Below are 288,358 nucleotides of genomic sequence, written 5' to 3'. Positions count from 1 at the left end.
AATTTAGCCTTAAACTCAATAGCCAATCGATTACGGCAATAGGATAGACGTTTAAAACGCTCCATCTATATCCAGAAACACGCAGTCCATTTTTCTATCTATATGTCGATAGCGTGGACTATGCGTGTGTACTTAGAATTTGACAAGGAAGTCATATTCCATATGAAGCTCTGCGGGAATATTGTTATCGTATACCTAAAATTAAAATTGGGCAAATTAGAAGCCACATTTATCCATTTAATGAATAATTAAAGGTTCCATGCACTTGCGGTCAACCAGGAGATTTGGCAGCTGTTAATGGTTCTGTGGCGCTGCGCAGAAAGTGTGTTATCTTATATTTGCCGCTAGATTAGGCCTTACAATCACCGAGCTTCTCGAAAAAGCACGATGCTCTTAATCTTCTTGAGAGAGCCGCAGATATAATAATGGCCACCGAGCTTTCATATATAATGTCAACACATTTTTCCAAGAGTATTTTTCTTGGTTGTCATCGAGAAGATTTTTACGGCATCTTTGTAGGCACTGTTAAAATCTAGCCAGTTTAGCTTAACTTAAAAGACTCATGACACTTGAGCGGGGATATCACAGAGCTCCAATTTTTCCATTGATGGTGAAACAGGGCATTAAGCTTTAAAAGCTCTTTTCGACTACCTTTATATACTGATGTGCCTACACAATTTTTGCACACTGTAAAGTTCAAGCAGTTACCAGACATTAAATCCGTCTAAAAACAGATATTTATTTCAGATGGCAAAAAAACACAAAAATCAACGCTGCACTTGCCGCATTCCAATAAAAGTACAAGTATTACATGAGCACTTATTCATTTTTAAAGCGATGCCGCCACCTCAGCAACCACCGACGCAATTGCTCAACAGCAAACTATGGCAAAACGTCCAAACAGCATGCGACCAATATTTAACTCAAACGATTAACAACAACACCAGTAAAAAACAAAGCACTTGCACATACATACAAACTCTTACACTAAAAAGCAGTTACTTTGCCACCAGCTGAACCACCTGAGCTGTTGGAAATTGTATGACAGCAACAATGACGATGACATGGAAACGCTTGACTCCCTAGCAGGCGCGGACTATGAGAGGTAAGGAAGCAGCCAAGTGCACTTGTAGCCCATACAAGTGCCACCATAACAACAACAACAACAATAAGTGTAACCACAATAAATACTTGGTGTGGTACCAGAGGCACTAAGTGTCGTTGCAAAGAGTATCCAACACACAAACACGCACACAAACTTGCGTATTTACACGTACATGTGATGGTCTGATCTTCTGGTATATTGGCTGATTCATTGCTATTATTCGTACTCGTACTCATACATCTGCTGTTCGTTTCATTCACTCAAACATTGGTGGATGAGCTGTTGGAGCAAATGTCTATGGTAACGTTCATTGCATCGATTGCAGTTAATAACAATAATTTTGATATTGAAAATACGTTTTCGTACTTAACTTCGACACTAAACGTTTCGCATTACAAGCAGCCTAGGCGTCTGGTAGTAGGAGTTCAACTGTCGATGAGAAGTATACCGATTGCCAAACGCAGACATTGAACAAACCTTCGGCAAGAGAGAGGTTGAAGCGGTAAACTATATTTTTTTTTACTATATTAAATTTTTGTGTTTCTTTTCGGTGGGGGCGTTAGCTGCAACCTGCCAATAAACAAAAAACAGATTATGAAAAAATATAAATAAAAAAACTAACTAAAATCCCTTTACTTAAGTTTATGCCGTTTTATACCCAATGACCAGAATTATAAATATTTGCTTATGTTCGAAACACACGTAAGATGAATACCATCCACAGTTTTTCCCGGGCTTCTGAAACATACCCACATGAGTCATTACTTGGAGCAAAGCTAAAATCTGATAGTATTTTGGTTACCGTTGTTTTCTCACTTGTGGTCTATGCTTTTGTCAACGCTCTCCAAAGATTACTTTTGCCTGTTTTCTTACTGCCTATATATTTGCTAAGGCTGCATCTACAGGCATCTGAATCCTCCACAAGTCGGCTGTGCTTGGGTTTCTTGAGATATCACTTCAGAAAATTAATTTGATTTTTTTTTTTTTTTTGATTAAAAATCCGTTGGATTTACATATCATAATAAATGGTGAAAAATGATCATGTGCTTGATGCTCCCCAATTGAAGAGGGAGTGAGAATGGAAATGAGCGTGAGAGTGGGTTTGGAGGTGGGAATGAGAGTTTGAGTGGGAATGGGAGTGGGATTTGGAGTCATACCTTTCATGAATGGAGCTGAGTAATAATCTTATCTCATTCGTAATATCAGAATAATCGGCTGCATAAGATATATAAAGTATGGAGAGCAGATGTACATACTCTTGTGATATTTTCGATAAATAAAAAATAGATCCGTATATTGTGTGAGGATACAAGGTTTCACATTCCTTGTGATTCGCATCAGAATTACTTATCTCAACAACGTCATATACGTATACGTAAGTATTTGATAAATTTTCATGCTTTTAGCTGTTTAATGGGGCAGAAATTACGAAATACTCCTTATATGTGCAATCGGTTGTATGGGATCTATGCTATATATACCACCGACCTATACAATTTTTTGAGACTACAATTTACGTCCTATACATAAACGTTTGGTAAAATTTTAAGCTGTTAAAATAGGGCAGAAATTACGAAAAGCTTCTTTTCTGAAAAATCGGTTGTATGGGGGATAAATGCTATTAATGATTCCGATAAATGTCTAATCCGACACCAAAATATACCCGCTGACAAAATTTCATCAAGCTATCTGAAAAACTGGAGGGACTAGTTTGCGTTCAAACAGACAGAGGAACATACGGACAGAAGAACATGGCTAAATCAAACCAGATTGTCAGCCTAATAAATTCGGTATTCTTAGTGGTGATAACCCCACTTTTAATGACTTATAATTTTGAGATTCGTGACAAACTTAATATACCATTTCATTTTCATGAAAGGTATAAAAATGTATCTATAATATCATAAAATTTGCAGCAACACGCTTCTGACGCTCTTATGGTGCCAATTTTATAATATTATGCTTGTATGATGATTTACTCACATTTATAGGCACTAATACGCTTGTATGCTTATGCTAAGGTATATCTGTAGTCTTTTATAAATTTGCGCTTACTACTACGACTAGCTCACAACGTAATCTTATTTAAACTTTTACGACTAGGGACAGAGTTAAATCGCTCAAGGAAACCATATTGATGTGATGTAAAAGGACGACCTGGTAGCACTGTACAGGGACAAGATATAGCCTTGATTACATCGACGTCTGAAGCCATCGCTAATTGACTTTGGTCATAAGCGATCTACCTAGTCGTGAGGGCCTTAGGGGAATTTATTAACTACTGTTTCTAGTCCATCAGCCTGTGATTTCAGCCACTAGCATCTCCTCTAAAGTGACAAATGACTTACACATTTTTAAACTCTTTAGTTTTCAAGATATGTATTTAGCTTATTTCGAAGACAGCTCTCCACGCTATCATCACAAATATATAGAAAGGGATTCCCATCAAGGACTTCACTCTACCCACATTCCTCTATATAGAAGGAGCGTTGCATTGACCACATTTGGAATTCGTGTAGCGACTTCTGACAAGACCAACTATCATGTCTGGCTCAGTTCCAGGTAAATTCCCTTAGCTGTAAGATAGACGAAATCGGTTTCCAAGTCAACATCTGTAAACTCCATGTCAGAAGGCTGCATTACTTCTCGTGGAGGACGGGTGCCGTGACATATGCTTAAAAGTGCGATGGATGAAATTATTTTTTTGTTTCGTCGTTGATAATGTCCGCTTAGTAGGTTTCGAACCGTGGAACTTTGACAGGTAGGACAAACAGCTACACCACGATGCCAAATAGGTCACTTTCTAGCATTTAAATATAAACCTTGTTTTAATTTGCTTCGCTTTATTCAATAGAGGCTTTGGTAGAAAGGCACATAACAGCGGAGAGTAGCCGAGTGGTATATGCAACATAAATACTTACATTAATAACAATATTCTTCACAATTGTGGCATTTAATCGAGGCATCTTTTAACACGCCTTGGAATGTTGACTTATTATTTGATATTCGCGCCCCAACTTTGCGCGCTGTCCGCGTTGTCGAACTCAATACCAAAGTGTTGTTGATGTTGATGCTTATGTTGTAGTTGTTTTTGTTGGTTTTTTACATAAACTTAGTTCGATGATTATTGTTATTTTGAAACGATGCAGTATTCTTATGCTAGCGAAGGAGTTGTGCGGGTTGGTGCGGTTCCGCGCAGCTGCCACAATCAACAACAAGAAAATCTCCCAAAACCAACAACAAAAGCTGACGATATTTAGATATTCTCGCGTACTTGAGAGCACCTTGCTGCTGCGGCTGCTGCTCACACCAGCGGGTCTACCACAAATTGCAACAACAGTAACAACAATAAAATATTACAATAACAACATAAGACTGCACACCTTAACGCACACTTCGACGCTTAGCGGCACTATTGGCATCGACACTTTAGCACTTTGGCACTGGGCCAACCAACACCACATCGTCATCGGCAACTCTAGCTAACACCTTTGGCAAAAGTAACAACAACAGCAACACTACCAGCACCAGCATAACCTTCGCTTTAGCCTCAGCTTTAGATACGACTACAGCAACAACAGCAACAACATTGGTACTAACCAATTGCAACTTTTAACTCCCAATGGCTATTGAGCCGCGAACGAAAAGCGTTTATCATCATTAGACTCAATTTAAAGACTTTTTGGTTTAGCTTATCATGTTGATTATGTTGTGTGAAAACAAATTACATTACGGCCTTTTGGTGCTAACCTCAATCCAACTCGAATGCACCACAAACTTCATCTCTGTTTGGGAGAAGACAATAAAACCAACAAAATTAAAATACAAAAAAAGTTACAACTACAACATTGAAGTCATAGATTAGGCCGTTTTAAAAAATCAACACAAAAAGCGGCTGAAAAAATAGATAATTTTTAGTCATATTACCTCTAAGTAGCTGGTAATTAGCTGTACAAGAATATTTCTTTTAATGTTATAATTAAAAAAATTGGATATTTGATTGTTTGTGTTTTTAGCTCAATCATTTCAGAATGGGAGTGTAGATTTGAATAAAATATTACCCACAGACAAATAAGTCTGGAGGAATGATCTAATGGCTATATATTTTGCAAAAACGAAAGAGGGTTCTACGCTCTTTAATTTTTTTTGATAAATTACCTGATTTCTTTAAATGTATTGACCTTGAGCAATAAATATGTGGCTATATAAATCGAGGTCTGACAGTTTCAACAAAAGTTGGCAGTCTGAATTCTTTTTCGGAGAATTTTGGGGATTGGGAATTTCGGAATCACTTCGGGACCACTTGTTCAAATTATTTCTGAATTGTTTTTTCGGATTGTTTGTGCTCATTTAAGGAAAATCAGGAGCCGTTTTGGAATAACTTGCGAACTCTTAACGGAAAATTTTGGTATTGTTTGTGGGATCATATTTGGTATATTCTTAATGATGATTTTAGGTTAATTTTAGAAGTATGACGTGATTCTTCTAGGACTATTTCTTAAATTATTCAAAAACACTACATATATATCTCCAAATTATTTCGGGATAGCTTTTAGGCTGCTTTGGAATCATTTCGGGACCTTTTCTATATTGTTTCGGTATTATCTTCGGACCGAAGCGGAATAATAGCGGAGTTTTTTTCGAAACTATGAAAGATAATTTTGAAAGGATTTTCGGACTATTGCGGTATTATCTTAGAGATCAATTAGAAGTATTTTCATAATATTTCAGGATAATTTCAAAATTTTTTGCGACCGGAAATTTTTTGAAAGGTACTCCGTAAACATTTCTACACCATTTTGAGGCTATCGTTACAAGATTGTTTACGAATTCTTTTCAAATGATTTTCGTATTGCTTCGGGACCATTTCGGTAATATTTTTGAAATATTTTAGCAATGTTCTAAAGATAACTTTGCGGTTATTTCGGGATTATTTTAAGGTTATTAAGGAACTATTTTCAGATGATTCCAACACTATATCGATTGAAAGATGATTTACAGTCATTTCTTGTTGCATTTGGAAATATTTTAGAACTATCTCAGGACAGTTATGGGATGGTTTGAAACTATTTCGGGATACTTTCAAAATTGTTTAAGAGATGGTTTCGAGAATATTCGAAGTTATTTGGAGAACTCTCCCAAAAGCTTTGGGATGGCTTTTAAGATAACTTAAATATAATAAGGCGGGTTTTAAGGTCGTAACGAAGCTATTTTTGAAATTGTTATGAAAACTAAATCAGGTTTATTTAAGGGATCTTTCTGGAAGGACTACTTTGAGATGGTTTTGACACCATATCGGAGTCGAATTAATGATGATTGATACTATATCGAGGTATTTGGGATCATTTTGGAACTACATACTTCGAGACAATTTTGGGATAATAAAGACTACTACCGAATAGTTTCGAATTGTTTAAGGGATATTTTCCTAACAAGTCGGAACTATTTTGAGAATCTTTTCATGATAACTTTGGGATGGCTTTCTGAATAATTTCTGAACTATACTAGATCATGACAAAAATTTCAGGAGTGATTTTGTTATCGTTTTTCGATTCCCTTTGAGATTGTTTATATTTGATTGTTTATTATGATATTTCTGGATGCGAGATAAAATCCATCTATTCAGCCTGTGCCAATAATATTTTGTGAAGGGTTATATATGTAGATAGATCTCGTACAAGCTATTTTATTCAGTTCAACGAAATTTAAATTTTAGTTGCTTTTGTAAGGAATACATTTTTTCTCAAAATGTGAAGCTTTCCGAAAATTTGGTTTGCCTTTCGAAATATGTAGCTTTACAGTAGTGCACATGCGAGAGTATCGAGAATTGATAACTCGAAAAGTTGGCTTCTCGCGAGATGTCCGAATCTGGAAATGCTTGTAAGGCTCGCTAGCTTCTCGTCATTCCATTTAGTCGCTGCATTGCCGGTATTTAATGTAGAGCTTGGAATTTCTTCTCGAAGTTTCCACGTGTGTTCGAGAAGAAATCCTAAGCTCTCCATTAAATACTGCCCAGCTGTTTGAGGGCAGCCATGTGAAGAATATCGATGGAAGCAGATACTTGGGAAAAACCACTTGTCGAAAAAATTCGAGAAATCGTATGTTCTGCTTCATGTTGGAGAAAGTACTGAGAACTCTTTATTTGATACGATCTAATGTATAAATATTTCTACATACATAACCCTCCTCTTCACTGCTAGCTTGGGAGTATAGGTTTGTATATTAGTGTTTTTAAGTTTTTCCTACTCCAATAATTTTGATCTTATCTTTTCTTTTTTTGCCAATCATTGTCTTATTCCATTTTCATTAATATGGCATTATTTTGTCTGTTAAATGTGCTCGAATATGGCACGGTTTAGAGTTGAATTTATGAGTTGAAAGGTTTCAATGATTTTATGTTTCAATAAAACTTAAAACAATTAGGCGTATATGTGGCATTAGCAGAATATAAAAAACCAGTTCCTAGTAAAGTAAAAGCCTCATATTGGAAGGAACTTTCCGAAAATAGATAGCTACATATTACCGTTTTGTGATAAAAAAAAAAACTATTGTTAGATTTGTGTTAATTCATTTTTTGAGTACCCGGCGTTACGAAGACTTTTAAATTTTTGCACTGTAAATAATCAGAGGAGCTAAATCTGGAGTAGCTTCGAGTTGAAGTAGTAGCTTGTTACCCAATTTATAAATATATGTGATCGTTTCGGCTTCAAATCAATATTAAATGCATCTAAAAGCTTTGCCCAAACTATAGAATATTCAATAACCGGTTCAAAACAAGTTGAAATTTTAAATACGCCCATTGTTCCACATTTTATGTAGAGTAGTAGAGACAGTAACAGCAGTAACTATCGGCATCGCAGCGTATTGTAAGTCATGCCAAAGAGAGGTCTCTAGAGCACAAAAAATTAATTCATACATGTCTGAACACCCTGTGCAATGCTCTGCATTTCTATCGTGATACGGTGAATGGGTAAAGAAGGTTCTTTAGAGTGGCTGTCAATACAGCTAAACTTCACTAGTGCATTTTACGAGAAGATGCGAGATACCTCGTGGTGGTGCCACAGTTACTTTCAAATTGGCTCAAATATATAGACGGTAAATAATTTAAAAATTCCAATAAAGAGGAAATGGTTAGGAAGGCCACGATTGCCTTTTACTCGCAGGGGCCAACCATTGGTACTTTCAGATCGGGTTAAACAAACACACAAGCCGATTCCAATGATTTCCTTGAAACAACGCCCACCCTCACCCTGAATGTGATGCTGAACACACATCCAAGGAATATGGCAGGTAGGGCGGTTGATGTCCGAGTATGGATCAGGCTTCTTGGCATGGAATGTGTGCTCTCAGACTTTCGACATTCCAGCATTCTTACCACCTATCCTATGTGCACTACAACACCTTCATTCCCTGGAGGGAGGAATAGTGTGTGTGGTCTAACTAGTACACTGAACCAGTTTACATGTTCAAGCATAAGGCGACATAGTTAAGGATACTTTTTAGTGATACTGCAGTTAGAAAATTTAACATCTACATGGACATTGAAGCAATAAGCAAGTCTCGGAGGTGGCGAGCGGATATTACAAAAATGGGAATCGAGTTAGCTAAAACAACGCTGGCAAGGCACCTTCTATTCTAAGGTGGCCAGAACCATTGGTTTAGCCAAGGCGTATCTTTATTTAGAGGCGTTCTCAAAGGTCACTTTGAAATGAAGCTATATACGGCATGCTGGAAAACTCCTTCTACTGCAGTTTCATGGAGGCTGGTGAGTTGAAGTCATCGAGCCACCTCATTCTTGACGACTTTTTCCAGCACTGCACGAAAGTATTTCGGTCTCGGTCGAATAGGGTTTTCAGAGGATATATACAAGTTCACGATCAGTCATATTCAAAAATTCATCATCACTATGCAGAGATTTCACCACGGTGGAGGAGGAGTGACATACGGTCAACGGCTATAGCATCAACTGACCTTTTGACCACTTCAAGTTTCCACAAAATTAATTATAGTTATGACCATAAAAATGGTCAAATTTCAAATCGTTACAATGTCAAGGATATTAACATTTCGACCGTCCAGCTTTTCTCATATGGTCATAAAGCCAGCTCTTCTAATCTCAAGTGGCCACAAGGTCCATTCTTTTGTTTCGTACTAATACATATTTAAATATAAACAACTGTTGAATTTCTTTTATATTTTATTGCTTTCGTTATACTTTGTTCCTTCGAATGAAAAGAGAAATTTTGTACTATATAAAATTTTCGGACACGACGTCCCCTTTTCGACATTTTGGTCTCATTCGAGTGAAAATTCGTAAAATACCTGGCCCAATGAGGTCCTTCTGAGATAAGAACTTATTCAACTAAAGTTTCAAAGAAAATTTTACAAAACAAAGCCGCCGGAAAGGTCAAAAATCAAACATCTTATAACCATTTGAAGTGGTTATAACGTCAATTAAACTTTTGGCCATTGACCTCATGTCACTCCATCCTAATTGCACGGCTTTTAGTTTAGAATAGTAACAAAATGCAATCCAACAAGTGGCAGACATTTGCTAGACTTGAAAATTGTCACTTTCGATCCCTGATTTTAAATTCACCACAGCTGACGTAGAGTATACTTGTATATATGTATGTATCTTTTTAAGATTTTATTCTTTTTACTAGCTTTACCCGGCGTACGTTCCAACGCCCGAGATCGAATGAATGTTATTTTTTCTGCTTTGTTCGTTGATAATTTAGTTTATTGTTCTGTAAATTGAATTGAATTATGTACGTGTATTTGGTGAAATTTTCGTTTAAAATATTTTATTATTATATCTTATTGTAATGCAAGTGGATACACAATATTTTTGTTTTTTTCGTTCGGTGCAAAGATAAACAAATTTTTTGGCGTTCTAACTCAAGAGCAAGCAATATATAGCTGGCCGGGGGAAAAGCATAGACTCTCTAAATTTAATCCTGCAACAGTAAGCTATTGTCCTTCTGCTTTGTTGATTGTAATCGTAAAAGCAATGCGTACAGGAAACTGTAAGAGCTTAAAATTGAATGGCAAATCTGTAGGAATTATTGGGATACGTGGTATGAGCACATCTTTACATTTGCTTTTACCGCTGATGATTGTTGCTTCGATTACATTCAGCATTAATTTCTTAACGCAAAGTCTAGATCCATGGCACAATTTTGGTGGGTCGTAATTCCGAAGAAGCATGATTGGTGAGCCAATTTTCAAAGTTGATATATGCGCAGGCATTCTAGGTGGTTCTAAAGAGTTTAGAAATTCAATTGGATAATTCACAATTTGATCTTCATTTGTAACTGTGTCGATCGATTTATATTAAGTCACTTCACGAGGCAATTAAAAGAAAAATTTAAAGTTAAAATTCTTAATTCTGAAATATGAAAAACCTTCGTCTTGATCGAAGGAACCTATAGCTAAAATTTTGTGATGATTGAAGTGTGGGAAATACGTTTCCATAGGGAACACACACACATAGAATTTAATTTTTATATATATAGATAGATGTAGATAGACTGAAGCTAACAAATTTTTTTAACGGCGGCAGATTACTAGACATCCAAAAGGAATAACAGCAAAACTCAACAATGCAGTCAAACTTTAGGTGCTAAAATAAACTAAGTCTGTACGGCAGCCATAGTTCTGAAAAATCCCATTTGCAGGGAAGGTGTCACGCCCCTTTTTTCCAAATTCCACATTTTACTGGAGGTGTTAGGACTTAACGTCATATAGCTCCTTACTAATTTTCATTATCCCACCATTACTAGATCCAGTATAATATATTCCATTTGTATGGGAGGTGCCGCGCCCCCTTTTTCCTAATTCCACAATTTCTTGGTGGTGTTAGGGATTGACTTCATATAACTCCTTATTGAATTTCAATGTTCTGGAATGTATACCATCAGAGTTATGCCGTACCAAAGATTGCATTTGTATGGGAGGTGCCACGCCCCTTTTATATATCGAAATTATTTTTAGCCTAAAACCACACACACATAGAATTTGATTTATATATATTTAGATTTGTTCACTCATTTTAACATTTAATTTCTTGCGACTTTGTTGCTGCTGTAATACATACTAGTATCGCCTGTGGTCGAAATTCGACCAACTCTTATTTTTTTCAACTCCGTCTATGCATCCAGTGTTGGGGGTATTGAAATAACGCGTTAATAGTTAAGCAGTGAGCGGAAATATAGCAAACTGGTCTAACTTACTTAAATTTTTCATTAAGACATTGTAATTTTTATTGTATTTTCTTAAATTTTCTACAAAATTTTCAAATGTAATTATAACCTTTTGCTATGGAGCTCCTTAAACAAAAATATAAAAAATATGTAAAATCAAAAGAAATTGACATAGAATTAAGGTGAAATTACTTGACATTAAATTGAAAAATAGGTTTTTCACCACCACCCGGGAGGTCCCCGTTGGGGCGCTACCGAAGTTAGTTTTGTGTGCTCGGTTCCCCAGTAGGCCTATATCTCCCATATACATATAAAGCCCATTTACTTCAATAGTGTCATAATTCAAAAACAGGAACTTTTAGTTAAAAACGAAAAAATGTGCTTAAGGAATTTAGCCTATTTCACGCCACCCGTTAGGTATGCAATTGGCGCTTTACCGAGTATAATTTTGTATAAATACATATGTAGTATGTACATAAGTGTGACACAAAACGAAAATTTCGAATAGAATAGAGGATACCTTCATAAAAAATAAAAATATAAAAAAATTATGTAATGAGAAAGAAGGCAGATTTTACTAAAAAAATTTAAATGAAGGACAAAAAATTAAGTACTTAAAGTGCGAAAAAATTAAGTGATGTGAATAAACAGTTCCATATAAAAACGCAATAAGTGCACTTGGAACTTTTTCCGGGTTTTAATGTTATCATTGTGGAAATATGAAGATTCTAATATTCGGATATTTAATGTTGGAATTCCCATTGAGATCTATGTACGTAATTAATATGTATTAAATTTGTAAACATTCATATTCATGAAATGGAGATGAATATGTATGACCATATCTACCATAAAATATCGTCTGTGAACGATATAATACTAAGATATAGCAAAGCAGAATAAATTAGAAAAAAAAAAGAAAAAGAAACAAAAACATTGAAATTTTTCACGCAAACATATTTACTAAAATAAAATTGATTTCATAATTTTAAGCGACATAAACAAATTAGGATTATGGGATCTTAGCATCCGACTAATGGGCATATAATCAAACAAAGTTAGCCTAATAATAAATATAGTGGGTAATATACTGCCTATGCAATATTTCGACCTAAAATCGAAAATTTTTTTGGGTCGTTTTTTTTGTTTAATATACAACGTGAAATTTTCCGATTCAATCAAGTTGCTTTTAAATAATAATAAACTAAGTTGAAATAAAAGATAATATAATAAAATAAAATAAGAAATATCAAAATAAATTAGCATAAAAGACAATATACAAATTTTAATGTAATATCTTTGTAGCAAATTTATTTATTTTTTGTTCACTATAAGACGTGCTATATCTAAAATGAGCATAAAATCTGGAAATGCAAAAAACATTTGGGTCAAATTTGCAATTAGTTGTTATAAATAAATAAATTTAGTGAGTTTGAACAAAAGTTGACTCATTATTTCTGATTTAATTTTTTTTAAAGGACCTAAAATGAAAAACAAAGAATCTGTTAAATAAAGACCTATGCTTTTACGTGTAAGTAAAATTTGGTCAAAAAAATAGGCCGGTTAAGTTATTACTTCTCTTTAAAGTTTTTTTGTGCGCTAACAATTATTTTAGAACAATTTTTTAAGGATTTTGGTACAAACCAATATAGGTAATTGGAAACAATGGGAAACAATATTTTATTTCAACAGAAAATGAGCGAAGCAGTAGTTCTCTCACCGTTTGGCGTGTACAAATATATACATATGTAGAGATGAAACATTTGAGCCACGCAACAATTGAGAATTTGGAGCTATTTACTCAGTGGGGTTTGTGAACATAATGCGTCCTACAGATGGCAATTTCGATAGTTGAACAGATTTTCGAATTTACAAAAAACTTTTTCTATTAATTATAAACAAAGAGTAATATTTGTTAACAAAAATAGGCCTATGCACTGCGGCTGATCAATACGAATCGATTCATATAACTTTTATATGATTTTACGTATGCTAAGTATGCGAAACAGCCTGTCAATTGATTGTATGGAAATTTTGTTAGCGTATTAATATATAGATATACAATTTTTGTTGCAATTATTGAATGTTATAGTTTTATATGCTTAATCCAACATTTTTTCAATGTTATTTATTTATTTATTTATTTTGTGTTTATGCTTTTTTGTTGTCTCTTTGGAGTGTTATTGGTTGTGCTGCTTTTGCTTATTTTGCTCTTAGTTTTATTGTTGTTGCACGCACGCCTGACAATGAATTATCTGCACTAACGCCAACCAGGGTCAATTTTTCCATCATTGCCGCCAAATTGCGGCAAGTTTTAGTTTGCCTGCTATACTCCAAAGAAACAAAAACAAAATCCACTTAAAGCAGAAACAACTGTGCTACATTCATACAAAACATATTTACATTACACCAAAAACAATTCTTATTGTTTAGTTTTTTACTTCGCGTTTTATTACCAATATTTACTCCATTAACTTTGTAGTGGGAAAATTAGCTTTAAAAGGTCGAACAATGTTTATCTAAAACTTTGAATGCTCTGCAGCAGGTGTGTGCTCAGTCGTGTGTGTGGTGCGAACTTATGCGTGCTTAGCACATTTTTTAAATAGCTTGACAGCCGCTTGGATAAGATTAGCTGACATTCACTGTAAGAACACCACAGCATAACTAAATAAATAAAACAAAAATCTAAAAATGTTGTAAATAAAAAATGGAATAAAATAAAAATGCATGCTGCTACCTTACCTTAGAAGTTTATGTATGAGCAAGTTTGCTCTTTAAGTATTTTATTTTACTATTTCCCTAAGCATGTATCCACTAGTTCAGGAAAAAATTTACGTAAATTGGCAACGTTCGCCGAGATCTATACTCATTTAAATACGAACTACCCGCGAGTAAACATCAAAATAGAAAAAAACAAAATCAAAGCCGTCTTCAAATACTTCTGCTTTAAATTTGGAGTTTTTTGACTTTTTTGTACAGCATACTTAACGGTATCTCCACTCTTACAGTCAGCCTTAATCGCAATAGCCAAAACAACGTTGCGCTGCTTACAACTGTCTTATTATGCGCTTTATCCAGCTGATAAGGATTGGGTCCTTATTCCTTATTTGTACTAAACTTCCGATGTTATCTTATATCTTTATCTTCTCTGAGGGCATTCGAGTTCGTGCAGAAGGGTGTTTGTATTAGTATGTAATCCGATTTGGTTTCCGTGCTGATTGTATTAGCCTATTTGTGTCATCAAGCTATAACTGGCCTCGAATCCCTTCTAGGTCCTAGGCGTACCCTTTGCCTTGCGACGGTTTTAGTTTCCAGCTTGACTCTGCTTTTGGTTTTTTTCCCCCTAATGCTTTGGTAAATGGCCAGTACATGAACAATGCTTCCTAAAAGCCAAGACCTATGTATTATAATATTTTAACAAAACTTTTGTAAGGCTTACCTTTTTACGTACTTAATTCGTATTTTTTATATATTTTCAAGGGCCGTTTAGTCTCTTTTTCGGTCTTCTGCGTAGTGTTGTTTTATTTGGTGGGTCCCAATGGCAGCGCGCAACCCGCTTCGCGGAAGAAGAAGCTAATACGACACAAGTTTGTAGCTAGGCGTTTGATTCAATACTGATGCCCACTACCAGTCATTCCTTATAGTGTCAAGATACTGCTAATGCAATCCTGCGTCTTCTACCTAAACCGATTATGTCTACGTGGCCTTGCAAGTTTGTCGCCTTTTCACATTATGTTATGATAATGTATGCTCAGTGGCTACCCAGAGCCGCAAATCGTCTATTGTATTGAGCTGCTTTTGCCGCTTACAATGATGAATAACAATCAACGCTTTCCCTGCTTGCATAGACTTTTGCACAGCTCTAATCTATTTGGTCTACTAATTTATAAATTCAAGAGAGGTTATTGGGTGCTGTTAGCTGTTGGACATGCTTTCAATTATTTTTAAATTAATCTCAATGGAGCTGTTCAGAGCGATATTTAACATGGACCAATTTTTTTTTACGACATTCGAATTTACCTTTCCACGTCCTTTTTACATCTTCAACTACGATTTTTGCCTAAAATCCCACACGAGCTGACTGCCAATTCAATCTATATACCAAACTCCTGATGGATTAATGGGTGGGGGCGGTATGGCCTAGAAGGTTGCATGTTGTCATACCAAATCGTTCCCGAGATGGTCGGTAGTACCTTTATGGTGCTTGTTACCGAAATGTACCAGATCTGCATCCGGCATAACTCTCGCCAAGGCCTTCGGGGAGTGTCCTTATCGCTACAACAACAACATCCCCAATAATCCAGCAAAAATACTTAACAGTCAGTGACGGCTTCATTGATGCCGCTGTGTTGAATTTTGTTTTTGTTGTGATGCAAGTGATAATCTAATTGGAGGAGATGTTATAGTGCTGAACAAAAATAAAATAAAATTAAATCAGCTTGATACAAAAATTTTTTTTATTTAAAGAAATAATAATAAAACAATTTTGCAGCGTTTCCATAGAATTAAGTGCAAGTGTGCTTGAACGCAAATATTTTTTTTCCAAAAAAGTGCAACGAAAATGCAGCCATACAACGAACAAGTAAAAATGATTACCGAAATGACAGCAATAAAGATAGCCAAAAAAGGCTTGAAAATAAAATCGAAATTGTCAACAAATATCTCCAGTGCATCAGGCTTGTCCTCAGTAAAAATCTGCAAAAACAAGTACAAAATTGAGCTGAGACAATTTAACAAAGCAAAATACAATACAGATGAATGCTTACAAACTCACATACCCATATTGATGTTGAGACGCCCAGAGCCTTGGTGGTCCGCCAATGAACCAACGAGTTACTTCAAACTATGGCAAATCAAAAATTTGAGCGTTTAACATTAAAATCTACTTGTTTTGGTGTTGTTTTTGTTGTTGCAAATGTCATTGGTTTACAACGGTCAGATCACTTGCTTGGCTTACTTTTTTTGCAGGCACCAGCGTGCACTCATTTCAATCAGATATGAAAAGCGCGTTCACCTTGTCATCAAGAAAATCTCACAATGAGAAAATTCAGTAACAAAAATGACCAACAACAGGCCAACTAAGCCAAAACTATGCTACAAACACACTTTGGGATTAAGAAAACACAAAATTTACAACCAAAAAACAAAGCAAAACTCATATCAGTGCGAAAGCTAAACTTGCAGCTTCACCGATTAATAGCCACAATAGCTGCTATGAGTATATCACTGCAACTGCTGCTGCACAATGCACAGCTCACAGCGCACCTCGTTTCATCATACAACGTCACATCTTTTGCGATACGAAATGTTCTGCTTAATTAAATTTTGCGTTACGTTGTTGATTCAGAGTGTTGATGCGACCGCACTGATACGCCGTTAAGTCTAAGACTGCTGCTGTTGTTGTTGTTGTTGTTGTTGTTGCACACAGACACACACTCATGTTTGGCCACTGTGTGCCAAAACTCAAAAAAAAAGGCTGACAACAGTCGCGCCAAATAATCTCAAAAACTGGAGCAAAGCCGTCACTCGTTTGGGAGTTACTTCGGCGACCGTCGCGCTGTATGTTATTGGTGTTGCCAATAGCTGTAGAATTTCTCATAGAGTCTCACACAGCGTGTGTGCGAACGATGTTACAGTGGCAGGCGATAATAAGACGAGCAGCACAAAACTTACAATAAACGCTAACTGCGACAGTAAAAGGAGACGAAAATAAAAAAAGTAAAAAGTTATTTTAGTTAAACTAAAATGTTGACAGCAACATTGTTAAGCAACTAAAAAAATCTGGTTGCTGTTTTTGTTGGTTATTTTTGTTATTTTTTTTTTTTGTATTTTTTTTTTTGTTATTTGCCGTTGTTGCGAACTTGTCGTCGATGTGTTGATTAAAATCGCCTTGTTTGCTATTGCGGCTTGCTCGTTGGTTGGGCTGCGTTGGTGGTGCATATTCGTCGTAACAAAAGACTTAAGAAACGAAGAAATGAAGTGAAACCAACTAGTTTTCGAAATGTTGAGCAGTAAAAGTTTTTTAGCTGGCTTATTGTGCTTTATAAGCTTTAAGTTAGCTTTTGAAATATTTATTTGATCTTGTTTTGATCGAAGAGGCACCACCCGTGGATGGTTAGTCCTTGAGATGGCAGCCAGGCTCTGTTTGAACGTGCTCAACACTGGCACGACCCCAACATTCTGACGGCCGATATAACACTAGTCTCAGAAAGCTTTCTGCCGACCGCTGCTGGACCGTCGTAGAGGACCTGACTGGCAGCAATTACAACTACATCACTTTCCACGAAAATGATCCTGGTCGGAGGCAGATTCCAAAGGTGCTACGCAAAACAATAGCATGAGAGGCATCCATGGTCGACTCTGCTATGTTCTTCGCATCAGTACTGGCGGATGCCCGACGGATAATCAACAACTCCAGTGCGACGGAAGAGACGGTTGAAAATAGAACGCGCTGTGCTCATCACGCTTGCAATCCCTTTATGCCAGGAATGTGGAGGACTAAAAAGCAAGTATACTGGTAGAACAACGAAATCGCGGAGCTCCGGAAAATATGCTACAGGATGCGAAGACTAGCAATCTGCACGCGCGGTAGGCCCGAAGCTCTAAAGAAAAGCTCTCAGTGCTACCATTAAGCAAAGAAAGCTCACGTGCTGGAAAGCGCTTTTCAAGGAAGTGGATCAAGCCCCTGGATGCAAAGATATAAAATAGCAATGAAGAAGTTCCGTCCGCGAAACCAGCTGATGAACGAGAACAACATAAGAAACATTGTGGATGTCTCTTTCCCCACCCAACCACCAAGTGAGGATATGCAGGTTACCCATGAATACCGTGAATACCGCAAGGTGGACTAATTTCCAGAGGAAGCGCACTTTGAAGCCTAGAAAAGCCTCTGGGCCCGACGGAATACCCGTAGAGGCAATTAGGCTAGCTGCAAATAACTGCCGAGTTTCACATGTACAACAAATGTCTCAAAGAAAGAACTTTCGCCGTCATATGGAAGACAACACGACTGGTCATTCCAAAAGGAAAAAGAGATCCCAATCCTCTCGGTCCTACCGTTCACTGTGCATGTTGGATAAAGCAGGAAAACTTATGGAGAGCCTCCTTAAGCAACGCCTCACGAGAGCATTAGAGGACGGCGGAGGACTGTCTCCCAAACATAATGGTTTCCGAAAAGGGCACTCGACAGTCGATGCCATAGAGAAAGACCTATAATATTGTTGGTCACGTTGAACGTAAAAAACGTTTTAAACTATAAAGCGCTTTCAAGGTATCGCTATATTTGTTAAAAATTTTAAGGGGCTCGGTACAGGTCCCGATCTCTGGAATATTATTTACAACAGTCTTCTTTAACTGGGTATGCCAGAAATCACCTTCCAGGTCGCTTTTGCAGACGACATGGCTGTGATAAGTTGCGAGCTGGCACAGCTAAAATTAAACCAGGTCAAGCGTAATGTAAATAGGAGGATGGCTGATCACGGCCTCCACTCAGCAACAGCAAAAACGGAGATCGCCATCCTCACAAAGGAGCGGATTCCCACTACAAGGAATATGACGGTTGAGGACCAGCCAATAGAAACACTCACAAAGAAATATCTGGGAGTGAGATTAGACTGTAATCTCAACTTCTTGGATCACATACAAGAAACCTGCGAAAGATCAGCGTGGGCGCAAATTTGAGTAGATTAATGGCAAACACAGGCGCTCCAAAGGCATGTACAAGGAAGCTGTTTTACATCTGCCTCGGATTCTATACTCTCACTCGCCCTCACCTCGATCCAACGCACGGTCTCGGCTGAAACTGTCCTGGTCATTGCGGGAACCATACCGATATATCTTCTCCCTGAGGAAAGAAAAGCAAAATACGACATTGGATCAGAAGCGAGTAGGGTTGTGGTTGCCATGCAGGTGCGATAAGAATCGATTTGAAGCTGGCAAGAACTGTGGAGCAATAGCACCATACTAAAGTGGACTAGGGAACTAATCCCTGAACTGAATCCATGGTTGAAGCAACCACACGGAGAGGTAAACTTTTACCTGCTCAATATCTAGCCGGACACACTTACTTACGAAAATATCTGCACAGAATAGGCAAGGTTGATAACCCGAACTCCCTGTACTGTGGGAAAATGAGCGAGGTACGCCACACTTTCTTCGAATGTGGGAATTTCTCCGATCAGTGAAGGAGGACAGAGGAGATATTTAGCAACCTCTCCCCGGGCACTGTCATCAATAACATCACCTACCGAAACGACAGATGGGATACGGTAAGCACACATGTCAGACATATACTTATCTATAAACGAGAAGACGGATGCCTAGCCCATTCGCGTGAGAGTAGCCATGGAGCACACGTAGCGCGCACCGGTACAAGAAGTAATGCTAAACGCGGTTCCAAGTCCTACACTCGGAGAGTCTCGCAGTGAGGCTTACAAAAACTTTAACTTTCGATTTGCTTCCAAAACTATCTACTACCTTTGGGGTGATATCATTAGAAGTTTCTATGCAAAATTTTCTTTCTTTTCGCGATCGTTTCTTGTCTTTAATTCTTATTAGTTCTTTATTATTATTATCTCACAGTATCAATTTCAAAATGATGTTTAAGAAAAATTTAAATTTAAATATCCATCCCAAACATTCCACTCATCCATTGCTAAAGCAATCGACATGTTCACACCCATTCCAACATAAAAATGCCTCTTAGCCAAGACAAAAGTTTACTTGCCACAAATCAAGCAGGGACCAGGCGCAAAGTGCCAGTGTGTGAATATAATATAACTTTAACTAGATCTTTACAAATATTCACTATGTTGACGCGCATACAATTTACCAGGAAGAAACGCCTGCACCTTGCGCATGCGCATAGACTTAATTTCATTTAAATTACATGCGAATAGTTGGCAATGAAAATAAATACAGCAACAACTACGACACTGCATAGGTTTGAACAATCAGCGCAAAGTGCAAAGAACGCATTATCATTACACGTTTACCACACACACACAACCTGCACATATACATGCATACAAACAAACATTCAAAGGCCTAGGCGCATATATGCTTCCTGCTATTTCGTTGGATGCAAAGCATAACTGCGGCGTAAAATGAGCTTCATAAACGAAGTGGGTGATCCTGGTGTTATGAAGCTGCTTCAAAAGCACATATACATACATCAACGTAGTACAAATAGATTAAGTGAATTGCGATTACCACAATGAAGTCTGGTAGTTTTAATCTTTATATTATTTTGTAAATAATCAAGGGGGATTATTTTATATTATTATTATTTTGAATTTCTTAATTTTTAAGTAAAACAATGAAAAATAATTCAAGATTTATAAGCACATAATTTTATCCCTCAGTAATAAAAATGTATATTTATCGTAAGTAAGAAAATAGAGAAATTGTGTGATTAATAAATAAATCGAATATGCTAAATAATTAGTACTTGATTACTAAATTATTCATAAATCAGTTAGTTTCAATTATTCAAATTAAAAAACTTCCTTGTTGATCAAGTTTTGTTTAATCGAAAAATAATTGCTCTAGTTAATCAGACAATTTTATGATTATTGTTATACGTTAAGACTATGGAAATGATTAATCGAAATATGATTTATCAATCTGTTTAATTAATCAGCAAAATGAGTATTTAATTAAGCTTATTAATCGTATGTCAAAAGGTCATGTCATAAATAAAATACTTAAATATGAAACGTCACTAAGCCCTTACTGGTTCTCGACTGTGTGGTATATCAATGCAGCTGCCTGGGCTCGAGGCCATACAGCATTGGAACAGAGCTATCCAGTAAGGCAAGTACTGCAAGAGCAATGTTACATGAACCGTTTACAGTAATAGGCAGGGCAAAATAAGGAATCTGCTCAGAAATGAAAAGGCATATCCGAAGAACCAGTACTGGTTTGAATCCAAGGGTTTGAGACAAGCAAAGGCATTTCTTGGGGATACAACTCAATGCGATATAATTCTGTGACTTGAAAATGTTACAAGAATACTTAAGCTCACTTCATAATTTTTTTTGCTCAGATTTCATTTAAAAAAATGGCTAAAATTATATGAGTATAACTCCCGTCATATCAGGTTAACTCTGAGTTCAAAATTCAACTTGCCGCTCTGCAGGAAGGCCTTAGAGATCATAGTGAGCTGAAATAACATATTCACAAAGTCCAGTATAGGCTGACGCTTCTGCGAGCATGCGACTGAGACTGAATCACTGACAGGCTTGAGGTTTCTGACTCATCTAATTTTAGGGTAGGCATATACACTTTCTTAAGCCGACTTCTATACTCGATTTTTTAGAGAGCTTGGCTTAGACAATGTACAATTATTGTATCAAAATTCATATAGTCTAAGCATTACTCCATTCCATCCAAATTGGTTCAATGGTTTTGAAGGTTGTGGTTTGCAAAATTTACCCAGTGATTCGGGCCTTTGTCTTGTCGACATGATTATGCAGATTTAGTCGCCGAGATTGGACAAATACTTAATCACTGACCATAACTTTCTCAGACCAAGCACAAGAGTTTTGGGTCCACATGTACCCCTTCATTTTGGTTCGCTCCTGTTGATCCGCACGTCTCTTTATTGCCACATAAAGTTCGCTTATTCGGCGGTCGATCACATCATTATAGAACACTAAATCACGTTACCTCGCTAATAAGATAACCCGACCTGTGGCAGAGGTAGTCTGTGTGTAGAAGTGGTAGTGAGGAAAATTTTCGTGAGTTCTAGAAGACAATGGTTCTCCGATCTATGATAGCAAAATCAGCTGTCGGTTCAATTAAGACTACTTTTGAGGATGATCCAACCTAAGCGCTAGTGTGACAAACTTCAGCGGCTATCCGTAATCTTGGTGAGAGGCTACCCCTCTCAAATATGACTAAATAGAACGTGGATGCACCAAACCCTCTTTATTTTCCTCCACAAACGTTTTGACATTACTCCAATGCTTACGGACCAGTACTTGAGCTCGTATGAGCCAAAGGAAATAAATAATGTCTTTGCTGTTGAACGCACCAACCCGTCAGCCAGTTTGCTTTTTGTTGGCATAAAGATCATTTTGTTGGCTATTACTAGTTCCATCATTACACTTAAGCGTATGCGTTTGTGTGGTCCTCTGCTACTAGAACATAGTTCGCTATACAACGCAACGCTTCCATGGCTGCTTTCCATAACTCAAACGGACGCATAATTGCAATAAATTACTCATTTTGTGTGGCGAATACGAAACTCATTTTTATGGCACTCAAACTTAATGCTCACAACTTAAGTAATTATTTAACGAGCTTAATCTGAGTACAAGATTAAGTATTGTGTATCCTAGAGGAGCAAATAATCTTCAGTAAAGATATACTCAAGTTGGTAAACAACTAAAACAAGTATCAGTTAAATAATTAGATATCATTTTTTTTAATTACATATTAATTGGTTGCACTTAAAAGGATCTTTCAAATATTGTGTACATCTTTGTGCTTCCATATTTTTTTTTTTTATATTAATGTCTCTACTCTGAGTATATCTCAAGCTGTATTGGTCATCCATCTTATATGCATACACACATTCATACAAACATAAATACACATGTTTTTAAGAACTTAAAACGTATTGCGTGCGAAAATCGATTTGGTTGTAATGATCGTGGAAATCTCCATGCAAACAAAGGGTAATAATTATACAAATTACAATTATTTTTTTTCAATTAAAATCGCCTGCCGCCAGTTATAACCACTTGACACTACTACTGCTAGGTAAGATCGAAAACTGGCCGTTTTTTAGAATTATTTGTTAATCAACACAATAAAAGTTGGCTAAGTTTTGGCAGTCGGTTAATGAAGATCTCATACAAGTCGTATAGAATATGTTTGCTTGCTTAAGGGTAAACCTCAATTGAGTTCCAGAGCTTGCTTTGTCCCACTCATAAGCACTTTAGGTTTTCTAGAACCGAGTTTGATTTGCAGAGAACAGAGGGAGACAACTCTGATCTGACGCCTCTGCTGCACGAACTTACGCTAAAAAGTACCCAGTTAAAAAAAAACTAACTGGTTCCAAAAATGTAACCGGATCCTGAAAAGTAACTGATTCCAAAAAAGTCAGTGGCTCATTGACCGATTCGCTCAAAACAGAGGAAAATCAATTTGCAATTCTGCCTTTTACTATTAATTATTACAACAACATTTTCAATAAATTGATCACTGAATAAATACAATACTATTTCCTACCAATAATATTATTCCGTACAATAAGTACTTATCATCGCTTAACAAAATTTGAACTTTAAATTTTTTGACCACCCGCCCCCCCCCCCCCGAATAACTATTTTACTACGTCACTGCCGGTTCCAAAATAGTAACTGATTCTTAAAAGTAACTGGTTAAAAAAGAAGTAAAGGGTTACAAGAAAGGATGGGTTACAAAAAAAGTAGGGGCCACAAAACATATGGGACTACAAAAAAATAACGGTTTACAATAAGTAAAATGCAACTGGTTCCAAAAAATATAAAGGGTTCCAAAAAAAAGAACCTATTCTAAAGAAATTACTGGTTATATTATATTAACAAGTTCTAAAAAAAATACGGTTCTAAAGTATGTATCGGTTCATAAAAGTAACCAGTTACGAAGAAGGAACTGGTTACAAAAAAGTAACTGATTTTTCAAAACAAAGTAACAGCTTGCAAAGAATTAACTCGTTACAAAAAACTTACCGGTTACGGATTCCAAAAAATTTACTTGTTCTAAAAATATTACTAGTTCCAAAATAGTTAACCGTTTTTAAAAGTAACTGGTTAAAAAAAGATTAACCGGTTACAAATGAGTAAAAAAGTAAACATGTAACCAAATCCTCCAAAAGAATCAATTTCAAAAACTAACCGATTCCCAACCAAGTAACCGTTTCCGTAGAATAACGGGTTTCATAAAATTACAGGATCCAATTGGTACCAAATTTCAACTTGAAAAACAAAGTTTTATTAAAACTGTTTGAAATTGTTTCAAGTCAGAACAAAACTAATTAGATCTTAACTCTGCAACAACAACTGCAACAAACTAGCGCGCTGTGTATTGAAACGCAATAATTCCATTCCTACAATTTTTAACAAACCGATTTGTTCGCCAAATTTATTTGGTCGCTGAAAAGTTGTAGTAATTTTCATCTTGTTCTACAAATTGAAATTGCAATCGTTTGTTGTTGCCGCCATCCAACGGCTTTCAATGGGAACAAATTAAAGAGGTGGCCCATGAAAAAAGAATATTATTGTAACAACATAAAATAAATAACAACAAAATAAGCAATAGCAATCGCATAAGGTGAGCAGAGCAACACTCCCAAGCAAGTACTTACTGACATATTTACATTTGCTTATATTAGATGAGGTGAAGTTGACTTAAAAGGAACTCAAACGCAAAAAGTTAAAGGGAATTCCCGCTGTTGAAACGACTTAAGGCGTAAAGCGCAACAAAAAACCTACACAATTAGTTTTCGCTATAAATTCGTAGTTTTGTAACATATTGTTGTTGTTATTTTAACTTTCATAGACATTTATATTTTTTGCTTTTGTTGTTGTTATGTGGTATTTTTATGTGAGCGCGGTATAGACAACGACGCCGATCGCTTAATCGTCTCATTTAATTTACTTAAATTACTTTAATGATATAAAGCGTTTTAAAATTGGCACGGTGCGGTGATAGCGGACAAAACAACACCAACAGAAACTTTAACAAAACCAGATACAGCAATATTTTATATTGGCACAAGAAGCTTGAAGGCTGAAGACAGCGAGGAGACAGCGAGAAGCTATGAAAACTATTTGTAACGGAAAATTGTAAAAGTAGACAAAAAGCTAGAAACTTTTCAAGCTTGTAAAATATATGAAAATATCAACTGCTTCTCGCCCACGATTCATTTACTAGAGGTTTGTTCTCTTCTCATAGCGGAGTTCTGAAACAGCCGAATTAAAAAAAATCAGGACTGGTTGCTCTGCGAAGCAAGGTGAAAGGAAGTTTATTCAGACCTCTTCAACTGACGATATATAAGCTGCAGACCTTAAAATGAACTGACCGCTCGATAGAAGTACTCCAACAAACTTTGCGGAGGCCAATAAGGTCTTCCATGTCAACGACAGAGAGAAAGTCTCCTGTCACATTTCGTAAAGTTGTGAGTTATACGCAATTCTTTCATATTTTGATAAGACAAAATTTAAACATACAGCCGTAAGCAAACTCTCAAAATATCTTGGAATGGAGAGCATCAACAACGAAAATAATGTCAGCTTTGAAGCGAACAGAGACTTACCCTTACCTGCAACTGATACTTTAGACTGAGTAGACAATTGAAAAGTAAAGCCCTCTCTTGGCGTACAAACATAATTCTAGTCTTTCATCATATCTGTCCTGACTTATACCTTTGAAATCATGGACGGTGCCAAGAAAAGATGAGATGGCACTTGGAGTGGGCGAGATAAAAGTTCTCTGAAAGATGTATTGTCTTGCCCTTTTGATATCGGCGTGTATCGATGGAGCTTAATGCAGATATAAATATAGTTTAGCGAAAAAAAAACCAAAACATATGCTAGCTAGTTTATGTTAAGAGAATGGACGAAGATGATTTTGCCCAGAATACAATCAGGGCACTGTCTTTGGAAGCATCCGAAAGGGTAGACTTACACTTTTTTCGGAGCGACATGCGAACGAAAAAATATTTTTTTTTTTTTTTGGAAACCATCCTTGAGCCATTAAGAATGAAATAAAAAAAAGTTATCAAAATCGTTCCGTTTTTCAGTTTCAGCGAGACTAACGCACGTTGTGCCATTTGTATGAGCGCCACCTTTTGTGTATATGCAATGCGGCATCCCAAAATAAATTTGCATTGTAAGTGCGTTTAAACTCGTTCTTGTTAAAAGGATAACTGCCGAGTTGTTGTTGCTATTATTACAACGAAATACGACTTGACATTTAGAAGAAGTGCCTGTGATGGCATTTGCACCTTTACGTCGCAAATATTTCAGCGCTGACAAACCAAGAAAATACCGAGTCTTTGTTTTTGATGTTGTTGTTATAGCATTGTCATCAAATGATGAAAGTAACAACCATTTCTTTAATTCCATTCATAAACAAAATTTCAATTTCGCATAAAAAAAAATTTACCGTAGTCAACTCATTATTATACGCGTGGTAGTTGTTGTTCTCCTTTCCTCTTCTTACCACTAACTAAATTGTGTGTGAAGTTGTTTTTATTATTACTATAGTTTTTTTCATCTATCTGGTCATTGCGCTTAATATCGATGTACTAGTAGTAGTAGACAAAGTTTTAGTTGTTGTTATTCACATCCGCGTTCAGTGGTGTCGTCTCTTCATTGCTTTGACAGTCCACCGCTTTGGCTGTGGTCAAATGATGCTGCGAAATTGCCACGAAAATTGGTTGGATGCTGCGCCTTTTGTGCTTAAGCGGCACAATTTGTTGACTATTTAACCACCTTTTGCATTACATTTATAAGATATTGCGCTATTAACTGTCTGTTCGCTCATTAAGTTGGGCAACGCGACAACCCCAAATGGCTCAATTAGTTCTCACGCTGTTTGCTCTTTTTTTTCTCTCATTTAAGTTTCGTGTTTGTATTGAATTTTGTTTTAAGCTGGCGCTACAGTCGTTTCGGTCGCTTTGACGTTAGCCAACAATTTGGTTTGGTAATTTGCTAATAAAACAACAGTGGCTATCAAATCTGAGTTAATGCTTGCATACCTACATTCATAAAGTTTAATTGAAAAGGAAAACCGCGAGAAATGAGAATTGATGTGCAATGCTTTGGTGTCTGTTGTCTGATGTTGTTGTTAATGATGAACATAGAGCGAAAGTTTGTGTCTTAAGTCTTTAATTTTTTAAGTTTTTCAAGTTAAATACTAGACCAAAGTAGGACAGTAATGTCATTGCTTTAGCGGGTAATATGTTAATTGAAAGCCGCATAGAAAAACGTAAATATGTATGTGAATATATTTTGAAGTGAATAAGTATAGGCGCCCCTAAAATCCATTTATGGCGTGGGGCGCGTCGCCACGTATGATGATACATATGTTTCAATAGTCTATATTTGTGTACGGTGTAGCGACGGATCGCCATACGCAAACAATTGGGCCATTCTTTTCCTACTCGATCCTACGTTAAGCCAAGATTCTTTCGGGGTCATTTGGGGGTCATTTGATAGGATTTTGGGGACTGTCCATTTGCAGTATTCAGTAAGTATGCGTTTTGAAATGTACATTTTTCTATCATACAAATTATATGAAGAAAAGGGGTACATTTTTAAACTCACACTTACTGAATATACGGCAAGGGATCCTGCCAGGGTCATTTGGGTATAATTTCGGAATGATTGTTGCGACTTCCTCGGGTTCCTCCCGGGGTCTTTTAAGGAACCTTTCGGGAGGAGTTAGGGCACTCTTTCGGGGTCCTCCAGAAGTCACTCTCTCTTGGGGTCTTCCTTGGGTCATTTGAGCGTAAATTAGGGCTGATTTTGGGCACTCTCCCAGGAAGCATCCGTGGTCACTAAAGGGCATTACGGGATGATTTTGAGACTCCTCGAAATCCTCCAGATTAATTTTTGGGTTAATTTCGGGATGACTTCTGGGACACCATGGCGGTCCTCCCGGGTTCGTTTGGGGTCATTCCGGAATGATTGTGCGGACTCTTCAGGATCCTCCCGGGGTCATTTGGGGATCGGAAACGTAATATCTTATTATGCCATATTTAGTCCCTATCGCAAGCTGTTCTTTTCTGCGGATTATTTTAGAGAATAACGTCGACGTTTCTCATCTTCCAGGCGTTCTGTAATAGCTGCCATTTTTGTTTCTGCTAATCATTTTGATTTTTTCCAGTAGTTAAAGAAACTAGGATAGGGTAGGTTGAACTAGCTGGTTTGCGAGGACCTCACAGAAACTGAATGAATTCATAGTATTACCGGAAGTTCGATAAACAACCCTATCAAAATTAAGGACCTATGTTATAAAATAACTTCGTTCTTTTAGTAAATACTAAAAGCTTCCTAGGATCTATGCTAGTTGCTGCTCCTACATCTGATAGCTTTACCACTCCTAATAGCTGCAGCCTTAGCCTTGCGATCGTAGAGTTCGAGCACAAAACCTGTGTGATCCTTTTCACTTATAACACGCGCTTCCTACACCCGCTGTCATTGGCAAGGTCTTGTTTAAAAGCATGTGACGCCATAAGCGGTATCCAGTCAGAACTACCATCGTGAGTCCGCAGTCCCTTCTTTTCAATGATAAATGTAGCTTTGTTAAACTTGGGTTGTTATAATTGCACTCGATCTTCGACACTTTGTAACCCAGCGCTTGGTTCCACGCCTTTCCTGCTTGGTCGTTGATGTGCAGCTCTCGCCATTTTTTAATCTCGCTCATTCTGCTTGAAAAGTCTACGGTACAAGCTTCGAGCGATGCGCCCTGTTTGGCTGGCGCATCCGCATTTTCACTTACATTTAATGCTATAGACCCAGGAGCCCACTACAGGTATTGTGCTATAAAAGATTATAGCCTTAGTTTCTGCTAAACTGTCGCCGCTACAGGTTAAGCTATTTTCCTCCAGTATTTCTACTGCTTTTTTATGGGTACTGCTTCCTCTTGAAAAACACTACAGTGATCTAACAGCATTCATCTACCTTGAAGATGCCGTTCGGAGTCGGCTTAAATGACGAAGGTCCCGTCCGACCAATTTGTATGAAAATTTCAAGAAGTAGGACACAAATTGGAAAATAAACGCGAAGAAAATGAGGAGACCAAGGCTCTGAGGTAAAACGCTTTGAGTACTTTTTTCGAGTTTCGGTTTTGAGATATATTTTATTTGGTTTCATTTTATATTATTTACACTGTGGTTTACCTTTTCTTAAATATTTCTTTTTCGATTTACTTCCTAAAAAATAGTTCGGTGTCGTTCCGTGTGAGGCTTCGCTTCTTAAAATGAAAATTCTCATCTAAAATGGGCCTAGACAAGAAGTACTTGAGGAACAAATTGAGGTTCTTTATAGGTCACTGATATTATGAAAATATTGGCTTTTTCTTATTGGCAGTTTAAGATAAATCCAGGTTTTTAAGACCCACTTGCACATGATGACTGATTTTGAATTGTATGCTACTGCTTACTAGCATTTTCACTTTGAAGAGGGTGTGGGATGGACTTTGATCCAACCAACCAGGTCATAGTCTTCGGTGCCGGAATCTGGTCACTTTAAAAAAAAAATTTAATAACAAAAAAATAGAAGGTCACTAATTCAGCAGTTAACTTCAAAAGTGAACCAAGGAACTAATTCCTGAACTGAGCGCATGGTTGAACCGACCACACGAAGTGGGTAAAATTGAAAACGCCTGCCTGTACTGCGGAAACTTGAACGATTTACGTTAAAACTTCTTCGAGTGCGAGCATTTCGCCCAACAGCGTAGGAGGGTTGAGGATGTACTCGGCTTTGACGACCTTTCCACAGGCAGTGGCATATACTTGTCAACATACGAAAAGATGGATACGAAACCCATTTACGTGAGAGTTGCCATGGAGCTGAAGTAGCGCGCACCCTTACCTGAAGTAATGCTAAATGCGGTCCCGGTTACGGGGAATCGCGCAGCCCGTGTGAGATTAAAATTTAATGGGTAGCCCTTCAAAGAAGAAGGAATCCTACACTCGGAGAGTCTCGCAATGAGGCTTAAATATGGAAAGTGAAAAATCTGCTCCCATAAAGCAAGTTTCCAGTTTAGAAATAGGAGTTGTGCAGGGAATTTCAACCATTTTACGACTAAAAAATTTGCCTTTTTATTAGTTTTAAATTTCTTACCGCATCAAAACTACAACTTCCATATTCATAATTCAAAAACAGAACCACCAAAAACAAAATAGGTAAAACTTTATTTATCCATTATTCAGCCTTATTAGCCTACATTTGGTGGCCCCACCAACACAAAAAAATTGCCTTTTCCAGCCAATTCAGATGCCAAATGCTTGTTGAAGCACATTTTCCCAGGCACTTAAAGGCGCTCAAGCTGCCAAAATATGGTAACAAAATTTACAAAAAATATGTACGAATGTATGTATGTATGAATATATTGTCTGCAGAACAAAAAACTACTTAAAGCTATTGAAATCAATATGATTTCGAAAAGACACAATTGAACGGGACGACAAAAACCAGGGCAACCGAAATGAGTTAAAGTAAGACGAAACGAGTAAGGAAGGCTCAGTTCGGGTGTAACCGAACCTTACATACTCAGCTGAGAGCTTTGGAGACAAAATAAGGGAAAATCACCATGTAGAAAAATGAACCTAGGGTAACCCCGGAATGTGTTTGTATGACATAGGTATCAAAAGAAAGGTATTAAAGAGTATTTTAAAAGGGAGTGGGCCATAGTTCTATAGGTGGACGCCATTTCGGGATATTGAAATAAAGGTGGACCAGGGGTGACTCTAGAATGTGTTTGTACGATATGGGTATGAAATTAAAGGTATTAATGAGGGTTTTAAAAGGGAGTGGCCCTTAGTTGTATATGTGAAGGCGTTTTCGAGATATCGACCAAAATGTGGACCAGGGTGACCCAGAACATCATCTGTCGGATACCGCTAATTTATTTATACATGTAGTACAACGAAAAGTATTCTTGCCAAGTTAAAAGGGCTTTTGATTTCGCCCTTCAGAACTCTTTCATTTCATTCTACTTAATATGGAAGGTGTCACACCCATTTTAAAAAGTTTTTTCTAAAGTTATGTTTACTTTGCGTCAAAAAACTAATCCCATTACAATGGTTCATCGCTTTTTTGTATTTGGTACAGAATTATAGCATTTTTTTTTTTTTCATTTTTCGTAATTTTCGATATCGAAAAAGTGGGCGTGGTTATAGTCGGACTTCGGTCATTTTTTATACCAAGATAAAGTGAGTTCAGATAAGTACGTGAACTGAGTTTAGTAAAGATATATCGATTTTTGCTCAAGTTATCGTGTTAAGGGCCGAGCGGAAGGACGGCCGACTGTGTACAAAAACTGGGCGTAGCTTCAACCGATTTCGCCCATTTTCACAGAAAACCGTTATCGTCATAGAATCTGTGCCCCTACCAAATTTCACAAGGATTGGTTAATTTTTTTCGACTTATGGCATTAAAAGTATTCTAGACAAATTAAATGAAAAAGGGCGGCGCCACGCCCATTTTGAAATTTTCTTTTATTTTTGTATTTTGTTAATTTATATTTATTAAATTTATATTAATTTATACTGCAAAAATATTCAATTTTTTGTTATAATTTCACTTAAAAAAATTTTTTTTAAAGTGGGCATGTTCGTAATCAGATTTTGCTAATCTTTACTTAGCACACATATAGGAATAGGAGTAACGCTCTTGCCAAATTTCATCATGATATCTTCAACGACTGCCAAATTACGGCTTGCAAAACTTTCAAATTACCTTCTTTCAAAAGTGGGCGGTACCACGCCCATTGTCCAAAATTTTACTAGTTTTCTATTCTACATCATAAGGTCAGCCCATCTACCAAGTTTCCTCGCTTTATCCGTCTTTGGTAATGAATTATCGCACTTTTTGGGTTTTTCGAAATTTTCGATATCGAAAAAGGGGGCGTGGTTATAGTCCGATTTCGTTCATTTGAAATAGCGATCTGAGATGAGTGCCCAAGAACCTACATACCAAATTTCATCAAGATACCTCAAAATTTACTCAAGTTATGGTGTTTACGGACGGACGGACGGACGTACACGGCCAAATAAATTTCTTTTTTCGCCCAGATCATTTTTATATATAGAAGTATATATCTATCTCGATTAACTTATGCCATTAGGGATTACCGTTATGCGAACAAAGTTAATATACTTTGTGAGCTCTGCTCAGCTGAGTATAAAAAAGGCAAAAGAAATGCTGATGTTGCGCGACAGAATGGTAAACAATAGACGCCAAATAAATCAGAGCAAATATGAGTACGTTTACATTGATGTTCAATGCATGTAAAAAAAATGTAAAAAAAATACTGTTGAGTTATAAAATTCAGAAGTAACGAAAACTACATAATAGAAGAAAAAATCTAAAAAGTGGCTAAGAAAGGCATAAAAGCCCCGTCACATAAGCAGTTTTTCATACACATAGATGCGTTTAACTCAATCTTAAGCATTCTGAGTTGAATGCACGTATTTTTATGCAGAACAGCAGATTGAGCGACACTGGCGCCATCTGACATGGAAAAGTAGCCTACTCCCAACTTTTGTTGCAAGCAAAGCATAAGTAGACGAATTTGACATTTGCTTTTGCTAAGGGTGCTTTCACACTTTGCAAGTGAAACTATTTTTCCCACTCGTTGGTACTTTTATAACATTTTTCACAGTTAAAAACTGCAACTTATCAAATGAATGCGACACAAAATATGTAAGCAAATATTTTTTTTTGTATAGTGAGAATGTTTATAACAGTGCTTCGCGAAATTTTGTATGGAAATGGGCAAGGTGAAATAAACTTCAATTACCAAATGTAAAGTTCCTTTATTATCTTGGTTTATTGTGGCGTTGTTATTGACATGCATAAGATTGCATTGAACGCATCTACATATATGAAATATTTCATTGTGTTTCGGCCATAAAAGCGCTGCTTCATGGCGCTAGACGAAGGTTGCCGGCTGGTTGCCTCTTGAGAAAGAGGAATATGGAATATTTGTTGTTATTGAATTTTATAGATGGGCACAATGCAATAAAACGTTGTAGTTTTAGAAGAGCAAATTTCAATAAACTTTTTCCTGTTAACGTAATCGCCAGGCAAATGTATCAGGAAAGTTTTGATAGAAATATGAGAAAATGTGATGCAAAAAAAAATTGCATTAACATTGGAAATGTGCTGGTAATTGAAATTTTGTTACGTTGGGTTAGGTTGAACTGGCCGGTCGATAAAGACTTTACATAGACTGAATGTGTCCATAGTGTTAGCAAAATTTTTTTGGCGACTCAACATTAAAAACTTCAACTAGATAACAAGACTTATATTATATTCAAATCATGTCTCCTTTTGATTCCTCCTTTTCCAACTTATTGGCTCTTTTCGTTACCTTCCGTCCCTTGCAATCCGTACATACCTTCTGGCTCTATTGTTATCCCAAGGTGTCCTTCGAAGGTCAGGCACGAGACCATATATTCCGTTTACTCGATATTAGATGGCGCTATACTGCCTGCACTCAAGTTGCCCCTAGACCTTAAGCCTAGTTGCTGTTGCTAATACTTTATTTTTGGTCATTAGGTCTGCAGGCGGAATGTGTAGAATGGCATACAATGCTGCTGTCGGTGTAGTTTTGGATTGCTCAAGTCTTCCTGCTACATGTTTCTGGAATTTGTACCAGTCTGAAATTGTTTTGTGACCAGAAGTTTTAATTTGGTAATGCAATTTCGTTTGCATTATTTTTTCTAGTTTTTTCAATACAGCCATGCTGTTGAACTTAAAGCTTTTTGGTTACTGATATTGCGTAATTAACAGTGATTTTTTAATGGTAATGCAATATTATTTACATTAGCACCCTGATGTCTAGAACCGCTCTCAACCCCACTCACCTTACCCTTTACTGAGCTAAATTTACTGGTGGTGCTAAGTGCTCATCTGTGATGCATTTTTCAACTTCCTCCGGTGACATTGTCGCCAAGTCAGTGACGCCAGCCATGGATGGTTATTCGCGCCAATCCCAACCACAGTCTTGGCTATCATCGAAGGATTTCGAGTACGTTATGAGAAGCTTTTCAAAAGCATGTAGAAATTTATTTTTTTACATATGTCACATGTATGGGTGGGTGTATGTTTGTGATATCAACAATATATTTGCGTATATTTACAAAATCATAAGCATATTTTTTTATTACTCACCAACCACCGAAAAATATTCACTATATATAAGGCTTATTTTATTTGAGTAAAATGCTTTTAAGATGAAAACTAAAATTTGATAGAAGAGGTTTGTTTGCCCGAACGAGCGGCATTCATTTGATGCAAGTAATACATATACACAGAATGAACGTCAATTTATCAGAGAACTTCGATTCTTACGGCCTCGCTTGTTTAGCCTTAAGCAAAGACCTGAGATTATTTTCACTGAACAAGGAAGTACTACATGAGGACAGAAAACATTAGCAAACGGTATTGGCTGATCTGGCTGATCATCAATGAGGGCACAAGCAGTTCCCACAACATGTTCACCATTTTATCATCGCTTAACCGCCTAAGCTATTTTGGCCGTTTCGTAACATGTTTCGCGATAACTGACTCCGATTTGGAACAAGTCTTCATCCACCTGCATTTTACAACTCAGTGGATGTTTCCTCCTACCTCTGCTTCCAAACTTTGGTGAAATACTTTCTTGGGTGGAGCGTCCTCGTTCATTCGCATAAAGTAACCTAGCCAGCTAAGATCTTAAATTTTTATTCGCTGCACTATCGTCATATCGGCGTAAATCTTGTACGGCTCATCATTTTACCTCCTTCGATATTCGCCATCGGCATCGCGGATCGGACCTTAAAGCTTCGTGAGAACTTTTCTCTCGAACAATCCAACACTCCTTTCATAATTTTTGTAAATAGAGTGAGGACTTAATCTTCCAGTTGTCTACTCAGTCCAAAGTAGCACATCTTGGCAAGAGTTATTATCCTGTGATTTCTTAGCTGACATTGTTTTTGCTGTGAATTCTGGTTCCCAAATAGACGAAAACCTTCTTAGTCTCGAATTTATATACGTCAACAGTGACGTGGCTGCCAAGTTGCGAATGCGCCAATTCTTTCTTGGATGACAGCAAGTTATTCGCCTTTTCCTCATTTACCGCAATACCCACTCTTTGTATAGCCACCTAAGTATAAGCTTATGGTGACATCTAGCAATGAAACGCAGCACAAATCACAAGCTCTATAAAGAACGAGGCTTCAGACAAGGCGATTTCCTATCGTGGGCTCTGATCTTTGTTTTACAAACGTTTTGTTTTACACTTAAGCTCTGAGCTTTGTATAACAAGTTTTTGGCTTTGAGTGTCTTTATCGCTATAACAACAAAAGCCTTTCATCCTGCCCTTTGTCGGTTGAATTTTAGCATTTTTTTTTCTGAGCTTTGTGCTTTGATCTTTGACCCCAATCTTTAAGCTTTGTCCACTTAGCTATTTGCTTTGACGTCTTAAGACAACAATGCCCTATTACGTGGATATTTTAAGCTCTTTAACCTGCTGCTAACTGGATAATTGGTACCATCTTATATGATGAAGAGGTTACCGGGTCAAGCAACATTGCAGCGGTATTGCCTATTTCACAAAATCTCTTACACCAATTTTTGCTGAACATATATGTATTATACAAAACTACTCACCTACCATTGTATTTTGGTTATGTTTCTTGTTTGTTATTACACTGTTGTTGTTTTTTGTACTTGGTAATGTCACCAATATGTTTTTGTTGCATAAATGCATCCGATTTCAATCTGGCGTACAATATGAGTTTATATCGATCGATATTAGCTACAATGCCTACACAATTCTTGCAACAACAATAACAACAGAACAATTGTAATATTAAAAAACCTCAAAAAATACAAAAGAAAAGCAATGCAAAGTTTCGTTTAAACCAACAACAATTTCAATCGTAACAATGCCCAAAAAACTTCCCAAGACAATCGCTTGTAAGCATCCTTTTGTTTATATGGCTGCCAACTGTGTATATGTATGTATATGGGAGTATACATATTGCACATATTTATTTATGATAACGAAGAAAAAGTTTAGTGTTGAAGTTAGTTAGGGCCGGTCAATGAAGATCTCACATAGACTGAATGAGTCCATAGTGTTACCAGAACTTGTTTGACGATAAAACGGAAGCAATTTTCTAGGACCCAGCTTAATTTCTGCCTCGATATCTGGCAACTCTGCCGCCTCTAATAGGTGTAGCCTTGACCTGGCGAGCGCAATACACGAACACAGAACTTGCTCAGCCTGTTACTGACGAGGCCTAAACTATAAGCATGTGACGCCAGTAGGCAGTGTCCAGAAATTTCATCATGATATCTTCAACGACTGCCAAATCACAGCTTGCAAAACTTTTAAATTACCTTCTTTTAAAAGTGGGCCGTGCCACGCCCATTGTCCAAAATTTTACTAATTTTCTATTCTGCGTGATAAGTTCAACCCACCTACCATGTTTCATAGCTTTAGCCATATTTGGTGATGTATTATCGCACTTTTTCTGTTTTTCGAAATTTTCGATATCGAAAAAGGGGGCGTGGTTATGGTCCGATTTCGTTCATTTTAAATATCAGTCTGAGATGAGTGCCCAGAAACCTACATAGCAAATTTCATCAAGATAGCTCAAAATTTACTCAAGTAATCGTGTTTAAGGACGGACGGACGGACATGGCTAAATGAATTTCTTTTTTCGCCCAGATCATTTTGATATATAGAAGCCTATATCTATATCGATTACTTTATGCCGTTGCGGATTACCATTATGCGAACAAAATTAATAAAACCTGTGAGCTCTGCTCAGCTGAGTATAAAAATGGAATTTTTGTTTTAATTGAACGCTTGGTTTGATATTCATCGTCCTTAAATTTTGGTGCTTATTTTGTCAATTTTTCTTTTTTTCAGATATTTTTGCAGTCAGACGAAAGCTTTTTCTCACAGCCACACAGTCACACCTGCATTGATTCATATTTACATATCCGCATATAAGTATGGATGTCTATTCACTGCATCATGGAGACTTTGATTACCCATACGAGTACTCCATCGTAGCTAACTTTGCCATATGTAAGTAGACTTGCACATAGAACAACAACAAATGAAAATAAATATAAATCGTAGGTTAGGTATCATATTGTTGTACAACAGACAGTTTAACCTAGAAAATGAAATAAATTTAGCGGCCGCTGCCCTTTCTTTTTAATTTTTTTTTTTTTATTTTTTTCCTTTTTATGTAGTTTGTGGTTTTCATTTCTTTGTTCTTCTTGCTAAATATAAATAATATAATAACAATGAAAGTGTAATACTGGTTATAAGTTATTTTATTTCATTTAGCAACAATAGCGAAAGGGTTTTCGAGACAATAATAATGCAAAATATATATTTTTGGAGACAAATGGGTACAATTATGTGAGGAGGTAGAAGTGGAGGTGGAAGTAAAGGTAAAGGTAAAGGTAGAAATAGTGGTAGAGGTAAATGTAGAGGTCCCTAAGGGATCTGTTCTAGGGCCAACGCTTTGGAATGCGATGTATGACGGTGTGCTACAAATTGACCCTCCCTGAGGCAAGCAAATTGTCGGCTATGCAGATGATGTTATAGTAGTATCAGTGGCCATGAAACTTTATCTGCTCCAAGCAGAAGAACAAAGGAATGGCTAACGAATATAGGGCTAGAGATCACTGGCAATAAGACAGAAGTGGTTTTGATGAGCTCAAAGCAGACTGTGAATGGCCAAGTCGTAACCATAGGAGATTATCAAATAAATTCAAAGCCTTCCTCGAAATATTTAGGAGTAAACATTGACTCAAAAGAACTTTTAAGGAGCCTTTCAGGGCGGGGGCAGAGATAGCTTACAGAATTAGTGGAGCTCTAACGGGAATAATACCCAACATCGGCGGCCCAGGTGAAGCTACCCATTAGCTCTTTTCTAACGTGACCCGCTCGATATTATTATAGAAGCGTCAGTATGGCACGGATCTAAAATGACCCACCAGATAAATATACTAGCACCCTACCTACCTATTGCTATACGAATAGAATGTGCTTATTGGACGATGTCCGACGACGTGATACTTGTTTTAGTTCGGAAAATTTCAGTAGATCTAGTCAAGTGAAATGGCTGATCTGTATGGCATTGGACAATGTGAGGATGACGGGAAAAGCTCAAGGTCACGACAATAGTTAGGTGCCAAGAATGGTGGAAAGAACAGAGCATTGGGCGTTGGATCTTCATGTAAATTTTGAATATAGCAAAATGGTACGACCGAAACCACGGCGAACTAAATTACCACCTCATACAAATATTGAGTGGGGACGGCGGTTTTAATGAGTACCTACATATGGATAGAGGAGGATTCTTTCTGTCCACACTGTCCACCCCCTGTGGGTTAGGGGTAGTAGAATATGCCCATGGCATGAGTACCTGTCGTAGAAGGCGACTATAATCCACAAAAAGGTTGTATTGTTGGTTTTCTAATTAAATTGGTTTATGTTGATTTTCGGATTTTCATACTCATCCCCTATGGGTTGGGGATTAGAATATATCCAGGGTAGGTAAACCGGTCGGAAGAGGCGACCATAATACCATGGCTAACCAATCCATGAGTGGCTTTACTCGAAAGGGACCAGTTATGGACGCTGTGCACCATCTGCGGGACCCTAGACAAGGTCCTTATAAAAAAGGTTACCGCGGGAGCAGGAAAAGCCAGTTGTAATCTGAATATATTGCATTATATTCAGGTCTCACCTTCCTGTCTTGGGATGGCCCCCTTGTGGGAGCATCGCGGTGGCTGTGGTTTTATGTCGTATATTGGGGATAGGGACCCTAAATGCGATGGATTGCCTCTGTGGAACTTGATAATAAAGCATGCTTAATAAAGTTATGCAGTCGCTTTTTCGTTGGAGTTGACAATAAAGTATTCTCTTTGGAGTAATGCGGTCGTTCCAGTCACTGAATCAGACAATAAAGTATTCTCTTCGGAGTAATACGGTCTTCTTCGGTGGGAGGTGGAGAAAAAGTTTACTCATGGCATTCTTCCTATTTGGAGTAAACTGCCCGAATACGTACAGGTCTGTGTACAAGTGATTCAAAGGCACTTCTGCGCAAGGACAACGTTATGGTTGATTACATCCCAGAATTGTAAAAAGTCGATTAAAAAGGAAGTATATAAAAGGAAGCATAAAAGGAAGAGAAATATCTGATATTCTGATGAATAAAGAGGAGAATTAGATACAATTCGAGTTTATTGGAGTTGTATAAATGTAGCAAATAATGATGAAAATACAGGTCGAATGTTACAGAAAATTGAACTTGGTAACTATGGCTGTAAGTTCGGTTGCAACATGGTCCCTCGTTGTGGAAAATTATGGATAATTGCAAGGGTGGGTCAGTGCCCACGCTTCATTTTGAAATTTTTGGAAACTTCTTTGGACCAAGCATATATCAGGTTTGCGCTCTAGTACCTGTGAATGATGAGATGTATAATGAGTGCATTTGGACTTATAGATTACATTGCTAGTCATTCGCGGCGAACGGGCGTATAACTGAGTGAACGTAGTGCCTGTGACTAATAAGATGTATCTTCTTGTACAAGTGGTTTAGTAACATGATTAATGAAGATGTATCTTTTGAGTGTTTGTATCGTATGTACTTGTGAGCATCACTGCCTGTTTTTGCCACCAGATAGTTTTATTCACAAGGAATTATATGACGCTCTCACTTTAAGGAACATATAAGTAGTTATTCATGAAGAAAGACATTTGCATTGATAGATTACATCGATATTTAGTTTGCAGCATAAGTGCGTTTTGGATTATAAGGCCTTACATAGGTTGTATCACATCCCCAAATTGTGTTCCAGATTCCTGGTGCTCAGGATGGGTTGCTCACATGCCCCTAATACTTGTATTAAAATTGTGGGTTTTTATCATGTATCTGATTCTTTTGCGACAGTAAGAACATATTACAGCGAATTACTTTTATACAAAGAAAGACGTACAAAGAAAACGACGGGGTGGAATTATCCAACAACCGGATGCCATTAACCATGAAATGGTTGGAGCTTGATGGAACTCCTACCTTACCAAGGTAAGAACTGGTAATTGAATCGCCCCAAATCGATTCGTGCACTGAAGTGTTGAGGAGACGCAACATGAAGCCGATAGTTGGGCCATTGATCATGCAGTTAGATCCGTGTTTGACAACGTGGAATTTTATTAACAGGTATCCACGTTAAAGCACTTATCGACTGTCCACACTGTTCCACCAAATTGGAAAATGCAGAACATGCAATGTTTCGTTGCCCTCTTATTCACGGCGAAAGACACTCTGTACACAGAGTTTGTGGAGAGGAGCCTTACATTAGGAATATAGTTCCCCAAATGTGCAGATACATACATTGTTGGACTGCTGTAAGTAAAAATTGTTGCAACAAAAAATTTATGCATGTCGGAAGGGAGCGCAGAGAAATGCGCATGCGAAGCAGTGGCCATTAAATCGCCTCCCCGCCCCCCTGACGTTATGCTTAACAGCGACACCGCGGGGTATGCGTACATGAAGAATATTCGCATAGTTTCATTGGGCTACTTGAGGCAGTGCACTGCCCCAACGTCCTAAAAAAACAAGGTAGGGGTAGAGGCAGTGGTAGGTAGGACCGAGAGCGACCAAGAAACTCACAATTTTTCGGTTTTGCATAAAACATAACAGTTTCAATAGCAATGTATATTAGGCTAGATATAGGTAGCCATAATAGAGAAGTGGTTTAAGTAAGCTACAGTCCGGCTTTGAATGACTTATTCCTACTCATATTGTATTCAGTTTCTACTGAGAACTACCACTTTTTCTTGTTTGGCTTTCTATAATTTCAGGAACTCTTGGTTAGTTCCAGTCACACACATGGTCGGGTTTTAACGGATCGGTTTTTTTTTTTTTGGCGAGGATATATTCATTGACATTTTCTTGGTTTTGTGGTTTACATTTTTTGATGACATTCTATACACTGCCTAAATTGTCGTTTTCGGGTGTGGGTGTTAGAGTGCTTTACCACGTAGCAGTAACAGCAGTGTTGGGAGGAATCTGTGTCCCTTGTCCACAGTTTATAAGCAAACACGTAAAGCCGAATCAAGGAAAGGGCACTGGACTTGCGGAAATTTGACCTGATGTTGAATCCTTAAATATAAGTGTTTACCTTAACCAAAAAAAAACTACTCCAAGCAAGGGTATCGGATACTTTAAGCAAAGGGAAAAAAGTTGATTTGACATCATGAATATTAATAACAGCCCGATAGGAGGCGAAATGGTCAATGAAGCAATGCCTCTTTAAAATCAAGTCAATACGCCCACAAAACCATAAATTGAACTGTTAATCAGTTCAAACATAATTTAATGCAATTTATGTGGCAGCAAGGAAACAACAACAAATTCAACATTAAAAATACGGAAAGCAGGCGAGTGCGAATATCACAAGAGGTAAAGTGGAAAGCATAGCCACATCAACAGCCATATTCACAGAAGTGCAACCACAACTTATCGCCAAAAATTATAAGTAAAAGAAACGAATACAATTGTAAAGCCAAGTGATATAACTAAGGCAGGCCGGACTCTTAGAACTGAAACACTGCACTAAAAATCCACGAATTTCGCCAAGAGAAGCTATCCGGAAGTTAGCGCGAACCAATATGCATTCCTTTTTAAGTTCTTGATGGGCAGTCGGGATCTAAAACTGCTCAGCTTCTGAATCAGTTGGGCCAAGCTCAAAATTTTTGTAAAGCCAGCTCATGACCAAGTCGCTTTCGTCGTTCGGTAAAAAATCTGTTTTAATTTCTGAGTCAGATCATATTATTTAAATCTGATCACGTTGAACTTTCTAGGCCTTCCCTCCTCCACCCCCTAGTATCATAAGGAACTTGAGGATGAAAGAGCCCCGGCTGTTTAAGAAATAGGACTCGGCACGAGAAGGCGAGGTTGACGATTGGGAGGGAGAAGCTGTAAATTGCGTTGGCATATACAACCCCTTAAATTGATTGGGTATTTTAGTCACCGCTTACGACAGGCATACCTGGCGCGGGTACATTTTAAGCCCCCTAGCCGCTGAGGCCACAGCGATCATTATCGAAACTGTATTCGAGTTCAAATCCAAATTCAAAGCACCGAATTCCAATGCTGGAGCAAATTCAAGTAAAAGTTCAAAGCCAAAATCGAGCACTATAACAAAACTGGAAATGAATCTGAATTCAAGACTATAATCGGAATTTTGTTGTAATTCAAGGCTTGAACTGTTTTTGTATCCAAGTACAAAACTAGAATCGATAAGGATGCCTAACCAGAACAGCATTCGATTAGGGGTCCAAAACCATAATGTGATCCGGATTCACAACCAAGTCCGAGATTGTATTGGTTCGGGCCTCTTGTTGAACTTTTATCGACATCATAATGAATACACGAACGGAACTTATACCCAATTCATCCTATTCAAGATCGTAAATTGATACGAATTGAAACCCGTAAGCGAATTCGAATCCAGGACTGTAATCAAAGCCGTAGGCAACCCGAATGCCAAAGTTGAAGCAAACACAATTCTATTCTCAAATCCAAAACCGAGACCTAACACAAAACTAGAAGCGCATCAAGTCCATAATCCAAATGGTCCCCACAATCAAGGTCAGAAGTGAGTTTGTGTTCAAGTATAAAAACGGAATCGATTTCGGTTCCTAACTAAAAGAGCATCACCTAATCAGAGTCGACTCCAAAACCAACCAACCAAGAGGTTGTATCATTTCGGGACTATTTTCGAACTTTTTTCGGTATCATATTGAGAACCTAACCAGAAATGCGACGGAAAACAAAACTGAAAGCGAAACAGAACTGAAGATCAAGCTTAAGTCTGATCTATACCGATACGGCATCCTTAAACGCATCCTAGTTTGGGTCCAATACTGGAATCTTCCCTGTTCCAAAAGATTTCCTCAAAGTGCGTGTTTGCTGGCAGAATGCAGTGCTGACCCTCTTTTGAAGACCGAGAAGCGATATTTTTTGCATTTTAGTATACAGGTTATTCAAAGGTTACCAGCTCCAATTCTGTGGACGCTGACTATCAAGCAAATGTTTATTCAGTTCGACACAGTTCTACATTTCAGTCATCATGAGCAGCAAATGCCCTCCAACGATAAGCTCTCTTCGGTAAGTACATGCATTTCGGGAAGTCTGTGATGTTAATCGCCAAGGCAGAAAATACGCATCTCAACTCTTTCAAAATTTGCAGGCAAATCATTGTTCTGGAAGGACAACGTCAGCCCGATGGTTGCTAGTACAAAAAATACCAGTTGTATACTGAGGAATTCGCCGCTCATTTGCACTGTGTTTCGGCCATTATTAAAGTAACCGTGTGCACTAAAAAAAGCTGTATAACAAACATAACAAGACGGCTTATACAAATACATTTTTGTACTTTTATATGAGAAAAACAGGCATAAAAATTAAAACTAAATGATGAGCTAATGATAAGCGTCGTAAAAAAAGCTGCGAAAAACGAAAAAAAAGATAATTTTCAGCAAAAAATAAGCCAACTTTTGTAGGAGAATATTTGAGTAGAATGAGTTTAATGGCGTTTGAACAATATTGAGAGGTAGAGTGCGTGGTTTAAGAAGCTGAGCTGAGTTCAGCCGCACTTAATATATCTTTCATTGTGTTTGGGATGAGGTAAAGCAAGTGGCGTGCGAATTGGCGGTTTTCTGTTTTAATACTGCTGTCTGCTGATGCTGCTGCTGCTGCTACTGCCAACGTTCACATTATGTGTTATGCCTCTTTAAAGCCTACTTACTTTGCCAATGCTTGAGCCAATAAGATTAAGCGGGTTGCTAGTGAGCCCAACAACTTACCAGCCAAACAGGCAGCATGCAAGAAGTGTATCAATCTCTTAATCAGATTGCGTGTCCACTAATTCGTTCGCGAGCCGCAACTTACCAAAGTTTTTTAGATTCTTTTAGTTTCTGAATTGTTGGTATATTTTTGTTTCTATTTGTGTTATTGTTGTAGTGCTGAATAGCTGCAGTTGCTTGTGAAGGTATTTCTTAACAATTCTTTGCTATTTTTGGTGACGTTCAGTTTTCAAGCACAGCTATCCAATGTCAGTTATTATTGCCATAAAATTTTTCCTTTTTCTTATCCATCTACATTTTGTTGTCCTTGTTGTTTTTGTTTCTTTTGTTAATTTCTTGCAAAATTAATGTGTCTTCAGATTAGTTGTGACCAATTTGTGTGTGCGCGCAATTATACTTAGTTAAAATTGTTGCATTTTTAGACATGAATGGCATGTAGATAGTGATGAAGCAAGTTCGTTGCTTAAGTCTTTTGAATAAGTGCATTGCCATAAAAAAATATCTATTTTGTGGTATAACAAAGTGAAAAAGTGTTACTTATAAGTGACATTTTTTGTATTTATAACGTTTTCTGAATGTAAGATCATCCTACGTTTTTGTAAAAAAAATCTGTAGTAGTTCTTTCTTCAAAGAGTTTTTGGAATCGGACTTTTTTCAATCAATTATTAGAACAGAGCGTAAACAAACTGACAGCTAACATAAAATGTTCTTTCACTTATCCGACTATGTTGTAATCCCTTTACGCTCATGTATTTGCTGCTACCGAGACGTCTATCGAGAGTTATAAGCTGGGCTACGTAGCAAAATCTTGCAACATGGTCATAAAGACTTTTTTGCCTAAGGACTTCAGACAAATCAATTTGTGGTCGTTTCTTCAAAAACTTTAGATTACCTGACAAAATTGTTCATACGATGCAGGATTTCTTGGCGTTACTACCGGCATCGAAGTATGGATATTATAAGAGCACGTCGACCTTAATGGCTCTACATTCGATTATAAGGCAAATATAGGGGTCCCTAGAGCACAAAATATTTGCTATGAGCGCTTTGTATACCACGAACGGGCGTTTAGCGATGTACCCTGTTTTTCCTTTCTTTTTTCTCGCCTCTTTCTTCTTTACCAACCCCCCCCCTCCTTGCTTTACCTTCTCTTCCACTACCACTCCTCCATCTGTCTTATTCATAGGATTGGATATCCAAATATTGGATATCTACGTGAACTAGATTGAAGGATACATAATATATAATGAATTTAATTTTTCCCCAAAACTTTCACTGCACCGCCCACTTAACGAATATCGTTTTCTATGTGATACATCTTTACTCTAGATGCTGTAGAAATACTGGCTGCTAATATTGCATTACAATAATACGATCCACTTTTATTGATATATACAAGTACGGTCCTGATTTCATTCCCACTTGTTTTCTTAAAAAATGTGCTGAACACATTTATCAGCCTCTAACTGATATTCAATCTGTCCCTAAAACGTGGACTCTTTCCTTCTGATTGGAAGGAATCTTTTCTTATACCCCTTCACAAAAGTGGTAGTAGGTCATGTGTAGAAAACTATCGAGGAAAAGCAAAATTTTCGGCCATTCCGAAGTTGTTTGAAGCTATCGTTACCAATCAGCTAACATTTTCCATTTCTACTTTGATTGCAGAACCGCAACACGGATTCTGTAAAAGCAAATCTACCATTACTAATCTACTTGAATTCACAACTCGTGTTTTTAATGGATTTAGAGAAAATCTTAACACAGATGTTATTTATACTGATTTCAGTAAAGCATTTGACAAAGTATCCGACTCCTTACTTATCTACAGGCTGAATCAGCTTGTCTTCCAACCTGGTCTCACCCAATAAATCTCGTCGAATCTCTGCGGTCGAACGCAAAAAGTTATTTTTAAAATACTTTTTCAAGTGTCATCGATGTTCCCTCTGACGTTCCACAAGGCAGTTACCTTGGTCCAATTCTGTTCTTCCTATTTATTAATGATATATGTACCACTATAAAATATTCCAAAATCTTAATGTATGCTGATGATGTAAAACTTTTTAGATCTTATGCGTCTATCGAAGAACGTCCCTTGCTTCAAGCGGATTTAAACTGCCTAGTTACTTGGTGCAACGTAAATTCAATGCCGCTGGACCTCAATAAATGCAAATTCATATGCCTCTCTCGAAGATCTTTTCCAGCAGCCTCTTACCTAATTAATGATTTTTGTCTTCTCTCTGTAAACTGTTTTGTGGACTTGGGAGTCACGAGAGATGCTAAACTTAGTTTCAGCCTTCATATTGTGACGAATATTAGCATCACTAAGTTGATACTAAATAAATAATCACGCGACAATAAAAAAAACATGAAGCAGCCACTCGTATATACATGAACATGTCAATCATGATTTACACACATATATAAAAGGCAACGAGGAGATAACTCACACACTGATGTAATCATCAGCCGAAGTTGTTACTCACACATACACACGCATATATGTAGCTCAATTATCAAGCAGGAGATACAGCAGTTCAAGAATGCGAAACGTCTAGACTTTAGTAGAAATATGCGAATGAAGCAATGGAGAGTATAAAAGCAGCGCAAGCTGAGTAGTCAGTAATCAATTTGATTTAAACACGCAATTAGTTGTGAAGTATAAGTGCTATTGTGAAGTACTCTCAAAGTAGTCTAATAAAGACCATTTTGCAAGACAGAATATTGGAGTGATTTATTCAACAGTTTAGCGATTCAAACGTTAGCAGAAGGGTTCAAATAAGCGGAATTTCCCTAAATTTGTTACAATATTAATGCTACTGTCAATAAGGCTAGAGGTGTTCTTTCATTCGTGAAACGGTGGTCCAAAGAATTTAGGGACCCTTATGTAACTAAAGCTCTCTTCATCACTTTAGTTAGACCGATACTAGAATACGGATCAATAGTCTCGAATCCACAATATCAAGTTCATGCAGATTGACTTGAATCAATACAAAAGCAATTTCGACTTTTCTCTGTTAAGAATTTTCAGTGGGACTCTGCGTATAATCTTCCACCTTATACTAGTCGGTTGGAGCTTATTAATCTTGCAACTCTTGCAAGTCGTAGAGAAATGCTAGGCATTATATTTACGGCTAAACTCCTGAATGGATTGATTTCTTTTGAACGAAGTAAACTTTAACGTCCCATCACGAGTGTCAGGACATCACAAACCTCTTCTTTTGACGCAGTGTAGAACTAATTTCGAATTGAGTGAACCTTTTCGGTGTTTGTGTCATGATTTTGACACTCATTCTAATTCATTTGATATAACGGATTCACTTTTTACCATAAAGAAAATTGTCTTATCCAAAAAAAATATAATAAACTAAAAATTTTCACTTATTTAACAATTTAGTATTTATATGTATAATTTCTAACTGTTCTGTATAGTACTCAGCTGATGATTTTTATCCTACAGCTGAGCAGTTTTAAATCTCGACGCTTAACAAACCTCCGCCTATCAACAACTCGGCAAAAAGAAACAAATCCGTGCGTCATGCGGATGCGCCCCTCTTTAAGCCGATCTACTCTTCCAATTTGGGTCGTGATCCTTTTTCATTTTTTCCTACAAGTTGGTGTACGGCCCTACAGGTTTTATCCCACTTCGAACGGCAACTGCGTGGCAGATGAATTTTCACTGATAAGCTTTTCATGGCTCAAAATACACTCCAGAGCCAACCCACTGCCGTGGCAGACTCTGCTTGGAAAAACTTTTATCTAAATGAAAAAGAGGTTTTTTAAATTTGAATCTTGCTTTTCCCAGGACTGGAACCTTTGGTGTGAGAAGCGGAACATGCTACCAACACACCACGGTGGTCGCCACTTTACAGTCGATGGCGATTCAAGCCTAAAACCATTGTGCTTCGCAGCTACGGTACGATAACTTGGATTGCTCAGGCCCCAGTAGGGGTGTTTGCCCTTTAGCCATACATAATTATTTCTGCTAATCGGATGCCTGATGAGCTAGCTATCCCTCTTTTGCCCGGACAAGTTAGGAAAGGCGGGAGGGTAATTTGGCCAGGTGGCCTCTTCTCCTCAGCTTTGATTTCGACCATACTGCGATGGGATTCAAGGGCTTGACAAGCGCAATACGAAGCCTTATATCTTAACAAATTCCGCAACCCAACTGTCAACCGGGAGGTGAATGCTGTAGCAAATGTGAATGGATCATACACATATTTAGCAGGCGAGGCTTTGACGACCCCAAGTCCCTCATGGAGCAAGGGGTTCGGGGCGGAATCCTAGGAGGTTCAGTTTGATCATATTAAATTGTTTCCGAGTTGGTCGGTTTGTGCTTGGTACCGAAGCATACCATATCTTTATCCTGCAAAAGACCATCAACTTCGATAAAGCTCCCCAAAACCTTCGAAGAGTTGATGTATCTTACAATAACAACCATATTTCGTTCCATATGAGCTGTAGCCCTTAGTAATGCCCAAGCCGAATTCCTTTGGTTCCTTCCATAAAGTATGAAAATGGGGAAACGTGTTGTCCAGCAAGCGAGCCGATAGCAAACTTAGTTCTCGCAGTTCTCTCCCGCCAACGATCATCTGCCGTCAACGAAATCCAAATAATCAGCCACTGCAAAAAGTTAAGTCAGCAACATTCCCATTACTCCGCCCCTGTTACTGGTACGCGCCCTATCGCTTAACTGCTACTTTTAGTTGCCCAGCTACTTAACTGGTGCCAGCTCCGATCATAAATCCGCCCAGCTATTTTTCGACCCCGCAGTGCTCTCTTCTACCACGATACTTAACCGCCCTCTCTCAAACCGCCACGCAGCCGGTATAAGTTCTTGTTCTTCCAATCCTCCTCACTACTTTCTCTGATCCATGTCCGCCTCGGTTGTTTGTAAAAAGGTTTAACTTTATATTCTCCCTCTCTTCCCTCCATTCTCCCCCCACCCACCACCCAACCATTCCTCTCCACGCCCATATGTTACATAACTACTGTATATTGGGAGAAGTAGAGTTAAAGCCATATTTCATCTACGAATAGTTTCAGTTTTGAAAACTTTAACAACATTTTCAATGGGCTACGATTTCGGCACCAACGGACCCTGAGATCAGTGCTCACACCACTTCGGTGGAGTCCCTCACACACTATAAGACTTCCGAAGCTTCCTCCTCGCGGAAAAAACTTTCTTATACACATACACGCACATATGTTGATCTGTTTACATGTGTTAATATTAGGCGAGCTATCAAATGGCCAGTACAAGGGACAAAAACCGACAAAATCGCCTGACAATTAGTATGAAAATTTGCTAACAGACATTTGCCGACAATCAGTGATCAGTCAGCTTAACAACACTGAAAAAGGAAACAACAACAAGCTTTATCAAATGCTGTTTAGTGTAATAATGTGGCGAGGTTGAAATGTTCGCGACGACAGCAACAAATGTGACGGCAGACAATTTAGTGGCATCAATGATGTTACAGCAACAACAAGTAACCAGCATATGAGTAAACCAAGAAAGGTCCGGCAACCATTATGGAAGAAATTAGTACGAAAAAAAAATTTTGCAATTCAACAACACACCAAATAGCACGGTGCAGTTACTTCAGAGCAATAGAAGATTTGAAAGACAACAACAAAGCTAGCTGAAAAGGGAACTTCGTGAAATGTGTAGAAACTTTTACGCAACATATAAATATGTGTGTGTACGTATGTTGCTTTTCAGTGAAGCGCGAATATCTCAGACAGAATATGACCCAAGTGCAACTAGTCTGAAAAAGCGGTTACTTATCGGGCTGGGAGAAGTAAGCGGGCAACTCACAATTTTTAACATTATTAAGCACAGAGAAGGAAATGGCCCAACACAACCGTGTACACCTCACATGAGCCCGAGACACAAAGCACGACAAGGCCGATTCTTCCTACCAAAGAACGCTCAGGTATACCCTTTGACACATGCAAGCTACATCTACCGCTTCAAGCTACATCTATAGCTTATCCAACCCAATTGTAAACCTCACCTATCCGTGGCAAATCTTTTTTTTTAACAGCCGGGGCTCTGGCGACCCCAAACTCCACATGGATCTAGGGGATGGGAGGGCGGGTTGGACTAGAAGGTTTTATGTGGCCATACCAAATCGTTTCCGAGATGGTCGAGCCAGTACCTTTATGGTGCTTGTTACCGGAACGTACCGGACCTGCATTCGGCAAAGGACCATCAACACCCACTGCCAGGCGTTAAGTATTACCAGATACCGCTGCCTGGGACCTACATCCTTGGATAATCTGCACCAGCTCCTGAAGTATGACATTAAAGACTAGATAGCTTTTATCAGGTCCTCGAAATTGTTCGAAGAGAAGAGGTATTGGTATCTTTTTGTGGTATTACAACGAGCCTCCTATCACTCACCTATGTGTGCCTTCGTGGCAGCGGCTTTAGCCCAATCTTAGCGCAGAGAATCGACTGATTAAAGATTTAGAGAATAAAGTTGAAAATTGTGAACAGATTAGCTGCATAAAAAGGAAGAGCTTTGTCCAAATTTGTGTTCACTATTTTTCGTGAATCCAATATCTCCATCTTCTCAGCTTCTCTCACGGAAGTCCAATGAAACATTCAGCTTCAACATGTTTCCTTATGTGTAGTTGTGCTGAGCGATCCTTTATTTGACTGCTGGGTCTGCATGCATATGTGTGTAAATTTGTGTATAAGAAGGTGTTGTTGAGTCAAGCTATCAGCGCATTACTCTAGCGGACGGTACTTAACATCAATCAGCAACAATAAACCGCAACAGAAGTTGACATATTGAGTAAACATGCAATGCGTTAATGGGGAGAAGGAATACATTTTGGTTGTATAAAGAGAAGGTGAAAATGAGATAGCGAATGCAACGAGTGACTCGAGAAGAATTAGATGAACTTTCAAAAGAAAAACACCGCAAATTGTAGAACAAAAATGGGACGTGAAATGAACGGATAGACGAGGAGATGAGGAGATGTACATATGTAAGTGGGCTATGAATGAGCAAGAATAATGTTGTTGTTATTGTTTATTATGCATGTATTTTGCCATTGTTGTAGTTCTCTAAATAATTATCGCACTTTCAGTTATGGTTGAGAGCCAACAGCCCCAACAACAAAACAATGCTCCAAAATAAGGAAGGAGAGACCTTTATTATCAAGATATGAAAATTTCGCACTATGTTTATTTCAAAGGAAATAGAGTTGTTATTAAGATTTATTCTTAACACTCACTTAATTAGTATTATTTAGGGAGAGAAATGCAACATGAGGCAAAAAAATTACGTTCGGGGACGCACAGATCGAGATAACGCACAGATTCTAGCTAACTATCCTGCTAGTTCCCTAAACTTAAAACATAGATTAGCATTCGGTGAAAATGCAGGTTAGGTAAGGTAAGGTAGAACTGGCCGGTCGGTAAAGAATGTGTTCTAGTGTTACTAGAAATTTGCTCGACGTCCAAACTGAAGAACCCGACCAAAAACCAGGGCCAATTTTATAAGATGGCGGCCGCCTTGGTGTAATGGTAGTTAGCTCCGTCTATCCCGGGGAAAGCAATATCAAGGTTAGGTAAGGTGGAACCGGCCTCACATAATGTGAATGTGTCTATAGTATATATTTATAGAACTTGTTTGACGACCAAATGGGAAAACTCTGACTGGTTACCATGATTTATGTTATAGAATAATTTCGTCCTCTTGGCAAATATCAGAGGCTTTGTAGGACCTGGAGATCTAGCAACTCTGCTGCCAAGCTGCTAAGGGGAGACATCAAATTTAGGAACAAGTTCTTCCAAATTAGAAAAACGACGAAATGAAAAAAAAAAATTTTACATTTGAATAAATTTTTTTATTTTTTTCATCTTATCACAGAACGAGAATCCCATTCATGGAGTGTTAATCTGTATTATTATTATCTGAACTATATGATCCGGAACCTAAAATAGGTGTAAGCGCTTTACACTCTAACAGATTTCTGGAATTGGTGCTATGCGAGATTATCGTCTAATATTCGCCCCAAGTATCTCTGCTGTTTTGGTCTCGGTTAAGACGGCCTCCACCTAAAAGGCACTAAATTAACTTACTACCGGATCAGCACTGCATACCGCAAACACCACCTCTGTGTATCTCATCTTCAATCATATTCGCACACTTTTACCGTCCTTCCACATCCACTGCGTATTTAGGGTCTCTATCAAAAGGCAAATACCGGTCAGGGGAGGCAATTCATGTTCTGCGAAACGGTAATATGAAAATAATTTCAAACCAAAATGTATTTTAATGTATCCAAAATTTGTTTCACTTCATCGGTCTTGAACCAGAATTCCCTCCAGGTGTACTGTATTTCTCCTAGTATTACCTCTCCTTTCTTAGATCCATTAGAATCAGGGGCCTTATACCTACTTTTTTTTTTTTTTTTTTTTTTTTTTTTTTTTTTTTTGCGGGGAGGCTGAAAAATGCCTAATGCACCATAATTGCTGCCGTCGCAGCAACCGTGTGTCCGTAGACTAAAAAACAGCCCCGTTCTGGAACCGTCGCCCACCCCGGCACCACTTTCGCATTACTTCAGGGTGGCGTTCCATATTTCTCATTTTTTAAGAGCCTACTGTTGTCCCTGCGTCCAGGTTCCCGGCCTTATACCTACTATTGAACGCGTTGGCGGTCAATCTAACGTAAGTTCCCACAAAGAGCTTGATGCATCGAAGAGCTAGTTATTGGGAGGCATTTGCTATTTATTATTAACCGAAACGGCATTTCATGACTGTCTGGGCAGATGAGTGACTCCCAACATTCATAGCAATAGAGACAGAAAAAACTATCGATAGTCTACTTCGGACCATCTCCCGATGGAAAGTGTTTCTCGAGAAGTACCCTACTCGCTACTGCGTGGCCATCCACACACCGCACCCGTACTTGAAAGCGAAGGCATAAGGTGACTTTCACTAAATCGTGGTGGGCCAGTTTAGGAACACTTGATCGCCCAGCAGTCTATTCACCAACAAATTCCAAATTAATGGAAAATATTCATAAACTAAGGTAAACAAGTTTAAATAAAACAAGTAAGGAAGGTTAAGTTCGGGTGTAACCGAACATTACATACACAGTTGAGAGCTATGGTGACAACATAAGGGAAAATAACCATGTAGGAAAATGAACCGAGGGTAACCCTGGAATGTGTTTGTATGACATGTGTATCAAATGAAAGGTATTGAAGAGTATTTTATGAGGGAGTTCTATAGGGATATCGCCATAAAGGTTGACCAGGGCTGACTCTAGAATTTGTATGTACGAAAGGTGTTAATGAGTATTTTAAAAGGGCGTGGGACTTAGTTCTATAGGTGGACGCCTTTTCGAGATACCGCCATAAAGGTGGACCAGGGGTGACTCTAGAATGTGTTTGTACGATATGGGTATCAAATTAAAGATATTAATGAGGGTTTCAAAAGGGAGTTGTGTTAGTTGTATAGGTGGTCGCCTTTTCGAGATATCGCCATAAAGGTGGACCAGGGGTGACTCTAGACTTTTTTTGTACGATATGGGTATCAAATGAAAGGTGTTAATGAGTATTTTTAAAAGGGAGTGGGCCTTAGTTCCATAGGTGGACGCCTTTTCGAGATATCGCCATAAATATGGACCAGGGGTGACTCTAGAATGTGTTTGTGCGATATGGGTATCAAATTAAAGGTATTAATGAGGGTTTTAATAGGGAGTGCTGGTAATTGTATATGTGAAGGCGTTTTCGAGATATCGACCAAAATGTGGACCAGGGTGACCCAGAACAACATATGTTGGGTACCGCTAATTTATTTATATATGTAATACCCCGAACAGTATTACTGCTAAGATTACAAGGGCTTTTGATTTCGCCCTGCATAACTTTTTCATTATCTTCTACTTAATATGGTAGGTGTCACAACCATTTTACAAAGTTTGTTCTAAAGTTATATTTCGCGTCAATAAACCAATCCAATTACCATGTTTCATCCCTTTTTCGTATTTGGTATAGAATTATGGCATTTTTTTTTCATTTTTCGTAATTTTCGATATCGAAAAATTGGGCGTGGTCATAGGTGAATTTCGGTCATTTTTTATACCAATACAAAGTGAGTTCAGATAAGTACGTGAACTGAGTTTAGTAAAGATATATCGATTTTTGCTCAAGGTATCGTGTTAATGGCCGAGCGGAAGGACAGACGGCCGACTGTGTATAAAAACTGGGCGTGCCTTCAACCGATTTCGCCCTTTTTCACAGAAATAAGTTATCGTCCTAGAATCTAAGTTCTTACCAAATTTCCCAAGGATTGGTAAATTTTTGTTCGACTTATGGCATTAAAAGTATCCTAGACAAATTAAATGAAAAAGGGCGGAGCCAAGCCGATTCTGAAATTTTCTTTTAGTTTTGTATTTTGTTGCACCATATCATTATTGGTTTTGAATGTTGACATAATTTACTTATATACCGTAAAGATATTAAATTTTTTGTTAAAATTTGACTTTAAGAAGAAAAATTTTTTTAAAGTGGGCGTGGTCGTTCTCTGATTTTGCTAATTTTTATTGAGCATACATATAGTAATAGGAGTAACGTTCCTGCCAAATTTCATCATGATATCTCCAACGACTGCGAAATTACAGCTTGCAAAACTTTTAAACTACGTTCTTTTAAAAGTGGGCGGTGCCATGCCCATTGTCCAACGTTTTACTAGTTTTCTATTCTGCGTCATAAGTTCAACTCACCTACCAAGTTTCATCGCTTTATCCATCTTTGGTAATGAATTATCGCACTTTTTCGGTTTTTGGAAATTTTCGATATCGAAAAAGGGGGCGTGGTTATAGTCCGATATCGTTCATTTTAGATGAGTTCATCTGAGATGAGTGCTCAGAAACCTACATACCAAATTTCATCAAGATACCTCAAAATTTACTCAAGTTATCGTGTTAACGGACGACGGACGGACGGACATGGCTCAATCAAATTTTTTTTTCGATCCTGATGATTTTGATATATGGAAGTCTATATCTATCTCGATTCCTTTATACCTGTACAACCAACCGTTATCAAATCAAAGTTAATATACTCTGTGAGCTCTGTTCAACTGAGTATAAAAAATATATTAATAATTATAACAGCAATAACATACAACAACAGCGGCAATATGCAACAGTCAACAGTTAGCAGTAGGTGTGTGAGTCAGTCAGTCAACTCAGCAGCTGCTTTGTCAAACCATTCAACAATCAATTCGGCGAAATGGTACTGCAACTATGTTGTATTCAAACAACAGTCCTTCAACTTGTTTAGAGGTCAGTCAGTTAGTCAGCAGCCAGCATTGTTGCATCAGTGCTGAATATGATAAATCATATCGGGATAAGCGAAAAATACTGTACTTAAAAAATTTGTTTGTATATAGTTGGTGTTAAATATTGGGACGCCACTACACAAATGTTAACCATTTAACTGGTTATTGGATGGGTGGAAGTTGAAAGGGGAAGTCGATGTAAGCAGCCGATGACTATAGTGCCTTCCAAGTTAAGGACGATTTGGGTATGCTACGGTTGGAAAAATTAACATCGACTCGGATATCCAAGCAGGAAACAAGTCTCTGAGCTCGACCGTATGGGTATGCAGGGTTCGAAGTCAAGTAAACTTAGTCTAGCACTGGGCTAGACGGGATTAGTATTGAAAATTTGATATCATCTCAAACCATCGCCACATCGCCGGCATGAGTGCAAATCAGTAGAAATGCAAACGGTCAAGATGCGCAGCACTTCAACACATATCAAGTTGTACGTGATGAGAGATTTTTCTAGTTGCCAGAAGTTGCGACGGCGTCAAGTTGCATAAACACAAACAAAAACAAGTAAGGAAGGTTAATTTCGAGTGTAACCGAACATTACATACTCAGTTGAGGGATATGGTGACAACATAAGGGAAAATAACCATGTAGGAAAATGAACCGAGGGAAACCCTGGAATGTGTTTGTATGATATGTGTATCAAATGAAAGGCATTAAAGAGTATTTTATGAGGGAGTGGGCCATAGTTCTATAGGTGGACGCCGTTTAGGGATATAGCCATAAAGGTGGATCAGGGTTGACTATAGAATGCGTTTGTGCGATATGGGTATCAAATTAAAGGTATTAATGAGAGTTTTAAAAGGGAGTGGTGGTAGTTGTATAGGTGGTCGCCTTTTCGAGATATCGGCATAAAGGTGGACCAGGGGTGACCCTAGAATTTGTTTGTACAATATGGGCATCAAACGAATGGTGTTAATGAGTATTTTAAAAGGGAGTGGGCCTTAGTTCTATAGGTGGACGCCGTTTCGAAATATCGCCATAAAGGTGGACCAGGGGTGACTCTAGAATGTGTTTGTACGATATGGGTATCAAATTAAAGGTATTAATGAGAGTTTTAAAAGGGAGTGGTGGTAGTTGTATATGTGAAGGCGTTTTCCAGATATCGACCAAAATGTGGACCAGGGTGACCCAGAACATCATCTGTTGGATACCGCTAATTTATTTATATATGTAATACCTGCCAATATTTCAAGGGTTTTTTATTTTGCCCTGCAGAACTTTTTCATTTTCTTCTACTTAATATGGTAGGTGTCACAACCATTTTACAAAGTTTTTTCTAAAGTTATATTTCGCGTCAATAAACCAATCCAATTACCATGTTTCATCCCTTTTTTCGTATTTGGTATAGAATTATGGAATTTTTTTCATTTTTCGTAATTTTCGATATCGAAAAAGTGGGCGTGGTCATAGTCGGATTTCGTTCATTTTTTATACCAAGATAAAGTGCGTTCAGATAAGTACGTGAACTAAGTTCAGTAAAGATATGTTGATTTTTGCTCTAGTTATCGTGTTGACGGCCATGCGGAAGGACAGACGGACGACTGTTTATGAAAACTGGGCGTGGCATCAACCGATTTCGCCCATTTTCATAGAAAACAGTTAACGCCATAAAATCTATACCCCTACCAAATTTCAAAAGGATTGGTTAATTTTTGTTCGACTTATGGCGTTAAAAGTATTCTAGATAAATTAAAGGAAAAAGGGCGGAGCCACGCCCATTTTGAAATTTTTTTATTTTTGTATTTTGTTGCACCATATCATTACTGGAGTTGAATGTTGACATAATTTACTTATATACTGTAAAGATATTAAATATTTTGTTAAAATTTTACTTTAAAAAAATTTTTTTTTTAAAGTGGGCGTGGTCCTTCTCCGATTTTGCTAATTTTTATTAAGCATACATATAGTAATAGGAGTAACGTTCCTGCCAAATTTCATCATGATATCTTCAACGACTGCCAAATTACAGCTTGCAAAACTTTTAAATTACCTTCTTTTAAAAGTGGGCGGTGCCACGCCCATTGTCCAAAATTTTACGAATTTTCTATTCTGCGTCATAAGGTCAACTCATCTACCAAGTTTCGTCGCTTTATCCGTCTTTGGTAATGAATTATCGCACTTTTTCGGTTTTTCGAAATTTTCGATATCGAAAAAGTGGGCGTGGTTATAGTCCGATATCGTTCATTTTAAATAGCGATCTGAGATAAGTGCTCAGGAACCTACACACCAAATTTCATCAAGATACCTCAAAATTTACTCAAGTTATCGTGTTAACGGACGGACGGACGGACATGGCTCAATCAAATTTTTTTTCGATCCTGATTATTTTGATATATGGAAGTCTATATCTATCTCGATTCCCTTATATATGTACAACCAACCGTTATCCAATCAAACTTAATATACTCTGTGAGCTCTGCTCAACTGAGTATAAAAAATGCTGTCGCAGCATAGGAACCATAGCGGGACTGCAGTCAGTAGTATATCACAAATCACACACAGAAGATTGTACATTCACGAGTTCAAAATTGCTTCGCTCTGCGCATATATGTCACACTTGATTGCTTCAGAGAATGAAAGAAAGAGAGAAAAAACAAGAGCTGAAGGAATATGACGTACCAATTGCCCATAAAAAACAGCTGGACTAATGTTTACATGCGCAATGCGCCACCTTCTATTATTCCATCATGAGTGATTATTATGAATTTTAACTTTTCATCTCTTGCAATTATTGATTGATATTTTTATACCTTTCATGAAAATGAAATGGTATATTAACTTTGTAAGTCCTTAACGGAAGATATATAGATAGACCCACCAATAAGTATACCGAAATGATGAGATGAAGAGCTGAGTTGATTTAGCCATGTCCTTCTGTCCGTCTCTCTGTTCGTAAAAAAATTTTTGAGATATCTTGATAAAATTTGGTGAACGGGTGCATTTAGGTGTCTGATTAGACATTTGTCGGAACCGGCCGGATCGGACCACTATAGCATATATCCTCCATACAACCGATTTTTCAGAAAAAGAGGGTTTTTGTCATATCTTCCTCAATTTATCAGATTGAAGCTTCAAACTTCACCATATGCTTTCGTATATTGCACATATTGTTGTCTGAAAAATTGGATGAGATCGGTCGTATATATAGTATGGGGATATATACTATATATACGAATATATATACAAACGATTGTTCAGATAAGAAACTTTAACTTAAACTAATTACTGCCCCAAATCATAGAGATCGGTGGTATATGTTGTATATATATGTATATGGTGGTATATATAGTATATATGTATATATATTTTCGCAATTTCAGTCCCATTTTAACAGCTAGAAACTTCAAATTTCACCAAGTGCATACGTATATAGCATATATTGTTGTGTGAAAAAATAAAAAAAATCGGTGGTACATATATTTTATACCTCACATAAACTATAATTGTTGCCCCTTTTTTACGGCTAGAAGCTTCAAATTTCATCAATTTCATCAAATACTTACGTTTACGTCATATATTGTTGAAATACGTGATTCGTAGTCATAGTTTTTACATGCAGACCACAAAAAGCGTGAAACTTTGCACACAGAGTATATTAACTTTGATTGGATAACGGTTGGTTTTACAGGTGTAAAGGAATCGAGATAGATATAGACTTCCATATATCAAAATCATCAGTATCGAAAAAAAATTTGATTGAGCCATGTCCGTCCGTCTGTCCGTTAACACGATAACTTGAGTAAATATTGAGATATCTTCACCAAATTTGATACACGAGCTTATCTGGACCCAGAATAGATTGGTATTGAAAATGAGCGAAATCGGATTATAACCACGCCCACTTTTTATATATATAACATTTTGGAAAACCCAAAAAATCTGATTATTTAGTAAATAATAAACCTAATATGTTGAAATTTGACGTGTGGACTGATATTGAGACTCTTGATGCAAATTTAAAAAAATATTTAAAATGGGCGTGGCACCGCCCACTTGTGATAAAATCAATTTTACAAATATTATTAATCATAAATCAAAAATCGTTAGACCTATCGTAACAAAATTCGGCAGAGAGATTGCCTGTATTATAAGGAATGTTTTGAAGAAAAATTAACGAAATCGGTTAAGGACCACGCCCACTTTTATATAAAAGATTTTTAAAAGGGTCGTGGACGAATAAAATGAGCTATATCAGCTTTATAGACGCGTATTAGGCACAGCATAAGCAACCTTGAGGTGTAGAGAGATCTTAGCTGCATGCCATATCTTGTAGGCGTCTACGAAGCTACGCCTCGTGTGTATCTTGGCTAAGTTCAACTTTTTAGGAGATCCAACATTTTTAATTAATATTCATAAATAACACGTAAAGCAAATACGCTTATGGTGACTTTTGCGTCGTTTTGGCACTTGCGTTGCGTCTACATCTGACTGTGAACACACGCGCTTTAAGCTAAGGCCACACTGAGCTGCACTACACTGAGCTGTAAAATATTCTTCGCATGTATTCTTATGGAACAATTCACACCTAGCGGCAGCAGCACTGCGCGGCGCGGCCATGAGCGGCAATATTGATCAAATAGGCAAAAAAGTGAAACGCCGCTGACGCTACATGTCGCACCGCTTAGTGTGCACGCACTTTTAATTGCTTCAATCCATAAGCAACGCAACGCCAACTTCAAAGCAACACACAAATAACCGATTTTCTGTCGCCGTTCAACTAAATAAAAAACGTTATTTTGTATTCATGTCGATTTCGTGATCGATCAGCGGAGACGGTGAAACATATCCTCCTGGAATGCGACGCAATCTGATGAGGGCACAACAGACCAATGGTGGCAGTGCAATTCTCAATAAATAATTTTCGATTTATCTGTGGCTTTTAACGTGCTTTATTTCAAAGTGACACTTTATTTGACAAATCACTGAACGATTTCTTTCAAATAAATTGCTTGTTAGCGTCATAGTGTACCTATACCAAGTGTGTCAACTAAGCGATAAACGTCAAAACTACAAACAGCCTCGCTCACGTGATGCAAATCTCAGGTCTAGAGTTGCATTTTTGGTACGTAAGAGTACTTCAAGCTGAGTTGCATTTAATAGTTAAATAAAATTTTGTAGTATTTACAGATGTAATAGTTGCATATATTTCCGCGGAAATAAGAATACTAGATTTGTAGCCTGCAACAATGCGGAAACATACGGAAAGCAAAATTTATTTAAATTAGAGCCAAAATATAAAGCGCCACACGTAACATGGAAAAATTTCACTTCTAAGGCTGTTTACACAAATGCATGAGGGCAAAATTATATAAAACGCTTTGGTCACTTCAAAAGCATATATGACACTACTTTATTTTTGCTTGGATTTCAAGCTAAAAAAACTAACGAAACTTTATCGGAACTTCAAAAGACAAAAAAAATTTCTATCATGAAAAAGGCGAGGCCACTATTCCCCCATAATTAGCGAGTTTGTCATGTTTTTGTTTATGTTTTACGTTTTATTTTTATATTAACATTTTTAACAATAAAACAATGCAAATAACACGCGCAAATTATTTCTTTCTCTAATGGTTCACTTTTTTCACAAGAAATTTGATTCTAATTGTGTTTTTATGCACCAAATTTTCAAACTAAAAAAAAAAATTTCGTCTGAAAAAAATAAAGAAAAAACGGCCGAATGTCAAAAAAACCTATCGAAAAACAAACTGGCTCGTTTGTTTTTAATGAAAGGTTGTATTTTTCTTGTATTTCGTTAGTTTTTTGAAATATAGTTTAGCGTAGGCACGCAACCAAAGCATTTATGTAAATTTTTCGATACTTCGCCCGACAGATGAATTAATGAATACAACACAACCAAAGCGTCTGTTTAAATCCGCCTTAATTTTTGTAGCTGTGAAAGCCTCATGCAAATATAATGGTGCTGTAATTGCAAACAAATCAAACTCCTATATGACGCTACTTTATTTTCTATGTGTTTTTCTTGTATTTTCTCTTATATTTTTTGTCGAGGGAGCCAATAAGGTTTCAATACTGGTGAAAGTATGTGAACTATATTTGAAAAAAATAACGAAATACAAGAAAAATTCAACGTAGTTCATTAAAAACAAACAAGCCAGTTTGTATTTCGATAGGGTTTTTTGACATTAGGCAGTTTTTTCTTTATTTTTTCTGACAAATGAAAATTTTGTTTTTAGTTTCAAAATTTTGTGCATAAAAACACAATTAAATTCAAAGTGTAAATTGTGTGTGCAAATGAGTTTTCAATAAGTGTACATTTTTCAGTTTTACATAGTGAACTTGGGTACAGAAATTCAAATTAAAATGTTGTTCACAATAATTTGAAAAACTCTACGTTTTCTCTGCTTTTTACACTTAAAGGAGTAACCCTCAGTAATAAATTAAACTATTAATGAAAATCAATAACTCTGAACTGAACACTTTTCGCCATGATATAAAATTAAAATGCTGTGGGACAGGAGCAACACTTTTGTGACTACATAAACCCTGTTTCAAACTTTTACGTGTCTGCACAGAACTCTTATTGACCGCTTTCAACCGAAACAACAATGGCAACCCAGATTTTCCCGTTATGCTCACTTAAAACATCGAGTAATTTGCTTTGGCAACAACAAAAGTATCGAGTGACGCCTCTTGACAAATATATACTCTTTGCTATGGTTAGCGTTAACAAACGCTATTAGTTTCAGTCATTTGAGTCACCCAGCACCAACAACGTGCCGGTTAAATGTCAACATATTTTGTTTACAAATTACTAAAACCAATTTATAGCATTTTTATTTTTGTTAAATATACCAAAGAAAATGAGTTTTCTTAAGCCAAAAGATATAATTGAGGAAGGTGACACGGTAATACTTTATCTCAGCGTAAATTCAATGCATGCAATCGAAGCCACGCCAACAATTGTCAACAAAAAGGGAGAAACCATTGAATATGTAAATATATTTTAAACATTTTCCAATTTAGCATTAATGAACTGTTGTTTCACCACAGATATTTCAGACATCGTATGGTGCATTGAAAGTACGCAACCTAATAGGAGTGGCTTATGGTAGTCGTGTTGAACTTTCCAAAGGTTGGGCTTACGTGCTGCAACCAAACCCTGAACTATGGACACAAACATTGCCACATCGCACACAAATCATATACACACCCGACATTAGTATGATACTCTTTCAACTCGAGGTTCGCCCCGGCTCGCTGATAGTAGAATCTGGTACCGGTTCAGGATCACTCTCACATTACTTTCTGCGTGCGATTAAACCGAGCGGTCATTTACATACATTTGATTTCCATGAAGCACGTGTACAACAAGCGCGTGATGAGTTTCAGCGGCATGGTTTAGGTACCTGTGTTAGTGTTTATCATCGTGATGTATGTCAATTAGGATTTGGCAATGAGCTAGAAGGCAAAGCAGATGCTGTGTTTTTAGATTTGCCCGCGCCACATTTATGTGTGCCATTTGCTGCCAAAACTCTGAAAGAAAGGGGTAAGGCATAATACACATGATATTCGAATAAAAAAACTACTAAAGTTCTGCCTCTTTAGGTGGACGTTTTTGTTCATTTTCGCCTTGTATTGAGCAGTCACAACGCTGCTGCATTGCCCTACAAGAAAATGGTTTTACTGAGATACGTTCCTTGGAAATATTACAAATGGAGCACATTGTTAAAACTAAAACGATTCCAGTATTAGACTTAGAGTTTCTGAAACACAAGGTAAATTTAAAATTGTAGTTTTGCAGATCTGTAAAAGCAGTATTTTTTTTATAGAAACCCTCTCAGGTTGCAGATGAAAATAATGCCGATACATCTACCGACAAAGCTGGAAATTTAAAAACACCAAAAGAGCTTAAAAAACTCCTCACATCATCTGTACCTCCTACGATACCCGGACATACGGGTTATTTGACTTTTGCCACCCTCCCGCCAGCTTTTGTACGATAGCTAAGGTGAGTGCTTGTTACGCAGTGTGATGTGTTTTATATGCAATTCAAGACACTTTAAACATTAAATAAATCAAAAACAAACCGGTTTCCTTTTTTAGTTTACCAGATTTTGTAGCTTCTAAAACCCAATTGTCAACCTCAGCTACCTACCGTAGCGAATCCCGTTTGTTAAGAAAAGTGAGGCTCTGACAACCCCAGCTCTTCACTGAACTGGGTGTCGGTGACTAGAAGGTTCGGTAATTCTATATGACAGTATGACAATACACGTCCAAAAGTAATTTTTATAAGGCTGAAGTCCGCCAATGCAGTAAAGTATTCTTCGCAAAAATACTATGTATCCCATCCCCGGATTCGGAGCGGTCAGAGGTAACTTTTTTGTTTTCTTTTGATGGACGCAAAATTTTTGATTTCCATTCGCTGTCCTGGATCCATAGCACATCTTGATATTCACATATTTGGACGTGTAATTAGAGTGTTGTGCTTTCGTAGAGAATTACCGAAGGGTCAACGTGGCCATATAAATTCGTTCCCGAGATTGTCGTGCTTGTATCTTACTGTTGCTATTTTATGGAAATTTCCGGATCTGTATCCGGCAAAAGACCATCTACATAGTGAAAACTCCCCAAACCCTTCGTCGAGGATTCTTATCGGTACAAGAATAAGAAGGCGATGGTCTCAAACCCATCACCAAGATAAACACCTTAATGACCCGCGGCAGCACTCCCAAACTTTCGGAAATTTGCAGGGCATAGCCGAAGACATCAAATCATAACCGAGAAAAATAAAATAACTCAGGTGCCACCTGACATGAAGAAGTAGCTAACTTCCAACTTTTGTTGCAAGCAAAGCATAAGCCTTGTCGCATAAGCAGTTTTTCATATGGATGGATTGTACGCACTTTTATGGATAACTATGGATCAATTTGTTGTTGCATTTGCATGTTAAATCTCTATCCGTATCTGGGTCACGTTTACATGTTCTTGCAAGGGGAGCGGTAAAAAGTATATAGTATATACATATATATACATATATGAGTTCTATATATGGCCCAACTATATCCCACAAATCACACACAGAACATAGTGTACCTATACTTGTACACTATGACACAGAAGATTGTGCACATTGTAAATTTTACCAAGTAGCGCAACTAACAGCTGATCGGTGAAAATTCGCACATTCACACGCACAGTTCTCGACTCAGTTTCAAAACAAAACTTTAGATTATTTAATTCAAATTTTAAAGTGAGATAATCCTTACAAATTTATGTATACAAAATATATATGGCGTTTTTGTTGTTATTAAAACAATAGTTTTATTTATATTAAAGCTTTCATCATTTTTTTTTTAACTTTGAAAAATCTCCGAACACCATTCCTTCATTATATGACATTCGACTGCCTAGTCCACTGACTTCCACTCTATTCTCAACATAACCTCTACTTAAGCTGCCAAACTATATAGTAAACAATGATTGTGCATTAACGACCCTACAAGAACACTGACTATCATCTGATTGTCAGCAATGTCAACCTAACGATCAGCGCCTCATACAAACTTTCTATCACAAACTTAAGGGGGCTTGCGCAAATGTGATGTAAACAACTGTGTACGTGTGAGTTTTTGTCTCCTTCTTATACACCAACATGGCCTACTGATTAAGTATATAGCCGTACTGCTCACTCTCATTCCTTTTCCTGGATTAGTGCTGACACTCTAACTATCAAAAAAAGTCATAAATGATAGTTTACTGTAGATATCAGGTTTGACTGTTATACTATCATAAATGACCATTGTTATATTCCGCCAAAAATGAAACAATGCTTTTTGCTTTTTATTTACTTTATTTCATTACGTTTTTAATTTTGTACGTGATAAAAGCATACGTGTTTCTTATTTGTTTAAAATAAATAGTTTTATAAGAATTCGAGTTCAAAATGTTCAATTTAAATTCAGAAAATAACAAAACAACAGAAGAGGGCTTTCCTCATGCGGAAACACATTTAAAAATGAATCACCATTAGCCACTATTATTTTTCGCGTATCAATTTTTTGAGTGCGCCCCATACATTCCGCGAACTTTTGGTATTTTTTAATATTATTTTCGATTTTTTTTCTTTTAGCATGGAGCTTTGAAATGCTCTCTTTTTCATTTTTTAAACTTATTTTTTATATGCTTTTCGTCAGTTGAAAATGGCGGAATTTAAAAAATAAACCAACCGTGATAATCATTTGATTGTCATATGACAGTCAGTAGTGACAACATGATTAAATCGGATAATCTGTTCTCGCATACATAAAATTCCGTTGAGAATTTTGTATCTGTCTCACATGCATTATGGTATCTGCTGTATGTTCTTTTGTTCTGTACCAGGTGTCCGAAGCCTTCCCAGTTTCAGTCCTTTTTCATGATTATAGGCTGTCGTTGGGAACATGCGGACATGCGTGAGCGAACAAAGGAACATACATAAATTTGAGTATCAATGTTTACGTCATTGCAGGATCAGCATTGTCAATTACAAGTGTGAGTGTTTAGTAAAACTATCAGCGTTTCTTGTAGGGGAGTTCAAAATTGCTTCGTTCTGCGCATGGTTCAATTATGTACAGGTTGGCTCATCTCATCAGCTGATTTTATTTATGTCATTGCATGGTCGAAGGGATTGTCAAAAGGAGATGGCAATCTCAAAATGAAACCAACACATTGGCAACATTTTACTTACACATACAAAAACTGCTAAGTTTTATGTTTCCATTCCATACCATTCGCACCAACACCAATACCCAGATTTTAACAATTTGAACAGACATATTTTGTTGCTTTACAGATGAGCCAACCTGTATATAGTTGAACCCATGGTACAATAACCAGGTAAAAGCATCAGAGTTGCATTTTACATGTTTTTTCATTCGAAGTTGGTCATAAAATGTCAAACTTTGTTTATGTTTACATTTTTTGTTTATTTACTTTTGATGTGGAAATTTATTAGGTAATTCTTTACTTTAGCTCACAACTACTAAAACTCGTCCAAAAATATCGGGAAAGGTGTCAAAAGACGCGCTTTGGACCTAGGACCACGAATCCGAAAACGGAAATTGAAAATTTTATTTTTTTCCAGATATATTTACAAAGTTCAAAATTCCATGTGGCTGTTGTAATTTTGATGGGGTTGTGTACCCACAAAAAAAAACTGTGGGTAAAAGTGTTTTGCGTGGATATAGATTTGGTCTCCCATGGTAATTCTTTATAAGCGCGGCCGAAGGTTGCCAACGCAGAAAGGTGTTCTGCGCAAAATTACTATGGATCCCACCCCCGGTTTCGGAGGTACCCGCGGGTCTTTTTTTGGTTTTTCGTTAATATCTTTTGAACGAATTAAAATTTTTATTTTCCGCCTTCGGATTATTAATACTGATGTCAAGACTCGTCGTTTGACACCTCTCTCGATATTTTTGGTAGCGTATTAGCAGTCGACCCCTCAACTAGACTATTACCGGGCAAAAATACTATGGATTCCACCCCCGGTTTCGGAGCGCTTCGGTGCCATTTTTCAGTTTTTAGGGAATATTTTTTGACAGAAATAAAATTTTTAATTTTCGCTTTCGGATTCGTCGTCCTGAGTCCAAAACGCATTTTTTGGACACCTCCCGATATTTTTGCACGAGTTTTTGCAGTTGTGAGCTAAAGTAAAGAATTACCCCGCAAGATCAAGGAAGAGGGAAAATTTGGAAAAAGCTTGTGGCGTTAGCTTCCCTAAAATGGCTTAACTTTTTCGCTCCATTTTCAGGCCTGTGACCTTATTGTGGGAGCTCAGAGAGTAAATTTGATGCCCAACTCCACTCCATCGCTATATGTACCGTCTTTGATGTAAATTATGTTTCCCGAATGTTGTAAGATAAAAAATATAATATAATTTTATGTATGACTTAGCAGTGCTAATCAAGAGTTTGCAAAAAACGGAAGTTGTCTCATCGTCCCCAACGGTCATTTCTACAGTTATCTACCAAAATATCGGACAATCTTTCGCCGCTACAACGTGAAGGAAGGACGAAGGATAAATAATAAAGTCCCTTCTACATGTTCGCTTTTTTTTAAGTGACACCGTTGGAGCGAAAGGCCAATACTTCGCACGGAACAGCTGCAGCATACAAACGGAGATGCATTATGTACCACGAATAAGCCGTGAAACCCAGACGCAGTAACCTCCCCTAGTTTCAGGGCCACCATTAGTTTACAAAGAGCGGAAATATTCTATACAAGTATACGCAAAACGGCCCTTATCAGGGCCACCACTAGTCAACAAAGAGAAAAAAATGCTAAACAATTATACCTACGAAAAGCTGCCCTTATCAGGGCCACAAACAGTTTGCGAAGAGAAAATATTGTTAGACAATTATGTTTTACATGCTATAGATTTACTTTTGGATTATTTATATCATCCATATGATGACAAGAAAAAAACTGGAGTATAACCGACACTGGAGTTGAAAACGGAAATATTCCAAGCCGAACTTTTACCGTAGCAGGTACCGATACCAGATCCAACCTAAAGGCGAAATTGCTACAAAAGCCTCCTGGCTAGAGCCAGAAGGAAAACCCGGAACCGTAATTAAAGTCAGTACTACAACCGAACTAGTATCCAACACAACCATGCTTTTTTTAATTAAAAAAGATTACATCTAAAAACAAGGAGTACATATTCTTCAAAGAAATCTGCACCTCAAATACCGACACGAAGATTTTCCAACGTTAAACGTTATTATGTATATATGTATCTTCGATATTTATTAGGTTACTAAATTACTTAATTTTTACTTTACAAAATACATGAAATTTTAAAATAAATCAGTACTTATTCATGAACATACTATTAACTCAGCATTTTATATACAATCTCATCCCAAATTTTCACCATCTCTTGGAGACAGTAACGTTAGCACTCATACATACATGTATTGAAAATAAGGTCCACTACAAAAAACATTTAGCAATAGCATTTCCCAATATAATTTTAATACTACAAAATAACGACCTTAGGCAGATAAAGTAGGAACAATATAATTCCAAAAAAGTTGTATCTCACTTTACATTAAACTGCTTTGGAATATAAATACATACACTAAAAGATGCATACAATACAAAACGGTCCCTTATTTATATATCATAAACAAAATTAATGTTGCGACCATTGGATATTTTTCAAATCAATTGGTTCTAGCACCATCTCCCATAATGGAGACATTTCACGTAAACGTTCGACATGTTTGATGCAGGTATCGGTAATATAATGAACCTCTTCAATGGTGTTAAAACAACCAATACCAAATCTATAAAAATTTAACAATAAATTACTTTCAAATTAACTAAACAATTCAGTACGGTAAACTCGTATACCTTATTGAACTATGTGCCAGATCCTCATCAGTTCCAATCGCACGTAGGTTCCAGTGATGCAGAAGTACATGCTGAGGCACTAGACAACGCCACATCTTTTAAGGTCATAAGTAATGATAAATTTAATAAACCACTATACCTTTGCTCTGGATCACCATTACATATACCATGTGATAATCTTGAAGTGATGCGATCATATAAACGTTTCGACAGAAAATCTATAAATTTCTTATCATATTCCATTTCTTTGAGTGCAAGATAACATGCAGCACAAAATGCAATAACAATAATCCGAAGGCGGAATAGAAAAATTTTAGCTCGTTCAAAAGATATTCCCAAAAAACCGAAAAATGACCCCGGAGTGCTTCGAGACCGGGGTGGGATCCATAGTATTTTTGCGCTGGCGGCTTTCGACCGCGCTTATAAACAATTAATCTGGGTGGGTTCAACACCGGTTTGGAGACCAAAACTATATCTGCGCAAAACACTTATGTCCACAATTTTTTTTGTGGGCACAAATATCATCAACATTACAACGCGCACATGAAAATTTTCAATTGAAAATTTTCAATTGAAAATTTTCAACTTCTTTTGCAAATATTTCTTTGTCCAATACAATAATTTTACCTCCGCCTCTGATTATTGTTGTCGAGGTTAATGCGCGTCTTTTAACACCTCTCTCGATATTTATGGACGCATATTATCAATGTCATGCTGTCGTATAGAATTACCAAGAGTTGATGCGCTGGAAACGTTGAAGAAGTAATTCAGCTGATATATGTAAATAAATAATAACAATAAATTAAATATATATCATTTAAAAATCAGCTAATTACCTTTATTTTCCATTTAAAATGCCTTTTTCCTCCAGCTTCATCAGCAAACCAACTTTTTTCTTTTTTTGTTTTGGCTTTGTTGACGAAAATTACATTTGACATTTCTTTTCTTCCATCGCTTTTGACAGAAGAAACTGAAAGAACGATTGACAGTTTATGTACAATCGGCAACAACAAAATACACGGGAGGGTTGCATTTTCGCTAATGCTTCTACCTGGTAATTGTACCATGAGTTGAACCATGGTTCTGCGCATCTACGTCACTATAGTAAACAAAGTACGTCACACTTGACAGCTTCAGCGAATGAAAGAAAGAGAGAAAAAAACAAGAGCTAAAGGAAAATGACGTAAAAATTGCTCATAAAAACAGCTGAACTAATAGCTCCGACACATAAGCAGTTTTTCATATAGATGAGTTTAACACATGCCCTTCAAAAAACGAGAGTACTCTATAGATAATGTAAGGAATACTCCTTTGGGAGTATAGGACTGCTCCAAATCTAATCTGTATTCATACAAAAAATGTGTTCCAATTAACATTGGGATGTACTAGGAGAGGAGTAGGTGATCCCACTCTCGCTTTGTTTGTGAGCATTCCATAGAGTACATACGTGAGAGTACTTTCCAAAGTACTTTCACTGTAGTACTCCATGGAGCACCCACAGAATCATATGCCAAAGTACTAAAGAGGAATTGTGTTGTCGGAAAGAATTATGGGAGTGAATTTAATTTAAAATGAAAGTAAATGAAGAGTGGCAATACAACTTTTATATTTTATACTACGAATATTCTTATGTTATTTAGCATTTTCGTGAATAAAGAAACTAATATTTATCTATACTATAGCATGTATACATAAAACCAGTGCGCTGTTGCATTTTATCAGAGTTGCCAAAGTAAAATTTTATTATCAGTTATTTGAATGCAATATTTTACTTTTGGCAACTCTGTTCGATCGTCATCTTGTTGTGATCACGGTCGTTAAAAAACGAGCAATGATCGGCTGATGGTGGCCGCAAACGCATTGCAAAGGAGTATTGTTAGAGTACTCCAACATGAAGAAAATGGAACACGTAATCCAATAATTTTTGCAGGGTGCTTATGCATTAAAGCCAAATTAAACTTCCTTAACCCTAACGCCATAGTCGTAACCATACCCATATCCATAACCATCTCAATGTGATCGATTAATGGTGCCTTAACCTAAAAATCGTGAAAATTTCATAAAAATTATGAAAACGCAAAAAATTACAAACATATTCCACAAAAAATAAGTATCTTAGTCATAACGTATCCAAAACAATGAAGAAAATCTAAAAAAAGTTATTAAATTCACCAACTCAAATATTTTTAGGTTATGGATATGGCGAGAAACCAAAAACCAATTAATTGGCTATGGCGTTAGCGTTATGGTATGGCACCATTAATCGATTACATTGCTTTTCATAAGGTAGGTTCGATCATCTGATTTATCTGGTTATGGCTTTATGGTTATAAGTCACCATTAATTCGCCCTTTATGAGTAGATTGCATGTATTTTTATGGAGAATGGTAGAATGAGCGACTCTGGCGCCATCTGATATTGAAAAGTGCCCAACTCCCCAATATTGTTCCAAGCAAATCATAAGAAGAAGAATTTGCTTTGGCTAAGGGTGTTGGCACGCTTTACAAGTGAAATTATTTTTCCCACTGGTTGGTAAGTTTTCTAACATTTGTCGCACTTAAAAACTGTAATATAACAATCGAATCCGACACAAAATATGTTAGCAAGTATTTTTGTTGCATAGGGAAAATGTTTACAACAGTGCTTCGCAAAATTTTGTATGTGAATGGGCAAGGCGTAATAACCCTGCAAAAAGCGCGAGTACTACATGCAAGCATGTATTGAGTACTCGCTATGGACCAACCGAGTACTCCAAAATTAACCACAATTCATACAAAAGATATGGTCCAATTAACATTGCGATGTCCTAGGACTGGACCATATACTCCACCTCCGCATAACATCAGAGTAATCCATGGAGTACCCACAGCCCAATAAACATCGTGTAGTGATTACAATCGTTAAAAACGAGCAATGATCGGCTTACAATATGTTCTTGTAGAAACATGAGTTGGTCCATTGCTGCATTACAGTGGAGTATAATGGTAAGTACTCCAGTGGACCACATGATCCAACGATTTTTGCAGGAAAACTTCAATTGCCAAGTCTGAAGTTCCTTTATATTCAATATTTACAAACGCAACATCTTGGTTGATTGTGGCGATGTTATTGGAATGCATAAGCTTGTGTTAAACGCATCTATATGAAAAATGTCATTGTGTCACCGCCTTAATGTTTACATGCGCAATGCGCCACCTTCTATAATTCCATCATGACCATATCCATGGTTCAATTATATGGTTGGCTCGTCTCACCATTATTTCATTGCATGGCCGAAGGGATTGTCAAAAGGAGATGGCAAACTCAAAACGAAACAAACACACCCTGCAAAAATCGTGTGACCAAAAACGCACACAGCCACACGAATTTTTGACAGGGGTGACGATTTGGAATGAAAAATTCCCCAAATGAAATAGCATGTTGACAAATTTAGCTTTCCCACAAGGTATCGTGCTCTCTCGCACCTATTATTTTTATAGGGATAGCAAAATACGTCATTTTTGCGTGCAAAAAAATCCGCCATTTCTAATTCAGCAGAGACAGCAAAACATTTCGTGGTGGAAAATTTTTTCAATTTTCAGAGTTTTAAGTGTAATATCTCCGGAAAGATTTAAACTTAAGAGGGAGCTCTCCAGATCACAAATATATATATTTTAAAGTGCGCAAACTTATAACTTAAAAGTTATTTGGTGTTAAAGTTTGCAAATTTCTATACAAATTTTATACATATGTGTATACGTATATATATGTGGCAGAGCACAGCTTTGTAATGTCAATAAAATATATATATATACATATATATATATATATATGTGCATGTTGCTACAAAAGTGCGATTGATTTAATAAAAACATTTATAATAAATAAAAACAATGCAAAAATGAAATGTGAAATATACAAAAATGCAATTTAAGTTTATCGTTGCTAATTTATATAGATATGTATGTGGATTAAGGTTTTGAAAGATGTGTAAATTGTAATTTAAAGTGCTATAGAAATTTGTTAAATTTGCAAACTTTAACAACAAATAACTTTTAAATTATAAGTTTGCGCACTTTAAAATATATATATTTGTGATCGGGAGAACTCCCTCTTTCATTTGATACCAATTTTTACCCCGAACTCGGGGGTGCTATTCTAAAATTTTCCCGAATTCACAATTATATAGCACCATGCCGCGAATTATGATAAAAGGTGGTGTGTGGAGAAACACTGAGGTAAGCATTTGACGCGACTGGTTACTCTTGGCCGTTTATTAACTAAATTGAAAACTTTCAGGATGAAATCCTCAAAGCAGCTGTAATGAAATATGGCAAAAACCAGCGGTCACGTATTGCATCACTGCTGCACCGCAAATCTGCCAAGCAATGTAAGGCACGTTGGTACGAATGGCTTGATCCTAGCATAAAGAAGACAGAATGGTCACGGGAGGAGGATGAAAAGGTTTTTATTTTGCCAAATTAATGCCAACACGATGGCGTACAATTGCGCGGATTATTTCAGAGGGTTAACTGGCACCAATTGTTCACACCAAATTGTTAGGTACAGGATTCGCCACGGGTAGGTGAGGTTGGCAATCACAACCCCTTGAATCATTTTGGTCGGCAGGTATGCCGCGGATATATTCTTGGCACTTGTTATTGATGGCTTTTATAATGCCACCAACACAACCTGGACAGATGCCAATGCTCAGTCAACCACCCAAGCCGGGTCAACCCCCAATACCCGGACACGTCCGGACGCCCTAGTTATAATATATGCGAATACAACTAATTTACAAATTTGCTGATGATTATTTTTGTGTTATTTTCTTTAGCAACCACCTGCACCTGTTACTGGTAAATATCAACAGCCGCAACAGTATGATCAAGCCCAACGCCGTTTAGATCCCGATCAGATACCAAATCCGATGAGCGTTATCATTGAAAATCAAAAAAACCCTGGTGGTGCTTTTATTACTAATGAACAGGGTTTATTACCACCATTGGTGACCACAAAATATGTGGTAGAAGATCAGGGTAACTTCTCGCCACGTTACGTTAGGTATCGATAATCGAAATTAATGTTTTGTTTGGCAATTACATTGATCTTTCTTCTTTGCAGGTCGTCTTTGTATTGCATACCTGCAACAGCTGATTTATTAAAAACAACAGCTTTGTCCAGTACACTTGCCGTCTCACCAATGGCACGCACGGTTGATGGTGAATATGAGCCACCCATTGTAAATTTTGGTGAATTGGGTGCAATTAGATGTAATCGTTGCAAGGCTCATATGCAACTTGTAGATGCTGGTCTTCGTTTCCAATGTCTAATGTGTAAAGTAACAACAGATGGTAAAAAAAAATCTTTCACTTTTACTTGTGTTCATTATCAATATTTTTTCTCAACAGTGCCAACTGCATATTTCCAACATTTGGGCCACACCGGACAGCGTGTCGATAAATATGAACGTCCTGAACTTGTATTGGGTACATGAGTATTTGTGTAAAAAATGTTTGGGTACCGATAGCTCTCAAGGTAAACCTCAAGTCATATCCAACATCAATGCCTCGCATTCAATTGTGGACGCTGTACGCACTACATTGGGTTCACGTAGTATGGACAAGCATATTGTTGATTCCAGTGGTAAGGCCACAATTTCAAATGATGGGGCAACAATTATGAAACTATTGGATATTGTCCATCCAGCCGTAAAAATCTAATCGACATCGCCAAATCTCAAGATGCTGAGGTAAGTTTTTTGTTATATTAGAATGTGTAGAATAAAAATGTTTCTCTTATCAGGTCGGCGATGGCACCACTTCAGTAGTTAAACCATATGTTGAGGAAGGCGTGCATGCACGTATCATCATTAAAGCTATACGTAAATCATTACAATTATGCATGATAAAATATGACATGGCTGTACATGTCGAAGCGCCAATCAAAGGAACAACAAAGTGCTTTATTGGAAAAATGCTCTGCCACAGCAATGTCCAAGAGTATCAGAAAACTGTTGATGCTGAATGGCGTCTCCTGTACAATAAACTAGCTAAGTAAGGCGCCAATGTTGTGTTTTCTAAACTACCAATTGATGTTGCTACACAGTATTTTGCAGATTGTGATATGTTCTGTGCTGTTCATGTACCAGAAGAAGATTGGAAACGAAGAATGAAAGCTTGTGGGGGTGCTGTTATGACTACAGCTAATGATATTATATTAAGTGTTTTGGGTCAATGTGATTACTTTGAAGAACGTCAGGTTGGTGGTGAGCGTTTCAACATTTTCCAAGATTTGATAGTGGGTTTGACATTAATTTCATTTTTATAGTTTATAATTATTTAAAGGTTGCGTTAATGATAGAACATGTACATTGATTTTACGTGGCGGTGCCGAAAATTTTTTGGAAGAAACTGAGGTTCGTTACATGATGCTGTTGTTGCTGGTAAGTCAAAATACAAATTGAAAAAAATGTCTAATCTTAAATTGTTAAGTAATATTATGAAAAGGTTGTGTCCAACTCCGGAAGAAAAAACTATAAAATTTGTGTCAGTGAAATGATAATTATTGCTTTTGGTTGTAGTTTTGAGGCATCGTCTTCGAGTGCCTTCTGGTCGTATATGCCGTTTCTTTTGCCAACTACCTGTAAGGCGTTAAACTGATCAGTAACGTCGCCGTGGCCTCGTTCAGTGTAATGTGTAATGGCGACCCCAAGTTCCTCGTGTAAATAGGGGGTGGGGCGGGATGGCTTAGGAGGTTTAAAGTGATGATATTAATCGTTCCCGAGATAGTTGTTGTTGTAGCAGTGCGTCGCCCCACCTAATAGGTGCGACCGATCACAAATTGTCATCGATATCCTCTAACGGGAGTCCAAACTTGCTGTTTCAACAGGGGTGGACTATAATGAAAGGGGTGTTAGAGGCGTTGGTTCCACATTACAATTAAAGAGATGGTTGCTGTCATGTGGGGACACATTGCAAGCGGGGCATACATTTTGTATGTCGGGGTTGATTCTGGATAGGTAAGAGTTTAACCTGTTACAGTATCCAGAACGAAGTTGAGCTAGAGTGACTCGCTTTTCCCTGGGGAGTATGCGGTCCTCTTCCGCAAGTTTTGGGTACTGTTCTTTGAGTACTTCACCGGGCAATTCCTAGCATAAAGGTACGACGCCTGTTTGTGGAGTTCACTGAGGACCTGCTTGCGTTTTTTTGCTTCATACGGCTGAGTTCTCAGGTGTCGTATTTCCTCATAATGCTTACGGAGATTACTCTTTAACGTCTTAAGTGGTGTTGGATCAACAATCAGATGTCTGTTGGGATGCCCAGGTTTCTGGGTATTCTACAGAAACTGTTTGGCTAGCATTTCATTTCTTTACCTTATTGGGAGTTTTCTCGCTTCATTGTGCAGGTGGTGTTCCGAGGACATAAGAAGGCAGCCCGTAGCGGTTTTGGGGGCAGCATTTTGGCAGGCCTGTATTTTCTTCCAGTGAGTAACCTTTAGGCTTGGCGACCATATCGGAGACGCGTACCATGCAAACGTCTATTTATATTTACCCCAAGTACTGCCGATTTATCGAATTATATTAAATATTTGTTACAGTTCTGGGTAATGTCATATGGTCGACATTTGGCGCGGCCATGTTTTAAATAAGGTCACCAATGATTTGGTTGGTAACCATATCAGGTTTCGCGAGGCGACAAAACTGGAGAGATTGGGGAGATAGCTGTTTTTTTTTTTATTACAAAGCTCATCGATGTAGGAAACAATAGTATAGGCGTAGAAGCAATAGTGACTACTTGTGGTAAAGGTAGCTATTGATATGTGGAAGTTAAGCAGAAGTTTGAATATGAGTTTTTTAAGTTGCAAAAAAAGCGTTGAGGATTTTTATTATCTTACCAGGTACCTTCGTACATGTTTCTAAGAATGAAGAATAAAACCTATTCAAACTCAATTTTGACCAGGACAAAGCCGCTGAGACTTCGCTATACTTTAACATACAATACGTTACCCCATTTTAACACAACTATCATTTTTTGATTTTATTAAATTTTATAAAATGCTTCTTCCTCTACAGCTATGCGCGTAAATCGCAACATATTATCTTGGTGGAGCGTTTCTTCAATAGCTCTATAGTGGTGATAGTGACAGCAGAGAAACCCAACTGTTTACAAATGTTACACTTCAAAAAGAATCAAAATATCTGCCATTGCGTCTACGGCTCAAATACCCACAGTATATGAATGAATCGAACGCACTTAATTGTCTGCCTAACGGATAGTATACATATTCATCAAATCGAAAATATTGCACCAAACGAACTGGGTCTGAATACTGAAACAGTACACATATTCAAAATCGATGAGAAGGATGTGATGATGGTATAGGGTGAGTTGTTGAATAACATACGAAAACCACTTTAACCCATCTATCCATCCATTCTTGATCTGAAAAAAAAGTCAACCTAATCTGAATTTCTACTAAGCTTTAAGTTGTAGATTATTCAAATAGTTGGAGTTTTTTCTAAAGCTTAAAATTATTTTCTGTTCGCTTGGAAAAGATTTCAATTGGAAAACGAAAACCAGTTAAGCGAGTTTATTATTAAAATACTTACTTTTCTTTATATGAACTGTATTAATTTAAGTTACAATTTCATGTACATATATAATAAAGTATGTCGTGGAACGATTGCTGTTGGAATTAGATTTGAAACCAATCAATACTTCTGCTAAGGGTAGCAGATATATTGCTGGAATGATTAGATTTAGAACAATAATAAGTCTGACTCAATTACTAGTCGTACATTTTTAAGTTCGCCAATTACGACAGCAATCTGATTCCACGACACCTTTGAATATTCTTGATCTGAAAAAAAAAAGTTAACCTAATCTGAATTTGTAGATTATTCAAATAATTGTAGTTTTTCTAAAGCTTAAAATTATTTTCTGTTCGCTTGGAAAAGATTTCAATTGGAAAACAAAAACCAATAATGCGAGTTTATTTGTTATTAAAATAATTACTTTTCTTTATATCAACTTATTAATTTAACTTACAATTTCATGTAAATATATAATAAGGTATGTCGTGATCCGATTGCTGTTGGAATTAGACTTAAAACCAATCAATACTCCTGCTAAGGGTTGCAGAATTATTGCTTGAATGATTAGATTTAGAACAATAATAAGTCTGACTCAATCACTAGTCCTACATTTTTAGGTTCATACTATACTTTATTACTTTCAAATTCAATTACGTCAGCAATCGGATTCCACGACACCTTTGAATATTCTTGATCTGAAAAAAGAGTAAACCTAATCTGAATTTCTACTGAGCTTTAAGTTGTAGATTATTGAAATTATTGGACTTTTTTTCTAAAGCTTAAAATTATTTTCTGCTCGCTTAGAAAAGATTTCAATTGGAAAACAAAAACCAATTAAGCGAGTTTATTTATTATTAAAGTACTTACTTCTTTTTTGTATGAACTGTATTAATATAAGTTCCAATTTCATGTAAATATAATAAAAAATAATAAATATTGAAAATTCAATTTTTTTGGTTCATATTCTATTTATATGGCTGCTCCAGGTAAAGTAAATCTGCAGGTAACATTCACGTTATATGGCGGTTATATAAATGGTAAAACCGCAGTAAAATTGATTGTCAAATGGCTCGAAAACGTAGAGTTAATTGACGGAAAAATGACCGCCATTTGACGAGCATTGTGACGTGTGTGAGCAGCACAGTGCTATGCTCACATCCTATAAGTGGGAGCGGAATGCACGATCACATTAATAGGAACGAAACGGAAAATTTGGTCACAAAACCTAATCACGCCATGCAAAAATGACTATGAATATAACCGCTGCAGAAAGTCACAATGACCGTAAAATGACTAGTAAAATGACGTGGAGCGTTTTTGCAGGGCATTGGCAACATTTTCTTTCACATACAAAAACTGCTAAGTTTTATGTTTCCATTCCATACCATTCGCCCCAACACCAATACACAGATTTTGGCAATTTGAACAGACATATTTTGTTGCTTTACAGATGAGCCAACCATATAATTGAACCATGACTATATCCTACTACGCAAAATTTTTTCAATCTTGGGCGAGCCATACAGTTATGATCATTGTAAATTTTACCAAGTAGCGCAACTAACAGCTGATTGGTGAAAATCGCACATTCACACGCACAGTTCTCGACTCAGTTTCAAAAAAAAACTTTAGATTATTTAATTCAAATTTTAAAGTAAGATAATCCTTACAAATTTATGTATACAGAATATATATGGCGTTTTTGTTGTTATTAAAACAATAGTTTTATTTATATTAAAGCTTTTATCTTTTTTTTTTTTTTACTTTGAAAAATCTCCGAACACCATTCCTTCATTATATGACATTCGACTGCCTAGTCCACTGCCTTCCACTCTATTCGCAACATAACCTCTACTTAAGCTGCCAAACTATATAGCAAACAATGGTTATGATATTGCTGATTTCATGTCAACCTAATAAAAACGAGCAACGTATGTTAGCGCACGAAAACCAACGACGTTTTTAGGCAACCAATTGGTTTTTGGTTTACCGTCGTAACGATAAACAGCTGATTACATTAGGGATACGACTACAGCGATATGACAAACGGCACCAATGACTCCCGCTTAAACTTCCTTAAGAACTAATTAATGGTGACTTATAACCATATAACCGTAACCAGATCAAACAGCTGATCGAACCTACCTTATGGAAATCAATGTAATCGATTAATGGTGCCATACCATAACGCTAACGCCATCACCATATCATAGCCAACCAAGTGTTTTGGTTTTTCGCCATATCCATAACCTAAAAATATTTGAGTTGGTGAATTTATTAACTTTTTATATATTTTATTTATTGTTTTGGATACGTTTTGACTAAGAGACTTATTTTTTGTGGAATATATTTGTATCTTTTTGCGTTTTCATTTTTATGAAATTTGACCGATTTTTAGGCTAAGGCACCATTGATCGATCACATTGGAGATGGATATGGATATGGGTATGGTTCCGACTATGGCGATAGGGTTAAGAAAGTTTAATTTGGCCTTTAAAACCATAACCAGATAAAACAGCTGATCGAACCTACCTAATGGAAATCAATGTAATCGATTAATGGTGCCATACCATAACGCTAACGCCATAACCATACCATAGCCAACCAATTGTTTTTTTGTTTTTCGCCATATCCATAACCTTGTAATGCCGTTTTACCTGCATTACAAGTATTTTCTAGATGCACCCCCTGTAACCAACTCACTGTCCCTATTACAAACGCCACCACTGTAACAGCTGGCTGCAAGCGAATGACTGTCACTGACAAATGCAAGTAATAATGGGCAAGCATTTCATTCGCGCACCGATCGTCTAGCTAAGATGGCGTTTAATTCTCAACCTTTTCATATCCACTTCTACTTAAGCACAAATAATCTGCATTTCATGATTATCGAAAGCTTAGCCACCAGAAAGGTAAGATCCACACCCCATGCGTGTGAGCGGATGCCTTTACCTTGTCTGGTATCTTCGATCCTGTTCGAAGTAGGCGACCTTGGTCGCTTCCTTTTTGTGTGTCCATGGAGTAGTGAGTGAGGAGATTTAATTTCCACCTCACAGTTTCCCTCCGACACTGATGAGTCATCTCCCCATCTACGGGAAGATACCACCGAATAAATTGGGCTCAGTAACGAACTCCCGGTTCACCGAAAGTCACCACCTTATTAATTGGTGACGTGTATCGGTTTCACCAACCTTTGGTTGCTCGGAAATCGAAACACCATCCGGCTCACCATAGTCCACCAGTTTGTCAAACAGTGACTTGTATTGATTTCAGCAACCTTAGGTTGCTTGAAAATCAATCCAAAAATTCACCTGCCGTGTCCACCGACTCACCGGAATCCACCGACCCGCCGTAATCCGCCTTGTCAACCAGGGACTTGTATCGGTTTCACCAACCTTCGGTTGCTTGCAGATCGATCCAATAATCCACCGACTCACCGGAATCCACCGGTCGTATTCACTGACCCGCTGTAATCCGCCTTGTCAACCAGTGACTTGTATCGGTTTCACCAATCTTCGGTTGCTTGGAAATCGATCCAATGATCCACATGCCGTGTCCACCGGCCGTATTCGCCGACCCGGCCTAATCCGCCAACTTGTCAACCACGGACTTGTATAGGTTTCACCAACCTTCGGTTGCTTGGAAATCGATCCACCTGCCGTGTCCACCGGCCGTATTCACCGACCCGCCGTTATCCGCCAACTTGTAAACCAGGGACCTGTATCGGTTTCACCAACCTTCGGTTGCTTGGAAATCGATCCAACGAGCCCCCTCCGTATTCACCGGTTCGTCGCAATCCACCAAATTGTCAGCCAACGACATGTATCTGTTTCACCAACCTTCGGTTGCTTGAAAAACTATCCACCAGCCATATTCACCGGCCCGCTGCAATCCTCCAGCTGCCCACTTGTGACGTGCATCGATTCCACCGACCTCCGGTCGTATGGGGAAATCGATACACCGACTCACCAACCTTCGGTTACAGTCCACCTTCCATTCCTCGGCCAGGTCTACCTCTCTGCAACGGTATGTTTTACCAAAATACCAACAACAAATCGACGTGTGTTCATTTTAAAAGGAAATAGGTGTCCTTTTTCGACTCTGGATTGGCTGCGTGCTACCCCAGCCTTCGACGAAACCCACCTTACAACCTAAAAATATTGGAGTTGGTGAATTTATTAACTTTTTGTATATTTTGTTTATTGTTTTATATACGTTTTGACTAAGAGACTTATTTTTTGTGGGATATATTTGTAATTTTTTGCGTTTTCTTCATTTTTATGAAATATGCACGATTTTTAGGTTAAGGCACCATTAATCGATCACATTGGAGATGGATATGGGTATGGTTACGACTATGGCGTTAGGGTTAGGGAAGTTTAATTTGGCCTTTAACCCTAAAGTGTGAATTAAACTTCCTTAACTCTAACGCCATAGTCGTAACCATACCCATGTCCATAACCATCTCCAATGTGATCGATTAATGGTGATTTAACCTAAACATCGCGTTCATAAAAACGAAGAAAACGCAAAAAATTACAAACATATTCCACAAAAAATAAGTCTCTTAGTCATAACGTTTCCAAAACAATAAATAAAATCTACAAAAAGTTATTAAATTCACCAACTCAAGGTTATGGATATGACGAGAAACCAAAAACCAATTGGTTGGCTATGGTATGGTTATGGCGTTAGCGTTATGGTATGGCACCATTAATGGATTACATTCATTTCCCTAAGGTAGGTTCGATCAGCTGTTTTATCTGGTTATGGCTTTATGGTTGTAAGTCACCATTAATTTGCCCTTAACGCCATAGTTGTAACCATGCCCATATCCATAACCATCTCCAATGTGATCGATTAATGGTGCCTTAACCTAAAAATCTTGAAAATTTCATAAAAATGAAGAAAACGCAAAAATTACAAACATATTCCACAAAAAATAAGTCTCTTAGTCATAACGTATCCAAAACAATGAATAAAATCTACAGAAAAGTGGGAAGAATATAAATCTGCAACAGACAGCAGCTTTGCTGCCCTCCCTATCCCGACTGATGTCCGCCAAGGGGAGCGTGCCTTCCGTAAGGTCATTGAATCCGCCTCGGCACATTTCATTCCCGCCGGGAGAATTCCCGAAATCCGGCCCTACTTCCCGGCGGAGGCCGCGAGCTTAGCGAGGGAACGCGACCTTATAAGACAGCATGATCCAGGCGACCCCCAAATAAGGGATATAAACCAACGCATCAGATTGCTTGTGGACGAACACAAGCGGGCGAAATGGGAAGAGCACCTAAGAGGTTGTAACCTCTCTACCGGTGTAGGTAAACTTTGGTCCACCGTAAAGTCCCTATCGAATCCGACAAAGCACAAAGACAAATTTTCCATCGCCTTTGGTGATAAGGTGCTGTCGGATGCGGAAAAATGCGCGAGCGCTTTCTGCCGACAATATATAATGCATCCTACGGTCGACAAAGATAGACGGAGAGCCAATAGACACGCACATAAACACAAATTCAGCGCGTCACCAATCACCATCACCGCTAGAGAGGTTGAGGACGCCATTGGTTGCGCTAAACCATCCAAAGCAGTGGGCCCAGACGGCATAGCCATGCCGATGCTTAAAAACCTAGGGAAAGAGGGTTTCAAATATTTAGCGCATGTCTTCAACCTGTCTCTCTCCACCTTTGCCATACCCGAGAAATGGAAAATGGCCAAGGTGGTCCCGCTACTAAAGCCTGGGAAACCAGATAACGTAGGTGAGTCATATCGTCCGATATCTCTTCTATCGCCAGTGGCAAAGGCGCTTGAAGCCATTTTGCTCCCTTATTTCCAAGCACATTTGCAGCTAGCCCCTCATCAGCATGGCTTCAGAAAACTCTATAGCACTACCTCCGCGCTAAATGTCATTAGCACCCAGATAAATTGCGGTTTGAATCAATACCCCCACCATAGAACAGTACTCGTAGCGCTAGACCTATCAAAAGCCTTTGATACGGTCAACCATGGCTCATTACTGCAAGACCTGGAAGGGTCTACCCTTCCCCCATGTCTTAAAAGGTGGACCGCAAATTATCTGGGTGGTCGGCAGGCATCGGTGCAATTCAGAAACGAAACATCAAAACCAAGGAGAATTAAACAAGGGGTGCCACAAGGTGGTGTCCTATCCCCACTTTTGTTCAATTTCTACATATCTAAGCTACCTTCACCACCGGAAGGAGTCACAATCGTTTCCTACGCCGATGACTACACAATAATGGCCGCAGGCCCATGCCCAGAGATCGATGAGCTATGCAATAAAATAAACGGCTATCTCCCTGATCTCTCCAGTTTTTTCGCCTCGCGAAACCTGGCATTGTCACCGACTAAATCTTCCGCGACCTTATTTACAACATGGACGCCCCAAATGTCGACCATATTGAACATCCACGTCGATGGCACTACGCTACCGACTGTCCTACACCCCAAAATCTTGGGTGTGACGTTTGATCAGGATCTACATTTTGGTGCGCACACAACCGCAATTGTTCCGAGAATTCAGAGCCGTAATAAAATCCTCAAATCCCTTGCTGGCAGTACCTGGGGAAAAGATAAAGAAACGCTCATGACCACATACAAAGCAATTAGCCAGCCGATTACGTGCTACGCGTCACCCATATGGTCGCCAAGCCCAAATACTACCCACTGGAAGAAACTACAGGCCTGCCAAAATACTGCTCTCAGAATCGCCACGGGCTGTCTTCTTATGTCCCCAGAACACCATCTGCATAATGAGGCGAGAATACTCCCCATCAGGGAGAGAAATGAGATGCTGACCAAACAGTTTCTGTTGAATACCCAGAAACCTGGGCATCCCAACAGACATCTGATTGACGAACCAGAACCGCCTAGGGGCCTAAGGAGTCATCTCCGTAAGCATTTTGAGGAAATACGGCACCTGAGAACCCAGCCGTATGAAGCGAAAAAACACAAGCAGGTCCTTGGTGAACTCCATAGACAGGCGTCGGACCTTTATGTCGGGAATTGCCCGGTGAATCCAGTACTTGAAGAAAAATATCCAGAACTCGTGGAAGAGGAACGCATACTTCCCAGGGAAACGCGTGTCACTCTTGCTCAACTTCGTTCTGGATACTGTAACAGGTTAAACTCTTACCTATCCAGAATCAACCCCGACATACAAAATGTATGCCCCGCTTGCAATGTGTCCCCACATGACACCAACCATCTCTTTAATTGTAATGTGGAACCAACGCCTCTAACACCCCTTTCCTTATGGTCCACCCCTGTTGAAACGGCCAGTTTCCTTGGACTCCCGGTAGAGGATATTGATGACAATTTGTGATCGGTCGCGGCTATTAGGTGGGGCGAGCATTGCTACAACAACAACAATAAAATCTACAAAAACAACAATGCGGAAACATACGGTAAAAAAACAATTTCACTTCTAAGGCTGTTTGCACAAATGCATAAGGGCAAAATTATATAAAGGGTTTGGTCGCTTCAAAGCAAAGATAACGTACGGCGTTTCATTGTTTTTCGTATGGCGTTGTCAAAGCGGGGGCACGCAACCAAAGCATTTATGTAAATTTTTCGATACTTCGCCCGATAGATGAATTAATGAATGCAACACAACCAAAGCGACTGTGTAAATCCGCCTTAATTTTTGTAGCTGTGAAAGTCTCCTGCAGGAGTAATACTGTTTTCACACAGAAACTTAATGATCTCATTTCACCTGCTAATGAAATCGCAAATTTTTTGCTTTCACACAGAATTAACTGCTCGATTAGTATGAAGGATGAGACAGACAATCATGGCGGAACGATACAAGGTGGGAGCATGGTGACATACCTACAAACAAAAAAAATTCCACGTACTTGTAAATTCGATGGACAAATGTCAAAATCGTACTGCGCCGGTAGTTGATGTATCAAATCAAATAAAAAAGGTTATAATCAGCTGTTCGATGCGGCCACCTTGTATCGTTCCGCCATGCAGACAATGACATTTGCTTTGAAAACTAAGAAGCGGAAACGGAAGCGGAACGCTGCCAACAGAGTTGCATTGTGCTTTTGACTTCATTAGGCATTCGATTAGCTACTAATGAAATAATAATAGATTCGAATTTTGTGGGGAAGATTGAGCTCAATAAGCGTCTTAATTTAGAAAACTGCCTTTATTATTCAATAAGCCGTCTGTGTGAAAACAGTATAACCCTCCGTAATAAATTAAACTTTTAATGAAAATCAATAACTCTAAACTGAACACTTTTGGCCATGATATAAAATTAAATTGCTGTGGAACAGGAGCAACACTTTTGTGACTACATAAACCCTGTTTCTATCTTTGGCGTCTCTGCACAGAACCCCAATTGGCCGTTTTCAACCGAAACAACAATGGTAACCCAGAGCGTTGACAGATTGACGACGCCGTCGTCATTTTGATGATTTTCAACTAGAATGACGTAGTGGTGGGTAATGACACTATTTTTTGAGTGTTAACCATAGCGGAATGATACAAGGTGGCAGCATGGTGACATACCTACAAACATAAATAAAAATTCCATGTACTTTGTTTTTGTAAATTCGATGGACAAATGTCAAAATCGTACGGCACCGGAAGTTGATGTATCAAATCATATAAAAAAAGTTTATAATCAGCTGTTCCATGCTGCCACCTTGTATCGTTGCGCCATGGTGTTAACACAGTAGCACAGACACACTTTGCAGTGTTAACACATTGTGTTGACACAATTGTGATTATCGAAAGTCGATATGAGTGTTGGCACAATATCAGAGCACAGTGCTGTGTTACTTACCTCTAACGCCACGTTTGACGCCATTTAGAAAAGTAAATCATGGCAACATTTATCTTCTTTTATACTTCAATGTTTAGGGAATCTAAGTTATATAACCACAACTTTTGTTTAAATAGAACATTTTCAACTTAGAGTATACATTTTGTGCCCACATCTTTTAAACCTAATACACAGGCAAGATTATGAGTACCATCAACACAAGCAAAACACAAGCACAATGGACTATGTATGTATGAATGTGCACTTACGATCTGAGTGTCATTCTCTGTGCTATAGAAACAGTCAGCTTTGTGCCGCTGTGTTATAAATTAGTCGATAAGTGTGCGTGTGCGTGCCGCACATTACTGAGTGTTAACACAAAAACACAGCACAGTGCTGTGTTACTCAGCCTTAGAATGACGATTGGACGATTTTGTAATGAAAAATGACGATTTAAGACTGCCTCTAATGTTTCCGAGCAAGAACTCAAATTTAAACAAGATTTTATTATTTTTTATAGTGAACTGTGTGATCAAATTAAAAAGCGTTTTGATTTTAATGTTGTACTACAAAACCTAAGTTTCATGTATCCCAAAGAAGTTGTTCTTTGCATATGGTCTTGCAACATTTTTCACACACAATCGATCAGAAAATTGTGCGGGATATTAGCTGTGTTTTTTTTTTTCACGTCTATATATGTACGTTAACGCTTAAACTTTATATGGACTGCTGAGCGACAAACTTTAAATACACCTCTAAAATTGTTGCGCATAAATTTTTTCCTACTAAATTTCAATACGCATTATACCATAGTAAACAATGCATTATACTCAGATGTAACTGAAATATGTGTCCATGTTTCACCCTCTGCACTAATTCCATGTATTCTATGCGCGTCTACTATCTATCACAACTGATTCAGCTATATGTTATACCAGGCATGCTTAACCAACGAAACGATATCATTTCGTTACGATAATCAACGTTAATAAACGAAACGAAGTCATTTCGTTTCGTTTATTAACGTTAAGATCGTCAAATTAACGAAATGATTTCGTTTCGTTTTCTGCCATATCCAAACGAAATCAAATCGTTTATGTTGATTATTAATTTCAAACTATGCTGGCAAAGCTGATTGATGGCGGAGTCATTAAAGGTGAAAGCATTAGCCAAGCTGATTGCAACTTTTCTCATGAATTTTGACAGTACAAACATTTCTCAGAGTATTTTTGACATTACCACCAACGAATTACACAAACAAATTACATAGAGTTTGTGTGTGTATGTGCGCTCGTTGTTGCCACCTTACGGCTATAGCATTGCCAGCACAATTCAAACATAAAGTATCACGTTTTTGTTAACGTTTTTAACGTTAACGAAAGCTTTTCGTTTCGGTTAAAAACGAGATACAATTTATCTTGATAATTTCTTTATCGATAATATTTCGAAGTGTTTCAACGGAAACGGTGGAAATTTTTTGATAAACGATTAGCTTAACGTTAAGGTGCATCCCTGTGTTATACACAGCTTTTCAGTACACCCTGTAGCTGTAGCTAGTTGCTTAACCCCTGCCGCTAGATGGGTCTCCTAAGCGAGGATAGGCGTTTTTTTTTGACGCGCAAACGAAACGTATACGCGTGTAAAACAAAACACGGCTATTGTTACCGAGTATAGGTAATTGAAGTTTTTAGAATTTAAGACATATTTTGAAGACATTTCTAAGCTTCCTCCAGAAGTTTTTTGGAAAACTATTTCTCCTATCAAAAAAGCTGACTCTACTTTTAAAAGTCATAATATTGAACCGCAAATAAAAATGCTAAAAAAATGAACGCGAAGATGTTAAACTAAGAAATGAAATTGACTGAAAACAAGTACCTTTTATATGTAATACAAAATTTATCTTTTAAGACGTTTTTGTGGTTTACAAAATAAAACGAAATGAATTAAAAAGGTTTTTATATGTTATATGTGGCAACAAGAAATAACAACCAAGGACAATTTTCAGGAAAGAGCTTTTAAAGATAATATAGTTGATGTATATTTATATATATATATTTATCCACCCTGTCGGAAAATCAACCAAACAGGATAAGTCATAATATAGTTGATTATTATACTCAATTGAGCAGAGCTCACAGAGTATATTAACTTTGATTGGATAACTGTTGGTTGTACAGGTATAAAGGAATCGAGATAGATATAGACTTCCATATATCAAAATCATCAGTATTGAAAAAAAATTTGATTGACCCATGTCCGTCCGTCCGTCTGTCCGTTAACACGATAACTAGACTAAATTTTGAGCTATCTTGATGAAATTTGGTATGTAGGTTCCTGGGCACTCATCTCAGATCGCTATTTAAAATGAACTATATCGGACTATAACCACGCCCACTTTTTCGATATCGAAAATTTCGAAAAATCAAAAAAGCGCGATAATTCATTACCAAAGTCGGATAAAGCGATAAAACTTGGCACGCGGGTTGAACTTATGACGCAGAATCGAAACCTAGTAAAATTTTGAACAATGGGCGTCCACTTTTAAAAAAAGGTAATTTCAAAGTTTTGCAAGCTTTAATTTGACAGCCGTTGAAGATATCATGATGAAATTTGGCAAGAACATTACACCTATTACTATATGTGTGCTTAATAAAAATTAGCAGAATCGGATGAAAAAACGCCCACCTTTTAAGAAAAAATTTTAAAAGTCAAATTTTAAGAAAAAATACCTTTACAGTATATAAGTAAATTATGTCAACATTCAACTCCAGTAATGATATGGTGCAACAAAATACAAAAATAAGGAAAATTTCTAAAGAGGCGTGGCTCCGCCCTTTTTCATTTAATTTGTCTAGAATACCTTTAATGCCATAAGTCGAACAAAAATGTATCAATCCTTATGTAATTTGGTAAAGGCAAAGCTTCTATGTTGATAACAGTTTTCTATGAAAATGGGCGAAATCGGTTGAAGCCACGCCCAGTTTTTATACACAGTCGACCGTCTGACCTTCCGCTCGGCCGTTAACACGATAACTTGAGCAGAAACCGATATATCTTTACTTAACTTAGTTCACGTACTTATCTGAACTCACTTTATCTTGGTGTTAAAAATGGGCGAAATCCGAATATGACCACGCCCACTTTTTCGATATCGAAAATTTCGAAAAATTAAAAAATACCATCATTCTATACCAAATACGAAAAAAGGGACGAAACATGGTGATTGGATTGGTTTGTTGACGCAAAACATAACTTTGGAAAAAACTTTGTAAAATGGGTGTCACACCTACCATATTAAGTAGAAGAAAATGAAAAATTTCTGCAGGGCGAAATCAAAAGTCCTTGGAATCTTGGCAGGAACAGTTTCGTGGTATTACATATATAAATAAATTAGCGGTACCCGAAAGATGATGTTCTGGGTCACCCTGGTCCACATTTTGGTCGATATCTCGAAAACGCCTTCACACATACAACTAAGGGCCATTCCCTTTTAAAACCCTCATTAGTACCTTTAATTTGATACCCATATCGTACAAACACGTTATAGAGTTACCCCTGGTCCACCTTTATGGCGATATCTCGAAAAAGCTTCCATCTATAGAACTAAGGCCCACTCCCTTTTAAATAATCATTAGCACTTTTCATTTGGTACCCATATAGTACAAACACATTCTAGAGTCACCCCTGGTCTACTTTTATGTCGATATCTCGAAAAGGCGACCACCTATAGAACTAAGGCCCACTCCCTTTTAAAATGCTCATTAACACCTTTCATTTGATTCCCATAACGTACAAGCACATTCTAGAGTTACCCCTGGTCCACCTTTATGGCGATATCTCGAAAAAAAGTCCACCTATAGAACTAAGGCCCACTCCCTTTTAAAATACTCATTAACACCTTTCATTTGAATCCCATATCGTACAAACACATTCTAGAGTCACCTCTGGTCTACCTTTATGGCGATATCTCGAAAAGGCGTACACCTATAGAACTAAGGCCCACTCCCTTTTAAAATACTCATTAACACCTTTCATTTGATTCCCATATCGTACAAGCACATTCTAGAGTCACCCCTGGTCCACCTTTATGGGGATATCTCGAAAAGGCGTCCACCTATAGAACTAATGCCCACTCGCTTTTAAAATACTTATTAACCCCTTTCATTTGATACCCATATCGTACAAACACATTCTAGAGTCACTCCTGGTCCACCTTTATGGCGATATCTCTAAAAGGCGTCCACTTATAGAACTAAGGTCCACTCCCTTTTAAAATACTCATTAACACCTTTCATTTGATACCCATATCGTACAATCGCATTCTAGAGTCACCCCTGGTCCACCTTTATGGTGATATCTCGAAAAGGCGTCCACCTATAGAACTAAGGCCCACTCCCTTTTCAAATACTCATTAACACCTTTCATTTGATACCCATACCGTACAAAACATTCTAGAGTCACTCCTGGTCCACTTTTATGGCGATATTTCGCAAAGGCGTCCACCTATAGAACTAAGGCCAACTCCCTTTTCAAATACTCATTAACACCTTTCATTTGATACCCATATCGTACAAACGCATTCTAGAGTCACCCCTGGTCCACCTTTATGGCGATATCTCGAAAAGACGTCCACCTATAGAACTAAGGCCCACTCCCTTTTCAAATACTCATTAACACCTTTCATTTGATACCATATCGTACAAACACATTCTAGAGTCACTCCTGGTCCGTCTTTATGGCGATATCTCGCAAAGGCGTCCACCTATAGAACTAAGGCCAACTCCCTTTTCAAATACTCATTAACACCTTTCATTTGATACCCATACCGTACAAACGCATTCTAGAGTCACCCCTGGTCCACGTTTTTGGCGATATCCCGAAAAGGCATCAACCTATAGAACTAAGGATCACTGTCTTTTAAAATACTCATTACCACCTTTCATTTGATACCCATATCGTACAAACACGTTCTGGAGTCACCCCTGGTCCACCTTTATGGCGACATCCCGAAATGGCGCACACCTATAGAACTATGGATCAATCCCTTTTAAAATACTCTTTATTACCTTCCATTTGATACCCATGTCATACAAACACATTCCAGGGTTACCCTAGGTTCATTTTCCTTTATGGTGATTTTCCCATATTTTATCTCCAAAGCTCTCAGTTGAGTATGCAATGTTCGGTTACACCCGAACTTAGCCTTCCTTACTTGTTTTTTCATCATTTTGGTACTCGGCGTATACAATCGTATGGCCTCTGGTAATAACCCAATTTCGTCCTAACTCGACTTTGGTTGTTATTGGTTGTTGCCATATATATGACGATTTTTTTGGCGGCGTTTGAAGACTTGGAAAAAATATATGAAACCATTGTAAATTTTACCAAGTAGCGCAACTAACAGCTGATCGGTGAAAATTCGCACAGTCACACGCACAGTTCTCGACTCAGTTTCAAAACAAAACTTTAGATTATTTAACTCAAATTTTAAAGTGAGATAATCCTTACGATTTTATGTATATAGAATATATAAGACGTTTTTGTTGTTATTAAAACAATAGTTTTATTTATATTAAAGCTTTTATCATTTTTTTTTTAACTTTGAAAAAACTCCGAACACCATTCCTTCATTATATGACATTCGACTGCCTAGTCCACTGCCTTCCACTCTATTCGCAACATGACCTCTATTTAAGCTGCCAAACTATATAGTAAACAATGTATGGAACGCTGCGTGTACACTATGCATCTGGCGCATGGCGCAGTATTATTTTGACGTAAAACCAGAGATTTACAAAAACAAAGTACATGGAATATGTGTGTTTGTTTGTTTGTGTATGACTCCGCTACCACCTTGTGTGGTTCCGCCATGAATTAACGCAAGAAGCCAAAAACAAAAACATCAATTTAAAAAGTCCGCATATCATCTAAGGCAAGAAAAAATGAAATACAAGTAAAAACAATAATAAAATCAAGCACACGTATACAAGTAAGGTTCAGATATTCATGCTCAGCACAGCATTTCGTGTTGGTGGCCTAAGTAAGTTAAATTCTACAAAAGCAGCCCCTGCATACCAACAATTTGCTGCATCATATGCACTATCGAAGCAATTGCAAACGTTCATATATTGCAAAAAATCTATTCTACGCTCTATAAGTAACAAAGAAGTGCAGTCAGTAAAAAATACAAGCGGTGAAAGGTCAAAAGCAGTACAAAAAATGCCAGAAGAACAGAAACCTCAAATTATATTTGTATTGGGTGGCCCTGGTGCTGGGAAAGGTACACAATGCTCCAAAATTGTAGAGCGCTATCAATTTGTACATTTATCTGCGGGTGATTTACTTCGTGAGGAGCGTGTACGCGAAGGATCTGAATATGGTAGTTTAATTGAAGAATATATACGTAATGGTAAAATTGTGCCTGTCGCAGTGACATGCTCACTGCTTGAAAAAGCAATGAAAACTTCAGGCAAGCAACGATTCCTTATCGATGGTTTTCCACGCAATCAAGATAATCTCGATGGTTGGAAGCAACAAATGGGTGACAAAGTGGATTTGAAATTTGTTTTATTTTTTAACTGTAGTGAAGACAAATGTATAGAACGTTGCTTGGCTCGTGGTCAAAGTGGTTCTGGCCGTAGTGATGATAATTTGGAGAGCTTGAAAAAACGTATACAAACATATAATAATGATTCAATGCCAATAATTAAACATTTTGAACAATTAGGACAAGTTAAGCAAATCGATGCAAGTCCGAATGCCGATGAGGTATTCAAAAATGTTGAGCAAGTATTTGCTGCAACTGGTATCCAGTAAAATGTATCGGTTGGAAAATATAAAAAGTACACACAACTTAGCTATTAGATGCATATATGTAGTATATATGAGTACATACATACATCTGTGCATTTTATTTATGGTAATACAAGGAAACAATGGAAAATCGTTACAACTGTTTAATAACAAACAGTTCAAACTTGGATATTAGAAATATACTTAATTATACATTATGTATACATACATACTTGTTTATGTATTACAATTGTTTTTTAATGAGAAATATAGCAAAATATTGAACTGAATTGGAATTATAGTATGTAATGGATATGTGGTCGAGTTACTATTTATGCTCTTAGACCATCTATAAATTTAATTATAAATTATTCAGTTAAATGCTTTTGTGAGTTCACTTGTATGTAAGTTATGAAAATAAATAAATTTAAAAATCTTTAACTAGCGTTTTATATTAAAATTAACGATAAAAAGCTATCTAAACTAAGCTATAGACGCAATGCTGAACACATACTTAAAAACAAACTTCAAGCATTCGATGTACAAATAACTAATTTGATTATAAAAACTCGTCGCTACATACGAGGGAACTAACAAAAGTTCGTTAAATTGATCAGAAAGGAAATAATTCCGTAATACTACACACTTTTTTATCTCAGCTAAGCTAAGTTTATTTAACTAAGATCCTAACATAGTGAGCCAAACGCTTTGGCGATGCAGCGCTTATTCGGGAGCTGTGAAATGTGAGAGCATAAATCAGATAGCTGTAAGAGAACATCAGGGAAATATATAAGGCCTTTAAATATTAAACAATTCGATGCAGCTGGACAAGCTGAAGATGTTAGGTGACTACTACAGGAGAACAAAAGTACCTCTAGTCGTTGGATTCGAAGCAAGTACTTACTGTGAGGAAAGAGGATGCTCGGATACCAATGAAAGATATCAATGCCCTTTTGAATTTATTATGAGTAACAACCTTAGTTTATACATTGCTGGGTGAACAAACTTTCGTCACTGGGGCCAGACAAGAAGTTTATGATAGATCTAAGCAAGAAGAAAAGGTTTACATATATGGAGATGGGAGTTGATGTCGGCAATCAAATAGTGATAGACGTATTTATAGAAAGGTCCACAATATAAATACACACGCTGATCAAAAAGTGTCTTCTGATAGGCAACCAAGCGGACTTAAGTCAGTCGTACTGATTAGTGGGAAAACTATACGCCATATTTGATGGGATATAATAACAAAATCAGAAACCCCGAAGAAAGAGTTTCGACATTCTGCAATAGCAAATCGTCAATCCACTATACAGCAAGACTTACCAAAACCTAGCTAAGGAGCAGGTTGGGTCGAATATGGCATTAAAGCTCCTCTAACGAGGCTTTCTCCAGCACGAAACTGGCAGTAACGACATTCGATTTATTGCGATTAAATGGGGTTACACTAAACAACAGCAATATTTATTCCTAAACAACACATCCAAAGCCACTAGAGCAATAAATTAAGCTACTACGATTTGCTTAGCTCCATTTATTGATACTATTTTTTTTTTTTTCTTTTTTGTAATTGTTGAATAAGCGGCCAATATAATGTAATACTTCCAATGCTTAACGCCGGATTTTATGGTTAAGTGATTGACATGGCCTTGCATAAATTACCAATCCCCAAATCAATTTAACTTTTTATTATAGATAACAACATGTAAAAGTACAAAAATGAAACTTTCTAAAGCTAGGAAAAAATAAGAGGAATATATATATTTCATTAAATGATATTTCGAATGTTGTATTATAATGATTCTGCTTCTTTTCTTTTCAGGCTTACATAAAGTACATACCCGTATATGAATACATTTTAAACACACGCTTTGTGTTGTTTCTTGATTTAGAATAAGATACCTCACAGTTGTGAAGTACAAAAAATATAACTACGAAAGTGAATTAATTCAAAGCCAAATGACACTGATAAATGTTTTACAAAGCCCAAAGTACACTCATACATCTAACAATGTGATGACGAGTATTTTTTAGTCCCGCCTTAATTTATCAAGACGCGCTTGCAGGTCCGCATCAGCATCAGATACTGGCGACGAAGCACCACTACCACCAGCAGCTACTCCACCAGCACCACCATTGCTGCCATTGCCAGAACCACTAGCACCAACACCGCCCCCCACACCGCCAGCGGCTACAGCAGATGGTGTACTTTTTGCGCCACCCGCAATTGATAAAGAACCACTTGCTGTGGGTAAGTCACCCAATTGCTCGCCCACTTGTAAGCCTAGTTCGTCAAATACTTGTGCAACCACTGCATCTGTTTCCTCTTCATCACCCTCATCCTCCATTGCATCGTCTATAGCATCATTTATCATTTCTTCTTTCATATCCATAATTTCTGATTGTTTTTCAAATTCATGTAATATTTTTTGAATTTGTGGTAAATTCAGCTGGCGATTCATATTCTGCATTGCCTTAGTAACGCCTAATGCGACAACAAAACAAAAAATTGAAAAAAGAAAAATTATGTCATCACCAATTGCATTCTCCGTGCAAATATTTACCCCGCATAGCTTGGGCCATGGTATTCTGTGATTTAAGAGTTTGTATTTTTAAGGAAACCGCTTGTATGTTGGCCTTCATCAGCATGAACTTCTTAACATAACGACGTGTGCGTACTAAATCTTTAGCCATGATTTTCACTGCATCCATTTGTCCTTCCTTGGCCATACGTTTGATGTCCGCAATTATTTTTTTCTCCTGCTGCTCCATTTTCATGCGCTCCCTATCCAAATCTCGCATAGCTCGATTCAGCGCTCGTTGGTTCTTGCGCATCATCTCATCCGGAGAGATTTTCTTGCCAAACAACCAATCCATTGTTAATAAATTAAGTTGCTATTAGCTAAATAAAATTTGTTTGCCTTTCTCTGAAATGATGACCAAATCCAAATGAAAGGCACGCAAAAAAAAATATTACTCATTCCCAAATGTCAATAGAAAAGAAGTAAAAAGTGCGACCAAAATTAAAGGATTGATAGTTCCGTTCCAATGAAATCGGATCCAAACATCGATAAACAAATGAAACAACAACGTTGTGATCCTGTGGCACTATTCGCTAACTTTGACTTTTAAAGTGTACACAAGAAATGGTGTAAACTTTGAAATTCTGATTCTGTAAAGCACAATTGTGAACAAGAAAACTCACTGATAAACACTTCGTGCATTTTCTTGACAGTCAGTGTACGCTATTATGACAATTAAAACTCATACGCACTGCTGCAGAATAACTTCTTTGTTACCATGGCGTTTTCCCTCACTAGGGTAGGCACCTTGTCGTTGGTGTGAGGGCTTAGCCGAACTCCATAGCGCCCGACTATGAGGCGGAGCTGTTTAGGACTGACATCTACGCCGTTTCGCCTCATAGGAGGGCGGCGGGATGTCGGTGACCAAGAACTGCCAACCCCCTAATCCAGGGTGTTATGCGGACCGTGCCTATTGGACGATTTGCAGCCAGGGGATAAATTCGGCTGTATTCGAACGGAGCCTTCCCGATACCGGGCCATCTCGGGAAGTATTTATGGCCTTACCGCAGTAAGGGGCGCTGCTGTGGCGGACGGTTCTTTCCCCGTATATAATACTGGACCGCTGAGCCCGCCTTGTCGGGCAGGTGGTCGTACGACCAAGATGAACAACTCATTACCTGAATGTAATAAGGAGGATGTAAAGAGGAGGACTGAGTTGCAATCCAAGGACGACAAATACGAATTAAGCGATGCGTCGGACTCGGGGAGCGAGAGTAGTGCTGATTCAATGAACTCCGTGTTGGAGAAGCACACAAATGAAAACGGAGTAGAAGAGTGGAGAAGGGTACGGAGCAGAGGAAGTAAAAGAGCTCTCTCGCAGTACCGTGCAGCACTAAGAATTGTACAACGCTTGGGAGCAGTGGTCGACCCAACAGAAGTGGAGATCGAGCGCTTGGAATGGGCCCATGAAGCGGTAGAAGTAGGTCGAAGGCAGTTCAAAAGGTTTGCTGCGAGAAACCCTCGGTTCTGCAACCGGTACGAGGAGGAAGAAGCGTCGAATGGCAGAATGAAGAGGCAACGTTCGGCAGAAGGCGACAAGCCTGCTTTCAAGAGGCAGAAAGGACCCAGTCCTAGAGCCGCGAGGCAGGGCAGGCGCATAGACAAGACAAGTAGGCCCAAAGCTGTAAGACAGATGGGTTCCAATAGCGAGGTAGCAACTACCTCGAAAGCTGCCAGTCAGAGGGAAGTTCCAACTACGGAAGTAGGAGATAAGCCAAAGGGAGATAACGCTAAGACTCCGGCTTTCTCGGAGGCGCTAAAGGGAGTTAACGCGAAGACTCCGGTGTTCTCGGAGGTTCCAAAGGGAGATAACACTAACACTCCTGCTTTTCCCGAGAAGATGAGTGATGTGGCAAAGCAGTCACTGACTGTGGCTCTGGTTGATCGTAGCAGTCCGTTCGGACAAATGACTACTGAAAGGTGGAGATCTGTGGAAAGGGAGCTTATTAGCTTAATGCTTAAGATGATGCGGGAACAACCAAGTAAGCCTCTTCCAACCTTTGATTCGGGGGGATGGTATAATGGTGTGAAGATGATAGCGTGCGACAACATCGCGAGCTTGCGGTGGCTGGAGGAAGTCGTTCCAAACCTCCAAAGGCAAGGCACGAACGCGCGGTTTGAGGTGGTGGATAAAGCGCAAATCCCCACGGTACCAAAAGTAAAGGTATGGATACCATGCGTGATGAAGTCGGAGGATACACTGCGACTTCTGCAGAATCAGAATCCGAACATACCGACACAGGATTGGAAGGTACTTACTGTATCTCGGCCTACCGAGGATGGTCAGTTCTACATCTTCCAAATAAACAAGCAGGCGGAGGATATTTTGTACACGCAGCTTGGCAAAATGTCCTTTGGCACTGGCAAAATTTACATGCGAATCAGGAAAAGAAGTCCCGAGGATAAAAATCCTAACACGCTGGAAGTGGGCGAACTCGAAAAGGACCTCAGAAGCCTAAGGAAAAAAAGACAGGTGGAGGTCCCCGACGTCACCACGAACGTGCTAGAAGAGGACCAACCGCTAAATGGTGCTGTGACTCGCACAGAGGAACACACGGCACAACATTCACGAGGGGCTGAAGGGGGCCTCGAATACTCTAAACCAAAAGGGCAAGAGGAGGACGACGACGTCAAGACGAAGGTGCTGGAGGGGGACAAACAGCCCAATGGTGCTGCGAGTCCTACAGATAAACCTCCAACACAGTAAAGTGGCGTCGAGCGAACTCCTCCTAACCCTTGAGGAGGGTTCGTTTGACGTGGCGCTGATCCAGGAGCCGTGGCTCTCATCGGGAGGAAAGGTTTCTGGACTTAGCGCGCGCGGGTTTGGCGTTTACTACGCACAAACGGAAGGACGGGTGCGAGCTGTAGTAATGGTAAGGAAACAGCTGCATTCATATATGCTGCCTAATTACACCACCGAGGATCTCGTAGCGGTGGCCGTTGAGCAAAAGAATAAGCAGGTATTTATCCTGGCGTCCTGCTACATGGCCCATGCTGCGGAGGTTCCACCGATGGAGTGCAAAAGGCTAGTACAGGAGGAAGGGCGCAAAGGGCGGTTGGTCATAGGCGCAGATGCAAATGCGTGGGGAGGAGCAGATACGAACGAGAGAGGCGAATCTCCATTTTGTTACATCCTGCAAACCAATTTGCAGATAGCCAACAGGGGAAATGTTCCTACATACATTGGTCCAACATCCAGCAATGTTCTGGATATTACATTGAGCTCCGAGCGTGATATATCAAGGTATGATTGGATGGTTCTCGATAGACCATCCTTCTCCGACCATGCGTATATAAGCTTCAGCATCCCACTAAAGAGGGTAGAGAAGGGAGGAACCTTTAGAAACCCTAGGGCAACGAATTGGACTAAATTCCAGAAACATGTAGAAACGAAACTGGGACAACCCAAAGAGGTTGCTAATGTAGAGGAACTGGAGGAGTCGAATGAATTCCTAACAAGGACGCTTATGACTGCGTATAACAAAGCTTGCCATCTAAGAAGATTGAGAGGAAAAGCAAAGCCGCCATGGTGGAGCAATGAGCTGAGTCTTCTAAGAAGACAGGTAAAAGAAATGTTTAAACTCGCAAAGACCGCGGAAAGCGAAGCGTGTCGGGACGAGTACAGGGATCTACTGAGGATCTACAAGCGTGAAATTACCAGGGCGAAGAGAAACTCATGGAAAAGTTTCTGTACGGACATAGAGTGCTCCAGTGAAACAGCACGGTTGAAAAAAGTCCTAGCAAAGGGAAGCATAGTCCAGGGATTAATAAAGAAAGAGAACGGGGAATGGTCACGTGATAGTGAGGAATCCCTTGAGGTGCTTCTCGATACACATTTCCCATCGGGAGACGGTTTAGAAGAACCAGCAGACATCACTCACACTTCGATCACGGAGCTAGTGGTGCCGGGCTTGGTGACCGATACCAAGATCGAGTGGGCAGTGAAGACGTTTTCTAAGTTTAAATCGCCGGGCCCAGATGGTATATTCCCGGCCATGCTACAAGTCTCAAGTAGGGCGGTCGTGGAATGGCTTAAAATAATATTCGATGGGTGCATAAGACTGAATCATGTACCGCACTCTTGGAGAACTGCTCGTGTAGCTTTTCTACCAAAGGCGGGGAAGATCGGTCACGTGTATCCCAAAGACTATAGACCCATTAGCTTAACATCATTTCTGCTCAAAACCTTTGAGAGGCTGATAGATGTGTACATAAAGTCCAACGTGGATGAAAAGCTGCTCTCCACAACACAGCATGCGTACACCAAAGACAAGTCGGTAGACACCGCATTGCATAGGGTGGTAATAAGCATAGAGAAATCCCTGGAATATAAGGAGTATGCTCTAGGAGTCTTCTTGGACATTGCCGGGGCTTTCAATAATGTTGCAAAATGGGCGATTTTCGATGGTCTTAATTACATTAAAGTACATCCTGCCTTAATCAGATGGATCGGCTGCATGTTAAATTGCAGAAAGATTACATCACAATGGGGATTGTACGAGGCCACGAAATCAGTGGACAGGGGCACGCCGCAGGGAGGGGTGCTATCACCTCTGCTGTGGACACTGGTCATCAACCAACTGCTCAGGCAATTCGATGAGGGACCCGTAAAACTTACGGCTTACGCAGATGACGTTGCAATTGTCATAAGTGGAAAATGCCTTCCAACGATTAGTTCTTTGATGGATCGGGCGCTTCGGGATATTCATACCTGGGCATCTAATGTCGGGCTGAAAGTCAATGCGGAGAAGACGGATATGGTCTTGTTTACAAAGAGATACAAGGTCCCAAATTGGACCAGGCCTAAGTTAGGAGCGGTGACCTTACAGGAGAAACCTTGCACAAAATATCTAGGAATCATCCTAGACAGTAAGCTGTCATGGAAACTCAACGTGGAGGAGAGGGTCAAGAAGGCCTCAACGGCACTCTATGCATGTAAAATAATGCTGGGGTGTACGTGGGGCCTATCGCCCTCTCTTTCTCATTGGGTTTTTACAGCGATTGTAAGCCCTATTCTATACTATGGAGTTTTTGTTTGGTGGAAAGCCACACAAAAAACAACATACCTCAAAAAATTAGAGGGGGTATGCAGACTATCGATGCTTTGCATTACGGGAGCCCTGAAAACAACCCCGACGGCTGCACTGTATGCCATTCTGCACATTCCACCTGTAGACCTGGTAGCAAAGAACAAAGCGTTAACGACCGCAACCAGGCTCGATGCTTCGGGGCAGCTTGAGCGCCGACCATATGGCCATAGTAGTATAGCGTCCTCAGTCACAAGACGAACAGACTACATGATTCCCTACCTGCACTTTGAGGGAGATCTTAAGGCAACAATAGAGGTGGACGGTTGGCGCAAGGGTGCGCAAATGGCGGACGAGGCGATACATGTGTACACCGATGGTTCAAAAATAGTGGAAGGGTCTGCGGTATACTGCGCTGATCCGGAATTAAGCAGATCCTACAGGCTGCCGGATTACTGTAGCGTTTTCCAAGCGGAAATATTAGCCGTAACCAAAGCAGTAGAAACCCTGGAAGAGAATAGCTTAAGCTGCAACCGTGTTAACTTTTATATTGACAGTCAAGCAGCAATTAAGGCAATAATCTCGCATAGCACAGCATCTAAATGCGTGTTAGAGTGTAAGCAGTCTCTGGAGAGAATCGGGACAGGGAGAAGCATACATCTATATTGGGTCCCAGGGCATATGGGAATAGATGGGAATGAAAAAGCGGACGAATTAGCTAAAAAGGGCGCATCCCTTGAAGCTTGCTCCGTAGACGTCCTAATTAGATTGGGCGAGATTAAGCGAAGGCGAGAGGTGCACATGATCGACCAAGCAGAAAAGGCGTGGGTTCAAGCGCGGGGCTGTAAAGTGTCGAACATTATGTGTAGGTCTTACAACCTTAGACTAACACAGTTGATTCTATCATTAAAAAGAGAGGACTGTAGACTCATGACGGGTATTCTGACTGGACACTGCCTTCTGGCGTCACATGCCTTTAAATTAGGCTTGGTCAATGATAGCAGGTGTAGGAAGTGCGGGTTGGAGGAGGAAACGATCGAGCACGTTCTGTGCTCGTGCCCTGCACTTGCCAGGCTAAGACTCCAGCTATTAGGAGTGATACAGCTGTCAGATCTAGAAGCAGCAAGTGGCTTAAGTCCTAGGAAGCTTCTAGTATTTGCCAAGAGGACGGAGTTATTTTATAACATAGGTCCTGGTTTTTGATAGGGTTTTTCAGTTTGGTCGTTAAAACAAACTTCTGGTAACACTACGGACTCAATCAGTCTATGTGAGGTCCTCATGGACCGGCCAGTTCAACCTACCTACCTACCATGGCGTTTCATAAACATTTTCTCACTGACATATGACTTACATTCGGCGCTCATTCAGCAAAACAATGTGCTCAATACTTTTCAGAATTGCATACAAATTTAAGGTGTAAATTTTGTGTGCAAATGAGGATAATTCTATACGACAGCATTACACTGCTAATACACGTCCAAAAATATCGAGAGGAGTCAAAAGACGCTTATTGACCTCGACAATAATAATAAGTATTCAAAAAATATTAACGAAATACCGAAAAAATACCCCAGAGTGCTCTGAAACAAGGGGTTGGGATCCACGTAGTTTTGGGCAGAAAACCTTTCTACAGTGGCGGCCTTCGGCTGCGCTTATAAAATTACCCTGGGTGGGTCCAAACCCGGTTTGGGACCGACACTATATCCGCGTAAAAGTCTTATGTTCACAATTTTTTTGTGGGTAAAACAAAATCATTAAAATTACAACAACCACATGAAAATTTAAAACTAAGTAAGTAAGTACATGAAAATTTTCAATTTATTTTGTAAATATCTCTTGACAGACCCAAAATGTTTTACCTCCGCTTTTGGATTCGCGTACCTGGATCCAAAACGCGTCTTTTGATACCTCTCTTGATGTTTTTGGACGTGTGTTAAGAGTGTCATGCTGTCGTATAGAATTACCCTTATATTGCAGTTTTTATTTGCTAAAAAGTGTTAGGAAAGTTACCCACGAGTGGGAAAAATAATTTGACTTGCAAAATGTGCCAGCACCCTTAGCCGAAGAAAATGTCAAACTCATCTTATGCTTTGCTTGCAAAAAAATTCTAGATTTGCCTAGTTTTTCATATCAGACGGCGCCAGTGTCGCTCGATCTGTCGTTCTTCATAAAAATACGTGCAAACAACACATCGAGCATAAGCTTGTGTTGAACGCATCTATAAGACAATACTTACGTGACGGAGCTATTAGTTTTTGTAAGTCGAGGGACTAATGTCAAAATTCTTGGCTCAATTATATGGTTGGTTAATCTCATCAGCTAATATAATTTTTTTCATTTCACTGGCATAGGGAATATAATTTTTTTCATTTCACTGGCATAGGGATTGTCAAAAGGAGATAGCAAACGCAAAATGTAACCTAAACATTGACACTTATTCACTGCTGTGGTGGTAAATTTTTATTAAAAATTAGCTTCACATCACTTTAAGCTATTTTTATTAGTAAAGCGGCCGCCGTGGTGTGATGGTAGCGTGCTCCGCCTATCACACCGAAGATCCTGGGTTCACGCCCCGGGCAAAGCAACATCAAAATTTTAGAAACAAGGTTTTTCAATTAGAAGACAATTTTTCTAAGCGGGGTCGCTCCTCGGCAGTGTTTGGCAAACACTCCGAGTGTATTTATGCCATGAAAAGCTCTCAGTGAAAACTTATCTGCCTTGCAGATGCCGTTCGGAGTCGGCATAAAGCAAGTAGGTCCCGTCCCGCCAATTTGTAGTAAAAATTAAAAGGAGCACGACGCAAATTGGGAGAGAAGCTCTGCCTAAGATCTTGTCGGAGGTTATCGAGTCATACATTTATTTTTTATTTAATATTCAAAAAAGTACCAATTGCTGATTTCCGCCAGCCACCTGTTCCTCTCTTCAAATTGACAGCAGAAAATTTTGTAATCAGCTGCCTTTGTTCTTTTGACATTCATTTGGGACAGCGCCTTGAAAGAAAATAATTTTTCTGCTGGGCTGCAATTTTGGGCAAAGATATCTATTTTTCTACCAAAACAACTTAAAAATGGCCGAAGTAATGAAGGACTTCGACAAACCAGATTTTAACGTAGATAAATGTGAGTAGTTTAAATTGCGTACTTTCCAAATCAGTTGTTATTTCTTAAAATTTATTCGTAGACACTAAACAATTGGTAAAGGAATGCGTTGGTGGAGCAGATTTGCAGCAACGCAAAAAGGAAATCCAAATATATACCGAACAAACCTCGGCAACACTTAAAAAGTCTGTTTATGCGAATTATATGCAATTTATTGAAACTGCTAAGGAAATCTCACGTAAATATATTCCTTAGTACAATAGTTATGAATATAGGAGCCTATTAACTAATTTATACCTCTTACATTTTACAGATTTGGAATCTGAAATGTATCAGCTATCTCATATTCTAATTGAGCAGCGTAACATACTTGCCTCACTGGCCGATGAAAAATCGGCAGGCAATACTCAAAAGAACGAGGAAGGTGCTGACCAACCTACACAAGAAGAAGTAGAAAACAGTCATGCTACACGAGCCGTAAAAGAAATGGTGCAAGGATTCAATGGTAATCTCGAAGGAAAAACCTTTCTTAATGAAGGTGCACTTATTGAATTGGACCCCAATGATTATCGACCTATACAGCGTGTATTTTTCTTCTTATTTAATAATGTCTTAATCGTATGTAAAGTTAAACATGATAAGTAAGTTTTATAAAAGTTGTTGCACAAGCTATTGATTTCAATAACATATATTTGTACATATAGACGTTTAGAATTTCTCACAGAATATGATCCCAAGAAAATTGCTGTTATCAATATTAAGGACTTAGATGGTGTAAGAAATGCTATAAATATAATAACACCAGATGGTTCGAAGATCTTCCAAAGTGTTACTGCTGCTGGCAAGGTATATAATTTTTTGATTGATATAGACACATCGCTAGCTCATAAAGGCCCTAACCAACAAATTTGAAATTTTACAGGAAAAGCAAAAAACATTTTATTACATTTACTATATGCAAATATGGCCTTTTAAAAGTCATATCTCCATTGTTATTGGTTATAATAAATAATATCGCTCGCAATCAAACTGGGAAAGACGTCCTACAAAAATAATAAAACAATAATAGCCGTGTTTTTTTTTTACACGTAAACGTCTATACGCTTAAATTTTATATGGACTGCTAAGCGTCAAACTTTAAATACACCTCTGAATTGCTGCGCATAAAATGTGTACTTCTAAAGCCGGAGTCATTGGTGCCGTATGTCGTATTGCTGTATCCGTATCCCTAACGTAATCAGCTGTTTATGGTTACGACGGTAAACCAAAATCCAATTGGTTGGCTACGATACTGCTACGACCTTAGCGGCACCAATAATCGATTGCATTGATTCTCATAAGGTTGGTCGAATCAGCTGTTAAAAGGTTACCGATAAAGCACCAATGTCTCCAGCTTAAAGCTTAAAGCTGGAGACATTGGTGCTTTATCGGTAACCGTATCGGTAACCTTTTAACAGCTGATTCGACCAACCTTATGAGAATCAATGCAATCGATTATTGGTGCCGCCAAGGTCGTAACCGTATCGTAGCCAACCAATTGGGTTTTGGTTTACCGTCGTAACGATAAACAGCTGATTACGTTAGGGATACGGATACAGCGATACGACATACGGCACCAATGACCAGCTTAAATTTCAATACGCATTATACTCAGATGTAACTGAAATATATTTTTTATGTCTTTGTTTCACCCTCTACACTAATTTATATTTATTCTATGTGTGTCCACAATTCATTGCAACTGATTGAGCTATATGTTATACCCTATGACCATCAGAGGGTTGTGTCTCCGCTTTTCGGTACACCCGGTGCTGTAGCTGTAGTTATTTAACCACTGCCGCTAGATGGGTCTCCTAAGCATTATCTAAGCGAGGATAGCCTTTTTTTCACGCGCAAACGTAAACGTATACGCGTGTATAAAAAAACACGGGTAATATATTATAGCTAATTATGTTTACATAAAAGCTTGTACAGGGAGGATTGGAAACACGTCCTTTCCAACCGTCCGACAAGAGTGGCTCATTCTGCTGAGCTGCTAGCTTTTGGGTTGACCGGAATCAAATGCATTCCGACAGCATAAATAATAAAACTGTGTAATCATACGTCTTGGAGTAGGGCAGGATTGAGAACACGTTCCTTCCATCCTCCCAATGAGATGACTCCAAGACCCGCTCGTTGGGACCACCAGTTCCCGTGCTGATCGGAATCTCATGCATTCCGACACCCCAAATTCTAGATATCCTATTATTATTAAAATGTACTTATAATTTGTAATAATCTAAGTTTTAGGCTTAAAACGCCGTAATAATAAATAATAATAAAATAACAAGTAAGGAAGGTTAAGTTCGGGTGTAACCGAACATTACATACTCAGTTGAGAGCTATGGTGACAACATAAGGGAAAATAACCATGTAGGAAAATGAACCGAGGGAAACCCTGGAATGTGTTTGTACGATATGGGTATCAAATGAAAGGTGCTAATGAGTATTTTAAAAGGGAGTAATCCTTAGTTCCATAGGTGGACGCCGTTTCGAGATATCGCCATAAAGGTGGGCCAGGGGTGACTCTAGAATTCGTTTGCGCAATATGGGTATCAAACGAAAGGAGTTAATGAGTATTTCAAGAGGGAGTGGGCCTTTCTGGACCAGGGGTGACTCTAGACTTTGTTTGTACGATATGGGTATCAAATGAAAGGTATTAATGAGTATTTTTTAAAGGGAGTGAGCCTTCGTTTTATAGGTGTTCGCCTTTTCGAGATATCGCCATAAAGGTGGACCAGGGGTGACTTTAGAATTTGTTTGTATGATATGGGTATCAAATGAAAGGTGTTAATGATTATTTTAAAAGGGCGTGGGGCTTAGTTCTATAGGTGGACCCCTTTTCGAGATATCGCCATAAAGGTGGACCAGGGGTGACTCTAGAATTCGTTTGTGCAATATGGGTATCAAACGAAAGGAGTTAATGAGTATTTTAAGAGGGAGTGGGCCTTAGTTCTATAGGTGGACGCCTTTTCGAGATATCGCCATAAAGATGGACCAGGTGTGACTCTAGAATGCGTTTGTACGATATGGGTATCAAATGAAAGGTGCCAATGAGTATTTTAAAAGGGAGTAATCCTTAGTTCCATAGGTGGACCCCTTTTCGAGATATCGCCATAAAGGTGGGCCAGGGGTGACTCTAGAATTCGTTTGTGCAATATGGGTATCAAACGAAAGGAGTTAATGAGTATTTTAAGAGGGAGTGGGCCTTTCTGGACCAGGGGTGACTCTAGACTTTGTACGATATGGGTATCAAATGAAAGGTGTTAATGAGTATTTTTAAAAGGGAGTGGGCCTCGTTCTATAGGTGTTCGCCTTTTCGAAATATCGCCATAAAGGTGGACCAGGGGTGACTCTAGAATGAGTTTGTACGATATGGGTATCAAATTAAAGGTATTAATGAGAGTTTTAAAAGGGAGTGGTGGTAGTTGTATATGTGAAGGCGTTTTCCAGATATCGACCAAAATGTGGACCACGGTGACCCAGAACATCATCTGTTGGATACCGCTAATTTATTTATATATGTAATACCTGCCAAAATTTTAAGGGTTTTTTATTTCGCCCTGCAGAACTTTTTCATTTTCTTCTATTTAATATGGTAGGTGTCACAACCATTTTATAAAGTTTTTTCTAAAGTTATATTTCGCGTCAATAAAACAATCCAATTACCTTACCATATTTCATCCCTTTTTTCGTATTTGGTATAGAATTATGGCATTTTTTTCATTTTTCGTAATTTTCGATATCGAAAAAGTGGGCGTGGTCATAGTCGGATTTCGTTCATTTTTCATACCAAGATAAAGTGAGTTCAGATAAGTACGTGAACTGAGTTTAGTAAAGATATATCGATTTTTGCTCAAGTTATCGTGTTAACGGCCATGCGGAAGGACAGACGGACGACTGTGTATAAAAACTGGGCGTGACATCAACCGATTTCGCCCATTTTCACAGAAAACAGTTAACGCCATAAAATCTATGCCCCTACCAAATTTCAAAATGATTGGTTAATTTTTGTTCGACTTATGGCGTTAAAAGTATCCTAGACAAATTAAATGAAAAAGGGCGGAGCCACGCCCATTTTTAAATTTTCTTTTATTTTTGTATTTTGTTGCACCATATCATTACTGGAGTTGAATCTTGACATAATTTACTTATATACTGTAAAGATATTAAATTTTTTGTTAAAATTTTACTTTAAAAAAATTTTTTTTTAAAAGTGGGCGTGGTCCTTCTCCGATTTTGCTAATTTTTATTAAGCGTACATATAGTAATAAGAGTAACGTTCCTGCCAAATTTCATCAGATATCTTCAACGACTGCCAAATTACAGCTTGCAAAAGTTTTAAATTACCTTCTTTTAAAAGTGGGCGCTGCCACGCCCATTGTCCAAAATTTTACTAATTTTCTATTTTGCGTCATAAGTTCAACTCATCTACCAAGTTTCGTCGCTTTATCTGTCTTTTGTAATGAATTATCGCACTTTTTCGGTTTTTCGAAATTTTCGATATCGAAAAAGTAGGCGTGGTTATGTCCGATATCGTTCATTTTAAATAGCGATCTGAGATGAGTGCTCAGGAACCTATATACCAAATTTCATCAAGATACCTCAAAATTTACTCAAGTTATCGTGTTAACGGACGGACGGACGGACGGACGGACATGGCTCAATCAAATTTTTTTTCGATCCTGGTTATTTTGATATATGGAAGTCTATATCTATCTCGATTCCTTTATATATGTACAACCAACCGTTATCCAATCAAACTTAATATACTCTGTGAGCTCTGCTCAACTGAGTATAATAATAATAAATTATTACGGAGGGTGTATTTTATTAAGCCATACCAGAATCTGCGATAAAAGCAGTTTCGAAAATTCTGTTGGTTAGGGCCTTTGTAAATTAAGCTAACGATATGTACTTATACATATTTGTATAATCTCCTTCTAGACAGAGTGGATAGAAAAGCTTGAAGTAGCCTTTCGTTTTGACCAACAGAAGAAAACAAACAAAAAGGGGCCTGCACCGCAGCCACCTAAAACCAAACAATCTTCGATGCAACAGAAAGATTCACCAAGTGATGCCAAATCGCTAATACCCGTCGTGAGTCCCACCGATTCGGATGGTGGCAAAATTATTGAAAACTATGGACCTGAGTGGATAGCAACAGCTAGCGAAGAAATTCAAACACTTATCGCTCTAAGACATTTTGAAGACGCCCAAGCGCTTATTAAACGTACTCAAGATTATTTAGGCAATGATGCAAGTTTTGTAAATTCAAAGCAAATTGCTGAAAAAGTAAAATTATTAGAAACACAACTTACTGATGTTTTGCTGCAAGAACTGTCAAATTCCCATTGTCGCAATTTACAAGTAACGCTTGGCGCTTCTCGCCGTTCGCTCAAAATACTTGTCGATATAGGACGCGCTCGGCAGGCTTGTGGTACGCTACTTAAGGTAGCTACAATGGCATTACGTTCAGCGCAACGTGAAGCGCGTCGTAATAATGCTGAGATATCCGAGCTGTTCTTCTGTGATTTAACACAAGTGGCTTGTGAGTTTTTGATCGCATTTGAGACGCAACCAGCCTGTGTGAGCGGTGAGTGTTAAAACCAAATGCTAATTGAATTAATGCAAATGGGATCTGAAATATGTTTATACGATATGTATTGGATATGCTTTTAAATTGGAAATTAACAAAGTCCTAGCTACTACCTTTCTAAAGAAATCATAATCCAAATATACATTTTGCAAATTGTATTGGTTTGCTTGGTGTCGAGCAAATGTATTGGAAAAAACAAGCTATCATTTTCTTGTGGAAGGAAGGAGCTTGATTATTTTAAGTTTATACGTGTTACGAACGAAAGCTCAGACCCTTATTTATTCTTGCCCAAATTGTAAATTTTATACTATTCTTTGATTGTTCTAACAGCACTTGTTGTTTGGTGCAACGCCGAACTCCAATACTTTGCCAGTCAGCTAATAAAGCATTACCTTACTAAAGGCACACATTTGGACGCTGTAGCAAAATGTATTGAGGGCATACGTAAACCATGTGCTAAGGTATCTAAGATAACATTGGAATGCCTGTTAAATTCCTGAAATTATTTTCATTTTTAGCTAACTGAAATTGGCTTAGATCTATCTTATCATCTCGAAGGTCTTTTGCGCAGCACACTCGAATCTCTGATTGAGGAGTCGCGCGTACGTTTGCTAGAGACTGTTGGACGTAGCGAGGATGGTTGGCAACCATATAATTTGCAAACCAAAAGTAATTTGAAACGTCTGCTATTAGAATTGGATACACTTGGAATAGATATGCGCGCACATACCACTGGTGATACGTGGATAAATCTCACACAATCTACTGTTATGTTTACACGTCACTATCTACAGTTGACGTCACAGTGTGCTTATCTAGCCAAAAGTGAGGTGTTATGGCCGAGTTTAGAGATGATTTTACGTGATCTAATGGTAGCTCAGCAGACGGTAAAACCAGTCGCAGGTTTAAGCGTTGATGTAATATAAACTATTCTACTTTGAAAAAATTTGTTTAATTATTTGATTTTTTTCAGCCCAATTTTGTATTGAAAAACAAACTATTTCTACTCGAGGAACTGCTGCCCATTGCAATTGATAATTTCCAACGTATTACCGGAAGCGAACGAAAATGTGGAATTCTTTTAGAATTGCAGCGTCAATTGCGTAAACAAATGGCTCCCGTACCCAAGCAACGAAGTGTTTATCAAACAGATGTATTTTAGTGAAATGGTGAAAGAAATAGCTTGTGGGAAATTTTAATTTTAGCTATGAGATTAGGGCGTATGCATAATACTGTGGCGAATATTAGCATTTCTACCATCCCTATGCTGTTAGTTAATAAACACGACAGTAAGCCATTTACACACATACATAGATGACAACGAAGAATATTTCACACATAACCAGCAGCGTGAAGCGAAGAGATTATTTTATACTTATGGAGTCAGCAGATAAGAGCAAAGAAAAAAGAGAAATAACCATCAGCTAAGAGCAGAAGCTGTTACATATACACACGCATATATCTAGGAGAAAAACATAAACTAGAGAACTAGACTAAATAACTCAAATATTTTGTATAACAAAATGTTCGTTATTTATGCCCCTATTACGGTATACAACTCAACTTAGTTGGGTTGTAATTAAAACAACTCAACCTTCAGACAACTCAACTCCTGTTTGGTATTACGAATTACAACAGAGCCGGCCACACAAGTACTAAAACAATTGAATAAGTGTGTGTAAAAATTGAGTGACAACTCCCCACAGTGTGCTAAAAGAAAATGTGGACTGTGAAGTTCGAAATTAAAAAGGACTCTGGTTATTTGATTTCAAGCTAATCCTAACGATATTTACTTATATTCATATAACTAAGAACGCGGAGGTCGGGATAGCCAGATAAAACTTTTTTATAAAAGAAGGTGTGGTGTTTCTTCAATGCAAAATTTACTTTAAAAAATCACTTTACATTAAGAAAGAACTATAAAACAAAGTAAATGTAAAGATAGAAATATATATGCCCCTATTACCGTTTACAACTCAACTCTGGTTGGGTTGAAATTTCGCAATTTGGTATTACAGATTACAACTCAACCTGTCTAAAAAAAAATCTCGGTTGAGTTGTCTAGCCTTACAACTTTTTGTGGCATTGCCGTTTACAACCTTGTGTTGGTGTAGTTGTCAAAGACGTCAAAATCTTACAACTGCTTACTAGCAGTTGTCTCATACAATTTTGCAGTTGTTTTGAAAAAATGTTACGTTTTAGAAGACGGTTCACCACCTAATTTTTAACAAAAATTTTCAAGGTCAAAAGACACGTTTCGACCTCCGATTTAAGAATCCGAAAACAAAAATTGTAATTCTTTACGACAGCATGACACTGCTAATACGCGTCCAAAAATATCGAGAGAGGTTCCAAAAGACGCGTATTAATCTAGAGAACCGAAGGCGGAAAATAAACATTTTATCTCTGTCCGGAGATATTTTCAGTTGAAGTTGGCGATTTTCATGTGGTTGTTGTAATGTTGTTGTCTTTTTTCGGTTTGTGTTTAATATCTTTTGATCGAGTTAAAATTTGTATTTTCCGCCTTCGGATTATTAATACTGATGTCAAGACGCGTCGTTTAATACCTCTCTCGATATTTTTGGACACGTATTAGCAGTGTCATGCTATCGTAAAGAATTACCACAAACATTTATTCTAATAAAATCTAATTTCATGTGGTTGTTGTATTTTGCCAGATTTTTTGTATACAGCAATGCAGAAAGGTGTTGGACCCAACCAGGATTATTTTTACGAATCGCGGCCAAAGGCTGCCAACGCAGAAAGATGTTCTTTGCAAAAAAACTGTGGACCGGGCCTCATATTTCGGACCCTCTCGGGCCATTTTGTGGGTCTTTGTAAATATCTTTCGAAAGAAATAAAATTTTTAATTTTCGCTTTCGAATCCTAAAAACGGAGATGGAAACCCGTCTTTTGATACCACCTTTGATAAGAGTTAGATGGTGCACGGGCTTATAAAACGTTACCAAAAAAAAACAAAAAATTTAAAGCCGGTAGTTAAACCTTTTTTAATCAAACAATAATAAACAATTTTGTACACATTTCTAGAAAAACCAACGTTTAAACGAATTACATTGAATAACTTTTTGACTTTATTGATATTCCATAGTTGGACGAGGCTGGTCGCAGTTTGGATGCAGCCAAAATAGGTGAAATTATGCGAGTCCCATTGATACTAATCACTACTCCTGGGAATCCTATTTGAGTAAAATACAGTTTTTTCTGTTAGGGTTTTAATCTACTTCGCACAAATACGCTTCTCAATTATATCTAATACCAGTCACCAAAATCATTTCCACAGCATATTTGATAGCTGCCGTCAGCAAGGAATCGGAGTGTGGCGCATAATTTTAAAATACGAACGCGTATGCGGAAATGGTTCTTAATTTTGTTTAGTACTGAGTAAAATGCTTCCTTTCCAATCTGCAAAATAACTTCTTATGAAGCTCATTATTTGTCACTTAAACATTTTCTTACTTGGTGCTTGGTAGTTCCAAGGGATTGGAATGATCACGCAAATGTTTCCGTATTCGCGACATGTCAATCACCAACATTTTCGCCAGTTTAAAATAGATTTCATATAACATTAATAAAAAAATCACATTTGAAAATGCTTAAATATCTGCCACAAATTGATCAGCTGTTCATTTATCTGTCAAATCATCACTTTCTTAGCTTGGCAGCACCAATTCAACTTCAACTGAAATAAGTTGTAATTCGTAATACCAAACAGGAGTTGAGTTGTCTGAAAGTTGAGTTGTTTTAATTACAACCCAACCAAGTTGAGTTGTGTACCGTAATAGGCCCTATATTTTCAAAAAAAAGTTATTCAATAAACAAAAAATGTATAAAAATTAATAAAACTAAGTAGAACGTACAAAAAGGTACTTATATTGAATTGTCAATATTTATTAATAATTAATTGTTATTAATTATTAATATTTAAATTGTCAATATTAATATGTATGTTAAAAGGAACTTAATAATACTACTAACTAAAACGTATTAAAAGTCACTTTAACCTTACAGTATATTGTTTTTATTCAGCCCAATTCTAAACGAAAATTCCGTGCAAGTTTTTTCCCTTCTCCCATTCCTCGTATTCTAAGTAAAAATTCCTTGTGAGTTTTTTCACTTCTCCCTTTCCTCCTATTCTGAACAATGTTCGAAAAAGCGGAAACCGGTTATGGGAGAAAAGTAGGTATTATGAATGTGAGGGAGAGGGAGATTTATCTGCCATTTCATAGCAGTTTTTTCACTAGTTAAATTAAAGGGAATGCATCAAAATAGTTAAAGGAAATTGGTTATTTTAAGAAAGAACACTTATTTGTACAAAGTGCTAAAATATGTATTTACATTCTACCACAATATTCTCACTGTTAACACAACAACAACAACCACAATATTCTTTATTTTAAGTCGAAAAGTATATCATAAGCAACGGAAGAGCTCTTCGCATATTTGATGCAGCCATCCAGAAATTGCGCAAGGATTTTTTAAGAAGGCTTAAATAGATTTTGGCATATCGCGAAAGGCGAACTCAACTCGCCTTCGCCGCCAGAAAATTACTTTGCAGAATGAATGCAGGCAACTTCGGCGGATTTGTGTTATCCCGCCGGTCTTCTTCTTATGCTCCTCTGTTGATGTTGCTGTGGCACCAATTCAGTACACATTTCAGTGAATACCACATGAAATGCAATAATGTGCATTGTTTATACCTTATTTCTTAATTTCAAACAAATTGGCAACAATAATTAAACTTTACAATTTTTTAAACAAAATAAGAAATGCCCAACGAAATTTCAATTGACAAAACAGCTAACTTCGAAAATTCGAAATTCCTATATAAAAATCCGCGAGAACAAAATTCCGCGAGAATATTTAGAATTGGTCTGATTATGTACCCAAAAAGTAGCATGAACTTTTCCTGTTGTATTCTCTGTTGATTTTAGTGAGTGACAAGCGAAAGCAAACGATCGTGATCGCACATCGTTAGTGTCTGTGTGAAAATACGAACTCAAATTGCACAATGTGCAACTTTTGGCCGGCTCTGAATTACAACTTATTTCAGTTGAACTTGAATTGGTGCTGCCAGAAACGATATAATATAGACATTGCATAGACGAAAAATCGTGTGAGGCAAGCTTCACAAAATTCTAGTAGGTCACATTCACCACTTACCACAGCAGAATTTGTTAAACTACCACTGTCTGTATCTGTTATTTAATAATTATTTGTACACTTTTTATTCAGCTAATGTGTTCAGAATTTTAACTTTTACTCACTAAAACTCCAATTAGTGTATTTCTGTGCTTAAATTATGTTAAAAATTGTGTTAAAGTTTTTGGTGTGGTGAAAGTGACCTACTACAATGTTGTTACGCTCCGCTGCTTTCCACCGAAGTTCGCGCATGCAATATCTTTATCATGGTACAATAACAAGGTAAAAGCATCAGAGTTGCATTTTACATGTTTTTTCAATCGAAGGTGGTCATAAAATGTCAAACTTTGTTTATGTTTACATTTTTTGTTTATTTACTTTTGATGTGAAAATTTATTAGGTAATTCTTTACTTTAGCTCACAACTACTAAAACTCGTCCAAAAATATCGGGAGGTGTCAAAAGACGCGCTTTGGAACCAGGAATCTTTACCATATGCCATGTACCATGATCTTTATATTCAAAAATTTTTTGTGCTGCCAACCTAAGAAAGTGTTGATTTGACAGATAAATGAACAGCTGATCAATTTGTGGCGAAAATCTAAACATTTGCAAAAGTAATTTTGTTATTACGAGATATTATATGATATGAAATCTATTTTATAATGGCGAAAATGTTGGTGATTAACATGTCGCGAATGCGGAAAACATTCGCGTGATCATCCCAATCCCTTGGAACTACCAAACACCAAGTAAGAAAATGTTTAAGTGACAAATGATGAGCTTCAAATGAAGTTATTTTGCAGATTTGAAAGGAAGCATTTTACTCATTACTAAACAAAATTAAGGACCAATTCCACAAACACTTTCGAGGGAAGGCTGAACCCCTATTTTAAAATTATGCGCTGCATTCAGATTCCTTGCTCATGGCAGCTATCAAAAATGCTGTGGAAATGATTTTGGTGTTGGAATGGTTTTAGATATTATTGAGAAGCATACATATTTCAGCGAAGTGGATTAAAACCCAAACAGCAAAAATTGTATTTTACTCTAAAACAGGATGCCCAAGAGTAGTGATTACTAAGTCCAACTTCGGAATATCGCTCCATAAATTCAAAAATTATTCAATGTAATCCTTCGTTTAAACGTTGTTTTTTCTATAAATGTGCACAAAATTGTTGATTATTGTTTGGTTAAAAAATGTTTAACTACCGGCTTTAAATTTTTTTTTTTTTTTTTTTTTGTAACGTTATGAGCCCGTGCACCATCTAACTCTCATCAAAGGTGGATCAAAAGACGCGTTTCGATCTCCGTGTTGGTAAAAGTCTAGTTGAGGGGTTGACTGCTAATACTGCTAATATGTTTCTTTTCCGCCTTCGAATTATTCTTCTCGAGGTCAATACGCGTCTTTGGACACCTCGTAATTTTTGATGGCGTATTAGCAGTCGACCCCTCAACTAGACTTGTACCCCCGTTTTTAGGAATCGAAAGCGGAAATTAAAAATTTTATTTCGGTCGCAAAATATTTACAAAAACCCACAAAATGGCCCGAGAGGGTCCGAAATATGAGGCCCGATCCACGGTTTTTTTGCACAAAAGATCTTCCTGTGTTGGCGGCCTTTGGCCGCGATTTGTAAAAATAACCCTGGGTAGGTCCAACGCCTTTCTGCATTAGTGTGTACAAAAAAATCTGGCACAATACATCCACATGAAAATTTGAACCGAAATGATATGATAGAAATTGAATTTTTAATTTTTGTTTTCGGATTCTTAAATCGGAGGTCGAAACGCGTCTTTTGATACCAACTTTGAAATTTTTTGTTAAAAATTAGGTGGTGAACCGTCTTCTAAAACGTTGCATTTTTTCAAAACAACTGCAAAATTGTATGAGACACCTGCTAGTAATCAGTTGTAAGATTTTGACCCGTTTGACAACTACACTAACACTAACGTTGTAAACGGTAATGCCACAAAAAGTTGTTAGACGAGACAACTCAACTGACATTGTTTTGACAGGTTGAATTGTAATCTGTAATACCAAATTGCGAAATTTCAACCCAACCAAAGTTGAGTTGTAAACGGTAATAGGGGCATTAGACTACTTTGGGAGTAATACTTTACAATTATCGCGTACTTTACTAAAGCGTGTTAAAATCAAACTGGTTGATTATCGCTTGCACCGCGCTGCTTTTATACTCTCAGTTAGCCTCGTTCGTTGTGGTTATTTATACATGTATATCTGTAGTTTATGTTTTTCTTCTAGCTTCTGCTCTTAGCTGATGATAACGTGATCTTTCTTTCCTTTACAATAAACATTTTTTTTAAATAGTTTAAAATTATGTTTGTTGTCCCAGCAAATAAACTCGTCAAAATGTGTCGTTTTCACCTTGTTTTTTGATTGCTGCATATCACTTTAATTACCAATATATGAACAGGGGCAATACCAGGCAGCGCCCAACTTCTTCACCCTGTACCAAAGATATTCTATTATTGTATACTCTTTTTTTTTTTTTTGAAAACGCAGACTTATTCCTGCCAAATTACAAGAGACGCTCCAATGTAGAGAAATATTATTTTTGGTTGCGATGCGAGCTCTATACACTCCATACAGGATAGAAAATCTACACTACCGATGAGTCACACACTGATTTAGTTCATTTCCAGTAACTGATTTGATGTTGATTGATTGTGACCATGGCAACTCAACAACATCACAGTTCAGACATTATTCAAAACATCGCTTACGATTATTTAAATGAAAGCAAAAAACGCAAACAAGTATTTTTTTGTAATTATATTTTTTATTTGATCTTATAACTTCTATGTATAATAAACTATGAATGTTTGTATTAAAACAAGTTCTAATGAAAATGAGAAAAATTTTGTTTGTGGTGTGATGGTACATAGTAGGAGCAATAGCGATTGTACGCATTACTTTTTTATGAAAATGTAGCAGATAAATCGAACGTGAATAAAGCTACATATACATACATATCGTTAGTTTATTACACAAAGGTTCTAAGCAAAAAATTTTAAAGGATAAACAAACGAAATGTTATTCATTTGAGTTCACTGCATGCTAATATGGCTTAACCCTGTTGTGTGCGAGTGTGTATTTTTCAAAAACAGAGTTTCGAATAAACCCTTGTGCATCAAGCTATCGACATACATACATATTTTAAGACGTTATAATGAATCAATTCTTTTGGTTTAATAATTTATAACAGGAGCATGATAGCTGAAGATGTAATTATGGTTATCTATTAATCAATATTTTGATTTTGAATGTAAGTAATTATTAATAAAGCCGATACATATACGAAAGTATAATGATTAAATTTAACAAAATTACATATGGTTGTGTTGACAAAACTACGAATACATACATACATACGCAAATGGCGTTTTTATAAAATAAAATGTGCGCCAATTCTGGACGCATTTAGAAGACTCACAAAAACAGAGATATCCTTAACATTTTAATTAAAAAGATATGAGCCTTTTTAATTACATACACACATTATTGTATGTGATAAGTTGGATCTTTCAAGTTCCAATAAATAGCAAAACATACGTACTTATTTAAAGAATATATTTTTAACTATAACTTAAAATTAAATAAACCACGCCCTTTTTAGTGTGCAATGCAGTTTCAATATTCTTAATACGACATATATATGTATGTTTTCTAAGAAAATTATATTTGCATATAAATCACAAATAAAAGCGCAGCTGAAACGATATATTTTTATAGTTTTCTTTTTTTTTTTTAATTTATAGACTTTAATTACATTTAAAAAATAATATTTTCAATAAGAATCCTATTTAAACGTTTTTTTTCACATCTTTGTTCTTCGCGTTACTGTGTTTGTGTGAGCGGTTTGGTTTTAAACAGTCATTTCATAAATTAATATGCTATCCGAAATCCTTCTTAGTGTCCATTCGTTTATTCTTTAAATATTCGGCGCGCTTTAGCTGAAATTTTTCGTATGCGCCCGCGACTACTAACGCTAACTAATTGCTCATCATCCTCTTCTCCTGAGCTGTCTGTATCTTCAGCATTTCGTAGTGGTCTTTCTGTTAATGCACGTTGTGATGTGCTACCTACCATATCACCAACACCAACTCTGACATCCTCCTCTCGACGCCTTTTGCGTGCACTTATATAGTCATGTGATGCGGCATCATCTTCACTTTGTTCGTTGTAACGTGGACGCTTTTGATTACGTGAACCACGCTGTTTACGTCTGTTGCGCTTTGGACTACTATGATCGCTTCCTCTATGTCGTCTTGAGCGCGCTCTTTGATGCTGACGCGTCCGCTCCACTTCATAATCTTCATCATCATCGTCACATACGTACGAATCATCAGATGGACGACGACGACGGCGGCGATTATTGCGGCGTGCGGGTTTTCCATGATTTCGAGTACTACGTCCAGTCGGCACATATGAGGTTAATGGTTGATCATCTGATTCATCAGTCACATCATCATCGTCGTCGTTCTCTTGTGTGCTAGAACCACCATCAGTACCTTCATCTGATGCGGCATTCGCATCTTCCTCTTCACTCTCACCATCGTCGTCGGCAGTTTGTGAATTCTCTTGACTGTATCGTGAACGGCCGCGTCGTACTGTTCTTTTTGGTTCTGCTGGCCGCTCTGCAACCGTCGCCGTTGGTACTATAACAGCCGGTGTCGTTGCTATAGTAGCATCAGCACCATTCATTGTACTCTGTATTGTTGATGTCGGTAGTCCGCGTCGCAGGCGTGGATTTCGCATAAGCAGTCTTGGATTTTCAATTGGATCAGCGCTGCTATCCAGTTCGTCAGCGTTACGTTGATGTCGCGACAATACACGACGTGCAGTATTACGCGACGCAGCTGCCGATGTGGAAGGACCTAACGCGTCTGTGCCCACATAGTTGTGATCATGCGCCGATATTGTAGAGGTAGTTACGTTCGTTGAAAATGTTGTAGATGTTGCATGAGAACGGGTCATGTGTGCATTACTCATGGTAGTAGCATGTGCCAGTAGTCGTGGCGTGGCAGTGTGTGTTGTGCTACGGGTTGGCGGATGACTCACAGCTGTAAAAAAGTGTATATATATATGTATATTTCAATTGAACATTATATCATTACACTGTACAACACTCGGCTGGATATTGGACCAAGCCTACTTGTTTGAAAAGATTGGCAAATAACCAAAAAATTAATTTCCCCGTTTTTCGAATATAGCCACCAAAATTAGAAAGTCAGCCGGAAAACAATCACAACCGAGCATTAGGGCAGAAGTAAGACCAATTCTGATAGCAGATGCGTGTTGTAGCAGTGCTTCGCCCCATCCAATAGGTGCGACCGATCATAAATTGTCATCAATGTCCTCTAACGGGAGTCCAAGGAAACTTGCTGTTTCAACAGGGGTGGACCATAATGAGAGGGGTGTTAGAGGCGTTGGTTCCACATTACAATTAAAGAGATGGTGTCATGTGGGTTTCATTGCGCCATGTTGCCAGGCCGCAAACCCAAATACACCGGGTACACCAATGCTTACCCAAAAACGTCCAGTCCTAGGGCCACAACAGCGGTTGCGTCCTAGCCTTTCACAACCCAGGCGCAGTCACCCGTCACTTACTCCCAGAGTGACGACGTCTCCCCCGTTGCATTTCAGAAAGCAGATACGTGTCTACATTTTTAGTTTTTCAAACAAAAATAAAGGTAGACTATTCCAATATAATAACAAAAAATAAAACAAATAAAAATATATTACGAAGGGGTAAATTTCGAGCATCGCATGTCAATTCCTTTGTTTTGGAGGCTTAATTCAAAAAACTTTGCTAAGGACCAGTCCCTAAATAAAACTTGGTATGGTCCAATACTTACAATCGACAAACAAGTGACTTTGTCGTATAGTTTATTTTTGATTTACTTACGATGAATACGACCATTGCCGCTAACACCACCTTGGCTAGAAACGAGCGGTTCATTCTCGCTTCCATCCGCGTCGTCCGTGTCGTCTTCATCCGCCTGCTCCACAATTGTATTACGATTTGTGCGCAGCTGACGAGCTTGTCCAACAGCCACAGGCACAACAGCGCCACCATAAGCAGCGCGACTTGTTGATGGACCATTTAATATATTACTTGCATTATTAGCTTTATTGGGCGTGACTTTTGTGGGCGTTGGTGTTGGTAAAATCTGGAAAAGTAAATTTGTAGTTACAACGTTACAACTCTTAAATCTCAATTAATACACACCTCCTCCGCTTCCTCGCTATCTTCTTCGTTTTCTTCTGCTTCTTGCTCTGCATCATCCACGTCGCTGGTGCGTGCCCACTCTAATATGGCACGCTTAAAACTCGATCTGGTTGGACGTGGCACATGGTTGGCCGCTACTTCACGTGAATCGGTATCTGAGTCTGCAATACGGCCATTGCGCACAGGCAAATGGTAGCTATGATCAATTTCTGTGGCACTGCGTCGATTATTTATTGTAGCCAAAGTATTCGCTTGCATGCGCGTATTACGTGATGGACTTTGTTGTAGCAATGCACTGTTTGCGCTGGTACTTGCGCCATTTTCGTTAACAGCACTGTGTGTTTGGTTGCTGCTGCGTTGCAAACGCCCCGTACCAACAACAGTGCGTTTCTTTGGTGTTGTCATTCCCGTCAGCGCTGGATGACCCGTAATCGTATCCTGCGTACTTTCATCTGGTTGGGAACTTGTGTGCTGTGCCAGCACACCACCATGTTCATCCTCTGACGATAGCAAACGACGCCTATTCCCTCTGCGCACATTGCCATTCGTCGCGATGGCATTGTTGGCAGTGCGTCGCGTGCCATTGGTTATAATTGTTTGGGTTCTACTTTTATCACTTTGATCCATATAATCTGCATCATCATCATCATCTGCGATGCGTCGACGTCGCTTGCGTGTGCCCTGCTTCTGTTTATCAACTTTCGTCTTTCGGTTCGTCTTTCTTGCAGCTTTCCTTTTACCAACGTTTGGTCCCCGGCGGTTACTACCAGCACGACGTCGATCATTATCAGGCTTGTAACTGTCTTCTGAATCATATCCGCCATACCGACGTTTACGACGAGGTGCCGGACCACGTTTACTGCGTGCATTTTCATTCACTGAACCATCATTGCTTTCATTTGGATTATCTTCTGAACTAGCATCGCTATCACTGTCTTCTGATGTAGAACTCGTAGCACTACTGTGCTCATCTGTTACATTCAACTCCGTATCTTCCTCCTCATCATCATCATCAATATCTAACTCTTGACTGGCGGCCTTTCGGCGTGAACTACGCGTTGCTTGCGTTGTTTCACCAGTAACGCCACGTCTCTGTAGTGAAGAAGATGAGCTAACACGATTTGAGCCAGCGGAAGTGCTCGCTGCTACAGAGACCGTGCCGCGATACAACGCATTCCTGCCATTTACGGTTCCGCCGCCTACACCGCGCCTTTGATTGCCACGTACATGATTATTACGATCTTCATCATCATCTTCATCGTCGTCATCATCATCAGACGATTGCAGTTGACGTGTGGTTCGCTGTGTGCGCCCACGTTTCGTTGTTGTATTACCGCTACCACCACGATTACGATCATTTGGCGTTTGACGTTTTGTTGGACTACTGCCTGAGCCGCGGCCACTAGCCTTGTTAGCGCGCCGACGTGCAGCTTTCCAATTACTAACCACTGTCTTTATTTGAGATTCAAAGAGCGCACTAAGACGTAATGTCATCGAGTAAATCTAAAATATGGAGATTGTAGGACATTGTACTTTTTATTTACGTATGTATGTATGTATATATGTAGGCGCATATGTAAGTAGATTAAAAAATTGAGAACAAGAGTTTTGCAGCTCAAGTGTTATATTGCAAACACCCGATCGGCACAAGTAACACAGGGAATAAGGCAGTGGGAAGTAAAGTAATATTTTTAAAATGATTGAAGTGATTTATGTGAGTGAGTTTTGAAATCTTACCGCTAAACTTTCCTACAATGATCGTCATTCATTGCAATGATTTTGATTACATGATTGATTGATACATGGTAGCATGATAGAATGAAAAAAAGTGCATTAAAACAAGCGCATGATTTGTTTTTAGTTTTGTTTTAGTAATGAAATTGAGACAAAATCTCACCAGTGTGGCCACCTCCTATTTTTGGCTTAAATTCCTTGTATTATTTTCGAACTTGGGTTATTTTTATTTTGTTCAATCTTCTTATTCACAAAATAATAATTACTTTGATACATTCTCTAACCTGAGTTGTTTATCGAACTTCGAATTATTTTATAGCCCTCATATTCTTAATTATAATTATTTCCTTACATCAAATAATTGCGCAAAATATTTTCGGAATAAATTTTTTTTGAACTTGGAATTTTTGTTTAAACTCGATTTTTTTTTTTCATTTATCTAAATAAGTTATTTTTTTCGAAATTAAATTTAAGTTTTCCAAAGCATGATTAATTTTTCAAATCCAGAGTTTTTTCCAAATCTCTCTTTCAAAATTATAACTACATATATATGTACTTTTAAATCATTTTATTCCTTATATTTGCTTAATATTGTAACGAATTTTGGGGAATTCCGATTGTTCCAAACCTGCTGCTAACGTTCGAATCACTAAACTGTTGAATAAATCACTCCAATATTCATTATTGCAAGATGGTCTTTGTTTAGTTGGGAGTAGTACAATTATACTTCAATATAACGTGCTTCAGAACATCGTGTTTAATCAAGCTGATTAGTCATTAATCAGCTTGCGCTGCTTTTATACTCTCTGTTGCCTCGTCAGCATATTTCTCCAAAGGTGTAGACGTTTCACCTTCTAGAATCTCCTGCTTGGTTACCAGGGATATATATGTATATTTGCCTTGCCTTCTATATATGTGTGTAAATGATGATTGATGTGCTCATGTACACATGTGTGGCTCGCTTTAATATTTTTGTTGTTGCGTGATTATTTACTAACAGTTTAGTGATTCTAATATTCGTCACAATATATTTTCGGAATTGGATTTTTTCAAGCCTGAGTAATTTATGAACTATTTTTCGCTATTCTTATTTACAAAATTATAAATTATTTGTAACATTGAATAATTACTCCTTTAGAAGCATATGCTAATAAAAACTTCTCTTCTGTGATGTGTTAGTTTTAATTTTTAAAAACTTGAACCCCTGTTAGGAAACCCGTTTTTTAATGTATTTTGCTGGGAATTTTCCTGGGGATTGCTCTTGTTAGGACCTATTAGATGATTTGCAGCTAGAGAGAGGTAACGATGCCGGTTCCACAGCAAGTGACGCTGTTTTTGCGTTGGTGACTTCCTCATATTATACTAGCCCACTAAGGTCGCCTGGTCGTATAGGTGGAAAATTTGTCATTATAGATGTTACCAAGTGCGAAAATGAAAATCCAAAAATTTTAAAGTCCAAATACTTAAAAAATTTTCCAAGTTGTACTTTTCAATTTTTCCAAATAATACTTTTACAAGAAAATCAAAATTGGAAAATTACACCACTCTAGTAAGATTTGCCTTCAATTTGTGAATTAGCAAACTCAAATAGGCATAGAGAAAAATTATTTATCTAAACTCAGTTTCAATAAGCGAGTATGTCTCTAACGTTTTTCAAATGCGAGTTTGTTTACAGAAAAGAAAAAAAGAAAAAGCAATAACTGACAACTAATTTGTTAAGTTTAAAAAAAAATTGCACAATGCGCAGCTCAACAGTACAGAAAAGATGGTACACGGCACATGCACGTTTTTGGCTTCAAATTTCTTTTAACGGAAAGAAGGATATTTAAGCTAGTCACGAATTAAGAAAGCAGGCAAAAAATTAAATTGTGACAAATATTAGCATCACTAAGCTGTTAGTAAATAATCACGCAACAACAAAAACATGAAGCAGCCACTCTTATGTACGTGTACACATTAAACCTAGCAAGACGTAGAAGGCGACGAAGAGCTATTTCACACACATAGATGTAGTCATCAGCCGAAGTAGTTACTCACACATACACACGCATATGGCTATAAACTACAAACATACATGTACCTATATAGCTCGTAACTAACCAAGCATGAGCTACAACTGTTCGCGAAATTACTAAACTTTAGGAGAAACGAGAGTATAAAAGCAGCACAAGCTGAGTAATAACGGCTCAGTTTTGATTTAAACACACTATTGGTTGTGAAATACTACTCCCAAAGTAAGCTAAATAAAGACCAGTTTGCAATATGGAATATTGGAGTGATTTATTCAATAGTTTAGCGATTCGAACGTTAGCAGAAGGTTTGAAATAAGCGGAATTTCCCTAAATTCGTTGCAATATCTTACGGCGGCCGCCGTCGTGTGATGGTAGCGTGCTCCGCCTACCACACCGAAGATCCTTGGTTCACGCCTCGGACAAAGCAACATCCAAATTTTAGAACCAAGTTTTTTCAATTAGAAGAACATTTTTCTAAGCGGAGTCGCCCCTCGGCAGTGTTTGGCAAGCACTCCGAGTGTATTTCTGCTGAATTTGAGAACTCTCAGTAAAAACTTGCAGATGTCGTTCGGAGTCGGCATAAAACAAGTAGGTCTCGTCCCGTTTGTAGGAGCGAAAAGGAGCGACACGCAAATTGGAAGAGAAGCTCGGCCTCAAATCTCTTCGGAGGCTATCGCTCCATACATTTATTTTATTTTATTTGTTTTTACCAGCTTGGATTTACCATAAATATGTTGTTGTTGTTGTTGTAGCGATACGGTTGCTCCCCGAAGGCTTTGGGGAGTGTTATCGATGTGATGGTCCTTTGCCGGATACAAATCCGGTACGCTCCGGTACCATAGCACCATTAAGGTGCTAGCCCGACCATTTCGGGAACGATTTATGTGGCCACATTAAACCTTCAGCCCATTCCCACCCGCCCTACCCCCAAGTTCCATGAGGAGCTTGGGGTCGCCAGAGCCTCGTCTGTTAGTGAAACAGGATTCGCCGCGGATAGGTGAGGTTGAAAATTGGGTTTGGAGAAGCTATATATTGCGCTACACAGCCCCTTGAATCTGGTATTTTAGTCGCCTCTTACGACAGGCATACCTACCGCGGGTATATTCTGATCCCCTAACCCGCTGTGGGGTACCATAAATATGTAGGCCGTTTATTGTTCATGTCGAAAATTGGTCCGACGGATGCACATCACTGCCAGTTATAAGAATTCAATTGCTAAATTTACTTTCCCAACCTTTCAAAAGTTATTTTAAAAGCAGGCGCTTCAACGCCAGCTCAATACACCATCGGATTTTGCATCACCGATTTCACCAAGTTATTAAAACAAAACTATTAAAAAAACTATCTATATATATAAAATTCAAATTATGTATGTATGTATGTAGGTGTAGATCGAGTTGCGTCCTAAACGGATCGACCGATCACAACCAAACTTGCACAACCTACTAGAAACCTTCCAGAGATGGTCATAGGCTAAAAATAATTTCTATATATAAAAGGGGTGTGTGTGGCACCTGCCATACAAATGGAATTTTTGATAATGCATTACTCTGAAGGTATTCATGCTAGAATATTGAAATTCAGTAAGGAGTTATATGAGGTCAATCCCTAACACTACCAAGAAAATATGGGGTGAGGGAGAAGGGGGCGTGGTACCTCCCATACAAATGGAATATATCATACTGCATACCTCTGGATGTAGCAATGGTAGGATAGTGAAAATTGGTAAGGAGCTACATATATGATGTTAAGTCCTAACACCTCCAGTAAAATGTGGAATTGGGGAAAAGGGGGCGTGTCACTTTCTTAAAATGGGATTTTTCAGAACTATGGTCGCCATACAAACTTAGGTTATTATAACAGCTAAAGTTTGACTACAGAGTTGTTTGGCTGTTATTCCTTTTGGATGTTTAGTAATCTTTCGCCGTTAAAATTTTTTGTTAACTTCAGTCTATTCGCATATTCTATCTATATCTTATCTTAATATATAAAAATCACGTGTCACTATGTTGTTTCCGATGAACTCCTAAACTGCTCAACAGATTTTGAATTTGTTTTGCACCAGTGTGTAGTTCGATCTAACTTGAAATAGGATAGGTTATATCTTAGTTTATAGTCGCAATATTATTTTATTGCAAATTTCTTTATTTGTTTATACGTAATAATAAAAAGTTACGTATACGCACCGGTACTCACATTTTAAGGTGGTGCGGATATACTTCCGTGTAATTGGTTGGTGTTTAATTAAACAACGTGCTTATCAATAAAAAATATTATAGCGAATGATATCAAGTAATCTGCATTTCGTTTTAATATTATAGTGAAGTGCGAAAAATAAAAATCTATATACATATATACATACATATAAAGAAAGGCTAAAATATGTGTTAGTTGGTCGCCGGTGTTTGAAGAGATGCGTCGGTCGATTTTGTTCAAACGTTCACACAAGTTGCGTAAACCTCACGCAGTGGTTACTACATATGTAGGTTTGGTTGCCATCGACGTACAGGGTCTCGAGATATAGGCCGAAACGTGGACCCGAGTACCCCTAGAATGTGTTTATAGAATATGGATAACAAATGAAAGGTGTTGATGAGTGCTTTAGTAGAGGGTAATTTTCATAACCCTGGGTGACTAGGGCCTCGAGATATAGGCCAAAACGTGGGCCAGTAAATGCCTAGACAGTGTTTATACAATATGGATATAAAATGAAAGCTTTTGATGAGTGCTTTAGTACAGAGTAATATATTATCCAGAGACGCACTGGGACTGGGATTAGGACTAGGACTGGGACTGAGACTCGGAGTGGGAGTGGGACTGGGACTGAGACTCTGAGTGGGACTGGAATAAAATACATACCACCCTACCATACAGGCAATAAGGGATGCAGAAGAATGAGAAAAAATTGAGAGAAGAGAAAAGATAGAAGGAGATTGAGAAAGAGATAGAATGAGACGAAGATGGAGATAGATGAAGCGAAAAAGACGGAGGGGAGTGAATAAAAGGATTAGGAAAAAGTGAAGAGGGGGGAGGGCAGAGTCAGACGGAAAAAGCTTATTAAAATGTATGCAGATAGGCCAAATTTAGGGCAGAACAACGTCTGCCGGGTCTTCTAGTATATGTATATAAAGTTAAAATTATGAATGTTTGTATGTAGGTATAAATCGCGTTGCGCCCTAAACGGATCGGCCGATCACAACTAAGTTTGAATCGCCCACTAGAAACCTTCCAAAGATGGTCATAGGCTGAACATAACTTCAATATAACAAGTAAGGAAGGTTAAGTTCGGATGTAACCGAATATTACATACTCAACTGAGAGCTTTGGAGACAAAATAAGGGAAAATCACCATGTAGGAAAATGAACCTAGGGTAACCCTGGAATGTGTTTGTACGATATGGGTATCAAATGAAAGGTATTAAAGAGTATTTTAAAAGGGAGTGGGCCATAGTTCTATAGGTGGACGCCATTTCGGGGTATCGCCATAAAGGTGGGCCAGGGGTGACTCTAGAATGTGTTTGTACGATATGGGTATCAAATGAAAGGTGTTAGTGAGTATTTTAAAAGGGAGTGGGCCTTAGTTCTATAGGTGGGCGCCTTTTCGAGATATCGCCATAAAGGTGGACCAGGGTTGACTCTAGCATGCGTTTGTATGATATGGGTATCAAATGAAAGGTGTTAATGATTATTTAAAAGGGAGTGGGCCTTAGTTCTGTAGGTGGGCGCCTTTTCGAGATATCGCCATAAAGGTGGACCAGGGTGACTCTAGAATGCGTTTGTACGATATGGGTATCAAATGAAAGGTGTTAATGATTATTTAAAAGGGAGTGGGCCTTAGTTCTATAGGTGGGCGCCTTTTCGAGATATCGCCATAAAGGTGGACCAGGGGTGACTCTAGAATGCGTTTGTATGATATGGGTATCAAATGAAAGGTGTTAATGATTATTTAAAAGGGAGTGGGCCTTAGTTCTATAGATGGGCGCCATAAAGGTGGACCAGGGGTGACTCTATAATGTGTTTGTACGATATGGGTATCAAATTAAAGATATTAATGAGGGTTTTAAAAGGGAGTGGTCCTTAGTTGTATATGTGAAGGCGTTTTCGATATATCGACCAAAATGTGGATCAGAGCATACATGTTAAATTACAATTAGAATTAGTAATTGATGCAATTGGTTTATATTCTCTAATTCTTTAAACAATTAGAAATAGTCAACTAATTCCCATTAGATAATTGAAATTTTTATTCTAATGGTAAATCTAATTGCAATTAGTTGCCATTAGCAAAAAAATTGGGTTACCTTTACAATTAGAAATGTAGTTGACTTCTGCTAATGCAATTAGATATTCAATTAGCTCGAATTAGAATTAAAGTTTATCCCTATCAATGAAGCTCAAGGACGATCATTAGCTGCGATTCAAGGGATTGATGAGTGCAATACAAACCCTAATAGCTTCAGAGCTTCTGCAACACAATTGTCAACCTCACATACGCGAGGGGAATCCTGTTACAAATATAAATATATCATACAACAACAGTCATTAGCTGTAGCAGAAGTCAATCTTACCAACTCATGTTTTACCCATGGCCAGTTACGCGTAGCCTGCATATTTCTATAGAAACGTGGGGTAAAACCCACGGGCATAAGCTAGTATATAATAAATTTAAAAACTCACTTTGCATAATTTTTTAAATAAAATGACCAAAGTCGAACATGTTTTCAATATTTTCCTATTAAAAAAGCAAGTTCTCCAAAAGCCAATCTTTCCCAAGACAGTCGAACAAATGACCGGGCGTACAACTACCCTAACGTAGTGAACAGTAGAGCTAGTTTATGAACTCTTATACAATATAATCATTAAAATCTTAAAAGCTGTCCACTTTCACTTTACAATATCGGGTTGGATTAACGAAGACTATTGAAATCAATTTTTCGAAGACACACGTCTGCAAATTTTTTAAAATTTTATTCAGGGTCATATTTTGTAGGTTCACCGAGGATTATAAGATTTTCGTGATATCCACTTAGACAGGTTATGATTTCGAGGGCGGCATCCTTGGCCGAATAGTTACTTCTTAACTTTTTAAGGTCTTTCTGTGGTGATTCGGATCTCTTGTGGGCTATGTACAAAGCTATGCAGCATGGAGCGACAAAAACATCCACCAGAAATACCTAGAGGTTCTATAAAAATGACGTCGACGAAGGTATGAATTCAATCAATGTCGCAGTCCTATAGGTTCTGTGCTGGCATACGGTGTGAGTGGAATTGCTACTGCTCGAACTTTGGAAATTGTAGCTCTTATAAAAAGCCGAAAAAACTTGAAGCTAGACTAACATTAATGGTAATAGTTAAAACTGTGCCACGAGAATCATGACTATTAATATACCATTAACTGCGGCCGTAAGTCGTCTTTGGGCTTGCTGTTCACGCCACAAATGAGTCGCGTCGACAGCGAGTATGAGGAGTTAGGATATCTCCTTCGGTGAAATTACGCTTTGCACGAGACATACAGACAAAAGTTTGACCATTTTAAGTATTTGTATGTTTTTTCCGCAGACGCAGCAGTACCAGTTTCTAGGGTGAGGTTCGAAATCTTCCTATAGTAAGTAAATGAGGGAAAGTCTCTCCACAAGGAGCTACTCCTTGGATGCAACTTTTTGAACGATCGGCGAGAAATTGAGCCGCGTTTCATTGAAATATCAGCCAATGAACCTGGCAAAAACCCCGGATCGCTTCAGTATATAGAGTCGGTTGCCGAGGGAGGTCCCGAATAGCCAAAGCGTCGATTTTCCTAAATACATATAAATAAAACCTTTTCTAAATATAACTTTTTTAAATAAGAAAATCAACTGTTCCATTGGGCGCAGTGCTGGGAAGTTTGTTAGATTCTCCTTTTTATACTCAGCATGCTTTGCACACAGAGTATATTAACTTTGATTGGATGTTGTTGTTGTTGTTGTTGTTGTAGCGATTAGCTTACTCCCCGAAGGCTTTGGGGAGTGTTATCGATGTGATGGTCCTTTGTCGGATACAGATCCGATACGCTCCGGTAACACAGCACCATTAAGGTGCTGGCCCGACCATCTCGGGAACGATTTATATGGCCACATTAAACCTTCAGGCCAACCCTCCCTCCCCACCCCCAAGTTCCATGAGGAAAAAAAAAAAAATTTTAAAATGGGCGTGGCATCGCCCACTTGTGATAAAATCAATTTTACAAATATTAGCAGTGTTTTTTTTACACGTAAACGTCCATACGCTTAAACTTTATATGGACTGCTAAGCGTCAAACTTTAAATACACCTCTGAAATTGCTGCGCATAAAATGTGTACTACTAAATTTCAATACGCATTATACTCAGATGTAACTGAAATATGTGTCTTTGTTTCACCCTCTACACTAATTCTATGTATTCTATGTGCGACCACAATTCATCGCAACTGATTCAGCTATATGTTATACCCTATGGCCATCAGAGGGTTGTGTCTCCGCTTTTCGGTACACCCTGTGCTGTAACTATAGTTATTTAACCACTGCCGCTAGATGGGTCTCCTAAGGATTATCTAAGCGAGGATAGGCGTTTTTTTCACGCGCAAACGTAAACGTATACGCGTGTATAAAAAAACACGGCTATTATTAATCATAAATACAAAATCGTTCAACCTATCGTAAAAAAAATCAGCAGAGAGGTTGCGTTTACTATAAGGAATGCTTTGAAGAAAAATTTACGAAATCGGTTAAGGACCACGCCCACTTTTATATAAAGGATTTTTAAAAGGGTCGTGGACGAATAAAATAAGCTATATCTTTGAAAAAAAGACCTTTATATCAATGGTATTTCATTTCCCAAGTGGATTTATTACAATAAATAGGAAAAACTTCAAATTTTAAAAAATGGGCGTGGCACCGCCCCTTTTATGACTAAGCAATTTTCTATGTTTCGGGAGGCATAACTCGAAGAAAAATTAACATATCGTAATGAAATTGTGTACACATAGCATAGCAGAATATATTTCTAGTAAAAATGGACGGGATCGGTTAAAGATCACGGCAACTTAGATATAAAACAAGTTTAAATGGGTCGTAGACAATGATATTTCACTTATCAAGTTTTATTGTAAGAGGAAATGGGGAGACATTTTTTTTTAACTTTTTTTTAATTTTTATTGAAGCTCACGCTGAGTTTATAATGTTCGGTTACACCCGAACTTAGACACCTTTACTTGTTTTTATATATATTTGCTTTTTTTCAAGTTTTGTGACGGTATGGAATAACCAAGCTTACTTGGACATGTTGTGCAGGTCAATAACCCAAAACCGTTCCATTGTGCGTAATTCTGGGAAGTTTGTTAGATTCTCCTTTTTTTATTACTATTAATCTTTTTTATACTTTTCATGAAAATGAAATGGTATATTAAGTTTATCACGAATCTCAAAAGTGTCAGCCGTTTAAAAAGAAGAGATAGACCTACCAATAAGTATACCGAATTGATTAGATTGACAATCTGGTTTGATTTACTACTATAAAACTACGCTTTTATAGCTAACCGAACTAAAAATTAGAAAATAATTGTTAATCACAAAGGGTTTATGTTACATTAGCTGAAGGTCAAATTATTTACCACCGTACTCTTTCGGTGAAGAAGCTAAGCTACGTTTCCACCAAACTAGTAAAATATGTCTAAATATATCGAGAGAGGAATAGAAAGATGCGTTTCAACCTTAGTATCAATAATCCGAAAGTGCATACAAAAATATAATTTCTGGTAGGAGATATTTTGCATAAAAGTGTTGGAAAATACGGAGTTTGGGTTCGGTGGAAACGTAATATAATAGAAAAACCAGACTAGATCATACTCTCTAACTAAGATTTACCTCGAGGAATAATTAAGAGAGTGCACTTTCTTTTGGAAACATCCTTTATTTAAAGAACAACTGTTTCTATACAAATATTCATCATCATTAGCCATTCATTTGCACTTATCGACTTTGGCCATTTCGTAACAAGTCATGCCACCTATCCCTGTTCGCTATAACTGGCGCCAATTGGGGACACCAAGGGAGGTCAAGTCTTCCTCCACCTGCTCTGCGTAACAATATTAGCCTCATTGCCAGACACTTTCCAACGTGGATTTGTCCAGCCACATACCTTTAATCCTTCTCAACTTGAAAGAATTTTCCAGAGCTGCTCAACCCCTATACACTTAAATCACTTTTTTGTTTTACCCTGAATCATAGGCACATATACAAATTTACACTTCAAATATAAAAAAAAATTCAAAACACTCCCGTATTACAAAGCAAAAACAATTTCATATTGTAACGAATTTAGGGAAATTCCGTTTATTTGAAATCTTCTTCTAACGTTCGAATCGCTAAACTGTTGAACTGTAGTACAATTATATTTCACTTCGCAACTGATAGCGTGTTTAAATCAAACAGATTACTGATTGTTCAGCTGGCGCTGCTTTTACACTCTCCGTTGCTTCGTTCGCATATTTCTCCAAAGGTCTAGACATTTCTAGAACTCTTGTATCTCCTGCTTGGTAATTAGTTATATGAGTTCATGCATATTTGTAGTTTATAGCCATATGCGTGTGTAGGTGTGAGTAACTACTTCGGCTGATGACCACATCTCTGTGTGTAAGATAACTCTTCGTCGCCTTCTACGTAAGTGTTGCTAGCATTAATGTGTACATATTTATATAAGAGTAGCTGCTTCATGTTTTTGTTGTTGTGTGATTATTTACTAACAGCTTAGTGATGTTAATATTCGTCACAATATGATGAATAAACACTTCCGTATAAAAAAAATTTATACTACCAAATTGACAACTAAACTTATTCAAAAGTATTATAACACTGAAAAAAATTTTTTTTCATTGATTCATTAAGATAATTGAAATTCTTCCAGCCATTTAAGGGTTTGACGACGGAATTTTAGATAAATCTTTGGAAACTTGCATACGTCTTTCTTTTGACATTATTTTAAAGGTAGTAAAAGTCATGCTAAGTCATTTACGCTCGTCTTGAGATGTTCCGGATCCGGGGGCGCAAAATTTAGTACTTAAGAAATATCTCGCTTCCTATGGCTTGCTTGAGTTTCGCGTTCAGTTTTATGCTCATCATGAAGTTCCAGGTCCAGCCTGATGTACTTTTTTGTGGTCTTAACCATTTCTGGCTCGAGCATTTGCTGAAACTTTGCATCGACCTGGATTAGATATTATTGAAGCGAGCTCGCTCGAATATTGTATTTGGACTAACACATGGGTGGTCAGCAACATCGGTTTAAAATTAAAAAAAAATGGCGTGGCTTTTCTTAAGTATTTTGATGTTACCCGCCCATAGACTTGGACATGGCACCTACTGGATGTTAGGCAAGCATACTACCCACAATACCACGGCATATGCCTTCTTGAATTTGCTTATTTACTTTAAGCCAAATGATAATAATAAATTTCATTAAATTATTAGGTAATTTATGTGAAAATCTTAATATTAATGCCCCTGTTACCGTTTACAACTCAACTCTGTTTCAATTGAAATTTCGCAATTTGGTATTACAGATTACAACTCAACCTGTCAAAAAAAATGTCGGTAGAGTTGTCCAGTCTAACAACTTTTTGTGGCATTACCGTTTACAACTTTGTGTTGGCGTAGTTGTCAAAATCTTACAACTGATTACAAGCAGTTGTCTCATACAGTTTTGCAATTGTTTTGAAAAAAGATAACGTTTTATAAGACGGTTCACCACCTAATTTTTAACAAAAATTTTCAAAGTTGGTGAGAAAAGACACGTTTCGACCACCAATTTTAGAATCCGAAAACAAAAATTAAAAATTTTATTTCTATCATATCATTTCGGTTCAAATTTTCATGTGGTTGTTGTATTTTGCCAAATTATTTGTACACACTAATGCAGAAAGGCGTTGGAACCACCCAGGGTTATTTTTACAAATCGCGGCCGGAGGCCGCCAACGCAGAAAGATGTTCTGTGCAAAAAAAAACTATGGATCGGGCTATAGTTAAACCTTTTTTAATCAAACAATAATCAACAATTTTGTACACATTTATAGAAAATACAACGTTTAAACGAAGGATTACATTGAATAACTTTTTGACTTTATGGAGCGCAGTTCGGATGCAGCCAAAATAGGTGAAATTATGCGAACGTGAATCCCGTTGATACTAATCACTACTCCTGGGAATCCTGTTTTAGAGTGAAATACAATTTTTGCTGTTGGGGTTTTAATCCAATTCGCACAAATATGCTCCTCAATAATATCTAAAACCAGTCCAACAACAAAATCATTTCCACAGCATTTTTGATAGCTGCCATCAGCAAGGAATCTGAGTGTGGTGCATAATTTTAAAATAGGTGTAAAGCCTTCCCTCGAACGCGTTTGCGGAAATGGTCCTTAATCGTGACTGGAATGATCACGCGAATGTTTTTCGTATTCGCGACATATCAATCACCTACATTTTCGCCATTATAAAATAGATTTCATATAATATCCGTTTTGGTTTTAATAACAAAATCACTTTTGCAAATGATTAAATTTCCCCCACAAATTGATCAACTGTTCATTTATATGTCAAATCATCACTTTTTTAGGTTGGCAACATCAATTCAACTTCAACTGAAATAAGTTGTAATTCGTAATACGAAACAGGAGTTGAGTTGTCTTAAAGTTGAGTTGTTTTGATTACAACCCAACTAAGTTGAGTTGTAAACGGTAATAGGGGCATACGGTTCTTTTTTTCGCCTTTTTCAATTTAATTACCAATTAAAAATCCTATGCATTTGCTCAGACTCGATTTTTTAGGAAAAAAATAAATTAATTGTTTTTGTTTCAAAAGCGAAATACCCACCTTATGCCAATTTCACACAGAGGCTTAATGAAATAATTAGTCAAGTTTTCTACATTAAAGCCCTAATTGAACTCAATCTTCCATACAAAATACAAATTCTTAATTATCTCATTATTGCTTTATTGAATGCCTAATCGAGTGAAAAATCCAGTCGCCTTTGCTTGGTGCTCCAATTTTATTGTCAATGTAACAAATGACAATCAAAAATAAATTATTTTCAATAATTTACGAAAAATAGAAAACCACGCAAAAATTCAAAATTTAATTTTCGCTGCAAAAGATAATAAGGCTTTTTCGAAAATAGGCACATATTTGGTTAGGTGCAACATCTATGGATAGTTGCGCATGCATTTTATTTTGATTGTATTTATAGTTAAGAAGGAAACGGCTGCATTTCATTTTAACTATTTTTTGTAAAAACGAAATATTTTTTTGGGGGCTGCTGACAGATGTTCGCTTAATGAAGCAAAAGGCCCTGTATGAAAACGGAAAACTAATTATTTCATTAAATATAATTGTGATTCGATTAAGTTTCTGTGTGAAAACGGTATTACATTTAAAAAGTCGGGTCTGAGCGATTGCTCACTCTTTATGCATGAGACAAAATTTTTTAAGTTTTAAAGTTTTGGAGCAACCTATCTATTTACGTAAAATATTGATAGGCACCAAGTTACATATGAACGACGATCAAAAATAAAATTTTAATATATGTATGTAAGTGAGAGTGTTTCAAAATTAAACTAAATATCTCGCATTTTCCATTTGCATCAAGATTCCGATTATTTGGTGAAAAAGATAAGACTTGGCCCAAGATGGACGGAAAAACTTGAATTTAGAGGTCGCCACCGGTGTTTAAAAAATATTTTTCGTAAACTTGGAAATTTGGAATGAAATGTGGTCTCTTTTGAAAACAATGAAATAGTTAAGTTTACTTCTAAATTTTCTAGTGTCCAGCAATGCCCGATCGTGGGAGGGAAAATAAAAAAAAAAACATTTTAATTCAAATAAAATGGAACGAACGTTACGATAACTAACACATACTACAAATAATGCCGATAATGATTTGGCAAAACTTTTAAGGCCCTATTACTGATACTTAGCATAGACTTGACTTGACTTGGCAACTTAGCCACGATTATACTCCAATTAGCGCATACAATCTGGCATCATAATCAATAAATGTCAATTTGTATGACAAAATGTCAAAATGAAATGGAAACAAGCAAATGGCATCTCAAAATGTAAACGTCACTTAGAACTTACATAGAAAATCAAAATTCAACAGACTTCTAAAGCCCCCGTTACTGATACTTAGCATAGACTTGACTTGACTTGGCGTAAACTTGGCAACTTAGCCACGATTATACTCCACTTGGCGCATAAAATCTGGCATCATAATCAGCGTTGAAATTTATTTTTAAATAAATGTCAATTTGTATGACAAAATGTCAAAATGAAATGGAAACAAACAAATGGCATCTCAAAATGGAAACGTCACTTAGAACTTACATAGAAAATCAAAATTCAACAGACTTCTAAGTCAAGTTAAGTTTTGAGTAATCAGTAACATGCAATGTTCATTTAACAGAACTGTGACAGTTCGCAAGCCAAGTCAAGTCTATGCTAAGTATCAGTAATGGAGCCTTAAGTCAAGTTAAGTGTTTCTAAGTTTTGAGTGATAAGTAACATGCAATGTTCATTTAACAGAATTGTAAGTGACAGTTCTCAAGCCAAGTCAAGCCTATGCTAAGTATCAGTAATGGAGCCTTTATTATTTCGAAAAAAGTTATGACTATAGCTGAGTTCAAATGGACAGTGTCCAGATCCCGATAAAAATTTAACATGCAAATGCACCAACAACTTTGTGATCCTAATAGGGCCGTTCCATTGGTTTATCGAGCTCTGGCTCAAATCTCATTGGAACAATCTGGATCAACTTTATGAGAGCTGGCAGCACTAATATAAAACATCTGTTTTGTAGAAAATTTTAAGATACTGATAGAATTATTAACATTTAAATAGTTTCGCACGTAAGCAAACTATTTATTTTCCTTACATCATCTTCAAGTTGCTTACTCTTTCAGTGTTTTTGCTTTCAAATATGGCGAGATCTTTTATGTATACACAAATGTACACGTATTTAGTTCAGTGCTACAATGGCTCAACTATATGGTTGGCTCATCTCACCAGCTGATTTTATTTTTTTGATTTCACTGGAGGGATTGTCAGAAGGAGATGGCAAACTTAAAAAGAAACCAACGAATTTACAACATTTTCCTACTACTTACAAATGCTGCTAAGTTTTATGATTTCGTTCCATTCCATTCGTCTAACACCAACACGCTAATTTTGGCAATGTGAACAAAGGTATGTTATTGCTGTAGAGATGAGCCAACCATATAGTTGAGCCATGAGTGCTACCAACTCAAAAGTGGTTAACTGTCAAAAAATCTACTACAGAAAACGAAACGAACAGAACTGATATACGGATCAGAAATTTAACCAGATAAGTATCAGGATCGCAACGTTGTTGTTGCATTTGCATGTTAAATTTCTATCCGTATCTCGCTCAAGTCTCAATGGAACGTAACTAATGTTTATCTGAATCCATTTCGGATCAAGGGGGTGGCTCTGTTGTTTTCGTTCTTTGTGGTAGATTTTTGACAGCTAAAGGGCTTTAAACAGCTCTTAAGTAAACGCCAAAGATAAATATTTTGATTTATTTCTTCCGCATGGAAATAGGAGCAGCCAAAAAATGTTTGGGTATTTTATCCGCTTCTTACGACAGACATGCCTGTTGCGGGTATATTCTAGACCCCCTAACCTACTGGGAACATCCCTTATCATTTTTTTCGTCAGCGGATTTTTATTTATAACTAGCCGACCCTGCAGACGTTGTTCTGTCCTAACTTTGGTCGATCTGCATAACCTTTAAGAAGCTTTTACCTCCCTCCGCCTATTTACTCTACCTCCGCCTCTCTCCCCGTTTTCTTTATCCTTTAATTCACTCCTATCTCTGCCTTTCTCTCTTTCTCCCTCTCTGGCCTTTCCCTCCCTTCTTTTCAACCTAACTCCCTCTCCGTCTCCTCTCTCCGCCCGCTATCTCTCTATCTAACTCAATCTCTTTCTCAGTTTCTCTCCTTTCTTTCTTACCCTGTCTTTTCCTCTCCGTTTCTTTCCACTCCTTTACTTCTCTTTCTTTTCTTTCCTTTTTCCTTTCAGAAAAGTTTACTGAAAACCTTTACAATTACTGTGATAAATACGCGATAATAAAACTTTTTTTACGAAAAATATTGATCACTTGTAATCAGATCGTTCGGGGTATTTATTTTTATACGGTTTTATTTATCTTGACTTGACAGGCTGGCTGGCTGGCCGGCACGAATTTTATAATTGAAAGTTAAGTAACTTCCCGATAAGCTACAAGCTTGAAACTTGTCATATAGTTCAGAACCCGATGACAATGCAATAATAAGAAAAAACTCCGATAGGTGGCGCATAATTCGAAATATTCAAAACAATCGTATTTGTGGTCCGATTTGGATCTATTTGGAACACATTATATATGCATGAATAGAAAGCGGCCTTGGAAAAAATCGCCGCTAGGTGGCGCAAGGATCGAGATATTAAAAAAATCGTATTTGTGGCCAGATTTGGCTCATATTTTAAACCTATAATACATACATGAATAGAAAGCGACTTACGATGTCCGATTTGGCTCATATTTGGAACAAATATTATCTACATACAGTCCGGCAGAAGTGACATCCAAATATTTTGGAGTTGGAGGAGGGACAAGCATACGTGGCGCAGAGTCGAGTAAAGTCTTTGGAAGGATTATGTATTGAGGGCATAGATTGTAACAAAGTGTCAGGAAAGGGTCCTTGTAATAATGTCACTAAATGAACTAAATAGAATGAGAAGTAATATCAATTAAATAAAGACTAAAAACTTGAAAATAAAGTAATTTAAAAAAAAAATTTAAGTTAAACGGTTTTACTGAAAACAATACTTATATGAAGTAATAATAATACTAAAATAGAAAATAATTAGGTAGGTCCTAGGTACTAGTCATCATACTCCTCATCAATCTAGGGCATTGATCCTACATTTAAATAAAAGTGTTGGACACGTCAAATTTCTATTGATAGTCATAAGACCAACTGAACCTTAATCAGGTTATGCTACGCCTCACATTTTTAGAAATTTCTCGCGCCCAACGCTTTTATTTAATTGTCTGATCAACGCTCTAGATTGATGAGGAGTGTGATGACTAGTACCTACTTATTTTCTAGCTTTTAGTATTATTGTTACTTAATGTAATTATTGTTTTCAATAAAACCGTTTAACTTGAAATTTTTTTTATTATTTTATTATTTAAAAAATTACAAAAAATTCACTATGAGCACAGCTTACACAAATTACGTACACATTTTAAAATGAAAATTGGTTGTTGTTGTTGTTGTTGTTGTAGCAGTGCTTCGCCCCACCTAACAGACGCGACCGATCACAAACTGTCATCAATATCCTCTAACGGGAGTCCAAGGAAACTTGCTGTTTCAACAGGGGTGGACCATAGGGAAAGGGGTGTTAGAGGCGTTGGTTCCACATTACAATTAAAGAGATGGTTGGTGTCATGTGGGGACACATTGCAAGCGGGGAATACATTTTGTATGTCGGGGTTGATTCTGGATAGGTAAGAGTTTAACCTGTTACAGTATCCAGAACGAAGTTGAGCCAGAGTGACACGCGTTTCCCTGGGGAGTATGCGTTCCTCTTCCGCAAGTTTTGGATACTTTACTTTGAGTACTGGGTTCACCGGGCAATTCCCGGCATAAAGGTCCGACGCCTGTTTGTGGAGTTCACCAAGGACCTGCTTATGTTTTTTCGCTTCATACGGCTGTGTTCTCAGATGCCGTATTTCCTCAAAATGCTTACGGAGATGACTCCTTAAGCCCCTAGGCGGTGCTGGCTCGTCAATCAGATGTCTGTTGGGATGCCCAGGTTTCTGGGTATTCAACAGGAACTGTTTGGTCAGCATCTCGTTTCTTTCCCTGATGGGGAGTATTCTCGCCTCATTATGTAAATGGTGTTCTGGGGACATAAGAAGACAGCCCGTGGCAATTCTGAGAGCAGTATTTTGGCAGGCCTGTAGCTTCTTCCAGTGGGTAATTTTTAGGCTTGGCGACCATATGGGTGACGCGTAGCACGTAATCGGCTGGCTAATTGCTTTGTATGTAGTCATGAGCGTTTCTTTATCTTTTCCCCAGGTACTGCCAGCAAGGGATTTGAGGATTTTGTTACGGCTCTGAATTCTCGGGACAATTGCGGCTGCGTGCTCACCAAAATGTAGATCCTGATCAAACGTCACACCCAAGATTTTGGGGTGTAGGACAGTCGGTAGCGTAGAGCCATCGACGTGGATGTTCAAAATGGTCGACATTTGGGACGTCCATGTTGTAAATAAGGTCGCGGAAGATTTAGTCGGTGATAATGCCAGGTTTCGCGAGGCGAAAAAACTGGAGAGATCAGGGAGGTAGCCGTTTATTTTATTGCATAGCTCATCGATCTGTGGGCCTGGGCCTGTGGCCATTACTGTGCAGTCATCGGCGTAGGAAACGATTGTGACTCCTTCCGGTGGTGAAGGTAGCTTAGATATGTAGAAATTAAACAAAAGTGGGGATAGGACACCACCCTGTGGCAACAAGTCTGAAATTACAGGAGGGTTGGAGAAACTGATGAAAATTGGTGAAGAGTAACTATTCCGTCTAAAAGAACACATTTAGATCTGCCATGAAAAAATATTAGAAATGGATGCTCAGTTATTTTGTGTTTAAGATCAGCATACAAATTAGCATGAAAAATATACGAGCCGGACCTGTGCGCATCTTGCGCAACCAATATAAAAGTATCTTATCAAATATCAACAGAAATCTGATGGCCATAGGGTATAACATATAGCTGAATCAGTTGCGATGAATTGTGGACACACATAGAATACATAGAATTAATGTAGAGGGTGAAACATAAACACATATTTGAGTTACATCTGAGTATAATGCGTATTAAAATTTAGTAGTACACATTTTTGCGCAGCAATTTCAGAGGTGTATTTAAAGTTTGACGCTTATGCGGCAGTTACCCACGAACGCACGTAGAAAAAACGTGTCAGCTGACACGACCTATCTTATGAGTGTGCAATGTAAACGAAAACTCACCGACGTGCAACGCCCGTACGTACGTAGCCCGGAACGTAGAAATCAAAACAATTTTGATTTTTTCCGTAAGAACGTGTCAGCTGATCGCTCTCTCACTAGACAGAGTTGCCTAGTAAACTTTTGTGTGCTAATTTTTGGCCGTTTGCAATTTTATGCAAAAACGCCTAATTAAAGTTTGAAAAATTGTGGAAATAATTCGAAATAATTATGTAAAAGTGCTGATTATAAATATTTTATCTATTTATACTTATTTAATATGTATTCCGGCCTTTTACAATATCAAAAATTAAATTGGAAAAAGTTGATGTTTCCATAAGCATACATGCAAAATGGTCAATGGCAACAGCGCTTATCTGTAAACAATACAAACACAAATATGTTATGTACATGTACACAGACGTACACATTGATTCCTACGGGCTTGAGAGTTCGGTCAAACGTGCTTCGTACGACAAACGTCTTTACGTACGGCACACGTCGGTGGGTAACTGCCGCATTAGCAGACCATATAAAGTTTCAGCGTATAGACATTTACGTGTAAAAAAAAAACACGGCTAATATATATGATTGAAGAATTAAATCTCCTTAGTGCACAAACATTAGCATATACGTACAAATATACAAAAAATAGAACTTTTGTTTAAGAATTATAACGAAATGTTTAGATTTTTCAACGAAAGAGTATTTTCCATTTATGTCGCATTAACTTGGCAACACGCAAAAATATGACAACTTGATATCAAATGAAAATACACACATACCCTATAAATGTTAAATAACGCTGGTGAATGTTATGTACATCTATTAAGGCAATCAGGGGCTGAAACTGTTATTCCTTTTATAATATAATTCCTTGCAAAGCTATTAATTTTGGTCTTTAAATATATTTGGATCAAGATAAAAATTATTTTCTGATTTTTATTACCTGAATCCTATAGAACTAGTTAAACTCGGACTTTTAAAAATAAAAGTCCGGAAATAAAAGTTAAATCTAGACTTTTATTTTTTAAGGCCAAAATAAAAGTCCGGCTTATCAGAAAGCCAAAAAAAAAGTTAAAAACAATTTCTTTAATTCGGATAAGCCGTTTCTTTGTTATCAAGTCGGACTTTTATTTTGGCCTTAAAACATAAAAATACAGATTTTACTTTTATATATATGTGGACTTTTATGGAAAAAGTTCGAAAAATAAAAAGGATGCATGATTCAACATGACATTGCTATAGGGATGGATACCTGGTAACTCAAACATTTTCACCTAGTACAATTTTTTTACCATGACTTTTTCTACTCCGAAAAAAAAAAAATTATTATTTTCCGTCCCTGAAGGCAATCATAAGATCGTTATACAAAATTACTTTGGCACTAATGGGTGAATGTAACTGCGGTTTAGCTCTCTCCTATTTCTATTCTATCTCTGTGTGCTATTCCAAATCCTTACTTCTTTGACGTAAAATGTTATTTTCTCCAACAAATACCGTGTGAAATTCTTATACATTCTAATATAAGCATACGTAATTAGTTATATGTAAATATTTTTAAGTTATTATTTTTTGTAATTCTTGTATTTACCTATAAGTTGATGTACTATAAAAGACTATGTCTTAAAGATACAGCCATTGTTTACTATATAAATAAATAAATAAATGTATGTATGGGACGCATAATGTCCCGCACAAAGCAAGGTTGTTCGCACTGTTAACAGCAAACAAACACACGCACTGAATATTTTGGTTAAAGTATTAGGGTTGTCTAAACAAATTTTGCTCATATTAGAAAGGAATGAGCATTGTTTTTTTTTTGATGCAAAATGAAGGTAAATATTTCAAAGTTTTACTGCAAAGAAAATATATTCCAATCGATTCATGCGTTTAGAATTTATAGTTGTGTAAACAAAAATTTTATATTTTACTTTTACTACATTTTGGCCAATTATTACGATTCTTTTATATAGGAGTATAGAAAAGGGTTGTTTTTAGACTTTTTCAGGCAAATTTTTATAATTTTTCTCTCCATAAGGACCATCATCGTACTTCAAGAGTGACGACGTCTCCCCCTATGCACTTCAGAATTCTGCAGTTAAACTGTAATGGATTAACTGGGAAGATCACGGAGATAGTCGATTTCATGAAGCGGCACAACATCCGCATTGCTGCGATTCAAGAGACTAAACTCACAGCAAGATCTGCTCTGCAGACCTGTTCTGGGTATAATGTCCACAGAAAAGATCGCGAGAGCGGAAATGGAGGCGGCCTCGCGTTTATCATACACCACTCTGTGTAATATCATATATTTGATCCCGACATCGGCCGCAGGGACAGTGTCTTAGCACGTCAAGGCTTATCTGTCCGGTCAGGCGATGCAAACCTAGAAGTCATCAACATCTACATCCCTCCTGCCACCTGTTGCCTCAGTGGATACCGCCCTAATATCAGCGCCATACTCACTGGCAACAATCGCAACATCTTAGGCGATTTTAATGTCCATCACGATCTATGTCATTCAAACTTGCGGGCGGACAGTAGGGGTGAGATGTTGGCCGATCAAATAGAAGAAACGACGTGCTGTACAATAAACGGAGACGCCCCCACACTAACAGACGAGGCTCTGGCGACCCCAAGCTCCTCATGGAACTTGGGGGTGGGGAGGGAGGGATGGCCTGAAGGTTCAATGTGGCCATATAAATCGTTCCAGAGATGGTCGGGCCAGCATCTTAATGGTGCTGAGTTACCGGAGCGTATCGGATCTGTATCCGACAAAGGACCATCACATCGATAACACTCCCGAAAGCCTTCGGGGAGTAACCTAATCGCTACAACAATAACAACAACAACAACGCCCCCACACGTATGGTAGGAAGCTGTCACAGTTCTCCGGATATTTCAATCGTGAGCACAGAACTCGTAAACTGCGTCAACTGTCAGCCGATGGTAACATTGTCATCCGACCATCTGTCTATACTTATTTCGCTCGTCACAGAAAAACGCACTTTCATAAACTTTAAAAAAGGAAAGTTGGACGAATACAAATCCTTTACAGACAACCGCTTTGCTGCCATCCCTATCCCGACTGGGGAGCGTGCTTTCCGCAAGGTCACTGAATCCGCCTCGGCTCGTTTCATTCCCGCCGGTAGAATTCCCGAAATTTGGCCCCACTTCCCGGCGGAGGCCGCAAGTTTAGCGTGACAACGTGACCTTATAAGACAGCTCGATCCCGGCGACCCCCAAATAACGGATATAAACCAACGCATCAGATTGCTTGTGGATGAACGCAAGCGGGCGAAATGGGAGGAGCACCTAAGCGGTTGTAACCTCTCTGCCGGTGAGGGTAAACTTTGGTCCACCGTAAAGTCCCTATCGAATCCGTCTAGGCACAATGACAAAGTTTCCATCGCCTTTGGCGATAAAGTGCTGTCGGATGCGAAAAAATGCGCGAGCGCTTTCTGCCGACAATATATAATGCATTCTAGGGTCGACAAAGATAGACGGAGGGCCAACAGACACGCACAGAAACATAAATTCAGCGCGTCACCAATTACCATCACCGCCAAAGAGGTTGAGGATGCCATCGGTCATGCTAAACCATCCAAAGCAGTGGGCCCAGACGGCATGCCATGCCGATGCTTAAAAGCCTAGGGAAAGAGGGTTTCAAGTATTTAGCACATGTCTTCAACCTGTCTCTTTCCACATTTGTCATACCCGAAAAATGAAAAATGACCAAGGTGGTCCCTCTACTAAAGCCTGGGAAACCAGCTAACATAGGAGAGTGATATCGCCCGATATATCTCCTATCACCAGTAGCCAAGACGCTTGAAGCCATTTTGCTCCCCTACTTCAAAGCAAATTTGCAGCTAGCCTGTCATCAGCATGGCTTCAGAAAACTCCATAGCACCACCACCGCGCTAAATGACATCAGCACCCAGATAAATTACGGTTTAAATCAAAACTCCCACCATAGAACAGTACTCGTTGCGCTAGACCTATCAAAAGCTTTTGATACGGTCAACCATGGCACGTTACTGCAAGACCTGGAAGGGTCTACCCTTCCCCCATGTCTTAAAAGGTGGACCGCAAATTATCTGGGTGGTCGGCAGGCATTGGTGCAATTTAGAAATGAAATATCAAAACCAAGAAGAATTAAACAAGGGGTGCCACAGGGTGGTGTCCTAACCCCACTTTAGTTTAATTTCTACATATCTAAGCTACCTTCGCCACCAGAAGGAGTTATTATCGTTTCCTACGCCGATGACTGCACAATAATGGCCACAGGCGCAGGCCCACAGATCGATGAGCTTTGCAACAGAATAAACGGCTACCTCCCTGTTCTTTCCAGTTTTTTCGCCTCGTGAAACCTGGCATTATCAGCGACTAAATCCTCCGTGACCTTATTTACAACATGGACCTCCCAAATGTCGACCAATTTGAACATCCATGTCGATGGCACTACTCTACCGACTGTCCTACACCCCAAAATCTTGGGTGTGACGTTTGATCAGGATCTACATTTTGGTGAGCATGCAGCTGCAATTGTACCGAAAATTCAGAGCCGTAATAAAATCCTCAAATCCCTTGCTGACAGTACTTGGGGAAAAGACAAAGAAACGCTCATTACCACATACAAAGCAATTGGCCAGCCGATTGCATGCTAGGCGTCCCCTATATGGTCGCCAAGCCTAAAAACTACCCACTGGAAGAAGCTACAGGCCTGCCAAAACACTGCTCTCAGAACCGCCACGGGCTATCTTCTTATGTCCCCAGAACACCATCTACATAATGAGGCGAGAATACTCCCCATCAGGGAGAGAAATGAGATGCTAACCAAACAGTTCCTGTTGAATACCCAGAAACCTTGGCATCCCAACAGACATCTGATTGATGAGCCAACACCGCCTAGGGTCTTAAAGAGTCATCTACGTAAGCATTTTGAGGAAATACAGCACCTGAGAGCTCAGCCGTATGAAGCCAAAAAGACAAGCAGGTCCTCAGTGAACTCCACAAACAGGCGTCGGACCTTTATGCCGGGAATTGCCCGGTGAATCCAGTACTCAAAGAACAGTACCCAAAACTTGCGGAAGAGGAACGCACACTCCCCAGGGAAACGCGAGTCTCTAGCTCAACTTCGATCTGGATACTGTAACAGGTTAAACCTTTACCTATCCAGAATCAACCCCGACATAAAAATCATATGTCCTGCTTGTAATGTGTCCCCACATGACACCAACCTTTTTTTAATTGTAATATGGAACCAACGCCTCTAACTATTATAAAAAAAAAAATTAGCAAAATCGATGCAACCATTCTCGAGTTCAGCGACTCATTTTTACATTACAAGTTTACAAAATATAATAATTGTTCCTATCGAGTGCACTTGGTAAAATTGTCATACCTTTGTTTCGAAATAAACATGCGCCCACGTATTTAAGGCATTATCTTTAGATCCATTAATGATCGTTACGCATGTATAATTCCGCGGAAATATTCTTGTCGTTTCATTTTATTCGAATTTCAAATAAAAAAGTCATATTTTAAGTTTTCTCTCCCAAGATGCGGTGTTGCTGGGCATTAGGAATCTTGAATTAAACTAATTATTCCTTAATTAAATTTATTTTTTCTTTTAACCACCCTTAGTCTCCAAAATACCATTAGCTCAAAATTATAAAGTGTAAGAAAAATTTAGTTTTCATCGACCTCTAAATCTAAGTTTTGCGAGCTCATCTTGGGCCACACATTTTCCACAAAATTATCGGAATTTTGATTCAAATCAAAAATACAAAATTTTTTTTTTTTTTGAAACACGGTATTGTACTCATATAAATTAAAAAAAAAATGTGCTAAAAATTTATAATTGTTGCATTACAACTTTTAAATTCCAATAAAAGTTTTTATCGGGTTTTAGCGATAATAGAAATATGAAAATGCTGCCGATCTACTGTGAAGCGATTATGGTCTTAAAGCCCAGACACATAAGCACTTTTTCATATAGATGAGTTTAACACATGCTTATGCATTATGAGTAGATTGCACGTAGTTTTATGGAAAACGGTAGAATGAGCGACACTGGCGCCATCTGATATTGAAAAGTAGCCAAATTTTGTTACAAACAAAGCATAAGAACAAGAATGTGACATTTGTTTTGGTTAAGGGTGTTGACACACTTTGCAAGTGAAATTATTTTGCCCACTGGTTGGTAAATTTTCTAACATTTTTCGCAAGTAAAAACTGTAATATAACAAATGAATACGACACAAAATATGTTATCAAGTATCTTTGTTGTATAGGGATAATGTTTATACCAGTGCTTTGCGAAATTTTTTATGTGAATGGGCAAGGCGAAATAAACTTAAATTGCCAAGTCTGAAGTTCTTTCATATTTACAAACGCAACATCTTGGTTGATTGTGGCGATGTTATTGGAATGCATAAGCTTGTGTTAAGCGCATCTTTATGAAAAATGTCATTGTACCGCGGCCTGAAAGTCACATTATTATGGAAAGGCTTTATTTAACTCATATTCATGCCAAATCAACATTCTAACGAATTTTGCAACCTTTTAATAAATTTTCACTTAAAATGGTTTGCATCACTATAGCCACGGTGCACATGAACTGAATTTAAATTAAAGTTCAATACGTCTATTAGAATTATTTTGGGATGAATTTAGGTTTGTCTCCAAGTTGTTTTAGTTTAATACAGATTTTTTTTTGGGCAATTCCGTCATTGTTACTTCTTTTTTTAAGAATCAATCGGGATCGTTTTCGGGATGATTTCAGGGGTATGCCCGGACGATTTCCGGGCTATTTTGAGATCATTTCGGTGGCATCTAACCATCATTTCAGGACTATTTCCGGAAATATGTTCCCTTTCTTGAAGTTTCTTATTTCCTAGATTGGTCTAATTGGATTAAATTGTGAGAACGGATGACAATTTAATTAGAATACGGTTGGCCATATAGGACGGACCGCTTACCCATCTTCAATTTTCCATTTTTAGTGCTACCTAAAATGTCCGAAGCTACCAAAACGCCATCAACTTTTGTTATTCTTATGAATCCCAGCCATTTTGGAGTTTATTGGTAAGTATTAAATCACGTGTGCAATAAACTCAGTTTATGACCCAATGTGAACATAATTTTATGGATCCGTTTCATGTTATATGATCTGATCTCTAAAATAGGTTAGTTGGATTAAAGTTTCATAGTTTCAATTTTATAGTTTGAGTGGAAATGGTTTTCCAGACGTGATCCGACGATACTGCCCCAAATTCCGAATCTATTAAAATATATTTAGTCGTCGAAATTTTCATTTGAACTCAGTTCAGGCCATCGTATAGCAATATACTTACGAGCGGCATTCAATTTAGCATTTTTCAATAAATTATTGTTGCTATGGTTCAATTTACTTAGTGCTTTCATTCATTTCTCAAAAATATGAGTTAGGGCCTTTTCACAGCAATGTAACGATAACATAAATAAAAATCAAAACTTCATATTTTTTAAATTAAAATTTGGTTTACACGCAAATAAAATATACAAAGGTGCGGAAGACATACAAACAAAGTAACAATATCTCAAAACAAAATATTTAAGGAGAGATATGGGAACAAATTTTCGACTTACTTGTGAACGTTTATTAGTATTATAGTTACGCGAATTTTGAAATATTAGGCGCACATCTTTCGCAAAATCTATAGGATCTTCATAATTTCCACCGAGCAAATCCTCTTTTACTGTTCTCAAATCCATTGGTGACGCGATTATTTCCAAATAATCAGGAAATTCAAGTGTATCCACGGGCTCACGGAAGGGCAATGAATCATTACGTTGCCACATTAATTCCAATAGTTGACGACAATCACATCGCCAATCACCATCTGAACGTATGCGACTTGATCTGTTGTAAAGAAAAAAATAAATAATAATTATTCGAATAATTCTACCAGATTAGTATGGATGGGATGTACACTTTAATACAAACCTTCGTGTAGCTGACATTTTCATCTTTTGACGTGCCGCAGCCGATGTTGATGGACCTGTACTTGTCGAAGGGACAACATCAGATTCATTGTCGTTTTCAGTTTCTGATGAGTGATAAACATCGACCAGTTGATGATAAACAGCAGCAACATCAATGTCGTTTGGCTCTCTGTAATAAAATTAAAACATGATTTTAATAATCGGGGATTGCCCATATTGCTTTTCTAAATGTATGAAAACATTTATTTGAAGCGATTTTTTAATTTTATAATTTATTTAATAATTTGGGAAAAATTTAAACAACGTGACATCTTGTCCGTCCTGATGTCACACTGTTTAAATTTTTCCCAAATTATTAAAAAAATTAAAACATGTTTATATGTGCGTTAAAATTCTCGTTAAAGTTCGGCAACTACTTCTTTCAACTTACCTGATTATGCGTAAACAAAGATCGGTTATGATACGTGCATGTTTAACAATATTTGTATGGGAACGATTATATTTTTCGGCATTTGTTGCCAAGTAACGCACATCGAATTGAGCTGAAGTTATGCGACGATAGAAATGATTTTCGAAACGTGATTTTATTGTAGTTAAATCGATTGGGTATTCAATGAAATAGGCATAGTCAGGATAAACATTTAAATCAACTGGAGCCAGAAAATGTTCAGCTATGGAGAGACGCATGACCTATGGAAAAAAATACTCTCTCACTAGCGAACTAACTTCAAAATATGAATAGGTTTTTACTTACCTGTTCTAATCCATTTATAATGCGTCGACACGAACCGTCTCGATCTCCCCGATGCCATTCCTCCGATTTTGGTTGATACAAAGTTGCACGTATTTCCCCCTGCAACACAGGTACTGCACCACCTACCTCATCGGGCAAACGATTCTCATCAATTGGTTCCATATCCCAAGGACTCATGTATTCATATTCGCCATTATCCCAACGCACACGAAAACACATAAAATAAGAGTCAGGAAAATCAGCAGAAATTGCGTAACGTGATTCAATTTGTCCCATCCACCAACCATCACCGATCATGCAACGAAAACGATCACCAACAGTCCAATTACGCTGCACTGCCAAATCGAAAGTTTGACGTAGTACCAAAAAATCAAGTACATCTGGCATATCATGATATTTTATTTTGAATGAGGTGCCAGTCATATTGCCATCATCATCAATCATTGCTAATTTAAGGCAACACAAACGTGGTGGTCGTATTTCATATTTAATGCCAATCACTCGTACAAATTCACGATCGCGCAAGGTACGAAAATTCCACGGCTCTGAGCTATGTGTTAGTTTGTATACCTTTTTCACCCGTACGGCTTCCAAATAACGCTGATGCCCTTGTCGAAAGTACACGACTTCATCACCCATTTGTGGATAATAAGGTGCTTTGCGTGGTATTACCTCCGATAGCCATTCGGCAGGACGATATAACTCTGGTATTTCCCCATTGGGTGCTGGAGGTGGTATTATAATGCGCTTGCTACGCTTAGAAATCTTTACAGCAGCAGCAGTACCAGCACCAGCAGATGTAGTCGCCTGTTCTGTGGTCTCATCACTGCTGTCGTCGCTAAATGTGCGTCGTCTTGATAAAGGTTTACGTTTCGAACGTTTTGGAGGTTCCAAATTTGGTCCAGGCGTAGCAGCTACCCAATCTGAATAGTCAGAGCTTTCTGTATCTGAGTCATCTGAAGATTCTTCCAAATTTTCTTCTACATTCGAATAACTAGTATCTCCTGATGATGAATTACTTTCCTCATACTCTTCCTCTTCTTCTGGTGGTGGTGGCGCATCTACTTCTTCCTGATCACGTACTGCACGTGTACGATAAGCCGGTTGAGATTGACTACCTTGCCCTTGACGGCGTCTGGCACGCATTCCACCAGCTCCAATACCATTATTACGCGTATTACGTTGACGACTGCTGCTAGATTGTGCGCCGGCCACACTACCTGTATTAATCATAATCGGACGCCTACGCATCTCCCGCTTATATTCCTGCATCTCATATTGCCCAGCAGCATAAACGATTTGTTTGAGGTTTTGTAATTGTTGGTACTTCATTGGTCGTACATAAATACGGCGAAAATATTTAATTTGTGTAGGTTGAATGGGTTGTTGTTGGTCGGCATTAAGCAGCACCAATTGCTGTTCACTGGCAGTACGTACACGACCCTGGCGTGTAGAGCTACTTGTTTCAATTTGACGGCCAGATGTATCATCAAAGCTATGACGTGAAGGACCCCCTGCTCCTGCGGCTACAGAGCGACTACTTGATGGACGATTATTAGAATCCGGTGCATTATCCTGCCCTTGTCGATTGGCAAGTGCTTCTATAAGACGATCTAACTGTGAATGATTGCTTGGTTGATTGCTTCCACCAGAGGGTGAAGGTGGCGCAGCGCCTTGCCGGTTTGCTAGTACGGCAATTAAACGATCAATATGTGAAAAACTACCTCCACCGCCATTCAGATTTGGATCAGTAACTGTGCCATCATCACCGACCGTTAATATTTGTCTCAACTGGTCATTTGTGCAATTTTCACGTCCAGGCACAAATCGTTGATATTGTATTGGGTAAGGATTACCTTCTGAATTTACGAGAAATGGGGGAGGCATAAGATGTGGCATAACTTGTGTCTGTTCATCAACAACATATTGAGATACATCGCGCATTAAAGGGCGATAATCCGTGTGAAAAAATAGTTCATTCGGAAGCTGGATTTAAAAATGTAAATGCCAAAAATGATATGATAGTAAGGTTAACAAGATAAAATTTATCTTTGAATATCTGATACATACAAGTTTATATTTATCCGGACCGATGCCTAGTCCATAAATAAGCAAATGTCCATGAGAATCTGTAGCGGCAATCATTGTGCCATCTGGTGACCATTTCGCATCAAACACACCACCATGTCCTTGACCATCAATGTCATTCAGAAATTCTGCAACTGAAACACCATTATCAATGTCCCATAAAAAGACTTGTCCATCGTGACCAGCAGAAAGTAGTACGTGGTCATCTTTCGGATTCGATTCCAATACATAGAGTTCATCTTTGTGTCCACGCAATACCCGGTGTAATTTACCAGTTTTTGAGTGCCAAATTTTTATCTAATATAAAAAAGATTGTTTAATAAAACTAAAAATCTTAAAATAATTTATAAACCTGAACTCACGGTAAAATCATTAACGGCTGTAATAACATATTTGTCCGAGCAGTCCCATGCAACCATAGTAACTTTCAGTTTTTTTCCTTCTTCCAGGGGAGGGCAACTGCAAATATTTTTAGTTTGTTTAACAATGATTCTTAATCATTTCACAATATAAATTTACCTTGGTAAACGTTCTGTCATGCACAGTTTAATACATTTCCATTGCTGTGATTCGAAATTCCAAATATGAGCAGTACCATCTTTACTACCAGATATGAAACGTAACCCTCGATGTGACCACTGTACTGAATCCACTGCATCTGTATACGCCTCCGATTCTAGTATACGTTTAGGTCCATCTTCAGACATAATATAAACACGTACATGATGATCAGCGGAACCAGCTGCCAGAAACATTCCACCTGGCGAGAAGGTCGTACACATCATTTGAGCTTGTCCTGGGCGCAATTTTTCGTGATATTGTATCGGTTTTGGGGCGAACGTTATTTTTTGACCACGTGGCGTCGAATATTGCCAAAATGCAATTGAACCATCCGTACTGGTGGTAACCAAATATTTTAGATCACTACGTGGTGAAGGACAAAAATTCACTGAAGTTATCATGCCAGTATGCCCTGACAGCACAGCTATTGGTGAAGTTGTCTGCATGTCCCAAACACGCAGTATGCGATCTAAAGATCCAGCTGCTAACATTGTATTATCAAGATTAATGGCGATATCTGTTATTTCAGCTGAAGCTCCACGAAGCGTAGCCAGTAGACGACCATCCAACGCGGACCAAATTTTTATGAGCAAATCATCGGCACCCTAAAATAATAAATTTGTATTTAAATGCTAAAATGTGTAAGCTTATCTGGGTAAACTGAACCATGTTTTTATAACCTCTTCGATTTCTTTTGGTATGTGATTTATGGTTGAAGGTGCTTCGAGTACACTTGTCTTAAGGCATGCCTGTCGTAAGAAGTAACTAAAATTCAGAGACCCAAAGGTTCGAGGGACAAAAAGTCTTTCCTCCAGCAGTTCTAGCTTTGCTCATTCACACATTCATATTTTGTGTCCTATTCATTTGTCAAATTGCAGTTTTAACTGTGAAAAATTATAGAAAAGTACCAACTAGTGGAAAAAATAATTTTACTTGCAAAGTGTGAAAGGACTATTAGCCAAAGCAAATGTCGAATTATTCTTTTCATGCTTTGCTTGCAACAAAAGTTGGAGGTGTCGCATCTTCCGTTCTCCATAAATATACGTGCGTTTTACAAATCATAGATACTTCCTACCGATTTTCGGCTTGTTATGGTTATGTGTGTGAAAATAGAAAGCAAAGGTATTCGCTAGAAATTTCATAAATAGCCCTAACATCTGAGTGTGAAATGGCATAGTAGCTCAAAATCGAAGAGCTTATTGAAAAACCGGCACTCCAAAACTTACAGTTATGATATATCGACCGGTGCGATCAAATAGCACGCAATACACGGACGATAAGTGTCCTACAGTGCGTTTCAATAGTTTTGTTTTACTATACAAGCTAATAGGTACAAGCAATTTGCGACGTATCGGACCACCATATTCACGACCAATTAAAACTTTCTCTGTAAATATAAATGAAATTAATATGACAGCAAAACTATGTTCATTATGCACATTAACTTACGTAAATTGTGTATGGGTTTTGTTACCGCAGAATCTGGCAAAGCTACACCATGTAAACGTGTACAATAATCCAACAAGGATCTTGAACGGAAAATACTTTCTTCGCTGCGCAATAAACTTTGCCGGCCGGCACCAAGTAAGGATACTATTCCATATACAGCTGGTGGCAAATCTTTGTCTAATATCGGTCCTATGCGGCCACATATTTCCAGCAAATGATTGGATCCGATATGTGCGTATTTTTGTTCCTAAATGATAAGACGTGCGAAATTATTTTGATATATTTATGTTTATACAATAAATATAAATAACTCAGCAAAAGGGTATAAAATAAACAGCTGCTAATTTATATATAAAACAAGGGCGAATGCCAAAGCAAAGTAAATAAAAAAAAATCCACCACGAAGTACTAGAGCGGTTCTTTCACATATGTTGAATAATAAATGTGTGCTCCCTTTCTCACTACCAGCGAATTTGGATATAACACGGAAGAGTACACACTATGTTATACAAATGTGAATATGCTGCAGGCAGTGTTGCCGGTTCTTCAAAAAAAATCTAAATATATTTTTTAGCGATTTTAATTTTTTGAAGCGTTTTTCCTTTTTGTACATTTTACCGTCTAGAGGTTTAAATATTTTAAGTTTTTCAGATAAAGCTAGTTATCCAGGCCGAAAGAGAATGCTCAAGAAGATATATGTATTACTTTGGTTTTATTTGGAAATATATATTTTCTTTCATGTATTCATTTCCTTTGCAAGAAGTTATAATTTTAATTTCATGCATTTTATTTTTAAAATATCATTTAAAAAAATTACGCTTATTGCAAGAAAAATGTTCAGCCTACAAGAAACGAAAAGCCTACAATCAGTGAGTGTGCCTCTCCAGTAAAACAATTGCATTATTATCTGTTTATTTTATTTAGAGAAAGCTTAGTACTTATATAAATATGGGAACGGTGGAAAAATAATGATAGGTGATTACTTTTGCAATACTTGTCAACTTGTTTTCGTCTCTAATATTCCCGGGTTTTCAGTGCGTGTTTAAACTGAGATGAGCAGCAAAATTGTATGCTATCGAGCAAAGTGGCAAGGTTAAACTCTAGTCCACTTTAACCGGAGTTTAAACTCGCACTGAAAAACTGGGCATAAGGCCCACTTGCCACTTATCTTTTTAACTCAGAGTTAACCTTACATGAGGGGTGACACTGATACATTTTATATACATTTTTTAAGTTAACTCTGAGTTAAGAAAGATAACTTGGAAGTCAGCAAGTGGGTCTAATAGCGTTTATGGCAAAAGTGTACTTTTGTACGCTGCGCAAGGGTGCTAATGAATTTTTATTATCATTGACAGCGCGTTTGTAAAATCAGCTAATACACAGGGTAGCCATTTATGTTCTTTGCATGCACTATAAATTTTGAAAATTTTCTGGGGTAGGAGTAATTCGATTAAGGCTTTACCATTTACTTAGGCAACAATTTATTTCAGAAAAGAACACGTAAAATTTTCAATTGGTTTTTGTACTGGATGCAGAAGAAAGTATATATTTCACATCCCATTCAGTTTTTATATTTATTTATACAATTTTGTCGCATGAAAAATTGAAGGAACAACAGTTGGCAAAGTAAAACAAATTGCCAACATGTTAGAAAATCAAGTTTTGATATAAAATTTTCGATACCGTTGGACAATGTCCGATTTTCCTTATTTGTAATTTTAATTGTTAAACGGCAGACACAGCCGTTTTGAGTGAAACCACAACCAAGGCCAATTCAGTACCAGGTGTTGTTATACTCATCAGCTAATTGCTTCTTGTTTTTTTTCATACAACGCCTTGGTACAACAATGGGCGCTTTCAGGAAACACAAATGTTGAGCAGTCGTTGAGTGATAACTTGCTGAATGCACCGTTTACGAGTTACGAACCACTCAACGGTTGGATTTTTACGTCAAAGTACTGAGCAGATATATTTTTCGCTACATTTGCTCAACGCTCCTTTGACATTTTAAAGTGTTGGTTATGAATAAAATGTTTCTTTTTAATATAATGGTGAAGTGTAAAAGATAATTTAAGAAGAACATTCCTTAAAATTTAAGGATAGTTATTTCATTTGACAGTTGGCCCAACCCGCCGTTCATAAAACAGAACTTTTATCTCTTGATTGGAGGAAACATGTTAGCAACATGTATTTTTCTCTGGAATACTGTTTTCACACAGAAACTTAATGATCTCATTTCACCTTCTAATGAAATCGTAAATTTTTTGCTTTCACACAGAAGTAACTGCTCGATTAATATGAAGGATGAAATGTCAAGCGAATAAAATGACAATGCTTTGACAATCATGTACTTGTAAATTCGATGGTCAAATGTCAAAATCGTACTGCGCCGGTAGTTGATGTACCAAATCAAATAAAAAAGGTTATAATCAGCTGTTCGATGCGGCCACCTTGTATCGTTCCGCCATGTAGACAATGACATTTTTTTGGCAAATGACATTTTTAAGCACTGAACACACCAAAAACTAAGAAGCGGAAAGCTGCCAACAGAGTTGCATTGTGCTTTTGACTTCATTAAGCATTCGATTAGCTACTAATGAAATAATTATAGATTCGAATTTTGTAGGGAAGATTGAGATCAATAAGCGTCTTAATGTAGAAATCTGCCTTTATTATTCAATAAGCCGTCTGTGTGAAAACAGTAGAAGATCAATTAATCGAAATTAATGAAAATCGCCTAAAAGGTTTGATGTGGTCATATAAATCGTTCCCCAAGATGGTCGGGCTAGTACCTTAATGGCGCTTGTTACCGGAACGTACCGGATTTATATTCGGCAAAGGACTACACCACCGATAACACTCCCCAAAACATTCGGGTAGTGTCTTTCATCATACTGATTTAATAATTATTATTTTCCGTCCCTGATTATAACAAATTGTATTTATGGTAATTAATTTTCAATTTTTTGGTACTTTTTTGTTTGGTACTACTGTGGCAACACCAAACGTAGTCAAAATGTCTTCCCACATCGTGAGCCAACCGAGTTAAATTTTCTTTCATATGATGACTTATTTTTTATTTTAATTTCATTAAAGTTTTAATTTAATAAAAACATTTGAATTTTTCTACGAATATTTAGTTAATTTAGCATTACGTTTGCGTTCGTTTGACATTTTTTTTTTGCATATTTTTGATTTATAATTGAATGTTTTCTTCTGTTATTTTAATTTATGTGGAATATTACGTATTTTTCAATAATCAAAGCAATTATAATGTTATTATTTAATCAATTTGCTGCATTTTAAGTAATCAATAAATGCAGCCACCCTTGAAATGTCAAAGCAACATGGCGGCGAGGCGACCGCGTACATATGCAATGAGCTATTAACAAAAGGAACTACACTTGCGATCGCGGCAAATGTTTATTTATAAAAATTCCTTTCAACATCTAAACACTGTGCTCCAGGAAATTTTTAAGTATGTGAAAACTATAATTTTGTATACCTTTGAGAGCGTATACATGTTTTTTTTAAACGGTGGCAACACAGTGGGGCAAAACGCAATGCTAAATTGTGTACCAATTAGAATTTCAAAAAAAAAAATATTTTTAAATAAAGTTAGTTTTGCGGAATAGTAGCAAATGAAAGTCAAGTTAGCTAACGCAATAAAATTTTTTTTTTTATATATATTTAAAAGTTTGCTTAAAAATTGTTCCACTGTGCGTTAACCAGATAATTTCTTAAATAATATTATTGTATGTAAGCCACAATATACACTTGTACATATATCAACTTTTAAATAACCACGTTTGTAATTTATGTGAAATATCTTTTTATACTTTTCTTTGTTATTCATTTTTGATATATAAAAAATATCATTCATTGAAAATAATTGTAATTTGTTAATCAACTTTTAATATTCAAAATAAAATATTAAATAACCAATCAAGAAAACTTTAAATGTAAATAAACACTCACCAATTCTGCAAAACTTTGCTCATGCTCATTACCCAGCCAGTCAGTGCGTCTTTGTAGTACCTGAGAATTGTATTTAAAAGGGAATGAAAGGAAACAACAATTAAAAACTACTTTTAAAATGTAACTAACTATAGTTATTTCGGTTATGCTTATGAATCTTATTCTCCTTTGCACTATCCTACATAGAATCGCAAATTTCTTTGCTCCAGGAATCTTCTTTTTGAAAAATAGTGTTTAAGAAGACACAGTAAAGAATAATGCCAAAACAAAACCGAAAAAATATAAACAAAGCATGCAATACTAATATTTTATTTTTTGTGCCTGCACAAACCCCATTAGGGAAACCAGTCTCTTTAGAGTACGCTTACTTTTAAACTAAATAAGAACACAAGTTTTATGATCCTTCACGATCTTCCTTGTCCCACTATTCCACATACAAATATAATCGGTAACAAAGTTAATTTATAGGCAAGTGTCTGCCGTCATGTACTAGAGAAAGTGCTTCCGAATTTCTGTACAGCTATAGCACATATAGGCAATGGTGACTGCGTACACGCTACTTTAAAAGCAATTTGCAATTTCTAACTTTAGTATTGTTTTAGACATTGAAATATGTGGACGTAGCTTATTGAAACTGGTGCTATGGCGGTTAATGTGAATATCTAGTATGAATACAATAAAGTACGCAAGTTTGTTGACAAACTTTATGAATGCGACCGCTTTATGGAACTACGCTAATTATTTGTGCATCAACATTTTTTTTTTTAATTTCAGTGCCATGCTCACCTTTTTCTGTTCCAATTCATGCACAAGTACCTAAATGGATAAATATATATATTTTAATTTTTATACAAACGCTATTTTTTGCAGTATTTCTCAAATAGTAATGAATTGATAAAAACACAATGCAAGCGCTCACCTCAGCTGTTTCCCGCAGCGGCCCTGAAGCCAGAAACTTTGATATGAGAAAATAAAGTTCTGTAATAAATAAAATAATTGATAAATTTATTGAAATTATTTTTAGATTTAGTTATGCTATTAAATTAAAATGCATAATAAACATTTAATTTCACTTCGGTGCAATGGCTTGTCTGCCATCGCTTCCTTGTTCCACTGTTCTTAAGCATCGTCAATTTTTGTGCAGTAGCCTGCCATTTTCAGCAAGATTATCTTACAACTTACCAGGTGTAACAAGTCTTTCCGCCACAAGTTGTTTGTCACTATCCATTTTGCAATATTTATACAATTAATTGCGACATTGAATAACTTTTTTAATTACTTATTTTTTGTCTAAATCGAAAATTATTTCAGAGTAAATTCTACCGAATGAATGAAAAGTTTCTTCTTCTGCTAATACAGTCTTCGTCACCTCATATTCTTGTCGTTTATCTATTCATTGTGCTTCGTGCCTCGTTCGTTTCCCTGCGAGCTGTGGTGAGTTTGTTGGGTTTGTACAATGACATTTGGAGTTCAACTAGAAAGAAAGGGATGGCTATTTTATAATCATATTAAATTTTGACTCTGTTACTTCCACGATTTAAAAAAAAAATAATCTTAAGTATTTTAAAAGCATTTTGCAGTTGTTCCGTATTAATTAAAAATCAGTTGTGCAAATTATTATTATTTGATACAAAGTAAACCCTAGAATAGAACGCCTGCAAATGACGGACATTTTTGATATTCCCTATCCAGCCATATTTAGTACTGCGGATGTCACAAGATTATAAATTTCTGCATTCATAAGAAACACCTTCCTGAATAGTGACCATTGCATTGAAGAATGTCTTGGGTATCGGACTATCAATACAAGTGGTATGAGACGATTGCCTTGAATATAGTACGCGCCGGTGGTTATATACCCAGGCACATTGCTTTTGTTATGGACGGTAATCGTCGCTACGCCAAGTCCCACCATTTACGTAAAATAGATGGACATTCACATGGTTTTGAAAAATTGGCAAATTGTTTGCGATGGTGTTTGGATTTAGGAATAAAAGAGGTGACTACATTTGCCTTTAGTATCGAGAATTATAAGCGCTCCGCTGAAGAAGTTAATGGTTTGCTTGATTTAGCACGTGAAAAGTTTGGCAAAATATTACTTGAAGAACGTAAACTGGAGGAGCACGGCGTACGTATACGTGTAATTGGCAATATAGAACTGCTACCAGAAGATTTACAAACATTGATATCCAAAGTTATGATCCAAACCGGAAACAATGACAAGCTCTTCCTCAATATTGCCTTCTCGTACACGTCGCGCGATGAAATGACACAATCTGTAGAAACTGTGCTCAAACTAGGAGATAACCTAGAAATAGATGATATAAGTGAACGTCTTATTGAAGAATGTCTCTACACGCGACATTCTCCACCGCCGGATTTACTTTTTCGTACATCGGGTGAGAGTCGAATTAGCGATTTTATGATGTGGCAGGTAATAAATTATACGTATATTGGCTTAAACATAGAGACATTATCCATATACATAACTATATCTTGTTCTTTTTTATGTCTTCCAGCTTTCAACAACTGTTTTGTATTTTACAAATATTCTTTGGCCACAAATAACACTTTGGAATTTTTTGTGTGGTATATTTGCATATCAACGTGTATGCGTGCGATTAGAACCTTTTAAAAAGCATAAGCGCTTGGAACATGCTCAACATGCTAGGGAGTGTAACTACTATTCGGAACGTGTGCAACGTTTTGTACAAAAGCTGGATAGTTTTAGAAAAGACCTATTATTAAGTCTATCTTCAAGAAATTATGTCGCATCATGAAAACCACGCATTTGTACATATATAAAGTTCTAGGTGTGACGAAACCAACATAGAGTTTTATACAATTATTGCTCATATTAGTCTTTTGCGACGTTAAAATAGTTGTTGTTGTTGTAGGGATAAGAACACTCTGCAGGTTTTGAGGAGTGTTATCGATGCTGATGGCTCTTTGCCGGATATAGATCCTGTACGTTCCGATAACAAGCACCATCTAATACTAAACAAAATACTCGGCAGTTGAAACACGTTCAAAAATTCAGGGACGGTGTCAAAAAACGCATTTTGAATCAAAAAACAATCGTCCCAAGGCTGATATTAAATTGTTACTTCTGTGAGCTTTGTACCAAAACCAATTGCACATTATGTTGTGGTTCTTGTATTTTTCATATTTTGTTGGGCAACGTTTTACAAGAAGGTGCAACACCACATTTTTATCAAAGGGGGTACGTTGTTGTTGTCGCAGTGCTTCGCCCCATCCAATAGGTGCGACCGATCGCAGATTGTTATCAATATCTTCTAACGGGAGTCCAAGAAACTTGTTGTTTCAACAGGGGGACCATAATGACAGGGGGGTGTTAGAGGCGTGGGTTCCACAATACAGTTAAAGAGATAATTGGTGTCATGTGGGGACACGTTACAAGCAAGTTTTGTATGTGGGGGTTGATTTTGGATAGGTAAGAGTTTAACCTGTTACAGTATCCAGATCGAAGTTGAGCCAGAGTGACTTGCGTTCCCTAGGGAGTGTGCATACCTCTTCTGCAATTTTTGGGTATTGTTCTTTGAGTACAGGATTCACCGGGCAATTCCTGGCATAGAGGTCCGACGCCTGTTTGTGGAGTACACTGAGGACCTGCATGTGTTTTTTTGGCTTGTTGTTGTGTTGTTGTAGCGATTAGGTTACTCCCCGAAGGCTTTGAGGAGTGTTATCGATGTGATGGTCCTTTTGTCGGATACAGATCCGATACGCTCCGGTAACACAGCACCATTAAGGTGCTGGCCCGACCATCTCGGGAACGATTTATATGGCCACATTAAACCTTCAGGCCATTCCTCCCTCCCCACCCCCAAGTTCCATGAGGAGCTTGGGGTCGCCAAAGCCTCGTCTGTTAGTGAAACGGGATTCGCCGCTCGAAGGTGAGGTGACAATTGGGTTGAAGAAGCTATATATTGCGCTACACAACCCCTTGCTTGGCTTCAGACGGCTGTATTCTCATGTGCCGTATTTCCTCATAATGTTACGGAGATGACTCGGCGGTGTTGGCTCATCCAAAATATCTGTTGGGATGCCCATGTTTTTGGGTATTCAACAGGAACTGTTTGGTTTGCATTTCATTTCTCTCCCTAATGGGGAGTAATATCGCCTTATTACGTAGATGGTGTTCTGGGGACATAAGAAGACAACCCGTGGCGGTTCTGAGGGCAGTATTTTGACAGGTCTGTAGCTTCTTCCAGTGAGTAGTCTTTAGGCTTGACGACTATATCGAGGACGCGTAGCATGCAATCGGCTGGCCAATTGGTTTGTAAGTGGTAATAAGCTTTTCTTTATCAAAAGACGTGTTTCCGTCTTTGTTTTTTGAAATCGATGGCACGATCCATGGTTTAGTAATTCTGTACGACAGAATAACACTCTTAATAGACGTCTAAAAATACCAGGAGGGGTATCAAAAGACGCGTTTTGGATCCAGGATCGCCAATCCGAAACGGGAAGGCAAAAGTTACCCCGGAGTGCTCCGAAACCGGGGTGGGATCCATATGCTTTATGCGTAGAACACCTTTTTAGATTTGCCTACGTCTTTCTTTTCCACAAAAAACGAAATCAACGGCCACCTTGTTAATCCGAAATTGATCCAGATAGATATGAGATCAAAACGTTGTTGTTGCATTTGCATGTTAAATTTTTATCGAGATCTGGATCAGGCTTCATTGAGGCGCACCTATTATAATTTTGGCTTAAGCCACAGATTATTTGCATTTCGTACTTTCCTTAAGAAGAGGGTCTCGAGAAAAGCGGACGGGCACCAAGTTTCTAGTGCTCGGCGACTTGCTTTGTGCTGTCTTTCTTTGAACACTAATTTTTAATTTTCAAAATAAAACAAATGTTTAGGGAGAATTGAAACAACGTGTCAAATTGTTGCTTAAAGAGGTTCGCCGTATGTACGTAACTCCAAAAGAGTAGTTGTGGATAAGATAATCAGCAACAAAACTCTCGCCACCAGTGAGTTTTCTACTTCAGTATCACGCTCGATTCCCGCCGGAATGCCTTGGATCATTGGGGGACTTAAGAAGCAGAGGTCGTGATATTTTTGTTGTTGTTGTAGCGATAAGGTTGCTCCCCGAAGGCTTTGGGGAGTGTTATCGATGTGATGGTCCTTTGCCGGATACAGATCCGGTACGCTCCGGTACCATAGCACCATTAAGGTGCTAGCCCGACCATCTCGGGAACGATTTATGTGGCCTTCAGGCCATCCCTCCTTCCCCTACCACAAGTTCCATGAGGAGCTTGGGGTCGCCAGAGCCTCGTCTGTTAGTGAAACCGGATTCGCGCGGATAGGTGAGGTTGATAATTGGGTTTGGAAAGCTATATATTACGCTGGCAACCTGAAGGGTTGCGCTACACAGCCCCTTGAATCTGGTATTTTAGTCGCCTCTTACGACAGGCATACCTACCGCGATTATATTCTGATACCCTAATCCTCTGGGCGGGGGGGGGGGGGGGGGGGGGGGTGTGTGTGATATTTTTGTACGCATGAACTGTGTTAGGCAGATGTTGCTGTTGTGTTTCACTTAACAAAGTATATTTATTAAAGGCCATACTGTCAATCTAAAGACAAGAAATTAGTCGTTATGTGTCTCATATTACTTCACGTGCGTGCTGTCAGTTGGAAATGGCGTGCGTTACAACGGAGATGAGCTATCCCTGGGGGTTAGGCGGCTTAGAATATGACTAATATTGTTTTGTTGATTTTCCGACAGGGTGGATAAATGATGTATATTGGAACGTTTTTCCGTCATCCCTTGTCAAATTTGGTTTTGAGACAAACCGTTTTCGGCGTTGTGCCATCATCAGTGTCGATTTTCGTTCTTTCGCTTCGAAACCCGCGGCAGGTATGCCTGTCGAAAGAGGCGACTAAAATTCCAAATTGATTCCAGGTGTTTCTAGCGCAACCCTTTCAAGGTGTTTCTAGCGCAAAATATAGCTTCTCCAACCCAATTGTCAACCTCACCTAGCCGTGGCGATTCTTGTTACTTTAACAGCCGAGGCTCTGGCGACCCCAATTTCCTCATGGATCTAGCGGATGGGAGGATGGTATGGCCATGAAGGCTTCATGGAGTCATACTAAATCGTTGTCGAGATGGATTCATAGTGCTTGTTACATGATGTGCTACCGGCAAAAAACCATCAACATTGTAAATTTTACCAAGTAGCGCAACTAACAGCTGATCGGTGAAAATTAGCACATTCACACGCACAGTTCTCGACTCACTTTCAAAAACAAACTTTAGATTATTTAACTCAAATTTTAACGTGAGACAATCCTTACGAATTTATGTATATATAATATATAAGGCGTTTTTGTTGTTATTAAAACGATAGTTTTATTTTTATTAAAGCTTTTTATGATTTTTTTTTTAACTTTGAAAAGACTCCGAACACCATTCTTTCATTATATGACATTCGACTGCCTAGTCCACTGCCTTCCACTCTATTCGCAACAAAACGTCTATTTAAGTTGCCAAACTATATAGTAAACAATGACCATCAACGTCAATAACACTACCTAAGTCCTTCGGAGTGTCATCGCAAAAAAATAAAAAAAAAACTGATGCGCTGTATCTGCTTAATCCATTAGACTACGTTTACACATGCACTAAGAAGCCAACTTAATAAAACCGCACTGCGTTTTTTTAGCGCACGCAAACAACCGGCGTTTTTTGCCCTAACCCAAATAAGCATGCGTTGCGCTAATGTATGCAAACGTCAAATCTAAATGTCACGCAGAACAAAAATTGGAAATCGAGTTAGGTTTTCACGCAGCAAATTCAATTTGGGTTGCTCTCATACGAGTTGTATGTGCATGAGAAATTTTTGACAGAAAATGACTTGCGTGCGTTTATATTAGGCTGGTTTGTAAGCTACAAGAACTGATCAATAGAAAGTCTGCGTGTTTACATATGCTCCATCGCTAGGAATGAGATTATCTGTCACGTTTCTCCTTTATTGCAAGGCGAATTCAGTAGAGGTGGTGTTATCCAAACAGCTGATTGCTTCTTCTTGATAATTTTCCATACAAAGCGTTGTACAACAATATGTCAGTTAGGTAATAGTCTAGTTGAGGGGTCGACTGCTAATACGCTACTAAAAATATCGAGTGTGGTGTCAAAAGACTCGTATTAATCTCGAGAACAATAATCCGAAGGCGGAAAAGAAAAATTGTATCCCTGTACGGAGATATTTGCAGTTGAAGTTGGCGATTTCCATGTGGTTGTTGTTGTGTTTATACACACAAAAAAAAATTGTGCATCACCGTGGCGGTAGCCACGGTTATACCACACACCCGGACTTGGCATGGCGTAGCCCAGGGTTATTTTTTATAAGCGCGGCCGAAGGCCGCCAACGCAGAAAGGTGTTCTGCGCAAAAATACTATGGATCCGACCCCCGGTTTCGGAGGTACCCGTGGGTCTTTTTTCGGGTTTTCGTTAATATATTTTGAACGCGTTAAAATTTTTATTTTCTGCCATCGGATTATTAATACTGATGTCAAGACGCGTCGTTTGACACCTCTCTCGATAATTTTGGTAGCGTATTAGCAGTCGACCCCTCAACTAGACTATTACCTGTCAGTTAATCGAAATCAATGAAAATTTTCTTTTGACTTGACATTCTTCTGCACGGCGAATTGGTTGAATTCGCTTTGCCACCACCTGGTATGGATTTGCCTTGCTTTATTGCGTCCTTCCAATTAGAGATTAAGCCACCGATTAGCGGCCACCGTGGTGTGATGGTAGCGTGCTCCGCCTATCACACCGTATGCCCTGGGTTCAACTCCCGGGCAAAGCAACATCAAAATTTTAGAAATAAGATTTTTCAATTAGAAGAAAATTTTTCTAAGCGGGGTCGCCCCTCGGCAGTGTCTGGCAAGCACTCCGATTGTATTTCTGCCATGAAAAGCTTTGCAGATGCCGTTCGGAGTCGGCATAAAACATGTAGGTCCCGTCCGGCCAATTTGTAGGGAAAAATCAAGAGGAGCACGACGCAAATTGGAAGAGAGCTCGGCCTTAGATCTCTTCGGAGGTTATCGCGCCTTACATATATTTTTTTTTTTTTTATTTAATTAGAGATTAAAATTAATTGTGAAGTGTTAGAAAAATACCACCGAGAGGAAAAAAAATCACACATGCAAAGTCCGAAAGAACTTTTCTCCATAATAATTGTCAAATTCTTCTTCTTATGCTTTGCTTGAAACAAATGTTGAGAGTTGGCTACTTTTATATGCGAGTTGGTGATGCGCTGTTTGTAGCTCTCGACACAAATACATGCAATCCACTCAACTGTCAACGCTCGATTTAGCATCTAAAATCTTATGTGATTGGTCTTTTACTAGTGACGGCCGTACGCGTTGGATAGTAATATGCTTGATCCACATCTGTATCGATCCAAAAGTGTAATCGTCAATGCCTCTATCGTTTATTTCGGAACCCTAACATTCGTTGTCTGACTCGCTGCACATTAAAGCTCGCAAATTACCTGGTGTACTTAAACAAACCTCGTTTACATTTAAATACAAATCTAATTCGTAATATTCGCACTGCAGTTCTGTTATATAGAATGAATGCTTTAAAAAAATATAGACAGAAATAACGTGATTTGGCCCGAAAATCTCCTCGAAAGGGCAAATACTCGGTGCAACATTCATCCGGAGTCAGGTGAAAATAAAGCGAATATGCGTGTAAGAGTATACCAAAAAATATTTGTGACAACATACAAAAACGAAGTGAACAATTTAAATATTTGGCTGCCTACTGCTGTGTAAATTAAAAAAGAACCAAGTGAAAATTTCGGATATAATATCGCTGCGGCGAAAATCGAACGAAGCAAAACGCCATTGGTGCCGCCTTTTTAGAGTTGCCATCCTTAGGTATAAGTGATAAAACTACGAATGATAATAAGAATTTGACTGTAGTTACATTTCAACGTAACAATATTTTTGTGGCCTGTGAAATTGTTCGTAATATAGATATAATGCGCACATATTTTCTACTTTTGCTTGCTATTAGCATCTTAGCTGACATTTTGGCAATAATATGTACCTGCGAGTGCGCAGCGAGGAGCGAGTGAATTCATAGAATTGGATGCATGCATGTGTTTATTCGACGACTAGAGATGAGCAATATAGCGATTTTCCAGATCACATTTCAAAACTTAATTTGAATTAAATTTACTAAGGGAACGCGAAAAATTTAGTTTTCCATGCAGGAGGGACAGACTGCTAATATGCGTTAAAGGTCGGGAGAGGTGTCAAACGATGCCTCTTGACATCAGTATTATTTATCCAAAGGCGGAAAATAAAAATTTTAAGTCGTTCAAAAGATATTAACGAAAACCCGAAAAATTACCTTGGGCCTCTCCGAAACCGGTGGTGGGATCCATAGTATTTTTGCGTAGAACACCTTTCTGCATAGGCGGCCTTCAGCCGCACTTAAAAAAATTACCCTGGGCGGTCTACCAATGGGGTGGGACCAAAATTAAATTCGTTCAAAATCTTTGTGCACAAAATTCCAAATTTTTTTTTCTGCCTTCAAATTATTGTTGTCGAGGTCTATATACGTCGTTTGACACATCTCCCGATATTTGGACGCGTGTTAGTAGACTCTCCCTTTTTCTATTTTCTATGTTGGAAGTTGAAAAGTATAGAAAGCAATCTTTACAAGCCTTTCTTCAACGACACAAAAAGGCATCGGTAATAGTGAAATTTTACTCACCACTAGTTTGTGTGATAGATATACGAATACGTACAAATTTCATGGCATTGCAATAGTGACAGTAGCACCAGCGAGTAGTTGAAAAGGCATGGAGGAAAGAAAAAGTGAAAAAGTTTTCTAAAGTTGATTAAATAGTTTATCCATAAATTTTGCGAAAAGAATGTGTTGATTGCAATTTGAATATGAAAACAAAATTGAAGACGTAAATGTGACATAAGAAATAGATTTTCATTTGACAAAACAGATTTTAATTGCTTTTGTTTATCTCTTTTTTTTTTTGGATTCGTGGTTATGTGGTCGGGTTCGGTCGGCTAGTCATCTCGGTTACGTATTGGTAACGTCGGTTTTGTACCTTATGGTTTGTTTTTAGTGGTGTGTTTGGTTATATGACAGTGTTGTATATTGAAATAAATCAAGCTGTACCCTTCGGGACCGAATTGATGCAATTCGCGTAACACTAAATATTTTTTAATAGCATTCCTGTTTTACATTCCATTTTAAAATCCACAGGATTGTCGGTGGTAATTCTATACGAACGCATGACACTCTTAATAACGTCCAGGATCGCGAATGCGACAACGGAAAATGGTAAAAGTCATGGACAGGGGTAGACTGCTAGGTCTAGTTGAGGGGTCGATTGCTAATTCGCTACCAAATATATCGAGAGAGGTGTCAAGCGGCGCGTCTTGACATCAGTATTAATAATCCGATGGCGGAAAATAAAAATTTTAACTCGTTCAAAAGATATTAACGAAAAACCGAAAAAAACCCGCGGGTATCTCCGAAACCAGGGGTGGGATGCATAGTATTTTTGGGCACAACACCTGGTAATAGTCTAGTTGAGGGGTCGACTGCTAATACGCTACCAAAAATATCGAGTGAGGTGTCAAAAGACGCGTATTAATCTCGAGAACAATAATCCGAAGGCGGAAAAGAAAAATTTTATCTCTGTCCGGAGATATTTGCAGTTGAAGTTGGCGATTTCCATGTAGTTGTTGTTGTGTTGTACCCACAAAAAAATTTGTGCATCACCGTGGCGGTAGCCACGGTTATACCACACGCCCGGACTTGGCATGGCGTAGCCCAGGGTTATTTTTTATAAGCGCGGCCGAAGGCCGCCAACGCAGAAAAGTGTTCTGCGCAAGAATTCCATGGATCCGACCCCCTGTTTCGGAGCTACCCGCGGGTCTTTTTTCGGTTTTTCGTTAATATCTTTTGAACGCTTTAAAATTTTATTTTCCGCCTTCGGATTATTAATACTGATATCAAGACGCGTCGTTTGACACCTCTCTCGATATTTTTGGTAGCGTATTAGCAGTCGACCCCTCAACTAGACTATTACCTTTTCTTTTCCGCGTGATATTTTTGGACTGTTCTAGTCTTTTACCGTGTGATCCATAGCAAATTTTTAATTTCCGTTTTCGGAAACTACGGGGAATATTTAGAATAAGGTGCCACGATTTTTCAACTTTTCTTTTTTTCGAGGGGTGGCGGGGGTCCTAAAAATCACAAAATTATCATCCGCAACTCTAGGAAACTCTTAGTTTATGAAATATAAGCCTTTTAATTTCCAAATTTAGTAAAATTTCAACTTAAGTCCTGTACTTAAAATTCGGGTCGCACATGTCGATAGCGATATCAAAAGACGCGTATTTGCGTCAAGATTCAGAATCCGAAAGCAGAAACTACATTTTTTATCTCGTTTAAAAGTTATTCGCGGAAAACCCGTCGGTACTATTGTCGCTTTTTTCGTTGTTGCAATTAAACAAACGAAAACAAATGAAGGGGGGGAATAGTGTTGCCAGCTCCGCAACAATATCTTTTTAACTTGGTAGAAGATTATAAGGTGGTGACACGTCGACATAAATGCAAACAAACATACACTATCAAGGTATTTCATTTCTTTTCATGTAATTCTCTGAATAATTTGAAATTAATGTATTTAATTGGAACAAGTGCAGAATACATACATTTGTCAAAATAAAAAAAATAAAAAATTGGACTATAGAGATTTGTATGCTGATTCCAACGGTAATTCTGCGTAGAACACCTTTCTGCATAGGCGGCCTTCGGCCGCGCTTATAAAAAATAACACTGGGTTACGCCATGCCAAGTCCGGGTGTGTGGTATAACCGGGCCACCGCCACGGTGATGTCCTTCTGCGTAGTACACCCTTCTGCGCAGCACCCGAAATAATATTAGACTACAATTATTAAGTGTTTTACAAAAACAAAATACATTAATATTGTATGTTTGTTTGCATTTATGTCGACGTGCCACCACCTTATAATGTTCTACAAAGATAAAAAGATATTGTTGCGGAGCTGGCAACACTATTCACCACCGTCATTTGTTTAATTGCAACAACGAAAAAAGGGACAATAGTACCGACGGGTTATCCGCGAATAACTTTTAAACGAGATAAAAAATGTAGTTTCTGCTTTCGGATTCTGAATCTTGACGCAAATACGCGTCTTTTGATACCGCTATCGACATGTGCGACCCGAATTTTAAGTGCAGGACTGAAGTTGAAATTTTACTAAATTTGGAAATTAAAAAGCTTATATTTCATAAACTAAGAGTTTCCTAGAGTTGCGGATGATAATTTTGTGATTTTTAGGACCCCCTCTGGCCCTACAAATCAGCAAAAGTTTGAAAATCGTGGCACCTTATATAAAATCCAACCCCTAATGCATGATAATACAACCCTGTTGCGGCTTAAGAATTTTTTATTGGTTCCTTTGGAAGTGTGGTTTGTCGGTTGAGTGCGGGTGAATGTGTATTTTCATGCGGTGGTGGCGCTGCTACTCGGTACCTGTCGACATTCTATTCGTTACTCGTTAACTATCAACAAGCATATACCGTCGCGGGCGAATACATGGCTGCCACATCTTTTATTTATTCGTGACCGAAATTCAATATATTAAAGACCAAAGGTATAAGAAAGGCCTCAGTGGGTGATATGAATTACTATCCTCACAAGACGTTGATAACCGAAAATTTTACTGTACTAATCCCATTGCACTAATACCCGGTTTTCCAGTACGAGTTTAAACTCCAGTTAAAGTTGACTATAGTTTAACCTTCCCTTCGATTACATAAAAAACTAGTCAATTTAAAACTAGAGTTTAAACTCACTGAAAAACCGGACCTAAACCCTTGAAGAGAAGATAAGGTAATTGTATACTTTAACTCACAACTGCTAAAACCCGACCAAAAATATCGGGAGGGGTGCCAAAAGACAGTTAGCAGTTGTGAGCTAAAGTAAACAATTACCGAAGATAATATAAATAAATAATAAATGTAAGGCGCGATAACCTCCGAAGAGATCTAAGGCCGAGCTTCTCTTCCAATTTGCGTCGTGCTCCTCTTGATTTTTCCCTACAAATTGGCCGGACGGGACCTACATGTTTTATGCCGACTCCGAACGGCATCTGCAAGGCAGATGAGTTTTCACTGAGAGCTTTTCATGGCAGAAATACAATCGGAGCGCTTGCCAGACACTGCCGAGGGGCGACCCCGCTTAGAAAAATTTTCTTCTAATTGAAAAATCTTATTTCTAAAATTTTAATGTTGCTTTGCCCGGGAGTTGAAGCCAGGGCATACGGTGTGATAGGCGGAGCACGCTACCATCACACCACGGTGGCCGCCGAAGATAATATAATTAGTAGTATGTGAAGTTAGATCACCTGATTTGAAATTTCGCGAAATGTTTACTCGCACATAAAGCTGAAGCAATGTTCCTGAATGAGCCGAGCTCTTACAGTTTTAAAAATTTGAAATAGCTCGAAAAGTGCATCTCCTGTTGCTGTTGTAGCAGTGTTTCGCCCCATCCAATAGGCGCGACCGATAACAAATTGTCATCAATATCCTCTAACGTGAGTCCAAAGAAACTTACAGTTTCAACGGGGGCGGACCATAGTGGGAGGAGTGTTAGAGGCGTTGGTTCCACAATACAATTGAAGAGATGGTTGGTGTCATGTGTCACACATACATTTTGTATATCGGGGTTTATTCTGGATAAGTAATAGTCTAACCTGTAAAAGTCCGCAGATACAAACTTAATTGCATAATGGCAAAGGGGCCAATAAACTTCAGGCACATCTCTAAAGAAGTTTGCTTTACCACTTTTTATCTTAAATTTCAACTTTTGAAGACTGGACCCAAGTTATTCGGCAAGAGTACAATTGGAACTTCTTTTGCTAATCTAATAACAATTAAAAGGACTTTCTTCTGATTTATATATATACTGAAATGTGGAAATGGTTCAGTGGGCGTCGGATGCACGGAACTGTGCTGCGCAACGCGCTTAACGGGTTGGCAGCGCTATTCATGGTTTCTCCAACCCATAAGAAATGGTTGGATGACATAGAAGGTCATATCAAAGCGATTCCCAGATGGTCACAAGCTAATGCATTCCAGTAACATCGCGTTTACAAATATGAAGGAACTGCGGAGTTGGTCATTGAAGTTTATTTCGCCTTGTCAATGCACATACCAATTTTCGCGAAGCACTGTTATAAGCATTCTCCCTTTACAACAAAAATACTTGCTAACGTATTTTGTGTCGTATTCATTTTCCATATTGCAATTTTTAATTGCGAAACATGGTAGAAAAGTTACCAACGAGTTTTTATTTATTTATATCTATTGTAATTTCACTTAAAAGGTGTGCCGGCACCCTTAGCCAAAGCAAATGTCAAATTCTTCTTATGCTTTGGTTGAAACAAAAATTGCAAGTTGGTTTTTTTTCATGTCAGATGGCACCAGTGTCGCTTAAGCTACCCTTCTCCATAAAAATACGTGCAATTTACCTTCGGTCTAACATAAAATGTCCGGTTGCTTTCCCAACTACGACACTTTCCTACTTCCCAATGCCTACGACACGGTGTAATGTAATCGGATTTCACTGAACTGAAAGACTTATGTCCGGTTTTTCAGTGCGAGTTTGAAGTCCAGTTATAGTTGAGTAGAGCTTATCCCTGCCTTTTCGCCCGCCTAAGCTGAGATGAGCAGCAAAATTTTATGTTATCGAACAAAGTGGCATGGTTAAACACTGGTTAACTTTAACTGGATTAAAGCCCGCACTGAAAAAACTGGCTTTAAGCCGGAATCATTGGTGCCGTATGTCGTATCGCTGTATCCGTATCCCTAACGTAATCAGCTGTTTATCGTTACGACGGTAAACCAAAACCCAATTGGTTGGCTACAATACGGTTACGACCTTAGCGGCACCAATAATCGATTGCATTGATTCTCATAAGGATGGTCGAATCAGCTGTTAAAAGGTTACCGATACGGTTACCGATAAAGCACCAATGTATCCAGCTTTAATTATCAAAACGAGGAAGATCCAGCGTACCAAACCTCTACAAAAGGACTATTTTTGATCCAAATGAACAAAAGTGGCAACCGTGCTTGAATGGCTGTGGCTGCGCTTAATATTGGTTACGTGTGTGTTTTTTTGTGTGCGCAATTCTACGTATCGAAAAGACAAGTAAAAGGAAATACGAAAAAAACCAACGAGCGAGCGAGCAAAAGTAGAAAAAGTTGTGCAAAATGATAAAAATTCAATAAATCATAAATAATTAATGTAAATTTTATTAAACTTGGTAAAATGTGGTCAATAAAGGTATAATGCACCATAATTTTAAGAAATGTATAACGAAATTGTAGTACTATGCATAAAATAGACCAATAAAAAAAGTGAACAGATATAAGTATAAATTAATTTTATAAGGAATCATGAGCAGCCAAAAGTGCAAGAAAGTGTGAAAGACAAGACGACGTACAAAAGGGAGTGAGACACTGGCTAATATGTATATAGCCTGAAAACACAAAGTAGATTATAGACCCATTCTACAGCATACATTGGCATATTGAAAAGCAGCGTATTAGGCTAAATATCTTACAAACAATTCACAAATTACACTAGTGGTATCAGAAAAGGCAAACAAATTTTGCTTTCCTACTGCCTAGCTGTTTACAAAACTGGATAGTGTTGGACTTTTAATAATTTTATTAGGCACAACAAACCTAAGAACTTGACAGCTCCAATATAGAACTGACCTTGGCCGCAAACTGCAACAGCAGCAACAGTAAGGACATTTGTGTGGATTAGTGCAAAAATGTATCCTGCACCGGTGCGTCATCCCTCGGCGGGGGTAAGTGTAAAAATTTCAAAGCACTATATTAATGTATTTCGTCTACATCTAATGCTTGAAAATGCATTTCTTTTCATGTTTCGCATCGATGTGTTTTGAAAACTATATTGACCATTGTCTACGAAAATACAACAGGGGCCACCACCACAGGGGCCATTGAAATTTACTATCGTTGATACACTTGAACGCATCAAAGAGGAATTCAATTTTCTACAAGCACAATATCATACGTAAGTAACACAATGCAAATCATTAAATGTTCAACTGAGTAAAATTTTCCATTATTGTACCACGCTCTGACAATAAATATAAATAAGAGCTGATAGAGGGATCTTCCTAGATGGAAAACATAAATTTTTAATTTTCCGGAGGCTTCTAGTTTTTACCCAACAAAATTTGTATTTAATACATAAAAAACATTTATTTACTAGGTCCACTAATGAAATATGCAGCCTTGAATGGGCCAATCTTATTAAGGACATAAGAAATTTGCTCTCTTCCCTGACCATTGATTTCAATGCCTTTATTAAACCTATACCATATATAATCACTTATGATACAGCTTTAAATATCTTGCTTCTTAAGCTTAAAACTAGTTTAGTTTATTCCGTCTATGATCAGTGACCTTACAATAGTACAAATATGTTAAAACTAAGTACTTAGTACAAAAAAATTATAAACTGCATAGAAACGAAAATTTAAAAAGTTAAAACAACATGTGAAAATTTCATTAAAATGTTAAATCAATGGATGACGTGAAACCATATCTAGACATGGAGAATTAAATATGTGGACTCTTTGAGAGGTTATTAAATTCTGACAGAGCGCGGAAAACAGGGTTAAATTGATAAAAATTGGCTTTAGATGCACGCAAATTAATGTGTATTAGGATAAGTTCATTCAGTCTATGATCAAACATTTTACAGACAACATAAAAATTAATACAAAGCGCGATAACCTCCGAAGTGATTTAAGGCTGAGCTTCTCTTCCAATTTGCGTCGTGCTCCTTTTAATTAACTTTACAAACTGGCGGGACGGGACCCCCGAACGGCATTTGCAAGGCAGATGAACACAAACAGCAAAGTTAACAGCAAATATTATTTTGGACCTGCAAAGCCAACAACAATTGATCTATATTGGAACGATTTTCCGGCATCCCTTGTCAGATTTGGTAGAGACAAACCGGTTACATTTTGGAGAACATCCAGCCGCAACTACCGAAAATCCAGACCCTTAATAAAATCCTCAAATCTCTTGCCGGCAGTAAAGATAAAGAAACGCTCATTTCCACTTACAAAGCAATTGGCCAGCCGATTGCATCCAAGCGTCCCCGATATGGTCGCCAAGCCTAAAAGCTACTGACTGGAAGAAAATACAGGCCTGCCCTCAGAACAGCTACGGGCTGTCTTCTCATACTCCTTACTAGGGAGAGAAATGAAATGCTAACCAAACAGTTTGAGTTGAATAGCCAGAAACCTGGGCACCCCAACAGACATCTGATTGATGAGGCTACACCGCCCAGGGGCTTAAGGGGTCATCTCCGTAAGTATTATGAGGAAATATGGCACCTGAGCACACAGCCGTATGTAGCTAAAAAGCACAAGCAGGTCCTCAGTGAAATCCACAAACAGGCGTCGGACCTCTATGCCAGGAATTGCCCGGTGAATCCAGTACTTAAAGACCAGGAGAGAGCAGGACAATGAAACAAAAAAGGTTCAATGTGGTCATATTAAATCGTTTCCGAGATGGTCGGGCTTGTACTTTGATGGTGCCCCAGAATGCAGTGTCCAGTCAGAAAATACGCCATGAGTCTACAGTCCTCTTTTTTTTGGTAGAAGTAACTATTAGTCTGATGTTGCAAGGCCTACACATGATCTTCGACACTTAACGGCCTTACTCTACTCTTGGGATGCCGCCCTTTTAGCTAGCTCATCCGCTTTTTCATTCCGAACTCTCCCCATATGCCCTGGGACCCCATAAATATGTTTCCTTTCCCTGTCCCGATTCTCTACAGGGATTGCTTACATTCTAACACACTTTTAGATGCTGTGCTATGCGAGAATATTGCCTTAATTGCTGCCTGGCTGTCAATATAAAAGTTGACGCAGCTGCAGCTTATGCTATTTTCATCCAGTGTTTCTACTGTTTTGGTTACGGCTACTTCCGCCTGAAAAACGCTACATTAATCTGGGAGCTTGTGGGATCTGTTTATTTTCCGATCAGAACAATATACCACATCTTTGAGTGTACAAGTCAACCCGACGGAATGCACGAGCGTTGGGAGGGAGCATATCTCTAACACACTTCGTACGGCCGCAAAAAGTTGTTTACCGGACACCACGGAGAAACAACTGGTACGACGAGGGTCTGGCGGCCCGAAAACCTCATGGATCTAGGAGGTGGGGGGCGTTATGGCCTAGAAGTCGCATGTGGTCATACCAAATCGTTCCCGAGATGGTCGGGCTTGGTACCGATCTGCATCCGACAAAGGACCATCAACATACGGTAACACTCCCCAAGGACTTCGGGGAGTATCCTTATCGCTACAATTACACCAACAGGGATCTTGCAAAGTGGGCCAACTATCGCGGAATTAGCATTCTTAATATCGCATATATGGTCCTGTCAAGCGTATTGTGCGAAAGATTGACAATACCGTAAATCGGCTGATTGGACCATGTCAGTATGGCTTCGGACCTGGTAAATCTACCATCGGCCAGATTTTCACTATGCGCCAAATCTTGGTAAAAACCTATGAAGAAAGAATTGACAGACATCCTCCTACGTCGATTTTAAATCCGCCTTTGGCAGCCCTCATGTCTGAATTTTGTTTTCCCGCAAAACTTGTACGTTTATGCAAAAGGACGTTGAGCAACACCATCAACCCTGTCTGAATTGGGAAGGACCTCTTTGTGCCGTTCGAAACTAAACGAGGTTTCGGAGAAGGTGACCCGCTATCGTATGATTTCTCTAATTTGATGCTGGAGAAAATAATACAAGCTGCATAACTTAACCGCTTTGGAACAATATTCTATAAAGGCGTTCAAATACTATCGTATGTTGACGAAATTGATATTATCGGCTTGATCATCCGCCCCGTGAAATCTGCTTAATCCAAACTGGAAAGAGAAGCGGAAAGGATGAGTTTGCTGGTGAATAAGGACAACACGAAATACCTGTTGTAATCGAGCAAAGAGTCTGTACATTTGCGCCCAGGCAACCACGTCACTGTTGGTAGCCATAATTTCGAAATGGTAAAAGACTTCGTTTATTTGGCAACCAGCATTAACACAAGCAACAACATCAGCTTTGAAATCCAACGAAGAATTACTCTTGTCAATAAACTTTACTTTGGACTTGGCAGGCAATTGAAAAGTAAAGTCCTCTTGGCAAACGAAAATCGTGCTCTGCAAGTCACTTATCGTACCCGTCCTCCGATATTGTGCAGACAGAGTTGGGCAACATTTGTTGGAATAACGAATAAAATATAAATTTTTTTTATCGGTAATTTACGAGTACCGATTTTTTTTTATTTAGGGCTTAATTCTGTATTGCGAACGATACTCAAACGAACTATTCGCCTCCAAACAATCTCGTTTAGCAATGGTATTCTCTATAATTTTCGTTCCGCCTTTACGTTTCTTACTTTATGTTAAACAGGAAGGCGAAGGCAACTGTCAAATGAAAGCTGCTACACACAATAATGCCCCTTGGTTTAGTGCCAATCTAAAACACTTAATTCACCAGCGTAACCTTGTTGTTGTTGTTGTTGTTGCTGTAGCAATGCTTCGCCCCACCTAACAGTCGCGACCGATCACAAATTGTCATCAATATCCTCTAACGGGAGTGCAAGGAAACTTGCTGTTTCAACAGGGGGACCATAAGGAAAGGGGTGTTAGAGGCGTTGGTTCCACATTACAATTAAAGAGATGGTTGGTGTCATGTGGGGACACATTACAAGCGGGGCATACATTTTGTATGTCGGGGTTGATTCTGGATAGGTAAGAGTTTAACCTGTTACAGTATCCAGAACGAAGTTGAGCAAGAGTGACACGCGCTTCCCTGGGGAGTATGCGTTCCTCTTCCGCGAGTTTTGGATACTTTTCTTTGAGTACTGGATTCACCGGGCAATTCCCGGCATAAAGGTTAGACGCCTGTTTATGGAGTTCACCAAGGACCTGCTTGTGTTTTTTCGCTTCATACGGCTGGGTTCTCAGGTGCCGTATTTCCTCAAAATGCTTACGGAGATGACTCCTTAAGCCTCTAGGCGGTGCTGGTTCATCAATCAGATGTCTGTTGGGATGCTCAGGTTTCTGGGTATTCAACAGGAACTGTTTGGTCAGCATCTCATTTCTCTCCCTGATGGGGAGTATTCTCGCCTCATTATGCAGATGGTGTTCTGGGGCCTGTAGCTTCTTCCAGTGGGTAATTTTTAGGCTTGGCGACCATATGGGTGACGCGTAGCACGTAATCGGCTGGCTAATTGCTTTGTATGCAGTCATGAGCGTTTCTTTATCTTTTCCCCAGGTACTGCCAACGAGGGATTTGAGGATTTTGTTACGGCTCTGAATTCTCGGAACAATTGCGGCTGCGTGCTCACCAAAATGTAGATCCTGATCAAACGTCACACCCAAGATTTTTGGGTGTAGGACAGTCGGTAGCGTAGTGCCATCGACGTGGATGTTCAAAATGGTCGACATTTGGGACGTCCATGTTGTTAATAAGGTCTCGGAAGATTTAGTCGGTGATAATGCCAGGTTTCGCGAGGCAAAAAACTGGAGAGATCAGGGAGGTAACCGTTTATTTTATTGCATAACTCATCGATCTTTGGGTCTGGGCCTGTGGCCATTATTGTGCAGTCATCGGCGTAGGAAACGATTGTGACTCCTTCCGGTGGTGAAGGTAGTTTAGATCTGTAGAAATTAAACAAAAGTGGAGATAGGACACCATCCCTTGTTTAATTCTCCTTGGTTTTGATGTTTCGTTTCTAAATTGCACCGATGCCTGCCGACCAGCCAGATAATTTGCGATCCACCTTTTAAGACATGGGGGAAGGGTAGACCCTTCCAGGTCTTGCAGTAACGAGCCATGGTTGACCGTATCAAAAGCTTTTGATAGGTCTAGCGCTACGAGTATTGTTCTATGGTGGGGGTATTGATTTAACCCGCAATTTATCTGGGTGCTAATGGCATTTAGCGCGGTGGTAGTGCTATGGAGTTTTCTGAAGCCATGCTGATGAGAGGCTAGCTGCAAATTTGCTTGGAAATAAGGGAGCAAAATGGCTTCAAGCGTCTTTGCTACTGGCTATAGGGAGATATCGGACGATACAACTCTCCTATGTTAGCTGGTTTCCCAGGCTTTAGTAGCGGGACCACCTTGGCCATTTTCCATTTCTCGGGTATGACAAAGGTGGAAAGAGACAGGTTAAAGACATGCGCTAAATATTTGAAACCCTCTTTCCCTAGGCTTTTAAGCATCGGCATGGCTATGCCGTCTGGGCCCACTGCTTTGGATGGATTAGCGCGACCAATGGCGTCCTCCACCTCTTTAGCGGTGATGGTGATTGGTGACGCGCTGAATTTGTGTTTATGTGCGTGTCTATTGGCCCTCCGTCTATCTTTTTCGACCGTAGAATGCATTATATATTGGCGGCAGAAAGCGCTCGCGCATTTTTTCGCATCCGACAGAACTTTGTCGCCAAAGACGATGGAAACTTTGTCTTTGTGCTTAGTCGGATTCGATAGGGACTTTGCGGTGGACCAAAGTTTACCCACACCGGTAGAGAGGTTACAACCTCTTAGGTTATCCTCCCATTTCGCCCTCTTGTGTTCGTCCACAAGCAATCTGATGCGTTGGTTTATATCCCTTATTTGGGGTCGCCTGGATCAAGCTGTCTTATAAGCTCACGTTCTCTCGCTAAGTTTGCAGCCTCCGCCGGGAAGTGGGCCGGATTTCGGGAATTCTCCTGGCGGGAATGAAACGTGCCGAGGCGGATTCAATGACCTTACGGAAGGCACGCTCCCCTTGGCGGGCATCAGTCGGGATAGGGAGGGCAGCAAAGAGGTTGTAAAATATTTATATTCTTCCCACTTTCCTTTTTTCCTTTCCGTAACCTTGCTTACTCACGATGGAAAAGATACAAAACCCTGGAGGCTCACAACTGCTTCAAAGCAGCTAGGATCGCTACAAACAAAGCCATTAGGTCAGCTAAGCAGACATTTTATAATAACAAGTTTAGTGCTGCTTTGAGTTCGAAGGAAACCTGGAAGCCGATTAAAGATATTGGTATCGGAAAATCTAAATGTGATATTTCTGTCCTCCCTGATGTAGACATTAACGAGATAAATATAAATTTTGTAAATCTGCCAATCTCAACTGACAATATATGTGCTGACAATTATTATATTCGCGCTAATGTTGATTTTGGTCCTCTTGAGTTTGCTAGTGTCGATGATTGTGATGTCGTTCAAGCCATTCTTTCAGTAAAGTCTAATGCTATGGGGTTCGATGGTATATCTCCGAAATTTTTAAAAATAATTCTTCCTAAAATCCTTCCTCACTTAACCTACTTGGTTAACTCGGTGCTGACGTCCTGTGTATTTCCCAAATGTTGGAAATTTGCTAAGGTAATCCCAATCCCCAAGCAAAACCAGGAGTATAGACCTATAGCTATTCTGCCTTTCCTTTCCAAGGTCGTCGAACAAATTTTGCACTGCCAGATAAATACTTATGTGCAGGATAATAACCTCACAGATTCCCAGTCTGGATTCAGGTCAAATCGTAACTGTAAAACGGCGCTCCTATCGGTGATAGAGGATATTCGAGAACAAGTTGACAAAAATTTTACTGCTTTCCTAACTCTTCTCGACCATTCCAAAGCGTTTGACTCGGTCGACCACACCGTTCTCTGCAAGAAGCTGGACAACCTATTTAATTTCTCCAACTGTGCAACAGCCCTAATCAGATCGTATTTGGCCGACGGAACTTAGGCAGTAAATGTTGGTAGCAGAAAGTCTGACTTCGTCAGTGTTTTAAGAGGCGTCCCACAAGGCTCAATCCTTGGTCCTGTTATTTATTTTGTATATAAACGACTTGCCTGGTGTTCTCAAGTATTGTAATATTCACATTAATGCTGACTACGTACAATTGCATATGTGCTGTCCTAATGATCGTACCAGTTCGCGTATTAATAACTTAAATTACGATTTGTGTCAAATTGGTACGTGGGCTTCTATGAAGGGCTTATGTCTTAACCCTAAGAAGTCGAGATGTATAGTCATTCATAGAAGGTCACTAGATAAAAGTGGAATGAAAAATTTAATTTTAGACAACACTATTATAGAATACGTTGACACGGCAAAAAATCTAGATGTAGTTTTTAGCAAAACCTTGACAAAACCTTTACTCCGTTACATATTCGTCTACTAATAGCAAAAGCGTACTTAATACCTACGCTCCTTTATGGTTGTGATATTTACTCTAATTGTGACTATGTATGTAATAGGAAACTTAATGTTGTTTATAACAACATTGCTAGACACGTCTATGGGTTGAAAAGACTTGACCACGTCTCTCATCATGCTTACAGGTTGCTAAACATTTCTTTCGATAACCTTATTAAAATTAAAACGCTCACTACCCTACATAAATTAATATATATGAAGAAACCTGACTATCTGTATAGGAGCTATCCAGTCGTCTAGATCTATTCTCCTTACCCACTTCAGACATCGTATGCTAATATCTGATCGCCAGTTCTTCATTACTTCCATACGTCTTTGGAACTCGCTCCCTTCTAGACTTAGGCTTATAAGCAATGCTCTTCAATAAAGAATTAACAAGTTTCTATAATAACCTAGACAATTAAAATACTGATTTCTTCTAAGCAAATGTACTCTATCATTCGTTTATTTATTTATTTATTATTTATTAAATATATTATTTATTGTAACCTTTTCTTAGCCATAGTCATTAGCTTTAAGTTTCAAGTTTAAATTGTTCCTATTTTATGCCTTTTACCGACTAGCACTATAAAATAATTTTTGCCGAATTGTTGTGCTGGGATGAATTGCCTAATAAATACATATACAAAATAATATCTGGCCACCGTTTAACGTAGTGCAAATACACTAGCGATTTGCCTCTGAGGCGAAACAAACGTTCGCTTCGTAATAGAGAATGAGGCCCTTAAAGAAACTTTACTTGAATGACGAACAAATTATTTTTTTCGTTATTTGAATAATAAATAAACACGAAAGAAGAGTTTGTTTTTTTCTGTAAGCCTAAACAAAGTTTTTTAGATAACTTTCATTCCGATAATTATCTAGACAAATTATTCGAATAATGCCCAACTTTGGGTGCAGAAGCATGGACCATGACAACATCAGATGAGGCTGCTCTGGGAATGTTCAAGCCAAAAGTTCGTTAAAAGATTTACGGACCTCTACGCGTTGGTGACGGCAAGTACCGAAGAAGATTTAATGTTGAGCAGTACGAGCTTTACGTAGACATCAACATAGTTCACCGAATTAAATAATATAAATATAGTTTAAAAAAACTAAAAAACACGCAAATATGGTGCCGTTTTAGTATCTACAATTCACTTAGATATTTGATGTTGCTGGCACCATAGCACAGAGGTTCGTGTCTCCGCTATTAAGCACAACTCGTTTTGTAGCGAGTTAAGCGACTGACGAGCTTTCCCTCAGCGTGTTAGGGGGTTAGAATATACCCGCGGTAGGTATGCCTGTCGTAAGAGGCGACTAAAATACCGGATTCGAGGGGTTTGCGCAATACATAGCTTCTCCAAACCCAATTGTCAACCTCATCTATCGTGGCGACAATGCTTTTTGGAATGCATCGTTTGATCGATTGGGATGAAATATGCACCAATATGCCCGGAATAGAGTTCTTCAGTGCACAGGGTAAACATTTGCTATATAGAAGGCGTGCCATGTGATATATAGACCAACCTATTGAAAATCAGATTATCATTTCATTATCAGATTGAAAAATAACTCAGAATGTATCAAGTGATATTTCCTTTTTTTAAGACAAATATAAGAGTTATCCCAAAAGACATCTGATTTAAGAGCAGACTAGACAAACAGACAATGCAGAGTCTGGGGAAACTGGGGCGGAGGGCTTAATAACTTCTCCATTGGCTTTTAATTTAATACAATTTAGTAGATATAAAACGTCTGTATAACATAAATCCAACTAGCACAATTAAATCTTGAATATAAAATCCATACACGGCCTAATCCCGACCTAACAGTAAACGTTGCTTTTTTTTCATGTAGAACCGAAAGGACACAGCTCGAACCTTATCAAAACCCCGCTTTGAGAGCCAACAGGAGATGGCTGTTATTATCGTCCTAGATACCAAATTCGACTTGCTTGTGAGCATCCACGTGCATTTCTAAATGACCTCACTTATCCAATGATTTGACATCAGGTACAGTGAGGAGTTAAAAAAATTCTTTTCGACTTAGAAATGTCACGGGGAAATCATAGACCCCAGAAATCGGTTCTACTCAGCTTAAGGCGATTTTTGACAGACATTCACCCTTATTGTCATTGTCGTCGTCAACATCGTCGTCGTTTTTCAGTCGACGTCACATCGTAGCGACGTCGTCGTCACTTCGACACCAAATCGGTATTGGCTAAGCTTGTTGAGACGACGAAGACAATTTATCGATAAAACGAAAGGAAAATATACCATCTCTGCCCTTTCTGGATCAGCTATTCGATTTTTTTACTATTTCTGTATATCTTTTCGCGATTTGAGATTTGTTTAAATATTTCATTTAAAAATTTTACAAAAATGTTTTATTAAGACACTATTGCGAGAAGGAAGCTTACGCGAGGTGCTCAGAAAGGAGCTTGATGCCCATAAGGGGGCTGACGCGACGTGCTCATAAAGGAGCCGGATGCCCAGTAGGGGGAACGCGCGAACTGGTTGAAGTACCGATGTATCCAATCCATCCGTATACGATACCGTACCGGAAGAAATAATAATTCCAGCTTTTAAAAAATAAATTACCTTGTATGTCTTAGATAGTTTAGATAGGGGAGTATTGCATTACGTATAGAGGCAAAAGTACATTCAAGACTGATACAGCTATACAATTCTAGTGATGAAAATAATAAAGAGGAGCTTAGACTCAATAAAAAAAAAAATCAGAAATAATTCCGATTTTTTCTAGCCCAGCTACAAGAATCTCGAATTGTTGCGCACTCGTTATTTTTATTTTGAATATCTAAAAAAACAATGCATATTACATATTTGTATATTTAATTAATTAAAAAAGAAATGTTTTACTTACAAATTTTCCTTCTGTCGTCAGTAAAAACAGCGTCGACACAAATGTGAGGGCGACGACGACAGCAAATTTGCTAAGCCAATACCAAACATGTGTCGATAGTCGTCAATAGTTATCGGAAACGACGATGGCAATACCGAACTTAGTGGGGGCCTTGCCCTTCCTCTGTTTCCAAGTGCAGCTGTCGATAGGAATACTTTCTGAGACGGAACGTCTTCTGTAATTCACATAGCATGCCCTATCCAGGTGAGCTTATATACAGCAGAACATAGGCGCGTTTGCTAAGGCCAATGATATCCAATGCTGGGGTAATCTTCCCCAGTTTATGGAAATCGCACGATAGAAATTCACCTTTTCTGAGGCCCTGTTTAATTTGTGAATGGCTCGGAGATGTCTCCTCAGTCCTTATGAAGCTGACTCTTTTCCTCTTGTTGTGTTGGCTATTGGTGTTGCTAAACGTCATAGGGCAATGGGTGCGACCACTTACAAATTTTCATCATCGTCTCTTTGCCTTGCCACGTCCATAATGCTTCCTGAATGGCTGTGATGTTTGGCTTTGCCTTCACGAGAAGTGTATCTCAGCTTGTTGGCAGTTTTTTCAGGGTTTCTTATTTGACGGGTACGGTCTTTTAATTTTAGTGGCTTCTTACGACAGACATGTTTTACATGTGTTACTGGTACTTTCTAAGCCCCTACCTGCTGGGATGGTTTTGTTACTAAATAATTGTAATTTATTCAATGAATCAGAATACAAACTTGGTTTTTTTTTATATAGTGTACAGTTAAATTTGTGTGAGCTATTTTAAGAAATAAGAAATACACCGGTAGTGCTACCTTACCTTACATTACATAAGCCTATCCGCTTTTGATCTAAACCTTGTTATGTTATATCTAAGTAATACATGGAAAAACATTAATGATAGCTGTTTTTATACATGTATATACATATGCACTTAAGTTTTATATGGACTGCCAAGTGCTTTATCTACACTTATGAAATTGTTGCGCAGAAATTTAGTACGGCTAAATTTCAGTATGCATTTTACTCAGTGGCAACTGAAATGTGTCTCTCCTTTTCATCTCTACACTATTCTCCACTTGTATTACAGAAAAGTGTGTGCGTCCACGGTTAATCGCAAACGATTCAGCTATAGGCTATACACTAGGACCAACGGACGTGCGTGTCTGCGCTATTAAGCACAACCCTTTTGTAGCGAATTCTTTAACCAAGTTTTCGATAAACGCGAGTTTTCGATAATTGCCGCTAGATGGGTATCATAAACAATATCTAAGCGATGATAAAAGTTTTTTTAACCGAAAATATAGATGTATATACATGTAAAAAAAACACGGCTAATGTAGCATAGAACTGAATGGTTAGTTGGCTGCTGTGCTGCCAGAAGGCCACAAATGAAATAAACCTTAAATAAGCTGTAAAAATGTCGATGGCTGTGTATATACATAGGGAATGTAGGCTGTTTTGTTTATTTTCTCTTTATGTTTTGGTTTTTGTTTGCGGTCGCTTCACGCGAAATATAGGCAAACAAATAGTTCTTCAGAGGCAAGCAGGCAGTTGTGTAGCACACCAGACCAAGCTAACAGGCAGTGGTTGTAACCATATTAAAACCGGTTGCCATACCGTTTTTTCTGTAGTTGTTCACACTATATTTTGCTCTTGCTTTCAAATAAAACAAATGGACGGACAAATATTTAGATGTTTGGAAGCGTACGAAATGGTTGGCCAAGTGACTGACAAGTTGGATGCTGCACATCAGCGCGATTGCTTGGCATAGGTATGCCTGAATGTATATTACACTGGGGCCAAAGAAAAAAGATCGCGCCTAAATCTGAAACTTATGTTGAGGGAGTACCATAACACATTTTTTATACTCAGCTGAGCAGAGCTCGCAGAGTGTATTAATTTTGTTCGCATAACGCTACACCGTAACGGCATAAACTAATCGACATAGATATAGACTTCTATACATCAAAATGATCTGGGCGAAAAAAGAAATTCATTTAGCCATGGCCGTCCGTCCGTCCGTCTGTAAACACGATAACTGGAGTAAATTTTGAGGTATCTTGATGAATTTTGGTATGTAGGTTCCTGGGCGCTCATCTCAGATCGCGATTTAAAATGAACGAAATCGGACTACAACCACGCCCACTTTTTCGATATCGAAAATTTCGAAAAACCGAAAAAGTGCGATAATTCATTACCAAAGACGTATAAAGCGATGAAACTTGGTAGGTGAGTTGACCTTATGACGCAGAATAGAAAATTAGTAAAATTTGGACAATGGGCGTGGCACCGCCCACTTTTAAAAGAAGGTAATTTAAAAGTTTTGCAAGCTGTAATTTGGCAGTCGTTGAAGATATCAGATGAAATTTGGCAGGAACGTTACTCCTATTACTGTATGTGTGCTAAATAAAAATGGGCGTGGCTCCGCACTTTTTCATTTAACTTGTCTAGAATACTTTTAATGCCATAAGTCGGACAAAAATTTACCAATCCTTGTGAAATTTGGTAAGGGCATAGCATCTATGACGATAACTGTTTTCTGTGAAAATGGACGAAATCGGTTGAAGCCATGCCCAGTTTTTATACACAGTCGACCGTCTGTCCTTCCGTTCGGCCGTTAACACGATAACTTGAGCAAAAATCGATATATCTTTACTAAACTTGGTTCACGTACTTATCTGAACTCACTTTATCTTGGTATTAAAAATGGGCGAAACCCGATTATGACCACGCCCACTTTTTCGATTTCGAAAATTTCGAAAAATTAAAAAAAATGTCATAATTCTATACCAAATACGAAAAAATGGATGAAACATGGTAATTGGATTGGTTTATTGACGCTAAATATAACTTTAGAAAAAACTTTGTAAAATGGGTGTGACATCTACCATATTAAGTAGAAGAAAAAGAAAAAGTTCTGCAGGGCGAAATCAAAAGCCCCTGGTATCATGGCAGGAATACTGTTCGTGGTATTACATATATAAATAAATTAGCGGTACCCGACAGATGATGTTCTGGGTCACCCTGATCCACATTTTCGTCGATATCTCGAAAACGCCTTCACATATACAACTAAGGGCCACTCCCTTTTAAAACCCTCATTAATACCTTTAATTTCATACCCATATCGTACAAACACTTTATAGAGTCACCCCTGGCCCACCTTTATGGCGATTTCTCGAAAAGGCGTCCACATATAGAACTATGGCCCACTCCCTTTTACAATACTCATTAACACCTTTCGTTTGATACCCATGTCATACAAACACGTTCCAGGGTTACCCTAGGTTCATTTTCCTACATTGTCATTTTCCCTTAGTTTGTCTCCCAAAGCTTTCAGCTGAGTGTGTAATGTTCGGTTACCCCCGAACTTAGCCTTCCTTACTTGTTTTATTCTGAAAACGGTTTATTTGGATATTATAATTTGTCATTATATCCTTATAATGACGTATTGAGATCTAAAATTGTTTTTACATAAATTCAACTGCTAACCGAAAAACGACTGGTGAACCCAGGAGGACATTGATGGATATGTTAGACCTTCAAAAGACCAAAATAATGACAAACCAATTTAAAAAATCCACTATCCAAATAACAAAAAAAAAAAAAAAACAATTTCGTTTTTTTTAGAAGGATAAAAATATGTAATATAAATAATATTGTACGGAAACCCTCTCAACACAAGCCTGTTTTTTTCTTAGTTTTGTTTTGAGGCCCGACCCAGTACATATATGGGGAAATCCGCCAAACATTGGTTTTTTTGGAGAAACAATTTTTTTTTTGAAACATGGTATAACGCAAATATCTTTTTGTTAGGAACATTGAGGGGTAAATTAGAGATATGGTGCATTGCCGTTACTCGTCTCAAAAAGATATAGTCAAAAGATCGAGCAAAATATATATAAATTGAGGTCGCAATTAAATATACATTTATTTCAACACTTCTGGACCGATTATATCGCAATTTTAACAAAATATGGAGATATATGCAGCTGTTATCTATGTAAAATTTTTTTGATACACGAGACCCGGTTTTGTAGATATCGGTAAAAATATAAAACCGAATAACCGCCAAATATTTTTTACTGCAAAGTTTGCAACACATTTATTTTAAGACCTTTCTACCGATTCTTTTGAAGCTTTAAAAACATATAGATATGTGAACGAAGTATGTTTAGGTAAAAGTCTTAATACCCGAGATCCGGTTTTGGAGATATTGATAAAAATATAAACCCGGAAAACCTTAAATTTGTTTACTTATTTAAACACTTCTTAACCGATTGTGTTGAAATTTTATCAGGATGTACATATCTGTGTGGGGTATATTTAGGTAAAATTTTGTTGATACCCGAAACGGTTTTAGAGATATCGGCAAAAATATGAAACCGGGTAACCGTCGAATATTTCATACCAGTTTGTTAATTTTTTTTCTACACCACAGTAGTATACTAACAATTGCCTCGTCTTGGAATATTCACGCAAGGAAAGTTATTGATGTTTGTACATGGGGCAAATATACGAAATTTTCGCCAAAAATTGGCAATCGTCAAAAAGTGTAGAGAAAATTTTTTTTTTTTTTTTAATTTTTGTACCAAATTTGTGTTTCTTTTCATTTACTTTTAAATAAAACCTGGTTTAAAAAAAAATTTTTTTTTACACTTTTTGACTATTGCCAATTTTTGTCGGAAATTTCGTATATTTGCCCCATGTACAAACATCAATAACTTTCCTTGCGTGAATATTCCAAGATGAGTCAATTGATGGTATACTACTGTGGTGTAGGTAAAAAATTAACAAATTGGTATGAAGTGAAAAAAGTAAAATTGTAGCTGTGCCCACAAAAAAACATGCTCCTGAAAAAAATTTACGCAACCAAGTGCTTCCACTTTTCTGCCTGCACTTTTCTGGGGCACATCGAATTTGAAACCTCAGGTATTTTTAGTCCCTGATAGGCTATTATCGTGCATAATCCAAATTTCAATACACAGTTGCCTCAAAAAGTTATAAGCAAAAAACTGTCAATATTGAAAATGACAAAAAAAGTATCGCTACTTTGATTGATGATAAAAAATAAAAAAATAAATAAATGTAAGGCGCGATAACCTCCGAAGAGATCTAAGGCCGAGCTTCTCTTCCAATTTGCGTCGTGCTCCTCTTGATTTTTCCCTACAAATTGGCAGGACGGGACCTACATGTTTTATGCCGACTCCGAACGGCATCTGCAAGGCAGATGAGTTTTCACTGAGAGCTTTTCATGGCAGAAATACACCCGGAGCGCTTGCCAAACACTGCCGAGGGGCGACCCGCTTAGAAAAATTTTCTTCTAATTGAAAAATCTTATTTCTAAAATTTTGATGTTGGTTTGCCCGGGAGTTGAACCCAGGGCATACGGTGTGATAGGCGGAGCACGCTACCATCACTCCATGGTGGCCGCCGATTGATGATAGTTTGGAGTATTGGAGGGCCACATTAATTTTGCTCATACTTTCAGAATCTCCGTCTCAAAAACACCATTCAGATTAAATTCCATAGCGTTTCAGCGATGTCTCAAATTTAAAAAAAAAATCAAGGGTATCGCTTGAAAAAGTGTAAAAATCCACGTTTTTTACGTTGCGAAGTTCTGCAAAAACTTACTATCAACTTTCTTGATTTTTAAAATCTTCAGATCGGATAGTCAAAAGGTCAAACTTAATGTTCTTGTACTTTTTTCTGGCCTTAAGTTTTTTGCCCGTGTGTAAAACCCGAGTATCCAAAAAAGTAAAAGTTTTTGGGATTTGCCCATATGTATGTAGAACATTGTGTACAAAACAAGGAAACGGATTTTTTTATCAGTCTATAAAACTATATTTCCATAAGTCAGCTTCAGGAGAAGGTACGTTTATATTTTCAGAGTTTGTAGTTAAAGCTTAGGCGAAAAGTTTCTGTTTACTTTCAGACATAAGTTAAAAGCGACATTTCTGTGAATTTTGTCGATTTTTGGTCCTCATTCAGGTTAGAATTTTTTCACCAAAATTAAAAACTTTAATTCAAACCTTAGTAGAATGATTAATACTTTCTATTTTGTTGGACTATTTCGTAGGACATACATATGTATGTAGCTGCCAAATAAGGCACACCCTACTGTATACACATATATACATGCAGTGTTAGCAAAAGGACCTAGTTTTTGTAAACAGTCAACAAATTACTGTGGGAAAAGTTAAAAAGCTTTTCGGTAAAAAAAAAAATATAAAAATTTATATTCAATTCTCAGTCAAAGTTTAATTTTAACTTGGATATTTTGCTGAAAATCTAAAAGAAACTTTTATAAATAATCTTTTACTAGTATAAACTTTAATATTTGCCTTAAAAAATAGTCGAACTTTTGAAAAAGATTATTTTCGTACCCTGCATACACATTAGGGTGCTCCTTAAAAAAAATGAACGATTTCTTTCAGTCTCATTTCTTCAAGTGGTAATACATAGCACAGCCTAAGATACAAGTCCATTTTTTTATAATAATTCAGAAAAGACAAAAACATCTATTGTTAACTATTGTAATTGCAGTTCCTCTTCTCAGTATATGTATATACGAGTATTATCCACGTACCAAATATCAGAATATTTCAAAATCAAGTTGTTTCAGACTTTGGAGCTCTTTTAGGACTTAGCAATTTTTCTCATTGTGTTTTTTCTTTTTTTTTTTAATGTGAATTTCTATCGAAATTTTTTATAACATACGCCTCAAATGGTATATTAATTATAGCCAGACCTGTCTCAATTTAGGTAGACTGCCTCGGCGTTTGAACTCTCTTACCTAGTTTTTTTACGGATATAAGTATGTTGAAGTTTTGCTTCAAACTATTCCAGGGTGTAGATTGTCAAAGCATGAAAGATTGTGGTAATATTATATATAGAACCCACACAACTAATTCTTCAGTCACACATAACAGCACTCTCCAGTTAAAGGAAATATTATCAGGATTATTGCTCGGTGCTCTTTAAAATTATAGTACAAAGTTAACTTTTTATTGATATTAGATAAAATCTAAAAGTTTTAAACAAAGTGAATCATGGATTACATGTTTTGGACCCACCGATCCTTCATCAGATCCTTTTCGACCGAGCCTCAATAAAAATGTGATGTGATGAATTACACTGGACCACGAATTTCAACTTTTTTCTTTACCAGAAACACCGTTATGAAATTCGTATGTAAAATCACCCCCTGATTTCGAAAAGTATGTTCATTTTTGATTCTATGGTACCGTTTTTGAGATATTTGCAATTTACCGTTATTCGAAAAAACCAAAAAGATGGCTCCCTTTAATTACGTATATCTCACGAACAGTTTACAGAATCGGAAAGACGATGAAATTTGCTATAAATGCATCATACATTGTTTTTTGTTCAACCATATAGTTTTCGAGATATTAGCTCATCATTTCAAATTTTTGTTTTTTTTTATGAAAAAATATGCAAAAAATTACTTTTTGCGAGGGCAGCATTCCAAAACCACAACTTTTTTTCCAAATATTTTTTATTTACGTAAAGCTCTGTTTAATTAGAAAAAAGATAAGCTATCATCGAAGAAAATCGATGCAAAACTACGTAAGTTATAAGCGATCAAATAAAAATACCCAGGTTGCGCAATTTCAACGTATACCTCAAAACGTATGTATGGTATAAAGAAGAGTGAAATATCTAGCTATACTCTGTTTCTATTTAGTTAAAAGTTCAATTTATGAATGAAATTACCCATATTTTTAACTTTTTTTTTTTTAATTTATTTATGTTTGTACTATATTCTAACAATCTTTATCTTAATTTTAGCAGTAATCACCCATCATTGCGACGTCCCAGAATCCTTGATATCGATTTTCAATTAATTTCATTTGCTGATGAAACCTTTCGCCATGTTCGTCACTTTCGTCGCCAAGATTTGCCGGAAAAAAGCTCAAATGTGAGTGCAGAAAGTGAATTTTTAACGACTGGAAAGAAAATATTAGTTAGGTAAACAAGTTATAGAATTTTGGGAAATTAATTTTAATAAGCCTTTAATATTTACCCATTTTCGCATAATTATTGATTAAGTCGTTCACTATCTGCTCGTAGTTAGGGCTTTTGTGTCTACCGAGAAAAGAAGTAACGACGTTTTCAAAGGATTCCCACGCTGCTGCCTCAACTGATGAGAGTAGTCCTTTGAATTGATTATTGTTGATCAACTTTTTTATTTGTGGTCCGACAAAAATACCTTCCTTTTTCTTGGCTTGAGAAATATCCGGAAAAATTGTTTTCAAATAGTCGAATGCTTCGCCTTCTTTGTCCAAAGCCTTAACAAAGTTTTTAATGAGACCGAGCTTGATGTGTAAGGGTGGAAGTATGATTTTCTCTTTCTTGACAAGAGGGGTGTATTTGATGTTATCCACACCAACGGTAAACTCGAATCTTTCCGGCCAATCCTTTCTGACGTAGTGGTCCTTACGAGCTCGGCTATCCCACTTGCAGAGGAAGCAGCAGTGCTTGGTGTAGCCACTTTGTAGACCGCATAGCATTGCAACGACTTTGAGATCAGAACATATTTTCCAATCATGCTCTTCATATTTGATGAATTTGAGTAGTTTTTGCATTTCCTCGTAGGTTTCCTTTATATTTACTGCATGTACGGTCGGGATAGAAGGCTGTTTGTTACCAATATGCAATAATACAGCCTTTAAACTCAGTTTATTGCTATCTATGAACGATCGCCACTCTTTTGAATCATATGTTTGACCAAACTCTTTGAATAAACCAGGAATGTCGTTGCAGTAGCATATACTGTCTTTCTTGGTATAGTGTTTGGAAAATGGTTCGTGACGAGTTCTACAATATATCACCTTAACATCGGATGATACAAATTTAAATTGTTGCATACGAGAAGTGTGGATCTCGGCCTTTTCCTTGGATAGTTCCAAATCTCTTATCCAATCATTAAGTTGTGCTTGTGATAGGACGTTTCTCTCCTTTCCCATGCGAAATTCAGTACAACTTGATTCCCCGCACTCAGATGTTACTGTTGACAATGGAACTGGATCCGCAACTGCCGTTGAATGTAGTACTGGTAATGTCACTGTAGGTACGCTGGCATAGGTTACTCTTCTTGATCTTCCAACGCCAAGTACTTTTGTTTGACAAATATAACACTCTATTGAATGGCAAGTAGGTTCTCTCCATATCATTGGTGTATCAAATTTTATTTGTTGTCCGGATTCCGACTGAATCAATTCTACTAGACACGATGTACACAAAGTGTTCGGTGTCCATGGTTTTTCAGCATTTTTAGGCTCAATGCCAAAATACTTGGAGTATAAAGTTTTGATATGATCTGAGAACACTCGTCGTCGCCTTATGATAGTATATTGGCCACACATGAAACAGAACATATCTGGATCGTTATTACACTCAAATTCTCGCGTCCTTTTACTCATTTTATTTTTTTTACTAAATCACGGTTTTGAAATTTGACTTATGAACTGAACTATGTCCGGCGAGCCTTGCAGATGTTATGAAGTTTCAAGGCGCATTAACTCATATTTATACTCGGAACAAGAATAAAATTTAAAAAATCAAATCTTACCTAGACAAAAAGGTTCCTTTTTATACGAAGCCGGGAAAAGAAAATACTACCTGCTTTAGAAGTAAGCTTTAAAAATTTTCTGTGTCTTATAATTTTGAAAATCTACCTGCATACTTACCCATAAGTGACGGAAATACATGTTTATAACTGCATGCCTACAGCAGCTTTCGAACCCAACCACTCTCTTTCGATGCAACCACTCTACCTACTATAAAACAATTCGAGTATTAAAAGTACTATTTGATTTATTTAAAGAAAAAGTATTATCATTGTTATGGTGTTATTCGTTTATCCGGATAATATCCCATTTGCACTTTATACCTTTAATATATGTATGTATACATACATTGAAGTTGCGCAACCTGGGTATTTTTATTTGATCGCTTATAACTTACGTAGTTTTACATCGATTTTCTTCGATGATAGCTTATCTTTTTTCTAATTAAACAGAGCTTTACGTAAATAAAAAATATTTGAAAAAAAAGTTGTGGTTTTGGAATGCTGCCCTCGCAAAAAGTAATTTTTTTCATATTTTTTCATAAAAAAAACAAAAATCTGAAATGATGAGCTAATATCTCGAAAACTATATGGTTGAGCAAAAAACAATATATGATGCATTTATAGCAAATTTTATCGTCTTTCCGATTCTGTAAACTTATTTGCAATTGCTTGACCCGTTCGTGAGATATACGTAATTAAAGGGAGCCATCTTTTTGGTTTTTTCGAATAACGGTAAATTGCAAATATCTCAAAAACGGTACCATAGAATCAAAAATGAACTCGATTTTCGAAATCAGGGGGTGGTTTTACATACGAATTTCATAACGGCGTCTCTGGTAAATTTTGGCCGTCGACCAGTGTTATCAGCGGAGCTCGAAACATGCGTGCATCGCTGTGTTTAAAACCTCCCTACTTTGCCTAATATAGTTAAAGAAAATAGCGATGACAAAGAAGGATGTGGGTCACTTAAAGGGGTATTGTCTTGGAATTGGCATGCAGAAAAATGTGGATCTGGAAAAATTTAATATATAAGCAGTATCTATAGTTCAAGTATCTAATAAATTTCTTTCATGCTTGCATTATCAAAAGCTCCGAAGGGCAAACATAACACTTTAGCGGGAAGTAAAGCGCAACGATCACAGAAGCCAAATTTAGCTACTGTATCTCTCATAAATAAACCTACAAAAATATCAGGTGTGCTGTTCGATATCAGTCTCTGTTTCAACATACATGCAAGCGATGAACAGACAGTTACTAAACTGACGCCTTAACAGACGAATTTCTTAATGAAGACCCGCATTCTAGGTTAATAAGACTCCCACAGAGACACGTATCACTCTGACATAACTTCGACATGGATAATGCTGTAACTTCGAAGTACTTATGTATGCGATGCCTTCTTATATGACACAAATCATATTTTAAACCCAATTTCGAGGCAGCTAGTTTCCTTGGGTTGCTGAAAGAACAGGATTAGCCTAGTTTCATTGGACCGCTTGAGGGCAGGGTGCTGTCACAACGTCCATTAAAAAAAAGATTCCGACGATAATTTCGACCTTGTGCTAACGTTGGAATCGCTAAACTGTTGAATAAATAACTCCAATATTCAATAATGCAAAATGATCTTTATTAGACTACTTTGAGAGTACTTCACAATAACTCTTACTTCACAACTAATTGCGTGTTTAAATCAAACTGCTTAGTCATGCCTCAGCTTGCGCTGCTCTCGGTTTCCTCGTTCACCCATTTCTCCTAAGGTCTAGTAATTTCGTGAACTTCATGCTTGGTTACCAGCTATATACATGTATATTTGTAGTTTGTAACCATATGCGTATGTATATGTGAGTACTACTTCGGCTGATGATGACATGCATTTGTGAGTATCTCTCCACTGCCTTGTATGTATGTGTGTACATGATGATTGATTTGTTTACGTACATACGAGTGGCTGATTAGTATCGGCATAGTGATGCTAATATTCGTCACAATACTTTATTTAAAGATATCAAATATAAATTTTTATTTCGATTAAAATCGGTTAAATAGTCAAAGTTTTGACTACTCTGAATACACATCGTAACAGTCTCCAATCGTTACCAAATGTAATAACTTCAACTATAGGTGATTTTTTTCTACTCCGAAGTTTGACCTTGACACGCCTCAACCGCCTCCAATCGCATCAAAATTTGGTAGGCTTTCAATAAATATTGTTATTGTTGCAGTCACATCAAATCTCAAGTTGAGAACCAACATATTTCTCAAATCTTAAGCGTTGATTCTCAACAGTCGCTCAAGTTGACTATGATAGCATTCTGAAAAAATCTCATTTTTCGAATGGCAAAAAACTGTGTTTCACAAATAAGGAAATTTCTCAACTTGTATTCAAATGTGGTTCTCTAATTAAATCGTTTATTATTAAAAGGGCATATGCCCATATTTTCAATTATTCATACAAAAAACCGTGAAATGAGCCAATTTCAAAGTAAACGCGTAATTGTATCGCCTACAAAATCGTCAAGGGTAAACGTGGCTATGTATGGTTTCAAAAACAAACAGGTGTTGACCAGAAGTATATATTGCAATTAAAATGACATTTTGCCCAAAGTGGACTTGCGCCCCGTTAATAATAAACGATACAATTGTAGGATTGCAATATTGGTGTTGAAATTAAGCTTCTCAAAGGTTGAAGAAATATTTTTCGATGTTTGTTGGTTTATAGCTTTTAAATAAAACAAGTAAGGAGGGTTAAGTTCGGGTGTAACCGAACATTACATACTCAGTTGAGAGCTATGGTGACCACATAAGGGAAAATAACCATGTAGGAAAATGAACCGAGGGAAACCCTGGAATGTGTTTGTATGACATGTGTATCAAATGAAAGGTTTAATGCCTTTATGAGGGAGTGGGCCATAGCTCTATAGGTGGACGCCATTTAGGGATATCGCCATAAAGGTGGATCAGGGTTGACTCTAGAATTTGTTTGTACGATATGGGTATCAAATTAAAGGTATTAATGAGAGTTTTAAAAGGGAGTGATGGTAGTTGTATAGGTGGTCGCCTTTTCGAGATATCGGCATAAAGGTGGACCAGGGGTGACTCTAGAATGCGTTTGTACAATATGGGTATAAAATTAAAGGTGTTAATGAGTATTTTAAAAGGGAGTGGGCCTTCGTTCTATAGGTGGTCGCCTTTTCGAGATATCGCCATAAAGGTGGACCAGGGGTGACTCTAGAATATGATTGTACGATATGGGTATCAAATGAAAGGTGTTAATGAGGGTTTTAAAAGGGAGTGGGCCTTAGTTCTATAGGTGGACGCCGTTATGAAATATCGCCATAAAGGTAGACCAGGGGTGACTCTAGAATGTGTTTGTACGATATGGGTATCAAATTAAAGGTATTAATGAGGGTTTTAAAAGGGAGTGGTGGTAGTTGTATAGGTGGTCGCCTTTTCGAGATATCGCCATAAATGTGGACCAGGGGTGACTCTAGAATATGATTATACGATATGGGTATCAAATGAAAGGTGTTAATGAGTATTTTAAAAGGGCGTGGGGCTTATTTCTATAGGTGGACGCCTTTTCGAGATATCGCCATAAAGGTGGACCAGGGGTGACTCTAGAATGTGTTTGTACGATATTGGTATAAAATTAAAGGTATTGTTTACGCGGCGTAGGCTGCCACCCGTCCCATCTCCTCCTTGTACATACCGGGAATGGGAGGCGGAGTAGTACAAACGTCCAACAAGCTATGCTCACTGACTCTAGTCTCAAATGACCACAAGGTGAAAATAAAGGCCCAGGCAATAGTGCTACCGCGGCTTACGAGGCAACTCCCAACAATCAGGCTAAATAACGACCAAATACGTAAATGGTCACACCTCAAGCTAGCAGACCAGAATTCTCAGAATCCCTCCCAAATCGATCTGGTGTTAGGCAGCGATCTAATCCCTCAAATCATGCTAAATGGCATAGAAAAGATCTCGCCCACACTGCTAGCACAAAACACAATATTTGGCTGGATAATAAGTGGCCGAACCCCCGAAAAGGTCGGATCACACTCCTGTCAAGCGTGGGAAGTGATGAATGTCCAGCTGAATGAACAGCTAAGATAATTCTGGGAAATCGAAGAAATACCCAGAACGCGAGTGGAAACCCCAGAAGATAAAATGTGCGAAGAATTTTATCAAAGCACCACCACTCGCATGGATAACGGTCGATACATGGTCCGGCTCCCATTTAAATCAACATTCCCGAACGATATCGACCTAGGTCAATCCCGTACTGCAGCCCTAGGACAGTTCCACGGCATGGAACGTTCCCTCTCAAAAAAGGGCGATCTCAAGCAGCAATACGACCAGGTACTCGAAGAATATCTGTCCCTAGGCCACATGGAAGAATGCAGTCCCAATGAAATAGAAGCCCTGGGTAAATACTGCTCATTCTATCTCCCTCACCATGCAGTCGTAAGGCCAGACAAGAAGACAACAAAAGTCAGAGTTGTATTCAACGCCTCTAAAAAGCCGGGTTCCGGTCACTCCCTCAACGATGTTTTATGTACCGGACCAACCCTCCAACCAGATCTCCGACTTATGTTGCTGAAATGGCGAACATATAAATATGTGTTTAATGGCGACGTCGAGAAAATGTACCGCCAAATTCTCTTGCACCCCGATGACCGAGACTACCAACGGATAATATTCCGAACCCCCGAACACAGTCCAATCAAGGACTACAAGTTGAAAACGGTCACCTTCCTGGCTATTCGCACTCTACACGAGGTGTCGAAAGACATAGCCGATTCCCATCCACGCGCAGCCCCAATACTAAAATCCGAGACGTATGTTGATGATATTTTATCTGGCAGTCATGATCTCCAATCAGCCGAGCAATCCCTAACAGAGACTATAGACGCTCTCAATTTAGCCGGCTTTCCCCTAAAAAAGATTACGGCAAACCATCCCAACATCCTCCAAAAAATATCAAAAACTGATCTGCTGGAAACAAACTTTCTCGAGTTCGAAAAGACTAACACCGCCAAGACCCTGGGCATCCAGTAGAACGCCCTAACGGATACATTCTCGTATACCGTCGACTCAAATCCGGCATCCACTGCAGCCACGAAGCGGCAAATCCTCTCCTCCATTGCGAAACTTTTCGATCCCGCAGGGTGGCTGACGCCCATAATGATCCAAGCGAAGATGCTCATGCAAGAATTGTTACGGCAAACCATCCCAACATCCTCCAAAAAATATCAAAAACTGATCTGCTGGAAACAAACTTTCTCGAGTTCGAAAAGACTAACACCGCCAAGACCCTGGGCATCCAGTGGAACGCCCTAACGGATACATTCTCGTATACCGTCGACTCAAATCCGGCATCCACTGCAGCCACGAAGCGGCAAATCCTCTCCTCCATTGCGAAACTTTTCGATCCCGCAGGGTGGCTGACGCCCATAATGATCCAAGCGAAGATGCTCATGCAAGAATTGTGGTTAGACGGGACCGAATGGGACGAGAAGGTTAAACCAATCGGTCTAGCCAAATGGGCGCAGTTCTCTCAAAATCTTCCCTCTATCTCAGCCATCCATATACCCCGATGGATGAATTTTACGCCCGATCAATATGTTGACCTCCACGGATTCTGCGACGCCTCAGAAAAGGCTTATTGCGCAACCCTGTACCTGTAGTGCCATAGTAAACTGCATTGAAATAAATTGTAGATGGCAACCCTCTTTAGAAAAGTGAAAGATGCAACCATACATCAGATGCACTTGGCATCACTAAAATTGTTAGAGTCGAGCAACTTGGAGAGTTTCTGATTGGCTGAAACTGCCGTTGCTCGACGCCATGATTTATTTCGACGCCATCATTAATTTCGTTGCTAAGCAACCTATGCAACAAGTCACAAGGTTGCAACTGAAGAAGTTTTCAGTCAAAGTTGAGAGTTGAAGTCCGCCGGTTGTGAATTAAAACATAAAAGTCAGAAGACACAAAAACTAAAGCTGAAATTAAAAGCTTGAAATAACTGTAAAAAAAAATCAAAGACTAACTTTATTAAAAATAGAAAGTTAAAGAAATAGTTTACTGTGGTAACAAAAAGCTACAAGTTAAAACTATATTTACTGTATAAATAATCGAACAGAAACGAACTTAAATAAAGCGAAACTTAAAAATAGTATTTTTCCATTTGTGGTGTGTCTGTGCGTGGGGTGTTGTAAAAAGGCCAAAGAGTGTCAGTGTGTGCGCCAGCCAAGTGAGCGCGCCAGACGTTTTACAAGATCCATAAAATGGATCCTCCATATGGCGACCGTGGGCCGAAGCCCTGTAAATGCGGCGAGTGGCCGAAAGGAGGCAAGCCTCCCAACAGGCGTGGGAATTAAAGAAAAAAAAACAAAAACGCACTTAAAAATTAAAAAAAAAATTAATAATTAACAAAATACATATGTATATGTACCTACAAAGAAGTTACAAAAATTTATAAAATCAAAAAAAAATATCACAAAAAAGTTTAAAATCAAAAAAATTACAATAAAAGTATAAAACATTAAAAACTATTACAAAAAAATATAAAAATTTGAAAAATCTACAAAAAAAAAAAAAAATACAAAATTTACAAAAACCCTTCAAAAAAAAAAAAACATTGAAAAATCTACAAAAAAAAAAAAAGTTTAAAAATTCTATAAAAATATAAAATCAAAAATAGCACAAAAAGTTCAAAAAAATTATAAAAAGGACAAGAGATTAAAAACCATTACAAAAAAATTTAAAAATTTGAAAAATCTACACAAAAAAAAAAATACAAAAATTTCAAAAACCTTTCAAAAAATTATAATATTTAAAATCGGAGGAAAATTTACAAAAAAAATTTTAAATCATTAAAAACCAAAAAAAATATATAAAAATTAACAAAAAACCTACAAAACGAAATCAGCGCAAATATGGCAGTGGTGGTGGCTTATGGCAGTGGCTGGTGAAAAAAATTTAGGTGGAAGACATTTAAAGAAAATATATATATACGTATAACACAAAAACTTAATAAAAACGGAAATAATAAGAAAATTTCGGAATTAATAATAAAACAAAAACTAAATGGCAGCAGAATTAATATAATTCGAAAAAACTAAAAACCAAACCTTTTGAATAAACTGTACACATTTCTTAGTGGAAAAGAAACAAAAAACGGCACTAGCCACGCCACCATCATAACGGCAAACCACCGTACATCAACAACAAGAACAAGCGGAAGACAAGTGACGCCATCTAACAACAGCAGCAGCAGAATAACAGCACCAGCAGCTGAACATCAGGCACAGCAAGTACAGCAAACAATGAAGCAAGTCCAGCATCAATTGGTATGGTGTGCGAAAATTTTTATTATCTACATTATTATAAAATAATATTTTTAAATTTTTTATATATAACTATTTTTCAATTTCCAACTATTTTTCAAAACTTACGAACATATTTTAATTAATTAATTAAATTAAATCTAAAAAAAAAAAACAAAAAAAAAATTTTCTTAATCCACTTACCATACTCATTAAAATGTAAACACATTTTATTTCACTTAATTTTCCCAATTATTTCAAAAATTACTTACCATACGTATTACAAAAATTTTCTCATTATATTCAAAATTTAATTTACATACATATAATACATAAATTAATTGAATTTCACATACTTTAGGTATATGGGTAAGATTTTGGGCAGGCACTGTGGGACAGGGTCGGACAAAAACAAAAAAATTTTTTTTTAAATTTTTCATTAATTGCTTCTAGTTTTAGTCCCACTCTGCCCTACAGTGGGCTCCATCAACACAAAAAATAAAAAAAAAAAATTTGTTTACTTTTCGTAAGCGGTGCGTCCGCGTAAAAATATGATATACATTTTTTTTAAACCCCGGTGCGTCCGAGGACATTTATATTACAATTTTGAAAAGATGCGGTGCGCCCGTATCTATAAAAATAAAAACAATAAATTTTGATAAGACTGTACAAAAATATTTGCCATTCTATAATCTTTGCATTTAAATTGAAATAAAATTATAATTTTGCCATACATTTCAGATTCAATTTTTTTTTTACATTCTGTACAATTAAAAATTCTTACATCTCAATAAATATATTCGTAAACAGTATTCATCATCTTTTAAATTATTTCAGTTTTACTCTCAAATCCCACTTGTCTTTCAATTCTGCATAACTTTTGTACACAATCACAATCCATTTTCTAATAATTCTCTCGTTCAAATTTAATTTCCTTTAAATTCAATTTCTATTCAATCTTCATAAACAAATTCCACATATCTTGCAACAAAAATTTTAATATTTTGTCTGTTCGTTTCAACACGTATGGACCTAAGAAACGGGAAGGTAGTTTCTAAAAATTCACATCCAAGTTCAAGTTCCAAAAATTCAGAGCAAGATTTAGATTCCAAAAACTCAGAGCAAGATTTAGATTCCAATAATTCAGATTCCGATTCATCTTCAGTTGCATCTTCAACTGATACCTTAACAAGTGAACATAATAAATTATCCGTGAGTGCAGACTTTTTAGGATTTGCTGATCAACCTGTAATTCCAAATTCTAGTTTTTCTATTCTAACTCCGATTCTTAACATTACAACCATGGCCACAATCGAGGAGAAAAAATCGTTTATTAATACTTGTGCCTCGATTATGCGAGACAACTACAGTGGAGACCCGTTAGCACTTGGCTCGTTTATAAATAAAGTTGAATTAATGGAAGCATTCTCTAACGAAAATTTAACTCCTACTTTCATCGCATTTTTAAAATCCAAGCTCGGAGGCAAAGCTCGCGAAGCCCTACCAACGCATATAGAATCAGTCAACCAAATTAAAGAAGCGCTATGTAGTGAAATTAGGCCAGACAACTCAAAATTTGTCGCGGGAAAAATTGCAGCCTTAAGAGTAACCAATAACAATTTTTCAGAATTGTCCAAGCAGGTAGAAGAGCTTTCTGACTCGTTAGAGCGCTGTCTAATCATTAAGTTATGACGAAGGCAAAAGCCCATGAGATGGCAGTTGAACAAACCATTAGCGTTTGTAGATTAAATAGTAGGTCAGATATGGTGAAATCAATTCTTGCGTCAACAACCTTCAGAGATTCAAAGGACGTAGTAGCGAAAATGATTATAGAGCGAGAACAGGAGTTTAAAGAGCGGCAAGTGTTAGCGTTTCGGTCACGTCCGATAAGATATAGTAATTTCCGTGGAAATTCCAGAGGTAACAATAATTTCAGATATAACAACAATAGTAATTTTCGATTTAACGGTAATGCAAATAGGCAACACAATAATACAAATTTCCGAAATAACAATTATAACAGAGGCAATAATCGCAATTACAACAGGGGCAATAGCAATTCCAACAATAATAATAATAATCAGTTCGGAAATAACAGGAATTACAATAATCAGGGTTCAAATTCTAGAAATTCAGCCAATGTTCGTTCTTTAAATGCCGAAGCCCCTCAGGCGCGAACACTGAGGGAGCAGGAGCAATTCGACTAAATACTTCTCAATCAATATATTGTCTAAATTAAAATTGTTCCGATTTCGTCGAAGTCGCTTGTAGCGATTCTCATAAAATATGTTCTTTTATAGTAGATTCACAGGCAGACATTTCACTAATAAAAATTTCCAGTTTGGCAAACGATGTAGAAGTAGACAATAGTAACGTAATAAATATAACAGGCATAACAACAGACACGGGAGCAACACTAGGGACAGTTAATACAAGTATAATCGCATCAAATACATTTTTTCCTCTGACTCTTCATGTTGTCAATGACAACTTTAATATTCCTTCGGACGGTATAATAGAAAGACTCTCTAAAAACGAACAAATGCATAATCAATTATGCTAATGACACAATTACGTTCGGACAAGGGACAGAAAAGGTAAATATTTCAATTTTGCATAGCACTTCAACAAATACTCTTGTAATTCCACCAAGATGTAAAGTTTTTCGTGTTTTTAGTTTGAAAAATTCGACAAGTCCAGTTTTTGTAGATTCTCAGGAACTCTGTAACGGTGTTTTCACAGCAAAATGTATCGTTGATACAAAAAATCCTATAATAAAAGTTATCAACACCACCGACGAGGTCAAGTACGTAAAAGATTTCAATATTCAAACTGAAGACATTAAAAACTTCAATGTCTATCGCATAAATGATACACCTATCGATTCAAAACGTATAGAAGAGCTTAAATCAAGTTTGGCAAAACAAATGCCTTCTTATGCTAAAAAGAAATTACTTGATTTATGTTTGAAATATTTTGATATTTTTGCATTAAAAACCGACTTAATGACGCTTAATAATTTCTACGAACAAAAACTTAGATTAACTGACAAAACCCCTGTCTATATTAAAAATTACCGTTTGCCATACACACAACGCGAAGAAATAAATAAACAAGTCGAAAACCTATTACAGAATGATTTAATCGAACCTAGTTTTTCAAATTATAACAGTCCTTTAATTTTGGTACCGAAAAAAGATCCAACAGGCAAAAAGTCGTATCGTATGTGCGTAGATTTCAGAGCAGTCAATAAAAAGCTTATAGCCGACAAATTTCCACTAGCAAGCGTTGATGACATACTCGACAATCTTGGCAGAGCCAAATACTTTTCTACTTTAGATCTTTTTTCTGGTTTCCACCAAATACCCCTTCAACCTAAATCTAGAGACGTAACTTCTTTCAGTACAGATCGAGGAGCTTTTCGTTGGAAAGTTTTACCTTTCGGGTTAAATATTGCACCAAACTCTTTTTCTCGTATGATGTCAATAGCATTTTCAGGCATTTCGCCAAATCAGGCTTTTATGTATATTGACGACGTTATCGTCTTTGGTTGTAGTGAGACACACCACCTTAAAAATCTAGAAAAAGTTTTCGAAACCTGTAGAAAGTTTAATTTAAAGCTGAATCCAAACAAGTGCAATTTCCTTCGTTCCGAAGTAACTTTTCTAGGCCATAAATGTACGTCAAAAGGTTTGCTGCCAGACGATTCAAAAATAGACGCTATTAAAAGGTATACTAAGCCAAAAGACAAAGATGCGGTTAGGCGATTTGTCGCACTTGCAAATTATTACAGGCGATTTATACCGAATTTTGCGTCACTGGCAGCGCCTTTAAATCGTTTAAATCGGAAAAAAGTTGAATTTGTTTGGGACGAAGCGTGCGAAAACACTTTCGAAAAACTAAAACTAGCATTAATGTTTCCTCAACTACTACAATACCCTGACTTCACAAAAGAATTAATAATTACAGTAGATGCTTCTAAGAGTGGGTGTGGTGCTATATTAAGCCAAAAGCATGGTGATAACGATTTACCAATTTGTTTCGCGTCAAAATCTTTTAATAAAGCAGAACAGAAAAAAGAAATTATCGAATTAGAACTCCTAGCAATACATTTCGCTATAAAGCATTTTCGTCCATATGTTTACGGTACAAATTTCACAGTAAAATCCGATCATAGACCACTAGTTTATCTTTTTAACATGAAAGACCCTTCGTCTAAACTTTCTAGAATTCGATTAGAACTGGCAGAATATAAATTTACGATTGAATATATAAAAGGAAAATCTAACATTGTGGCTGATGCTCTTTCACGCATTAGTATAGACGAAATAAAAGAATCTACAAAGCATGTTTTAGCAGTCCAAACGCGATCACAAACCAAACAAAAGGAATTACAAAATAAAGACGATAATTTTACTGATAGTTTTGCGAAACGCCTAAAGTACAAGTTTATGACAAATTTTCATACAATTTTTCAAAAAAGATCCGCGAATAAAGTCGACTATACAATGGAATAAAAATAATGAGATCTCCAATATACAAATTTATGCGCATTTAAAACATAAAAAACTAAACTTACTTAATTTTGTGAATGCTAACGGAAAAACAAATTTAGATGAGTTATTTTCGAGGCTTGAAAAAGCAGGCGGCAGTCACAATATTGAGCAGTTAGAATGTCCAAAGAATGATATGTTTTTCAAAGAATTTTCAATTACAAATTTTAAAATCAGCATTAATAAAATTTTAAAATCATTACAAATAATATTAACAGACCCCGTAGAAACTGTAACAGAAACAGAGCAGAAACAAAAACTTATGACAATTTATCATAACGACGCTTTGTTAGGCGGTCATTGCGGTACAAAACGATTATATTCCAAATTAAGAACAAAATACTATTGGAAAAATATGACAAGAGACATTGCAAAATTTGTCAAAAATTGCAATAAATGCCTTTTGAATAAAGTAAAACCAAAAACAAAGGAAAATCTTGTGTTGACTCCAACACCCTGCAAACCCTTTGACATAGTAATTGTCGATACAATAGGTCCACTTCCGGAATCCAAATATGGTAACAAGTTCGCTGTTACTATGATTTGTGACTTTTCTAAATACCTGGTAACAGTAGCTGTACCAGATAAATCAGCAAAAACTATTGCTTGCGCTATTTTTGAAATCTTCATATTAACATATGGTACAATGAAAGCTATTAGATCCGATTTAGGAACGGAATATAAAAACGAATTATTCTCTGAATTGACAAAACTTTTAAAGATTGATCATGATTTCTCAACAGCTTACCACCACGAAACTGTTGGTACTGTTGAAAGAAATCATAGAGTCTTTAACGAATACTTACGTGCATACCTAAACGAAACGTATTCAGATTGGGATACATATTTAAAATACTTTACATTTTTACACAATACTACAAGTAGTTCGGTTTTTGATAATAAATTTACTCCGTTTGAATTAATATTTGGCAGAAAAACTACAATGCCACATGAATTGCAAAAAGAACAAATTGATCCGATCTATAACGTAGAAAATTACGCAAAAGAGCTTAAGTTTAGTGCAAACATCGCATAAAATGGCAAAAAATTTGATTAATAAGCATAAGATTAGAAATAAAGATTTATACGATAAAACAGCTAAGCCTTTAGAAATTAAAATTAATGATAAAGTATTAGTAGAAACAGAACCTAGGAATAAACATAAAAATATATATCAAGGTCCCTACATAGTAAAGAATATTGATGGGCCAAATGTAACAATTTGTGAGATAAGTAAAGAAAACGAAAAAATTGTACACAAAAATCGAGTACAAAAAATTAATTAATTTAATAGCCTATTACTAATCATCTTTAGATATAAATATATTTTAAAAATCCGCCAATGAAGGCTAAAAAAAAAATGTAACAAATAAATATACATTTAATTAGGTAGATTTTACAATAAGAAGAGAAAAAACCGGTTTACTTCAAACATTAAATCAAATATTTCAAACTAACTTTTATATATTTCATTTTATTAAAAATTTTCTTTTCATTTTTAATCATCTTTTTAGAAGTTGCACTGTGATGAACGAATGAGTCCTGGGTTAGAACACCCTAATGCTAGCAAACTCCTTCGTTCATAACATAACAACATATTAAAGCCTAAAGAAGAATGTGGCAAGATTAATTACTAATCTCACCAAATTCTTCTTTTCTAAAGGGGGATGATGTAGTGCCATAGTAAATTGCATTAAAATAAATTGTAGATGGCAACCCTCTTTAGAAAAGTGCAAGATGCAACCATACATCAGATGCACTTGGCATCACTAAAATTGTTAGAGTCGAGCAACTCGGAGAGTTTCTGATTGGCTGAAACTGCCGTTGCTCGACGCCATGATTTATTTCGACACCATCATTAATTTCGTTGCTAAGCAACCTATGGAACAAGTCCTTAGTCACAAGGTTGCAACTGAAGAAGTTTTCAGTCAGAGTTGAGAGTTGAAGTCCGCCGGTTGTGAATTAAAACATAAAAGTCAGAAAACACAAAAATAAAGCTGAAATTAAAAGCTTGAAATAACTGTAAAAAAATCAAAGACTAACTTTATTAAAAATAGAAAGTTAAAGAAACAGTTTACTGTGAAAACAAAAAGCTACAAGTTAAAACTATATTTACTGTATAAATAAGCGAACAGAAACAAACTTAAATAAAGCGAAACTTAAAAATAGTATTTTTCCATTTGTGGTGTGTCTGTGCGTGGGGTGTTGTAAAAAGGCCAAAGAGTGTCAGTGTGTGCGCCAGCCAAGTGAGCGCGCCAGACGTTTTACAAGATCCATAAAATGGATCCTCCATATACCTAAGAAGTACCGTCGGTGCTCAGGTCCACTCTCACCTTATAGTGTCCAAAGGCAAAGTGGCCCCTCTCAAAACCATTAGTTTGCCACGCCTGGAGATATGTGGAGCGCTCTTATTAGCCAAATTAGTCGCAGTAGTCCGACCCCATCTCGGCCTAAGCAAAAAAAAATTAATCATGTGGTCCGATTCGGAAATCGTGCTAGCCTGGTTGGTAAAGCCACCCCACTCGTGGAAAACATACGTCTCTAACCGTACAGCGCAGATTATAGGATTCGTTGGAAATGTCCCGTGGCGACATGTGCGAAGCAAAGACAACCCCGCGGATCTTGGAACCAGAGGATGCAGCCCCGACGATCTCGCTAACTCATCGTTATGGTGGAATGGTGCAGAGTGGCTTTCCCGACCCCCCAAGGACTGGCCAACACCAACGGCCAGAAATATTGTACCCCCCGAACTTCGCCGAGTCGAATCACTACATACAGCGGAGGAGTCAGAAGACTTATTAGAACGATTGCCTCCTACAGCATTTCTAAGCCGAGTTACAAATTTCAACACGTACGCTGTTACGCGTAGGGCGCGGGGATAGGCGGAGAACCGTTCTAAGAAGTCTTCTGACTCCTCCGCTCAGCTAGTACTATTGGTAAAACCTCACATTAAAAAATTTTGTTTGTACTAAGACGATACATTTTTTTATTACATTTTCTAAATTCGATTCGGAGCTCCTCATCCAGATAGTCCAGACGATAGTCCTCAACTTGACCTCTAATGTGACCCAAGGCTAAATCTTTAACGGGGTACTGTACTAACTTGAGATAGGTCGTTTTGTAAAATTTCAACAGATATATATGAGAGCACACAACTGCGTATGTAATTTTGGGTTTCGCCCAAGCATCCGTGTTTTCATTGCCATGTTCCCAATCCATAGGCAAAGACAAAGTAAAGCGAAAAGAATTCAAAAACTTACGTTTTGGCATGCCTTGTCGGTCCAATATTTGGTATGTCTTTAACTTTCAAATTAAGTTGCGCAATTTAATTTAATTTTTGACTGTTTGAAAAATATTTTTCTTTTCTATGTAAATTTGTTATTTTTATTCCTCTTTTCCTAATGACCAAAGATTAAGGAAAACTTTCAACGTGTGTTATTTCAAAGTGAAGCCAGCGCAAAAACAACGCAAAAGTCGAATGTGTTTGGGCCTTTAAACTTCTTACTTGATTTAGTTTTATAACTTTGTCATTTGTAAAAAAGGTCGCTAAACATTTTAATTTGTCATTTGTATTTAGGCTGGGTGTGAGTTTGCCTAAATTGCTTCCCAAATTGAGAAAAAACCTAAATCACTGGAAAATCACGGAAAAATTAGATTGTTTTTAAGCATACTTTTCGATCTAAATGTCAAATTAAAAAAAAGGTATATAGCATGGTGGAACGATACAAGGTGGCAGCATGGGACAGCTAATTATAAACTTTTTTTATTTGATTTGATACATCAACTTCCGGGGCAGTACGATTTTGACATTTGTCCATCGAATTTACAAAAACAAAGTTCATGGAACTTTTATTTATGTTTGTATGTATGTCACCATGCTGCCACCTTGTATCGTTCCGCCATGATATATAGGTTGATTTTTTATTTTGTTTTTATCTGCATAAGAAATGGACGTATGCACATAAACATTGTGGACAAAAAAATTGTGATATTATACGTCAACTGCCTGAAAGGATGTTGAAGATGGCTACTTTTCCCCGTTTTGGCAATGTTTTGACAGGATGTTCAATATGTCCGGAGCCTACGGCCGGCTATCTTCAGCGGGTGATAGAAAGAGATACAAAATGAGGACACGATGGTCACTTCAAAAGTCAGGTGATCGGTTCTTCTTGTAATTTTGACATCTAAGCCAGAAATATCACATTTGTTTTATCCACAATCCACATATATATTCAACGTAAAATGCGTGGGCGATGGCCTGTATTGGTCTGCAGAGTACGGTTTAGTGGTGTTGTCGATGATCCAAAAGGCGTGAGCAGACCAAGACGAGATTTCTTGAGCAACACAAGTGGATTATAACATCCACACATTGGTCAGCCAGGTGGACCCAGTAGCAGAAAACAGGCCTTATAGTATGGACAACGTGAGGTGATGACGGACGTCCGTCTCCATAAGCTCCAAGTCGACCGCGCAAAAAAAAATTATATTAGCGGAAAGTGACACATATTTTACTGTTGTTTGGAGTGTTACTCTTTCGATCGCCCGAGGTCCCTTCTCTAGTAGAAACATAAACACAAAAAATTTAGACTGTCAAAAGAACTCGCATAGGTTTGAAAGATTATATTTTATTTAAATTATAGCAGTGCTGGAAAGTTCTAGTGAAATATTAGTTTAGGTAAAATGTAGGCGTTGGTAAGGCGCATGCAACAGCTTCTTAGCAAAATATGGGCGGACGAGTGCATGCCCGACGGTTGGAATCTAAGTGTTCTTTGCCCAGTCCCCAGGAAGGGGGATACTGCAAAATGCACCAACTATCGTGGAATCAGCCTTCTTAATTTCGCATATAAGGTCCTTTCAAGTGTATTGTGCGAAAGATTGAAGACCACCGTGAACCGGCTGATTGCACCTTATCAGTGCGGCTTCAGACCTGGTAAATCTACCATCGACCAGATTTTCACAATGCGCCAAATCTTGGAAAAAAAACCGTGAAAAAAGAATCGACACACATCACCTCTTCGTCGACTTGAAAGCCGCCTTCGACAGCACGAAAAGGAGCTGCCTATATGCCGCTATGTCTGAATTTGGTTTCCCCGCAAAACTTATACGGCTGTGCAAAATGACGTTGAGCAACACCATCAGCTCAGTCAGAATTGGGAAGGACCTCTCCGAGCCGTTCGAAACTAAACGAGTTTTGAGACAGGGTGACCCCCTATCGTGCGGTTTCTTTAATTTGATGCTGGAGAAAATTATACTAGCTGCAGAACTTAACCGCACTGGAACAATATACTATAAAAGCGAGCAATTACTGGCATATGCTGATGACATTGATATCATCGGCCTAAACACCCGCGCTGTTAGTTCTGCTTACTCCAAACTGGAAAAAGAAGCGGTAAAGATGGGTTTGATGGTAAATGAGGACAAAACGAAGTACCTGCTGTCATCGAGCAAAGAGTCAGCGCATATGCGCCTTGGCAACCACGCTACTGTTGGTAGCCATAATTTCGAAATAGTAAAAGACTTCGTTTATTTGGGAACCAGCATCAACACTAACAACAACATCAGCACTGAAATCCAGCGAAGAAGCAATCTTGCCAATAAATGCTACTTTGGGCTAGGTAGGCAATTGAAAAGTAAAGTCCTCTCTCTGCGAACGAAAATCATACTCTACAAGTCACTTATCGTACCCGTCCTGCTATAGAGGCAGAAGCATGGACCATGACAACAGCAGATGAAGCGGCTTTGGGAGTGTTCGAGAGAAAAGTTCTTTGAAAGATTTATGGACCTCTACGCGTTGGCGATGGCGAGTACCGAAGAAGATTTAATGATGAGCTGTACGAGCTATACGCAGACATCAACATAGTCCAGCGAATTAAAACGCAGCGGCTGCGCTGGCTAGGCCATGTTATGCGAATAAAAGATGATGCTCCGGCCAAGAAAGTGTTTTTATCGGAACCCGGCTATGGAAGCAGAGGTAGAGGGCGGCCCCCACTCCGTTGGAAGGACCAGGTGGAAAACGATTTAAACTCCCTTTGTGTGACCAATTGGCGCCGGTTGGCGGAGCGACTTGTTGGACGGCCATAACCGTTTAGACGGTTAAGCGCCAATTAAGTAAGTAAAATTTAGGCGACTCGCACCCGCCTTAACATATTGTAACGATTTTTGGGATATCCTGCTTATTTGCAACCTTCTTCTTACGTTTGTATCGCTGAACTGTTGAATAAAACCCTCCAATATTCTGTATTACCAAATAGTCTTTATTATACTACTTTGAAAGTACTTCGCAATTAAACTTCACTTCGCAAATGATAGCGAGCTTAAATCAAACTTATTACTGAACTACTCAGCTTTCGCTGCTTTTATACTTTCTTTTGTCTCGTCCACCCATTTCTCCTAAGGTCTAGTAATTTCGCGAACTTCATGCTTGGTTACCAGCCATATACATGTATATTTGTAGTTTGTATCCACGTGCGTGTGTATATGTGAGTACTACTTCTGCTGATGATGACATGTCTTTGTGAGTATCTCTCTGCTGCCTTGCATGTATGTGAGTAAATGATGATTGATTTGATGTACACAATAGTGGCAGCTTACTCTATTGTTGTTGTGTCTTTATTTACTTAGTATCATATTAGTGATGTGAATCATTTAGTGATGCTAATATTCGTCACAATATGTATGGCGGCTACCGTGGTGTGATGGTAGCGTGCTCCGCCTACCACACCGTATACCCTGGGTTCACACCTCGGGCAAAGCAACATCAAAATTTTAGAAATAAGGTTTTTCAATTAGAAGTAAATTTTTCTAAGCGGGTCGCCCCTCGGCAGTGTTTGGCAAGCGCTCCGGGTGTATTTCTGCCATGAAAAGCTCTCAGTGAAAAGCTCTCAGAAACGGCAGATGCCGTTCGGAGTCGGCATAAAACATGTAGGTCCCGTCCTGCCAATTTGTAGGGAAAATCAAGAGGAGCACGACGTAAATTAGAAGAGAAGCTCGGCCTTAGATCTCTTCGGAGGTTATCGCGCCTTACATTTATTTTTATTTATGTATGTACATGTCTTTTTTATTACTTTTGATACACTAAACACTATTTTTTTCTTGTTTGCAGATTGAAATTGGAGTGCGAAAAGCTTGCCAATGAAAAAACCGAAATGCAGCGCCATTATGTCATGGTAATCTTTTAAATTTTAATTTATATACATACGTTTTTAGATACGTACATAGTTACGCAGTTCACAAGGTGTCCTTTTCGCCGTATGCGCAATGAACAAAAGAAATATTCCAATTTGATTTCTATTGCCAACGACACAGCTATTTATCGTTCATAATAATTATTAAGCAACGCAAAAAATAAATGCGGATTTATAATTATAATAAAAAAAAATACTTGTATTTTCGTTCGAAAATTTTTACAAAGCAACGTTTTGTAATAAATTTTTGAGTTCGTGCAACGTTTTCAATTTCAAAATTTTAAATAATTAAATTGGATCTCTGTTTTATTTATCCTTTTAACAAATTTTTCTTCTAGTACTACGAGATGTCATATGGCCTTAATGTTGAAATGCACAAACAGGTAATTTATTTTAAAGCAAACCAAAAATTCATCAATATTTCCATCAAGATAAAAACACTTACAAGGTATAACCGTTCCATTGTGAATTCATACAAAAGGCGAATGTTTGAACTAACGTGCACAATAGCAAACAGCCTCGATCATCTGGGCCGGAACTACGTTTTACGTCCCGTGATCAAAACTCATTTTTAAAATCACAATAGTTCTGAAATGGTAAATCGGATTATTGACATATGTGAAATAGCAACGAAAAGTACTCGTTAGATCCGTAACTTATTCACCCTTATTGTCATTGTCGTCGTCGACATCGTCGTCGTTTTTCAGTCGACGTCACATCGTATCGACGTCGTCGTCACTTCGACACCAAATCGGTATTGGCTAAGCTTATTGAGACGGTGACGACAATTTATCAATAAAACGAAAGGAAAATATACCATCTCTGCCATTTCTGGATCAGCTGTTCGATTTTTCTTACTATTTCTGTATACTTTTTCGCGATTTGAGATTTGTTTAAAATAAGAAATAACTCAGATTTTTTCTAGCTCAGCTACACGAACCTCGAATTGTTGAATATCTACTAAAAAATAATGCATATTACATGTTTGTATATTTAATTAATTAAAAAAGAAATGTTTTACTTAAAAATTGTCCTTCTGTCGTCAGTAAAACCAGCGTCGATAAAAATGGCGTCGTATGATGCCGAAGACGACAGCAAATTTGTTTAGCCAATACCAAACGATAAACGACGATGGCAATACCGAATTTAACACGTCGTCGTGAGTCGTCGTTCAGTGACGACGACGACAATGACAATAAGGGTGATTCTAATTTTTGGACAGTTGCATAGTTATCGTTTGAGTGAAAATTATTTTTAGTCACTAATCGTAAAACGTAATACGGGCCCTGTTAAATCGCTGTTCGACTACTTAAATCATTTGCTCAATAGTTTTCTTCAAACATTTTTGTAAACGAATATTATAGTTCATTATTTACATATTTTAAAATGTTTACTTAACTGGCTGCTCACATGTTGTCTATTAACTAGATTTTAAAAATGAATATTAATATGTCGATTTTCTATAGACACATTTAAAAGAAAAGTTGATTTGAAACACAAATGGGCAATTTATGGTAAAGGAATTTATTTAGCGCGAGCTAGGTTAGGTATATTGAACTTGCTGGTCCGTGAGGACCTTACGTAGACTAAAAGAGTCCGTAGTGTTACCAGAAGTTTGTTCAGCGACCAAACTGAAAAACCCTATCAAAAACCAGGTCCTATTTTATAAAATAACTCCGTCCACTTGGCAAATACAAGAAGCTTTCTAGGACGTATGCCACTTGCTGCTTCTAGATTTGACAGCTGTATCACTCACAACAGCTGGAGTCTTAGCATGGCAAGCGCACAAAACGTGTCCGATCGTTTTACAATCGCTCTAAATAGCTTGATAGCTTCAGAGCTTCCTCAAACCAATTGTCAACCTCACCTACGCGAGGGGAATCCTGTTACAAATATGTATGTATCATACACATAACTATTTAGCAGGCGAGGCTCTGGCGATCCAAAGTTTCTCAAGGAACCAGGGTGTGTGGCGAGATGGCCTAGAAGGTTTAATGTGGTCATATTAATTGTTCCCGAGATGATACCTTAATGGTGTTTGTTACCGGAACGTACCGGATCTATATCTGGCGAAGGACCATCAACATCGATAACACTCCCCTAAACATATTTGAAAGATAGATTTGGCAATGTAAGCCATGATGAACCGTTCTCTCTTCTGGTCGGTCATAATATTTTTTTTTAGTTTTCGCGCAATTTGATATTTAAAAATCGACAAAAAGAATTAAAAAAATAAACATTAAAATATTAAAATATGTTTTGGTTTGAGAAAAAAGGAAGAAATTTGAAATTTTGTTCATCGCGGAAAAACTCCAATAATGTCAACACTAGTTATACCTTGTAAGTGATCCTAGCATAATACAACAGTGTGGGAAAAAATGAGCCGTGGCGGGTGGTGTAAATTTTTTTTTGACTGGAGTTACACAGTACAGTGGTGGCCTTATAATTAATATCAGGCAAAGCTAAAGTAACAAATTATGAGTGGGTTAAACATTTTTTTTAACCCACTGTACCCCATACAAATAATTATATGTACAATGCTTCAACTATTATTTAAATTAAATTAATAAATGATAACAGGCGGCAGCGGTGGTGTGATGGTAGCGTGCTCTGCCTACCCCATCGAGGGTCCTGGGTTCAACTTCCGGGAAAAAGTAACATCAAAAATTTAGAAACAAGTTTTTTCAATCAGAAAAAAAGGTGTTTTAATTGGGTCGCCCCTCGGAATGATTTGACAAACACTCCGAGTGTATTTCTGCCATGAAAATCCTCTCAGTGAAAATTTATCTGCTTTGAAGATGCCGCCAATTTTTTAAAGAAAATTAAAAAGCAGCACGACGCAAATTGGAATAGAAGCTCGGCCTTAATCTCCTCGGAGATGAATCGCGCCAAGTATTTTTTTTAATGATAACATAGAAAGACTACTTTACTAAGCTACTAACTTAATGACTTAATCAAAGATTAAATACAAATATTTGTTTCTATTTCTTCGAGCCAAGATTTGGATGTGATCATGAGAATTCAGAAATTGGTTGATGCTACTAGCTGGGCACGTACATAGTTCGATCCTTCGATCTAGTGGATAATTATACTCAGCTGAGAAGAGCTCACAGAGTATATTAACTTTGTTCGCATAACGGTAATCCGTAACGGCATAAACTAATCGATATAGATATATACTTCTATATATCAAAATGATCTGGGTGAAAAAAGGAATTCATTTAGCCATGTCCGTCCGTCCGTCCGTCTGTAAACACGATAACTTGAGTAAATTTTGAGGTATCTTGATAAAATTTGGTATGTAGGTTCCTGGGCGCTCATCTCAGATCGCTATTTAAAATGAACGAAATCGGATTACAACCACGCCCACTTTTTCGATATCGAAAATTACGAAAAACCGAAAAAGTGCGATAATTCATTACCAAAGATGGGTAAACCAATGAAACTTGGTAGGTGCGTTGACCTTATGACGCAAAACAGAAAATCAGTAAATTTTTGGACAATGGGCGTGGCACCGCCCACTTTTAAAAGAAGGTAATTTGAAAGTTTTGCAAGCTGTAATTTCGTAGTCGTTGAAGATATCATGATGAAATTTGGCAGGCACGTTGCTCCTATTACTATATGTGCGCTAAATTAGCAAAATCGGATGACGAACACGCCCACTTAAAAAAAAAAAAATTCAAAGTCAAATTTTAACAAAAAATTTAAAATCTTTACAGTATATAAGTAAATTATGCCAACATTCAACTGCAGTAATGATTTTCATTTAATTCGTCTAGAATACTTTTAAGGGCATAAGTCGAACTAAAATTTACCAATCCTTGTGAAATTTGGCGTGTTCATAGATTCTATGACGATAACTGTTTTCTGTGAAAATGGGCGAAATTGGTTGAAGCTACGCCCAGTTTTTATACATAGTCTACCGTCTGTCCTTCCGCTCGGCCGTTAACACGATAACTTGAGCAAAAATCGATATATCTTTACTAAACTTTGTTCACGTACTTATCTGAACTCACTTTATATTGGTATTAAAAATAGGCGAAATCCGACTATGACAACGCCCACTTTTTCGATATCGAAAACTACGAAAAATGAAAAAAATGCCATAATTCTGTACCAAATATGTGAAAAAAGATGAAACATGGTAATTGGATTGGTTTATTGACGCAAAATGTAACTTTAGAAAAAACTTTGTAAAATGGGTGTGACACCTACCATATCAAGTAGAATAAAATGAAAAAGTTCTGCAGGACGAAATCAAAAGCCCTTGGAATCTTGGCAGGAATACTGTTCGTGGTATTACATATATAAATAAATTAGCGATACCCGACAGATGATGTTCGGGGTCACCCTGATCCACATTTCGGTCGGTATCTCGAAAACACCTTCACATATACAACTAAGGGCCACTCCCTTTTAAAACTCTCATTAATACCTTTAATTTGGTACCCATATCGTACAAACACATTATAAAGTCACCCCTGGTCCACCTTTATGGCGTTATCTTGAAAAGTCGTCCACCTATAGAACTAAGGCCCACTGCCTTTTAAATAATCATTAGCACCTTTCATTTGATGCCCATATCGTACAAACATATTCTAGAGTCACCCCTGGTCCACCTTTATGGCGATATCTGGAAAAGGCGTCCACCTATAGAACTAAGGCCCACTCCCTTTTAAAATACTCATTAACACCTTTCCTTTGATAACCATATAGTACAAACAAATTCTATAGTTACCCCTGGTCCACCTTTATGGCGATATCCTGAAATTGCGTCCACCTATAGAACTATGGCGCATTCTCTTTTAAAATACTCTTTAATACCTTCCATTTGAAACCAAAGCTCTCAGCTGAGTATGTAATGTTCGGTTACACCCGAACTTAGCCTTCCTTACTTGTTTTAAATTGAAATCGTTGAAACAGTAAGTTCATAGTTTTAGTTATGAGGCCAACACCGTACATGTGTAAATGTATTAGGTGGTCCGTTTATTACCAACTTTTTATACCCAGCTGTACTTGTATACAGGTTAGATTAGATAACAGGTTGATTAGATAACAGTTTGTTGTACAGGTATAAAGGAATCGAGATAGATATAGACTTCCATATATCAAAATCGTAAGTACCGAAAAAAAATTTGATTGAGCCATGTCCGTCCGTCCGTCTGTCCGTTAACACGATAACTTGAGTAAATATTGAGATATCTTCACTAAATTTGGTACACGAGCTTATCTAGACCCAGAATAGATTGGTATTGAAAATTACCGAAATCGGATGATAACCACGCCCACTTTTTGTATATATAACATTTTGGAAAACACCAAAAACTTGATTATTTAGTAAATAATACACCTAGAATGTTGAAATTTGACGTGTGGACTGATATTGACACTTTTGATAAAAATTTAAAAAAAAAATTTAAAATGGGCGTGGCACCGCCCACTTGTGATAAAATCAATTTTACGATTATTAATCAAAAATCGGTAAACCTATCGTAATAAAATTCGGCAGAGAGGTTGCCTTTACTATAAGGAATTCTTTGAAGAAAAATTAACGAAATCGGTTAAGGACCACGACCACTTTTTATAAAAGATTTTTAAAAGGGTCGTGGACGAATAAAATAAGCTTTATCTTTGCAAAAAAGAGCTTTATATCAATGGGATTTCATTTCCCAAGTGGATTTATAACAAGAAATAGCAAAAACTTCAAATTTAAAAAAAATGGGCGTGGCACCGCACCTTTTATGACTAAGTAATTTTCTATGGTTCGGGAGCCATAACTCGAAAAAAATTAGTTCAGAATAGAACTGTATGTATTGTAACACTATTAAGCACACAAAACAAACAACAACAACATTTCAAATGTACAGCTGGGTATGTATTGTTCGGTTTCACCCGAACTTAGACTTCCTTACTTGTTTTTTTTTTTTTAGTTTTTTAACTTAGGAATTAAATTAATTAAGATTTTTGCCTTTTATTGCCTTGTATGTACTTATGCATTTTTATCTAATTTTTTTTCTTTCCTTTCGCGTTTTTACTGTCAATCAATTGAAATGCAAATATCGCTATTGACTACGGCATCGCTTGGTTTATTTCCTTAAATTTCGCTTCTACCATCTAATTCAAATGTGTTTAGACGGAAATCGCAAAGCGTTTGAATACATTGATAAATCAGTTGCTACCATTTTTGCAAGCCGATCATCAACAGCAGGTCTTAAATGCAGTGGAGCGCGCGAAACAAGTTACAATGCAGGAATTAAATCTGATCATCGGGGTAAGATTTATTTCTTAAACTCTTTTATCACATACATTTAGTTATTGCTTGCTTATAATGAATTTAAGGTTTCCAAAGGTTATATTTATTTAATAAGGGCTACATCAAAGCGAATTCAGTAGCGTGATGATCTAACATTAGCATTGCTCTTGCGATAAAAAATATGATACCAGTAAAAAGAAAAGACGAACATTTTCTTTTGATTTAACATTAGAGGTATTCGTTTTAGTGATGGAACGATATTTCGCTATTGGTGATTGCATCGCCGTGAAAGAAAAATCGCTAATAGCGATAGCTATTGCTATCCAAATATATCAGTGATTGGCGATGTTTCTTCACTCGGTTGTCTTTACTTTTAGCGAGTTTACTCTTTCAGGCGACGTTATTTTGAATTGATTTTTTTCTAAACGACGTTTTGATCTGGTTGGCTGCGAAATTTTGGTTGTATAATTTATTAAAAATCCGTTTTAATGCCGAGTGAAAGATGAGAGCAAATTATAGTAAAAAAAGAAGTGAAATGTGGCAATTTTATGAGACCATAAATGAAACGCATGCAAAGGTGAAAATGGAAAAGTCCCCGTTCATATAAATATTTCTTGAAGTGTATAAAAGAGATCAAATGACTGAATTTTTTTGTTTTTAATTACAAATGACGCTAAATAGACCTGGGTCTTTAGACTTGGTCTAAGATTGGTTGTCTGTGTAATTCCTAAGTTAATACTTCTAGGCAGTAGCCGTTTCCGTTTTTGATGGAAAAATAAAAGAATTATAGAAACATATATCATTCGTCTTATTGTAAACAGATTAACTCAAACTTTTGGTTTTTTGGGAGAATGCAATTCAAGTTTTGTCATACTATATGGTTGAATTCTCCGGCTAATTTCTAGGGCACTGAAGTGGGTGGTTAATTTTCTGTCAAAGAATATTTTTATAATAGTTTGAAAAAATTAATTCATTTTACTTTAAAAACATTATGCAGCCAAATACAAATTTCAGAATAAATTCATATGGAGTATTTCTGAATACATCGGTGTAGTATAAAAATAATAGTAATAAATCATGTTTTAATTGAATTACATATACGGATTTATTTCGGGTTGATTCATCTTACATTCGAAAATAAAATCATTTTCAATTAGCAAAATTTATAAAACTATAAATGCATAGACATCTATTTCAGGTAGTTTCATCTCATTGAGTGTAATACGAGACTGAACATAATGTTGTCAGCCAGTTAATAATATATGTGACCCGGTCTATGAAAAGATGGCTTATGACTCAAAAAACAGCTGTTAACAGCTGTTTCTCTCAAAAAAAAAAAAAAACAGCTGTTTATCGCAATTTCTTTTTTGAGTCATAAGCCACCTTTTCATAGACCGGGTCACACATATTATAATATCTCAGAAAATTAGAATGTCACATTACATCAGTTTACAATAAAAGGTACATATTTTTTCCTTTTTATTCCAATTTTGGTTTATATCTTCTGTATACTAATTTAAATTAATGTATAACATTCAATCTACTCCGGTAAACAAACTTAAACATTCATTTTTTATATCCAAGTATACAAATTGCAGATTCGCTTATTAAAAATAATATAAAGCGATCGCTATAGCTATAAAAAACAGCCCCGATTCAAAAATCGCCATATCTATTTGCACTGATAGCTCAAAATCGCTATATCGTCCATCACTAATTCGTTTTATCTTGCGAACGGTGCACGTATTGTAAAGTAACAACAACAAAATACACATACATGTATGCAATCCGTGCAATTTATAGTTCCTCTCATTTCGCTCCCCGAAATGATTGAGCAATCGTTTTTATATTTTTTCGTCGTATTTTGCTATAACTTCGCAATGGGATGCTCTCATAGTCTTGCATATTTTGTCGTGGGATATAAACAATCCGTGCAATCCGGACACATTGCAACATAAAGTGAATCCCCCTTTTGTGTTGTGGGACGAATTGGGTCTGAATTCGCTTTGCAAGCACATTTTATAGATTCGCCTTGGGTAACGTTTTTAAATTTTTATGATTATTGACACAATCTCTGAGTGTAATGTAAACACAAAATTGTGCGACACATTAAAAACTATGTAAAAATACACTTGTGGATAAAGGTTTCCAATACTATTTTTGAGTGCGTCTTACAATGTTTTTTGTGAATTGCTTATAAATACGAAGACCAAGCGTCCTGTTAATTTATTTAATTTATTGAGGATTTGGCCAATTACTTTCAGTCATATATGTTTTTACCAATTTCTGTTTGCGATGTATCCTTTGTGTATATATACATAATAATCATATGTTACAATATACATATGTATGTGCGAGGTGATATCCGAAGTTTGAAATAACCGATTGTAATCAAGTGTGGTAAGCGCCTGTAATTTGGACCAACTGAAGATCTCATCTCAAATAACAACCAATTGGCCAGTGCCATGCCCCCAGGCAAAGATTCCTTTCCTTTTAACTCGGAGTGTATTTCGTTTAGACAAAACATGAACATACGGCGATTTATTTTCCGCTACACAGTTGAAATTGAAAATAATAATTGGTTTGACAGCAGAGCTTTATAATTCCTATTTTATTCATTGTCATAGTCGCTGTTATTATTTTAAATTTGCTGGACAATAGGGCTTTTATTAAGAAAATTGTCTTGAAATCAGCAAAAATTGTTTTAAGCAAATAGTTAACAATATGCGAAATTAGTTAAAATTTCAAAACTGAGTATTGTTATACTGTTTCCAAGATCATTTTGGGATAGTTAATAAAGTAAGTATTTTGGGATTGATTTAAGGACTATTTACTTCGGGCTATTTCCGGCTTGTTTAAAGAATTATTTTGCCATTATATACTTTGGTATAGTTTCGCAATTAGTCTCTTGATAATTTCAGCACTGTTTACTCAAAAGATCATAAAGAGACTATTTCGGGAACATTCGAGAATTTTTCAAGCTTATTTTGGAAATATTTTAGGGACAATTTCGGGGCTGTTTTCAGATCATTTCGGAACCATCTCTGGATCATTTTATTAATATTCCCGGAGCTTAAAGAAATCCCTTTTGTTATTATTTTAAGCATAGTTAGGGATCATTTGGGGATTGTATCTAGGATATATCGAAACTATTTGGGAATTACTCGCGAACTGTTTTCTTAACTTATGTTCTTTTAATTAGACTTTTTTTTTTGAATTCAAAAATAACAGTTAAATCCTTTTTATTATATAGGACCAAAATTTAAGCCTGGACTTTCTATTTTCTGCCAGAATAAAAGTCAGTTTTTAATATCCAGGGATTGAAGGTGTTTTTTGAGCGCTATTTGGAGTAAAATGAAATTTCCCAAGTGTACCATATTTTCAATGTTTCCGTACCATAATAATTGCCATTAAAAGGTCGGAAAAGTAAGCTTGCATTTCAGCTAATATAAACTGCGTTGTTTTGTTTTTTTTTTTTAATAAAAAAAGAGCATTTTTTGGAACGTTACTAATGTTCCCTTAATAACTATACATATAAATAGGGTTTAATACAATTATAAAATCGTCCAATAGTATAACAACTACAAAGTTCCATCGAAATTGGAGTTATAAAAAAATTTTGCGTGCTACACTTGGAAAATTTTAACTCATACATATGTATGTAGCTTTATAGCGTACCTTTATCGCTAATCCAACAACAACATTCCTGATACCCGAGTCTGACATATGTAATACCTTTTGATTTCTATTCTATTCTTTCCGTGATCGAATTATTTTGAAGTCATAAAAAAATGAATCACTTTATTACAGTCAGGTAATTCACAAGGCCTCTTATTGTCTTATGTATTATTTTTTTAATATGGCCTTTATGAATACTACAATGAGTTGTATATCGTATTAAACTACATCCGTAACAAAAGCCATCACTACAAGGCACTAAAAAATTAAAATTTATGCAACCTATTATATTTTTATTTATTCTTACTTACCCCCTTTTTTGTTTTTTTTTTTTTTACATTTTGTAACGAAAATTCTTTGAAATTTAAAAAAATAAATAAATAATTTACTTGAAAAAGCAATATATCGTCGGTCTATATTCAACGCCTTCCATTGGCAATTTTGACGAAAATAAGTTTTAGATGGTAAAATGATCTCTAACTCACCTTTCATATATGATATTAATGCCAACCTTAAAACTTAGCTCAAATGGTACAAAAAAACTTTTTCAACAGCAGAACCCTCTATCAGCATACATTGTTATACGTAGCTATATTTAAGCATAGAAAATTATAGCTTTAATCACAGAACTTTGGGGTGCAAAGATATAATAGGGCCGAGATAGAGATAGACTTCCGTAAATCAAAATTATCAGTGCCGAAGAATATTTTGTTTGCGCCAGGTCCGTCTGTCCGTCCGTCCCCGATTAACGTTTTTTGATAATACCTGCCTTGAGAACTAACATCATGGCCTCCGATATGGAACTCTAGCACTTTACCCAAAATTACACGCTTCCCAAGGCAGTCGGTTCTATGTACCGGAGCGACTCGGGATTTTTCCCGACCAAGGACTGTCATTTCAGTGTGACCCCATCTAATTTGTTTCGTCCCTCCCACAAATTGTCATCCTCCCAGCAGCTCCTTGCAGCAGGACTGCTCCATCTCCCTTACTCCGGGAAGGCATTGAATCCAATCCGGGTCCGTCTCCTGACCCTGGTCCTGAGAAATGGTTTTGCTGCATCTGCCGGAAAAGAATCTTTTTAGGACGGTCATACTCTGTTCAGTGTGTCTCGTGCAAGGGATGGTTGCATCGGACAGGTTGTTCTGGGCTTGTCCCAAAACCCGACGTCCACGTAACTTTTATAAATCTTTTGTGGCTCCTTGCTGTTCACGCCCAAGGGCGTCCCGTAGTTTACGCCTTAGCGCCCCCCCCCCCCCCCCACTACCCTCCAGCAAACTGTCTCTTTCCACCTTTGCCATACCTGAGAAATGGAAAATGGCCAAGGTGGTCCCGCTACTAAAGCCTGGGAAACCAGCTAACATAGGTGAGTCGTATCGTCCGATATCTCTCCTATCGCCAGTGGCAAAGACGCTTGAAGCCATTTTGCTCCCTTATTTCCAAGCAAATTTGCAGCTATCCCCTCATCAGCATGGCTTCAGAAAACTCCATAGCACTACCACCGCGCTAAATGCCATTAGCACCCAGATAAATTGCGGTTTAAATCAATACCCCCACCATAGAACAGTACTCGTAGCGCTAGACCTATCAAAAGCTTTCGATACGGTCAACCATGGCTCGTTACTGCAGGACCTGGAAGCGTCTACCCTTCCCCCATGTCTTAAAAGGTGGACCGCAAATTATCTGGGTGGTCGGCAGGCATCGGTGCAATTTAGAAACGAAGCATCAAAACCAAGGAGAATTAAATAAGGGGTGCCACAGGGTGGTGTCCTATCCCCACTTTTGTTTAATTTCTACATATCTAAGCTACCTTCACCACCGGAAGGAGTCACAATCGTTTCCTACGCCGATGACTGCACAATAATGGCCACAGGCCCAGGCCCAAAGATCGATGCGCTATGCAATAAAATAAATGGCTACCTCCCTGATCTCTCCAGTTTTTTCGCCTCGCGAAACCTGGCATTATCACCGACTAAATCTTCCGCGACCTTATTTACAACATGGACGCCCCAAATGTCGACCATTTTGAACATCCACGTCGATGGAACTACGCTACCGACTGTCCTACACCCCAAAATCTTGGGTGTGACGTTTGATCAGGGTCTAAATTTTGGTGAGCACGCAGCCGCAATTCTTCCGAGAATTCAGAGCCGTAACAAAATCCTCAAATCCCTCGCTGGCAGTACTTGGGGAAAAGGTAAAGAAACGCTCATGACTACATACAAAGCAATTAGCCAGCCGATTACGTGCTACGCGTCACCCATATGGTCGCCAAGCCTAAAAATCACCCACTGGAAGAAACTACAGGCCTGCCAAAATACTGCTCTCAGAATCGCCACGGGCTGTCTTCTTATGTCCCCAGAACACCATCTGCATAATGAGGCGAGAATACTCCCCATCAGGGAGTGAAATGAGATGCTGACCAAACAGTTCCTGTTGAATACCCAGAAACCTGGGCATCCCAACAGACATCTGATTGATGAACCAGCACCGCCTAGGGGCTTAAGGTGTCATCTCCGTAAGCATTTTGAGGAAATACGGCACCTGAGAACCCAGCCGTATGAAGTGAAAAAACACAAGCAGGTCCTTGGTGAACTCCATAAACAGGCGTCGGACCTTTATGCCGGGAATTGCCCGGTGAATCCAGTGCTTAACGAAAATTATCCAAAACTTGCGGAAGAGGAACGCATAGTCCCCAGGGAAACGCGTGTCACTCTTGCTCAGCTTCGTTCTGGATACTGTAACAGGTTAAACTCTTACCTAGCCAGAATCAACCCCGACATACAAAATGTATGCCCCGCTTGCAACGTGTCCCCACATGACACCAACCATCTCTTCAATTGTAATGTGGAACCAACGCCTCTAACACCCCTTTCCTTATGGTCCACCCCTGTTGAAACGGCAAGTTTCCTTGGACTCCCGTTAGAGGATATTGATGACAATTTGTGATCGGTCGCGGCTATTAGGTGGGGCGAGCATTGCTACAACAACAACAACAACCCAAAATTACAAGGCATCATTCTCAAATCATCATGGTTCGACATAAACGCTACATCCCAAAAACTAATTTTTCTTTGTTCTGCAATAACCTCTATTAACAGTATTTTTTATAAAAATAATTTCCATTCGAATAGCAAAGACCTTTACTGACTTTTATACTAAACTAATTCTATCTAGGAATATAATAATAAAATAATAAGACGAGTTTAGAACAAAAAACTACTTTGAATACACAAAAGTTTATTTTATCAGACATGGGGGTACTTCATATTATTCGCCCGTCGAATCACCAAAGCTTAGGCATGGTCCTTCGAGCCGGATAAGTGGCTCGTATGGAAATTTCACTAGACGACTAAGCCGTCTAGGCGGGCGAGTATGTTTAAGTGACTTAAACTATGAACATTTTTCGTTCGTTTGTTTCATTAGCCATTGAGTGTGCCTGTAATTCTCAACTGGTTAGTGAAATATTCTAAAGACATAGTTAAAATTTTTTTTATCCCAAAGCGGGGTTTTTCAAAGCAAAACAAGGTGGCTCAACCCGCAGCCAGTACCTTGGAGCCCAGGTGCATAGCGACCTCCCTCTCTAAAAATAATAACATAACATACAGTCCACAAAAATTGCAAATAATATAATAACAAAAAAACTATTCGCCCGTCGAATCACCAAAGCTTAGACAGACACCTTAGGTCTAAAGAATAGGATTAAACTCCGGTTTACTTGCACTCGCACTGAAACCCCGCGCCATAAGCTGCGGAAATGTATTTTTTTACAAAAACTATATATGAGAAACAACAACAAAGCACACATGACAGGTTTAAAATCATAGCAAATGCATACGTTAGATAAGAGACCTTGTGAATTGCGTAAATATAACATATTTCGTGAACACTTAGAAAGTCTAATTAAATTAAATATTTAACCCCATATTCATAAAAAATAAAAAAAGCTTTTTAAAAGCACATTTCCGTACAAATTTCCAATTGTATGAGCTCTATAAACCTGTGTATTTTTTGATGAATATGGGGGTTAGTTCCTATTTATTTAATTTGTTCGCAGAAAATAAAAGTCGGTTCATAATTAAAATTCATAGAATATTTGTATTAAAATTTAAAAAAAAAACAAGCCATGTCGATCAGAAAAAGCCCTGGGATTTCAGAAACTACGCAAAATTTCATACAGGCCAATTTTTTTTCAGCAATTTGTTGAACATTGCCGTTAAACTTTTTTGTCAATGCAATCCATTGTAAAATTGTTACCAAATTTTTTATGTTCCTCTTTTGTAAATTTTATTTAATAATCATACTCTAATATTTTAATTTCTTTTTTTATTTCATTTATGCTCACTTTCATTAAAACAAAAAAAAAAAAAACAAAAAATATTGCAACAAAAATTGATTTTCAAAAATAAATCTTTCACACACACATCAATTTTCGTGATGTTGCAACGTGCAGCATCAGCATCAGGGAATACAGCAACTTCTAGTAAGTTCCTTTGTCACTTTTTAAATACGTTTATCACTACGTACATACTTACTATTTCTCTCTACAACAAGTTTTATACTTCTAATATTCAGCTTAACTATTGTTTGCTTCTTATTAATTTGCTGTAGTTTTTTTCTAACAATTAAAGCAAGTTTATAAGCCGTTATTTGTTTCTTGTCCCTAAAAAATACTCATAATCTCATTTTAGCCATTATGTGGTTGAATCATGTCATAAAAGTTTCGTATGCTCAGATTTTTTTTTTACAATGTTTTACGAAATAATTATAGTTTAGTAAGGACTTTCTAATTAAAATAAAACATATGAAATCCTTTACAAACTTCAGAATGAATTGCACTGAATTAAAAGCAAGTATACATCTTTATATGCGTAGTGCATATTAGTGAATAATCATCACTTTACTGGTTGTCAATATTGATATAAACAATATGTACATGTGTAGTGAATACGCAAATTTACACCCATGGCGGAACGATACAAGGTGGCAGCATGGTTACATACCTACAAACATAAATAAAAATTCAATGTACTTTGTTTTTGTAAATTCGATGGACAAACGTCAAAATTGTACTGCGCCGGAAGTTGATATATCAAATCAAATAAAAGAACGTTTATAATCAGCTGTTCCATGCTGCCACCTTGTATCGTTCCGCCATGTTTACACCTGTCGCAATATATGGCAACATCATCATAGAACAGCTGATGCTTAGAAATTATAGCCGACGTCCATGGTTCAACTATATGGTTGGCTCATCTGTACAATAACAAAATATGTCTGTTCAAATTGTCAAAATCTGGTATTGGTGTTGGTGCGAATGGTATGGAATGGAAACATAAAACTTAGCAGTTTTTGTATGTGTAAGAAAATGTTGCCAATGGGTTGGTTTCATTTTGAGTTTGCCACTTCCTTTTCACAATCCCATCGACCATGCAATGAAATAAATAAAATCAGCTGATGAGATGAGCCAACCATATAATTGAGCCATGGCCGACGTCATATTGAACTTTTCAATCTTAACGGACCACTAATTCATTCGTTCCTATTCATACTTGTATACTCGACGACTTCAGATATAAATTTTATTTACTAACGTTTTTATCTATTTCATTGTTCAGCAGTTAAGGTTTAATAATTTTTATTTAATAAATATAATCCGGAACAATTTTCATTGGGTTAACCGATACCGCGCCATCCACTACGCATACCCAAAAAAATAATTTTCGAGCTTGAGAAATTTAATTTTTTTTACTTTTTTTCGACTTTGATTTTTAAGGTTTTTTTCATGACCTACTGAAAAAATATTCATATGTATACCCTGTCCGACCCAAAAATGTGCGCTAAAAACGTTGTCGATAACAGTTTTTTGAAAAAAAAAAAAAAAAAAATATTTTTAGCGGACATTTTTGGTCGAACAGGGTATATTATATGAAAACTTTACAATCAAATGAAAATTTTTTTAGTAGGTCATAAAAAAAACCTTAAAAATCGAAGACGAAAAAAAGTAAAAAAAATTAAATTTCGCAGGCTCGAAAATTATTTTTTTTGGGTATGCATAGTGGAACTTTTTTTCCTTAGCCCAAATCTTATCGAAAAATCGATGGCGCGATATCGGTTAATAAATCGACCCAGTCTAATATACATAAATATGTTTTAGTGTTATACATTTATAGAACAACGACTATTCTCTAAATGTATATATATGCAATGCGAATTCCAATATCCAATTCGTCTAAAGCGACATTGTGTTTTGTTAATATTGGCAACCATAATAGGTATGAATACGAAGTAACTCTTGACTAAAAAACTATGTAGTGGTTTTACGAAACTTCTAAAGGTTTCTAAACGCTAGGATGAAACGAGAACGAAAAGATTAGTTTTGTATTTAAACTTTAAACAAAACTGAACATTTTTAAGTGTAAAATATCAAAATTGTCTTAAAACTAACTGAAAAAGTTTAAACCAACTGCTGAAATTTTAAAAATAAAAAATTTAATTGTAAAAACGACCTTTTTTAAAACGGTGACTAGTGCTACTCAAACAATACTTAGCCCATTTGAATGTTTTTAAACCAAAATTTTCGTAAATCTATCACCTTGTGCTTGACGAAGGATTTTCACGTTAGAAGGAATATTTTTTATTACCAATTAGAACAATCAGAAACAGATTAAAACGTGGTTTTTTGCGGAACCCTTTGCGGTTTTCAGACAATTTAGCTAACTGTCTATTTATAATAATAAAATGCTCATTGCAGTCAGACGAAAATTGTGCCCACTACACTGCGTACCAATTGTACTTGACTTGTTGGAGAGGCTTCGTTCAAATGACGTTTTTTTTTTCTATTAAAAAAGTCGAGAAATTTACTTATTTAATTTACTTATTGAAGCAATTGTTGTGAATTTGCTCAACATTCTTCGGTTTTCATTTAAAATAATCCCTTATATATGCATTGATTTTTGGTCGAGAAGGTGGTCTAACTGAAATGAACGTTTATTTTCTTTTTAACACGTGTAATTTCTCAGGAGATTGCATACTGTATTACTCCCTTTGTACTACTTCTGTATGCATATGCAATATATACAAAAGCACTAGAAAGACATGTATAATACATCCATACGTATGTTCAATACACTGAAAGAAATGGTCCTAGTAAAATCAACAAATCTGTTCTGTTGTTCTTGACTTAACGGAGATTCGGTGAAATTGATCGAATTACGGTTAATTCGACCGAGTTCTTTGTCAAGCGAACAAATTAGTTTAGTCATTTCAACAGAAGAGAAATTGTCACTCTTAAGTTAACAAAATTCTGTAAAATTGGCAGATTCCTAATCAATCTGATTTTTTTGTTAACACAACTGACCTCAATGGTCATTTCAACAGCGATCAACAGTCAATACATGAGCAAATTTCAAAGAGAATTTTACGCTCACTGCGCTCTCTACTTTGTACTTATGACGATAGTGCTACTTGTTAAAAAAAAACACCAAAATAAGAAAACCACCAAATCGAAACACTAGTTTTTCAGTTATCAATACAAAACGAAAAACCCTTTTTTGAATTTACTGTGCAAAAAATTATGATACCGGGACACCTATTTATCGGGTACAAATTTACAACTTCTCCTCCAAGCGAAATGCAAAATTGCGCCCTCTTGTTGCAAAAGTTTTGTTTGCATGAACAGGATTTTTCCAAAGTTAGTAACATTTTGTTAAATTGTTTACGAATTTTCACTCACGCGAACGTATCTAATAAGATAATAAAAAACATCCTTTTTTAATGTTGATGTTTCCGACAACATAAAAGTTTGAGTTGTTTTGGAATCGTTTCAACTTAAAGTGTTACGAAAATTAAACTTGCCGAATTACATGTAAAGTTACTCCAGTGGTCAATTACCTTCTAGCGATTTGATTCTTTACTTTTCTATAACTTACAAGTTCTCTATTTAAAATGTTATGTCAAACATTTATACTAAAAGTTTTATTCGAAACAATCAAGTGTGGCAACTACATGCGAGAGAAGAAATTGAGAATGAGCTGAGCTGCAACTGAAAGAATAGAGAAACAGTTTTGTGACTACACTTTTCATTTCTATATTCATATGTATGTAGCAAGCATGCATATTTACGTATTCACATATTTACGTATTTATATGGCGGCCGCCGTGGTGTGATAGTAGCGTGCTCCGCCTACCACACCGAATGCCCTGGGTTCACACCCCGGCAAAGCAACATCAAAATTTTATTTTCAATTAGAAGAAAATTTTTCTAAGCGGGGTCGCCCCTCGGCAGTGTTTGGCAAGCGCTCCGGGTGTATTTCTGTCATGAAAAGCTCTCAGTGAAAACTCATCTGCCTCGCAGATGCCGTTCGGAGTCGGCATAAAACAAGTGGGTCCCATCCCGCCAATTTTTAGGAAAAATTAAAAAGGAGCACGACGCAAATTGGAAGAGAAGCTCGGCCTTAGATCTCTTCGGAGGTTATCGCGCCTTACATTTATTTTTTTATTTTTTATGTATATGGCAACATAGATACTTTCGTACAAATCTGTCGCAACAACATTTTTTGTTCATTTGACTACTAAAACGGTCAGTTACGAATCAACGATTTGTGCGCAGTTGATTCAACATCTTGTTGCGATGGATAAAAACTCCCCCAGCGGGTTAGGGGATCAGAATATACCCGTGGTAGGTATGCCTGTCGTAAGAGGCGACTAAAATACCAGATTTAAGGGGCTGTGTAGCGCAACCCTTCAGGTTGCCAGCGCAATATATAGCTTCTCCAAACCCAATTGTCAACCTCACCTATCCGCGGCGAATCCTGTTTCACTAACAGACGAGGCTCTGGCGACCCCAAGCTCCTCATGGAAGGAGGGAGGGAATGGCCTGAAGGTTTAATGTGGTCACATAAATCGTTCCCGAGATGAACGGGCTAGCACCTTAATGGTGCTATGGTACCGGAGCGTACCGGATCTGTATCCGGCAAAGGACCATCACATCGATAACACTCCCCAAAGCCTTCGGGGAGCAACCTTATCGCTACAACAACAACAACAACATGGATAAAAATTTACAGAAATTTCGGTTGAATTGACCCGTATTTCAGTTGATTTTACTAGTATTTTTCTTTCAGTGAATACGTATGAAAGCAATATCCCTGCATTGATCCATAGGAATTTATTGTACGCATGTATGTAATAACAATAACATCGATATGATGAACGATGGCGCAACTTGAAGCCATCAACTTGGATTATACTTTTATTAGTCACTTATCGCGTTTTGTTTTGAAACTCCTATCTATTCGCTGTTTCTCATAATTTTTCCGCTATTCGGACAAACAAAAGTTTTTTCTGGACGAATAGCCTCCTGGTTTTTGATTTATATACTTTTTGATTTTGTAACTAAGCTCACTGTTAGTTCCAGTACCCTGACTTTAAAAACTTTTTCCTTATGATCTAATGAATTCATTTAAACTTTTGTACCTACTATTTAAATGCCTACTATCTTTGCATAGATATTGCCGCCTCGATTTTTTGCTTTTTATTTATTGGCTTGCATGGCTGTAGTTTTGGAAGAACGTTCGGGGTTTTGCCAAACCAAAAATTATTTGCAGCAGATTGGTTTCTATTGGATATGTTTGTATATTTAAGAATTTGTTAGGCATGTTCTTACCCTCAAATTTATAAAAAATTAGGCAGTTTATAAAACTTTTTATTAACAACATTTATAAGCTAAATTAATTTTTCACGAAATTGTGGGCTAATTTTTTTTTTAGAAGCATTTAGCTCTGTTATCGCATGGGTGATTATTTACACTGCTCAGCTGTCAAATCAGTTTTATAGATAAAGGATTTTAGCTTAAAATTTAAAAGCAATGTATGCATTTTTTATTATTAGTTTTCACATAGTTTGAGACGCTGTTGAACGTGTTTGGACGAAAGCGAAAAAAACAAATTTTCCCAAATTGCAAATGTTGACTAATACTTAAGACTACCAAAAGCTACATACTCGTACATACATGTATCAGTGTTGACAATTTTTCGGAAATTTTAGTAGGTTTATGGGTAAGCAGTTTTGTAGTCTGTCAACTTTTAGTATGATAATGGTTATAACCACACGAACTATAATAGGGCTTTGCGACTTCTACCGCAGTGATCATGAATGGGCCAAGTACTAGGAGAACATTTTTCACTAACTACGTACCATTCCAGCGGACAACATATGTTTCCGGCAATCCCAGAAACACAGTGAGCGTTATAGTGACGCGAATAAGCAACTTGGTGTGAGAGCTAGAAGCTTCAAATTATGGCTGATAGGAACCATGCATGAACATCCTACAAGAAATTTCGGCGCATATTTCTGCAGGAATTATAATGTCGACTTGGTAACATACGTTCAGTGTACTTAATTTGTCGCTTTTAAGGCTCTATCTATTGTGCGAAGGACTGATGACCATAGTGGACGAATTTATTGGCCTTATCAGTGCGGTTTCAGACCTGGTAAATATTCCCTCGAGAAACAGATCCTCTATTTCAAAGAAGCTTTAGACCTAGAAGATTCAATGTACCGGAACGTACCAAACCTACATATGTTTATCCGGCAAAGGACTATCAACATCGATAACATTCCCCCAAACCTTCGGGGAGGGTCTTTATTGTTACGGGAGAAAAACAACTTATCAGACAATTTTTTTTAAGCAGATGCTGGAGAAGATAAGTATAGCAGGAAACCTAAGCTGTGACGTTTCAGTCTATTGTAAGAGCATATAATTACTCGTGCATGCCGATGATATTGATAGCATTGGCGTTACAAACGCGCCGTAAGTTCCGCCTTCTCTGGATTGATTAAAGAGACGAAGAACTTTGATTTTGTATTGAGAGAGGGCTCGAGGAAGTGCTTGCTGTTATTAATGAAAAAATGTACACAATCGCGCATTTGGTAACCATGCCACAGTTGAGGGATATAAATTTGCAACTGGGGACTTCGTTTATGTGAGAACCAGCATTATCGACAACAATGTCAGCTTAGAAATCGAACGGAGAATAACTATTGCCAACAATTACATTATAATTTGCAGTAGGTAGACAATTGGAAACTATAGTCTTCTCTCGACAAACAAAAAGCGCCCATATCCTAAGTTGAAGCTTTACGGCCGGTAATTATAAGACAAAATTTAAACTTTCCTTTTTCGTCCTACGCGTTTCGATGCTTCCGCATCTTCTCCAGGGAGTCTAGTTTTTATTTAGAAAAAAAGTTAGTAGTTTACACATAACAACCAACAACTGAAGAATATTTTAACACTTTTTTCTAATAATTTTTTAAAAATTACATTAAAACATCATTTGTACATCGCAACCCACTGTCACGCTCTATAAGTCTGGACGGTGTCCAGAGAAGATGGGATGGCCCTTGGAACATTCAAGAGAAAATTTCTCCGAAATATGTATGGTCCTTTCCGTGCTGGAACGGTGTGTTTCGAATAAGTTGTAATGATGAACTGTATGCGCTTTACGCAGATATGAACATGATACAACAAATAAAATTCGACGCTAAGGCTCATAGAGCAATCCTATCGGAATGTATTTAGAAAGCTTGGGACGGGGGGGCTTGACACATGGGAGTTTCCGTAAAAGTGTCAACCAACAAAAGAAAGAGTAAACTTTTGCCTAGGACAATTTTTAAAAATTCCAATCGAAAGCCGTATATGTTGTCCTCTACGACGCAAGATATTAGTTCAATAATTTTGCTAATATAGAGCAAACATGGAGTGGCTTAAAATAATATTCGATGGGTGCATTAGACTGAATCAAGTATCCCACGCTTGAAGAGCTGCTCGTGTAGTTTTCCTACCAAAGGCGGGAGAGATCGGTCAAATGTATTCCAAAGGATACAACCTTGTTGAGTGACCTATAATCTTGAAATTTCGAAGGGTTTTGTATTTTTAACACGCTTATATTAGCTGCACGTGTTTGTATGCTTGTTTGTAAATCTCTAGGTTAGGCGCGCAAATGAGAGTTAGACCCATCTAGCGGCAATTATTGAAGACTCGCGGCAGTGGTAAAAGAAATCGTTACAAAACGAGTTGTGCTTAATAGCGGAGACACTGTTTATTTTATTTGGTTTATGTTATCATCCGACATTGGCTTCTTTGTGTTGTTTACGTCTTAAGAATGTGTGTTTGATTCCCTTTTAAACAATTTCTTAAACTTGCGCATATATTCTATTTTTAAATTTATATTATAAATAAACAGGCTTTATAAATAAATAAATAAATTGACCATCATATTCATAAAAAAATAAAATAAGTTTATAAAGCTATTATAATTGGAAATTTATGTGGGAGTGTCATTTTAAAAAGCTTTATAAACCTTCTATATTTTTTTATGAATAGGGAGATAAATCTATATCTCAAGAATTATAATTATTACCTTCATCACAATTATTCAGCATCGACTTAAGTGATCATCAATATCTCTGTAGAGTAATTTTATGGAATAACAAACTGTACTACCGATGTTTATTAAAGGTACATACGTGCCAACAAAGCAAGCGAAAGTAGTTTTTAATTTTCACTTAATACTCATAAATTGCATTAAACTGACTTCGGTTTTTGTATGTTTACTGGTGTGTTAAATTTTACTAAATTTTTAAGAGCCCAAGGACTTTGGTATCAGTTAATAATAATTTTTATTGAATTATTATTTGTTGCTATTAGTGGAAAACTGAAAACAAGGAAACTCCGTTAGGAAAACCGTCAGCTAATCATCGTCAGGCGATCTTGAAATGTATTTAAAGGTTTCACTGAAATTCGAAACGAAGATGACTCGGCATGAAACTGCAGCGCCTAACCGTTGGGCTAAACTGCTTTTATTTACTTGCTTACTTCAGCTTATTTATCATTTTTATGCCAACAATACAACGTCTGCACATTGTGTCTATAATAATTTTTCTTAATTTTTTATTCTATTCAGAAAAAGATTTTTGGTTGTACTATATATAAACTCAGGTCAGCTTAGTTAATATATTTACATTATTCAATACTAAATTTTTATGAATTCAAAAGCTTAACATCGGTTAATAATAATTGTTATCCTTGGTTCGAATCTTGGCGAAACTCCTGAACACATTACCAATTTGCCAGACGATGACAACATGGCGGTTTTCGAAATGGTGCCATCGCATTAAGTAAATGCTTGTTTCCTTCTTTTCACTTTTACCTTAATGCCAATTTCACACAGAGGATTAATGAAATAATTAGTAAAGTTTTCTACATTAAAGCCCTAATTGAACTCAATCTTCCATACAAAATACAAATTCTTAATTATCTCATTATTGCTTTATTGAATGCCTAATCGAGTGAAAAATCCAGACGATTTTGCTTGGTGTTCGAATTTTATTGTCAATGTAACAAATGACAATCAAAAATAAATTATTTTCAATAATTTACGAATATTTTTGGGGCTGCTGACAGATGTTCGCTTAATGAAGCAAAAGGCCCTGTATGAAAATAAAAAAAATAAATGTAATGCGCGATAACCTCCGAAGAGATCTAAGGCCGAGCTTCTCTTCCAATTTGCGTCGTGCTCCCCTTGATTTTTTTCCCTACAAATTGGCCGGACGGGACCTACATGTTTTATGCCGACTCCGAACGGCATCTGCAAGGCAGATGAGTTTTCACTGAGAACTTTTCATGGCAGAAATACACTCGGAGCACTTGCCAAATACTACCGAAGGACGACCCCGCTTAGAAAAATTTTCTTCTAATTGAAAAACCTTATTTCTAATATTTTGATGTTGCTTTGCCCGGGGTGTGAACCCTGGGCATACGGTGTGGTAGGCGGAGCACGCTACCATCACACCACGGCGGCCTGTATGAAAAGGGAAACTTAATTATTTCATTAAATAGAATTGTGAGTCGATTAAATTTCTGTGTGAAAGCGGTATAATATAAAAATAAAAAAATTATAATTGAATACCATTTCTTATTAACCGGTACTGAGCTCATGAATTCTTAAAAGTTAACTGATTTCCCCAAAAAAATGAGGCAACTTTACAAAAAAAGCTGTACCAATTCATCTGGAAAATTTCGTTTTAATTAACTACAACTTATGTACCTTCGCTTGAATTGTGGCATCCTACATTTAGTACTGGGAAATTTGGCAAACGTGTATTTATAATATGTGGCACGCTTTTCGAAAATCTATATTCGAAAACTGTTGTTCGAAAAATATTGCATTCTAACTTATAAAGGATGTCGACATTTACTTCTGTCGACGCTCGATAATCGTGATAATACCAAAGCGCGAGAAATAAAAAAAGATCGTAATAAATAATTAATTAATTCATATTTCTTTGACTTTATGTTTCTCTCTTTTTCACATATATTTTTTCTTGAACGCAACCAAAATACCTAAATGCAGCAGCAGATACATGCACAACAAGTACCCGGTGGACCACCACAACCAATGGCCGGATTAGCGCCATTAGGTGGCCCATTTGGCGCCTTAGGGGCTTCAATGGGTTTGCCACATGCACCACAGGGCCTACTAAAGGCACCAACTGATCATCATCGTCCCGATATTAAACCTACCGGACTGGATGGACCAGCTGGCGCTGAGGAGCGTTTAGTAAGTGAAATTTGTTTTTGTTTGTTTTGCACAGGCCGACATTTTTTAAGATTCTGCGACCAGCTTATACCAGCTACTGCAACAATTTCAGAAAAATAATCTGGGCGCGTATTGATTTCAACTGTCTGAAAGCCCGAAAATCATCTTACTAAAAAAAAAATGTCTGCTATGACGATATTAAATTTTCTGTATTTGCTTGAACGACACACATGGTTCATGTAAATATAGCAAATTTCAGTGAAATATTTTTGTAAAACATTTTAGCCTTATAACTCTATCGTGAACGGGTCTTTTCGGCCGCTGATAAAATAATGTTTCGGAGATCACTAAAGTTTAACGAACGGTGCCCTCGAACAATGACATTTGCGCCCTCAACTATGGAACATATCCTCACATTGACCTTTTTTCCTGTCAAGGTGTATTACTTCTTAAGTGCCGTATGCAGTTCCAAAGAAAACAAAAAAATCCATACAAAATGACACTGCAGAATGCTTAAGAAAATTTTCTTATGCAATACGCAGCTCATCAAATGTCAAAGATTCTCGGCTGCTCCTATTTCCATGCAAAGAAATACAAATATTTCTTAAGCGTTTACTTAAGAGCTGCATAGGGCCTTTTAGAAATGCAGTAACCCAGCAAACACAGTTTCTAACGTTAGAGAAATATTGTAATTTTATATTAGAATTCTAATGTAGTTCTCTAATGCATTTCGATTCGAAAACTAGGTTAGAATTTGACTGTGAAACGATTCGAATAACACTAGAAATGCGACGTTACGATCATTGTCACAGTTATCGATTATTTGCACGACATGATCACTCATACTTAGTGTTATACAAACAAAATAAAAATAGTGAAGAGTTGTGTGGAAATATTATAAGTTGCGAAATAAGTTTTTTTTTATTTATAAAAATAAATACTAGTAATTGAAAATTAATCAAAAAAAGTTAAAAGAGGAAAGCGAGCAGATTATTGAAGTGCTATTTGAATGGCATGAAGAAAACGCTTCCACATCCGTACCTCAAACCAACGCTGAGCTCAATCTCTAAGTACGGTTTTAATTTAGTATAATAGAAAAAATCTTTGAAATATGTTCATTCTTAATACATAAGCTTATAACCAAATAAAATTTTTGATATAATGAAACAATGAAAATTCCGCTGATTTTAAATAATTGAACTTAATTGCGCATCACTTCAAAATTCTCATTAGAATTTTACATTAGAATTCGATTAGAATTCTAACCCTTTTCTCGATATCGAGAACGAAGTCCCCTTTTTGTCGAGAATGCTATAATTCGCGACAGTTTCGCAAATCGTCCTCTAACCTTCTACCTTAGAGAAATACATTAGAATTCGATTCGCCTTCTAATCGTTTTCCAACCTAAATGTTTGTTGGGAAGCTAATACACCAGTGATGTTGCCCTCACAGACCCGAAGATACGGGGCTCAAAAATCTTTCCCGAGGCAGTCGAGCCAGTAACAGAAGGTGCTAGTAAAGAAACGTAGCAGATTCCAATCCTGCAAGTGTATCCACAGTACTCCCTAAAATCTTAGGTGAGTGTTTTTGCGGCTACAATAACAAAAACAACCGGAAAACAATTGACTAAAACCTGAAATAATCCACTTTATGAGTAATTTCCAAGGAGGGAGTCTAAAGAAGCCTTTTTAGAATAAAATATTTTAGAAAATAGTTCTTCGTATTTTTGATTATATATTTATTTTAAAATTCTTTTTCACGAAAATCACCCAGGCAAATTTTGCATATATTAAATGGCCACTGCAAAATTTTGTCCGAGTAATGCAAAACAATTTTGAGGTTTTCTTATATGGGCTTCGGTCTTTCTTTCACATATGTAATTATTTCATCCCCTTTATATCCGCGTTTAAAGTGAGTAATTTTATTTTTATATTTTTTTTTAAGTTCCTGTATTTTTATCTATAAAAAAACTATAGGGGGACTCATTTAAGCATACAATTTATAAGTTGTAAAATTATACCCGTTTACACACACTGTTATATGAACGCACCTACATAGCAATATTCTTTATAAACTTAATTCTCGATCGGCTGTGTTATTGTCAACTAGAAATTGTGATTATCATACAAATTAAAAAAATTCCAGCATTAAGTGATAAATCAATCAATAAAACGTCTTTATAAAGATATTCTTCTAAAGATTTCTGATGAAAATGACGGCTGTTATGTCTGCAAGGTTGCATTCCTTTGAGGTTACCGCGTTTACACGATGAAATGTGCGCGTAAATTTATACAAATTGTGTAAATGATTTTTCATAAAAAATTTGACAGTTCATTTACGCACTAGATAAATTTTCACGTTTACACACTTTATAAGGTTTAATGAGTCCCCCTAATAAATGTATGCTATACAATTTTAATTAGGCAATTCACAAGGTATACAAAACGAGTGTGATATCTTATCCGTTAACTGCCTGACATATGGCTACTTTTTAGAGTTTTGGTAGCGTTTTCGCAGGATGTTCAATATGGCGACGCATACCGTCCGCTATCTTCAGCGGATGATAGAAAGACATGAAAGAAGATCACGATATTTAAATTAAAAATCAGGTCATCGTCATGTCGATTCGGCAATCTCTTATATTTTACAGTACGCTTGATGGCTTTTTTGATACCTGCATTCCTACTCACTATATCCTATGTTCGAATAAGACCCCTTGGTTTTCAAGGCAACTTATCAGACTTAATAACATTAAATCTAGGCTTTATAAGAGATTGAATAAATCTGGAGCATCTGCAGACCTCTCTAAAAATCTAATAGCTCGTTCTAACTTTCACCGTCTTAATCAGCTTTGTTATAAAAATTACTTAAGTTGTTGTAAAGCCCAATTTTTTAAAAATCCAAAAAAGTTTTACAGTTCCGTAAATTCAAAGCGGAAAACTGCTGGGTATCCTTCCTCATTTACCTTTGGATGTAAAAAAGCTTGCACTGATGACGATGTTGCAGAGCTATTTTAGAGTTCTTTAGGTCCACCTATTCCTTCCGGTCAATACCTGTATCGCTTAGATAACTCGAATTCCATTATGAATCCTGCTATTGATAGTGATATTGTTCTTCAGAGTCTTCAATCTTTGAAGCCCTTTTCTCCGGGACCAGACGGTGTTCCTAGTTGCGTGCTTAATTACTGCGCTGAAAACATGTATGATCCTATTTTAAAATTATTTGAGCTATCTCTGGGATCTGCATCATTTCCGCCCCTTTGGAAACAGTATTTTATTATACCCCTGCATAAAAAAGGTAGTAGGTCAAAAGTTGAAAACTACAGGGGTATTGCTAAACTTTCAGCCATTCCTAAAGTCTTTGAACAGATTGTTACCAGTCAACTCCAATATCAGCGTTCTAGTCTTTTATCTCCATGCCAACACGGTTTCATTCGTCAAAGGTCAACACTACAAATTTGCTTGTATTCACCTCTATAGTTATGGAAGGATTTTTAGCGAACAAGCAAACGGATGTCATCTACACAGAGTTCAGCAAAGCATTTGATACCGTCAACCATAAGTTACTTATTCATAAGCTTGATTTACTGGGCTTTCCGTTTCACCTATTAATGTGGCTGAAAAGCTATCCTTCTAACCGGACCCAAAAAGTCCTGTTCAAGTGCAATCTGTCGGAATCGTTCGGAGTTTCCTCCGGTGTACTCCAGGGAAGTCATCTAGGCCCTTTTCATTAATGACTTGCCACAGACAATATTATATTCCCATACTATAATGTATGATGTAAAACTTTGCTACACTTACTGTCCTACCGATTTGAGTTCCTTGGAGCTTCTTCAGGCCGACTTGGACTCGTTCCAATGTTGGTGCACAACAAATTTACTAGCTTTAAATTGCTCTAAATGTAAGCATATGACACTTCACCGAGTGAAGCCAGTATTGTAATCTTATGTAATAGATGGTACGCCTTTGGAGCGTATATCTATTGCAAATGATCTAGGTGCCTTTTTTGATCCGAAACTGAATTTTAACATGCATATTTCATCTATTGCCAACAAAGCGTTGGGTGTACTTGGATTTGTTAAAGGTGGGCTAAAGAATTCGATGATCCGTACCTCACTAAGGTTCTTTACACATCGCTGGTTCGTCCAACACTGGAGTATTGCTCATGCGTTTGGTGCCCTGTTTCTCAAAAACATATAAAGCGTGTTGAGTCAGTTCAAAGGCAATTTTTGATATTCGCATTGCGCGGCCTTAATTGGGACTTAAGTCTCCACCTTCCTCCATACAGAAGTATACTTCTTATTAACTTACCCACTCTGGAAAATCGGAGAATATTACTGGGGGTATTGTTCATCCATAAGCTCATTATTGGAGAAATTGATTCTGCGGACCTTCTCAGCCGCTTGTTTTTGCGGTTCCCCCTAGAGTATCCAGACACTACGTTCCTTTTTATTTACCCCTTTGTCGTCGAAACTTTGCTAAAAATAATCCTCTTCTTATCTGGTGCGCGCACTACAATAACTTGTATAGCTGTATCAGTCTTGAATGTACTTTTGCCACTATACGTAATGCAATACTTGCCTATCTAATCTAAGAGATACAAGCTAATTTAATATGTCGGCATTTATTTCTTCCGTAAAAAACAGGCACGATCTCGTATGAGGATGGAAGAACATTTATCAACGTGCATCATTAAGAAGGAACAAGACAGTACTGTGTTGATTGGAATCTGGTTAAAACATGATTTTTCATGAGTCACTGACCGGAATCGTATGCATTACGGCAGTATAATCTTATGCGTGAGGCATTGAGCTGATTGGAATCCGGTGCATTCCAACAACACAAGTCATGTTACTTTTTTATGCCTTCTGATGGCGTATCCTCATTACACTACTCTTGTTCTGCCGGATTCCCGTGACACGCTGATTGGAATCTTGTTGCATTCCAACAGCAAGATTGGAATCCACTGCATTCCGAAATCATGCTGAGCGGAATCTGATGCATTCCGCCAGTATTAGATCTCGGTATAAGATCTTATTTCTGCTCCTATTTCTTATTATTATATTCTGAAATTAAACTGTTATATTCGCTCTTTCGACCTCTATGCTGAAGATATAGCACTTGTATTGTTCACAATGCACATTACAGTTTTAATTAAACCAAGTTGGATAGCATCCCTTAGAATTGCCTGAATGTTTAAAAAAGATTTGAAATAGAAGTTGTACATACTTTTAAAAAATTTTTGTTTTTTCGTTTGGCTTGAATCTATACAGTTTTTCGTATAGTTGGGCTAAAATATCCCGCTAATCAAAGCAAATGAAGCAAAATTTTTAAGTTTTCTAGAAAAGTATAAGCTTGTTTCATGTTCTGTCTGAACTTACTTCAAATTTTGTCGGCTTGTGGTATTTAATATTTTTTTTAACTTTTTTTCCCATAAATTTTATTTACAGCGTAACTCAGTGTCACCAGCTGATCGTGAAAAATATCGCACACGTTCGCCACTGGATATCGAAAATGATGCGAAACGCCGAAAAGACGAAAAACTGCAAGTAAGTCAAAGGCCGCGGTTAAGTAATAAAATACAGGCCGACAAAATTTTTAAAATGTTTAGATTAGCTTATACCTTTCTCACAGATTGTATGTGTACTGAAATGGGATCTGGCACAAAGTATATTAATTGCAGGTTTTTTCATATACTAGTCAAGTTTCGTGAGCTATGTATAGTAACAAAATCTTATATCTACGTCGGTAACGTGAAGAGATAATATTATAAATATAATGGCAATTTCACACAGAGGCTTTATGAAATAATTATTCAAGATTTCTACATTAAAACCCTAATTGAACTCAATCTTCTATACAAAATACGTATTCTTAATTATCTTATTATTGCTTTATTGAATGCCTAAACGAGTGAAAAATTCAGTCGGTTTTGCTTGGTGCTTCGAATTTTATTGTCAATGTAATTATTTTCAATAATTTACGAAAAACACGCAAAAATATAAATTTAATTTTCGCTTCATTTGCTGCAAAAGATAATATCGTTAGCTTAATGTGAAAATGTGCCAAGTCACTTTTTACAAATTTTACAGGAGACGAAAAAAAATTAATAATATTTGAAATAACCTTTTTTTTCAAAACTGTGAATGAGGATACCTTAGTTGCAATACTTTTGAATGTAGAAGCTTTGAAAAAGTTAAATAAAAATCATGTATGCGATCCCAGCTGCTATTTCAAGACTTAGCACAATTTCCGCACTTAAAACTGATTTTTTCTCCTGACTTAGCACTTTAACTCAATACGTTTCCCCATTACTCTTCCCCTTTAATGATGGAAATATAACACTAAAACTAAATATTTCACAAAAAATACTATTTATTTGTCAAACTATTTCTAACGGTTCTGATCTGGACTCTTTTGTCGGATGGTGCGCAGACAATAATTTATTTTTAAATTCAAACAAATGCTGTGTTGTGTCTTATTCCAAAAAGGCAACTGCACATACTTTATCTACAAACTAAATGCTAAATCTCTTAAAAGTTGTCAAGAGATTAAAGATTTGGGTGTCATTTTTGACTCCAAACTCTCTTTTTCTAGTCACATTGACTCCATTGTTTCAACATCCTTTGCAATGGTTGAGTTCATTAGACGTAACACCAGTGACTTTAAGGACCCTATGATGTTGAAGACACTTTATATATAATTGCCCAGAAGTCGTCTTGATTATTGCTCAATAATATGGAATCCTTTCTATGACTCTAACTCCTATAAAATTGAGAGAGTTCAACAAATTTTTACAAAAAAAGGACGTGTGGCACTAGGTGACTGCCGCGGTAAAGCTATTGCATATTATCAACTTATGCAATTATAACATTTATGCAACATTTTGTTTTCTTTGATATTAATTCAAGTTTTGTCTTAAACTTTAACTTTATTTTTAACTTTAACTTTCACTTTAACTTTAATTTTAACTTTATTTTTAACTTTAACCTTAACTTTAACTTTCACTTTAACTTTAACATTCACTTTAACTTTAACTTCCACTTTAACTTTACCTTTAACTTTAAATTTAACTTTAATTTTAACATTAACTTTAAGTTTAACTTTAACTTTCACTTTAACTTTTACATTCACTTTAACTTTTACATTCACTTTAACTTTAATTTAACTTTAACTTTAACCTTAAGTATAACTTTTACTTTTACTTTCACTTTAACTATAACTTTCACTTTAGCTTTATTTTTAACTTTCACTTTAACTTTAACATTCACTTTAACTTTCACTTTAACTTTATTTTTAACTTTAACTTTCAATTTATCTTTAACATTCACTTTAACTTTAACTTTAAATTTAACTTTAACTTTGACTTTAACCTTAACTTTAACTTTAACTTTATGATAGAGATCCAATTTTATGTATTTGGCCTGTTCCTAACACCGAACCTTTTCGAAACTTTTTTGACAAATATCCGTTACGGTTTTTTTTTATTTAGTCGCCAAGCCCGCGATAAAATCTATGCAATAGCTTAAAAATGCTTTACGTATGCTTCACTGGCCTGACAAATTGCTTGGACTTCAGGCTTGACAGAAGAACTTTTATCTCACTTATGCTTGCCTATAATCTTGTAATAAACTTTAGCACGAATTGCTCTGATTTATCTAATTTGTTCATTCCATATATTCCACTGCGTGATCTTCGGCATAATATATTATTTATCGAAATAACTCATAAAACGAATTATGCTATGAATGAACCTATAACTAGGAGTATACATCCAGCAAATCGATTCAGTAGTGTTATTAGCTTTAATAACAGCTTATATAAGTTTAAGTTTGAATTGTTTTCTATTTCTAACTAGTCTGTAAGAAAGCATGTAGTTATCGACATGTAAGAATTTAAGTAGATTATAGTCAGCGCAAAGCATTTATCAAACACCAAAAGCATGTCTCAATTAGGTGAATCCAATTTCGCAACCCTCTCAAGGGGATGCCAGCGCAATATATAGCTTCTCCAACCCAATTGTCAACCTCACCTAACCGTGGCGACAGCCGAGGCTCTGGCTACCCCAAGTTCCTAATGGAACCAGGGGGTGGGGAGGGCGGGATGGCCTAGAAGGTTTAATGTGGTCATATAAATCGTTCCCGAGATGGTCGGGCTAGTACCTTAATAGTGCTTTCTTACCGGATCTATATCCGGCAAAGGACCATCAACATCGGTAACACTCCCCACATCCTTCGGGAGTGTCATTATCGTTAATATAACAACAACAAAGCATGTACTTTTAGACTGAATGGATTAAATAAAATGCGCGCACAAAGAAATGACTAGTATTCAGATTGATATTGTAACACTAAGTGATACTCACATCACTAATCTGATACTAAGTAAATAAAGCCACAACAAAAATAAAGCAACCTGCCACACTTGTATGTACGTAAACAAATTAATCATTATGTCTACACATGTACGTACACGCAGCGGAGAGAAACGCACAAACACATGCATATATCTTATCTGAGATGCTCACAAAAGTAGGCAATCATTTGTGCAAGTATCACTCACATATAAACGCGCACATGAGAAGCTATAACGTGCATCTGTAGTTATAGCTGGTAACTAAGTTAAATTCTAGAAACGCCTGGAAGTATGCGAACGAGGAAATCGAAGTGTATAAAAGAGCGCAAGCTGAGCAATCATGGAATCAGTTTGATTTAAGCACGCTATTGGTTGCGAAGTATAAGTGTTATTGTGAAGTACTCCAATAAAGGCCATTTTGCATTATTGAATATTGGATTTATTTATTCAACAGTTTAGCGATACGAACGTCAGTAGAAGGTTGCAAATAAGAGGAATTTCAGTAAATTCGTTACAATATTATTGACAGGTTGACTTAGCACATTTTTTTTAACAGCTGACGAGTTAGCACATTTACACATCATTCCCCACATCACGTAAAAATTAAAAAATAATAATCTTTTTTTTTTGTGATCGATGTATTTCGAATACAGTTCTAAAACTGCATTAAAATACAATTTTTCAAAAAAAAGTGACTTAGCACATTTTCACATCAAGCTAACGATATGGCTTTTTAGAAAATTGGCACATCTATGGGTAGTTGCGCATGCATTTTATTTTGATTGTATTTATAGTTAAGAAGGAAACGGCTGATTTCCATTTTAACTATTTTTTGTAAAAACGAAATATTTTTTTGGGGCTGCTGACAGATGTTCGATTAATGAAGCCAAAGGCTCTGTATGAAAAGGGGAAATTAATTATTTCATTGAATATAATTGTTATTCGATTAAGTTTCTGTGTGAAAACGGTATAAGAGTATTTAAAATATGTTGAAGTGAAGAGTTTGGATAAAGTGTAGCAATTAGAAAGATTAAATTCACTTTCATTAGAAAGTGAAAGTGAAAGCGGGTTATGGGGTCAGAATATACCCGCGGTAGGTATGCCTGTCGTAAGAGGCGACTAAAATATCAGATTCAAGGGGCTGTGTAGCGCAACCCTTCAGGTTGCCAGCGCAATATATAGCTTCTACAAACCCAATTGTCAACCTCACCTATCCGCGGCGAATCCTGTTTCACTAACAGACGAGGCTCTGGCGACCCCAAGCTCCTCATGGAACTTGGGGGTGGGGTGGGAGGGATGGCCTGAAGGTTTAATGTGGCCATATAAATCGTTCCCGGGATGGTCGGGCTAGCCCCTTAATGGTGCTGTGTTACCGGAGCGTACCGGATCTGTATCCGGCAAAGGACCATCACATCGATAACACTCCTCAAAGCAACCTTATCGCTACAACAACAACATTAAATTCACTTCTGAAATTAGCTTCAAAAATAAATTGGCGTGTGTCCACTTTTTTAATTACTTATTTATTTTTGTTTTTACGGACGAAAAGTCCATAAACATACAGTTTCGCCAGTGCATTTAAGATATATGTACATAATTAAATGTAGATTTGACATACTTACATATGTTGAAAAATTGGTCTCTTTTTTCAAACATCTTAAATACGGAAGTAATGGACATTCTCTTCTGTCTAGCCCATTCTGTTTTAGTACCCTTAAAACCTTAAAACCGCCTTGCATCTTCGGTAAATGTTTTTTGCTAAGGACATTTTGAATGTGCAAATTGCAATATATTGCTTGAGTGATTATAGAAAAAATAGAAAATATAATTTAAATTTAAATCATCGCATAGGGCGTTTTTAACCCAATCGAGATATGGATACTGACTGCTCTCCTCTGTCTACGATATGATATATGTGTATTATTAACTATGTATGTTTACTATTTATAACTTAACTAATATTAGTACAATAGTCATTACAGAATCCAATTTCACTACCATATTACTTACTGCCTTCTTCATCATCACCACCACTGTCCTGCTCGCCTAACCAAACTTAAAAGAGAAACATATTTACATATTTTACGAGTGAATCAAATGTTGTTATATGTCAAAAATGTTGTAATGCATTGGCACCAATTTGCATTTATAATACAGTGTAAAAAATCTCATTGATTTGTATGTTAAAAAAGCAAACTTTGAATGTAAATTATATATAAATGGAAAATAAATTTTATTGAAATGGAAACAAATTTTATTGAAATTATATTTTGTTCAAAAATTTTGGCATTAAAATTGTAGCACTCAACTCACCATAATATTTTGTTAAACCAAAGTAAAAAAAGAAACTATACAAAAAACAAGTAATATATGAATGAGATTAGCAGGATGGCGTTGTGCTGTGCACGTCTGTCCTTAGTACTGTTTATTTTTTTTTTTGTTTTATTACGCTTTTATCAACCAATGAAAATGTATATTGCATTAATTGTTATTACATTTTACATTGCTGTATAGTAAATTTTTGTGGTATTGATTTCATAGTTAATACTTTTGTTAATTTGGATTTTACAATTTTTATTTTATTGCTATATTTTTCAAGCTTGCCACACGCTGTATGTTGTTTACTTTTACTTTTAATAAAATATAGGTATAATTTATTTCTAAGAGATATTTCTTGTTATAGCTTTTAGTAGATATTCATTGGTTTTAAGTGTAGTTTTTTTTGATTTGTAGTAACCCGTACTTGTTAAACCTAAAATAAATTAAATTTAAATTTCTTCCTCCATTTTACCACAAGCCATAATGATTATTATTTGTCCGTTGATGTATTACCTGCTTTCACATCTAACATATTTTTGTTGAATATTTTTTTATTAGTAGTCAGTTACTTGCTTTTGTATTTTCTCTTTCTCCTGTTCGCTTTTTTGTTTTTAATGATTTTTTTTTTGATTTCAGTTGCGCTTCTCTCTATTTTGTGTAAAAACAGATTTTAGTTTTGATATTTTATTTAGCCGAAATGATTTCAAAACGTTAAAAAAGCAAGTTTTCGTGAGTTGTTAACAATTTTTATTTTTCAAAATTTTTGCAGGATGATGAAGGAGATAAAAGCGATCAAGATTTAGTCGTAGATGTTGCAAATGAAATGGTGAGTTGAGTTTGTCTATCCAAAGCAAAATGTAAATAGAATTCAAAAGGACAAACAAAAATATTATTTAAATGGAATTATTATGCACAGTGAGCTAACCAATTGTTCCCAACCCAATGAATTATTATTTTTGAATGCATTTCACTTTTCATTTTATTTATCAATTTTTTTTTAATATTTAAGCTTATTCAATACATACATACATATTTGTTTTAGTGATACGCATAATCGTTTATTTATCTTGTTATTATTACAATTATAGGAATCACACTCGCCACGTCCGAACGGCGAACACATGTCAATGGAAGCGCGTGATCGTGAAAGTCTGAACGGTGAACGTCTTGATAAGCCGGGCAGTAGTGGTGTTAAGCCACCAAATGATCGACCACCATCACGTTCCGGCTCCAGTTCATCGCGCTCAACTCCCAGCCTAAAAACTAAAGATGTAAGTGTAAAATATTAATATAGCGCTAATTTTTGAGTACTCGTTGAAGGGTGTGAACTTTGCCGTCTGTCGATATTAACACATCTTATTGTTTCAAATAGATACGAAAAAAGATAACACAAGTTGTTAAACATAACTCGGCCTTGCCTATTTCTTTCGAATCAAAGTTTGTTCTCGAAATTGGTAACCACCGGTGATCTATGTCTTTATTAATTTTTGAGTTATGAGCAGTCGAAAGTCGACAATAAGTGTGCCGCATACGGGTGATCATGCGAAAGCTTAGCGCACACGACCTAACATACCTGCTCGTCGTATAAAATCAACAGCATTCGAGTAAAGGGCCGTTTCTCGCGGAACGTCGCATATGTGAAAATTCAATTTATGTTAAAAATAAAACTGAATTTATATTTACTAATAGAACGGTGCTCACAGGTATATTTGTCTGAGTAAAGTTACCAAGTAGTAACTTTGCCGTCGAAGCGGGTTTAATGCATAAAGCCCTATTTTTAAGAACAAAAAATATTGGATTTCAGCAAAGCCCATCTAAAATGGAGTAAAACAAAAATGCCTTTTAGAAAAGCTCAAAGAACTTGAAAATGTTGTAGGGAAACACATTTTCCTTTTTTTTGAAATACTGTTAAAACAGTTTCAGAACTCTTTTTTATTATAGTATTATTTCCTCTAATAATAAATAAATAAATAGTTTGGTATAGAAAATAAATGGACAAGTTTGGACTGTAATCACGCACACATTTTCCAAATCAAAAAATGGAAAGAGTGGGATAGCTCGTTATAAAATACTGCTAAACTAGTGAAACTTGGCTAGTGATTTTATGACGCAAGCTATATGTCCCAGAAAAAGAGCGCGACAGCGTCTGCATTTGAAAGAAACAATTTTAAAAAATATGCCCCCGGTAATATAAATAAATAAATGTAAGGCGCGATAACACTCCCCAAAGCCTTCGGGGAGCAACCTTATCGCTACAACAACAACAACAACAACAACAACAACAGGCGCGATAACCTCCGAAGAATCTAAGGCCGAGCTTCTCTTCCAGTTTGCGTCGTGCTCCTCTTGATTTTCCCTACAAATTGGCCGGACGGGACCTACATGTTTTATGCCGACTCCGAACGGCATCTGCAAGGCATATGAGTTTTCACTGAGAGCTTTTCATGGCAGAAATACACCCGGAGTGCTTGCCAAACACTGCCGAGGGGCGACCCCGCTTAGAAAAATGTTTTTCTAATTGAAAAATCTTATTTCTAAAATTTTGATGTTGCTTTGTCCGGGGTGTGAACCCAGGGCATACGGTGTGGTAGGCGGAGCACGCTACTATCACACCATGGTGGCCGCCATAGACCTGTATATAGACCAGTGGCAAAATCGATTGACTACAACGCCCCCATGAAAAAATTTTTATATTTTTAATAAATCTCTTCACATAAACATAGGTTCAACAAAAATACATAGTTAAATTCTATCGAACATATTTTACGGTAATTGTTTGCTGTGAAAAAGGCGAAATCGGTTACAAGCCACCCCCACTTTTTCTGTATCGAAAATTTATAAAAATGGAAAAAAGTGATGAAGCTCGACAAGTGGATAACGCAAGAGACAAATTTGTAATGCTGGGATGAAGCACACTGGCTTATGGAAGAAGCTACAGGCCTGCCAAAATACTGCTCTCAGAACCGTCACTGCGCCAGAAACCTGGGCATCCCAACAGACATCTGATTGATGAGCCAATACCGCCTAGGGACTTAAGGAGTCATATCCGTAAGCATTATGAGGAAATACGGCACCTGCGAACTCAGCCGTATGAAGCAATGAAACAGAAGCAGGTCCTCAGTGAACTCCACAGACAGGCGTCGGACCTTTATGCCAGGAATTGCCCGGTGAATCCAGTACTCAAAGAGCAGTACTCAAAACTTGCGGAAGAGGAACGCATACTCCCCAGGGAAACGCAAGTCACTCTAGCTCAACTTCGTTCTGGATACTGTAACAGGCTAAACCCTTACCTATCCAGAATCAACCCCGACATACAAAATGTATGCCCCGTTTGCAATGTGTCCCCACATGACACCAACCATCTCTTTAATTGTAATGTGGAACCAACGCCTCTAACACCCCTTTCATTATGGTCCACCCCTGTTGAAGCAGCAAGTTTCTTTGGACTCCCGTTAGAGGATATTGGTGACAATTTGTGATCGGTCGCACCTATTAGGTGTGGCGAAGCACTGCTACAACAAGAACAACAACACTGGCTTATTTCGGTCTTCACGAAACAAATTTCGAATCGGTTTTGAATCTGCATCGTACGGTTTGATTGTCCTGGTAACCTTGTTGAAATTTTTCAAGTGTTTTTTTTTTTGTGTAGACCAAACCATTTTTTTAACCTTGAGTCTTAAGCAAAAAACTGATATCTCCGTTCTATTTTCTCGTATATGTATGTATGTGTGACTTTTCTGTCAGCTCGATCAATCGTGGTCTTCAATTTTTTTGGTTGAAATTGAAAAAAATGTTTACCGTTTGTTTAAATAAAAAAGTTTCAAAAAATATATTGAGAGGGTTCGATTTTCGAATATGAAAGCCCAATAGACGTTTTGGACCCCTTAAAAAAATTTGGTTTGGTTGAGTATCCAGCAGGGTGTTGTAAGTGTAAAAAATTGTAGAAGAAGAAAGAAGACTACCAAGGGTGACACGAGTCACTACAACTGTAACAGGTTGAACTCTTACTTGCCCAGAATCAACCCTGATATACGTAATGTATGTCCTGTATGCGATGAGTCCCCACATGACACCAACCATCTTTACAATTGTCATGTGGAACCTCTGCCTCTAACAGCAGCATCCCTATGGTCCACCCCTTTTGAAACTACTAGTTTCCTTGGACTCCCGTTGTAGGAGTTTCATGACAATTTTAGAGTGGTCGCACCTATTGAATGGATCGAAGCACTGTTAATACAACAACGACGAATCGTCTCTTAACGATTTCGTCTAGCCATGGTATTTTTATAATTTTCGTTCATTTCTAGCGTTATGTCGAAAAGGTAGGCAATTGTCAAAAGATACGAATCATTCGCCACTGGGACAGGGATCAAGATATTTAGAAACTCCATTTACAACATGTGGAATCTTGCGACCGCTTTTTGAGTAACTTCCCGTAGAGCTAGATTCTTGAAACTAAGAACATACATACTGAAGTACAATCTCATGAAAATGTAGCATGAGGAAAAGAATTTTCGCTGGTCGTCCAGAGACCGTGAAAACTCAAAGAATCGTCCCAACTTGGAAATTTTGCTTTCGAGTTTTAAGAAACTTCCCAACAAGCCAGAGACCTGAAACTTTGAACGAAACTGCGGGCTTTATAAAGTTGTAATATTTAGGATAAGAGTTTTCTAGTTGGGGCAGGAGTCGAGATATTTAAGAGGTATTAAAAAATCCATTTAGAATTGTGGCATCTTGGGAGCGATTTTTAAGCTACTACTCATTGAGCTAGAACATGAAACCCTGTTCTTACATAGTTCAGGACACCTTGACAATGAAAGAAAAGAAGAAAATAAAAAGATAAATTTTTTTTTAAGTATTTCCTTTATATAAATAGACCAGAAAAACGAAAAATGTTGTTAAACAAAGACATTATCTTGTTGAACTTTACCAACAAGCAAAGTAAACGTTATGTAACTTTTTAATAAGTTTTCTCAAAAAAATCGTTTAGAAATAAGCGTCAAATAATTGAAACGGCTGCCTGCTTTTAAGCTTATAAATGTACGCTTATAAGAAATTGTTAAAATAAATCTTTTTATAAATATTTTTCTAATGCTTTTTTAAACGATAGTTTTTATATCAATCAATTTTTTCAATAACACTGTGCAACAGCCGGCTGGGTATTGGACCAAACCCACTGTTTTGTAGAGATTTAGGCTTACGTAGACAAAGTACTATCTACGTTTTTCGAAGTTAGCCTCCAAAATTTTTTTATTTAGCAAAATAAAAAAGTAAAAGTAAAAGTGTGGTCTGCTTGTTTTTTATTTGAATGGCTGAATTCTTTTTTTGAAAAATTACAGTACGAGCAATTCCAGTGCAGACATGAAAGTATTAGCCACTATCATGGGACTATCTGACTTTTCACCTCGTATAACAGCTGTTATACTAAATTTCTCAAAAAAAGAATTTAGCGCTTTAAATATGGGGAAAGAGCGGACCACGACCACTGCTACTGCTACAACAACAACAACAGCGGACCACGACCACATTTTTATTTTTTTAATTTGCTGAACGCTTTAACAAAAAAAATTAAATTTCGAAATGTAGAATTTCGAACTTTGAAAGCCGATATCTTTTTTTTGGAGGCTAGCTTCGAAAAACGGAAATAGTACTTTTTATACTTAAGCCTCAATCTCCTCAAAAAAGTTGGCTTGATCCAATACCCAGAAAAAAGTGTAATTTAATAATAATAATAATACGCATAAGTTGTGTAATTTAATAATAATAATAATACGCATAAGTTGTGTAATTTAATAATAATTATAATACGCATAAGTGGTGTAATTTATACGTATAATACAAGTGCACACATATCATTTCTTAATTTCATACATACTGTAACGAATTTAGGGAAATTCCGCTTATTTGAAAAGTTCTGCTAACATTCGAATCGCTAAACTGTTGAATAAATTACTCCAATATTTAGTATTGCAAAATGGTCTTTATTAGACTAGTTTGAGAGTACTTCTCAATAACTCTTACTTCACAATAGCGTGCTTAAATCAAAACTGATTAGTCATGCTTCACCTTGCTCTGATTTTATACTCTCGGTTTCCTCGTTCACACTTTTCTTCTAAGGTCTAGTAATTTCGCGAACTTCATGCTTGGTTACTAGCCATATACATGTATATTTGTAGTTTGTATATGTGAGTACTACTTCGACTGATGATGACATGCGTTTGTGAGTATGTCTCTGCTGCTTTGTATGTATGTGTGTACATGATGATTGATTTGTTTACGTACATACGAGTGGCTGCTTAGTATCTGCTTAGTGATGATAATATTCGTAACAATACATTAAATCAAGTTTAGCTACAATTCTTACGCATTCTTGGAGAAGTTAAAATATTTATAAATATTTACCCTCAACGTTTACAAAATGTTTTCTGAAAAACATTAAAATATATTTAATATTGAAAACGCTTATATATCGTTTAACACAGCAAGTTTACTTTAAGTTACTTTTAAAATCATTTACAGATAGGCCTGTTGGGATTTATATGAAATTCTAACATAAATACTGATAAAAATTTTATGAGGAAAAAAAATATAAAGATGGAGTGCAATTAATAGACTTTCGATGTAATCTTTACCTGAGTTCGACAACGTGCGCTTCACCTTAATATTTTTGATCCTTATAAAATTTTTTACAGTAGTTCTATGTTAAAATTTGAACATTAAAGTTCAACAAAATAATGTCTTTGTTTAAAAAGAATTTTTTTCGTTTTTTCTGGTCCATTTATATGAAGGAAGTACTTAAACACTTTTTATTTTTTTTCCTATCCTTTCAATAGACATTTACATTTTTATATTAAGGATAAGATTTTTTATATTTTTGTGGTTGGGCTCGTTTTATTTGACTTTAATATACATCTATATATTTATATTTCTTCTCAATTTTTTGTTATTATATCGGCCTACTGATTTGTATATTTCTTCTCTTTTAAGATGGATAAACCAGGCACACCGGGCGCAAAGGCACGCACTCCCACCCCAAACGCTGCCGCACCAGCACCAGGTGTAAACCCGAAACAGCTAATGCCACAAGGTGGTCCACCGCCAGCAGGATATCCAGCCTCACCATATCAGCGACCCGCTGATCCCTACCAGAGACCACCATCCGATCCGGCATATGGTAGACCGCCACCATTACCCTACGATCCGCATGCGCACGTACGAACAAATGGCATTCCACATCCTCAAGCGTTAACTGGTGGAAAGCCGTAAGAATATATATACAATAAAATTATGAATGTTTTTTTATTCCATTTATTGATGTTATTTTCCTTTCGAACAGCGCTTATTCGTTTCACATGAATGGTGAAGGCAGCTTACAACCGGTTCCGTTCCCTTCAGACGCATTAGTCGGTGTTGGTATACCACGTCACGCACGACAAATTAACACACTATCACATGGTGAAGTTGTGTGCGCTGTAACTATTTCGAATCCCACAAAATATGTTTACACAGGCGGCAAAGGCTGCGTCAAAGTTTGGGACATTTCACAGCCGAACAATAAAAATCCAGTCAGCCAATTAGACTGTCTGCAACGTGACAATTATATAAGATCCGTGAAATTACTACCCGACGGTCGAACGCTCATTGTTGGCGGTGAAGCGTCTAATCTTTCCATATGGGATTTGGCTAGTCCGACGCCACGTATCAAAGCCGAACTGACATCAGCAGCGCCGGCATGCTATGCACTCGCCATTAGTCCTGATTCGAAGGTGTGCTTCTCGTGCTGTAGTGATGGTAATATAGCCGTTTGGGATCTTCACAATGAAATATTGGTGCGGCAATTTCAAGGACATACTGATGGCGCTTCATGTATTGACATTAGTCCTGATGGGACACGTCTGTGGACTGGTGGTTTAGACAACACAGTGCGTTCATGGGATTTACGTGAGGGACGTCAGCTACAACAACATGATTTTAGTTCCCAAATATTCTCGCTCGGCTATTGTCCGACAGGTAAAATCGTATTAAAAATTTGTTAAAAGTATTTACTGGTTTGATACATAAATTGCGTATTTCTGGTATTGCAGGCGATTGGCTCGCTGTGGGTATGGAAAATTCACATGTCGAAGTATTGCACGCATCCAAATCAGACAAATATCAACTGCATCTTCATGAAAGCTGTGTGCTCTCTTTAAGATTCGCCACATGTGGTAAATGGTTCGTTTCGACTGGCAAGGATAATCTGTTGAATGCTTGGAGAACACCTTACGGTGCAAGCATATTCCAGGTGAGTTAAATTTTCACGTAACTGAGAAATAAAGTAATTATAAAATGAATTCATATAAACTTTTGTTTCCTTTTTAAAACATGTGTAGTCAAAAGAAACTTCATCAGTACTTAGTTGCGACATATCAACCGATGACAAATACATTGTGACAGGCTCTGGCGACAAAAAAGCAACGGTTTACGAAGTTATTTACTAATAAGCGTGACTTTTATTTTTGACAAATTTTACAAAACCGAAGAAATATTCATAACTTTCTTATATGCTAACATATTTCTACACAAAACAGAGCAGTCAAACACAATCAAACAAATGCAAACAAAAAAGCTATGAAAGTTGATAAGTGGCGAAATTTTTTCAGTCGCCCAAAGCATAGCAGTCTAAGAGTACGAAGAAAAAAACATGAGCAGTGAGGATGCCCAAAAAACGGAAACTGAAAAGGCATGAGATTGTGAAGAAAGCGTTGCGTTAAATAAATAGCACGCGCAGCAGTGGATAATGGTAACAAAAAATAGCAACAAAAAGCATAAAATAAAACTTAAAATATACATCAAATTATATATATACATACATAAACAAATTGTAGTTTATAAGTAATTTTAAGTAAACTAAAATTAATGAGACAAGAAAAAAAATAAAAAATAAACGAAAAACTATGCAAACAAATGCGCCGCATGAGCAAAATAACAAACGAAAATTAATAAATAAATGTAATGTAAAAGTAACAAAAATTTTCAACAGGAGTGTATGTAGCAAGAATTTGCTTATTATTTGGAAGCAACTAAGCTATAGAACGAATTGAAAAGCTAAGTTAAAGTAAATAATATATTTGTTAATATCTGGTGCGCTAATAGAGCTGACCAATCGATAAGCAAAGCAATAAATGTGACCCGGTCTATGAAAAGGTGACTTATGACTCAAAAAAGAAATTGCGAGAAACAGCTGTTAAAGATAAACAATGCATTTCTTCAATTTCCTAGTAGTTTTTCTTTTGCATTATGAACAGTCATGCCCAAATGGCAAAGCACAAACCAGTTTCTGATATTTTGGCTCCATTGCCATCCAAAAAAATGCTATCAATAAAATCTGAGGATGTTTCACCAGCCACCAAAGTGGCATCGAAGAAACCAAAGGCTTCATCGTCTTTCATTTGTGCTTTTCTTTCTCTACATTTTTAGTACACTTCTAAGCAAGTTAGGACTTTCTAGTTTTCACCACGTGAAAGCGTCACAAAAACTATCGAAAACAGAAAAAAGTGGAAACATTTTTTGAGTCATAAGCCACCTTTTCATAGACCGGGTCATATATACATATGAACGCTGTTCCACCGTCGCGTAAAGCTTTGCAGATATATGTATGTAGGCGACACATTTCAAATATAACTATGCTTGTTGTTGGTTGCAACGGGCAGTTGGCGCTAATAGTTGCTAAATTCGTGAATAATTCCGTAATTAAAATCCAACAACGAGTAACTTAAATAAACATTTTGTTAGAATATATTTTTAATTAAAGTAAGTATAAAATAAAATCAACTTACATTACATTTATGTATTGTAGAAAAATAATAACTAAAAATAAAAAAGGAAATGAGACACAAATGAAATATTTAAATTTAATTTCTTATGTTCAGGGATTTTATTGAACTTATAATATTTGCTAAAGTTAACTTAATATACTTCCTCCTCACATTTTTAATTATATTTTATCTTAAAGCTTAGCTACTCATTATCGTATGTCTCTGCACCCACATAAATATATGGATTTCGAAGCAATTCTGAAATGTAGAATATCCTTTTTAGGTATTTTTAAGAGCAGCGAACGTTATTTCAGCTTAAAAAATTCTCGAACTCTATTTAAAACTCTGTTCCGATTATCTCGTAATGAAAAAATGTTTCGATTTCAATTCTAGTAGCCTTGACCAAGCTAACTTAAATGTAACTGAAAGATTTAAAAGCGGTTACCAGGGGTTGTATTCAGTAAATATGTATGTAATTTGAAATGTACATTTTCCTTCATACAAATTATGTGAAGAAAAAGTGTAAATTTTAAAACGCACAGTTATTAAATCTCCCCTAAAACAGTGAAAAGCAAATCGTACGTTGTGGGTTCAAAATCGATTCGAAATTTCTTGTGAAAACCTTATCTTGTCTGATAATTTTTTGATATGGGAGGTTTTGTGAAATTCTCATTTTTAAATATTCTTACGCGCTGCAATTAATAACTTAAATAAGATTTTTATGTTAGTGCTTTTTTTCTTTTGCTTATTAAAAACGTTTATTTATTCTCTTTTTGGGGAGATAACTAATATTTGATTTGTCTCATACATATCGCTCATTTACTTCAATAGAGTCATAATTCAAAAAACACAATTTTCCAGGAGAGCCATTCAAAGATTTTAATTGCCATATGTTGCGCATATAAAGGCATATTTTCATTTGTATAGCACGTGGTAAATTTGTAACGGATCCCAAATATTTTTTTATACAACATAGATCACGTTATTGGGTACGTTTATATGTTATTAACTCAAAAGTCATGTTTTTTGAGTTATGACACTATTGAAGTAAATGAGCGATATGTCAACTTCCCCACTATACCTTAATTAATTTTCGGATTTCCAGTAAAATTACTTGTTTTGTTTTCCAGAGTATGTTGACTGTAAAATATCACCTACTGAGTGGAATATAACCCTATCTAGGCTGCCGTCCTATCCCAGTAAATTTTCAAAAAGCGTTCCATACTAGACATTGTTTGAGAAACGCCCTTTTTTCTTTTCAAACATGATTTATATAGAATTTTATTGAAAAACGGCCTGTCCTAGAATCTATATCAGCAGCGTTTATGCAAAAATTTTGAGATAGTCCGCTTTTCAACTAAATTCTAAGGTTGCACGTTTTTGTGAAAAAAACCGCGTTGTTGTTGTTGTTGTAGCAATGTTTCGCCCCACCTAATAGCTGCGACCGATCACAAATTGTCATCAATATCCTCTAACGGGAGTCCAAGGGAACTTGCTGTTTCGACAGGGGTGGACCATAATGAAAGGGGTGTTAGAGGCGTTGGTTCCACATTACAATTAAAGAGATGGTTGGTGTCATGTGGAGACACATTGCAAGCGGGGCATACATTTTGTATGTCGGGGTTGATTCTGGATATGTAACAGTTTAACCTGTTACAGTATCCAGAACGAAGTTGAGCCAGAGTGACTCGGGTTTCCCTGGGGAGTATGCGTTCCTCTTCCGCAAGTTTTGGGTACTGTTCCTCGAGTACTGGATTCACCAGGCAATTCCTGGCATAAAGGTCCGACGCCTGTTTGTGGAGTTCACCAAGGACCTGCTTGTGTTCTTTTGCTTCATACGGCTGAGTTCTCAGGTGCCGTATTTCCTCAAAATGCTGACAGAGATGACTCCTTAAGCCCCTAGGTCTGTTGGGATGCCCAGTTTTCTGGGTATTCAACAGAAACTGTTTGGTTAGCATCTCATTTCCCTCCCTGATGGGGAGTATTCTCGCCTCATTATGTAGATGGTGTTCTGGGGACATAAGAAGACAGCCCGTGGCGGTTCTGAGCGCAGTATTTTGGCAGGCCCGTAGCTTCTTCCAGTGGGTAGTTTTTAGGCTTGGCGACCATATAGGGGACGCGTAGCACGCAAACGGCTGGCCAATTGCTTTGTATGTGGTAATGAGCGTTTCTTTGTCTTTTCCCCAAGTACTGCCAGCAAGGGATTTGAGGATTTTATTACGCCTCTGGATTTTCGGAACAATTGCAGCTGCGTGCTCACCAAAATGTAGATCCTGATCAAACGTCACACCCAAGATTTTGAGGTGTAGGACAGTCGGTAGCGTAGTGCCATCGACGTGGATGTTCAAAATGGTCGACATTTGGGACGTCCAGGTTGTAAATAGTGATGATTTAGTCGGTGATAATGCCAGGTTTCGCGAGGCGAAAAAACTGGAGAGATCAGGGAGGTAGCCGGTTATTTTGTTGCAAAGCTCATCGATCTTTGGGCCCGGGCCTGTGGCCATTATTGTGCAGTCATCGTCGTAAGAAACGATAGTAACTCCTCCTGGTGGCGAAGGTAGTTTTGATATGTAAAAATTAAACAAAAGTGGGGATAAGATACCACCCTGAGGCACCCCTTGTTTAATTCTTCTTGGCTTTGATATTTCGTTTCTGAATTGCACCGATGCCTGCCGACCACCCATATAATTTGCGGTCCACCTTTTAAGACATGGGGGAAGGGTAGACCCGCGTCAAGGATTTCTGTAAACAAATTTTGATAGTGTGTTTTGAAACTAAAAGCTGAGGTAGATTGAAATAAAGCGGGAATTTTTAAGTTAAATTTTTACTAATATAGAAAAATTGGAATATTTTTGAAATCACTGTGGTAGTTTTCTCTATGGAGATCGTGGAAAGCATTTCTAAACAAAATTTAACACACTAATAGAACGCACCACTTGTGTATGTAAGTTTCCTTTATTTTTTTACCCGGCATTTAGCACAGAAAACGAAATACAACGAACATTTTATGTAATTAAATATTGTAAGAAACTTGTCGCGCAAACAATTGTTTTTTTTTTTATTAAAAATTCAGCTTTTGGGTATAGAAAATACAGAAAGCGTAGAATTTTTTTTCAAATGTTTTTTTACAGCATGCAGAATACTCTTATGGATATGTGTGCATATCTTCATTTCAAAATTTTTCTGGTAATTTTTTTTATATTTGAAATGTTCAGTTGAATCACACTTCTCTGTTACGGTTTTCACTAAAAATTTCGATCGGCGATTTGCCTTCTTATTTATATACAAGGTGTTAAGCGTGGTCGTAGTTAGGTCTTCGACTTTCTATTTAAAGAAAATAATTGAAAAAAAGATTTTACGATTCTTATTTCGAACATGGAAAGCTCAAATAGTTATCTGAGGCTTACTTCGGAAAATGGGTGAAATAAATTTTTTTTTCTCAAACGTAAGAAATAGAATAATGACAATTTTCAGAACGGTTTGTTAAATGCAGGGCTGCTCAACCCCTACACACTTGTAGCACTTTTGTTTTTGTTTTGCTTTGAATCGTTAGCACAGATCCAAATTCACACTTTGAATATAAAAAAAAATTTCCATAGCACTCCCATATGCCCTCACATATAATTTCCCGTATGAAGCTCAGGCACTTGTGTATGATAAAAAAATTTACATTAACAATTTCACAACTAAAAATTATTCAAAAACATAGCACTGAAAAAAATTTGTAATCAAATTTGATTCATAAATAAAATTAAAATAGATAACTGACCGCAGAGCTGAAATATATGGGGCATATGACCAAAGAATCTAAGCAAAACTGTACCAAAAGAAGAGATATGATAATAGTTAATTATCCTCAAGGAAAGTCAGTAAGTAGTGATACAAATTGCTGATTCGGAACTAGACCTAGAGTGCCAAATAAGTACTATTTTGTTAGTGGCTATATTTGCAATTATAAAATCGATAGTTTTGATTTTTATAGTTCATAATTAACATACATTTAAAAAAAGGCCACCAGCAAAAATACTGATACCAGTTTTAACGAGCTACGACTACATATGAATATGCCTTTTTTTCAACATTTCCACCATTTCGGAACTATCGAAAAATGCGATAATATCATACTAGAAGCATCATGTAGAATTTCGCTCCGGTTCGGGGCCAACGAAATACTACCAAGAAAGAACTAGATGTCAGCTGTCAAATTTTACACTAGTTCGTAACTATCCATAAAAGTGCCAATAAAGATCTGGTTCGAAAGTGGAAATTCGTATAAAGTTGCCGGGACAATTTCCGCCACCTAGGGCATCGCAATGTTAAATTCGACAGTTGAAAGCATGTAAAAGAGATAGATAGGCGAACTGTTAGTGGTTCAGAATGCAGTAGAAGTGAACTAGTTTTGAACTAGAGATTCTCCTACGGTGTAGTTTCTGTGATTTTGTATTTTATTTCGGTATATTATTTTTGGTTATGAGACACCAACTGAAGATTGAAAGTGGGGGGAACCATTAAAGTGGGAGTCATTGGTGCCGTATGTCGTATCGCTGTAGTCGTATCCCTAACGTAATCAGCTGTTTATCGTTACGACGGCAACCAAAAACCAATTGGTTGGCTACGATACGGTTACGACCTTAGCGGCACCAATAATCGATTGCATTGATTCCCATAATGTTGGTCGAATCAGCTGTTATAAGGTTACCGATACGGTTACCGATAAAGCACCAATGTCTGCAGCTTAAGCAACTCTGCCTATCATTTACTTGTTAAACATTTTATTAAATTCAGGTGGTATTCAAGCACCTCAGTAATCTTTGTTGGTAACATATGTAAATTTTAACATAAATTAAAAAAAAAAAAACCGCGCGGAGCCCTCTAATTAAGCATTTCGAAAGTTATCAAACTCAATTGCTAATGCAACATTCGTGGAAATCTCCACATTCACTTTAATTAATTAATCAATGTAATTTTCGCAACGTTCAGTATTAAATTTATTGGCTCTTGAACGTTGACGATATAACTATTTACGTAATATTCTAAGCAAACATTTTGTAATTTGAAACCAAATCTTCAACTTTTCCCAACCTCAAACAATTAAAATTTAAAACATGTTTTTTAAATACAAAAATTTTTCAGTGCACATACAATTTTGTACATGTATTGTGATTTGCACTTCCATATAAAAAATTTTGAGCAGCTCTGGTTAAATGGTTAAAATAATTGATCTTTGCAAGAGTATTTATTTTTATTGTTATCTAACCTTTCTGATCCAAAAAACTAGAGCTTAGGAAGTATTTTTAAGTTAAATCATATATGTATTACTACTAAATTGCTATAGCAAAATGCTCGCAAAGCAAATAGTTTTAAAATCGAAAGGTCGACAGCCTACAATATATTTGTAATTGTAGCAGCATAAGTGTGACAAGAAAAAATTACAATTCGGGTACATTCCCTTATCGACTTTATATACAATCGTATTACATATATGACTAACTTTAAGTCTTAAACATTTAGACGCCCTAGATACTCGTTCACTTAACGTGGCTTGAGATACATCAATGAAAACTTTCTGTCATTGCGGATAAGGCAATTGTATTATCTAATGCATCGACGGGATTTTAACAGACACGCCCACCTGATTTTTAAAGAAACTATTGTTATCGTTATCATTCTATCACTCGCTGAAAATAGCTGACCGGATGCGCACCCATATTGAACACCCCGTCATAATTCTGTTGTTGTTGTAGCGTTAAGGACACACCCCGACGGCCTTGGGGAGTGTTATCGATGTTGATTGTACTTTGCCGGATACAGATCCGGTACGTTCCGGTAACAAGCACCATTAAAGGACAAGCCCGACCATCTCGGGAACGATTTGGTATGACCACATGAAACCTTCTAGGCCATACCGCTCTCCCACCCCTTAGATGCCTGCGGAACTTAGGGACGCTGGTGCCTCTGCTGCGGATTCGCCACGGGTAGGTGAGGTTAACAATTGCGTTGGAGAAGGTATATATTGCGCTGGCAACCCCTTGAAAAGGCTGCGCTACACAACCACTTGAATCAATTTAGTATTTTGGTCGCCTCTTACGACGGGTATATTCTAAGCCCCCTAACCCGCTGGGGACGTCATAATTCTGTTTTCTTTTAAGGTAGGCTTTCTAAAAAAACTACCATTTTCAATCCACTTACGATTTGGTTTCAGTTTTTCCAGCAAATGTACTGAACTTTTTCAACTACTTTCAATTCATTATTTCATTCTATTTGTTCGATTTGAAAAAACTAGAATAGAGGCCAAATCGTAACATTAGTGATCGGGTAATGGAACCTATCGCTGAATTGATTATTTTTTTTTTTTGGTATTTTAAGAGCAATTAATTCAAAATAAATTGAAGATTTGTTAGCTATAGTATATTTTAATCCCGTTTCCCAATTGGTCCCTGCTTTTCAAGTCGAATACGAGAAATTCTGTCGAATTCGAAAACGGGAGCATGCATGTATACTTAAAAATATTTATAGAATTTCGAGGTATCTGTAGAATTGGCATTTGTCAACATTTTTTTTTTTTTTTGTGCCAAAGCCTACCTTAATGTACATACACCTAAGAATAAAAAAGCAAACGAGATTTTCAATTGCCATTTTTAATTTCCGTAAATAAACAAAAAGAGATGCAATTTTAGATTTTCTAACTTTTTTGAAACCGTTTTCGAAATTAGTTTACACAGTTTTTTGTCATAAAATACATTCAAGCTGCTTTTTAATTGCAAAATTAAATTAAAAAAAAAAAAAGGATTTATAAAAATTTCTAGAGTTTTTGCTGCAATTTTTTACTCCATGCATGCTGTTGTGGAATGGGCATAGCTTTTCCTGATTTATAAACGCTTTATTATTAGTTTTTTGCTTCTTAAGCGTATTTTATTTTATAACTTCTTTGTACATGTAATTAACGTTCTTCTGTTTTATATAAATAAGGGCGCACAATTGCGTAAGAAAATAAAGATTTTTAAGAAAACTGCTTAAATTTTAAATTAATGACATTATAGTAAGAAAAAGGTAATAAAGGTGTGTAAAAAAACTAGAAAGTGCATTATATGCATGTAATTAATGATAGTCAAGTGGATGTGGGTGGATAAACAAAAGGCAGAAATATGTTAAGCAAATAGGGACAACGTGAGCCAAACACCCTGTCCATGCTTCAAATGCTAAATTGTCTCCCCTCCTTTTCCCCTCTCCTCTTCCTAATTCACAACAACATTTCGTTATTTCTTCTCTTTGTAGGCTTCCTAAACTTTAAGTTACTTCTCATTTTCGAAACTTACGTTTATTGTATACACATCCATACATAAAATACACACATACACGCATACACGTAAAGAGGTAAAGAACTATATGTAATATATAGCATATATATATATATATATATATAGTATATATCGTTAACTTAATTCACAAAGGCCCTAACCAACAAATATAAAGTTTTACAGGGTAAGCCAAAAAACGTTTTATTTTACATTCACTGCATGCAGAAATGGCTTTCAAAAAGTGGCAGTTTCGAAAAATCTGTTGGTTAGGACCTTTGTGAATTAATCTAACGATATATACATAACATACATATATTAATACAAATACTTATATATAGTAATTAAAATTAAAATAAAAAAGAAAACAAAAAGATGCATTATGTAATTAAGTAACGAAAGTAAAATTGGAAAACAAAATGAAAATGTAAATTCGCGAGTGCGAAGCGTAAATTTAATTGAAATATAAAATAAATAAATCAGAATATAATTGAAAAAAAAAAAGAATACTTAATTGCGTGCGTTTTCTCTTCTGGGAAAAACGTAACCTGCATTGCATGTTGCATTCTTAAATTCTAACTTTTGAACTAGGTCACCTTTCGCTGTTTAAAATGGCTCTATTTGTACGTAATAGTACCCTTTTCTTATTTAGTGGATAATATTTTGTGAAAGGAATATACAACTACGAGAGAGCTGAGAAGAACCTTTAGGCCGACATTATTTTCAGAAACGAAAACACCATATGTCTCAGTACTTACTCTTCTAACTGCAACATTTTGCATTTCTTCACCATTTTATCAAAGAGCCCAAAAACTTCAGTTCCATTAGTTAATCTCATTTTCTCAAAACTGAGCTGTGGCCGGAAAATCCGCTTTTGTTGGGTGTTTGGCTTGACAGTAAGGCGAATAAATTCAGATGATGTGGGGGCATTTTTGAGCTTGCTGGGGACAGGATCCGAATCGTAACATCCGTGAACGTACTACTTGATATGTATTGTGCATAATGTACGTGAGTGAGTAGTGGAACGTAATCGCTGAATTGATTATTTTTTGATATTTTCAAAACCAATTCAACATTTTTATATCTATTTTGGCTTTAAGATATCGCTCATTTACTTCAATAGTGTCATAACATGACTTTTGAGTTAATAACATATAAACGTACCCAATATCATGATCTATGTTGTATAAAAAAATATTTGTGATCCGTTACAAATTTACCACGTGCTATAAAAATGAAAATATGCCTTTATATGCGTATCATATGGCAGTTAAAATCTTTGAATGGCTCTCCTGGAAAATTGTGTTTTTTGAGTTATGACACTATTGAAGTAAATGAGCGATATGCTCCAACCTTTCGATCAGGACAGGGAGAAATGAACAAATATATTGGGTCCGTGTATCATAGACGTCCCAATCAGATTAAAAAAAAAAAAAACAAGGAAGTCTAAGTTCGGGTGAAACCGAACATTACATACCCAGCTGTACACTTGAAATGCTGTTGTTGTTTGTTTTGTGTGTTTAATAGTGTTACAAGGCTGCGCAATAATACATTTACATATTGATATAATGCTCTTTTTTGCAAAGATATAGCTTATTTTATTCGTCCACGACCCTTTTCAAACTCTTTTGTACAAAAGTGGTCGTGGTCCTTAACCGATTTCGTTAAATTTGCTTCAAAGCATTCCTTATAGTAAAGGCAACCTCTCTGCCGAATTTTGTTACGATAGGTTTAACGATTTTTGATTCATGATTAATATTTGTAAAATTGATTTTATAACAAGTGGGCGGTGCCACGCCCATTTTAAAATTTTTTTTCAAATTTTTATCAACATTCTAGGTGTATTATTTATTAAATTATCAGGTTTTTTGTGTTTTCCAAAATATTGTATATATAAAAAGTGGGCGTCGTTATCATCTGATTTCAATACCAATCTATTCTGGGTCCAGATAAGCTCGTGTACCAAATTTGGTGAAGATATCTCAATATTTACTCAAGTTATCGTGTTAACGGATAGACGGACGGACAGACGGACATGGATCAATCAAATTTTTTTTTCGATACTGATGATTTTGATTGTTGTGACCTTATCACGCGTATATTATTACCACGACAATATAAATTAGGTTTATTTCATTAGAATTATCAAATACATTAAATAAAATTACAAGTTATAAATATGTGTGAATTAAAAGCGTCTGCTTCGGCTGCTCTTCATCTTCTTACTCAACGCTATTACAAATCGCTGTCGAACTCCTTCGAGTTATATTTAGTGTTGCCAGTTGATTACTTTTTGGATAGGGTATCCAACATTGATATATGGAAGTCTATATCTATCTCGATTCCTTTATACCTATACAACCAACCGTTATCCAATCAAAGTTATAATACTAAATGTACAAGTACATTTGGGCCAAAATGAGAGTCCGGATAAGCTGTTTCTTTGTTATCAAGCCGGACTTTTATTTTGACCTTATAAAACAAAAGTCCGGATTTAACTTTTATTTCCGGACTTTTATTTTTAAAAGTCCGAGTTTAACTAGTTCTATCGGACTCAGGTAATAAAAATCAGAAAATAATTTTTATCTTGATCCAAATATATTAAAAGTCCAAAATTAGTAGTTTTACAAAGATTTATATTATAAAAAGAATAACTGTTTCCGCCTCTGAATATAACATCAAAGCTGCACAGTATTTTAATATATTTTATATATATTAAACATACATTCATACATAGAAATAATTTATATAAAGTTTTATATACACAAATTCAGCCATCTCACAGGTGCGTATTACGTTTCACATATTCTTTAGCTAATTTTTTCACCTTCTCCACGTCTGCGGCCGTGCCAAAACGTTCTTCGAATTCAAGATACTTTTTGAAAATCGTACGCATTTTCTTCATTGGTATTTTCTGTATAATGGCGCGTTCCAATACACTTCTAAATAAATGGGAGAATAAAATAATGTTTTTTATCAATGAGTACAAACATTCTAAGAGTGGGCTAAGTTTTAACGAACGTACCTCGCTGAATCAATCATTTGTGCCTTTACCAGCATATCTACATATTGTGTCCACACATCTACACGCTTCGGATACGAGGTGACTACTTGATCGAGTAATGTTTGTGCCATTTCATTATTGCCATATTTGTGATTCAAATTGCCAAAAGCAACAATAGTGTTGACATCTAAAAAAGAAAATTAATCATCCTCATACGGTTAAAGTTTTCATTTAACCTCTCTGAATTTTTTCCATGGTTATGTATCCCTGTCTATGGGCTAAATTGAACAATAAAAACAAAATTTCACTATCAATCACACTAATGCATGCGTCTGAGAATGTTATTGTTGCAGAGACGTCAGTCAGCCCAGCACCTCCGGTGTGGAAGGCGGAGCTTTCTACCACCATAAGAAACGAATGGAGAGATTTCAACATCTAATGTCCTAAGTGAAAGCTCCATTATTTTAATATGTATTGAGTTTCCTTAGACCACTTTCTCCCTTGCACTAATCTACAATAAATCCGCAATAATTAATCTAGGCGTTCACATTTGTCCCATCCCTAGGAACTTGATTATTAGCTATTAAACTTTCGCGTTTCTCTTTTATTTCGTGTTTCCATATTAAATGGTTCTAGGTCTAGGAAAAAATCGGCATCGCTGACATTGTGTTCATAATTACTGATTATGGAAGTGAAAAATTACATAGGAAATCTAGTTCGATTCGCATTTATGTACAAAAATTGAGATAATCTTGTTTTATGTAAACTAGGTCTTAGTATACTCTTTCATATTTCTCATTGTGGCGCCACTCGAAAGCGACTTCCACGTTTCGCCCGTTCGTCACCGCATTATTATTGCTTGGATATTGAAAAGTAGAATGGAAGAATAGGCCAACCAAAATGCCAACGAATCAGAAAAAATAAAATACAAGATGATATTTCTTTGTCAAGGGAGGAAGTCCATGATCCTGATATGACCCGTCAAAATGTCAAAAAAAAAAAACACAAATAGAACTAAAAGCATTCAGAAATAGCCGCAAAATGATAACACAAGGAGTCCCGATATGATCCATAGAGGGTCTCGAAATGGTACCGGATTAACATCGAGTGATCAAAGAACAGTCCTTAAATTACCCCAAAAAAGTCTTGGATTGATTTAAAAAAAAAAAATTCGAACAATACTCACGAAAGTCTTGTAAAAAATCTTGAGCTGATCCGGAGGTAGTGCGAAATAACCCGAAATAATACCGACAGGATTCTTAAAACAATCCCAAAATGTTCCCCAAGACCGAAATCGGACCTGGGGGCCTACTCTGTATTGCGATGCGAAAGGCAGTGCGATGCGAAAATAAATTGCGATGCGAAAGGTAATTGGAACTCTGTAGCGCTATCACATCGCTAACAATGTCGCTTTTTTATTTTCCGCTAATTTTTTGATTGAGTATGCATCACTGACCAAACGCAAAGAAAGAGAACAAAAGAAACAAGGCGATTACAATTTCGGCAAACGATTAATTTTTGTTGAACAAATTAAAAAATGGATTCTGTAGCATTATGGGACGATTTAAAAGAAGAAAGGATTGATAGGATTATAAGAGACAACTCCAAAATTATGAGTCTCAGCGATCAAAGGTAATTTAAACGTTACAAAATTACTCATTTATATACTATTGCTTTATGTTTTATTCATTAGTTTTGTGCAGAATTTTCGGCTTAATAAGGAAGCCTTTTTGTATGTGCTAAAAAGCATAAAAAGTGAGTTGAAAAATCCACGGAGACCAACGGCAGTTCCTGAAATAATAAAAGTTTCTACAACGTTGAAGTTGTTTTTGCGTTGGGTGTTTTAAGTAACCCTTTGGCCAAATCTGGGTGTATTGCCATGAAGTCCACTAGGATTTCAAATTGTTGCTATTGTGTTTGTTTTGTTTTTTGAGTTGTCCTATATATTGTAACGAATTTACTGCAAATCCTCTTATTTGCAATCCTCTGCTAAGTTCGTTACAATTGGTGTCAGAAGAGGAATTGTTGAATAAATTCCAGAGGATAACAAGGACATGGCAAAGTTCAGTGAATTGAAGATCCAGCAACTAAAGAAGGAGTTGGAGAGCCGTGGATTGAATACAAGCGGCGTTAAACTGGAACTTCAGGCACGGCTACGAGAGGCAATGGAAGCAGAAGGAATTGATGTGGAAGAGTATGACTTTCATCTTGATGGCGAGGAAATAACAAAAATGGAAGAAACACCGCAGACAATGACGAACACAGACCTGAACATGATATTGGCTGCAATATCGGCACAAATGTCCGAAATGTCATCACAAATATCCACCAATATGTCATCTCAACTGAAATCGCAAAAGACAGATATTACATCCAAGATGGAAACTCAGCTGGAATCGCAGGAGAACCGTATAACAGCGAAGATTGAAGCACAAGAAACACGTATTTCAGAAATGTCGACACAAATTTCTTCACAACTGGAATCGCAGGAAACCCGTATAACATCAAAGATGGAAGAACAAGAGGAGCGCTTATCATTGCAGGTGGCACAAATGTCTTCACAGTTAGAAGCACAGGAAGCAAGGGTAACATCAAAGCTGGAAGCGCAGGATGCAAAAATCGCTCAATTTCAGGCAGAAGTCGATGATTTGAAGGATCGTATGGAGCAGTTACAATTAAATCGTCCAGCAGTTTCAGCGAGTAATCCAAAGGTAAAAACACCATCCTTTGACGGTTCTGTTCCTTTCCAGGTCTTTAAGCCACAGTTTGAGAAGACCGCAGCAGTGAACAACTGGAATGTGGAAGATAAAATTGCCGCATCATTCATGGCGTTGAAAGGGCCTGCAGCTGAGATTTTACAAACCATTTCAGAGGGCGAACGGAACTGTTATGAAGCATTGATGGGCGCACTAGAGAGACGATACGGAACTGAGCATAGGAGACAGATATACCAAATGGAGTTGCTGAACCGCTCCAGAGGCCTGGTGAAACATTGCAAGAGTTTGCGTCGGATATTGAAAGGCTAGCACATTTAGCGAATGCGGACGCACCCGTGGAATACACTGAAAGGGTAAAAATTCAGAGCTTTATAAATGGCATACGGGACGCCGAAACAAAGCGAGCTACATACGCAAACCCAAAGCCAACATTCGCAGAAACGGTGTCACAAGCTCTGATTCAGGAAACAGCGTCGCTTCTGTGTAAGCCAGTTTTCAAAGCACGCCGTGTGGAAGTAGAAAGGCCAGAGTGGGTAGACACAATTTTGGAAGCACTGAAGGGATCTCAACAGAAGAATGCTGGAGTTATTAAATGTTTCAAGTGCGGCAACCCAGGTCACATTGCACGTCATTGCGATCTTGGTCCTAATAGTTCCAACAATGTGGGTGGCCGTAAACGCAAAGCTGGCGGAAATGAGCAAGAGCGTGTCGAATGTAAAGAACGAAAACTTGCCCCGGCTATTGAATGTCCTGTGATATCTGTGTCGCAAATTGGAAGGAAATCAAGCAGTCTTACCGTCAGAGGGAATGTGGATGGCAAGGAGCGTGTACTGACTGTAGATACGGGCGCATCTCATTCCTTGATTCGATCTGATTTGGTCTACAAGAGAGTAAAGTCATTACCTGGAGCGAGGTTGCGTACGGTCACAGGCGAATATAACCAAGTCCAGGGAGAAGTAATATGTGAAGTCCTAATTGGGAAGGTCATGGTTCTACACAAATTCGTTGTGGCGGAGATCGTTGATGAAGTTATATTGGGAGTGGATTTCTTGGTGTGAATTCACGTCACTGCTTAGCATCGGCCTGGAGATGGCAGCACTCCTCAGTTTTGCTAATATTCGTAACAATATTTTTAAAAGAATGTACAATGAATATAAATATATCAATTTATAAAATCATCAATTAATACTTACATATTTGAACAATGCGAATGCCTATTACTTGTAGCAATAAAAATGCGAAAATGAATGCTGTTTGACATTCGCTTTCGCTATACAGAGTGCTGGCAATGCGAAAAGGGATAAAAATTGCGAATGGGCAAAATGTGAATGCGAAAGTCAAAATATGCATGCGAATGTTAAGATACAGAGTACCGATTTTGCGATTTCGCGTATTTTTTCTTTCGCATCGCAATACAGAGTAGGCCCCCTGTTAAATAATGATTACTCATGGTAATGATTACCCGTTCAATTGATTATTTTCTTTAAAAGCCATTTAATGATTACTTGCCATTATTTTCTATTTTTAATGATTACTTTCCAATTGATTAAAAAAATAATAAAAAAAATCATGATTTTTTGGATTATTTTGATTATTTTTTAATTATTTTTGATTTTTTTCCGCTTTGTTGTAAGAAGAATTCTCGTTTGTTGCATGCACGGGATAATTTCTGCATACATGTACATTTTAGGATGCAATAGTAAATCGTAAGCGCTAGGCGTATAGATACTTGCAACATATAGGGCGAATGGTATATGAGCGTTGATTTAAACATATTGTAACGAATGTTAGTGACACTAAGTGATACTCACATCACTAGTCTGATGCTAAGTAAATGAAGCCACAACAACAATAAAGCAGGCAGTCACTTGTATCTACATAAACGAATCATTCATTATGTCTGCACATATGTACGTACACACAGCGGAGAAAAGACGCACAAACACGTGCATATATCTTATCTGAGATGCTCCAAAAAGTAGGCAATTATCTGTGGAAGTGTTACTCACATATACACGCGCATATGAGAAGCTATACACGTGCATCTGTAGTTATAATTTTATAGCAGTAACTAAGTTAATTCTGAAAACGCCTAGAAGTATGGAACGAGGCAATCGAAGAGTATAAAAGCGGCAACAGTAGAGGCACGATAATTTAAGCAAGCTATGAGTTGCAAAGTATAAGTGTTATTTTGAAGTAGTCTAATAAAGACCATTTTTGCATTATTCAATATTGGAGTTATTTATTCAACAGTTTAGTGATTCGAACGTTAGCAAAAGATTTGAAATAAGCGGAATTTCAGTAAATTCGTTACAATATTATTTTAAATCGTCTGCTAACGTTCGAATCGCTAAACTGTTGAATAAATCACTCGAATATTCAGTATTGCAAACTGGTCTTCACAATTATACTTCGCAACCAATATCGTGTTTAAATCAAAACTGCATAGTTATTACTCAGCTTGCACTGCTTTTATAGTCTCGGTTTCCTCGTTCATCATAGTAATTTCGTGAACAATTGTACCTCATGCTTGGTAATTGGGCTATATGCGTGTGTATGTGTAAGTAACTACTTCGGCTGATGACTACATGTGTGAGTGTGAGTTGAGATATCTCACTTCTCGTCGCCTTCCATGTATGTTTGTGTGTAAATGATGATTGAAGTGTTCATGTACACAAGTGTGGATTTTGTTGTTGCAAGATTATTTACTAACAGCAAAGTGATGTCAACATTCGCCACAATATTCTGAGGTAAGTATATACACATGTGTATAATTTGCTTCACTCATTATATAAAATAATAACGATCCTCTATGGTTTCATCCTTAAGTCTAGCCAATTTTGTTATAGCCAAAATTAATATATCCGCTATTTTGGATTAAGTTATGGCTATGGTATGGCACTAATTGTTTTGTAATCAAAGTTTATCATATTGTTAGCTTTATTTTTGTAATATCGGTTTCATATCATCGCGACTGGGTGAGTGTTCTTCGTCCCACACTTTTAAAGAGCTTTAGCATAAATAAGCATTTTTGTTATTCATTAATTTCTCTTCGACTAAAATGTTTGTTTTCCGCTTTCGGATTATTAATACTGAGGTCAAGCTGACTCTTTTAGGATGCGTATTAGCATTCGTAAAAAAGCCTTTTTTGATTACCTTTGATTTTTTTCAATAATCGTATCAAAATTATGACTTTTTTTTTTATTTTTTTCTAATGGTAATCAATTAGTAATTGCATTTTTCGGAAAACAATTGAAATTGGCATCTACCTAATGATGACCTGGGCGGTTTAATGTGGTCATGTTGTTGTTGTTGTAGCGATAAGGTTACTCCCCGAAGGCTTTGTTGAGTGTTATCGATGTGATGGTCCTTTGCCGGATATGGATCCGGTACGCTCCGGTAACACAGCACCATTAAGGTGCTAGCCCGACCATTTCGGGAACGATTTATGTGGCCACATTAAACCTTCATGCCATTCCCTCCCTCCCCACCCCCAAGTTCCATGAGGAGCTTGGGGTTGCCAGAGCCTCGTCTGTTAGTGAAACAGGATTCGCCGCGGATAGGTGAGGTTGACAATTGGGTTTGGAGAAGCTATATTTTGCGCTGGCAACCTGAAGGGTTGCGCTACACAGTCCCTTGAATCTGATATTTTAGTCGCCTCTTACGACAGGCATACCTACCGCGGGAATATTCTGACCCCCTAACCCGCTGGGTGGGACCCCTGACCACCAAACACTCTAAAGTGTGGGATTCGTCGCTCGAAGGTGAGGTTGACAATTGGGTTGGAGAATATATATTGCGCTACACAATGCCTTGAATCCCTTAATGTGGTCATGTTAATCGTTCCCGAGACGGTCGGGTCAGTACCTTAATGGTGCTTTGTTAACGTACCGGATCTATATCGGACAAAGGACCATCAACATCTTTATCCTTAATACAACAACAATAAACCAAATACTTAATGTTATTGGCCAAAAGACTAAGAGTTATAACGATTTAAAGATACTTTTGCAAAGGGGAGGGATTTATACTGTCCACTTTGTGAGACCAAGAGTTATAAGATCAATAGACTTATTATAATTGGTCAGACCAATATACTAAAAGTTGTATCCATTCAAAATAATTAAAAAGTAGCAGTGACCAGATGGCCTGGGCCCTCTTCCTATTTATAAAAGATTGTAGCAAGTGGCATTTTCAGACATGGATGTATTTACAAACATAAAGATCAAATAAATGGTGTACTTACGTTCTCTTTCAGGCAAACATGCTAATGCTTTATGTAACAATTGCTGAGCACGCTCTTGCATTTCTATGAGAAAATATGCATTTGCTGTAGCACGCCAAACCTCTGGCTGCGCTTTGAATTTCTTTGTTATTAAGCTAATCATTTCAATAACTTCTTGTGTTTTCTTGCCATCACAGAGTATTTCCAATGCGCGTAAATAAACTTTAAGTGGATCATTGCAGATGAGCGCCTCCTTTAGTGCTTCATCGAATGATTCCTTGGTGCCATAACGTAATTCTAAATTCAATAATGCTACCCAAATATTAAGTTGTTCATTATCCTCACGATAAGCAATTGCTTTTATAGCACGCCTTGCTACTGCACGCGCTTTATCTATTTCTGTCGATTGTAAATGATAAACCATATAGTTTATCCAGTGTTTACTGTTATTTGGATCAGATAATACCAAACGATCAAATTGATCCACGCTCTCGGGTAGATGATTTGGATCGGCGTATTTTGCTTCGATTTGACGTAGACGCGCCTCTTCCTCTCGCTGCAATTTGAATTTCTCCATAGCGGTTAATTTTTTCTTCTTTTGCCCTGCTTCAACAATGCCATTTTTAAATTCGCCATCAGTGTCGTCGTCGTCACTAGAGCCGAGTGCTTTGTTATTCAATTTTGAAAGATCTGCGTTCCAAAAGTCACTTATACCGGGCAAAAACTTTGGCGTAGTTTTAGTTGAGAATTCATTCTTTATATCTTCTACATCCGATTCTTTGTTACTATCAATTAGAACGATTTTATTGGGTATTTTGTCTTCAAAAAAAAGTGAATCGCTTGACTTGCTCTTATTTTTTTCATGTTTTTTCTTCTTTGCTTTTGGCGGTTCACTGGTTTCCACCGTAGCAGTTTTTTGCTTACTTTGATTAGTAGAGTTATGTTGCTTTTCAATTTTAATTTCCTTTACTTTCAAAGGTTTTTCTTTGCTTCCTTTATCTAATTTGGCTTTTTTTGCCTTTGGTGTATTATCAAGTTCTAATTTTATGTTGTTATCAAGTTCTATCTTAGTTTTGCGTTTCATACTATGCCAAAGTTTCCAAGTGTTTTCCGGTACAGCAATAGGAAGTTTATCATGAATGATTGCCAACTTACAGAAATCTCCCTCAGAAATTCCTGCACACGCAGAATTCTCAAAATCATTGAAATGCAATCGTAATGGGCAATAAACGAGTGGATTTGGTCCTTTTTTTAATGAGCAAATAACTAACTGTTCTGTCTTAAGTAAAACTTTAGCATTAATGCCTGATTTGCCTACTAAATTATTGGGTATATTCCTCTCGCTGCTTACGTGCGAAACATCACATTCTTTGTTACTAATATAAATCAATTCATTAGAATAGTCTACCCAAAGGATAAGGCATTCTTCTTTTGTATCCAATTTGGGTGGCTTAGATTTGCCAACCAGTTTTGCTTTCACCACGGCCATGACCTTTGTTTTTTCAATCTCATATTGCCAATCATTTGTATCGGCATTTACGCCCCGAAATCGGGTCATCACTTTTTCGCCACATTTATGAGCACCAATACTATAACCCAGTTTCTTGTGAGCTTTTCTAATTTCAGATACTTCTTTTAAGTAACTGTGATATAAAAAATTATTAAAAGATATATAAAGTTTCTTGATGTATATGAATAAAAGACATGATAGGACCAAGACAATTTAATTTAAATGAATAACTTACTTTTCCACATAATATCCAGTACTTTTCAGATCATTGTCCCATACATCGGTCAATTTAGCTGATACAGTGATTGTTTTTGTTGCATATTCTTTGCCTAGAACTTTTACATAGACCACTTGTTCCGGTGTAAGCTCAACACTTGCGCTTTTATATGCATTAACTAGTAACATTTTTAAATGTACTTTCACTAACTTGCCATAGTTACGTATTGGTAGCATCAACTCAACGATATCATTTTCTAAATTTTTAATATGTGCCTTTAAAATATCGCCTGTATTTAAGTTTTTCCAATTATTAGTTAAATGTGTTTGAAAATATGGCACATCGCGTATACTGAATATATTTTTGATAATGCATACAGCCTGCGTAGAAGTATTAGGTGTAAAAGTACGCAGTTTGCCATACAATAAATCAGGATAATCGGATAACATACGTAACGGAACAAGTCCTTTAACTTCCGTAGATTGCGACTCATTATCATCATTAACCATTTCATAATCACTTTCAGGATGATATGTAATATTTATTTCTAAACCTGATTCTAATATGTGAGCCACATTAATGGTACATATTTCACCCAAATCAAATGTATCATCAGCTAGTGTTAATGTGATTTGATCACCATTCTTGGATAATATACGAAATGCCATTGTTTGACCTTCATGGAAGGTAAATGTTTCTGCACCAAAAATTTTACTCAGACGTTGTTTGTATAGCACTCCTTTGAGATCATTGAAGAACTTTACCAAAAAATATTCTTTATTTATCTTAACTATGGTACCCATGTAGGTGGCATTCTGATGTGCGTATTGTAAATTGGTTAGTGCTTTACAGTGTTTCGACATATATTCTTGTCTATTTGTTAAATAAACGGTTTTGCGGTCTGGGTTGACGGCTAACACACGACAACGCATCTTAGAATTCGTTTCAAGTGACTTCGGCACTGCCGCCAGATATAACTTTTCTATTATACCTGTAATAAAAAGAAATCAATTATAGTCCGTTGTTATATAAAGTTCGTAGCTTTCCCCACCTTTAATTCTGCCAACTTGCATGCTATAACCTCCGACTTTATCATCTTTTTCTCTCACGATTGCAGTTACAAATTCGCCTGGCTTTATATCATCCAATGCAAATACTTTCTCGTTTACAGTTTCTGCGTTGTCGGTACAGATGTACAGTGAATCCATTGAATCATAGTCAAGCACACGCACTTTGTGTTTGGTTTTCTTTGCATATTTAATCAATATCTGATCGTGATCATAATTTCCTTTAAAGTTAGATTTGATGGTGCGATAAGAAAGCAAACCTTTGAATTTGTTATTTAGTATCAAAATAACACCACCTGTGCCCAAGTGATGTACCTTTGCTTTTTCAACGATATCACCCCTCTTAAATTCCTGTACAGAGGACTCTTCATTGGGAGTTGTACGTAAATTCAATGTTAAATATACAAACTTAGTGAGTGGCATGACGTACAATATACGTGCCTTTAAAGTAGAATTTAATTCATAATCTTCTGGAAGTGCCAAAGCTTCTGACAATTGATGCTCATTTATGTACGCCGTGAATGCTTCATTCATAATTGTGCCTTGTAAACCATCTTTAAGTTGCTTTGTTACCGTAAATTGCACGATCGTACTTGGCAAAATGTAATCGATATTTGGATCTGTTTGATTTTTTATTATCATATTTTCAGGCTTGAGCTCCTTGCAAATGCATGTACTAACAGATTTATCCGCAGTTATTTTCTTCACTTTCAGAAATATCAATTCTCCTACAACATGATTGTTGTGCTGTACATTTTCTAAAGGTACGAATGTGCGCAAACCTTTAATACCTGTCTCTATAATGTAACCATGTTCTTGTATCTCCTCTATTGCGCCATTAAAAACAAATCCTTTCTTGACATTGGTATGTGACAATTCGGTATGTACTTCGGTCGGACGTAATGACATTAAAATTTGCTTGTGACCATGATCATTTTGTTTGATTTCCTGTACGCGCCCATATACTATTTGACCTATATGGTATAATTCAGTCAATGGCTTAAAAGTGTTTCCAGTATCATTTTGTTGTAGAAATTCTTTAGTAGCTTTGGTGTAAGAGTCGGAAATTTCCAATGCAGACACTCGTGCTGTCATACGACCCGGCAACGAGATGCTTAGATAAAGCTGATCAATAGCCTTCACTATACCCATTATATTCATGCCATCCTGAATGGTGTCTAAATTTAGCAGTTCAGCAGATGCAGTCTGAATCTGTTCATTTTCAGCTGTAGAAACGAAGCCCTCATCTGATGGCTTCGATTTCGGCTTCTTTAATTTCTTTTGTAGTGCACCAAAAATCTGGAGAAAATTTAAATTATGTAGGACTTCGTTGTTGTTTTTATATCCAATGTACTTACAATGTTTTCTTTCAACTTCTCTGAATTCTGGTCCTTTGAACTTACTCCTCCTCGAGGAAAACTTTTCTCAACAATCACCATTTCCGTATATTTATAGATTTTAAAATTTGTTTAAAGCTAGTAATTAAGTTAAATAGAGATGAAGTTTATTTCACCAATAATTGTTTTGCAAATACTAGGGCATTGTAAATTTTACCAAGTAGCGCAACTAACAGCTGATCGATGAAAATTCGCACATTCACGCGCACAGTTCACGACTCAGTTTCAAAACAAAACTTTAGATTATTTAATTCAAATTTTAAAGTGGGATAATCCTTACAAACTTATGCATACAGAATATATATGGCGTTTTTGTTGTTATAAAAACAATAGTTTTATTTATATTAAAGCTTTTGTCATTTTTTTTTTTAACTTCGAAAAATATCCGAACACCATTCCTTCATTATATGACATTCGACTGCCTAGTCCACTGCCTTCCACTCTATTCGCAGCATAACCTCTACTTAAGCTGCCAAACTATATAGTAAACAATGTACTAGGGCATTGTGAATGATAACTAAGTGTGATATCTTCTGCATAGACGTCAAAATTCCAAAGTGATTGGATCACCTGATTTGTAATTGACTATCGCTGTCTCATTCTGTATCTCTTTCTATCACCCGCTGAAGATAGGCGCCGCCATATTGAACACCCTGTCAAAACGCTAAAAAGTAGCCATTTTGAACATGCTGTCAGGCAGTTGACAGATAAGATATCAAACTTAGTCATCATTCACAATGTACTAGGGAGAAAATAAAAGGGAATGAGAAAGAAACACACGTGTTTCCTAATACCAATATTGCTTTTAATGTGTCTTCAACGTACGCTTTTTGAATTTTTGAAATTTGTTACCCATGACGCTATAAAAGCGCAAGAAATATAAATGGAACGGCTTATATTTTTCCTTTTGAAGCGACCAAAGCGGTAATCTAAATCTAGTTTACGGCCGGATTTACATGGAGCTCTTATTGCGTAGTTTTGCTTTTGACAGCAGAATAAGTTAATAACATCTCAACTTTTTGATTCGCTTTGCGTTCAATAGACTTTCTGAAGCAAAATTTAGGTGGCGCCGTACATTGAACTCATATGTTATTTGCATTATCGGATTATTGCTCAGAGGCACAGTGCTTGAATGCTATCGCTAAATGTCACGTGGCATTATGTGCACGCACCTTTAGTTGTCACCCGTACGATATTTCCATTTTGGCAGATTTGAGCTCATTTGACACAGCTCACAGGTGTTTATGTTGTTCTTGCACATGTTTTTCCCGGCTTTTAAGCTCCGACGCACTAGATCTTAGCAATTTCCAATAAAAATGCAGACAATACGCGAATTCACGCGTAAAACAAAGCGTGGTAATATTCTTAAGGTATATATATAAAATTGTATTTTCCTAGTTGGTAAATTATTCATAAAAATAACTTGATAGATCGTGCGTGAACATTACCTACGTGATGATCTGGGTTGTGGTGCTGAGATATGCGAAAACTGTGTACAAGATGAAGCCTCTGTTGCTTTACTACCCGAGCGCGAAGTCAAAAGTGCATTATTTACGTTTCCCCATTATATCGTTTTGGATACAAATGTGGTGCTCAATCAGATCGATGTGCTGGAAGAGGATGCCATCAAAAATGTTATCGTATTGTCTACCGTATTGAGTGAAGTAAAGCACAATAGTAGCGGAGTTTATAAACGGTTTCGAGATGTGGTCCAGTACAAGGCACGTGGATTCTACGTATTTGTGAATGAACATCATAAGTGAGTCTGTGGTTCAAAGCCATTCTTGATAATGTATGTTTAATTTACTGTGCTAGAAGATTCGGATATCTGGGGTATGTTTAGCGCAATATAAAGCTTTAAAGTTTCACAGATTTTCAATTATTAACATCGCCCCAGCGAGTTAGGTGGTTTAGATTATTTCAGGGGTAGGGTATTCACCTAAACCTTCAGGGAGTCCTTTTTATTTATTTATTTAGTCTAGTAACAAATGTTTATTTCAGACACTTATGACTAAATTACAGAGACCAGCTTATAATAAGCTATGGAGAACACTAGCAAAAAGAATTTATATTATTACATATTAAGTAATTTTTTAGTTTTAAGTTGAAAAGCGTATTTTGAGTCGGAGAAATCAATATCCAAAACACTTGAGAAGCAATTAATTTCTGATAGGGCTCTGTTAATGGGCGCTTTTGAGTTATAAACAGTTCTACTCAGCCCTATGAAAAAGATTTCAAAGTGGCGGAGGTTTCTACAGGGAGTATTTAAGCATAGTCTTTCAAGAAGCAGCGCGCAGTCAATTTTGCCCGTGAAGAGATCGAAAATGAACAACGAGGCCAAAAGAATTCTGCGACTGTTTAGGGATAGTAAGGATATTAGGTTGGCATCGAGACTCATAAGACGGGATCGGTTCAGAGAAACGTAATGAAATAAGCGCGAAGCGCATAAAGATTTTTTGAACCCGCTCCAGGCGGTTGATGTGAACTGCGTGGTAGGGCCGCCAAATGAAAGCCGCATACTCAAGTTTGGACCGCACAAAGGACGTATATAAAACTTTGAGTGTGTAGGGGTCAGAGAAGTTTGCGGAATGGCGTCTGACAAAAGCAAGCATTGAAAGCGCCTTAGAAATTGTGAAGCTGACGTGAGTGTTAAAATTAAACTTTGAGTCGAAGTAAACCCCCAAGTCTTTAACTTCAAGAGTCGTACGAAGAAAGGTTTCTGCAATATGATAGGAGGTATGAAGTGGCCTCAGCAGTTTACCGTACGTCACAGTGTGGCACTTACTTATATTAAGGAAAAGACGGTTCTTAACACACCAGATATAAAGCTTATTAATCTCAGATTGAAGAACAACGACATCATTATAACAACTGATCTCAGAATAGATCTTGATCAGCATAAAGCAGAAATTTGGTAGATGAGAAGCAAGAGCTAATGTCATTAATGAACAAGATAAATAGTAAAGGGCCCAGAATACTGCCCTGGGGCACTCCAGAGGTGGCCCAAAATGGTTTCGAATAAACGCCGTCAATATTTACAACATTACTTCTGTTGTGCAGGTAAGATTTAATCCACTGTAGGAACGTAGAGTGGAACCCATAACAAGCTAATTTCGCAATTAAAATTTTATGAGAAATTGTATCGAATGCCTTGGATAAGTCTAGGTATATTGTATCAACCTGAAAACCCCGCCTAAATGCCGCGTAGCAATCCTCAGAAAACACAGCGAGGTTCGTTAATGTGGATCTGGCCGGGACAAAACCATGTTGATTGGCGCAAATCAGGTGTTTAATACTAAAGTAAAGCTTGTTATTGACAACACATTCAAAAAGCTTCGAAGTTGTAGACAATTTGGAAATAGGCCTGTAATTAGAACAGTTACTTTTGTTGCCAGACTTAAAAATGGGAGTGACGGATGCTTGTTTCCAGTCATCAATAAAAATACCCGATGCCAATGATTTATTGAATATAATCATTAACGGTCGTACTAGCGAAGGACAATTTTTCAATAGAATAACTGAAAGATTGTCAACATCAGTTCTGGAGGAATTTTTAAGTTTTTTAATCCCCTCAACTATGTCTGCCTCAGTGAGAGTAAGTGACCCAAAATTATTAGCGGAGGGAGACTTAATTAACTTGTGTATGTTATCTGTATCTTCCACAGTTAAATGATTATCTGTGATAAAGTTCGCCGAGAAGAAGTCAGCAAAGAGATTAGCAGCCTCATTAACAGAGTTGGCAGTAATATTATTGTAGCTTACTGATTTCGGTATGCTAGAAACGCTCTTCATGGAGTTAATGTAATTCCAAAAGTTCTTCGGATTGCTCTTCATATTTACCTCAAAATTTCTGACGTACTTAGCATATAAAGACTTATTAAGATTGTTAAATTTTTTCTTATAAACAATAAACAAATCATAAAATCGACGCTGATTAGTAAACTTATATTTTTTAAAGAACTTGTTTCTCAAATTTTTTAGATGTTTGAGCTCACTATTGTGCCAGGGAGATTTATAAATTTTATTTTTATATACCGGCACGATTTTTTCGCAAATATTATGAATTTCATTTTTAAATACATTGAAAGACTTTCCAACTTCACTTTCGCCAAGCATAGCATCCCAATCAACTCCACGTAAAGCAGAATTTAAACGATTAAAATCACATCTTCGAAAATTGAACGATGTTTTCATATTTGATGTAGGAATACAGAAATACTCAAAGAACTGAATTTCAAGCTTTAAGGGCAGGTGATGCAAGTTTGGTGGCGAAATTGAAGACACAGGTTCCGAGATAACAAAACTAATATTATTAGTTACAAAAATTAAATCAAGAGTGCGATGTAAAGAATTATGGAAACTATTAATTTGAGATAAACCAACCCCTCCAAAATTATCAATAAGATACGATTCATAAGAGCTGTTAATATTAGTAGGAGTTAAATAGAGATTGTTTTCAAGAGAGATCCAGCTAACATTACTTAAATTAAAATCCCCCAGTACACATAGCTGCGTTTCTCCTAAACTTTGCTTAATATTTAAGATATTATTTACATGAGCCTTATAAATACTTTCTGGGCTGGACGGCGGAATGTATGAAGCACAAATGAGCAGTTGACCCAGAGAGCCATTAATCCGCACACAAAGTTGATCAAGAAGCGTGTCACTAACAGTTAAAGAAATAAGCGAGACCTGGAGACCGACCCGGGCGGCAATCAGCACGCCACCTCCTCTATTTAGGCCAGTCTTTGTTGCATCTCTATCCTTACGGAAAACATGATAAAGCTTAGGATCAAAAAATTCAGCATCTAAGAAATTACTATTCAGCCAAGTCTCAATGATGACAAATACATCATACGGTTTTAACAACAACATGTATCAAACATATAAAACACGGAACACGGGTTGGGTGACCTATTATGCAGAGTTTATCCGTTCAGTATCCGACATCGATAAAACTATCCAAAAACCTTCGGGGAGTCTTCATATGGCTACAAGAAGATGCTCTAAGTTTGGGATACGGATGCAAATCTCTCAATAAGTTTTACTGGCATTCATGGTTATTCTGAAATTGTTGTTGTAACGGCGCAGTATTCTCCGCAGGTGTATAGCAGTGCTACGAATGTGGGGGTGGTAACACAACGGAGCTGTTCCTGAATCGTTTAGTCGCTACCCAACCCAACCTAACCTCACCTGCGGTTGTGGAGAGTCCTTAGTCGGATAAGAATTCGGCACTAGTAGCGTAAGGTAGTAGTAGCCAGTATGGAAGCATTTTTTGAGCACTTGATCGATCCGGTCTGAATTTCATAGCTAATGAAATTTAATTCGTAAATTACGAATAATAAAGCCACAGTAGTTTGAGGACCGAGTGCTATAATTTGGATTAATTTTGATTTATATTTAAGGGATACTTACGTAGAACGTGAACCCGGTGAAAGTGCTAATGATCGCAACGATCGCGCTATACGAAAGGCCACACTCTGGTATGATCAACATTTATCAGAAGCACATGAGGGTCGTGCTAACAAGAAAACTGGGAGGCCATGCACCAGAGTCATTATGCTCACTGACGACGCTGGCAATAGAGAACGTGCAGAAAAAGATGGCATACTTGTTGCTAGCGCTGAGGAGTATGTAAAATCGTTAACCGACTATCCTATGCTTATTGATAAGTACGCACGCAAAAGCTTCGAAAGTGATAAGAAAACCATACCAATATTTCCAACACATTTGAGTATAAATGAAATACATGATGGCATTAAGGCGAAAAGGTTTCTGCAGGGCTCATTTCAAGCGTCACGTGAGAACTACCTCGAAGGTGCTGTTTCTGTAGAAGGTTTTGAGCATCCAGTGTGTTAATTAGCTAATTTAATTTAATAATCTTTGTCCTTATGCACCTTTTATTATGTTGCAGGTTCTTATTCAAGGCCGTGAATCCTTGAACCGCGCCGTAGATGGTGACATTGTTGCTATTAAACTTTTACCCAAAGATGAGTGGTCAGCACCGAGTGAGATTGTTCTAGAAGAAGGTGTTGGTGAAGATCCTGGAGATAATGTAGCACGTACTGATAAAGAAAAGGTAGTTTTTGTCAAACCCAAAAATAAAGCTGGAGAAATCCGTCCTACAGGCAAAGTTGTCGGTATTATACGTCGCAAATGGCGCCAGTATTGTGGTATATTACAGCCTAGTTTGTTGGAAAGCACCACTCGTCATATATTCATACCGGCAGACCGTAAAATTCCACGCGTACGTATAGAAACACGACAGGCTGAGCAATTGGTAAATAAGCGTATAATTGTGGCGATAGATTCATGGCCACGCACATCTCGTTACCCACATGGCCATTTTGTTCGTAGCCTAGGACCATTAGGTGATATGAATACAGAAAATGAAGTTATTTTGTTAGAGCACGATGTGCCACATAGCAAGTTTTCGGAAGAAGTTTTGAGTTTTCTACCTAAAATGCCTTGGATCATTACACCAGAAGTTAGTTTAATTTACTTTGTTTAGCATTTTTTATTAGCATTTTACTTTGTAGGATTATGAAAAGCGTGTCGATTTACGTGACTTGAACATTTGCTCAGTCGATCCCCCAGGATGTACAGATATCGATGATGCACTGCACTGTCGCGAACTGCCAAATGGACGGTTGGAAGTGGGCGTACATATTGCTGACGTAAGTCACTTTATACGTCCGGGAAACGCATTAGACAAAGAAGCGGCATCACGTGGCACCACTGTATATTTGGTGGGCAAACGTATTGACATGGTGCCTGAGCTATTAAGTTCCAATTTGTGCTCGTTGGTGGGTGGTGAAGAAAGATTCGCTTTTTCTTGTATATGGGAACTGGATAATGAAGCAAATATATTGACTAAACGATTTCATAAAAGTGTAATCAAATCGAAGGCAGCGATGACATATGAGCAAGCACAAATCATAATTGACGATACCCTGCAGCAAACTGAAATTGCAAAATCGCTTAGACACCTTAATAGATTAGCAAAGATATTGAAGAAACGGCGCATGGACAATGGGTAAGCTTTATATGTTCTGGTTTATATTTATTAACGTTTATAACATTTCCAGTGCTTTAGTGCTAGCTTCACCTGAAATACGTTTTCAAGTTGATAGTGAAACACATGAACCATTAGAAGTGGAAGCGAAGCAAGTGCGTGAAACCAATTCTATGGTAGAAGAGTTTATGTTATTAGCCAATTGTACCGTAGCAGAACATATATGTACAGAATTTCCCGAATGCGCTATGCTGCGACGTCATCCACGTCCAGCACCTAGCAATTTCGAGCCACTTATTAAAGCAGCGAGTCATCAAGGTTTTGAAATTAAAATCGAGTCTGGATTGGAATTAGCCAGCTCTTTGGATTCTTGCGTAAAACCAGATAATGCATATTTTAATACGATGATACGTATTCTCACGACACGTTGTATGATGCAAGCAGTTTATTTTATTAGCGGTACCTTACAACCTGAAGAATTCTTTCATTATGGCTTAGCGACACCGATTTACACACATTTTACATCGCCAATTCGTAGGTACATATATGAAATGAAAATGGTATTTTTGAAAAGCAAACAAAACAAAGTTAAATTGTGTATGCATGCAAAATATTATTATATTCTTTTTTTTTAGATACTCTGATATTATTGTCCATCGGTTATTGGCTGCGTCTATAGGTGCCGATAGCACATACGCTGATTTACTCGACAAGAAATTGAATGAGGAGCTATGCCATAATTTAAATTACCGCCACAAAATGGCTCAATATGCTGGACGAGCTTCTGTCGCATTAAATACGCATTTGTTCTTCCGTGGTAAAACACAGGACGAAGAAGGGTAAACTATTTAAAAATTTATTGCTTAAAAACTTGTGCTCAATTTGGTAGCTTTTTCTTGTTTTTAGCTATGTGCTCTTTGTACGAAAGAATGCTTTACAAATACTTATACCCAAATTCGGTTTAGAAGGCACTGTTTATTTAAATTCGCTGTCAGGTGATAAACAAGCAACGCCCGGTGGTGTAGTATTCAAGTTTAACGAAGAGGTCAGCGGTCTTTTTTGTTTTGCTTTATCTTTTTATATATAACATAAAATTTTTGTATTTTTAGGATTATACACAACGTTGTGGTGATGTTGTTTTTCATGCATTCGATCCAGTAACTGTGCGCTTGAGTTTAGATTCGCGCAATGTTCAACATGAAAAGCTTGTATTCCAATTGGTTAAACCATATATTAAGGGCTTCAGTGCTGAATTAATAGAAAGTGAAAACGTAGAAATGTCAAACGTTTCGGGAATAAAATCAGCCGAAGATGCGCCTCCTCCAAAGAAGAGTAAAAAAACGCTAAAGAAAAAGAAATAACTGTTTATGCTTATTATTATTTTTTAAATAAACGTGAGCGAAAATATAATATAAACTAAAACAGTGTTTTTAATATGCAATACACAAAGGTCATAACCAACAAAAATTTTACAGGAGAAGCAAACAAATTTTTCTTTCACATAAATTAACATAACTCCGTTCAAATCAAAGTTTTTAATTCGAGATAAATTTGTATACATACTACTAGCAATGATTAATTCATACAACATGCACCGCTCTAACTGAACATATGTATGTATGTTTAAAAAAGAGTGTTTTTATTTCAGGATAAATCTAAGTTCCAAACTGTGCCTATAAAAAAAAAGTTTAAAACGTTTCGAAAAGTTAGTGAAAAAAGTTCAAATGTTTTAAAATAACAACAAAAATTGTTTTAAAATAAAAATATTGCAGTTCTCT

At 37.2% G+C, this 288,358-nt stretch overlaps 10 protein-coding genes and 2 long non-coding RNA genes across 46 annotated transcripts; 8 read left to right on the top strand and 4 right to left on the bottom strand.

The window, feature by feature from the left end:
* The first annotated feature begins 61,971 nt into the window (after positions 1 to 61,971).
* On the top strand, positions 61,972 to 63,338 carry Trmt61 (tRNA methyltransferase 61). Of its 2 annotated transcripts, none has more exons than XM_067763885.1 (4): positions 61,972 to 62,244; positions 62,303 to 62,798; positions 62,858 to 63,027; positions 63,094 to 63,338. In XM_067763885.1, exons 1-4 carry the CDS (start codon positions 62,113 to 62,115, stop codon positions 63,253 to 63,255), a joined length of 960 nt encoding a protein of 319 aa, XP_067619986.1. In that variant the 5' UTR covers positions 61,972 to 62,112; the 3' UTR covers positions 63,256 to 63,338. The 2 variants fall into 2 exon arrangements, with proteins under 2 accessions (XP_067619986.1, XP_067619985.1); XM_067763884.1 differs by having other exon boundaries at positions 61,975 to 62,244; positions 63,082 to 63,338.
* An 8,620-nt stretch (positions 63,339 to 71,958) lies between these two features.
* LOC137247849 (protein transport protein Sec24C-like) lies at positions 71,959 to 78,139 on the top strand. Of its 6 annotated transcripts, none has more exons than XM_067778798.1 (10): positions 71,959 to 72,236; positions 72,816 to 72,864; positions 72,926 to 73,090; positions 73,464 to 73,690; positions 73,751 to 73,980; positions 74,038 to 74,378; positions 74,432 to 74,682; positions 74,735 to 74,894; positions 74,957 to 75,071; positions 76,701 to 78,139. In XM_067778798.1, exons 2-6 carry the CDS (start codon positions 72,820 to 72,822, stop codon positions 74,121 to 74,123), a joined length of 753 nt encoding a protein of 250 aa, XP_067634899.1. In that variant the 5' UTR covers positions 71,959 to 72,236; positions 72,816 to 72,819; the 3' UTR covers positions 74,124 to 74,378; positions 74,432 to 74,682; positions 74,735 to 74,894; positions 74,957 to 75,071; positions 76,701 to 78,139. The 6 variants fall into 6 exon arrangements, with proteins under 6 accessions (XP_067634899.1, XP_067634885.1, XP_067634910.1 ...); XM_067778784.1 differs by having other exon boundaries at positions 71,959 to 72,238; positions 72,694 to 72,864; XM_067778816.1 differs by having other exon boundaries at positions 71,962 to 72,236; positions 72,926 to 73,016.
* A 13,710-nt stretch (positions 78,140 to 91,849) lies between these two features.
* Positions 91,850 to 95,092, top strand: Cmpk (cytidine/uridine monophosphate kinase Dak1). The gene is made up of 2 exons (XM_067778768.1): positions 91,850 to 91,945; positions 92,008 to 95,092. The coding sequence occupies exon 2, from the start codon at positions 92,020 to 92,022 to the stop codon at positions 92,827 to 92,829; it is 810 nt and encodes a 269-aa protein (XP_067634869.1). The 5' UTR covers positions 91,850 to 91,945; positions 92,008 to 92,019; the 3' UTR covers positions 92,830 to 95,092.
* Positions 94,320 to 95,792, bottom strand: Vps2 (vacuolar protein sorting 2). The gene is made up of 2 exons (XM_067778776.1): positions 95,370 to 95,792; positions 94,320 to 95,290 (listed from the first exon to the last, which is right to left on the bottom strand). The coding sequence occupies exons 1-2, from the start codon at positions 95,680 to 95,682 to the stop codon at positions 94,836 to 94,838; spliced, it is 768 nt and encodes a 255-aa protein (XP_067634877.1). The 5' UTR covers positions 95,683 to 95,792; the 3' UTR covers positions 94,320 to 94,835.
* Positions 95,793 to 103,347: 7,555 nt separating this feature from the next.
* On the top strand, positions 103,348 to 111,105 carry Exo84 (exocyst 84). Of its 2 annotated transcripts, none has more exons than XM_067778724.1 (8): positions 103,348 to 103,533; positions 103,595 to 103,750; positions 103,826 to 104,153; positions 104,217 to 104,358; positions 108,547 to 109,147; positions 109,481 to 109,611; positions 109,669 to 110,067; positions 110,124 to 111,105. In XM_067778724.1, exons 1-8 carry the CDS (start codon positions 103,482 to 103,484, stop codon positions 110,310 to 110,312), a joined length of 1,998 nt encoding a protein of 665 aa, XP_067634825.1. In that variant the 5' UTR covers positions 103,348 to 103,481; the 3' UTR covers positions 110,313 to 111,105. The 2 variants fall into 2 exon arrangements, with proteins under 2 accessions (XP_067634825.1, XP_067634819.1); XM_067778718.1 differs by having other exon boundaries at positions 103,352 to 103,533; positions 108,499 to 109,147.
* Positions 111,106 to 112,139: 1,034 nt separating this feature from the next.
* Positions 112,140 to 112,964, bottom strand: LOC137247813 (uncharacterized). The gene is made up of 2 exons (XR_010951893.1): positions 112,628 to 112,964; positions 112,140 to 112,573 (listed from the first exon to the last, which is right to left on the bottom strand). It is a non-coding gene; the product is annotated as an uncharacterized lncRNA (long non-coding RNA).
* Positions 112,965 to 113,999: 1,035 nt separating this feature from the next.
* Positions 114,000 to 118,222, top strand: LOC137247821 (uncharacterized). Its single transcript, XR_010951894.1, has 2 exons — positions 114,000 to 115,061; positions 115,116 to 118,222. It is a non-coding gene; the product is annotated as an uncharacterized lncRNA (long non-coding RNA).
* On the bottom strand, positions 117,091 to 159,606 carry BRWD3 (bromodomain and WD repeat-containing protein). The gene is made up of 16 exons (XM_067778711.1): positions 159,384 to 159,606; positions 159,121 to 159,179; positions 158,988 to 159,017; positions 158,202 to 158,261; positions 154,224 to 154,470; positions 154,001 to 154,161; positions 152,733 to 153,379; positions 152,576 to 152,672; positions 152,196 to 152,510; positions 150,126 to 152,111; positions 149,802 to 150,061; positions 149,373 to 149,540; positions 149,015 to 149,288; positions 120,564 to 122,066; positions 120,240 to 120,504; positions 117,091 to 119,394 (listed from the first exon to the last, which is right to left on the bottom strand). The coding sequence occupies exons 1-16, from the start codon at positions 159,427 to 159,429 to the stop codon at positions 118,256 to 118,258; spliced, it is 7,257 nt and encodes a 2,418-aa protein (XP_067634812.1). The 5' UTR covers positions 159,430 to 159,606; the 3' UTR covers positions 117,091 to 118,255.
* Positions 157,305 to 161,029, top strand: Dhdds (Dehydrodolichyl diphosphate synthase subunit). Of its 5 annotated transcripts, none has more exons than XM_067778753.1 (3): positions 157,305 to 157,701; positions 159,894 to 160,635; positions 160,721 to 161,029. In XM_067778753.1, the coding sequence occupies exons 2-3, from the start codon at positions 159,982 to 159,984 to the stop codon at positions 160,979 to 160,981; spliced, it is 915 nt and encodes a 304-aa protein (XP_067634854.1). In that variant the 5' UTR covers positions 157,305 to 157,701; positions 159,894 to 159,981; the 3' UTR covers positions 160,982 to 161,029. The 5 variants fall into 5 exon arrangements, with proteins under 5 accessions (XP_067634854.1, XP_067634844.1, XP_067634848.1 ...); XM_067778743.1 differs by lacking the exon at positions 157,305 to 157,701 and adding an exon at positions 158,800 to 158,882; XM_067778747.1 differs by lacking the exon at positions 157,305 to 157,701 and adding an exon at positions 158,995 to 159,013.
* A 5,651-nt stretch (positions 161,030 to 166,680) lies between these two features.
* gro (groucho) lies at positions 166,681 to 261,027 on the top strand. Of its 23 annotated transcripts, none has more exons than XM_067778639.1 (14): positions 166,681 to 166,907; positions 173,596 to 174,127; positions 174,263 to 174,357; positions 213,054 to 213,117; positions 213,474 to 213,518; positions 219,269 to 219,406; positions 237,478 to 237,684; positions 243,113 to 243,211; positions 249,106 to 249,162; positions 249,425 to 249,607; positions 255,324 to 255,598; positions 255,673 to 256,346; positions 256,421 to 256,620; positions 256,709 to 261,027. In XM_067778639.1, the coding sequence occupies exons 2-14, from the start codon at positions 174,092 to 174,094 to the stop codon at positions 256,814 to 256,816; spliced, it is 2,181 nt and encodes a 726-aa protein (XP_067634740.1). In that variant the 5' UTR covers positions 166,681 to 166,907; positions 173,596 to 174,091; the 3' UTR covers positions 256,817 to 261,027. The 23 variants fall into 23 exon arrangements, with proteins under 23 accessions (XP_067634740.1, XP_067634780.1, XP_067634773.1 ...); XM_067778679.1 differs by having other exon boundaries at positions 166,681 to 166,930; positions 173,829 to 174,127; XM_067778672.1 differs by having other exon boundaries at positions 166,681 to 166,930; positions 173,717 to 174,127.
* Positions 261,028 to 268,043: 7,016 nt separating this feature from the next.
* Positions 268,044 to 281,326, bottom strand: Rrp5 (Ribosomal RNA Processing 5). 2 transcript variants are annotated; one of them, XM_067778575.1, is made up of 7 exons: positions 281,014 to 281,326; positions 279,527 to 279,643; positions 278,153 to 279,467; positions 277,120 to 278,092; positions 275,396 to 277,017; positions 268,454 to 268,619; positions 268,044 to 268,370 (listed from the first exon to the last, which is right to left on the bottom strand). In XM_067778575.1, exons 2-7 carry the CDS (start codon positions 279,605 to 279,607, stop codon positions 268,208 to 268,210), a joined length of 4,320 nt encoding a protein of 1,439 aa, XP_067634676.1. In that variant the 5' UTR covers positions 279,608 to 279,643; positions 281,014 to 281,326; the 3' UTR covers positions 268,044 to 268,207. The 2 variants fall into 2 exon arrangements, with proteins under 2 accessions (XP_067634676.1, XP_067634673.1); XM_067778572.1 differs by lacking the exon at positions 281,014 to 281,326 and adding an exon at positions 280,074 to 280,094 and having other exon boundaries at positions 279,527 to 279,713.
* Positions 280,726 to 288,002, top strand: Dis3 (exosome complex exonuclease RRP44-like protein Dis3). Its single transcript, XM_067778583.1, has 9 exons — positions 280,726 to 280,935; positions 280,996 to 281,324; positions 284,971 to 285,415; positions 285,480 to 286,052; positions 286,105 to 286,601; positions 286,654 to 287,118; positions 287,216 to 287,419; positions 287,487 to 287,625; positions 287,690 to 288,002. Exons 1-9 carry the CDS (start codon positions 280,882 to 280,884, stop codon positions 287,939 to 287,941), a joined length of 2,958 nt encoding a protein of 985 aa, XP_067634684.1. The 5' UTR covers positions 280,726 to 280,881; the 3' UTR covers positions 287,942 to 288,002.
* Positions 288,003 to 288,358: the final 356 nt, after the last annotated feature.

This window comes from Eurosta solidaginis, chromosome 1, assembly GCF_040869045.1.
Source record: "Eurosta solidaginis isolate ZX-2024a chromosome 1, ASM4086904v1, whole genome shotgun sequence".
Lineage (NCBI taxonomy): Eukaryota > Metazoa > Arthropoda > Insecta > Diptera > Tephritidae > Eurosta > Eurosta solidaginis.
Note: the sequence above shows the minus strand (reverse complement) of the source record. Positions and strands in the feature narration are given on the sequence as shown.

Excerpts from the sequence above, each read along its gene's own strand:
- Trmt61 (XM_067763884.1), top strand. The coding sequence starts at position 62,113 with ATGAGTTTTCTTAAGCCAAAAGATATAATTGAGGAAGGTGACACGGTA. Across the intron at positions 62,799-62,857 it reads CAAAACTCTGAAAGAAAGGG|GTGGACGTTTTTGTTCATTT; the intron begins GTAAGGCATAAT and ends CTGCCTCTTTAG. Across the intron at positions 63,028-63,081 it reads TAGAGTTTCTGAAACACAAG|AAACCCTCTCAGGTTGCAGA; the intron begins GTAAATTTAAAA and ends TTTTTTTTATAG.
- LOC137247849 (XM_067778798.1), top strand. The coding sequence starts at position 72,820 with ATGCCGCGAATTATGATAAAAGGTGGTGTGTGGAGAAACACTGAG. Across the intron at positions 72,865-72,925 it reads GTGTGTGGAGAAACACTGAG|GATGAAATCCTCAAAGCAGC; the intron begins GTAAGCATTTGA and ends GAAAACTTTCAG. Across the intron at positions 73,091-73,463 it reads CACGGGAGGAGGATGAAAAG|CAACCACCTGCACCTGTTAC; the intron begins GTTTTTATTTTG and ends TATTTTCTTTAG.
- Cmpk (XM_067778768.1), top strand. The coding sequence starts at position 92,020 with ATGCTCAGCACAGCATTTCGTGTTGGTGGCCTAAGTAAGTTAAATTCT.
- Vps2 (XM_067778776.1), bottom strand. The coding sequence starts at position 95,682 with ATGGATTGGTTGTTTGGCAAGAAAATCTCTCCGGATGAGATGATGCGC. Across the intron at positions 95,291-95,369 it reads CATGGCCCAAGCTATGCGGG|GCGTTACTAAGGCAATGCAG; the intron begins GTAAATATTTGC and ends TTGTCGCATTAG.
- Exo84 (XM_067778718.1), top strand. The coding sequence starts at position 103,482 with ATGGCCGAAGTAATGAAGGACTTCGACAAACCAGATTTTAACGTAGAT. Across the intron at positions 103,751-103,825 it reads AACTGCTAAGGAAATCTCAC|ATTTGGAATCTGAAATGTAT; the intron begins GTAAATATATTC and ends TACATTTTACAG. Across the intron at positions 110,068-110,123 it reads TCGCAGGTTTAAGCGTTGAT|CCCAATTTTGTATTGAAAAA; the intron begins GTAATATAAACT and ends GATTTTTTTCAG.
- BRWD3 (XM_067778711.1), bottom strand. The coding sequence starts at position 159,429 with ATGGATAGTGACAAACAACTTGTGGCGGAAAGACTTGTTACACCTG. Across the intron at positions 159,180-159,383 it reads GGAAAGACTTGTTACACCTG|AACTTTATTTTCTCATATCA; the intron begins GTAAGTTGTAAG and ends TATTTATTACAG. Across the intron at positions 150,062-150,125 it reads TTATAAATGGATTAGAACAG|GTCATGCGTCTCTCCATAGC; the intron begins GTAAGTAAAAAC and ends TTTTTTCCATAG.
- Dhdds (XM_067778753.1), top strand. The coding sequence starts at position 159,982 with ATGTCTTGGGTATCGGACTATCAATACAAGTGGTATGAGACGATTGCC. Across the intron at positions 160,636-160,720 it reads GCGATTTTATGATGTGGCAG|CTTTCAACAACTGTTTTGTA; the intron begins GTAATAAATTAT and ends TATGTCTTCCAG.
- gro (XM_067778639.1), top strand. The coding sequence starts at position 174,092 with ATGTATCCTGCACCGGTGCGTCATCCCTCGGCGGGG. Across the intron at positions 249,608-255,323 it reads CCAGCCTAAAAACTAAAGAT|ATGGATAAACCAGGCACACC; the intron begins GTAAGTGTAAAA and ends TTCTCTTTTAAG. Across the intron at positions 256,347-256,420 it reads GCTCGGCTATTGTCCGACAG|GCGATTGGCTCGCTGTGGGT; the intron begins GTAAAATCGTAT and ends CTGGTATTGCAG.
- Rrp5 (XM_067778575.1), bottom strand. The coding sequence starts at position 279,607 with ATGGTGATTGTTGAGAAAAGTTTTCCTCGAGGAGGAGTAAGTTCAAAG. Across the intron at positions 278,093-278,152 it reads GCAAGTTGGCAGAATTAAAG|GTATAATAGAAAAGTTATAT; the intron begins GTGGGGAAAGCT and ends TTTTTATTACAG. Across the intron at positions 268,371-268,453 it reads CAAATGATTGATTCAGCGAG|AAGTGTATTGGAACGCGCCA; the intron begins GTACGTTCGTTA and ends CCATTTATTTAG.
- Dis3 (XM_067778583.1), top strand. The coding sequence starts at position 280,882 with ATGCAGACAATACGCGAATTCACGCGTAAAACAAAGCGTGGTAATATT. Across the intron at positions 285,416-285,479 it reads TAGAAGGTTTTGAGCATCCA|GTTCTTATTCAAGGCCGTGA; the intron begins GTGTGTTAATTA and ends ATTATGTTGCAG. Across the intron at positions 287,420-287,486 it reads AAAACACAGGACGAAGAAGG|CTATGTGCTCTTTGTACGAA; the intron begins GTAAACTATTTA and ends TCTTGTTTTTAG.